The sequence below is a fragment of the Bufo bufo genome, chromosome 11 (genome assembly GCF_905171765.1).
Source record: "Bufo bufo chromosome 11, aBufBuf1.1, whole genome shotgun sequence".
NCBI classification, from domain to species: domain Eukaryota; kingdom Metazoa; phylum Chordata; class Amphibia; order Anura; family Bufonidae; genus Bufo; species Bufo bufo.
In genome coordinates this window covers 30740424-31028781 of record NC_053399.1, presented here as the reverse complement: position 1 = coordinate 31028781, position 288358 = coordinate 30740424, and the positions used below count along the sequence as shown (strand labels likewise).

General features: G+C 44.5%; 5 protein-coding genes across 5 annotated transcripts in view; 1 reads left to right on the top strand and 4 right to left on the bottom strand.

Annotated features, from left to right (window-relative positions):
- The window catches only part of GPR135 (G protein-coupled receptor 135), a 17664-nt gene extending 869 nt beyond the window's left edge, over window positions 1–16795 (bottom strand). The window contains exons 1-2 of the mRNA XM_040410981.1: window positions 16748–16795; window positions 1–1207 (exon numbers count right to left, since the gene is read on the bottom strand). The exon at window positions 1–1207 is cut by the window's left edge and continues 869 nt beyond it. Of these exons, the coding sequence (XP_040266915.1) occupies window positions 1–1207; window positions 16748–16795 (1255 nt within the window). The remainder of the gene's footprint in view (window positions 1208–16747) is intronic.
- Window positions 16796–19601: 2806 nt separating this feature from the next.
- On the bottom strand, window positions 19602–38090 carry L3HYPDH (trans-L-3-hydroxyproline dehydratase). Its single transcript, XM_040411382.1, has 5 exons — window positions 37436–38090; window positions 26926–27095; window positions 26640–26762; window positions 23652–23789; window positions 19602–20404 (listed from the first exon to the last, which is right to left on the bottom strand). The coding sequence occupies exons 1-5, from the start codon at window positions 37917–37919 to the stop codon at window positions 20279–20281; spliced, it is 1041 nt and encodes a 346-aa protein (XP_040267316.1). The 5' UTR covers window positions 37920–38090; the 3' UTR covers window positions 19602–20278.
- Window positions 38091–38131: 41 nt separating this feature from the next.
- On the top strand, window positions 38132–50940 carry LOC120981725 (JNK1/MAPK8 associated membrane protein). The gene is made up of 7 exons (XM_040411383.1): window positions 38132–38270; window positions 40169–40260; window positions 43954–44108; window positions 44192–44398; window positions 44544–44725; window positions 46652–46728; window positions 49938–50940. The coding sequence occupies exons 1-7, from the start codon at window positions 38267–38269 to the stop codon at window positions 50154–50156; spliced, it is 936 nt and encodes a 311-aa protein (XP_040267317.1). The 5' UTR covers window positions 38132–38266; the 3' UTR covers window positions 50157–50940.
- On the bottom strand, window positions 50871–91649 carry LOC120981723 (coiled-coil domain-containing protein 175-like). The gene is made up of 20 exons (XM_040411381.1): window positions 91560–91649; window positions 89956–90041; window positions 87597–87708; window positions 76035–76170; window positions 73863–74091; window positions 73343–73465; window positions 71853–71962; window positions 70806–70887; window positions 66272–66408; window positions 65377–65487; window positions 65215–65286; window positions 64975–65110; window positions 63478–63609; window positions 62039–62177; window positions 61856–61935; window positions 57299–57451; window positions 53715–53817; window positions 53086–53129; window positions 51977–52124; window positions 50871–50986 (listed from the first exon to the last, which is right to left on the bottom strand). The coding sequence occupies exons 1-20, from the start codon at window positions 91627–91629 to the stop codon at window positions 50958–50960; spliced, it is 2232 nt and encodes a 743-aa protein (XP_040267315.1). The 5' UTR covers window positions 91630–91649; the 3' UTR covers window positions 50871–50957.
- Window positions 91650–106059: 14410 nt separating this feature from the next.
- RTN1 (reticulon 1) lies at window positions 106060–274226 on the bottom strand. The gene is made up of 10 exons (XM_040410980.1): window positions 274043–274226; window positions 219811–220662; window positions 203507–204241; window positions 197290–198063; window positions 113382–113589; window positions 112537–112675; window positions 112112–112181; window positions 110998–111044; window positions 110864–110922; window positions 106060–107043 (listed from the first exon to the last, which is right to left on the bottom strand). Exons 1-10 carry the CDS (start codon window positions 274224–274226, stop codon window positions 107004–107006), a joined length of 3108 nt encoding a protein of 1035 aa, XP_040266914.1. The 3' UTR covers window positions 106060–107003.
- Between the last annotated feature and the right edge of the window lie 14132 nt (window positions 274227–288358).

The following is a 288358-nucleotide window of genomic DNA, read 5'->3' as shown; positions in this document are numbered from 1 at the left end:
TGTTCTGACCCTGCGTGCACAGATAGGCCGCAATGTTCCTAGTCCTATAGCCCTCTTCCCGATTCCGACCCAGCAGCATGGAGATGTTAGGGTTGCGAATGGCATATATCAGCGGGTTGATGGCCCCGTTGGCCCAGGCCATCCATATGGCCACCGTATCCATGAGCGGCATGAACGGGTAGTCCCCGGCGGCTGCCACCAAGCCCATGACGCAATAGGGCCCCCGGCAGCAGATGATGAAGACGATCATGATGAGCACCGTGGTGGCCGTTCTCATCTCGCTGTAGAAGCGAAGTAGGTGGGCGTAGGTGGTCACCGGGCGGACGCGAATCTCCGACAGCCTCACCGCCTTACAGATGTTGTAGTGGCAGAAACACATGAGGCCGAAGGGCAGGAGGTAACACAGGACGATGAGGGAGATGCTGTAGGCCGCCCCCAGCCTGGAGCCAGCAGAGTGGAACACGTACATGCAGTGGTAGTAGCCCTTCTTGTGGACCACCCATTGCTCCTTGGCCAGCAGGTACCAAGGGAAGGAGAAGCCCAGGGCGGTGAGCCAGGCGGCGGCCAGCAGCTGCACCGCGCGGGTGCGGCCGATCTCTCTCTGCGGCTGCCGCACGATGGCGTAGTAGCGGTCCAGGGAGATGAGGGTCATGGTCAGGGTGGACACGATCCCGAAGCAGGAGTTGAAGAAGCCGTTGGCGAAGCAGAAGCGATCCCCGAAGGGCCAGGCGCCTCCGCGGGAGAAGAGCAGCACGAAGGAGAAGGGCTGGCAGAGCAGCGCGCTCAGGAAGTCGGCCAGGGACAGCGACAGGATGAAGGCGTTGGTGACGGTGCGGAGCTGCCGGTGCTTGCTGATCACCACGATGACGGCGCAGTTGCCCAGGCAGGAGAGCAGGAAGATGGCGAGCAGCAGCAGCGCCTGGCAGGCCACCGCCACCCCGTGCAGCAGCGGGCTCCCCCCGGCCTCCTGCTCGCCCGAGCTGCGGTTAGTGCTCAGCTCGGCCCCGGCAGGTGTTGTCCCGGCCCCCGGAGCCGTCGTCAGGTTGCTCAGCAGAGCCAGCTCCATGGGTCGCGGCGGGGCTGGGTGGAGGCATCCCTCAGGCCGCTGTTCCCCGGGATGCTGCCGGAGTTCTCGCCCGGGTCCAGGGTTCTTTAGCGCCCGTGACGTCACACAGGTTGCCAGGGAAACAGAATCTCTGCTTTGGTTCTTTTACGCACAGAGATGGAAAGGGGGAGTTAACCCTCCAGCTGCCGGCTGGGATTGAAGAGGGAGCAGGAGCTGGTGGTACCTATGGGCAGAGGAAAGCAACCAGGGGCACATTTACTAATACTGCGGACCAGTGTCGGACTGGGGTACTTAGGGCCCACCAGTGTAACCGATTCTGGGGTAGGGCTCCTGCACACTAAAGGTATTTTTTTTCCCCATGTCTGGTACATTCACTTCACTGCAAAATGATAGAACATCTCCTATTATTGTCCACATTACAGACAAGGATAGGGCTGTTCTATTAGAGGCCGGCTGTTCTGATCCGCATAATGTGGAATGCACACACCCGGTATCCATGTTTTGCGGATCCGCAATTTGCAGACTGCAAAACATCCAACGGTCGTGTTCATGAGCACTTACAGTGATAACAGAAATAGTAAAGATGAAGTATGATGGCCGACATTCAGAGCAAAATGCACAAACATACATGTGGCAGAATTTACACATATATGGATATCCTGCACTTAAAAGGGGTTCTGCAGTTTGTTTAAACTGATTATCTATCCTCTGGATAGATCATTAGAATCTGACCAGCAGGGGTCCGGCACCCCCGCCGATCTGCTGTTTGAGAAGGCAGCGGCGCTCCAGCAGCGCCACGGCCTTCTCACCGTTTACCGCAGGCCCAGTGACGTCACGACTTGTATCAACTGGCCTGGGCGGGGCCAAGCTGTTCACTTGAATGGAGCTTAGCCCAGGCCTCTGATACTAGTCGTGACGTCACTGGGCCTGCGGTAAACAGCGAGAAGGCCGCGGCACTACTGCCAGCGCCGCTGCCTTCTCAAACAGCTGATCGGCAGGGGTCTCAGGCGTCGGACCCCCGCCGATCAGATGCTGATCTATCCAGAGGATAGATCATCAGTTTAAACAAACTGCAGAACCCCTTTAAGCGCAGAAACAAGACACATGCAGCGCACACCAATCACTCACTGGACAGATGTGGGACACAAGACACTTATACATGGGTCACATACTGCACATACACCACTGATACATAGATCATATATAGCACACACCAATCACACATAGGAAACAAGCAATGCCCACACCAAGACATTTATGCCTAACCCTATTAAGTGTAGGACACTTAAAGGGGTTTGTCTCACTTCAGCAATTGGCATTTATCATGTAGAGAAACTAATACAAGGCACTTACTAATGTATTGCGATTGTCCATATTGTCTCTTTTCCATCACTTTATACACAGCACGTATCTGTGGTTATTACCACCGTGTAATCCAGCAATGGTGGCCGTGCTTGCACACTATAGGTAAAGGTGTTGGCCTATGAGCATTTCCAGCCTTTCCCTATAGTGTGCAAGCACGGCCACCGCTGCTGGATTACATGGTGGTAATAACCAGGAATATATTAGTTAGTAGTTTCTCTACATGATAAACAACATTTACTGAAGCGAGACAACCCCTTTAAGCATAAATGTCTGGCATGAAATTTACCAAATCTGAACCTCCTCATTGTACATAATCTCCATTATAATTAAAAAGGGTTGTCCTACCATACTGACCTATTGCCCATCTACAGGATAGGTGATACATATCAGATTGCTGGGGGTCTGACTGCTGGAACACCCACTGATCATGAAAAAAGTGGTCCTGAGACAGACATTCAATTAGATTACCACCAATCTATGTACACAAGGGTCTTAAAGGGAACCTGTCATCAACTTTCTGTGCCCATACTAACAGCAGTATAAAGTAGAGACAGGTGGGTTGATTTCAGCGGTCTGTCATTTAAAAGTAAGTGGTTGCTGAGAACCAACATCACAATCATTGCAGACTGGGCCTGGAAAAGAGTCCCGGCCACCTGAGAAGAGTCCTGGTTATTCATGAAGTCCTGCTCTCCTGCCCACCTGCTGATGGCTGACAGTCTTCTACCTAGTTTTCTCCCTTTCTCTCTAGGAGAGATCTGCCAATCATCAGCAGATGGGGAGAGAGCAGGAGATTAGGAATAACCAGGACTCTTCTCAGGTAGGATTTGACTCTTTTCCAGGGCTGGGCTGCAGTGATTATGATGCTGGTTCTCGGCAACCACTTACTATTAGCTCATGACTGACACATCGCTGACATCAGCATTTCTGTCACTATTTTATGCTGCCCTCAGTACGGTCAGCATAAAGTTGATGACAGGTTCCCTTTAAGACCACGTTCCCTTGATCATGGGGGTCCCAGCAGTCAGACCCCTATCGGACACTTATCACCTGTCGTGTCATAGCTGTTTCACCTTTTCACATTCCCTATTCTTAAAAGGTTTTCTTTGGGTGTTCAATTTTTATTTATTATTTTTTTAAAATCTGGCCCAAAATATGTGTCAAACTAAAATAGAAATTCTCACCTGTTAAAAGGGCCTGTGTCCACTTTTCTAGTTATCCTCTATCCACAGGATCAGGGATAACTAAGTGATCCATAGGGGTCTGAATGCTGGAGCCCCCTTTGATCCCTCTTCTTGAGGGAGTGGTAGGTCGAGCATATGCCCTGCCTCTCCATCCATTCTCTTTGGGGTCACTGGAGATGGCGGAGTACAGCACTGGCTATTTCCAGTGGTCCCAAAGAAAATGAATGGAGCAGCAGGGCGTATGTGTTGCCTTCCACACCATCAAAAAGGGGGAACAAGACCCGTTCCTGGGATCAGTGGGGATCGCAGAATCGGACCCCACGAATCATAGTTATGCCCTATGGTGTGTTGAGGATAACTTGAAAACCTGGACAACCCCTTTAAATCCTCCACCAGTCACTCTTTACATGGCAGCAGTGAGGCCTGTAAATACGGAATATCATCACTGCCGCCATGTAAACCATACGTGTCAATACTGGAGAATGTGACGGACTGTGCAGAATTTTTCTGTCATAAGTCCAACCCCCTTGCAGGTCATAACCTTTAACAAAGCCCAAGCAAAGATGCTAGAGGAGCAATGTGAGCAAAGGGCACAAATGGAGGGTCATAACTGAAACATTAGGGTCACCTAAGGCAGGGTAGTCGTGGGGATCCTGGAGCAGGGGTAACTGGAGAAGAGGCAATATTAGCAGTGCATTTAGAGTGGGGGCATCTGGAGCTGGGGCACTAATGAGGGTACACCTAAAGCAGGGTAATAGTGGGGATCATGTAGCATAGGTATTAGGGGGGGAAACTGGAGAAGAGGAAATATTAGGGGTGCATTTAGAGTGGGGCCATCTGGAGCTGTGGCACTAATGGGGGAGCAGCTAAAGCAGAGGCATTGGGGGAACCTAGGGCAGTCCCCCCCAATGCCACTCAGATCTGTGTATGTGTGCTGCTCTGCAGAGTTCAGAGTCTACTATAAACAAATCCCCTATTTCCCCCTTACAGTCTCCTACAGCTCACTACTGTCACACACCTGAGAAATCAGCCCAGCACCGCAGAGGAGTCCTTCTCTCCAGCAGCCAGTTTTCTGACAGCAGGGAGGGCAGGATGATGGCCAGACATGTTCTCTCCTTCACTGCCAGCAGCCCGAGAAGCTTAGAAGATACTGTGGGGCCTCCTGTACAATTGACGCTGTGCGATACTGCCACCTAGTGGCTAGAATAATTATCTCACCTGAGAAATACTTACCCCTCCGTCTTATCTCTGGGCGCAGGAGACTGGGGGCCCACCGAGAAATCCCCCGCCTCCCCGGTGGGCCAGTCCGAGCCTGCTGTGGACATAGTAGTGGGTATTCCCATTTTGGACATTGGAGGCATATTGCTAGGGTGCCCCCAGTGTCCGATAGGCCTGGAACCCCAACCTTTTATTAGAAAAGAGCCCACAAAGTGCTGGAGGGTGCGCTGTGCATGCGCAGTCGCCCTCCATTCATTCCTATAGGACTGCCGAGCGTGTCTATTTTCGGAAGTCCCATTGAAATGGAAGGGAAGCGCACCGCACAAGCTTCCCCTCTGCTCCATTCACTTCTGTGGGGCTTAGGGAAATAGTCTTGCCAGTGCCGGCTATTTTTGGCATTTTGCGGGTTCCATTTAAAGTATATATCACTGAATAATTAAGCTACTTAAAACTTAACTTTTATATTGATTATTTTCTAAAATAAGTCCCACAAGATTATTGTAGATGACTGCAATTAATTTATCTGGCATATGAGCAGATATTTTGAAAGGTACAAGGCACCACTTTCAACATATAATAATGCTGTTTGAAAAAAAGGAACCTGAATTATTATCAGCACTCACGGTTTGATGTATACTTCGTTCAGGCTATTGTAGAGGTTTTTTGGGTCCCAAGCAGGTGGGCGTGTTCACTGAAGAGTAATCCTCTTTGGATCCATTGATCTTGTTAGCAATCTTTGTCCGCTGTAAATATGGTCCAAAAGAGGTTTATTTGCATTCCTGCCCTTCTTTATAAATGTAGGACAGGGTGTTGGGAGATATATCCCTGATAGTCTATTTAGACCCTGCCTGAAAGCGGAGAGGTCTCCCGCCTATATGCGGAAGAATCACCCCCAAAGGAGCGACCCCACTTATCGATGGCTAACCCTGATAATCTCACCCTACATTGGTGTCTCCCAATGCCTACATAGCCAGATATTCCATATTATTCCCGACGCGTTTCCTCTGTCAAGATATGCTGTCAGATTCATCAGGGGATGAAAGAAGATGTAGATACGGCTCAATAGCCGTTGGCTGAATCGCTATGTACTGATGCTCCAACTGTTTAGATGCAGTCCAGAGTAATGTCTGAAGCTGTCTCCCAAATATACCCAATAAGATTAAGCCAATTTGATGCACATGGATCATTTACATTTCCACGGCGTGCGTTCCACTTGTCAGGAGCGCATCCGGAAGCTCATCAGTCGGCGCATGCGCCGGAACATGCCAGTATCCACTGTGGAACGCAATGATATAAGAATCACGCGTCCGAATAAGCGCCAACAGGAAGTGCGGCGGGTGCGCCGGATATGACGATATCCATTGTGGAACGCATTGACGTCACAATCGTGCGTCAGAGAGCGCCACAGGAGCTTATTCAGGATGGAACGCATATTAGTGCGCATGCGTTTGGCGATCATTTCCATAGTATAGATAAGAACATATTCGCCGATTGTGTGTATAATATAAATGAATATATATTTTGTTTCCTTGCGCTTACACCCAGGGTAAAATTTACTCTGCCATTACTTATGATGATGATGCAAGTGAGACAAGAATGTAAAATATTATATGTCTCCTTGCATCTAAAAATCACTGGTATATAGTCTATAAGTAATGCCAGGGTCAATTACATAAAATTTGGGTATATTGTATTTGGGCTTCAGTAGTTGGATTAGTAGGGACCAGGTGAAAAAAGAACAGGGCTATTGTATTATATAAAAAATTCATGATATGCCCTTTCATAAATGGTGATTTCCACCTACTTACTGATACATATTTTGTGACCTTTCACGCTCCGATACATTTATTTTCTGACTAGTCCATATATTTCCTATATATTATCAATTGGTCAGGAGTAATTAGATACAACAGGCTTTATATGAAACATCCGAAAGACAATACCTCATTAAGGCCTAATGGGCTCACCGTTTTTAGTCTGTGAGTCCACTCTGCCTCTTCCTCTTGGTGACGGGCGTACAACTTCAATTACACAGAACCTTAATGATTTTGCATTTCCTTCATGGAAGTTCTGTATATGTCTAGAAATAGTAGTGTCTCTTGTGTCTGATATCTCCTAAATGATCCCCAATCCTTCTCCTAAATTCCCTTTTAGTCTTGCCCACATACTGAAGATTACATGTACACAGATACAGGACAATTTGCAAAGTCTCTGATGGTATATGTTTTATTAGGCTACTTTCACACCTGCGTTCAGGTGTCCGCTCGTGAGCTCCGTTTAAAGGGGCTCACAAGCGGCCCTGAACGCAGCCGTCCGGCCCTAATGCATTCTCAGTGGAGGCGGATCCGCTCAGAATGCATCAGTCTGGCAGCGTTCAGCCTCCGCTCCGCTCAGTGAGCGGACAGCTGAACGCTGCTTGCAGCGCTCGGGTGTCCGCCTGGCCGTGCGGAGGCGAGCGGATCCGTCCAGACTTATAATGGAAGTCAATGGGGACGGATCCGCTTGAAGATGACACCATATGGCTCAATCTTCAAGCGGATCCGTCCCCCATTGACTTTCAATGTAAAGTCTGGACGGATCCGCTCAGGCTACTTTCACACTTAGAAAATTTTCTAAGTAATAATGCAGACGCATCCGTTCTGAACGGATGCAAACGTCTGCATTATAGGAGCGGATCCGTCTGATGAAACATCAGACAGACCCGCTCCGAACGCTAGTGTGAAAGTAGCCTTAGTCGTGTTGCTGGTAAAGGTTTTGGTTTGACATATATGTGGACAGGCTATACAGGATCCGCATCTGAAGGTGCCAAGAGGTTTTCTGTCTAGCCAAGTTCCAGGTTTCTTTATAGGTGTATAGTGGCTATGGACAAATCTGTCCCCCAGAGACCTACCTCTTCTATATGTTATAGCCGGATATGAGGGAAGAATATCCTGAACATCAGGATCCATGCGCAACATTTCCCAATATTTTTGTAAGATATCTCTGACCTCTCTGCTACAATTATCAAAGGTTCCCACTATTTGAAAGATTGGATCCATTTCTGGTTTCCTCTTTTCTTTGGGGGACAGTAAATCTGTCCTTTCCGCATTTAAGGCTACTTTCACACTTGCATTCGGAGCGGATCCGTCTGGTGTCTGTACAGACGGATCCGCTCCTATAATGCAAACGCTTGCATCCGTTCAGAACGGATCCGTCTGCTTAACTGTTTTTTTCAGATCTGATTTTTCACTTCGTGAAAACTCAGATCCGACAGTATATTCTAACGCTTCAAGTTAGAATATACTAAAAGAACTGTGTACATGACTGCCCCCTGCTGCCTGGCAGGTGCTGCCAGGCAGCAGACCCTCCCCCCCTGTTTTTAACTCATTGGTGGCCAGTGCGGCCGGCCCCCCCTCCCCCCCCCTAATTAAAATGACCGACCCCCCATCATTGGTGGCAGCGGAGAGTTCCGATCGGAGTCCCAGTTTCACTGCCACCAATGATGGGGGGGGGGGGGGGTCATTTTAATTACGGGGGGGGGGGAGGGGGGGCCGGCCAATGAGTTAAAAACAGGAGGGGGGGGGGACGGCCGCACTGGTCACCAATGAATTAAAAACGGGGGGGGGGGGGGGGGCCAGCCGCACTGGCCACCAATGAGTTAAAAACAGGGGGGAGGGGGGGGTACACAGTACTTTTAGTATATTCTAACTTGAAGCGTCCCCATCACCATGGGAACGCCTCTGTGTTAGAATATACTGTCGGATCTGAGTTTCACGATCTTACTCAAATCCGATGGTATATTATATCATAGAGGCGTTCCCATGGTGATGGGGACGCTTCAAGTTAAAATATACCATCGGATTGGAGAAAACTCCGATCTGATGGTATATTAATAGGGACTCCTGACTTTACATTGAAAGTCAATGGGGGACGGATCAGTTTGAAATTGCACCATATTGTGTCAACGTCAAACGGATCCGTCCCTATTGACTTGCATTGTAAGTCTGGACGGATCCGTTTGGCTCCGCACGGCCAGGCGGACACCAAAACGCTGCAAGCTGCGTTCGGGTGTCCGCCTGCTGAGCGGAACGGAGGCCAAACGGTGCCAAACTGATGCGTTCTGAGCGGATCCGCATCCACTCAGAATGCATTGGGGCTGGACGGAACCGTTCGGGGCCGCTTGTGAGAGCCTTCAAACGGAACTCACAACCGGAACCCCGAACGCAAGTGTGAAAGTAGCCTAAGATGAAGACAGAAGAGATGCCGGCTGCGCGAGCAAGTAGATTAAGGAGAGTTAAATTATTTATTTTTAACCCCTCCAGCGCTATTTTACTATGCATTCTGTATTCAGAATGCTATTATTTTCCCTTATAACCATGTTATAAGGGAAAATAATAATGACCGGGTCCCCATCCCGATAGTCTCCTAGCAACCATGCGTGAAAATCGCACCGCATCCGCACTTGCTTGCGATTTTCACGCAACCCCATTCATTTCTATGGGGCCTGCGTTACGTGAAAAACGCACAAAGAGGAGCATGCTGCGATTTTCACGCAACGCACAAGTGATGCGTGAAAATCACCGCTCGTGTGCACAGCCCCATAGAAATGAATGGGTCAGGAATCAGTGCGGGTGTAATGTGTTCACCTCCCGCATCGCATCCGCGCGGAATACTTGCCCGTGTGAAAGGGGCCTAAGATTATATTCACACTCTGGTTTTGTTTAATTTTTTTAAATTTTTTTTTTAAGCCACATCATTAAAGAATAATGGGACACATTTACTAAGAGACTTATGACTATTTTAAGCATAAACTAGTCGCAAGTTTCCTTTTTTAACTGGCAGGGAGACAATATTTAGTCACACAGCCGGTTTTACACGGTGTCTGGCAGTTGGGCTTAGACGGAGGCGAAGTGTGGGCACGTCAGGGCCCGGGACTCCAGCCCCGGCAAATTTACGTCTATAAACAGGTGCAAATGTTAGCAAAAAAAAAAAACTATGCCAGACACCGCAAAGACTGCCACAGATGCGCCTAATTTAGGATGAGGTGCATGCCTCATCCTAAATTAGACGAATCGTATGGCAGTGCAAAGGGGAAAACTAAGACTAGCGTAAAAAGCCAGTCTTGGTAAATGTGCTCCAAAGGATTGATACAACTTCTGGCTTTTTGAATCCACTCCTGGTTTTCACTTCAAGAAGAGCGTCAAAAACCTGACCACCACCTGCATGTGTGAACATAGCCTTAGAGACTTGTGTCTTTGGTTCCACACGACACATGTGGAATGCAGTAAAAAGCCATAATGACATACAGGTACAGCCATGTCAATGGAAGCACTTACCCCAAAAAGCCTGTTGCCTGTGATAAGGTCACTCGGTCCTTGGAGACGTTCTGCAGATTCTAAGCCCTTTGTGATCAAGGAGGTTTCAGTAAAAATAAAGCACACCAGCTCCTAGCAGCCCTCCTCCGCGGGTCTGTCTGACTCCAGTCTGCCCTGATTAGTTGCACATGATGGAAAGGAGCTAATCACATTCACTTAAAGGAAAACTCCACCATTCACACCAGGCAGATTGAGGCTGGATTTACAAGATGCACTTTTTGAAGCCAAAACCAGGAGTGGATTGTAAAGTGAGAGTCCCAAGTATGAAGGACAGATACCACCTCGCCTCTGGTGTGAATCCACTACTGGTTTTGGCTTCAAAAACCGCATGGAAACCCAGCCTGAGGCATTGTTTAGGGTGGGTTTTTAATGGCGTTTGGTGAGGTTTTTGCAGTCTTGGGGTCCTGACACACATGAATTTTGTCTGGTGTTTTTTGTGGCCTTTTCTGAGGTAGACTTAAGAAACTGTTCCAAAAAAAATTGTTGGTTGCCCTTCGCAACCAATCACAGCACAGCTTTAATTTTGCTTTCTGCTGTGGAAAAATGAAACCTGTGACATGATTGGTTGCTATGGGCAACAAAGGGAATTTTTCTTTTGGACAGTTTCTTAAATCTACCTCAGTGTGTCTGATCACTGGCGTTTTCTTTATGGTGCTTTTCCTCTATAGAGATGGTGATGTGAAGGAGCCCAATAAAACGCCAAGGGGGAGATTTATCAAACCCCAGGAAGACAAAAAAACACACCACATAATGAATAAAAACGAGAAGAAAAAAACACTTGTTTGTCCTGCTTTTTATATTTCCCATAGACCTTTAGTTAACATAGGACGTTGCTGTTTTTACATTATAAAATGCACACACACAAAAAAAAAACCTGTGGGAACTTGCCCCCTGTGGTGTTTTTTTTGTTGTTGGTGCGTTACTGCGGGTTTTTTTAATGTTAAAACGGCTCCAGATGTTCGCTTAAGGTCTATGGGAAATATGAAATGCAGGACATACATCTGGTACCTTACCACTAAAAAACCCACTACAGTTCACACATAGGTTTTTGCTGGCGTTTTTGTTAATTAGTGGGCGTTTCTTGGGTCTCTGGCGAAAAATGCAGCATGTCAAAGCTTTTGGTGTCAAAACTATACACGGAGTGGAAAAATGTGAGTGGATTTAATGGTGTTTTAGGCCTCTTTCACACTTGCGTTGTCCGGATCCGGCGTGTACTCCACTTGCCGGAATTACACGCCGGATCCGGAAAAACGCAAGTGTACTGAAAGCATTTGAAGACGGAACCGTCTTCCAAATGCTTTCAGTGTTACTATGACACCCAGGACGCTATTAAAGTCCTGGTTGCCATAGTAGGAGCGGGGAGCGGTATACTTACAGTCCGTGCGGCTCCCGGGGCGCTCCAGAATGACGTCAGAGCGCCCCATGCGCATGGATGACGTGATCCATGTGATCACATGATCCATGCGCTTGGGGCGCCCTGACGTCACTCTGGAGCGCCCGGGGAGCCGCACGGACGGTAAGTATACTGCTCCCCCGCTCCCCACTACACTTTACCATGGCTGCCAGGACTTTAGCGTCCCGGCAGCCATGGTAACCACTCTGAAAAAGCTAAATGTCGGCTCCGGCAATGCGCCGAAACGACGTTTAGCTTAAGGCCGGATCCGGATCAATGCCTTTCAATGGGCATTAATTCCGGATCCGGCCTTGCGGCAAGTGTTCCGGATTTTTGGCCGGAGCAAAAAGCGCAGCATGCTGCGGTATTTTCTCCGGCCAAAAAACGTTCCGTTCCGGAACTGAAGACATCCTGATGCATCCTGAACGGATTTCTCTCCATTCAGAATGCATTAGGATAATCCTGATCAGGATTCTTCCGGCATAGAGCCCCGACGACGGAACTCTATGCCGGAAGACAAGAACGCAGGTGTGAAAGAGCCCTTATAAGTGAACAAAAAACAGCAAAGCTCATTTCAATGGGTCTGCAAAAACCAAGTGCTGTCCGCATCAGTATGTCCGTTCCGTTGCCCCGCAAAAAAAATAGTGCATGTCCTATTTTTTTCTAGTTTGCGGACAAGGATAGGCATTAATACAATGGATCCGCAAAAAAACGGATACAGTACGGAATGTCATCCGTTTTTTTTTTTGCGGACCGCAAAACACATACGGTCGTGTGCATGTAGCCAAACTCTGTCGATTTTTTTCAGTGTTTCACCACAGGATAGGTGTATAATCGTATAGCTGCAGACATAATTTGGGACATTTAAAGGGGTTATCCGACACTAACAAATGCTACCCCATATGCCAGGCCCCTCATACTGATTCTACTAAGGGCTCATGCACACAACCGTGCCGTTTTTTTTAAGTGAATGGGTCTGCACCCGAGCCGCAAAAAATTGCGGCTTGGATGCGGACCCGAACAGTGGTCGTGCGCATGAGGCCTTACTCGGCTCCCCGCTCCTGGTTCCCGCACCACCACTACTGCTTCTCCCATGCGCGGATGAAAACCTCCGATGTCAGGGGGTCAGCCCATGGCAGGCGGTGACGGGACAAGCCTCCCTAGCATCGCGGGTGACACTAAGGAGGCTCGTCCCCATCTGCCATTGGCTGCCCCACCAACACCAGATATTTTCATCCGTGCACAGGGAGAAGCAGCGGTGGCGGTGCGGTGATTAGGAATAACACAGGTAGTGGGGAGCCAGGTAAGTAGAATCAGTGTGAGGGGCCCGACTTATGGGGGAGCATTTGTTAGTGTCGGATAACCCCTTAAAGCTTTTGCCCAGGGTCAACCCCAGGAACATTGGGAGAGATTTATCATAACTGGTGTAAAGTAGAACTGGCCTAGTTGCCTCTAGCAGCCAATCAGATTCTACCTTTCATTTTCCAAAGGAGCGTTACATGAGGGTGTCTGTCCGCACCGCAAAATAATATGACATGTCATATTTATTTGCGGTGCGGAACAACTCCGTAGTGCTTCCAGTGTTCCGTTCCGCATCTCCGGAATTGCGGACCCATTTAAGTGAATGCGTGGTGCACACGGCTGGCGGCCGTGAATTGCCGACCTGCCGTTTGCGGGCCGCCCAACGGCCGTTTGCATGAGGCCTGAACTGACAAGCTGCACATTTAAAATGCACCCAGCAGGTCAATTCCCCACGGATTATCTACGCAGGGCGTGGATGAGATTTGGTATTTTGCTGCAACTATAAACTGCAACCTGCAACTCCGAGATGTAAACTCTGCAGCATACTCGCCCCATGTAGCCATACCCTAAGGTCACCAGTACACGATGGGGACTATGCGCATCTTTTTCCTCACGGATTCTCATGCGGAAAAACCGCCGTGCAATACAGTACCAGCGAAGTGTATGAGATTAGACTAACCTCATGTACACTTAGCTTTTTCATTTCGTGCGGTATGGATTTTAAAATTCCCAGCGTGTCAATTCACTTTGTGTGATTCTTTTGTGCAGATTTCACCCTTTTCAGTGCAAGGGCGAGACTGCACCAGAAACCGCAAGTAAAATGCAGCTTTTTCTGCAAGACCTACAAATGCTGCAAAATACGTGCGTTTTTTTCAGCGCAGATTACCTGCAGATTTTACCCCTTTCACAGGAAGAGCGAGATCTGCAGCCGAACCGCATCAAAACTGCACCGAAATCTATTTGAAATTATGTTTTTTTCTTCAGAAACGCACGGAAATTCATGTGAACCTTCTGCATGTTCACCTGCACACGATGCGGGTGAACGCACATAAGATCTGCACGAATTTATGTGCATTTATTATCCGCAGTTTTTGGTGCCGATTTGCAGCAGATCTCACCCTTCATTTGAAAAGGATGAAATCAGCAGCTAAGACTGCAAACATAATAGGTATGCTGCAGATTTGGAAAATCCGTATGGCAGGTCAATTTTTGGGACGGAAAAAATGCTTAACGTGTGCATGAGATTTGTGTAACCTGATACACTATGCTGTTACTGTACTATGCTGCTGTTTTTCCGCTTGGAAATCTGCGCAGAAAAACTGCACGTATTCTGCAATGTGTGCAGGTGGCTAAGGCTAACTGCACACATTGGATTTACTTGCGTTTCTTTCAAAGAAAAACTGCAGAGTAGGGCCTCATGCACACGACCGCTTTTTTTTGCGGTTCGCAAAAACGGGTTCCGTGATCCGTTTTTTCTTCCGTGGGTCTTCCTTGATTTTTGGAGGATCCACGGACATGAAGGAAAAAGTCATTTTGGTATCCGCCTGGCCGTGCGGAGCCAAACGGATCCGTCCTGACTTACAATGCAAGTCAGAGGGGACGGATCCGTTTGACGTTGACACAATATGGTGCAATTGCAAACGGATCCGTCCCCCATTGACTTTCAATGTAAAGTCAGGAGTCCCTATTATACCATCGGATCGGAGTTTTCTCCAATCCGATGGTATATTTTAACTTGAAGCGTCCCCATCACCATGGGAACGCCTCTATGTTAAAATATACCATCGGATTTGAGTTATAGCTGAAAACTCAGATCCGACAGTATATTCTAACACAAAGGCGTTCCCATAGTGATGGGGACGCTTCAAGTTAGAATATACTAAGAACTGTGTACATGACTGCCCCCTCCTGCCTGGCAGCACCTGATCTCTTACAGGGGGCTGTGATCCGCACAATTAACCCCTGAGGGGTTAATTGTGCGTATCATAGCCCCCTGTAAGAGATCAGGTGCTGCCAGGCAGGAGGGGGCAGACCCCCCCCCCCCTCCCCAGTTTTAAGCAGCCCCCCTCCCTCCCCTGTATTACATTCATTGGTGGCTAGAGCGGCCTCCCCTCTCCCCCCCCTCCTAATTAAAATCCCCCCCCCCCCATATACTATGGCCCCAGTTGTGCCCCCATCTTTATATTATGGCCCCAGATGTGCCCTCATACATATACTATGACCCCAGATGTGTCCCTATACATATATTACGGTCCCAGTTGTGCCCCCATACATATACGATGGCCCCAGTTGGTGGCAGCAGAGAGTTCCGATCGGAGTCCCAGTTTAATCGCTGGGGCTCCTATCGGTAACCATGGCAAGCAGGACGCTACTGCAGTACTGGCTGCCATGGTTACTTAGCAATTTTAGAAGCATTATACTTAGCACAGACCTGTCACTTACCAGTAGGAGGAGCGCCCGGCCGGCCACAGACAGCGCAGGTAAGTATAATGCTTCTAAAATTGCTAAGTAACCATGTTCGTAGTATATTCTAACTTGAAGCGTCCCCATCACTATGGGAACGCCTCTGTGTTAGAATATACTGTCGGATCTGAGTTTTCACGAAGTGAAAACTCAGCACTGAAAAAGCTTTTATGCAGACGGATCTGCGATCCGTCTGTGTGAAAGTAGCCTACGGATCACGGACGCGGATGACAATCTTGTGTGCATCCGTGTTTTTTCATGGACCCATTGACTTGAATGGGTCCGCGAACCGTTGTCAGTCAAAAAAATAGGACAGGTCATATTTTTTTGACGGACAGGAAACACGGATCACGGACGCGGTTGAACAACTGTGCATTTTCCGAGTTTTCAACGGACCCATTGAAAGTCAATGGGTCCGCAGAAAATCACGGAAAACGGAACAACGGACACGGATGCACACAACGGTCGTGTGCATGAGGCCTAATACAGTGCCAACAAAGTGAATGAGATTTTTCAAATCTCATCTACACATAGTTTCCGCGCGGAAACTGTGTGGATTGTAAAATTGGGCGTTCCAGCGCGGCTGCTTTCCACGTATATTCACACCACATTTCCCTCCTCCGTGGTAGCCACTCGTGGCTTGCAGAAGAGACATCACTATGGCCTATGCGGCCACAATGGCCTGGCCACTCGCCGTCCATATGGAGAATGTGTAAGGGTATATTCACATGTGGCAGATACAATGTAAATCACTTCCGTACACGGGAATGAGGTTGCCGCCTGTAAATACGCCACATGTGGGGTCTGTGGCTAGTCTGGTGGTACCGTGGTCTAAAAAACATTTATTTAGAGCCCATTCACACAGCCGTATCTGTTTTTGCGGATCCGGATAGTGCTGTGCACATCCAGCATATTTCGCCCTATGTCATCCTTGGCCACAAAATGGACAAGAATAGGACAGATATCTTTTTTGCGTTTGCCACGGAGCGGACATACGGATGAGGACAGCACACGGTGTGCTGTCCGCATCTTTTGCTGTCCCACTGAAATGAACGGGTCCGCATCTGATCTGCCGAAAATGCGGATTAGAGTCGGATCGAAACTACGGCCTTATGAATGGGCTCTTAGATGGGGAACCTTCTATAGGACGAGATAATAGGTAAGGCTTCTTGTGTATGCTCAGAAGTAAAGCAAGACTCACATTATACAAGAAATACATTTTATTAAAGATAAGAAATACAGTCATTCATATAAAATACACAAGAGACTACAGCGTTTTGCGCCTGTGGTTCTTAGGCCTCCTCCACGTGGCCCCAGGCTACTTCTCCTCCTGCCATGTCAGACAGTCCTGGATACCTGGCACAATGCTGCAAATCTCTTAACTTAATTGCCCGGCCTAACTGACCAAACACAATGCCACATGGCTGCTGACCGACTGGTTCTCCTGGACCATGGATGAGATTACAATACTGTATGATAGGGATGATGCAGTTGGCATACTAATAGGCAGCACCTTGCTCTAGCTGGCACATTTATATGGGCACCGTGTTAGCAGTAACTGCTCCGTGGTTATGGGTATGCGAGTAGAAACCCTGCTATGTGGTTGGCACTACTATCTGGTCTCCACTTCTTCAGAGATAACAGATGCAGGTTGCCTACAATGTGACAGAGCTCAGATGCAACTGCTCCCACCTCCCTGGCCAAGAAGCACCTTTATCATGTATTTAAAGCACCCTCAACGTATACTAAACCATGGCTTCCTTAATGTAGTGTGAATTGTGGGAGTCATGTTTGCTTTCCCAGCAGAATACACAGATTAGCACTTACAGATTCTAGGAGTTTAACAATATCTAAGGGTCAATGCAAGGACGAGAAATCTCAAGTTCCAATGGAAACGTGGTCCCTCTAGACGATTTTATGGGCACAGCGGGGGAGATTTACCAAAAAGGGTGCAAATGTAAAGTGGAGCAGAAGTGATTTAAAGGGTCCATCCTGCATGAAAAAAAATAAAATAATAACTCTACCCATGTCATAGCTCCCCCACAGAGACGATTCCAATAAAGATAACATATGGAGCTATGCAAAGATAAAAAGTCTACTACTACAGATAAAAAAAATCCAATAGTTCAAATGTATAATATAATAATAATATGATATATATATATCATTGTAAAATTCACTTGGTCCCATATAGGTAAAATGAATGGAGGTGCTCATAGCAATCGATGAAATGACTTACATTTGCATAGGCCAGACGAGTGTGTCAGACAAGACCGCAGTCTACCTCACTGTACTTACCGCATCATACGAGTACAGTACGATAAACCCGCGGTCAGGCTGGAGCTCACAGCATCATAGATCACCGTGGTGCAGTGAGTTCAGGTCAGCCGAGCCCTGCTCGGTCTGGGAAATGTGGCCGTCACATGGACTGCGTTTTATGGACTGCACTGCACGCGCTCATCTAAAACCGGCCTAACTTTTACTGGAAAAGTGAGGGTCTAATCAGTGGCTACAACCACGTGCACACACAGTAGATTAGCTGTAGAAGCCTCTCTGAAAACCTGCAACTAAGGGCTCATTCACACGACGGTATGAATGGTTTCGCATACGTGCTGCAATTTTGTGGAACGGGTGCGGACTTATTCATTTTAATGGGACCTCAAAAGATGCGGACAGCACACAGAGAGCTGTCTGCATCCATATGTCCGTTCCGCTGCCCCGCAAAAAAAAAAGATTGCAATTGCGGACAAGAATAGGCATTTCTATCACTGTGCCGGCCATGTGCAGTCCGCAAATTGCAGAATACACACGGGCCGGTATCCGTATTTTGCAAATCCGCAATTTGCAGACTGAAAAACGGTACGGTCATGTGAAAGCGCCCTAAAGAACAGTACAACGCATGTTAGCAAAGCCATTTTCCAGCCTGCAGCACACCACATGTCCTTAGGCTAGGCTCACATCTGCGTTGAGGGCTCTCGTGGGCCAGATGTACACGGGGAAAAATGCATATTTTCTGTGCAGATTTGCATGCAGGTTTTGCAACCAATCTGTGGCAAAATCCCCAATATCATGGAGATTTGCCCTAGATTTCACCCAATGCAATAAAAATTTGCAGAAAAGATGGACATGCTGCGGATTTATGCACTGAAACAATTTCCGCAGCATGCAGATGAGATTTTTGATACCTCCCGTACTATTACACTGCCGATTTTCAATGGAGAACGGAAAAACTGAAACAAAAATGGCACACATGGTAATGTAAGGCCTCTTTCACACGACAGTATGTCTTTTTCAGTGTTTTGCGGTCCGTTTTAAACGGATCCGTTGTTCCGTTTTTTGTTTCCGTTGTGTTTCCGTTTCCGTTCCGTTTTTCCGTATGGTAAATACAGTATACAGTTATTTCATAGAAAAAATTGGGCTGGGCATAACATTTTCAATAGATGGATCCGCAAAAAACGGAACGGATACGGAAGACATACGGATGCACTTCCGTATGCATTCCGTTTTTTTGCGGACCCATAGACTTTAATGGAGCCACGGAACGTGATTTGCGGCCAAATATAGGACATGTTCTATGTTAAAACGGAACGGAAAAATGGAAACGGAATGCATACGGAGTACATTCCGTTTTTTTTGCGGACCCATTGAAATCAATGGTTCCGTATACGGACCGTATACGGACCGCAAAAAACGGCCAGTAAACGGGAAAAAAAAACGGCCGTGTGAAAGAGGCCTAAGGGTACTTTCACACTAGCGTTTTTCTTTTCCGGCGCTGAGTTCCGTCCTAGGGGCTCAAATCCGGAAAAGAACTGATCAGTTTTATCCTAATGCATTCTGAATGGAGAGTAATTCGTTCAGGATGCATCAGGATGTCTTCCGTTCAGTCTTTTTGACTGATCAGGTTTTTCAGAAAACCGTAGCATGTTGTATTTTTACCTCCGGCCAAAAGTCCTGAACACTTTGACTGAACGACGGATCCGGTCTTTTTCCCATTGACTTGCATTAACGCCGGATCCGGCGCTGTGTGTTCAGTCAAACCGGATCCGGCTTTTGCATGTTAAACCCGAAAAATGTGAAAAAAAAGTTAAAGTCCATAAATGGCGGATCCGTTTTTTCCAATGCATTTTTTTATTGTGATCAAAATCCTGATCAGGATTCAAATGTAATCCGTTTTCACACGTTTTTCCGGATCCGGCGGGCAGTTCCGGTGTCGGAATTGAACGCCGGATTAAAACAACGCTAGTGTGAAAGTAGCCTAACTAACATAAAAAAAAAATAAAAAAAAATAAGGATCAGATCTGGGCAAATAAAAACAGGAACCAGAGATAAAAAGTCTAGGTAGACTGGATGCCTATAATGCTACCCGACCCCACTTGTGTCAGTAAATATACAGTTCCCATATGTATTGCACCCATTTGAATAAACATTAAAGCAATATTCCAGTGAAACATTTATGGCATATCTACGTCTAGGACCCCTCACCCATCATCCTATGGCCCCTATTCTGAGCATACACTCTCCCCAATAGAAGTCAGTGGATGGATGTGATTGAAATCTATGGTATTTGTGAGCTCTCCTGACATGTCTGTTTTTAGTAAATATTTGTATTCACATGCTGGAGCGTCTTTTCTTGGAAATGGTGTGCCGTCCCTCTGTTACTCCTACCAGAAATGTTTGACTGAATTGACAGCTGGAAGTCACCATTCCCTGTTACCACTGTGAAGGGTGGGACGTCAGTGCACACTGTCCAATCAGTGCTGACCGTGTGGGACACACCACAACAACGCCCAGCTGTCAATTTATTCCTACATTTCCAGATAGAATAACAGAGGAATGGAAGTATTTTGCGAAAACAGACAAGTCAGGAGGTTGTACCCTGAAAGGACATCTCTAGGACTCTAGTCTAGTCTAGTGACAGGAGATGCCTTGCAGATGATTATTTCAGTAGAAATCCGTCCTTCAGAGGGTCATCGCTCTCCAGAGTAAAGCTTGCTGTGCCGGTGTAGTGAGCCTGACCGGACACCTCCACAATCACCGCTCTGTGGTCACCACAAACCGTCTCCTGGAGAGGACAGAAATGAATCAGCGACGGGCAATGTGCTGTAATCACGTCCTATTATAACGGGTTATGACGCTGATCAGAAACCATCACAGTTATCAGTCTAAACCTACGGAAGGGAGCTGCACCACTGCCATGTCTGTAAAAATGTACAGGAATGACCTCCATAATGGGGGGGTGACTGCTTCCCTCTTCATCACTGGTAACAATAGGTCCATTAGCACAATATTATCATCACAGACGGCATCATGGATCTCTAGTCTTAGGCCTCTTTCACACGGGCGTTGCGGTAAAAGGTGCGGGTGCGTTGCGGGAACACGCGCAATTTTCCCACGCGAGTGCAAAACATTGTAATGCGTTTTGCACTCGCATGAGAAAAATCGCGCATGTTTGGTACCCAAACCCGAACTTCTTCACAGAAGTTCGGAAAAATAATAATAATTTAACTCACCTTAATCCACTTGCTCGCGCAGCCCGGCATCTCCTTCTGTCTTCATCTTAGCTGTGTGGAGGAACAGGACCTGTGGTGACGTCACTCCGGTCATCACATGATCCATCACATGTTCTTTTACCATGGTGATGGACCATGTGATGACTGGAGTGACGTCACCACAGGTCCAGTTCCTCCACACAGCTAAGATGAAGACAGAAGAGACGCCGGGCTGCACGAGCAAGTGGATTAAGGTGAGTTAAATTATTATTTATTTATTTTTTAACCCCTCCAGCGCTATTTTACTATGCATTCTGTATTCAGAATGCTATTATTTTCCCTTATAACCATGGTCTATAGGGAAATAATAATGATCGGGTCTCCATCCCGATCGTCTCCTAGCAACCGTGCGTGAAAAATCGCACCGCATCCGCACTTGCTTGCGAATGCTTGCGATTTTCACGCAACCCCATTCACTTCTATGGGGCCTGCGTTGTGTGAAAAAAGCAGAATATAGAGCATGCTGCGATTTTCACGCATCGCACAAGTGATGCGTGAAAATCACCGCTCATGTGAACATCCCCATAGAAATGAATGGGTCGGTATTCAGTGCGGGTGCAATGCGTTCAACTCACGCATCGCATCCGCGAGGAATACTCGCCCGTGTGAAAGGGGCCTTAGAGTAAGTTCACACTTGCGTTAAACAGATCCTGCAGAGAACAGCCTGCCGGAGTTCACCAGATACAGCAAAGCAGGATACAGACGTTCACTGCCGGATCTGGCCACTTTCCAACTAAATGCTGGCTTTCGGCTTGTCCGTCCGAAAACCAGAACTTATGCTGGAAGGCGACCGGATCCCATTATATTCAATGGGGTCCAGCGGTGAATGGCAGTATCCGGCTCGTCCAGATCCGGTGAACTCCGGCAGATTGTTCTCTGCCGGAACAGCCTGTTGGATCTGTTTAACGCAAGTGTGAACCTACCCTCACAGAGAACCACAGGGCTTGCCTTCCATGTTGCCCTGAGGTGACCTCTTTCAAGCCCTTGAGGCGTTCGGTCAGCAGCCGTACCTTCTGGAGAAGGTCAGCAGTGTTAATGGAGAAGGATGGGACATGCTGAAATCCAACAAGTCCGATAATTATTCACCCTGCTGTATATACAGTTGCAAGAAAAAGTATGTGAACCCTTTGGAATGATATGGATTTCTGCACAAATTGGTCATAAAATGTGATCTGATCTTCATCTAAGTCACAACAATAGACAATCACAGTCTGCTTAAACTAATAACACACAAAGAATTAAATGTTACCATGTTTTTATTGAACACACCATGTAAACATTCACAGTGCAGGTGGAAAAAATATGTGAACCCCTAGACTAATGACATCTCCAAGAGCTAATTGGAGTGAGGTGTCAGCCAACTGGAGTCCAATCAATGAGATGAGATTGGAGGTGTTCATTACAGCTGCCCTGCCCTATAAAAAACACACACCAGTTCTGGGTTTGCCTTTCACAAGAAGCATTGCCTGATGTAAATGATGCCTCGCACAAAAGAGCTCTCAGAAGACCTACGATTAAGAATTGTTGACTTGCATAAAGCTGGAAAGGGTTATAAAAGTATCTCCAAAAGCCTTGCTGTTCATCAGTCCACGGTAAGACAAATTGTCTATAAATGGAGAAAGTTCAGCACTGCTGCTACTCTCCCTAGGAGTGGCCGTCCTGTAAAGATGACTGCAATAGCACAGCGCAGACTGCTCAATGAGGTGAAGAAGAATCCTAGAGTGTCAGCTAAAGACTTACAAAAGTCTCTGGCATATGCGAACATCCCTGTTAGCGAATCTACGATACGTAAAACACTAAACAAGAATGGATTTCATGGGAGGATACCACAGAGGAAGCCACTGCTGTCCAAAAAAAACATTGCTGCACGTTTACAGTTTGCACAAGAGCACCTGGATGTTCCACAGCAGTACTGGCACAATATTCTGTGGATAGATGAAACCAAAGTTGAGTTGTTTGGAAGAAACACACAACACTATGTGTGGAGAAAAAGAGGCACAGCACACCAACATCAAAACCTCATCCCAACTGTGAAGTATGGTGGGGGGGGGGGGGGCATCATGGTTTGGGGCTGCTTTGCTGCGTCAGGGCCTGGACGGATTGCTATCATCGAAGGAAAAATGAATTCCCAAGTTTATCCAGACATTTTGCAGGAGAACTTAAGGCCATCTGTCCACCAGCTGAAGCTCAACAGAAGATGGGTGTTGCAACAGGACAACGACCCAAAGCATAGAAGTAAATCAACAACAGAATGGCTTAAACAGAAGAAAATATGCCTTCTGGAGTGGCCCAGTCAGAGTCCTGACCTCAACCCGATTGAGATGCTGTGGCATGACCTCAAGAAAGCGATTCACACCAGACATCCCAAGAATATTGCTGAACTGAAACAGTTCTGTAAAGAGGAATGGTCAAGAATTACTCCTGACCGTTGTGCACGTCTGATCTGCAACTACAGGAAACGTTTGGTTGAAGTTATTGCTGCCAAAGGAGGTTCAACCAGTTATTAAATCCAAGGGTTCACATACTTTTTCCACCTGCACTGTGAATGTTTACATGGTGTGTTCAATAAAAACATGGTAACATTTAATTCTTTGTGTGTTATTAGTTTAAGCAGACTGTGATTGTCTATTGTTGTGACTTAGATGAAGATCAGATCACATTTTATGACCAATTTGTGCAGAAATCCATATAATTCCAAAGGGTTCACATACTTTTTCTTGCAACTGTAGTATGGGATGGTATACTGATTTATAAAGCTACCTTAATTGCTTTGCCAGTGAAGAAGGACCCTGTGGCGCCGCTCTTGAAGGTCCGGGTTTGCTCCAGTTGTATAAAGCCTTTGTGGTACTGCAGAGCAATACGAGCTGTGACTCCAGAACCGGTCGGACTGCGATCAACCTGATCATCGAGGAAACTAATGATTAATGGGTTAACACTGCTAAAAAGCAACCATTTATATACAGTAATTCACTGATGTATATTCTGTATCAGCCGCTGTTCTCATCTATGCTTTTTTTCTGGCTTTTTTAAGGCCAAAAATGAGAGCCCCAGATGTTATATGAAAGTCTACACTTGAGTTGCATGTTTTGTTTCAATGTTTTTTTTTCTTTAAATAGCAGTATGCTTTAGGTCTAAGGTTTTTTTGCCCAATTCCCTGGTGTTTTTTCCCCCCATGGGGAAGTGTCAAGTTTTTTTTTTTTTAAACCATGGCTTTTTCCATATTGCTCCACAGTTCAATTTTCCTGTAGCAAAATGCATGGCTTGCAAAAACACACCATAAAAACCATGTGCTAAGGCCTCTTTCACACTTGCGTTGTCCGGATCCGGCGTGTACTCCATTTGCCGGAATTACATGCCGGATCCGGAAAAACGCAAGTGAACTGAAAGCATTTGAAGACGGATCCGTCTTCAAAATGCGTTCAGTGTTACTATGGCAGCCAGGACGCTATTAAAGTCCTGGTTGCCATAGTAGTAGTGGGGAGCGGGGGAGCAGTATACTTACCGTCCGTGCGGCTCCCGGGGCGCTCCAGAATGACGTCAGAGCGCCCCATGCGCATGGATGACGTGATCCATGTGATCACGTCATCCATGAGCGTGGGGCGCCCTGACGTCACTCTGGAGCGCCCGGGGAGCCGCACGGACGGTAAGTACACTGCTCCCCCGCTCCCCACTACACTTTACCATGGCTGCCAGGACTTTAGCGTCCCGGCAGCCATGGTAACCATTCAGAAAAAGCTAAACGTCGGATCCGGCAATGCGCCGAAACAACGTTTAGCTTAAGGCCGGATCCGGATTAATGCCTTTCAATGGGCATTAATTCCGGATCCGGCCTTGCGGCAAGTGTTCAGGATTTTTGGCCGGAGCAAAAAGCGCAGCATGCTGCGGTATTTTCTCCGGCCAAAAAACGTTCCGGTCCGGAACTGAAGACATCCTGATGCATCCTGAACGGATTTCTCTCCATTCAGAAAGCATTAGGATAAAACTGATCAGGATTCTTCCGGCATAGAGCCCCGACGACGGAACTCTATGCCGGAAGACAAGAACGCAGGTGTGAAAGAGCCCTAAAACAGATTATTTATTTGAAAACAAAAACTAAAAACAGCAAAACAACTGCAGCACAAGCCTGGTGTTTTGTTCCGTTGTCCAGGATTAAGAAAACAGAGATGCTTTCTTCCAAAAAACAGTACTCAAGGGTTGCTTCTAAGGTTTTTCTAGTACTAAAGCTCACCCTTAGGCCTCTTTCACACGACCGTAGTGGCCCAGTGCTCCCGTGGCCGTACTGCGGGCCGCATATGGCGGTTCCGCAATACACGGGGCACCGGCCGTGTGCATTCTGCATCACGGATGCCGACCCATTCACTTGAATGGGTCTGCAAATCCGGAGAAGCGGTGCGGAACAGAACCCTATGGAAGCACTACAGAGTGCTTCCGTGGGGTTCCAATCCGTGCTCCCGTTCCTCAAAAAATAGAACTTGTTCTATTTTTTGGCAGAACGGACGGATCACGGACCCATTCAAGTGGAATGGGTCTGGATCCGTCCCGGCCGCCACACAGACGCTGCCCGTGCATTGGGGACCGCAAATTGCGGTCCCCAATGCACCGAACGGAACCAATACGTTCGTGTGAAAGAGGCCTTAGGGCTCATGCACACGAACGCGTGCCGGCCGTTCCACAAATTGCAATCCCCAATGCACGAGCACCATTCGTGCGGCAGCCGCAGACCCACTCAACCTGAATGAGTCAGTGATCCGTCCGCACTGCAAAAAAACAGAACATATTAAAAAATTTTGTGGTGCGGAGACACGAAGCGTTCTGTGGTTCTGCTTACGTGGGGTTCCGTGCCTCCGTTTCACACCACTTCTTCCGGATTGCGGACCCATTCAAGTGTCGGGCAACCGCCGTGTGCATGAGCCCTTATTGAAGTAAATAGAGCGGAGGTGTGATACCACACATAGCCCATTTACAGGGTTGGTGCAGATTTCGGATGCCTGCAGCCATGTCTACCCAATCCTGAACAATCCCTTTAAATAATCCACAGAATTTGCTATTCATGGCAAAACTACTGCAGATAATGTTGGGCTAAGGGGGAAGGGGGGGGGAATTATGCGACTTATGCCAGTTGTGACTGATTTCAATTTCAATCACGTGGTTTAGCTGCGGGCGACTCTCTTCACCCAACACATTTACAATCATTTACGCTGGAAGCTGGAGTACGTCCAGCTGCAAATCTACACAAGCTCATAGCTGGCATAGATTCACTTTTCTGGCCCATGGACTGCCAGAAGATGAGCCATATATACTAACGTCCATCAGTCACATCCATCAGCCTGAGTGCAGCTCAGTCCCATTCAAATTTCAATCACAGCCACTATACAACGTATGGCGCTCTGCTTGGTAAGCTGTGGTGTTGAGCGAATCGGGTTTGGATGTAAACTTTGTTAACAATATAGCCTCCGTCCTACTGTAAAACGTATGGGCTCCGCAGAGGTCTTTGTGAACTTGTGGCAAATATGGTGAGACTTGCTTCATTTTGAGTCTATGACACGACACTTATGCGTTTATTCGCATAAATTACAATGTGAAAATCCGAAGATGAACTCGGCTTTAATAAATTTGGAGCATCTTACATTGCGCTGCTGATTAGGACTGGTGTATAAATCCCACCAACGTTTCACGCATTGGATTTGCGCTGGGGGTGTGGTGTGTGGCGACTTCTGGAACACGTTAAGTAATTGACAGTAGTTGTACCTGGGAATCGGCAAACACGCAAATATTGGCGGTGGGTTCCTCACTGTATACATCCTTCCCGTCTGTTAGTATAGTGCCGTATAAGAACGCCAGGTCCTCACTGTCAGGATGGCTGATTTTAACCTGGAAGACAGTTCATGGTCCCAGTTAGGGTGGAAAGTAACGTACAGTAGGGTTACTGAAATTAATAGGAAAGTGAAGCATTAGTCTTATTAGTTCATAAGAGGGCACATAAATGGGCAGCAGCGGACAGGACGCGGCAGTTCTGGTGGGAGGTGTACGCTACCTGCGCCTTCACAGCATCTGATACGGCAGCGGCGGCATCTACAAGATCTCTCGTCTTTGAAGAGCAAACGTCCAGTCCAAAGCGCTCTGCGCTAACAAAGGCGTAGAAGGCGCCGCCATATGCAATGTCCACTACTACTGTGCCATAGCCGGGCACATCAACTGTGACATCTGGATACATAAAACACCAGGAGAGCACATACACAGATTACAATGATGCACGTGACGGCACACATACACATTCAGCGCTGGTCAGCGGGGAGATCTATTATGTACGGCGGGGAATAGGAAGGGTAACAGTAATGAGAGTACTTATTTAAAAAAAAAAAAAAAAAAAAAAGGGGGCTGTAAAAGAACTGTTTTATTATCTTTCTTGCTAGGTCTCGACATGGCATCCCCAGAGTCGCAGCAAAATCATTGAATTGCAGAGGCCCATCTTGACTGTTTTAATAACAATTCTGGAGCATCTATCCTTATAACTCTATGTTGTGTCATCCTTCTATTATTCCTGATAGAATTTATGAATGAATTGCCAGCAGTCTGCAATGAAGGTACCAGTTGGGGGGGGGGGGGGGTATCCCTGCGAAGTCTGACATCATGTAATCAGTCTGTTCGGACGGAGTAGCAAGCAAGGACTCATATGGACTTTGCCGCAAGCGGCTGCCTGTTTGGGGTACAATATAGCCCTGTATTATACCTAGGAGTATAGACTAACTACTCATCACACCATCTACCTGGATAGGCGGAACCAACTAACGCTACCTTTGCAGTATACGACCGCCTGATCACGTGCACAGGCTGAGTCACGTGGAATCACCGCCACGAGAATACCGCGAGACTACACGGGACGCCGGTAGTTAGCCTCGGCGGTGAAACAGAGGAGAACACAAACCACTAATCTACCTCTCGGCGGTAAGATCTGAATAGACAGCGCCAACCAGGACCGGCCCACTATCCGGTGGTAACGTATACGGTTCTTCTGTAACACTGTTCCAATTGAGATATGGACATATTCCCATGAGCGTTCATCTCACATGTGATGTACTAACAAGAGATACATTGCCTCCACGTGCAGTTTTCTATCTTTATATGGAACGTTAGTACACAGTACCTTCAGTACCGGGCAGTACACTACACAAGTCCTATAGTGCTGTCTAACCTAGGCTCTATCAGGCCATCACAAGAGCCAGAGACTTGATGCATCAGTTCTGTCCATTTACTGACGCACTTTTATATCCACGATCTACATACCACCCCCCATGCGATTTTTATGTTTTATGTTTATTATGTATTTTATGCTATTTTATTGTTTGTTAGGCTACTTTCACACCTGCGTTTGGAATTCCATTTGTGAGATCCGTTCAGGGCTCTCACAAACGGTTCCAAACGGATCAGTTTAGCCCCAATGCATTCTGAATGGATAAGGATCCGCTCAGAATGCATCAGTTTGGCTGCGCTTGGTCTCCGTTCCGCTTTTGAGGCGGACACCAAAACGCAGCACTGGGGTGTGGAGGCGGCTGGCACTGGTGGGTGCTGCTGGCACTGCGGGGGTGTGTGTGGCTGGAATTGGGGGGTCTGCTGGCACTGCGGGGGTGTTTGTGGCTGGAACTGTGCGGTGCTTCTGGCACTGTGGGGGTGTGTGTACTTGGAACTGTGGGGGCTGCTGGCATTGGGGGGGCTGAGGACACTGTGGGAAGGTTGTTTGGAACTGGGGGGGCTGATGTCACTATGGGGGGCTGCAGGCACTATGCGGGGCTGCTGTCTCTGGGGGTGATTATGGCACTTGGGGGTGATTATGGCTCCTGTCGTATTAATTTTTTTCAGCATTTTATTATTAGGGTCGTCCCATAAAAAAATAAAAAAATTCGAATTTCTAGAAAGTTCTGCGGTGGGCAAGCACCAATCTATATTTTAAAAAGTAAGTATTAAAAATAAAAAAAATTGTTGTTGATATATGAGGAAATAGTGCTGTTGCGTACAGATGTCATCAAAGAAGACAACCATAGATTGGAAAACCCCACCCAGAAGGCGCCAGTAAGTATAAAATCAACACTTGGAGTTTGTACTGTTTGATTTGTTGCATTAATCAGTATGTGCTCTTATTATAGATTTCGTCGTCATCATCATCAGCTGAGGGCTCGCCAGCTATGGCCAGCTCACCTGCCGGGGCTCGCTCACCAGTGCTGGAATCGTCAGCGTCCAGGGGATGTGGACCAAGCCCGGACCGGGGCTGTCAAGAAGTAAATAAATATATATATATATATATATATATATATATATATATAGTTTTTTTTTATTTAAATACATTCTGCTTAAAACATTTTTTTGTTTTTGTTTCAGCAATCTGCACCTAGAGCCGCCAGCGAGGATCCCCCAGTCGCCTCCAGAGTCCGCGGGAATGAGCGTGGCGGTCGTAGACGTGTAAGTCTTGAATTAAGTAGTTTTATTTTGCATTTTGTATTAGGATTTACATTTAATTTTGTATTTCCTTTTTTTCAGGGTTCCAGAGGCTCCTCCAGGGAAGATGAGGAGTTCGGGGTCCCTACCATAGATAACCTGCTCCTCATCCAACTGGCGGAGGCGCGTCCATCATTATTATGGGACCACTCCGACCGCCACCACGCTATCATCATCTGACATCTGTGCGGAAATTTTTGAGACCTGGGGGGATCTAAATGCGGCGGCTCAGGAGAAATATGGTAAGTAAAACAATATGTATTTTAATACATTAATATTGTTCTTTTCCTTACATCATGCTAATTTTTTTTTTTTTCTATAGTCAAACTGGTTACAACGCGTTGGCGATCTATACGGGACCGCTTCAGGAGGGATTTTAACAAGGAGGTTCAGGCCCCGAAGGAACCTCAGGGACCCCATACATCCATACGGCGGCCCTGGGGTTCCTACGAAAGGCAATGGCACCAAGAAGGTAAATATTTTTAACAACTGTAAGCGTTTGGCTGCCCTGTTTTGGCCAGCCCCCTATGGTATACGGTAGACATAGCATAGAACATGGATGTTTTATTTAAAGAACAATTCTTTACTTTCATTTTTTTTTTTCACCTACAGAAGTGCCTGCAGCACTCGGGAGCCTGAACAACCCCCTGAGGCGGAACAGGAACAGATCGCTAAGCGCCAGCCCTCCTGTCCCTCATGCATCGGCTCAGGATAATCCGGGTCCCCTACCGGATCCCTCCGCTCAACAGAGGCTCTTCGGTTTTCGCCAAAATTTGAGAGCCCTGGTGAGCGGGCAGAGATCCGCTAGGCCAAATCGAACTGATTATGCGAACCTTGTAGAGGTCATTTCCCGATGCTCTAGAACAGTGATGGCGAACCTATGGCATGGGTGCCAGGGGCGGCACTCAGAGCCCTCTATGTGGGCACCCGCACCCAGGAAAAACTCTATGGCATACCAATATGCTTAAATAAATAAAAAATGGGACTTATACCCATTTTTTATTATATAAATGTCCGTTGTTTTTGGATGAATTTATATGTATACTAACATTTGTTTTATGTCTTTCTAGTTTGCCGACTCACTGTGAATACTGATGTTTTCCATGATCCATTATTTCTTGGAACCGTATATAATTGATGATCCATGCCTTGGAGTTTTTAAGCTGTGGTTTTGTTAAATATGTATTTATTAAATCAGTAATAGATCACCATTATAATCATGTATGCACAGGTTTTAGTATTATTATCTGGTATAATTTAGATATTATGCACTGTATAATTATGCACTTATAATTGTGATTCATATATTTAGCACTTTAAATTAATTCTTATATTTATTTGTATTTTTGTCATAATCAAATTAATATATAATAATTGGCAATTGTGATATTTATGAATTGTCAACAATGATATATGCACTGTAAGGCAGCAATGTTGTCATTTTAATATTGTTGCTATACTTTATATTGCACTTGCACTTTTGTATTATATTATGGCAATTATTGCCTTGTGATTGAAAATGGATACTATCTGAGTTCTTTGTAATATAATAGGATCTAAGTTTTAAACTTCCCCAAATGCACTGAATAAATACATATGAACATTTCCAGTAATTGCAATTGCTGTGATTCATCTGCGTCACGTGTGCGCATGTCCGGCCGGTCTGTGCGTCTGCTTCGGCTGTTCCTCTCTTGTGTAGGTCTGGTGGTGGCGATGGCGATCAGCGTCATTGATGTGTGACCGCCCTCTCCTCCATCGGCCTCAGGGGAAGGGCGGAAGTTCCAGGACGTGGCGGACGCTGACTGGTCATGCGCCGTTGTAGTGACGTAGAGTCATGGAATATGTCTCGTGATTGAAATCAGAGGATTTGATAGGTGAGCGGCCGCTTTTTAAATCTTCCCTTTTTTCCCCCCGATTATCAACTCCTCCTGAGGAAGCAAATTGTACGCGAAACGCGCGTTGAGGAGCGCCTTCACCCTGCCAGCAGCCCCCGCTTTATTGGTATGTCTCACCTTCATTTCATGCACCTTTCGGTTTTTTGACCCATGTGGTTTGAGCCCTGGTAGTGCGGCCATTAGCTGTAAGGGAGGCACACCTGCAACTGAGATAGGTTCCCATATTGCATACCCCCATTTCTGACTATATACTAGGAAATTTTGTTCCATGATTACAGACTAAAGGGGGTATACTATTGAGCATTATTAAGATGGGTGTGGTGACAGGGTGATGTATGACTGTGTTTGTCCCTGCTAATTTATACCCATATTGTGTATAATATGTTATTTTTTTTTAATTGTGATATGAATAAAATTGATCTTTTTATTGGAAAATAGTGTGGTTGCACTCCATTTGTTGTGTATACCAATATGCTTTAGACTTTTCCTGCCATTCATCAGCACAGGACGCACTATGAACAGCACGGGCAGCGCACTAAATGTAGGCTATTAAGCTATTATATCTATATGATAAAGTACATGAAAGATATACTATATTGGTATTCAGGTTAAATTGCTGTGTTGGCACTTTGCGATAAATAAGTGGGTATTTGGTTGCAGTTTGGGCACTCGGTCTCTAAAAGGTTCTCCATCACTGCTCTAGAAGGTTTTGCCGAACATCAGAAGGAGTTTGGTGCTGACTTGATTCGCCGCTGAAAGGGGGCGGAGTCGGCGATTCAACGCAGCCCAAACTACCATTATGGGCTAAGCATGATCAGTTTGATGGACTCAATGACGCCCGAGCAGTTGCATGAGTTTAAGATCATGCTAGAGAACGGGTCATGGGAAATTATGCATGTTTATATTTATTTTATTTTTTTTCTGTTTAAAAAATAAAAAATGTATTATAGTTCACTGCACTGTGTCTGTGTTTTTATTGTCCTGTACAGTAACCTTGGCACTACAGCTGTGTTGAAATTAAAATTACCCTAGTCTCACTACTGTGCGTTTATTATAACACCCTTGGTAGTTTTTATTTCAAAACAGCATTAGTGCCAATGTTGTAAGAACCATTAACATGACCATCAATAATCAGCTATCTTTTGGCTCTTTATTGATCGTAGACCCTATGATTGGCAAATGCTTGTTCATTGTTCAATCTTCTGCCCTTTCATATGAGCCCTTGTGGGAGTCACGGGTCCATCAGCATCATCAGGAATTCATTAATAAATTGTCATTTTACAGTTTAATGATTTCCCGATGACGCTCTAATATAACTAGTGTGATTACCACAAGGGACATGTAAGGGACATACAGTTTTTAAAGGGGTATTCACATAGAAAATGGGGGGATTCCGCTTGAATATGCCCCTATTGTCGGATAGGTGTGGGTAACATTGGTAGGACCCGCACCTATATCGAGAACGGAGACAACAAATTTCCCGTGGTACGTCCACCACCAAGCGCTAATCCCCGCCTCTCCCATAAAAATGAATGGAGGGCAGCGGCGCAGTGCGCCCTCATCCACGTTCTTGGCTCCGTTCTCAATATATGTGAGGGTACCAGCGGTGGGACCCGCACCTATAAGATAACGTGGGCATATCCTAGCGGTATGCCCCCATTGTCTGAGATGAGAAAACCCCTTTAAGGCCTCTTGCACACGACTGTATGCCCCAGGAGACATACGGTCCGTGAGCGGGCCATATGTCCCGTAGTGGCATTGATCGTGCGCACGAGAGTACACAGCATCATAGTGTACAATGATTCTGTGCAAGTCGAGCTGCCCGCGGGGATATTGTCTTGCACTAATAGATCATATGAATGCGGGACAATAGCCCAGTGTGTGACACAACAACATGGTCAGCACGATCAATGACGATCAGGGACATATGGCCCGCTAACGAACACTATACATCTTTAAGTGCATGTAGTCGTGTACAAGAGTCCGAAAGGTGTGGTCCATGATCAAAGCCGGACCAACTTAGAATTTCAACAAGATAGCCCTGGAGAAATATAGGAGCATGACAACCCTGGGGATCTGAATACATGAAGATGGGGGAACCTAGAGATGCTACTCATTCCAAAACTGATCCGCTAAACGGATGCAAAAACGGAAACGAACGTGACAAACGGATCCGCTATACAGACGGATCCGTTTGAACGGATCCGTCTGAATGGCTTCAGTTTGTCTCCGTTTAGTCATTTTATTGACGGATCCGTTTCAAATGCGTTTCAAACTGATCCGTGAAACGCCAGTGTGAAAGTAGCCTTATAAGGGTCAATTGAGTCCTATTGGTGTTTATTAAATATTGCACTTTATATGCACTTGCTGTCCTGGGCTCCGTGATATTTGAGTGCCCCTCTATTATTTTATCTATATGCTATTTTCTTCTGGAACTGGGTGATCCTTGAGGAGTGCACCTACCCATAGGGATCTCCCAGGTGAGCCGCCATTTTTTCGTCTTTCTATGTAATCAGTGTTGCCTGTGTTAGACTGTGCAAGAACACCCCCCTCCCAACTGGTAACACCCATCTGGAACTGCACTGCAGACTGCTAGCAATTAATTCATTGCTTTTATACGGAATAATAAAGGGATAGCACAACGTAGAACCCCAACTTATCACATGGGGAATGCAAGTTACCAAAAAGACATGTCAGGAGAGGAGATAGCTCTTCTTTAAAAGGGTTTTCTAAGATTTCACAACTGATGACCTATCCTCAGGATTGGTCATCGGTATCTGATCAGTGGAGGTCCGAAACCAGGGACCTCCACTGATCAGCTTTTTGAGAAGGCCCTTGCGCTCCTGTGAGCGCCGCGGCCTTCCTTGTGCTCACCAAGCACAGCGCTGTACACTGTATAGCGGCTGTACTTGGTATCGCGCCCAGCCCCATTAACTTCTATATGCACTTACACCATGTGACCAATAAACGTGTCGTAACTGCCTAGGAAAAGCGTTGCTGCCTTCTCAAGAAGCTGATCTTCGGGGGTCCCGGGTGTCGGACCCCCACCTATCAGACACTTATGACTTAGGCCTCATGCACACGGCCGTTGTTTTGGTCCGCATCCGAGCCCCAGTTTTGGCGGCTCAGATGTGGACCCATTCACTTCAACGGGGCCGCAAAAGATGCAGACAGCACTCCGTGTGCTGTCCGCATCTGTTGCTCTGTTCCGTGGTCCGCAAAAAAAAAAATATAACCTGTCCTATTCTTGTCCACGCTTTGTGGACAAGAATAGGCAGTTATATTAAAGGCTGTCTGTGCTGTTCCGCAAATTGCGGAACGCACAGACGCCATCCGTGTTTTGCGGATCGCAAAACACACAAAGGTCGTGTGCATGTAGCCTTATCCAGAGGATAGGTCATCAGTATTTAAGTCACGGAAAACCCCTTTAAGTGCCCCAGAAGGACAAGAACATAAGGTGCTAAGGGCTCTGGAGTTAGTAAACCGAAGCTCTGACTCTGACAGCTCCTTCATAAATGGCCAATAATTTAGTAATGATACATTTCCTGTAATAAAATGGTAACATTAGGCTTTTTCTTACTATCATGTAAGTAAGCAGCTACTTAGATATTTATTGGAATACAATTTCTGAAGTTCCTACATTTTTCTAAATTCCAGTAAGTAAATATGTAATGCGCTAAGCATTTAATACCTGGAGACCTCTGTTATACACATAATTCTAAGAAATCTACATGTATGTGCTGGAAATGCAGAGAATCATGTGCAAGTCTAAATAGGAATAAAAGAAACATGTTAAAAGTGCAGCTGCTATATTCAGTGCTTGTCCGGGAATAAATAACTCTTCACAGGAGCCCGTAGCCTGCTCCGCTATGGAAAGATTGATACTTACCTGCTTCTCGCAGCTCCAGTTCTGCGCACTGGCTCCCATGTGTCCATCTTCTGGACCGCAGTGTGTTTACTTCCTCTCCGGCATGGGCATGATGATCTGCTCCGCTGCAGCCAATGACTGGATTCAGCAGTGACATGTCCAAAAGAGACATCATCACTGAATCCAGTCATTGGCTGCAGCGGAGCAGGTGATCATGCCCATGCCGGAGAGGAAGTAAACACACTGCGGTCCAGAAGATGGACACATGGGAGCCAGTGCGCAGAACTGGAGCTGCGAGAAGCAGGTAAGTATCAATCTTTCCATAGCGGAGCAGGCTACGGGCTCCTGTGAAGAGTTATTTATTCCCGGACAAGCACTGAATATAGCAGCTGCACTTTTAACATGTTTCTTTTATTCCTATTTAGACTTGCACATGATTCTCTGCATTTCCAGCACATACATGTAGATTTCTTACAATTATGTGTATAACAGAGGTCTCCAGGTATTAAATGCATAGCGCATTACATATTTACTTACTGGAATTTAGAAAAATGTAGGAACTTCAGAAATTGTATTCCAATGCCGGAGAGGAAGTAAACAAGACAAAGAGTGGGAAATGGACATACGGGAGCCGGCACACAGGACCAGAGCCGCGAGGAGTTGGAAAGTATGATTCTTTCCATAGAGGCAGGCCCCTGGGAAAAGCTACTGATTCCCGGACAACCCCTTTAATGCTGTCTTCCTGTTGATGACTGCAGGCATGACCAGTAGTGAACTTCGTGGTCATCACTACTGAGCAAGTGCAGCACAGTTTTAGGCATTGTAACTAAGGGCCTTGGAGCAGCATGAAGATACTTCGTATAAGAAACAGGTTAGAACACAGGAGAGATGAGAGCTGATTATCTATCACCACTAGAACGCCCTGCTTATCACCGATTATAGTATAACAGGGGAGAACTGATTATCACCACTAAAACAGCCTGCTTATCAATGACTATAGTATAAGAACAGGAGAGAGGATAACTGATTATCTATCACCTCTAGAACACCCTGCTTATCACTAGTATAAGGGACAGGAGAGAACATATGAGAGGTGAGAACTCATTATCAATCATCACTAGAATGCCCTGCGCATCACTGTTTATATTATAAGGACAGGAGAGGTGAGAACTGATTATCTATCACCATTACAACACCCTGCTTATCACTGGTTATAGTATAGGGACAAGAGAGGCGAGAACCGATGATCTCTCACCACTACAACACCCTGCTTATCACTGGTTATAGTATAAGGACAGGAGAGAACACAGGAGAGGGGATAACTGATTATCTATCACCACTAGAACACCCTGCTTATCACTAGTATAAGGTACAGGAGAGAACATAGGAGAGGTGAGAACTGATTATCTCTCACCACTACAACACCCTGCTTATCACTGTGCTAGATAAATAAGGGCCTTGGAGCAGAATAAAGATACATACTATAAAGGGACAAGGGAAAACACAGGAGAGGTGAGAACTGATTATCTATCACCACTGGAACACCCTGCTTATCACTGACTATAGTATAAGGGCTTTGCGGTCCACAAATTGCGGATCCGCAAAACATGGATATCGGCCATGTGCATTCCGTGGAACAGAACGTCCGGTCCATAATAGAACAGTCCTATCCTTGTCTGTAATGTGGACAAGAATAGGACATTTTCTACATTTTTGCGGATGCAACGAAACGGACAAATGGATGTGGACAGCACAAGGTGTGCAGTTCCGATCTTTTGCGCCCCATTGAAGTGAATGGGTCCACATCTGACCTGCAAAGAATGAGGATCGGATGTAGACAAAAAAATCAGTTGCTATCTGGAGCGCTACGGGATGCAGCCGGGCGCTATCTGGAGCGCTACGGGATGCAGCCGGGCGCTATCTGGAGCGCTACGGGATGCAGCCGGGCGCTATCTGGAGCGCTACGGGATGCAGCCGGGCGCTATCTGGAGCGCTACGGGATGCAGCCAGGCGCTATCTGGAGCGCTACGGGATGCAGCCGGGCGCTATCTGGAGCGCTACGGGATGCAGCCGGGCGCTATGTGGAGCACTACGGGATGCAGCCGGGCGCTATCTGGAGCGCTACGGGATGCAGCCGGGCGCTATCTGGAGCGCTACGGGATGCAGCCGGGCGCTATGTGGAGCACTACGGGATGCAGCCGGGCGCTATGTGGAGCACTACGGGATGCAGTCGGGTGCTATACGGTCCATGCTCAGGTACTATACAAAATGAATGCGGCACACATCATTACCTGTGCACAGGGTGAAGGCAGGAACACTGTGAAACCGCACTCTGCCGCTGCGGCCCCCGCTGTAGGACACATAGGCCCGCACCAGGCCGCAGGGGCAGTGCATGTTGACCTGGGTCTCCGGCCCCTGCAGATCCACCAGCCCGTAGTCCAGGGCGAAGCGTCCCAGGGCGATGACCGCATGGCCGCACATGGTGCTGTAGCCGGCATTGTGCATGAAGAGGACTCCCAGCTGCGCCTCCGCCTCCTCACTGGGCACCAGCAGCGCCCCGTACATGTCCTGGTGGCCGCGGGGCTCCAGCATCAGCACCCTGCGCACCCAGTCCATGTTCTCCCGCACCCAGCGCCGCTTCTCCAGCAGTGTGCTCCCGCTCGGCACCGGGGCCCCGCTCAGCACTATCCGCAGGGGCTCCCCGCCCGTGTGCATGTCCACCACGGACAGCACCGGGCCGTCATTAGGGGGTAAGCGGAGCTTCAGAGCCGACATGACAGGAGTGGAGTGGAGCCTCAACTGTGGGCAACGTTCCTACGCCTACTCAGGCGGCGGCCATGTTTGCTGTGGGCAAATTGGTATATAAACAGTGCCATAGACATTCGTGACTTTATTACATCATACAATATAATCTACCTATAATTTAACTGAATAAGTGCGCATTTACCATAGCAACAGGTAGGGTGTAGGGAAACATTGCCCACAGCAAAGATGGCGGCCGCGCCTTTACATTTCTCAGGATCCCTGCAAACGACGCAAGAGTGACGTCACGACATCCGCAGAGCCAGACCCGGAAGTGTTGGTTATGTTTGCAGGCTGGAGCTCCCCGACCCTGGATCCTGATGGGTAAGTCATTACTATTCTGCTTCTTGTAAGGAAGGGGACTGTAAGTGACCCCCAGGTCCTTCTGTCAGTATACACGTCATGTCATTGTAGAAGGGCTCAGCATCCACATCCCATCAGCCTCCTTCTCTACACACCAGGGAGCAGTCCTCCCTATAATCTGGTTACAATCCCCCACCCCCTTCTCTGCCCTATAGGAAAATAGGGTGGTTGCCCATAGCAACCAATCAGATTCCACCCTTCATTCTCTGACCCACTCTGAAAACTGGAATCTGACTTCTGTACTGGTCTCTCTGGTTGACCAGGATTAGAAAAACATGTCGCCTTCTTTTGGAAACAGCGCCACCCATGTCCACAGGATATGGTTGGTATTGCAGCTCAGCCTCATTGACATGAATAGGGATGAGCCGCAATACCGCATACGACCTCTGGACAGGTATGGTGCTGTTTCTGGTTTTCCTATTCTGGACAAGCCATTTAAGTGGGTGTTGTATAGTATAGAAACCCCCTCTAAATCGGAAAAAAATAATGTATTTACCCTCAAAATTCTGCTCTGGTCCTCTGCTGATGCCCTGCACTTATACCTGCTTTAGACACTGGCGTGATGACGTGTTGGTCAGGATGAAATCGTGTCAATGAGGATGTCTCGTGTAGATAGCGGCCATATTCACATCATAGAGGAGCTCTTCTATCACTGGCTGCAGCTTCTCCCAGCAAAAGCAGATGTTTGCTGCGCATGTGCGGCCACCTCTTCATTCATTGCTATGGAAAGTGCCAGCACCCGGCTCTTTTCCGAAGTCCCATAGCGGGGATTGGGAAAGGCTGTGCGGCGTCCTATCAGCAGTGGGTCCCTGTTTTTCAGATAGAAGCGGGTCCCAGAGGTGGGACCTACACCTATTGATGTGCCATAACTGTCCAAATGGGACTAAGGCCGCTTGCACATAGTCAGTGTTCGGTCAGTGATTTTGAGCCAAAACCAGGTGCGGATCTTTCCCTTATTCTTTAAGGAGGGTTTGCACTGGCCGATGATTTGGAGGTGTAAATGTACCGCCGATTACCTGATGAACGAGCGAAAAGCTCCGATAGTTTGTGCGAACACAAAAATCCTTGTTTCCCGAGAGCAGATCATGCCGTGTAAACACAATCTGCTGCTGGAAAACAAGGAGTCCGTATGGGGAAGAGCGACGGCGTTAGCGTCACCGGAGGAGATCGCTGCATGTGAATACTCCGGTCTCCTACACTAGGAAGCAGCAGATTGTCAGGAAGGAACACTTCCTTCCCGTGTAGAGGAACTTTAAGGGCTCATGCACACAACCCTATGCCCTCCGAGACACACGTTCGTGTTCATGAGCCCTTAGTGTAAATGCTCCTCAGTCGGGACAAATAGTCCAATCAATCTTCATTCAATGGACTCCAAAGTAAAAGTTACCCTTTCTTTCTCTCGGGGCCTCATATTTGTTGGTTAAAATGTAAGTCTAATTTCAAAAAAACGTCTGCGTATTCATAGTGTAACCCCCCCCGACCCCAAAATAACTAGGTGGTAAGGGGCCGCCATGCCTCTTCAGCTGCAACTTTGTCCTTGATTTTTCCTAATCCTGTTTACAGCTGCTGTGCACATCTGTGTCTCCATGGTAACAGACTCTGTTCCCCACATCTTGCTATCATATATTCAGTAGGTAACAAGAAGTGGGGGGGAAGTAGATCATGGTATGTATGCAGGGTCACACGACGCAGGGTTTGCTGTCGGTTACCATAGATACACCTTGGTCCACATAGAAGCTGGAAGCACAAAACGATAGTTATGTCTATGGAGGATGGAGCCCGTACAATGTAACATACCTTTTGCAGCCGACTGACACTGGTATATAGGGATTCCTGACAATGTTGTGTCTACTTTTCAGCTGTGGATACAGAAAAAGCATGCTTTGGCCTTTACTGTGGAAAAACTGTTCTTTACTCAAATGGGTCGAATGAAACCTTTGGAGAATGTGGGGTGAGTGATATCTACGTCATATACATTTCTATCCGTCCAGTGTTCTGGGCGCGGATTGCACCCATAGATCCATCCCGACATAAAAGGGGAAAGAGATTTCATTCAGCTCTTAAAGGGAGTCTGTCAGTCCGTCAGTTCACAAATTAAACTGTTCTGGTGCCCTGTAGTAGACATACACAGTCTCCCAAATATCCCGTTATGTCCGTTTGTTATAATCGGAGCCCCGAAAAAGTCTTTTGATTCATATGCAGATAAGTCGAAAAGAGGCCTAGGGGCGGCCCTTATCGCTCGGCCCATTTTCTCTGCCTCCCTGTGGTGTCCCCCCTCCCCTCTGTACATTTTGCCTGCCTCCCTGTGGTCACCCCCCCCCCCCCTCCCCTCGGTACATTTTGGCTGCCTCGCTGTGGTCCCCTCGGCCCATTTTCTCTGCCTCCCTATGGTCCCCCCCTCCCCTCGGTACATTTTCTCTGCCTCCCTGTGGTCGCCCCCCCCCCCGGTACATTTTCTCTGCCTCCCTGGGGTCCCCCCCCCCCCCCGCTCCCCTCGGTACATTTTCTCTGCCTCCCTGTGGTCCCCTCCTCCCCGCTCCCCTCGGTACATTTTCTCTGCCTCCCTGTGGTCCCCTCCTCCCCGCTCCCCTCGGTACATTTTCTCTGCCTCCCTGTGGTCCCCCCCCCCACTCCCCTCGGTACATTTTCTCTGCCTCCCTGTGGTCCCCGTCCCCCCCCCGCTCCCCTCGGTACATTTTCTCTGCCTCCCTGTGGTCCCCTCCTCCCCTCGGTACATTTTCTCTGCCTCCCTGTGGTCCCCTCCTCCCCGCTCCCCTCGGTACATTTTCTCCCCCCCCCTGTGGCCCCCCCCCCCCCCCCCCCCCCGGTACATTTTCTCTGCCTCCCTGTGGTCCCCTCCTCCCCGCTCCCCTCGGTACATTCTCTCTGCCTCCCTGTGGTCCCCTCCTCCCCGCTCCCCTCGGTACATTTTCTCTGCCTCCCTGTGGTCCCCCCCCCCCCCCACTCCCCTCGGTACATTCTCTCTGCCTCCCTGTGGTCCCCCCCCCGCCCACTCCCCTCGGTACATTCTCTCTGCCTCCCTGTGGTCCCCCCCCCCCACTCCCCTCGGTACATTTTCTCTGCCTCCCTGTGGTCCCCCCCCCCCCCCCCCCCCTCCCCTCGGTACATTTTCTCTGCCTCTCTGTGGTCCCCTCCTCCCCTCGGTACATTTTCTCTGCCTCCCTGTGGTCCCCTCCTCCCCGCTCCCCTCGGTACATTCTCTCTGCCTCCCTGTGGTCCCCCCCCCCCCCCCCCCACTCCCCTCGGTACATTTTCTCTGCCTCCCTGTGGTCCCCTCCCCCCCTCGGTACATTTTCTCTGCCTCCCTGTGGTCGCCCCCCCTCCCCTCTGCCTCCCTGTGCTTCCGATGTCATTGAGCCATCGGTTGGATTCTTGCTCTGGCAGTGTACTGAACCTGTTGATGCCTCTACAAACAGATGGGTATCAGACCTACAAGGTAGACTGCATGGTGCTCGACAGGAAAACTCTCCCCTACAACCGTTTAGGGCATGCGATAAAGAGCTCGATGGGCAAGGAACGCATGAAGATATATTGAAGGGTTGGCTAAACCTGAGAAAGGTGACACCCAGTGAAGTTTGGAGGGAAACTCAGTTTAAAATAGCACACTGGGCCATATATGGGTTCTATAAAACACAGTCGACCATTCAGGCAAAAAAAATAACACAATGCCCAAAATGTGACCTGGAGAATTCCAACTTATTCCACGGATTGTGGACTTGTCCTAAGATAGTGGTGGAGTTTTGGACGGCCTTCATAGAGTGGCTATAGAATATTTTACACATTACGATTACATTAACCCCAGGATTAATTTTGCTTCACTATTACCCCGAAGGCACGAGGTTAGCTCAGATTGCGCATGTATGTATCCTGGCGGCAAAACGGTGCATACTCAAGAACTGGTTACTACAGACTACCCCCTCAATTGGAGAGGTTATTATACAGGTAAAATGGTGCTTACACAGAGAGTTCTATTCGGCAGAGCAAAATACAGATAAAGCACTGCAAAGATTGATGGCCAGGTGGAAGGGCTTTATTATTAATGTTTTAGAACCCACTGAGATTAAAGCGCTAATGAACCCTTTAAAACAAACATCCTGGTACTTACTGGAGCAATTAAAAGGTGCTTTAGGTACATTGGAACAGTAGGACCTCTATGAGCCTCAATAAGGTGTCGATTGTCACAGAATTTTGGGAAGCTATAGGTATGTTAGTGAGAAAAGGTGCCCGATCTTCTTGAAGCTAGGGTGGGGGGGAGGGGGGGAGTTTGAACTGTGTTGTCGCGGGCTCTGTTTGTTAATCCTTTGTAATGGACCTATGCAATATGATTTTGTAAACATTGGATTATGTATAATGTAACTGCAACTGATGATTGATAAATCAAAATAAATAAAATTTGGTTTAAAAAAAAGAAAAAAAACAGACGGGCACTGACTGTGCAGGCGCCTGAACAGAATTGAGCTGTGCACCTGCGTGAGATTTCAACCAGTGGTTCGATGACATCAGGACCAGAAGGAGGCGAAGATAAGGAACCAAATCCCTGAGCGCTGTTAGGAGAGGGCACCGCCCCTAATTTGAAAATAATTCAAAAGATGTTTTTTGTAGGGCTCAGAATTTCAACAAACGGACATACAGGTATGTTTGGGAGACTGTGTATGTCAGCCACAGGGCCCCCGGAATTGGTCATCAGATATCTTGGAGATGTGCACTGCTCGCCACATTCTAATGCTCTTGGCCCAATCTCTATACGTGGCCCCCAATGTGAGAGATGAGCCTTTTTATAATGCAAATCAGCCCCTGGATGCAATGAGGGCAGTGCCGTTGCACCCAGAGGTTCCACCCATTCTCTTCTAGGCCACACCTTCACCACTTTCACTGACAGGGCCAAGCAATCTAGACGTACTCGCTCCTGGCCCTGAAGTCGCATGGCAGTGTATGCGCAGCAAAGGGCTGGAGATCACCTATCCTATAAATACTGATATACCACAGATTTAATGGCCAGATGGCCATTAAAGAGGTTGTCGCTCTGGTAAATTTTTTTATAGGGCTAGAATGGATTTTTTTTATGTCTTCCTAAGCTCACGCTGCCTACGTTCAGACGCTCCCCAGGTTCCCCTCCCGCCTCTTCTTTGTGGTTCCTCTAGACCAGGGCTCAGTAACTGCCGGCATTCCAGCTGTTGTGAAACTACAGAACTCCCATGGAAGTGCAAGGAGCATGCTGGGAGTTGTGGTTTCACAACAGCTGGAGGTTGCTGACCCCTACTGTAGGCACAGGAAATGTGACTGCTCAGCAAGCACTGGCTGCAGCAGTTACCTGTTTGTATGAGTAGTCACACTTCTGTGTCAAAAGTGACCAGATAGTAGAAACTAGCAGGGGAAGGTGAGGTTAGTATGAGTAATTTTATTTTATCCTGCCCTTTTTTTTTTTTTTATAATAAAGAAAATTACTAAATAAATTAAACTTACAAGACAGATAACCCTATAACAAAAAAATATATAGAAATATCGATCTACTTGTGCCACCTTGTGGCCAAAGAGTGCACTACTTACAGGAAACTGTAAAAGTTTTTGCTATTTTAAGGAAAGTAGACAGAACGTAGTTGAGTTATGTGTCTTTGTCTTTCAGGCATGTCCTCGAGGTCAGCGGAGCGACTCGAACAGCATCTGCCGCCAGTGTATCGGGTCTCCCGAGCTGTATGACTGGCTGTATTTAGGATTTATGGCCATGCTTCCCCTTATATTACACTGGTTCTTCATTGAATGGTATTCTGGTAAAAAGAGGTAAGAGCCGTGTTATTTTCTGGGAATAACTATAGGACCTGTCCATACTTTCTAATGCATTCATTGACGTGCCTGCTCTTCAGTTCCAGCGCACTCTTCCAGCACATCACGGCCTTGTTTGAATGCACTGTGGCCGCGCTGATAACATTACTCGTCAATGAACCTGTTGGATATCTACACATTCACTCCTGTGGAGTGGAAAAGCTTTCTGACTGGTATACGATGCTGTATAACCCCAGCCCGGACTACGTGAACACTGTGCACTGTACGCAAGAGGCCGTTTATCCCTTGTAAGTCTCTCTGGTGTCAGGGTCCTAATGTATAGCATAGCTGTGTATGTCAGCGCGGCGCACACTCTGCAGCACCAGGCAGTGTAAATCGCATTATTGCTACCCCATACTGCTTTTCTGATTAATATACTGCTATCCTCTTCAGGTACACAGTCGTCTTCATTTACTATGCATTCAGCTTGATGCTGATGATGCTACTCCGACCTCTTTTAATAAAGAAGATCGCCTGCGGCTTGGGGAAGTCGGACCGCTTTAAGAGCATCTATGCAGCGCTTTATTTCTTCCCAATCCTAACCGTGATACAGGCCGTAGGAGGTGGTTTACTGTGTAAGTCAGTCAAATTTACATAGTCATTATGAGACCTACATTATAGGAGCAACTGAAAAAAAATATATATAGATGGGGCAGCAGAATGCATATAAAGTATATATCGTAACCTGTATACACCGGATAGCTGAGCCCCCACCAGGTACCAGAATGGGGGACCCTTATCCCTCCTCCCCAGGAAGACTGCGGTGAGGAGTTGCATGGAGTGGGGGCTTGGCATGGGCACTGGCGCTTCATACACTTCTATAGGAGATATGCTAAGAGTCAAGTGGGCATCCTCTGCCATCTTCATAACCCCCATAGGGTTGCACGGCTTTTCACATACTTGTCAGAATACTAAATTCAAGGGGCTGGCCACCTTTTGGAGGGTTTTTGGCAAACCCCACTCCTGCCCAGACCTTCAAAAAGAAAGCATACCTACATGCTCTCCGCTGTTGGGCCTTTGCTTCTTCACTCTCCGTCCTTGCATCAACACCCGCTTTGATGCTGCTGCAGCCAATCACTGTCCACAGTGGGTGATCTGCCACCCTTGTGTCATGTGACCAACTGACCTGATGCAAGGGGGAGCGGGTCACCGCTGCAGTGTCAAAGCAGGTGTTGACAGAGGGCGATATGAGTGAGGCAGCGGAGGACGGGGAGCAAAGGAGCCGGGAACAGGTAAGTAGGCTTCTTTTATTTGTATTTTTTACAGGTCTGGTTGGGGGGGGGGATAGGGCTTTGCAAAAAAAAAAAAAAAGGTGTCCAACCCCTTTAATTTTGTATTCTGACAAGCATGTATTATAATTGAGGTTGAAAGCCGTACAACTCTATGAGGGATATGGAGATGGCAGAGAATGCTCACTTGGCATATCTCCTATAGAAGCATGAAATGCCAGTGCCCATGCTCAGCCCCTACTCCATATAACTCCTCACAGGAGATCGGTCGCACGTGGGGATGGGTAGCGGGAGGGCACATTATTTCCTATTGCACTTTGATCTGATTACATCAGAAGCCACCATTATAACCTGTGTCACCTGTACTGTCCTTTTCTACAGTGGGCTATTAAAGGCAGTGCGTCACCAGCCAGGAGCAGTTGGATGGCAGAGTAGCTCTCCTATAGTCTTTTACAAATATATCTTTATGTGCTAATCAATTTTATCTAGCCCCCCCCCCCCCCCCCCCCCCCCCCCCCCAAAAAAAAGTTTTTATAAATTAATTAGGCGAAAAGAGCGCAAGGGGCAGTGCGGATCGATGCTGGAGCCCCGCTCCTCCCCTCTTCTTCTTGTCTCCACCTCCCAGCCTCGGCAATGTCATCTGGAGTCCGCTGGAAATCTTGCGCAAGTGCACATCTCCTTTATGTGTGCACCTGCGCCTTCGGGCAGCAGCTTCAGTAACTGAACTGTGCAGGCGCTAGCATTATAAGGTCCAGTTATTGAAGCCGCTACCCAAAGCATGTAACAGACGGCGCAGGTGAACACACAAAGGAGATGTGCGCCTGTGCAAGACTCATGATGACGTCACCAAGAAGAGGGGAGGAACGGGGCTCGGTTCTGATGGATGCACTGGGCTCCAGCCCTGATAAGTAGTGCCCCTTGGGCTCATTTCACCTAATTAGCATATTTATAAAAAAGATTGATTAGCACATAAAGGTATATTGGTAAAATACTGTAGGAGAGCAACACTGCCACCCAAACGGTCCTGCTTGGTGTCCTGTAGTATGGTGGCCTCTGCATTGTCGGTATGTGTCTGTATTCATACACTGCATTGCGTCTAGCAGCCGAGAACCGTACATTGCGTTCTTCATGCGTCCAGACGGATTAGGAGTCGCACAGTTTAGCATTGTTCGTGTAGACTTGTCTCGGTCACCTCTGCTCCCGTTTCGTACCTATAAAGGGGAATTCTGTATCATTTATCATCTAATGTGTTCTTTCTTTTCATTTTTGAAGATTATGCCTTCCCATACATCATTCTGGTGTTATCGCTGATAACGCTGGCAGTGTATATGTCTGCATCAGAGATCGAGGTAAGGACGGACGCTTACGTGTCACGTACTGGGCTATGATTACAGACCACTGCAGATAATAGCAGACACCGTGTTTTATTATCCTTACCTATCTTTTAGTTTAACCATTACCTTTTCTTAGGTCTATGGCCAATAAATAGTATTCAGTCGAGTACGCGGTTATCAGACCATAAATTGGTTTCTGATATATTTGCGCAGAGTCATTGTGACCATCACTGAGATTACAGCAATCTTCTTCTTTCACCTCTAGACCTACATTTATGTCTAGAAGATTAAGAAGCAAGCAAGGCTAAGTTGAGACATCACAGATCCCATAGAGAATGAATAGTGCGGCATTACACATGCTGGACCATCACTCCATTTATTCAGAGGACTCGGAGCCCCTGTTTTTGTGATTAGTGATGGTCCGAATGGTCAGATCCCCTATACAGTTTGGGACCCCAGAGTCGATGTAGGTAATGAACTCCATATTATGGAGGTCCTCCATTGGAGAATGTATGTAAGGAGATGATGAGCCGTGAAATGTACTGCCCTGTATATGGGTGTTGTAAGGAGGTGATGAGATATGTATTATACAGATACATATATTGTAAGGAGGTGATGAGCTAAGTATTGTAATGCCCTTTATATAGATCCATATAATACATAGGTCATTATCGGGGCCCAAATCGCTGTGTAGCCATTTTATGTTTGTTGGCTGGTGAGATTTGTGTGCCAGGGCTGCTTTTAAGTCCCAGTCCGGCCCATGTTAATGGTTGAGTTGTTTTTTTCTAAACTAAAACCTCTGTATTCAGGGTAAATAGCCATATTGGCACTTTGCAATAAATAAGTGGGTTTTGGGTTGCAGTTTGGGCACTCTGGGCCAGATTTTTGCGCAATTGCTAAATCTGCGCCAAAATTTGCGACTTTTTTCTGCTCTATGCTCGCCAGTTTTCTAAAAGTGGGCGTGTTTTCTTATGTAAATGAATCTCTAGAAAAATTTACTATTGCGACAATTTAAAAAGTCGCAAAAAAATGCGCAATTTCACTCCAGTGAGGACCATGCTTATCTTATGAGACTTTTTAATAAAACATGCAACTTTTTCGTAAAGACATGCGACTTTTGTAAAGCTGCTTACGGACGTATCAACTGCTACCGTCAAACCACATTTATTACAGTCTTAAATAGCCGATCATAAATCTGACTTGGCTAAAACTGACTTTAGCCATATGTGAAAGTGGAGTGAGCTGTCAAAAGGAATGATAAATCTGGCCCAATATGTCTAAAAGGTTCACCATCCCTGGCCTAGTACATCGCTTGTCTCCATCAGTCCCATATAAGTGAATGTAGTGGTGGTCACACATACCCATTACCATTCCATTCACTTGGGGAATCCGGGACCTCCGTTCACATGATGTCTGATAGCCGGGGTCTAAGGGCTGAGCTCCTCAGCTATTTACCCCCTATTGTGTGTTAGGCCTCTTTCACACGGGCGGTGCGGGAACATGCGCGATTTTTCCGCGCGAGTGCAAAACATTGTAATGCGTTTTGCACTCGCGTGAGAAAAATAGCGCATGTTTGGTACCCAAACCCGAACTTCTTCACAGAAGTTCGGGCTTGGGATCTGTGTTCTGTAGATTGTATTATTTTCCCTTATAACATGGTTATAAGGGAAAATAATAGCATTCTTCATACAGAATACATAGTACAATAGTGCTGGAGGGGTTAAAAAAATAATAATAATTTAACTCACCTTAATCCACTTGCTCGCGCAGCCGGCATCTCTTCTGTCTTCTTTTTTGCTGTGTGCAGGAAAAGGACCTGTGGTGACGTCACCACAGGTCCTTTTCCTGCACACAGCAAAAAAGAAGACGGAAGAGAAGCCGGGCTGCGCGAGCAAGTGGATTAAGGTGAGTTTAATTTTATTTTTTTTAACCCCTCCAGCGCTATTGTACTATGCATTCTGTATGAAGAATGCTATTATTTTCCCTTATAACCATGTTATAAGAAAAAATAATAATGATCGGGTCCCCATCCCGATCGTCTCCTAGCAACCGTGTGTGAAAATCGCACCGCATCCGCACTTGCGGATGCTTGGGATTTTCACGCAACCCCATTCATTTCTATGGGGCCTGTGTTACGTGAAAAACGCACAAAGAGGAGCATGCTGCGATTTTCACGCAACGCACAAGTGATGCGTGAAAATCACCGCTCGTGTGCACAGCCCTATAGAAATGAATGGGTCAGGATTCAGTGCGGGTGCAATGCGTTCAATCCGCGCGGAATACTCGCCCGTGTGAAAGGGGCCTTATGGGATGTGCTCTTTGTGGAAAAAAACTTTAATTGCTTCATGGCTATAGCTGGGTGTACTCTAACTGTAGCTTCGTTATGTCTTGGCTTAATATGTATGTTTTTATTAATGATTTATAATTATTTATTAGAGAACTGCATAAATATCAGTTCATTATAATTGTTATCAGGACTGTCTCTTTTAAAAGCATAGACATTCCAATACTAAAGAAGGCAGAGAGAGGCTGTTTTATGGCAGTCTGTATTCTGGGAAAGTACTTGTGGGACAACATGGAATTTAATTTCCTGCTCCTGGTATATTAGAGACTTGTAGTTACACAGCGCCGCCGGGCAGTGTAATGAAGAGAAAGTAGCGCTCGCATAGAGCACCGCCTCCTCATCAAACAGCTGATGGGTGGGTGTGCCGGGCGTCGGACCCCAACCGATCAGATATTAATGACCTGTACTGCCTGCACAAAGAAGTCTAGCTTTGCTTACATGTTCACAAGCATATCAAAGAGTTATTGCCATCACGCAGAGTAACAGCATGTCGCTATGATACGCCATTCATATATGATCGGTGGGGATCCGACCTCTGGGACCCCCACCAGTTCTGAGAATGGAGGGATCGTAGTTCTGATAACCTGCTGATTATGCTTCCAGCCACTTGGCTGTGCAAGGAATTGCAGCCAGCCTCATTCACTTGGAGCTGTGCTACAGTTCCCCGCACAGTGGGTGACCAGGGTGCTGGATCAGCTCTGCAGCCCCTTCTTTCTCATGATCAATCTGGGTCCCAGAGGTTCAACACCCACAGATCATAAACTGATGTATGCCATCACTTTGAGACAGGAATACCTCTTTAACTATAGGCACCAATTATATCTGTGGTTCTTACTATTGTCGTTTATTGTCTTCTTACATTTTATTATTTTCTTTGTAGACTTTTAAGGATCTTCTGGTGAGGAAGAAACGTCTGGTTGTTCTCGTTAGTCACTGGCTAGTTCATGCCTATGGGATTATCTCCATTTCTAGAATGGATAAACTAGAACGAGACTTGCCTCTCCTAGCATTGGTTCCGGGGCCTACACTCTTCTACTTGCTTACTGCCAAATTTACAGACCCATCACGGATACGTCTGGAAGAAGGTAGTGGACATTAACTTGGGGGGTCATCTTGGCAGAATGAACTGAACTGAGAAAGCCATGAGCTTCAGGTGGATGGCGGTATTTCCTGGACACGTGCAAAGGCAGTACGACGGAGACAGCCATTTTGTCAGCTACTATTTATCTAAACATAACTTATGATTACCAAGGAGCCAATGGCAATAAATTTTACCCGTTAGCTTCACAGGATGGAGAATTTATTTTGCGCACAGTTTTTTTTTTTGCATTGCTTACTATCAGTTCAAATCCAATGAAGGGCCACATTCTCATTGACAGGACTGGCTGCTTCCAATATGTGCAGACGTTATAAAGACCTTTTCCTTCACCTTGAAGCTTTAGTCCTATAAACCGCGAAACCTCCCATCCTCCAACAAAGCTGCACCCCAGTATCATAGTGAAGGCACCTAAAGTATTAATGAGGACAAGGTACTGCCTAGTAACGCATGCTGGGACTTCACTGTGGATTAGAGGACTCTGTTTAGTAAAATGTAGATGTCTAATAAACTCCTGCAGCGCTGTCAAGTAGAGGAGCGAAGGAAATAAAATAACCTCATAAACACGCAGCCTTCTCCGGGAGCGATGAACGGAGGCTGTCCCTTCATATCGTGTCTTCTGACCCTTTGTAAATGGATTCTATTTATTTTTCAATTGTTTTGTGGGGATATGTATGAAGGCAAGTAAATGGGATTTTATTTGTCTTTTTTTTTTTTTTATACATGAATTTCTGTAATATACAGTTTTATTTGATGTCCTTTAAAAAATAAAACCTGCTTCAAGGAATTGGTGTAGTTCTTGAGTCAGTTGGAAGTAATCGTTGCCTTTTTTCCTGCAATAAAAAAAAAATTGTTTTTATTAAAATTGTAAGCAAATAAACTGTATGATTGTTACCTTTATCTAAATATTATGTATCCATATCTTCAATAACAGTTTTTGTGGGGTTCACAAATAATTAAAGCCTCACCATTCATTTCAATGGGTCTGCAAAAAAAAACTAAAGTTACTCCGTGTGCATTCAGTATATATCCGTTACGCAAAGAAATAGAACATGTCCTATTATTGTCCGCATTACAGACAAGGATAGTACTGCTCTATGATGTCATCCGTATTTTTTTGCGGACCGCAAAATACATACGGTCGTGTGCAAGAGGCCTTATTGTGAAACTACAACTCCCAGCATGAGTCATTCATTTCTAAGGGATTTCCGAGAACATCTGAGCAAGTGTGCATATTGGGAGCTGTAGTTTCACAACAGTTGGAAGTTGGAGTGCCAGGAGTTGCTGTCCCCTTCTATAGTAGATCCTTAAAGGGTTTTTCTCAGATTCAAAACTTGTCACCTAGCCAAAGGCCCCATCAATCAAATGAACAGGGGTCGCGTGTCCCCCATATGAATGGCGAGATGGTCAAGCATTCATGTTGCCATTCCATGCTCAAGTGAAGTGCACATGCTCTACCACTGCTCCATTCAAACAGGGGACACAGAAGCCCAAGCAATCAGACACGTACCTATACTTTGGATAGGTTATGTTTTGATTGTTAGAAAAACCCTTAAAGGCAGACTGTCTAGGTGCAATGGCAATGCCCCCGTTGCTCCTAGAGGCTCATTGCATACGGTATATTAAAACATCATTTCTATCAGCAATGCGGACACATATGAACATGGGACCAACACAGATGTCTTCAGCTGCCAAGCGCACATGTAACGGGTCAGCCAGTGTCATAGGTACAAATCTGCTGACAGATGCCCTATAATACATAAATGTATGTTGAGTATCTTAATAAACACTTCCCGATTCAGAAACCATTATACATTTCTTACCTGTTTTGATTTCTAATAGAGAAGAAAGTCCGATGTATTTCTCGTGTAGTATACTATTCAGGTATCCGACTTTCTCCTCTCTGTTGCTGATTTTTCTTAAAAGCTCCACGATGGAATCCAGGATCTCTTGATCTCTCTCAGAAAAGTCCTGCATTGGAAGCATTATTGTCAAATCTATCTAATTGCTCATTGCAGATTTTCAGGTAGTTTTAACTCTTTAATGACTGGCGATATTTTAGACGGTCTACAGAACACTATCCTTTGTTTGCACAGCGTGACCGGCAGCAAAGGCGAGGATGGATGGGAAAGGTGGGGGTGAGCGTTCTGCTCACGAATACACTGGACTCGTAAACATAACTATGGGGGACATTTACTCATCTACTTATGCCACTTTTGTGGCATTAATAGGTCACACATTTTTTTTTGCACACCATTTGTATGGTAAAATGTGTGACATTTCCCCTTTCATGCCACTTTTTAGAAGTGGCGAGAAAAATGGACATGCCATGGGCTGGGAGCGGGTAGTGCGGCAGCACACCACATTTTCCTCTCCCCACGCCAGTTTTCTTGACGTAAATAAGTCTTAGGCTCCATTCACACGTCCGCAAAATGGGTCCGCATCCTTTCCGCAATTGCGGACAAGAACAGGCATATTCTATTATGTCGGCAATGTGCGGTCCGCAAAATGCGGAACACACATTGCCGCTTTCCGTGTTTTGCGGATCCGTGTCTCCGTAAAACACATTGCGGACGTGTGAATGGAGCCTTAAGCCCACAGCAGCAAGGAGGCTGCCATCGCATAGCATGGTCGGAAGACGCAGCAAATATATGACATGCGTGCACCTCTGTGTAAATTTGGCACATCCTCCGGCAGTACAAGAGGAATCAAGACCAACATACAATATGCCGGTCTTGATAAATATCCCCCCCAGTGTCCACTGTATCCTTTTGTTGCTCCTATTACCCACATGGCCCAATATTTTTGTGCCGTTTTGGCTAATAGGACATGGAGCAGCATAGTCTGATGACAGATCCACTTTAATAACATGTTATTGTTTCCATTTCATGTTTAGTCTATAGGAATAAAAATGACTGCAATAAATACTTACACCACAGACAAGTTTGTCTTGATCCCAACCTTCATGCAGATGCTCTGAAAAGATACATGCATTCAGAATTGCTTTCTTAGGCCTCATGCACACGACTGTCTTGGTCCGAGCCGTAGTTTTTGCGGCTTGGATGCGGACCCATTCACTTCAATGGGGCAGCAAAAGATGCGGACAGCACTCTATATGCTGTCCGCATCCGTTGCTCCGTTCCGTGGTCCGCAAAAAAAAAATATAACCTGTCCTATTCTTGTCCGTTTTGCGGACAAGAATAGGCACTTATATCAATGGCTGTCCATGCCGTTCCGCAAATTGCGGAACGGACGCGGACATCAAAGCACACAACGGTCGTGTGCATGAGGCCTTGGTATGATGCAATATGTCCTCTATTTCTGCAAATGTGTTCCTGGTCTCTAAAGAAAATGTAACCGCAGAAGTGATTTCTTGTGTGAAGGTTGTATGTGTTTATAGTGTCCGGCCTTTTCTCAAACCAATATTTTTTGAATGAGGGAGAACTTTTAAAATGTAGAAAATAAATTATGTTTAAATCGGAAATGATTGTGAGTTACGTGACTATATACTTCTTGTGATTGCAACATACCTGCCACCCAAACATATTCTCCAGCACTTACCAATGAGAGATGCCTGGTATTTCTCTAGGTGACTTGTAGCTGATAGGTGTTTTTGGGATTCACTAATGATGGCACTGATATCTTCTTTATATTGTGCATTTTGCTGTAAAGGGATCATCATAACAACAGTTACTGACATGTTATATGAAGCACCCAGAGGCTATAGGTGAAAAGATCCCTGAATACAAACACTTATATATATATATATATATAGTGCATCTGGAAATATATGATATCTATTTTATGTCATATCAGAGGCTCAGGCTGCTATTCTATTTTTCCTTAAAAGGGGGTGTCTGGGTTCAGAGCTGAACCCGGACATATCCCCATTTTCACCCAGGCAGCCTCCCTGATATGAGCATCGAAGCATTTCATGCTTCGATGCTCTCCTTTTTCCCTGCGCGATTCAGGGCTTTTTTTTTTTGAGATCTGGTGACGTTCCAGTCTCTCTATGGGTAAAGATAGGTGAGCCCGGTGAAGTCACCGACACTAATGGGCGAGCTTTAGCGCTGCCCTAGCCTATAAAACGGCTAGGGCAGTGCTAAAGCCCGTCCATCCGTGCCGGTGACATCACCGGGAACACTGATAGGCGGAAGCCTCCGTCTAGCAGTGTAAAAAAATATAAACAAACAGCCCTTGCCCTGCGCTGTAGGAGCATGGGAACATGAAATTCTCCGATACTCGTATCAGTCTCTTAAGGACCTAACCTGGGTAAAGGTGCATTGACAACATTATTTTTGAAACCTCAAGGGCTCATAACCTAACTTGACCCAGGTTTGAGGTGAATTTAAATCATCACTTTTATTAGTAATCATTAAAACGGCTGTGAGCAAAAAACACAAGTTTAAAAACCCTGTTCGCCACTCCAGTGTGGGATACAGGGTGGTGGAGATGTGCCCCCTCTCCTCCCGCTCTGCAGTAATCAATACAGTGTTGTCTTATGGGCCAGTTTATTCACTGACACCCACATACATCTGAGTCGTAGCTGATACTATCTGACACTATGTCAATGGCTGTCAGATTTAAGATTATGAGTCAGTTTGTTCACTGGCACCCGCATACATCAAAACGACGGGGGAAAAAGACCACAATTAATCACAAAAGTTAAAATGTGTGCGCGAGGTGAACTATACATCAAAAGGAAGCTATTTAGATCATAGTCCCGATTTAACCCCTTTGGTTCCAGGGTCTGCAGTCTATGGATCCAAAAAGCTTCTCTTTTCTTGAGGGATTTAACCCTATCACCCCCTCTCCGAGGACAAGGTATTTGTTCTATGATCTGAAAGCGCAGTTGCGAGATGTTATGCCGGCATTTGTCAAAATGATAAGGTATGGGAAGTAACAGATTTTTTTTTTCTTATGGTCGATTTGTGTTTACAAAATCGATCCTCCATTCTGGTAGAAGTCTCACCGACATACACTAGTCCGCAAGGGCATATCAAGATGTACTGTATATAACAAAATTACTGCTGCATGTGAAAAAAACATTAATAGAAAATCTTTCCCCTGTGTGTGGGTAAAATACTCACCCCTAATCACACTCGAAACAATGTATATATTGTTTGTGGTTTTGATTTTTGATTGTATTCTCTGATGCACCCTGCGGGCATCGCATGCATATGTCCCTTTGTCATTAATGGCACAAGTTTGTTCACTCTATTAGGAGAATACCTCCTTAGTCCATAATATAGCTCAATGTTATCTTCCCCCCCCCCCTTTTTGTTAAAGTCTGAGCGCATCTGCGCAGGGCGCAAGTCATGCCCAGCTAGCTGTTGGTATGTAACATTATACTTACATAGAAGTCTGTGCGCATCTGCCCTTTGCGCAGATCATGCGCACTCACTAATGGTTAGGTGTTTCGTTTCTAAGTCAGCGCGCAGAGCTGGTTTGCGCATCACGTGACGTGGGCACTCCCTCCGCCGCTCTGGGATTTGTCCAGCGGTGGTGAGAGGCGTGCCCAAATCTAGCAGCTGATAGGTTTCTTTCTCCAATCTGACCTTTCCTGGATTCTGTGAGTGGTTCTGTCACGCCTTGCCCTGTGAATGTGCGGAGGTCTGTCAGACTGGCTGCACTTGTCTGACTTCTTTGTTTGTTTTGATTTGGGTTTGAGCTGGATCCACCTTCCCTCAGGTGTACTGGGTTTCATTGTTAGTGAGGCTATTTACCCCTCCTTTCCCCCTCCCCAGTGGCCTGTGCGGGTTATAGTTCTTTCCTGGGAGATCTTGATTAGTGGTGGATTGTCTGCTCCAGCTCTGCTCAAGATAAGTCCTCTCCTTCATTTCCCTTTGTGTGTTTTATCTAGGCCTCTAGGGAGACGCTTGCTTCCTCCTGGTTTAGAAGAAGCAGGTTGCCTCTTCCCTTTTCCCTGCTGCTTAGGGTTTGCCCATGGTGTTTAGGTTTAGGCACGAGGGCATGTGCATATCCACCCTAAGGGTATGCACATGGGCACAGCAGTTTAGGGAAAGCTTTTAGGGATCGCTAGGAGGTGACCCCTTTCTCCCTAGCTTTTGGGCCTAGTCGTTTGTTCTGTTTGTTTTCCCGTGTTTGGTTATTTCCCCCGCTTACCTACCTATAGTGACAGGTTCATTGTTTTTTCAATCAAGAATTAGGGGTTATTTATATCCCATATGTGGCTAGTGTCCTCAACTCTGCCCGTACCCCTGAAGAAGCCAGGTCACTGGGGAAAGATGTCAGGGGGCAGATACAGTTTTTAATGTCTGTTTGTCAACCCCAGTGTTGTTAGTTAGTCAGAACGTGGTCAATTAGCAACAGACAGCGCACTTGATTAAATCGATACAGCATAAGTCAGGCAGCCTAACTGAAGTTCAGGATTAAGTCAGTCAGCATAGCGAGTGCTGTGCGTGTGAGAGTGTGATTGACTTCATAGTTATCTCCAATCTGACAGCTATTGACATAGTGTCAGATAGTATCGGCTACGACTCAGATGTATGTGGGTGTCAGTGAATAAACTGACCCATAAGACAACACTGTATTGATTACTGCAGAGCGGGAGGAGAGGGTGCACATCTCCACCACCGTCAAGCAGTCACCTGCATCACACACTGGAGTGGCGAACAGGGTTTTTAAACTTGTGTTTTACTCACAGCCATTTTAATGATTACTAATAAAAGTGATATTTTAAATTCACCTCAAACCTGGGTCAAGTTAGGTTATGAGCCCTTGAGGTTTCAAAAATAATACTTCAAAAATAATACTCATATCAGGGGGCTGCCTGGCTGAAAATGGGGATATGTCAGGGTTCAGAGCTGAACCCCTTTAAAGTTTTATTCTGCAGCTCAGCATGTTCTGCTTGACTAATGTGTATGTACACAGGCCCTCCACAGGTCAGTGCACCAAGGGCTAATATTCATCTCACCTGAGTGGGATGAAGATGCAATATGTAAGATGCAAGTGTATAGCATGCAGATAGACTGATATAAACAAAGCGCTCACACTAGGGCTGTGACACATTCAAAGAACTGATCAGAGGAGTGCCAAGATCCAGGTACTCCACTGATCTGATATTTATGATCTATCCTGAGGACAGGTACTCAATACTCTGGTCCTGGAAAGTTACTACTTACCAGTTTCAGCCTGCAGTTCTCCATGATGACAAGCTCAAGCCTTCGGTTTGCTTCATAAATTTCTTTGTCAATCAGTTTTAACGTTGACAGGTCACCTTGAAGTTTTTGAAAAGCTGATTTTCTAAGAGCCTTTAAGGAAGCCTTCTTCGTGTCCTGATGGAGCAGTTTTAAAGATAACCCATCAGTTCTCCTAAGATGTCTGTTTTACTAATTACTCATATACCTCATAAACCAGGGGTGCACAACCTTTTTTGGTCTGAGGGCGGCATTGTCACATCGCTCTATTTCAAGGGGCCGCAAATAAGAAAAAATGTCGATCGGCGCTCATTTGCATCAGTCTATTACACAAGCCAACGCAAAGTGATTGAGAAGGAATGATCACTACCACAGTCATTCCGCCTTCATTTAGTTATATTGATTATTGGTAGCCCATCCCTGATTACACAAGGAGATGTGCTGCTGATAACTGTAAGCCTTTCATCCTGATAAAATATGCAAATCAGCCGGCATACGAGCGATTCCTTGTTTATCGACTGATCAGCGGCACGATTTTACCGGCCAGATATAAGATATGGGCGCTCCTATAAACACTTTTTCCCAGTAATTGTCCCGAATATTGTGCTGCAGCATAGCCCCTGAACCTCAAGAGTTATACTTACCTGCCCCTCGCGGCTCTGGTCCTCCGCACTGCCTCCATCTTCCGGTCCCCACACTATTTACACCTGGCAGAGCATGGCCATGGTCACATGCACCTCTCCAGCCAATGACTGGCTTCAGCGGTGATGTGGCCACAAGCAGCATGTCATTGCTAAAGCCAGTCATTGGCTGGAGAGGTGCATGTGACCATGGCCATGCTCTGCCAGGTGTAAATAGTGTGGGGACCGGAAGATGGAGGCAGTGGAACCATCTTATTTGTTGAACTACCAAAATAATTTTTGCAAAAATTTTTTACGTGACACATAGGGCTTTATAATTTAGTTTTTATTTGGGGGAAACTGTACAAAACATGTTTAAAAAGTATTTTTTCTCAAACTATAGCTCCTTAGTCTTTAAATATGCAAATTGACACTAAAATAAATTATTATAATTAGTTCCCTATGTTACGTATGCCTTTTGGTTATATAATATGTATAGTTTCACGTGAATGGGGTGGTAATGGTGACTGTTTTGGTTGGTGTGGTTTTTTTTTCTTTTATGAATTTTATTTTATTTTTTTAACTTAATTTTTAATATATTTCTGCTACATGATATGTACCCCAAGAGGTCATAAAAAGACCTTTGGGGGACACTGACCCTTTTTTTTTTATTTATACTTTTTCTTTTTATATTTTATTGTATTATTATTATTATTATTATTATTATTATTATTTTTTTTTTTTATAATTGGTTTATTACTTATTTTTTTAAATATATTTTTGCTAGGGGTGCACCAAAATTCCGGCAGCCGAAAATATCGGCCGAAAATGCACCTAATCCACTTCGGCCGATATTGTTACATATCGGCCGAAAATATGGGGTGTGGGATTTGTCACCCACCATCTGCGGGCGGGCGCCGGGCGGGCGGTTTACTTTGTCACTGCATCTTTATTTTACCTTACAATCGTGACGCTCCAGTAACTAACAACTCTGCAGGCAGAGCGGAGGCCGGCGTAACGTCACTTACTCACGTGACGCGCCTGCTCCGCCTCCTTCATAAAGTGGGCGGAGCAGGTGCGTCACGTGAGTAAGTGACGTTACGCCGCCCTCCGCTCTGCCTGCAGAGTTGTTACTGGAGCGTCACGATTGTAAGGTAAAATAAAGATGCAGTGAGTGATGCTGTGAGCAGCAGGGCCGGGGCTGTTATGGGTAGGGGGATCGGTCTATGGCACTGCTATGGGGAGGGGGGATCTGTGCACTGTTATGGGGAAAGGGATCTGTGCACTGTTATGCCCATAACAGTGCACATATCCCCTTTCCATAACAGTGCACAGATCCCCCTCTCCATAACAGAGCCACCCACAGATCCCCCTCTCCATAACAGAGCCACCCACAGATCCCCCTCTCCATAACAGCGCCACCCACAGATCCCCCTCTCCATAACAGCGCCACCCACAGATCCCCCTCTCCATAACAGCGCCACCCACAGATCCCCCTCTCCATAACAGCGCCACCCACAGATCCCCCTCTCCATAACAGCGCCACCCACAGATCCCCCTCTCCATAACAGCGCCACCCACAGATCCCCCTCTCCATAACAGCGCCACCCACAGATCCCCCTCTCCATAACAGCGCCACCCACAGATCCCCCTCTCCATAGCGCCACCCACAGATCCCCCTCTCCATAACAGCGCCACCCACAGATCCCCCTCTCCATAACAGCGCCACCCACAGATCCCCCTCTCCATAACAGCGCCACCCACAGATCCCCCTCTCCATAACAGCGCCACCCACAGATGAATTTCATTCATGAAAAAGAATTATTAATAAAATCATTAAAAAAAAAGTATTTTAAAAGTATTTGGGCAAAAAGGCAGTTTCGGTTTCGGTTTTCGGTCAAGGGCATCCTGAATTTTCGGTTTCGGACCAGAATTTTCATTTCGGTGCACCCCTAATTTTTGCCACATAATATGTTCCCCAAATGCTCACAAAAAGACTGTTGGGGGACAGTGAACACTCCTATTTTGCACTTTTTCCTTTTTTTATTTTTATGGGTTTTTTTGCCACATATTTTATTTGTATTTTATTATATTTTTTATTTAATTTTAAATGTATTTATTTTTTATAATTTTTTTAACTTTTTTTTAAATAGATTTTCTTCACATAATTTGTCCCCAAGAGGTCACTGAAAGACCTTTGGGAGACAAAGGAACCCCAGTTACAAGGAAAACCAGCCTCCTTTGGGAGTTTGCAGAAGGCAGAGCTGATCAGGGTTTCCTGACCCTGCAGCTCTGCGCTCCTCTGCCCCAAGCCGCTCATCGTGCCGCTCATCTATCTTAGGAGAAGGCAGAAGCGCTGATAAAGCGCTTCTGCCCTCTCCTCGGCTCTCCGCTGTCACCTACAGCCAGGAGCCCGACCTGCTCCTGCTACAGTGGAGGAGCAGGAGTTGGCATCCATTGTCGTGCTGCGCTTCAGGCAGAAATACAGCTGATCGCACAATCAGCTGTGTTTCTGCCCAGCAAGACAGGGGCTGCAAAACTTGGTTCTGGGGGCCACATGTGGCCCGCGGATGGTGCACCCCTGTCATAAATCATTTCTGTGGCACCTTTTATCATAACTCCTATTGTTCCTCTGTTATTCCTTCAGTCAGATGCTGTCAGCACTGATTGTACTATGTCAGTGCTCCACTGACAAGGAACCGTAACAACCCTGTTGTCAACTTAGACCAATCCTCTGATTTAATTACTATTAAGAGGGTTGGCTCACGAACAGCATTTATCAACTTTCATAGGGGTCCGACCTCTAGAACCCCAGTGATTGTAAGAAATGGTGCCTCAGAGCCATATATGTGAATGGAGTGGTAGTGTGCATACTTAACCAGCCCTCCATTCCCCATCTATAGGACTGCTGAGTACAACGCACGGCTATCTGCGTCAGTCCCATAATTATAAATGGAGTGGTGGCCAAACATGTACCTTATAGCTGCATTTACCCAGGCAACTCATGGCACCCCTGTTCTTGTGTTGGCTATGTCTCCCAGCAGTCAAACCATGACATTGAAGTAAATGGGAACTGTAAAGAAAACCTAAAACTTCCTGGCATTTTAGAAAGATTAGCACTAAAGGCGAACAAATGTGCATCTGGTAAACCTTCCATCCTCCATAGAAGAAAATGCAGAATTGATTGACCTGCCTGCCATCTACAAAACTTCAGTATTCTCAGACTTGTTAGGCTACTTTCACACTTGCGTTGTTAATTCCGGTATCAAGATCCAGCAGAGAATCTCAATACCGGAATTAAATGGATCCGTTTTGATTTTGCACATCAGGATGCTTCTGTTCAATTAGGATGCGGTTGTGTGAAATCAAAAAACAGAAAAAACGGATCCGTCACTAAATACATTGAAAGTCAATGGGTTACAGATCCAGTTTTTCAGGCTCCTAAATAAAAAGGGATCCGTCACCATTGACTTAAATTGTTTTGAGTGTCGGATCCTTTTTTTTCGTTTTTATGACCGGACATAAAACTGCAGCTTTCAGCGGTTTTGTATCTGGTTACAAAACGGAATGCTGCTGGACAGGAAGACATCCTGATGCATCCTGGATGGATCTTTTTCAATTCAGAATGCATGAGGACCAAACGGCAAACAACAACGCAAGTGTGAAAGTAGCGTTATCTGCCTTGTAAAACAGAAAAGAAAACTTCTGACAAATCTGATAGATGGTGCACAATTAGGGGGCATTCACAAGACTGTATCCGTTTTGCGGTCTGAAAATTACGGATCAACAAAACACGGATACCGGTCGTGTGCTTCCCCATTTACCAGATCAGCACATCCCACCCTTTGTTAGAAATGCCTATTTTCGGATTGGATGTGGACCGAAAGTACAGTCGTTTCGTGTGAATGCCCCCTTACTTTACCTTTAGTTTAGAGTTCGCCTCAATATCCTTTGTAATTGTAGTAATGGATCCCGCCAAGGATTTCTGTTTGCTTTTCATGGCTGTATTTAAATAGAAAATGTTTTCTGTTACTCACTGAATAATAGTTGTAGGCGGCAGAACAGTTATCTGTACATCTGTATATCTCCTGCTAAGCTTCCTTACCACTAGCTTTCTTTTTAATGTCTTCATAGTTGTCATGCTCCTTGTTGTAAGTGTCCTCTGCCGCCTCCATGATGGGAATGTTCTTGGCCAGATCCTGCTGCTCATTTTCTAGACTTGAAATGGAAATCTTCAATTTCTCCTACAACCACATAAAGGCATAACATTACATGTGGTTTTAGAAGATTATCCCAAAAAAAAAAAAGAAAAGCTGCCTCTGAACGGAATATTTTGAGCTTTTGTGTGTATTGATGAGTTTGGAGTCAACCTCTAACTCTCCAGCTGCTGCAAAACTACAACTTCGGGCTACAGCATGACTGCGGATGTCAGAACCAGAAGGAAGTTGTAGTTTTGCCACAGTAACAGTCAGATCACTCATTTAATTTCTTAACTTGCACTGCTAGAATTAGACTTATTGCTGGCAGCTCAGTGGTTAACACTGTTGCCCTGTGAGTGCTGGGATCCTGGGTTTGAATCTGACCAAGGACAACAACTGCATGGAGTTTGTATGTTCTCCTCATTTGTGTGGGTTTCCTTTGGGTACTCCGGTTTCCTCCCACAATCCAAAGACATATTGGTAGGGAAATTAAAGTGTAGGCTCAATTGGGGGAAGCAATGTCTGAAGAGCTCTGTGCAATATGTCAGCACTCTATAAGTGAGTAAAATAAATAATATTGTGTGGGTTGTCCCACAAAAAAATATTCTACAGTTTTCAAACCAGCACCTGGAGCTGAATACTTTTGTAATTGCATGTAATTAAATATTTAGCATAGCCACTGAGTTATTTGATAAAATGTATCTGTATAGCGCCACCTGCTGTTTTTTTTTTTTTTCTTATTTCCTTGACCTGCTCCCTGAGATGGCCGCACATGCTCAGTTTCATCCTTCAACCGCCTCCTGAGCTGTGATAGGGAGAGCATGGACACGCCCCCTTAGCTGCAGCAGAAAAGACACTCCCCTTAAGTTTTCCGCTTGATACAAATTTAGCACAGCAATGAATGAGGAGATCTCTGGATCCACATGAGGTACGGGGCTGGTTCTAGCTTTGTTAGAAAGAGGTTGTCATGATTTTCATTTTTTTCATTAGTCATGGGAGAACCTGCCCATAAATATTAGATATATATCAGCCTAACCCACCGTTTTTGTTGGGTGTATCCGAGCATCTAATGTATATGGTGTCCTCCTGTCTCTCCCCAACAGCTGATATCCAGGTAAATAAGCATTGGGCATGTTGAATTTCAACTACTCGATCCTTTTGTTTTCAGGAGAAAGGAGTCTAGCAGATCTGGCCACTTTCTCTCCTCTCTCTATTTACGACATATGCATGATCATCCGAGCCAAAAATGCATATGTATGGGAGGATTGAGAGACACAGCTGTTGGCCGAATGCAAAACTATCTCATCTTGTATGGCCAGCTAAAGTTTTATACATTTTATCTCACCTCCAGATTTTTTATCTGATCCTTAAGACTTTGTACTTGATGAGAATATTCCTTGCTTGCTTTTGTCTGTTCTTCATTTATGCTGCAGATCTCCTTGTCCCATTTCTCTATTTCTCCCTGGAGACGGCTGCCCTAGAAACACACACACAAAAAAACACAACATCTTCAGTACGTACCTCTATCCTCCATATTTGTGGTACTTTGTGTTGCCATACACATATATTTAACTTTCTACATGAAATCAGAAATGGTTTTAAAGCTTTACACAATATGACGATGTTAAACCCATTATAATTAACAGCCTAAGGCATTAGTTGGTGATCATGGAAAGTCAGACAAGGATTTTAGAGTTGAAGTTGCGGTCATGGATATGTAATATTAATGCTTGTATGCATATTTATTACTTTAAGGGACCCTCCAGTTTAAGAAAAAAAAATATATAAAAAAAACATTTACTGGGGGACAAACAGAACGCTTACATGGTGACCTCCATTTCTTCTTATCAATTTCAGATCCGCTAATTCTCAGGCTCCTGTTCGGCCATCCAAGATGGCTGCACCGCTTCTCAGAGCCCAAGACACTTCCTACTTGTCCAACCATATTCTTGGATTGGCCAGCACTGTTCATGTAGGTGGCAGAACAGTTATCCATACATCTGTTTTCCTAATAGTCCACACATCTCCTGCTCTGCTCAGCATACTTGCCATAGGTTAACGCGCACCTTCAGTTATAAAACAACTTTTCATAAATGAATAGTGCATGTGAATATAAGAAACTTTGTAATATATTTTAAGAAAAAGACGTATATCTGCTTTTATCAGGCTGCTCTGCTCTTTCCTGCTTTAGACATTAACATCTATAGAGAGAGGAGGAGGGAGAAGGCTGCTGGATGAGAGACACAAAAACAGAAGTTTATTAGCCCTGCTACAATTGGCACTTTTAACTTTTATCTTTTAGGATATGGCTGTACCACTGTTCAGATGAGTTACTAAATCACTTAGTAGCTGACAGGAGCCTCCTCTTCCCTCCAAAGACTTTTCTACGTGAGCCTGGAGACAGAGATGGGTGCTACAAGAGATAAGAGGCTAAGTGAAGGGAAGGAGGAGAAAAAAAAGCCTGAGAAGCCCAGGAGGAAGCATAATCTTTAATAAGATATATTACAAAGTTTCTTTTATCACCTGTACTATTCATTTATGAAAACTTGTTTATAACTGGAGGTACATTTTAAGGTGCAGCCCAATAACTTGCGTCAATCCGCATGAAGATCCTGGTTGCACTGTGTACAGGCAAGTCAATGTACTACCTCAATGGTGTTAAAAAAAAAAGTTATGTGATGGATAAAACCACTATTATCAAGCAGTTTATTACTGTACAATGTGATAGAACATGACTCCCAGGAGCCCCTATGTGAGGTATTATGAACACAGACACAACGATAAAGGGGTACCTCCATGGAGCGAACTGGACTCCCATATGGTCTTTAGGCTTTTGCCTCACCTCATTTGTTAAAAAAACTTTTTTATTTTGTCCGTTTTGAATTCTTTTCTTCATTTCAGTGATGGACCCTTCCTCAAAGAGTTTCCAAAGCTCCATCTCCTTGGTCACTTCACCCTTTTTAATCTGGATACTCATTCTGCGATAAAAATGTAGAATGAGGCAAAAGATTAAAATACTAAAGAAAAGTGATGAAACACGCCATGAGCCATTATGAATGTACAGAGAATATTCCCATCCAACCTTTTTTGACGTTCAGTTGTAAGATTCTGCCTGAGTTCTTCCACGTGAGTGGCTAGCTGCCCCATAGAAATTCTGTAATACAGAGCGACCTCGTGATAGGTGTGATGCACTGCACATACAGTATGTTAAAATGCTACGAACGTACTGTTTTTAGTGACCTACCTCATACTTTCCAACAGATTTTCAGTGTCGCCTTCCATTTCTGTCAGCTCCATTTTTAGCTTTCCTAAAAGTTCCTGTTTTTCGTCAAGGGCCGATCTTGATTGTTCAAGTCTTTTAACGTGAGAAAAGTCCTCTTTAATCACTTGTGTGACACGACAGACATGGCCACAGTCTTTTCACGGTACTGTAACTATGTCTCTCTTTGAATTGTAAGTTTAAAACAATAAAAATCAAAGTCTCAGTATCCAAACCACCAAGATAAACCCGATAAATACAGTATTACCAATATCCCAGATTACTGGAGGTTACAGAAACGCGGCACTTTTCCCCCACAATGAAGCAGTGGATCGCTAAGTAAATGGTAGCATTACATTCAGCTGAGCCAGTCCTTCAAGCCATTGTGCCTAGTATAACAGGAAATTCCCTGGTCACACATTCCCTTTAATCGGTGGTAGGCTATAAGTGTTTGGTGTGTCTGTATAGCTATGATCTATCAACCTGCGGCCCTCCAGCAGTTGTAAAACTACAACTCCCACCATGCCCCGCTGTAGGCTGATAACTGTAGACTGTCCTGGCATGCTGGAAATTATAGAGAGAGCAGAGCCTTTAGGTGTAATGGTAACGCCCCCATTGCTCCTAGAGGCTCATTTGCATATATGAAAACATAATTTTTCTCAGCAATGCGGACACATATGAACATGGGACCAACACAGATGTCTTCAGCTGCCAAGCGCACATGTAACAGGTCAGCCAGTGTCATAGGGACAAACCTGCTGACAGATGCACATGGCACATTACAGGCCCATGTAATACGGTTTCCCTTGCCTGCCACCGGCTTATACTGCCTTTGGTTTTATACACACAGATGTTTGGTATGAAACGAATGCAATCTTACTGTTTAGCCGTGTCTCTCTTCATCGCATGCTGCCTGTCTTCCTCCGCAGAGGCCGTCTGGTATTTCAGCTTCAAATCTTTATGCGTTTTTACAAGAGATTCATGTAATATTTCAGCAGTCTTCATTTGCTCATCTAACTAGGAGTGAAGCATACATATGAACCACAACCCTCTGAACTGAGTGTAAAGCCGTGTGACATTATAATGTCCAATAATAATAATAAATGATAATGCATCATGTAATGACGTGCAAGGGTGTGCATAAAACAAGGAAAAGGCACAAGTACTGTGGATTTATATTGCCTGAGATCTACACGGACACGTGTTGTACACCAGATTTCAGGAGCTCTGATGGCCACACACAAAGAGTTGTCTCATGGTCAGTAATTCATCTGCAAACCTGTCACAGCCAAAAGTCAGGGCAAGTGGCGGTCAATACTTTTCACAAGGCACATACAATGTCTCAATGTCATCCTATAACCATTTTCTACATCCAGGTAGATTTAAAGGCTATGTACACCTTTGGGGGCAATTTATATATTTTTTTTATTGCATTGTACCAATTTTGAGCTAATAATAATTTTTTCAATTGCTAATTTTTATTAAAAACTGTGAACTCCCGTCTCTGTGCAGCCTTGAGCAGGCTCTGAATTTTCATTCTGTTCCGTCAGTTCAGCCTTTAAGATTACCGCAGATGTATAGATTCTCCACTGTTACAAGATACGTCCACTTCTTTTCTTGCAATTAAGGGTACTTTCACACTAGCGTTTTTGTTTTGCGGTATAGAGTTCCATCCTAGGGTCTCTATACCGGAAATTTGATATTCTGAATGGAGAGCAATCCGTTCAGGATGTCTTCAGTTCAGTCTTTGTGACTGTTCAGGATGGAGATAATACCGCAGCATGCTGCGGTTTTACCTCCGGCCAAAAAAAAAAAACGGAACACTTTTCCATAGGAATGTATCAGTGCTGAATCCGCCATTCAAAATGCCACAATGCCGGATCCGTCCATGTGCAGAACGGTAAAAATGTAAAAAAATATATATATATAACTGATCCATTTCTCCGGATGACAGATCCGTTCTTGCAATGCATTTGTAAGCCGGATCCACATCCGGATCAGTCTACAAATGCTTTCCGTTTGCATGCAGATTGGCGACGGAACTGCTTGCCGGATCACTCTGCAGCAAGTATGAAAGTACCCTAAAACACCCGACAGGAAAGGGTGACTGATGACTTTTACTCACGATACGAACGGTTTCTCTCATGAAAAAAAATCATTTGAATTGTAGTAAAACTTTGTGCATTTGCATCACCTCACCTGTGCAACATAAATCAACATCTACTGTATGTGAGCGTATCGGACGTATCATTTCTTTAAAGGGGTTGTGCCAAGATTTAAATGTATCCTCTTTAAAAGGTAAAGTGTCTGATTTGTGATGGTCCAGCTGCTGAAACCACCACTGTTTTCCATCAAGAGGCACTTGAGTATGTGCTTTGCTGTACCATTCATAGTCCATGAGACTGCCGGAGGTAGCCAAGTACAGTGCTCAGCTATCTCCAGCAGTCCAATAGAGATTAGCATGCTTGACAGACACTCCATTCATGTGGCCGGACAGGACCCCCACTCATGTCATCAATAGGGGGGCCCAGACACTTATCCCCTTATCCTGTGGATAGAGAATACGTTTAAATCACTTTAAGACTTATTTGAAACCTGATATGAATGGAGAACGTGGTTCAGGTCTAGCAATGCTATTTAGTAGACATCAATAAGATAAACGTGTTCCATAATAACGCGCTATAATATTCGGGCACTGGTCTGACCTTGTGAAATATTAATCAGTGACATTTTGTAAAGCTACTTTATCTACTTGTATCTTAAATCTAGATGCAGCCTCGGCCACTGTCAGGCCTTTTGCTGCCTCCTTGTGATATTGACACGTAAGGGACAACCAAAAATAAGGATCTTGCGGGACAGTAGAACGTAAGAAATGAAATAGACGTCAAAAATCTTTTTCCTTGGAAGATTAAATGGGACAACCTCACGTGTATGGTACAGACAGATGAATGGCCGGTGGTGCGTCTAATGGCCACTTTCAAGGGGCTGTCTGAGATTTTGATATTGATCCTTGACATATCCTCTCAGGATGGGCAATCTACATCAGATTGGCGGGGGTCCGATTCCCTGCACTCCTGACCGTAGCTGAATTCTGAGTTCTTTGACCTCTTCCTAGGCCAGTGACGTTCATTGGTCACATAGCCTAGGCGCAGCTCAGTCCCATTCAAATGAATATGGCTGAGCTGCAATACCAAGCACAGCCATTATCCAATGGACGGCGCTGTGCTTGGTAAGCTGTAAGGAGGCCCCCCGACGCTCCTCCTCTCACAGCTGATTGGTGGCGGTGCCGGATATTCATTGCCTGCTTAATTAAAAAATACCTCAGAGATATAGTTTGTATTATTACTGTGTTGCTATGTATTTATATATGTTTATGGATGTTTGTTCCAGTAAGGATATGGATGGCAAGAGTTAACCAGGAACATGGCTGACCACCCTGTTCCTCCCCTCTTGATAGGAGTGGGCTGGAGTTCCTGCTGAGACACTGGAGGGAGAGAAGGCCCACGTCTGGGCTCTTGCTACAGATTCTCTATCAACTTTATCTTAAGCCTCAAGTGAATCCATGAGTAGACAGACAGCAGTGAACAGCTGAATCCAGCATACGAGGACACTGCTGTGAGGTGAGGGACTACAGCTAAGACAGCCATCACCCAGAACATTACTAGTCCATTGCCATCTTAGTGCTAAACTGCAGCCATCCAACCTGCTGCCATAATCCTTATTAGTGCCAGAGGATTGCATTCAAAATCTGCTGCTACTGAATGTACTTGAAGTTCTACGTTGCAGTTAGTAAAAAAGGCTTTGTATACGTTTAATTCTGGCCCTATTCTTCAATACTACATTTCCACTGCATCGATTCCCAGGGAGCAATGTCCTGAGGGAGTTCACCATAACACAACAATTCATCAGGGCCACTACCACTCCCATCCTCTGCACAGACTCCTCCGATGCTAGATGACCTGGGATATCAAAACCCTTGGAACTGTCTACAGATACTATCTGCAGGACCGTATATTAATTAATTAATAATGCAATTCCCTGTAGTCCTATTTTAGTTGACTCCAAACTTCCCTTTATACCAATATGGGCTGTTTTTTTTTTTTTTGTTTTTTTTACCTCTGAGTGCCGTAACATAAAATGTAAATTAATGTGATTATATCAAATTGTGTTAAAAGGGTTGTCCGGGTTCAGAGCTGAACCTGGACATAAGCTTGCCTTCACACATTTAGCCTGTATCAGTGGAGCATAGGAGTATTACTAGCTCCAATGCCCCCCTTGCCCTGACAAGGGCTTTTACTTCACTACTGGGCTTTTCATGGACATGCTAGGTGGAGGCTTCCGCCTAGCAGTGAGCCTGGTGACGTCACCGACACTAATGGGTGGTCTTTAGCGCTGCCCTAGGCTGTTTTACAGTCTAGAGCTGTCAGGAGGGTGTCATGACCTATTGCTGACCCTGTTGTTCCTGAGGTCAGAAGGTCGCAGCGGGTGGCTACTCGCTTGGTTTCAAGGGATCGCTCCATGACAGAGTTGTGGGAATGGATTCTGGCCCAGGTTTTCCTGCTTTGGTTTGCAATCCTTTTTGTCCCATTTAGGAATCGGTAGCTTTTCCTTTCAGCTGTTCTTTGTCTGCCACTCCCAGCTACTATATATTCTCCCTTTCTACTTCCCTTGTGGCCATATATAGACAGACCTTCCTTCCAGATTTTCTATTCTGATCTCTGGTGGAGTTGCTGTGGAGCTGTTGGAACAGTTGGAACTGGTGCTGTCGGATGTCCGGTTCTCTCCTGTTTGTTGTCTCCCTTCGGGGATTATATGTGGTGTTTGTATTGTTTGTCCACTCCCTGTTGTTACCCTAGGTGTCAGTGGTGAGGACTAGTGCTCCCATCTCCCTACTCACTACCTAGGGCTTCTTTCAGGGTAAGCCAGGGACGAGGCACATGAACGGCGTACGGGTGAGCAGCCCGTCTGGGGACGCCAGGTGCCAGTGCTAGGTAAGTTAGGGGTCACCACTCCTCCCTCTCCCTAGTGAAAGGGTACCCTCCTTCCCTCCTCTCTGCACTGCACGTCTGTTACCTGCCATATCAGACGTGATAAGAGCAGTGCTAAAGACCGCCCATTAGTGCCGGTAACATCACCGAGATCATTGCTAGGCGGAAGCCTCTGCCTAGCATACTGGAAAAAAAAACTGGTACGTCACCAGCAGTAAACAAACAGCCCTTGTTCTGCACTATGCAATGCAGGGCAAAGGGAACCATCAAAGCTAGAAATGCTCAGATGCTCCACTGATATAGGCTAAATGTGTGAAGGGGAGCTGAACCCGGACAACCCCTTTAAGGATGATCGTAAACCCAGACAACCCCTTTAATGATGACCGTAAAAATTATAACTGCAATAACACTTTTAACGCTTTTTACCTTTGATATTTCATCCTTCAAAGTGTTGCTCTGCTTATAAAAATCCTCCTTCTTATTTGCCATGCGCAGTTCTAGAATGTCTCTAAGAAGGATAGAAAGAGAATTTTTAAGTTATTACAAATACCCTTAAAGGCTATTTACACCTTCAGAAGCATTTTACTCATTTACTCATACTCAGAGCTAACAAGCCGTCAGCTGAGCCTGATGGGAAACAGTAAAAATACAGTCTGCTACTAAGGAATCTCAAGGCTGTACAGAGACAGGGGCTCACATTTTTTAATAAAATAACTATGGAAAAACTGATCGATTTTTAGCTCCAAATGAGTACAATGCAATAATAATTAAAAAATTGCAACAGACTGCAATAAATGCAAGCCCTAAAGTTTCCATCACAGATGCTTTACTTATGAGTTTACTTTATGCCCGAAGGGATTAGGATGTTACATATTTAAAGATGCTGTAACATGGCAATGCCATAGTAATGGAACATTGGTTAATCAGAAGAAATATGATACTCATTCTGTACTGACACTTCTATGGTGTCTGTAATGCTTACAATGGGAGAAGCTAAATTTGGGTAGGACAGTTGTAAAAATTGTGTGATTGACAGATTTGGGCTAAAGCCCTGCTGTACAGTCCTTCAGGAGAACACACAGCTCTCAGTATTACATAGAGGGTATATACAGTATATATCTACGATGACAGTAACACAGTATATATGCAGTGATCTCACAGCATAGCAGCGCCAGATGCAAAATCTAAAGGCGCCTTTACAAAGGCTGACCGAGCGGGCAATTATTGGGAACGAATCGTCCGTTCCCAAAAATTGCCTGCTCGTTAGAGGAGGTGAACATAGCCTAAACCTCCTGTCGCAGCCATAGGGAAACCACGAGAATATGAATGTAATATATATTAGAAAGATTTTCGCTGTCTGTACTAATGTCATCTCGCACTACAACCATAGCTCTAATATGCAAGAAATTGCGCACTGTAATCTCCCATCACGGTCACAGTGGTATATACTGTGCTCTCTGACATACAACTCACATTTTGTTTGAGGTATCCATTGACTGTTTCATCTCTAGGTCTAGTTTATTTGTCAGTCTTCCATGTGAAGCTTGCAAAAGTAAAACCTTGCCCTTTATAGAAGATATATTCTAAAAAAAAAAAATAATAATAACTTTCACAGTATTCTCTGTAATAAATCACACACAGTACTATATTTGCGATCTATGGCTTCCAAATTCACCTGATTCATTGACTATACAGGGCTAAGGACAGGAGCAGAACACCTGCAATAACTTCAAGAGGCTGCCAAAAAGCTACTGCCTCACATAATATCTTTTAATCTACTGTACTTTTCAGGCAGGAGGCCAAATCAGAGTCCATCAGTGCCACAATTAAAGGGGTTGTCCACTTTCTTTATATTGATGATCTATTCCTATTGATGACCTTCCTATTCACTTGAATGGAAAGGAACCGTCCCATTGAAGTGAATGGGATGGCTGAGATCTAATTACACCTGATCACTGCTGCGTTTGTAACGGCGATATCAAGCTTGCAAGATACTTTTAAAATATGACCGGTGGTATTGAAATCACATTGGGTACTGACGGGGGTGATGATCTTACCCTAGCGTCAGTTCCGGTAATATCATACCACATGTGAAGGCAATACACTACATAGAGCACCATATCATCATAATATGGGCACATTACAGTTCTACTTACTGTAGTACCACAATGTGGGTAGAGTATATAACGTGACACTACTTTGGGGGGCTGATTTACTAATCCTATAGAGGGCGTAAGCTTAGGAAAGCTATGTAGACCTGCACTAGACTTATCACAGATGGTATAGACACTTTCTATGACGCTATACCAACTATTGGCTGGATTAATGGGAGACCAAATTTTATGGCAGAATTGTGGAGCACTATTAGACCACGCCCATTTCAGATGAAACCACACCCCCATCGGGTAAGCCGCACCCTTGAGAACTTAGAACTTGCTGCGCCAAATTGACCCAAATTGTGCAAACTTCTGGCACGTTTCTGACAGTGTCCAGGTGCATTAAAGGCATATAATATTATAATAAATTATCCATAGAATAAGGGATAACAATTCGATCGGGAGGGCCCTACAGCAGCTCCATACTCTGTGGAGCTTCCCTGAAATAGATAGGACGGCTGGTCGGAAATGCACGCCACCGCTCAATTCATTTCTATGGGAGCTCCAGGATAGCCAGCCACTCCGTCCATTTTAGGAGGGCGTCACAGGGTACGAGGCCCCCATTTTCATGATCAGTGGGGTCCCAGCGGTAGGAACCCCACCGATCTCATAGTTATCCCCTATCCTGTTATAACTGGAATACCCCTTTAACATGACTAAATGTGGGCCCCTGTGTCTTGCTGCTGTTTTACACTGATACCAGTCCAATCGATTTAGTTTGCTGCAAAGTGCATGTTAGGAATTGTATTTGCATTAATATCTCATTTTACACTCGGACTCCGTTTACCGATATCTACAGTCACTTACCTCTTTCTCCGTGTTCATTTTCTCTTCCACATCGAAGAGCACTGACCTCCTCTGGCTGAGAGATACTTTCTTTTCTGCATTTCTGGCATCTTGTTCTTCAGTCTTTTTTTGTGTCTTCGCAATCTACATAAAGATGACCGCCCGTAGTGGGCATGCGTTTACGGCAAATACATTTTAGTTGTGAATGCAGTTTTGGGTACAAGTTTCTCAATATAAACTCTGCTCCATTCAACAGGGCTAACGCCTAAAACTGCTTTAACAGCTAAACTACGGTATTTTATAGATATTGCTGAAATTATAGGATGATCAGGAACCTAATCAACGTGCTGCTGATATTACTCGCATATTAATACTCAGTATATTACAAAGCCCCATATAAAGGTTTATATAGCAAAATGACAGTATAAAATTAAGTATACTTCTAGAAGCAAATACTTAAAAGTGATGTTGGGACTCATGAGGATGAAGCCAGTATCAATCCATAAGCAACAGAAAGTTCATATCTTATGACTATGTGCACCTCGGCAGTTAGTCTATCAGTCTCCTCAATGAACTGCTGCCTTTCTATCGCCATATCCTCTTCCAGGTCGTCGGTTTTGTTCTGATACTCAATTACGGCTTCTTCCGCTTCTTTCCGCCTGGTGTGGGTCTCATTGACAAGAATACTCTGATGGGCTTTGCCTGCCATCTGCTGGTTTAGTAGATCAACTGCTTCTCTGTGTTCGTCCCATAAGGTTTCCCCCTGTTGACTACCAGAAATGAAAAGTCATTGTATATTCTCAGCACACATCTGATAAAGCAATAGAATATTGACAGAAAAGGGGAAAATCCAGCACTAGGGTGGAGTCCAGTCAAAATCGAAACTTTATTTATTCCAAGACAAAAACAGCATATCCTCAGAACCCCGATGGCCGGTCAATAGTACGATCTACATGTTGTAAAGGAGATCGGACCCTTTCTGTAAAGATGTCTAGTCATTATGTAAAAGGCATTAAAGTGTTGTACCAAGACTGACACTTTGTCATCTGTCCACAGGATAAGTGTCTAATTGGTGGAAGTCCCGCCATTTGTAAGAACGGAGGTCCCGATCCCTATATGAATGCAGTGGTGATTAAGCGTGTGCACTGCCACTTCATTCAATATCTATGGGACTGCTTGATATAGCTGAGCACTGTATTTGGCTATCTTCAGCAGTCCCATAGACTTTGAATGGAACAGCAGTGTGTAGGGCCGACCACTGCTCTATTCAAACAGGGAGGCAAGACCTCCATTCTCCCGGTGGCCGGACCTCCACAGGCCAGAAACGTATCCTGTGGATAGGTGATCTGTGTCCATCTTGGCATGATCCCGTTAAAGGGCATCTGTCAGCAGTTTTTGTACCTATGACACTGGCTGACCTGTTAGGCCACTTTCACACTCGTGTTTTGGCTTTCCGTTTGTAAGATCCGTTCAGGGCTCTCACAAGCGGTCTAAAACGGATCAGTTTTGCCCTAATGCATTCTGAATGGAAAAGGATCCGTTCAGAATGCATCAGTTTGCATCCGATCAGTCTCCATTCCGCTCTGGAGGCGGACACCAAAATGCTGCCTGCAGCGTTTTGCTGTCCGCCTGACGAAGTGGAACCAAACGGATCCGTCCTGACACACAGTGTAAGTCAATGGGGACATATCCGTCATGGCTATAGAAGACATAATATAACCGGATCCGTTCATGACGGATGCATGCGGTTGTATTATTGTAACGGAATAACGGATCCGCAAAAAACGCTAGTGTGAAAGTAGCCTTACACATGCACTTGCCAGCTGAAGGCATCTGTGTTGGTCCCATGTTCACATCTGTCCACACTGCTGAGAAAAATGAAGTTTTCATATATGCAAATGAGCCTCTAGGAGCAATGGGGGCGTTGCCGTTACACCTATAGGCTCTGCTCTCTAAGTGCTGCACCCTCTTTGATTGGCAGGGCCAGGTTTAATGATGTGTGCATTGCCTGGCCCTGTCAATCAAAGTGCAGAGGGTGCGGCAGTTGCAGAGAGAGCAGAGCCTCTAGGTGTAATGGTAACGCCCCCATTGCTCTAGAAGCTCATTTGCATACATTAAAACTTCATTTTTCTCAGCAATGCGGACACATATGAACATGGAACCAACACAGACGCCTTCAGCTGCCGAGCGCACATGTAACAGGTCAGCCAGTGTCATAGGGACAGATCTGCTGACAGATGCCCTTTAAACACATATACCTCTCATGTTGGGTTTTCTAACAATAATTAGGTCCATAATTCTGTGCTTATATACACCCATGTGAATTGTGCAGAAGTGACTGTGCACACGGCAGTGTGCAGGGTGATAGGAGTCTAAGGGCCCTATTAGACTAAACGATTTTCCGGCCAACTGCCCCTTTATAATCAAGCAGATGCTCGTCTGTTAGCTGATGGGCATCTTTAATTAGGATGAAAGATGCCCGATTATCATCAGCACATCTCGCTGTGTAATCAGGGATGTTCTGCCGATAATCATCAGAACTGAATGACTGCAGTAGCGATCGTTCCTTGCAGATTCAGTTTGCATCTGCCTGTGTAGATAGGCGTCTTATCATCCAACGGCGCTCGCACTGCCCAAACATCAAGCCCTAAGTAAACGACTTCCTATAAACACGCATCTAACATACAAAACAGTTCAAAGTAGAAGAATTTACCTCAAAACTACATTCATCTCTTCAAGATCTTTCCTCTTCTTTCCAGTTCTTTCCAGTTCCAGGTTGATGTGTTTCAATTCGTTTTCTAACTGAAGCCTCTCTGAAGCAATGGACTCCCGAGCGCTAGTGACAGCATCTAGTGACAGTAAGGCCACATCCCTGTCACTCATCACAAACTGATGCAGTGGGTTCATTCACATCCATGCATGACATAAGGAACCAATATTTAAAGGGGTGATCCAAAGCTGTAAACCCCCCCCACAATGCCTGGACCCATCATACAGACAATACTTACCTGGTCCCTGACGCCTTCGGATCTCTCCACGCCCATCGCTACATCTCCCTGTCCTGCAGATCACAACATCCAGAGATAAGGGTGCAGCCAATAGCTGGCCGCGACGGTGACCCGCTCTCCTTGCACCTGATGTTGTTATCTGCATGACGGGGAGATGCAGCAATGGCCGAGGATAGCTCCAGGAGGACACAGGCATCGGGGACCAGGTAAGTATTGTCTGTATGAGGGTTCTGGCATTGTTGGGGATGGGGCTTTACAGCTTTAGATAACCCCTTTAATAATGCAGCATAAAAAAACTGTTACTTTTGTAACTGGCTTCCTTTTACAAAAGTGCTCCAGTCTTTAGATATTCCCTATACCTAATTAATGGAGCCCCCTGGTGTATAGTATGTATAATAATGTGCATGTCCACCTACTGAGCTGGACACACATGCTCAATTCCATCCTTCAAATGCCACCAGCCCTATTGTGACAGTTACATGGAGAGAACTGCGGCAGAAGGAGCACGCTTCTTAAAAAAGGACACACCCCCTGAACTGTGATACGGAGAGAGCAGTAGAAAAAAATAAAAATAAAGAACAGGCCTCCTAAGCTACCAGCCTGAAGAAGGTCCAGCAGAGCCATTGGAACAATGAATAGGGAGATCTCTAGATCCATGTGAGGCACAGGGCTGGTTCTAGATTTGTTAGATAGAGACTGTCATGTCCTATATTATGTCACATTTTAAATTTTTACATCAGTCATGGGAGAACCCCTTTAATTTCTTAGGTTATTATGGTTGTGTGGATACCTAGTAGGTGTAATTCTTTTCTTCATTCATTTAATGCATGTTGAAGAAAGATTGGATTACACTTACCGGTAATCGGTTTTCTTTGAGCCTATGACAGCAGCCCTAGAGAGACCGCCTCCACCTTCCCAGGACAGGAAACAGAAACGCATTTTAAAGGAGGGACCATCCCTCTATCTCCAGTCCTTTTCTCAAGAACTAAGAAACATAACAACCTAACCATATGTTAAAGGCAAATGACTATTTGCCGCATTTGTGTGAGGGGAGGCGGGGCTATGCTGCTTATAAGCTGCAGCCTCCTCCTCACCTTACCGGTGTCTCGTTTCTGCACCGGCGGTTCGTTTTGCGTCACTTCCGGTCACAGCGGTACGCACGTGAGTAGCAGGCTCTGGCTCCCGATCGGCACCGGGAGAGCATTTGCGTCAGGCAGCGGTAAGATCGGGGCCTTGCGGCCTCATCCCAGGGCAGTAGGGGGGAATCGGCACGTCGCATGTATTTACCCGCTTCATCTCGGCGGGCGGCAGAGCCGGCTTCCACATGTTCTCAGCCGTGCTCTGCTGCCTCAACTTGTATCAGCACGCCATCTGCTGGCCGACAGGGTCATTACAGCACATAGTTTACTATTGTCTCCACGTTACTCTGTTTGTGGTTGGGAGTGTTTGCCATCTTGTGCCAGAATAAAAAAATAAAAAATAAGTATGGCTCATGTGTATATCCAGTATTGTGCTACATCATAGGACGGGGCAGTATACACAGGTTTATACTTAGTCCCATAGGGGTTGTATCTGGCTGCAGGGGCGCCTTGGTTGCATTGTTTCATCCTGGTCACGGCAACTCACCTAATGGCGGTCTCATGAACTGGTGGGGGGCATCTTAAAACTATACGTTACTTACCAATTACTGGGTCAATTGTCTATAGGTCTGTTCTTTGTTATATATGCTTTCCATAGGTTCGTGGCTCCTTCTATCCACCCGCTGCACGAGTTCTTACCAGCAGACGCGGCTACATACTTAGTGGGCACGTTGGCATCAGGGTCAAGTAAGCTACTATACATCACAGAAGTGGATTTTGAGGCTAGGGGGTATTGTACAGTTGCTAATACTTTGTTTTAACATGTTCAGCTACGTTTCATTCACTGCATCAGCAAGCAAGCAGTTGCCAGGTACAGTAGCATTGTGGGTGCATACTCACATTCCACTTACGGGGTAGGGATATTAAAAAACACAAAAAAAAACGTAGCATCCTTACTCATAACAGCCCACGAGGCGCCAGACAACAAGACCATAGTCTGTGGGGAGGTCTCGGTTGTTCTCAAATCTAAGGATGTGAGGTTGAATAGAAAACTCAGCATACCGGAATTCGTCTTAGCCTTTAGTCTGTACAGGGATGTTGTCTGTTCTGTTAGATCTTTTTTTGTACAAGGTGGTGGATCTAGCCTATAAATATGGTGGGTCCGCCTTTTACGACTATCACCGTTCCTTCTCAGCGAAAGCTGCAGCGGCGTTGGCTCAATTCCAACACACGGTGGATTGGTCCAATATGGATACAGAACTGTTCTGTAGACACTTTGCGGGCCTCAAAGCTCCTTCCTGTTCTAAATGCAACTCTTACTCCCATATGACAGACTAGTGCTCATATGTCAACAATCCAGCACAGTCGCAGGCTAGTAGTGTTCCTGGGCCATCAGTCAGCAAAAGTGTCCCGGGGGTGGACAAGTATCTGGGGAAGTCTCAGACCTGCAACAATTTTAATTACTCGGCGTGCCATTACAGCCAGTGTAGACTCCTGCATTTATGTGCGATATGCTTCAGAGCCCACCCTCGTGTGTCTTGTCCACAAAAAAAATCAGGATCCAGCATGACTAAGCGTGGTGGACGTAGGTCTCCTTCGTATTCTGTTAGGGTCCCATCCACATGCCGACTGGGTACAGTTTGTTATCAATGGTTTGTCCGCAGGTTTCCATACAGGTCTATTGGCTCTTCCACAGGTCATTTACGAGTGCAAGAACCTGTTGTCAGCCTCGAGACCCCGTGGCCATTTCCCATCTCATCGGGCCATTCGAATACCCCCCCTTTGATTGTTGGAGGGTTAACCCTGTTGGTGTAGTGACTGGGAAATTCAGTAATAAAAAAAGATTGATATACGACCTGTCAGCCCCACATTCATTACCTACACCTAGCCTTAATTCTCTAATCCCTTCAGAGGAATTCTCAATGAAATACACTTCTATCTATGAAGCCATTCAGGTGATACTGAGGTTGGGTCGGGGGGCTTGGCTGTCTAAAGCAGACATCACAGACGCTTTCAAATTGTTCCCAATCCAGCCTGAGCTGTGGCAATGGCACGGGCTTAAGTGGTTAAACAAATATTACTTTGCTAATAAGTTGACCTTTGGCTCTAAATCGAGCCCATGGATTTTTGGATCCTTCAAGACTTATTTCGTGTCGTTCACGTCATTCACTACTTGGATGACTTCCTCTTGATAGAACCCCCAGAACATACACCCCAGGACCTACAGATATTACAGTCGGTGTTTGCAGACCTCAGGGTGCCTGTAGCCCCACACAAGGTGGAAGGGCCCAGTACTGCCATTACGTTTCTTGGTATTCGTCTGGACACTGGCAGCATGGAAGCTAGCCTTCCTCAAGACAAACTGCTCAGGGTCAAAGAAGCAGTTCATAAGCTAGCCCGAGTTAGGGTCACTACAAAATCTGATCTCCAGTCCTGCTTGGTATGCTCAACTTTGCTATACGCATCATACACCAAGGAAGGTCGTTCATTTCCAGACTGTTGAAGTTGCTGCCACATGCTCGCGATCAGGATAGTCCAATAGTCATAGGTCAGGAAGCTATGGCAGATTTGGTCATGTGGGATGAGTTCCTGTCACGATGGAATGGCATCTCGTTGTTTATCCCGACGGTTTCAAATAGCTCCCCAGTAGTCCCCAGTAGTCATCTTCAGTAGGCTTTGCAGCTATCTTTGGCTCTCACTGGTTTGTCGAGCGGTGGCCACCGGAGATTGTGAGCTTGAAGGGTTTCTCCAGGTGTTCCCCATTGTTCGAGATTTACCCCCTCGTGGGGGCCTCTTGGGTATGGGGACCACTATGGAGGAATCAGACAGTTATTTTCCTGACTGACAACGAGGCATTAGTCGAGATTCTCTCAAAGGGTAGGTCAGCCTCCACGCAGATCATGTCGTTCGTCAGGAGACTGGTTTGGTTCTCGCTTCAATATAATTTTTACATCAAGTGTGAACCCATTAGGGGGCAAGTTAATGTAGCTGCGGATGCATTATCCAGGGGTAACTTGTCACTCTTCTTTCAGGTCTCTCCACAAGCAGACCACGTACCGTCACCAGTGCCCAGGCTCGACCAGTTAGTGATGGACTAACGGTTCACCTCGCCACCGCCAGGTCTCTTATGACTAAAGCCCTGTCCTGTAACACCCTGAGGATGTATAAGATGTATAATGTTGGTATCAACCCCAGTTCCATCACGAGGCATTCATTTGGCATTGGTGCGGCTTCGCCGCCTCCAAGCACAACGTCCCGGTGCATGTTATCAAGAAGTTAGGCAGGTGGCAGTCGGCTTGTTATGCACGGTATATACCAAATCCACAGTGTGAAATGTTCAATGCTTTCAGGAATCTGGTCTTGTAATTCTTGTTAATAAACACTATTGCCCTGAGCTATGTTTGTGCTTTTTGGCCCCCTTAGCCTACCCTCAGTACAGCAGTCTCGGCATATCCCTACTGCTTAAGGAGAAGTAGGTAGCTATACTTATCATCAGTCTTTATGCCTTTTCAGGACTGAGATAATACCGCAGCATGCTACAGTTTTATCTCCGTCCAAAATTCCGAAACACTTGCCGGAATGCCAGAACCAGCATTTTTTTTCCATTGACATGCATTAGTGCCAGATCCGGGAAAACGAATCCGACATTGCAGTCTGCGCATGCTCAGAACGCAAAAAATGTGAAAAAAATAAATGCAGGATCTGTTCTTCCGGATGACACAGAGAGACGGATCCGGCATTTCAATGCATTTGTCATACAGATTAGGATCCTAATCCGTCTGACAAATGCCATCAGTTTGTATACGTTTTGACGGAACCGGCAGGCAGACTGCTTGCCGGAATCCTGCAAGTGTGAAAGTACACAATATATTATATATATATATATATATATATATCTATACACACACACACATACATATCTATACCTCTATACAATTTTTATATAGGGTTGGGAATTAACCAGGTGTTGTCATAGGCTCAAAGAAAACAGATTACCGGTAAGTGTAATCCAATCTTTCTTTTTCGCCTATGACAGCACCCCTGGAGAATAGGCAATAATTTGTATAGGGTGGGACCACAGCCTGAAGTACTTTACGACCAAAGGTAAGACCTTCATTAGAAGATAACGGTAGTCTATAGTGTCTAAAAAAGGTATGTGGAGAGCTCCAGTAGCTGCCTTACAAATCTACTCTATAGAGGCAGAAGCTCTCTCTGCCCATGACGTGGAGACTGATCTCGTAGAGTGAGCCCCAAACCCCGAGGGCGGAACAATCCCTTTAGAAGAGTAAGCTAAGGAAATGGCCTGTCTAATCCACCGAGCAATAGTGTGAGAAGAGGCTGCAGATCCCTTTTTTGCTCCCTGAAACAAAATCAGCAGACGTGAGGATGACCTCCAAGGCTGAGTGACCTGTAGATATTACAAAATACATCTCTTAACATCTAGACAGTGGTACTCCGATTCCTTTTTATTTTCAGTGGAAGAATTTAAATCCCAGGGGAAAATTCCATTTTTACAGACCGGGGATAACTTAGACACTGCTATTATAAACCTCCTAATCCAAGGATGTTCCGCCAACTTAAACTCAAATAAGGCGCTTAAGGCTGAAATCTGGACCTTCAAAGTGCTGGGCCTAAGCTTTTTGTTCCATCCCTCCTGTAGGAAATCTAATACGAGCGGGATGTCAGGAGCTTCTAGCACATCCACAGGTTTTTTGGCGAATCTGAAAAAGGTCCTCCGAACTCTAAGGTAGATCACAGAAGTGACCTTTTTCCGACTGGCCAACAGAGTGTTTACCACATCCTCAGAGAGACCTCTTTTTTTAACTCTCACTCTCAATAACCAGGCAGTCAGGTGCAGATTTTTCACCTCTGGGTGAAAAACTGGACTCTGGGACAAAAGCTCCTGAGATTCTGGAAGCACCCATGGTGTTGCTATCGACATTTTGCGGAGCCAGGGAAACCACACCCTTCTCGGCCAAAAGGGAGCTATAACTATTACCGTGGTCTCCTCCTCTCTGATTTTTTTGAGGACTCTTGGTAGCAATTTTAGCGGGGGAAAGGCATACAGAAGGCCCTGCCTCCAAGACTGGGCCAGTACACTGCTCTCGGATGCTCCCCCGGAGAAAGGGAAAAGAAAACCTCTACCTTCCTGCAGGGCCATCTTTAATATTGATTAGACCCTGGGCAAAAATGTACGCCTTCCCACACCTTAGCAGGCAATCACGCCCTCCACCACAACACACACACAAAAAATGCACACATCTGGTAGATACTTCCAGTTCTGAAGACTCCAGCGGCTCAGGATCAGTGCTCTGGGCAGCTGGGCTCAGGCTGGAAGTGGGCACCGCTTCCACAGTATGCAGTATAGCACCCTATAGTATACAGCACCACACAGTATGCAGTATAGCACCCCACACTATACAGTACACCACAGTATATAGTAGAGCAGTATAGCAGTCCACAGTATACAGCACCCCACAGTATACAACACCTCACAGTATACAGTAGAGCAGTATAGCACCTCCCCGTATACAGCACCCCAAACTATACACGATACAGCACCCCCCACTATACAGCCCCCCACACTATACAGTACAGCAGTATAGCACTCCACAATTTACAGCACCCACAGTATACAGTACAGCAGTATAGCACTCCACAATATACAGCACCCACAGTATACAGTATACAGCCCCCCACAGTATAGCACTCCACAATATACAGCACCCACAGTATACAGCCCCCACACTATACAGCCCCCCACAGTATACAGCCCCCCACAGTATACAGTACAGCAGTATAGCACTCCACAATATATAGCACCCACAGTATACAGCCCCCCACACTATATAGTACAGCAGTATAGCACTCCACAATATACAGCACCCACAGTATACAGCCCCCCACAGTATACAGGCCCCCACAGTATACAGCACCCCACTATACAGTAGTTTACAGTATATTAGCATAACAGCCCCTGTCACCTTTTTCTGATGTAATCTTCACACAAAAAAGCTCCACAGTTAAGGCAAACTTCTCCTGCAACACTCCTGGTAGAAAGGACCTTGATGACCTCATAGCCATGTGACCAGTAATATTGCTAGGTTACTGGTTACATGGTGATGATGTCATCTAAGGTCCTAGAGAATCACAGCTCTCACAGTACGCTGCCTGGAGTGCCGGCAGGCATGGCAGCACCCCCTGTGTAGCTGACAGCCTGACACCCGGGGCAGTTGCTAGCAGGGCTCAAGAGGCAGCTGCCTTGGGCCCCCCAGGAGCAACTGGGCCCGGGGCAGCTGCCCCTTTTGCCCCTTGTTATAGACGGCCCTGCCTTCCCGTTTTCCCTGGTGGTAAATAGATCCACCCCCGGAGTACCCCACAACACTGCCACTTGATTAAAAACCCACTGATCTAGGAACCACTCTCCCTGGTATAGTTGATGACGACTAAGGAAGTCCCCTTTCACATTGTCTGAACCTCTTAGATGTACTGCAGAAAGAGATAACAGAGAAACTTCTGCTAGGCCGAAAATCTGATGAGTGAGAGACATTAGGCCCTAAGCCCTTGTATCTCCTTGCCAGTTGATAAAGGCCACTGCTGTCGTGTTGTCCGAATAGACCCTTACGTTCCTGCCTCTGATGGCAGGGATACTCTGTACTAAGGCTATTCTGATTGCATCCAATTCCCTGAAATTGTGCGAATGGGACAGAGATTTGTTGTCCCGATTCCCCTGCAATAGCAGGGATCCCACATGGGCTCCCCAACCAGATGGGCTCACATCCGTGGTTAAGGGGATAACCGCCTCCCTGGTCCAAGAAACTCCTCTTTCTAGGTTTTTTAGATCCATCCACCACCCCAAGGAATCTAGGGTCTGGGAAGATAGAGATATCTCTGTGTCCAGAGAGGGGAGACTTCCGTCCTAATCCCGTAGGATCTGAAGCTGAAGAAGCCTTGAATGGTACTGAGCCCATTCCACCCCTGGAATAGTGGCTGTCATGAGACCTAGTACGACATGGCCCCTCTTATGGTGACTGACGGAGACAAGTGAAGAAGCTGAACTCTTGATCTGATTAGTAAAACTATTTGCAGGGGTAGCAGGCGCTTCTGGGAACAGGAGTCCAAAATAATTCCTAGGAAACTGCATCTCTGGCTTGGGCATAAACTGGATTTTTATAGTTTATGTCCCATCCCAGCTTCTTTAAAACTTCCCTCAACCAGGCAATCTGACCTGGCCGGGCTACCAGCCGAAAATAGTCTAGGTATGGTATAATGATGATCTCCTTCTCCCTGACGTGGGCCATCATCTCCGAAACAATCTTTGTGAAAACCCTTGAAGCTTGAGCGAGGCCGAAGGGTAACGCCCGGAATTGAAGATGTAGAATCTCTCTCTCTCTCTAACTGGACTGCTACCTTCAGAAACCTCTGGTGGCTGGGGACAATTGACATGGGGACCCCTCTGTCAATTCCTGCTCTGGGACTCTTACCAACATCCTTTTTTCTATCAGGGAAAAAAACCTCTGAGATGATGGCAGATTGTTTTGCGGGATCTGAACGGTAATCTGTAATTACAAACCTCTCTACTGGAAAACTCTGAAATTTTAGTTTTAGGCCCTCCCCTATCACAGAATGTATCCAAGGGCTGTTGGAGATCTTCTGCCACTGAGGTGCAAAAAGAGACAGATGACCCCGAACAGGTGCTCTGGCGTCATTGGGACTGCTTTTTTGTGGCATCTGACCCAGAAAAAAGAAATCCCTTACTCTTCTTACCCGGACCTGTAAATTGTTTTGCTCTTTCTTTCCCTTTAAAGACCCCCTTATTAAATCTGGGTGCCTGACTAACAGAGGGAAAGCCCTTCTTCTTGTCCGAAGCCTTTTCTAGTAAATCGTCAAGGACAGGCCCAAACAAAAACTCTCCATGACAAGGGATAGCACAAAGATTTGCCTTGGAACTATTATCCCTATTTCAGCCTTTCAACCAAATAGCCCGCTGGGCAGAGTTGGATAAGATGGAAGCCCTAGCGGAAAATCTTAAGGTATCCGCAGAAGTGTCAGCTAAGAAATCCAAGGCATTATTTATAGTAGGGAAGGAAGAAAGTAACTGCTCCCTGGGGGTACCCCCCCCCCCCCCGTCCCATAATGTGACCCTCTAACTCCCCCATCCACACCTTCAGGGACCTGGCAACAGACGTAGCGGTAATAGCAGGTTTAAAAGCCGCCGCAGAGGCTTCCCAATTTTTCTTTAAATAAACCTCTGCCCTCCTGTCCATTGGATCCTTGAGCGAACCCATATCATCAAAGGGGAGTGCGGCTTTCTTGGACATTCTTGCTACCGGGGCATCAAGTTTTGGGGCCCTATCCCAGGGAGCAGACAACAGATACTTCCTCTTCACCGAAGAAGGGACGAAAAACTTCCTATCGGGTCTTTTCCATTCTCTGGTAATCACCTTTTTCTTCTTGGGAGCTAAACCTTCAAACATAGAGTCCTGGACTGGGCTTGTGATCCTCCAACCCCATAGTAGCCCTAACCGCCTTTACTAGGGAGTTAGTATTCTCCACATGAAATAGTGGTCTCCATGCGGCCTCGTCCTCAGAAGACTCGTCTGATGACCCCCACTATCCTTCTTCCAGACCAGAAAGTATATCACTGTCACTGAAGGGGGAGTCCTTAGCAGCAGAAGAAGTACTGGGGAAGTGCTTTATCAAACCGCTAACAGACTCTCTGACCTCTTCACGTATCATCTGTTTAATGCTGCCCATAAAAGATGGAGCTTCCTCCTCCATTAACTTGCTGATACACCCCTGACATAGGGGTTTTGCCCAGGCAGAAGGAAGTTTCTTCTTGCACACACCACATCCCCTTTCCTTTACTCTGGAGGTCTTCCTAGAAGACTCCTTTGAAACCTAAGCAACAAGAAATGACCCCATAAGCATTAAGATAAGAATTTCATGCTGGGGTATAACGCCTCTTACCCCACCGTGGTACTGATGTATCATTGGTGGTCTCAGTAGGTTCAACGCGCTGAGCCTGCTCCATGTTTCATACAGCCAACACCAGCCTCAATGGAGGAACTGCCACGTTTTTCCACCCAGCATGGCAGTGAGCCGGCTGGGCTTTTCTCCTCGGCGCGTACTCCTCTTCCAGTCCGCAGCGTCAGCTTCCTCCCACCGCCGCAACCTGGAAGTAAAGGCTGAACAAACCAGCAGATCATCATGCGAACACGGCTGCAGAGGTTCGCAGGAGCCCAGGAAGGTCAAGACCCTCTAAGGACCGGGACGGAGGACGGAAGGGGAAAGGATAGAGAAGGGAGCCCAGAATTCCGCAGCGGCTCCTAGAGGAGACTTACACCGCACGGGTAACCCTCCACACACTATTACAATAGCTGGGGCCCCCGCAGCTCTTTTCCATTGATCTTTTTCCAGTGGATCCGATTCCCTCCTGCCCCTTAGGACAGGAAACAGAACTAGAGAGAGGGGATGATCCCTCCTTTAAAAGGCGGTTCTGGTTCCTGTTTCCTGTCCTGAGGAAGTGAAGGCGGTCTCTCCAGGGGTGCTGTCATAGGCGAAAAAGAAAATTTATTTTATACTAAATAATCACATTTTTGCTAACTTTTTATTATTTTTAAATTTAAATTTTTTACACTTTTTTATTACTGTTAGTGTAATAGCATACTCAGGTATGCTATTACATTATGATCTGCATCACAAGCTGCTGTTAGGGCCACACTTCATGTAGGCTTATGGTATAGACAGCCCTGGAGTCCTTTGGAGGTTCCCACAGCTGACTGCAGAGGGGTTACTCAGTCCCTGATCGTGTCAAAGGGGCTGCCACTCTTGTCTGCGATCTAAGGGTTAAACAACTGGAATAACAGGTTCTTTAGAACAGTAAGGGTTTGGCTACACAACATATGTCGCACGACAGCAAGAAAGGCAACAAAAAGGCTACAGCTACGCACCATTTGTCGCACAACTTCTTTTCACAGTTGCGCAACTTTTTTTGTAATGGTAGTCAATGGTGTCACAATGCGACAGTCGCAGCACGTCGCATTGTGACACCATTGACTACCATGATAAGAAAATGTTGCGCAACTTTTCTGCAACAAGAGGTCGTGCGACAAATGTTGCCGTGTAGCTGAACCCTTACCGGTCCATCATGAGAGGGTTAAGATAAGTACGACTACTGAAAATTACCTTCAATCTCTCTTGTGATGATCCTTGGCAGATGCAAAATTTTATATCGTAACTTGCTGTTTTCTATGGTCTCCACCTCCAGAAGCTCCCGTGTTTTCCTTCTGATGTCTTCCTAAATGATGGAGAAAATAAAATTGGTCCCACATGACACATTAGAAGAAAGCTTTGTGGCTCTAGGGACTGGAATGTGAGATATTGAAATCATTATTCTACTAACCAAAAAGCCAAGGTGACTTGTAATATCCCTTCCTAATTATGTAGACTTACCGGAAGAGAATCAAAATCAGGTAGTGGTGAGCTAGTTATTTAGGAAATTCCACCTTAAAAAGGACCTGTCACCATGAAATGCACTGCAATCTGCAGACAGCGTGCTACAGGAGGAGCTGAGCACGGATATATGGTTTTGTGGGAAAAGATTGAGAGAGGCAATTAAACCTGTAGTTTATACATTTCAATCTCTGCTATTTCTGATTTCATTGTTCACAGGGGAAGGAGGGGTTTTTAGTGACTGACAGCTATCCCTGTATACCCACTTACACAGAGAATGCCATCAATCACGGATAACACCTCCCCTGTGTACAGCTATCTCTGTATACACACTTTCACAGAGAATGCTATCAATCACTGATAACACCCCTGTGAACAAAAAAGTCAGAAATAGCCAAGATATAAATGTATAAATTACAAGTTTTACAGAATCTTCTCCTATAACAATATATATATACCGTATATATATATATATATATCTGTTCAGCTCCCCCTGCACTATTTTCCACGTGTATTCCGAATTGTTTGAGTGCCGGTTCTATCCAATTTTTACTATCCCCCTGCACTATACTCTGATGCCTGCAGATTTCATAGCATTTTTTTTATGACAGGCCCTCTTTAAATATTAAATAGTCTCAAACTGAAATGACAGACTGGTTGTATGGAGAGATTCCCACATCCAGTTTTATAGATACATATGCAGTGCAATCCTAATCGTCCAGAATTTCTAATTCTCTGACCCTTACTTCTGGCACACATCCCTTTAACATGAAATCTATACAACTGAAGTGATCTACAAATATCAGACTGTTCATACAGTATATTTCCTTACATACACTGATGAGCCAAAACTTCAAAACCACCTGCTTAAAGTTTGTTTTTTTACACCTATCTATACTGAAAGCCTATCCACAGGATAGGCCATCAATATCTGTTTAGTGGTGGTCCGACACCCCGCACCTCAGAAGACAAGCTGTATCAAAGTAGCTCCGGCTCCGGAAGTGGGCACCAGAACTAAACTGCACCATCCATTGTGCAGCAGATGGAGCTTGTGACTACAGCACTTCAATGGGAGCGTCTACTACACAATGGATCTGTGGAGTAGCAACTCTGAAACAGCTGATCGGCAGGATCAGTCATGGATGGCCTATCCTGAGGATAGGCCATCAATATAAAAGGAATGGACAACCCCTTTAATATTGTGTAAGTGCCCTCATGGTGCTAAAATATCTCTGACCCATTGAGGCAAGACTTCTGAAGGTGCCCAGTGGTATCCAGCACCAAGACGTTAGCAGCAGGTTCTTTACATCTTGTGAAATATGAGGCACGGCCTCCATGGATCTGACTTTTTCCAGCACGTTTCACAGATGCTCCATAGAAGTAACATCTAAAAGAAATTTGGAGGCCTTGAACTCTGGGAGATGTTCCTCAAACCATTCCTGAACACTTTTTGGAGCGTATTTTTGCAGTGTGGCAGGGGGGGTTAACCTGGTGAAAGGGGTCACTGCCATTAGGGGGTACCTTCGCCATGAAGGAGGGTACCTGTGCTGTACAACAGGTTAGGTAGGTTGTTCACGGCAAAGTAACATCCACACAAATGCCAAGACCCAAGGTTTCCCAGCAGATGATACAACAGAAAAAACGATTCAGACCAGGCCACGTTCTTCCATTGCTCCATGATCCAGTTCTGATGTTCACATGCCCACTGTAGGCACTTTTGGCTGCAGCATGGGCACTCTGATCAGTCTCTGGCTACACAGCCCCAGTGCCCTGTGTGGATTGGACCAGATGGACTGGACTCTGCTCCCCATGGGCATTCTTGAGTCTTGGTCGGTCCTTCTTTGGATCACTTGTGGTACCAACCACTGCATACTAGGAACGCCCCCTAGGAAATGCTGCGGCCCTCAGATCTTGAGGCTTGCCCATTTTACCTGCACCGAACACATTAGCTTCACTAAGTGACTGTTCGCTTGCTGCCTGATATATCCAACCCCTTGACCGACGCAATAGTCACGAGATCTGTCGGTGGTTTTAAAGTTATGGCTGATCGGTGTATATACCGTATACTGTGCGCTGCTCAGTCCATTCTTACCAATTCCTTCACAGCATCTGTCACCGTTCTCAAGTGCAGTGAGACGTCTTCATTGAAAGTTGGATCTTTGTCCTTCACCTGTTTATCTAAACGTAAAAAGGAGACCCTGTAAGTCAGTGTTCAAACATGGAGGATGTGCTGCAGGTACTCCATGCAGAGTCCGCTACAAAGGGCAGTACAAAACCCAGTTCACACGTGCAGTTTTTGAAGTAGATTCACTGTGGAGACTGACTGCTACACTGAAGAGGGGCACTCTGGTTGACAATTTATTGGGGCACTTTTAGGTTAGCACACTTATGGGCATTCTGGCTGGTATGGTTATGGGGCGCTCTCTGCTCGGCACTGGTGTGGGGCGCTCTCTGCTCGGCACTGGTGTGGGGCGCTCTCTGCTCGGCACTGGTGTGGGGCGCTCTCTGCTCGGCACTGGTGTGGGGCGCTCTCTGCTCGGCACTGGTGTGGGGCGCTCTCTGCTCGGCACTGGTGTGGGGCGCTCTCTGCTCGGCACTGGTGTGGGGCGCTCTCTGCTCGGCACTGGTGTGGGGCGCTCTCTGCTCGGCACCGGTGTGGGGCGCTCTCTGCTCGGCACCGGTGTGGGGCGCTCTCTGCTCGGCACCGGTGTGGGGCGCTCTCTGCTCGGCACCGGTGTGGGGCGCTCTCTGCTCGGCACCGGTGTGGGGCGCTCTCTGCTCGGCACAGGTATGGGGCGCTCTCTGCTCGGCACAGGTGTGGGGCGCTCTCTGCTCGGCACAGGTATGAGGCTCTCTCTGCTCGGCACAGGTATGGGGCACTCTCTGCTCGGCACAGGTATGGGGCACTCTCTGCTCGGCGCTGTTATGGGGCTCTCTCTGCTCGGCACAGGTATGAGGCTCTCTCTGCTCGGCACAGGTATGGGGCACTCTCTGCTCGGCGCTGTTATGGGGCACTCTCTGCTCGGCACTGTTATGGGGCGCTCTCTGCTCGGCACTGTTATGGGGCTCTCTCTGCTCGGCACTGTTATGGGGCGCTCTCTGCTCGGCACAGGTATGAGGCTCTCTCTGCTCGGCACAGGTATGGGGCTCTCTCTGCTCGGCACTGTTATGGGGCACTCTCTGCTCGGCACTGTTATGGGGCGCTCTCTGCTCGGCACTGTTATGGGGCGCTCTCTGCTCGGCACTGTTATGGGGCGCTCTCTGCTCGGCACTGTTATGGGGCACTCTCTGCTCGGCACTGTTATGGGGCGCTCTCTGCTCGGCACTGTTATGGGGCTCTCTCTGCTCGGCACTGTTATGGGGCGCTCTCTGCTCGGCACAGTTATGGGGCGCTCTCTGCTCGGCACAGGTATGAGGCTCTCTCTGCTCGGCACTGTTATGGGGCTCTCTCTGCTCGGCACTGTTATGGGGCGCTCTCTGCTCGGCACTGTTATGGGGCGCTCTCTGCTCGGCACTCTTCAGGGGGTATGAGGCAGTGAATCCCTGGCACATCATGTCCTCCTGTGTAGTCAGTTGACCTGCAGCCCCTCACATAAACCAGTGACTGCAGTCTACTACGTGCATGGAGGACGCACCTCACACTGCAGATCACTGCGCTTCCCTCAGCTGACAGGCGGCTGCCTCACCGACTCTTACCTACTTCCATGAAATGCTCCAAGACCACGGCCACCGCCCTGCAGTCCGGCACCGGCAGAACCGAACTCATTATCCAATCTCCCGCGGGTGTTTTCCTCTCCAAAAAAAAAATCACGGCCTACTTAACTCCCGAGCCGACAGGGTTACTATGGAAACCAGACGCGTCCTTCAACATACACCCTTTAAGACAATGGAACAATCCGGCAGCACGTAACTTGTATGGACATAGACCGTACCAATAATGTTTGAGGGGAGAATATGTCTTCCTTCTTACATTTACTATCGAGCAAATGGGCTGCAGAAAATGCCTATTAACCCTTTAACCCCCTTAACAGTGCAGGAAAAATAAGATACAGTAAGGACTGGGTTAAGTAGTCTTGTTCGACTCCTAACATTTTAAAAGCCATGGGGAAGATTTATCAAACTGGTGTAAAGTAAAACTGGTTTAGTTGCCCATAGCAACCAATCAGATTCCACCTTTCATTTTCCAAAGGAGTGCTGAAAAATGAAAGGTGGAATCTGGTTGCTATGGGCAACTAAACCAGTTCTACTTTACACCAGTTTGATAAGTGACCCCATAATTTAGATATATGTGCTTTATTGTATGTTTTTATTCTTTTTTTTTTTTTGTATTTTGGAGTGGATGTAAGTCATTTCAATTTATATACATTTCACTACGGGGAATTGCAGAAAAACAGAACTATTTCACCATTTTTTGTATATGCCATAAATAATGTATCGATACATAATCTGACTTTACTGTTTTGTGCGGATTATTTAATAAAGCTTTATGTTAAATATTTTTGAAAATAATTTTTCATCTTTTCATGAGGCAGAACGCAGAGCTGCTGTGGCGCAGTCGCCATCCATGCATTACATAACTGATAATTCATTTGCTGTAGGTGAAATATATGGCCAGACGCAGCTTTTCAAGCTTCAGCTGAAACCTCTAAGTCCCTGTTCACATCTCCGAGATTTCTGTTCTTCTGCTCCGTCCTAGGGGCTGAACAAAGGAAGAGACACGAGAGCCAGTATAGGACAGACACCAATGGCACCTACTTTAAGGCTACATTCACACGACCGTAGTGTTTTTTGGATCTGCAAGTTGCGGATCCGCAAAACACAGATACCAGCCCGTGTGCGTTCCACAATTTGCGGACCGCACATGGCCGCCGCTACCATAGAAAATTCCTATTCTTGTCCGCAATTGTGGACAAGAATAGGACATGCTCTATCTTTATTGCGGGACCACGGAACGGAACAGCACACGGTGTGCTGTCCGCATCTTTTGCGGCCCCATTGAAATGAATGGGTCCGAACCCATTCTGCAAAATTGCGGAACGGATGCAAGCTCATTCATACAGTCGTGTTACTGTACCCTAAAGAGGACCCCTCCCCTCTCCTGACATATCTGTTTCAGTAACTACTTGCATTCCCCGTGTAATAATTATTCTGGAGCATTTATTCTTCTGACTCTATGTGGTGTCATTCCTTTATTATTCCTGCTAGGAGTGAATACATTAATAGCAGTTTGCAATGGAGGTCCAGATGGGTATTACCAGTTGGCAGGGTGTCCTTACACAGTCTGACACAGGCTGTACTGATTGGTTAGTGTCCGATTGTGCAAGGACACCCGCCAACTGGTAACACCCATCTGGACCTTTATTAAAAACTGCTATTAATTCATTCATAACTTCTAGCAGGAATAGTAAGGGAACGGCACAACACAGAAACCTAAGAATAGATGCTCCAGAATTGGCATTGCAAGGGGAATGCATGTAGTTACTAAAACAGACATGTCAGGAGAGGGGACAGGTCCTCTTTAATGGGGACATGGAGGAGTTTTATAATTTCCCTGTGCCAATTTTCTAATGTAAAACAGTTGCAAACACTATGCAATTACATTTCCTTTGGCTGAGCCACAGCATTAATAATGCAAAACAAGATGAGGCTATATGGAGGCCAATTGTGAACGATAAAACACTTCTGCTGCCCCTTTATTAGGGTTTAGTTCATAGTTGCAGAGTTCAGAGGTGGTCAGATTTAATAGTTAGCTCACATGTGTGTAAACGTGCGGTGGTATATCTGAAGGGAGGGGGTGACAATGGTGCAATCAATTGCAAGGAAGGCACAGAAACTTTCTAGAGATTACAGCCCTAGACATCGGATAGATAGATAGATAGATAGATAGATAGATAGATAGATAGACATAGCGATTAGATAGATAGATAGATAGATAGACATAGCGATTAGATAGATAGATAGATAGATATAGATGGACATAGAGATTAGATAGTGTGACACAGTGAGAGGTTTAGTCTGGGAAAACAGGTATTTTTCTCCAAGCATGTGCTGCTGGGCTGATTTACAGCCAGGTGAGGTCAAATACCGGACCAGATTTTAAATGCTGATCTGGGTTTTGGTAGCACCTGGCTGTCCTTAAATAGGCAGCTGGGCTCAGAAGCCATGTCTCTTTGTTGGGATCTGGGAGCCTTGTGTCTGGATGAAGGCTTGCTTCCTGCTTGCCGTGAAAACAGGTTGGTGCTGCTATCAGCAAGGACTCTTTGAGGCAGAATTGCCGCATGGTGTGAATTACCACCAACACCGCAAGGTGACTTTTTGTTTGAATATGACTGTTTGTTTTGTCACTTGTCTAAAGTGTGAATAAAACACTGAACTGTTTGATCCAAATAACTTGTTGTTGCCTCTATACTGCGTCAGCTAATCCTGTCTATCAGAGCAAGTCCCCACAATTGGTGGAGGATGCGGGCAAGAGCAGTGAGGCTGGCGTGAACGCCAATATTTTTGGTTTCTGCATTTTTCAGGCACGGTTGTATGTCGTACATTAAACCAGCTGTATTAAAACCAGTGCCCCACGACAAAATGTAAGCTGTTGTGAAGGCCCTCATGGAGCCTAATCTGCAGCAGCGAGAGACAAGCCTGCAGCAACGCGAGGCTAATAAGCAGCGGAAGACTAACCAGCTGCTGCTACAACACGTTATGGCTTGGCAGACAGCAGGAGCAACCCCTAGTGTCCACGATGCCTGGAAAGCAGTCCGTGCCGCGATTCCTAAGCTGACCCCCGCAGACGACATCGAAACCTACCTGGCGATGTACGAGAAAGTGGCCATCAGGGAAAAGCTACCCCGTGACCAGTGGACTGAGGCGGTCGCTCCATTCCTGGCATCTGATTCCTGGCATCCGATGTATTTTGACTTGCCGGACGATCAAGCAGCCGACTACCAAAAAGTAAAGGGTGAGATTTTGGCAAGACTGGGGGTGAATGTGTTGGTCCTGGTCCAGCGGGTACATCAGTGGGGGTTTAAGCCGGCTGAGCCTGCGAGGACCCAGTATTATGACTTACCCCACCTCTTGCAAAAGTGGCTACAGCCTGATGTGCTGAGTCCCCTGGCTATGCTGGATAAACTAGTAGCCGATATGTTCTGGAGGGCTTTGCCATACCCTCTCCAGCACTGGATCGGTCAGGTGTCTCCTGGGAATGCCCTTGAGATAGTGGACCTGGTGGAACGCTATGAAGCTACCAGGAATCTAAAGGAGGGTTCTGTCAGGAGGAAATCTCCACCCCAGGCCCGGAGATTTGAGCTGATAAAACCCGCCCGGGATGTACCCACGGCGGACTTGGCTCCGATAGTCTGCTGGCGGTGTCAGGAGCCTGGCCATGTAAGGGCTGACTGTCCCTATCGGGTTGAGCCCATGGACACTAGCTATGGCTACCGTCAGTCGCTATATGCCAGGAGGCTGTGTGCAACAGGTACCCCAGAGTCTCTAGATCACTTGTGCCAGGAAGAAGTGGGAGACACTCCGGTGGAGGCTCTGCTGGAATCAGGGAGTCTGGTGACCCTAGTAAGGGCTACCCTGGTGTGGTCCACTGAGTATACTGGCTGGAAATTCGGGGTGATGTGCATCCACGGAGACTTAAAAGACTACCCCACCGTGCTGGTGTCTCTAACCACGGTGGCCGGTAGATAGACCCACGAGGTGGCTGTTGCCACAAATCTACATTATGAACTCATAATAGGGAGAGACTTCCCGACACTGTGGCCTGCTCTGAGAGTGACTGATACCCATGAGATAGGGGTAACCCTAGCAGAGTGGCCCGGCTCAGGGGGGAGACCAGAACCCTGGGAACCTGAGACCGAAGGGCCAGCGGTAGGGGTGACCGCCACTTCAGTGGAAGAGGGGGAGACAACCCCGCTAAGTGTGATGGTGGGAGACATGGAGGACTTGCCGCTGGGTCCTCAATTGGCAGACCTCAATGTCTCCGGGGATAATTTTGGTACCGTCCAACGTCGGGACCCAACCCTAACCCGCGCCTGGGAAGATGTGTTAATAGTAGATGGTGAACCACAACAACCTGGGGCAGAGTCAGTGTTTCTCCGTTTTGTGGTTCATCAAAATATGTTGTATCAGGTAAACCAACTACGGTGGTCCCCAAGGCTTATCGCAAGCTTGTGTTAGATCTAGCCCACCAACACGTTTTCAGAGGTCACCTGGGCCTGCAGAAAACTCAGGATCGTATTCTACAGCGGTTTTACTGGCCCAGCATATTCAAAGTATTGGAAGAGTTTTGTAAGTCTTGCCCGACCTGCCAGATAACTAGCCCCCAGCCACATTTCCGTAGTCCCCTAGTACCTCTCCCGATTATCGAAGTACCGTTTGACCGAATAGCTAAGGACCTCATAGGCCCAGTACCAAAGTCCACCAGAGGGCATAAACACATCTTAGTCATTCTAAACTACGCCACTCTGTACCTGGAGGCGGTGCCACTGCGACATACCTCAGCCAAACTCATAGCTAAGGAGTTAATGGAGATGTTTTCCCGAGTAGGACTACCTAAAGAGGTTCTGACCGACCAAGGGACCCCTTTTATGTCCAAGGTGATGAGGGAACTCTGTAAGTTGCTGCACATAAAACAACTACGGACGTCCGTTTACTATCCGCAAACGGACGGTCTGGTAGAACGGTTTATCCAAACATGAAAAAATATGTTGAAAAAGGTAGTGTCTAAAGATGGGAAGGACTGGGACCTCCTTCTGCCCTATCTCATGTATGCAGTGCGAGAGGTACCCCAGGCCTCTACTGGGTTCTCGCCCTTCAAACTGCTATATGGCAGACACCCTCGCGGTCTCTTGGACGTGGCCAAAGAGGCGTGGGAACAACAAGCCACTCCACATAAAAGTGTCATTGAGTACGTTACCCAGATGCAAGATCAGATAGAGACAGTGTTGCCTCTTGTTAGGGAGCATATGGAGGCAGCTCAGCGAGCCCAGAGTCGGGTCTATAATCGGCAGGGTCGGGTCCGGATCTTTAACCCGGGTGATTGGGTTTTGGTTCTGGTGCCTACCGTGGACAGTAAGTTCCTGGCTAGGTGACAGGACCCCTACGAGGTACTTGAGAAAACTGGAGCTGTAAACTACAAGGTACACCAGCCAGGCCGGCGAAAGCCGGAGCAGGTTTACCATGTGAATTTACTCAAACCGTGGAAAGATAGGGAAACCTGTACAGAAGACAGCCCGCAGCCGGGTTTTCTAGGAGAAGAAGTACCGGCCCCTCTGTCTGATGCAAGAGAGGTGGCTGCCACAGTAAAAATTGCTGATAGCCTCTGCTCTAAACAGACTCAGGAGGCCAGGGAGTTCGTTAGTTGGAACACGGATGTGTTCTCGGACCTCCCTGGACACACTTCCATAATCCAGCATGACATTGTCACTGAGACTTAGGCAAAAGTCTGATTAAAACCATACCGGGTGCCCGAGGCTTCAGCGACAAGTCATATCGGAGAAGGTGTAGCTAATGTTGCAGCTAGACGTCATTGAGGAGTCAAAAAGTGAGTGGGCCAGCCCAATATTGATACCCAAGCCGGATGGGACGTCTCGGTTTTGTAACGACTTTCAAAAACTTAACAAGGTTTCCAAATTTGATGCGTATCCCATGCCCCGGGTGGATGAGCTCATCGAGAGGTTAGGACAAGCTCAGTATTTTTCTGTTTTGGACCTCACTAAAGGGTACTGGCAGGTGCCCTTAACAGAGGCTGCCAAAGAGAAAACTGCCTTTGTCACGCCTGAGGGGCTGTATCAATATAAGGTCTTACCCTTTGGTCTGCATGGCGCCCCCATCACTTTTCAGCGACTAATGGACATTGTGCTTCGTCCACACCGTCGGTTCGCTTCGGCTTACCTGGACGATATTGTCATCCACAGTACCGACTGGGAAAGTCACCTACCCAAAGTGCAGGCTGTAGTGGAATCCCTTCGGAAAGCTGGCCTAACGGCTAACCCCAAAAAATGTGCAATAGGGTTAGAAGAGACTAAAACTAAAGTACCTGGAGTATGTCATTGAGCGCAGAGTCATCAAAACCCAAGTGAACAAAATAGAGGTGATACGGAATTGGCCCCAACCTGTCACCACTAGGCAAAAAGTCATTCCTGGGAATGGTGGGCTATTACATGAGGTTTGTTCCCCACTTTGCTACTCTAGCCGCGCCCTTGACAGGTCTCTTGAAGGGACACAAGTCAATGATGTTCACTGAGATTATCGGCCGGAAGAGGCTTTCTCCGCTTTGAAGTCGGCCCTGTGCGGGTCCCCGGTTTTGGTGACGCCCGACTTCAAAAGGGAGTTTATAATACAGACCGATGCTTCCGAAGTAGGCCTCGGTGCTGTACTGTCTCAGGAAGTCAACGGGGAGGAGCATTCCGTGGTCTTCCTCAGCCGTAAGCTCACCCCAGCCGAGACCCGGTATAGTATAGTGGAGAGAGAGTGCCTGCCTATCAATATAGGAAACGTTTGCCCAGCTCACCTATTCGGCATAGAGTATCCCGTATGCCCGGAGTCAAGCCAGCAAGTTGCTGGATGTATAGGCAAAGTAAAATGAAAAGGACGATTCCGGCACTTATTGTTCTTCCAATAAAATCTTCCTCTTTATCGAATCACTTCATGATCACAAGAAGCAATTGTTTACGCGTTTCGGAGACCTTCTCCTTAGTCGTAACAATGTGGTCTGAGAGTTTTGAAAAATTTAAAGACCCATGTACCCTCCCCCAACTAGTGGGTGGTGGTAACATGATGTCAGGAATTGATCAACCCAAAGACTCACACCTGGAGTATCACTCTCAGTGGACATTAGTTAAAATAGCCCCACACGATGCTCTCCGCACTACCCTGCGCTTGGACTATGCATATCATAGCCGAAGGCTTTCACATATCAAGAGAGCAAGTACAAGCGCAAGGTGTGAGGAAACGCATCGTGTGAATAGGGCATATACAAAATATCAATGACAGATAAAATATACAAACATATAACCTGTAGAGAACTCTACATGCGAAAAATGGGTAAAAAGATGGATTATATATGGCCGCAATCTTCAAGTTGTTATGATATAAATGGACGTGTTGGAATTAACTTGCAAAACAAACCATGATAGACAGACATATGATATAGTATAACATATGACAAATGACATCCAATGGCAACTGGAAAATTAAATGCTAACTTCCAGTATGAGAGGTTATTGGTAAATATACATCAATTCTTTCTTTTGGTTGAGACCTGTTGGCACCCTTGTATTTAAAAGGAAAATCCAAAAGGCCTCTCTCAAAAGTATTTTTTTTTGATGGTCCCCTCCCCTGGCTGGCACCATTACCTTCTCAATTGCAAATGCACGGAGGGATCCCATGTTGCGGCTGTGTGTGTGGATGAAATGCTTGGCAGCACCAGAAATATTAAGGATAGATGGATTTGAGATGTAGTTCAGATGTTCTAGTATTCTGTTTTTGAACTTACATATGGTGCTGCCAACATACATCAAATCACACTCCACACATTGTATAACATACACTCACCTAAAGAATTATTAGGAACACCCTTCCTATTTCTCATTAATGCAATTATCTAGTCAACCAATCACATGGCAGTTGCTTCAATGCATTTAGGGGGGTGGTCCTGGTCAAGACAATCTCCTGAACTCCAAACTGAATGTCAGAATGGGAAAGAAAGGTAATTTAAGCAATTTTGAGCGTGGCATGGTTGTTGGTGCCAGACGGGCCGGTCTGAGTATTTCACAATCTGCTCAGTTACTGGGATTCTCACGCACAACCATTTCTAGAGTTTACAAAAAATGGTGTGAAAAGGGAAAAACATCCAGTATGCGGCAGTCCTGTGGGTGAAAATGCCTTGTGGATGCTAGAGGTCAGAGGAGAATGGGCCGACTGATTCAAGCTGATAGAAGAGCAACGTTGACTGAAATAACCACTCGTTACAACCGAGGTATGCAGCAAAGCATTTGTGAAGCCACAACACGCACAACCTTGAGGCGGATGGGCTGCAACAGCAGAAGACCCCACCGGGTACCACTCATCTCCACTACAAATAGGAAAAAGAGGCTACAATTTGCACGAGCTCACCAAAATTGGACTGTTGAAGACTGGAAAAATGTTGCCTGGTCTGATGAGTCTCGATTTCTGTTGAGACATTCAAATGGTAGAGTCCGAATTTGGCGTAAACAGAATGAGAACATGTATCCATCCTCTGATGGCTACTTCCAGCAGGATAATGCACCATGTCACAAAGCTCGAATCATTTCAAATTGGTTTCTTGAACATGACAATGAGTTCACTGTACTAAAATGGCCCCCACAGTCACCAGATCTCAACCCAATAGAGCATCTTTAGGATGTGGTGGAACGGGAGCTTCGTGCCCTGGATGTGCATCCCTCAAATCTCCATCAACTGCAAGATGCTATCCTATCAATATGGGCCAACATTTCTAAAGAATGCCATCAGCACCTTGTTGAATCAATGCCACGTAGAATTAAGGCAGTTCTGAAGGTCCAACACCGTATTAGTATGGTGTTCCTAATAATTCTTTAGGTGAGTGTAGATCACCCCCGTGCTATTGCAATTGATATATGTTTTTATAGGGAAAGTTGTTGAATGATCAGCATTATGAAAGCTTTTTTGAACTGATACATACTTGCATGTTTTACAAGGATGGCTACCACACTTTGTGAAGCCTTTGTAATTAATCCACAATTTCTGTAATTTTTTGTTTTTGTTGGCCACGTACAGGGAAGGGGAAAGGGAACTTGCCATGGTTGATACTTTTCTGGGCACTATTTTGCAGCCATTTTTCAAAGCATTGTACAGAATATTGTTATCAAATAAAATAGGCGGACACTTCAGCACAATGCTTCGTATTTTATTAAACTGCCGGCTGTATGTCCAAAACCAATGTAGGTGGATCTTTCTCTACTGTCTCCCGTTTACTTTTGTCTTTAATTTGTATATGATCATTATTCATAACTTCCTTATTGGTTTGATTTGCTGCACTGACTTTTTGATCTACAATTGTTTTACGGGTATTTTTGGATCCAAATAATAAATCTTATCTGGATTTATTTGACACTATATTAAACCCTCTTTCTAGCATCCATGTTGGATATCCTCTTATTTTTAATCTCATCTTGATACCTTCACATTCTTTTTGAAAAGCCACTTCTGTATTACAGTTTCTGCGTGCGCGCATGAATTCCCCCACAGGTACGGCTCTTATGACATGCGCCGGATGATGGCTTTTCGCATGCAGTATAGAGTTACCTGCTGTTGTTTTCCTATAGGTCTCCGTATAGATTGCTTCATCTGGGACACCAGTTAGTTTCAAATCTAGGAAACTAATGGACTCCACCTCCACAGTACACGTAAAACGCAAATTATACGTGTTGTTATTCAGATAGTGCTTGAAATCCGATACGGCAGATACATCGCCGTCCTATATGATGAGCAGGTCGTCTATGTATCTGCCGTACCACGCCCAACAACGACTAAAAGGGCAGTCAGCATTGTATATACATCTCTCCTCCCAGTATGCCATTGTGAGGTTTGCCAAAGAGGGCGAGAATGTCGCCCCCATTGACACCCCTCGTATCTGTAAATAATACATGTTATTAAACATACAATAGTTGTGTGTGAGTAGAAAAGATGTGACCTCACATACATAGTCGATGAAATCATCCGAATGACCAGTGTATCTATGGAGGTGGAATTCTAAAGCCATAAGAGCCACTCCGTGGGGGATCGATGGATACAAAGCTTCAACATCGGCAGTGACCCACTTGTATTGTGGGTGCCAGACAAAATCATACATGGCATGCAACACATCTCCTGTATCTTTAAGATACCCCGGTATTCGTCTTACCAAAGGCTGTGGTATATTGTCCAGCCAATTACCCATGCGTTCCATTAGGGACCCAATGCCAGAGATAATGGGGCGCAATGGAGGGGGAACCAGCCCTTTGTGTACCTTAGGCAAGGCGTGCCTGATGGGGGTTATGGGTGCGTTCACATAGAGAAAGCGGTATTGTGAGTCATTGAAAAACCCAGAGTTAATCCTTTCTGAATAAGTAAATTGTACTCACATTTGTATTCCACAAGTGGGTTTTTATCAAGCTTTCTATATGTGGACCCATCACACAAGATTTCCCCTACCTGTTTTTCATAACTGTTTTTATCAAGAACCACGATGGATCCACCTTTATCGGCCATCTTGATGACCACTTCTGTCATGGATTCTAATTCCACCAGGGCCTGTTTTAAGGAGCTAGAAAGATTATTAGATCGTACCTCTAACATGGTATTATTATATAGCCCTGTTAATTATTTTTCAAGTAAGTCCTGAAAGGTGTCCATACTGTTGGTTCTAGAGATTAAGGGGTAGAAATGTGAATTATGTGTTTTAAATCCCTTTGATGGCTCTATTGGTTCCACCCCACCTGATTCTGCATGGAGATCTGAGAGACAGAGGAGAGACAGCTGTTCATTAAATGAAAGACCTGTATATATATTATCATTTACTTTACTTTCTGTATTAAGTGTATGAACTGTTACATCAGGTATATCATAGAAGTGTCTCGATACTGTGAGGTTTCTGATAAATTTATTAACGTCCAAAACGGTGCTGAATAAATCAAAATCAGCTGACTCTCCACCTTTTACTTCTTGTGTGTACGGGTTGACATTGCATACATTTTTCCTGTGCTTGCGTCCTGCACGTTTTCTTCGTTTTTTGATGACTTGCCGTCAGTTGATTTCTCATTATTTTTATTTTTATTTCTCTTATAATAAGACGGCTTAACTATGATGTTTTCACGTTCACTAGCAGGTAAGCTGATGTCATCCTGTGAAGCATCCGTATATTCTGTAGAGTCCAATTCAGACGAGAAGCTGACTCTGGCGGTTCTCTGCGTCTTTCGTTGGCGTTTGTTATGGTGCTTTAATATGGACTTGGCGGTGGAGCAGAGGTTCTCTCTCCTGCCCCATTCATACATTCTGGTTTTGTGCATAGTCGTGGAGATCTCGCTGAAATTTTGAGTGTTTGGTGCTCATGATTTTATCTTCCAGTTGTTTAACTGATGTGATGATTTTTTGCTCCATCTCAATATAATCAGCTTCTCCCTCATATTTAGTTAGACCATCTTTACACTCCTGGATTTCAGATTGTAATGATTGTAGTTTCTCATTTTCACAATCAGTAATAAGCGCCATTAATTCTAATGAGCAATGTGACAGAATGCTGATCATTCAACAACTTTCCCCATAAAAACATATATCAATTGCAATAGCACGGGGGTGATCTATGTTATACAGTGTGTGGAGTGTGATTTGATGTATGTTGGCAGCACCGTACGTAAGTTCAAAAGCAGAATACTAGAACATCTGAACTACATCTCAAATCCATCTATCCTTAATATTTCTGGTGCTGCCAAACACTTCATCCACACACACAGCCGCAACATGGGATCCCTCCGTGCATTTGCATTTGAGAAGGTAATGGTGCCAGCCAGGGGAGGGGACCATCAAAAGAAAATACTTTTGAGAGAGGCCTTTTGGATTTTCCTTTTAAATACAAGGGTGCCAACAGGTCTCAACCAAAAGAAAGAATTGATGTATATTTACCAATAACCTCTCATACTGGAAGTTAGCATTTCATTTTCCAGTTGCCATTGGATGTCATTTGTCATATGTTATACTATATCATATGTCTGTCTATCATGGTTTGTTTTGCAGGTTAATTCCAACACGTCCATTTATATCATAACAACTTGAAGATTGCGGCCATATATAATCCATCTTTTTACCCATTTTTCGCATGTAGAGTTCTCTACAGGTTATATGTTTGTATATTTTATCTGTCATTGATATTTTGTATATGCCCTATTCACACAATGCGTTTCCTCACACCTTGCGCTTGCACTTGCTCTCTTGATATGTGAAAGCCTTCGGCTATGATATGCATAGTCCAAGCGCAGGGTAGTGCGGAGAGCATCGTGTGGGGCTATTTTACCTAATGTCCACTGAGAATGATACTCCAGGTGTGAGTCTTTGGGTTGATCAGTTCATGACATCATGTTACCACCACCCACTAGTTGGGGGAGGGTACATGGGTCTTTAAATTTTTCCAGACTCTCAGACCACATTGTTACGACTAAGGAGAAGGTCTCCGAAACGCGTAAACAATTGCTTGTTTGTGATACTGTTCCGCACATGATGTGATTCAATAAAGAGGAAGATTTTATGGGAAAAACAATAAGTACCGGAATCGTCCTTTTCATTTTACTTTGCCAGGCTATCAAGTGGGCACTAGAATCTCTCCGCTATTATTTATTGGGGAGAAAATTCCACCTGGTGACTGACCGCTCCTCTCTCAAGTGGATGAGCCAGGCCAAGGATAGAAATGCCCGGGTCACCCGATGGTTTCTCTCCCTACAAAACTTTACTTTTTCGGTGGAACACAGGGCAGGCCGGTTACAGGGAAACGCGGATGCCCTGTTTCGGGTACACTGTCTGGCGTGTGTTCACCCCCTCAGGGTTGAACAAAGGGGCGGGTATGTGACAGTGAGAGGTTTCGTCTGGGAAAACAGGTATTTTCCTCCCAGCATGTGCTGCTGGGCTGATTTATAGCCAGGTGAGGTCAAATACCGGACTGGATTTAAAATGCCGTTCCGGGTTTTGGCAGCACCTGGCTGTCCTTAAATAGGCAGCTGGGCTCAGAAGCCATGTCTCTGTGTTGGGATCTGGGAGCCTTGTGTCTGGATGAAGGCTTGCTACCTGTTTGGCGTGAAAACAGGTTGGTGCTGCTATCAGCAAGGACTCTGAGCCAGAATTGCTGCATGGTGTGAATTCCCACCAACACCGCAAGGTGACTTTTTGTTTGAATATGACTGCTTGTATTGACACTTGCCTAAAGTGTGAATAAAACACTGAACTGTTTGATCCAAATAACTTGATGTTGCCTCTATACTGCATCCGCTAATCCTGTCTACCAGAGCGAGTCACCACAATAGATAGATAGATAGATAGATATCTGTTAGATTAGGGATGCCTAACCTCCAGCTGTTGCAAAACTACAACTCCCAACATGCCTAGAAAGCCTACAGATATCAGGGCATGTTGGGAGTTGTAGTTTTGCAACAGCTGGAGGGCCGCAGGTTGGGCATCCCTTGGTTAGATGGATAGATATGAGATAGATAGATATGAAATAGATATTAGAGATGGATAGATAGACAGACAGATTAGAAAGATATATAGATAGACAGACAGTGTAGGAAGGAACATTGATGGTCGGTACGTGTCACCAAGGTTCCTGACCTCGGTAAGGTAAGAGCCGGTTTTTCTCAAAGTGTCAGTTTGCAGATTGCAGTCTGACACTTCAGCTGTGTTAGTATTGGCTGCAAAGCTAACCCGGGATGGCTCTTATTGGGAGTAGTCAAAGTGATGGGTGGGTGGCTACTCTCTACGTTCCAGGCGGGGTTTTGGTTTGGGATAGGCAGCACTGTCAGGTGGTGTGGATGACTCCTCTCTGACAGTGGAGCGCTGCCAGTCTCTGTGTTGGAGCTGTGGAGATCTCTGCGCTGAGGTCTGAAGACCGTGTGTCAGGCGAGCAGGCCGCCTTACAGCCTTGCAAGTGGACTTTGAGGCTGAGCATTCAGCCGGGTGTGAACTGACACCCAGGATACCAGATGAACGTTATTTTGTTTTTTCTGTGTCTGAACAAGCACCAAGCCTGAAAAGGGACTGTTGTGTTATGTTATGAGTGTGAATAAATACTGAAGATTGATTTAAAATTTGGTCCGTTGCCTCTATACTGCGTCCGCTAACCTGCCTACCAGAGTGAATCCCCACAACAGATAGAAGAGATAGATAGATAGATAAAAGAAAGATACATAGATATGAGAGATATTAGATAAAGAAATACTGTATATTTTAAAAATAGGTATGAGATAGATAAATATAGATGAGAGATAGATAGATAGATATTAGAAAGATACATAGATATGACAGATATTAGATAAAGAAATACATCTTAGAAAAATAGGCATGAGATAGATAAATATAGATAATAGATGCACAAAGATCAGAACAAGTTACACATATAGTGAGATATTAAATGGAAAACACAAAACCTTGGCAAGAATCAAATTTTATTCCCATTTGTACTGAAATATTTTGGTTAGGACACCAACACATAGATACAGTGACTATGTTATCCGCGCCATTAATAACTCTTGTCGCCATTGAGAACGTCACGTTTCATCTGTCAGGACTGGTACGATGTGTTTTGGCAACATTTTACAAGCTGAACAAGAAGAGAACCTTCTACATTTAGTGACATTTTATTTATGCATTCAGTGTCAGGTACATAATAAGTGCAAATATTCAGAGTCCATAAGTCCGCTAGAAACTACAGAGAATGGATTACAAATCGTAATAAACCGAACGAGCTGGACCTGTCTACCGTACATGTAAATCGGATATCCCAATCCCTCACAACAGGAGTACTGCAAGTTGAATTCATACAAAAAAATAAAACGGAGAGAAGTACCGCACACTGATTTCACTTGTGCTGGAAAAACACGAAACATTAGTCTACAGTTCTACGTATATATATATATTTATATCATTGAAATAACTCCAACCAGCGGGCCCAGAGACAATGAAGCAAGTCTGTTCTATTGCATCAATGCCCTAAGCATGAAGCCTTAGCCGCACGTCACACTAAGTTATAGAAGCGCTGCCGAGAATAGCAGAAAAATAAAAAAACACGAAAAAAAGGATAATAAATAAGAAATTAAAAAAAGAAGATATTTTACTTCCAACATCATGCACTTGTAAGCAACACAAAAATGAAACATCTAGTACACTTTTTGTATCTCTTCACTAGACTTTAGTGCTTGACACGGCTGATTGCAAGTATTCTAGTAGCGTCGAAGCAGGTTCACGGCTGCTCCTAGATTTATTTATTTTTTTGATGTTTCCATAAACACAGAGTGTTGAAAAGAGGATGGTGCAATAATCTGTAAGTAAAGTGTAGAACACAGCTGTCTCCACATTACACTCCACAATTTACCAAGAATTGACTGGACTAGATAGAACTATTTATTCCTTCTGTTTTGCACCAGGAATTTTAGCTTGAATTCTGCAAAACAAAAAAAGAAAATCATTGCTAGGTCATTACGTCAGATTTGCACTTTTTAAAGTTCAGTTTTAAAGCGTGCCTGAGTTTTCAACAAAAAAAAAGTTTGCATAATGGCTGTGCTTCTTGGTACAATCAAAACTGCGAATGAACTGGTGTTTTTTTTTGGGGGGCTTCCCTTAAGTCTCTTTCAGCTATATTATTCCTTGTTTCAGCTGCATAGATAGATGCATTTCTCTCGGAAGCGGTGGGTGTCTCCCTTCTGTTGAATATACCTGTATGCAATGACCTCACTTCCCACTAGGTTTGTTTTCTTCTAGGGAACTCAGAAAGCTGATAAGGGAGGGAGATCAGAATTACAGACACACAGGAGGCTCTTATATTCTTCAGAAGATGTGTAAAGGCAGTGCTTCGCTTTTATCAGGCTCAGGAGCTCAGATCGGCTCTGACACGGCCCCATTTACTGTAAGACGTCTTCTGAGTCTCTGTTACCAGAGATGGATCTTGCCTGACAACAAGTGGTGGACTGCAAATACCCCTAGTGGCCATGACTTTACAGCTTTTTTTCATGTGGATGCGGACATATCTTTTAAATGAAATGATTTAGAAATTTGCTAGTTACACCATTCTCTAATAAATGAAATTAAATTGTGTTAAGGTGTCATACTAATGCTACTCCTGGGATACTAAAACCATAACCTCTTGGCCCGATAGCAGGGTGAAGAGCGATGGTCTCCAACATATGGGCCAACAGGTTGGAGACCACTGATCTGGTGGAATCATATGGTGCAAGTAGCAAATTGCTATTGAGTCCTTCAGCACATGGTCCAGCTTAGTGCTGCAGACAGAAGGGTTTGCTTTGGGGAGAGGTGCCTCTATGTATATTCAGGTAGCGTAAATGGCACACTTAAAGGGGTCCCCTGGAAATAATAACTTTTTATCTAAAACAGAAGATTCATACTCTCCGCCACTCTAGTCCTCCGTGCTGCCTCTGCTGCTTCTTTTTTCTGGTACCCTATGACTGGCTTCGGTGGTGACGCGTGCTGCTTGTGGCCTCATCACAGCTGAAGCCAGACATTGGCTGCAGCAGAGCACGCGACCGTGATCATGCTAAACACTCCAGGGACTGGAACATAGAAGCAGCGGAGACTGCACGGCGGACCGGAACGGCGGGGGGGGGGTAAGTTCAGGCGAGTATGAATCTTCTGTTTCAGGAGACAGGCTGCAGTCAATAGATAAAAATTATTACCAGAAAATCCCTTTAAAGAGGTTGTCCCAAGATAAAAAAGATAAAAACCCCCACTATTTACAGAATAGGGGATAAGCAACAGACCAGTGAAGGTCCAACTGGTGGGTCCCCAACGATCACTAGAACAGGGCTTCCAAGTCTCCCAAATTAATAGAGAAGCAGTCGAGCATCCTTGCTGCCGCTTCATTAATAGCAGTGGCCGAATGTGTATGTGTTCTCAGCAGGAGCGTTGCTAGGTTAAAATATTTGGGGCCTGGGCCCCTGATGTTTTGTCCCAGGTCCCAAATATCCTGCCTGCTAGATACAACTGTTTTGCCGTCCTCAGGAGGGCAATACAATTGAATCTAATGCCCTGCAAGAACTGAAGGACCTGTGACATGTAATCAGTTCTAAAAGCTGTAGCTGGAAAGGACCTGCGATGATGTCACCATCATGTGACCAGTGCAGGAGAGGACGGCTCAGCAGTGAAAAGTCCTGGGAAGAAGCTGTGGTGAGGTCTGCTACATGAGGAGAGGTAAGTGAAGATTACTCAGTGTGAGAGGCAGAGCAATGCTGGGAGTTGTAGTTATTTAACTCGAACTGTATGTTAGGGCTGGAGGGAGAGAGGTTATTCACATGGGCCAGTGAGGTGGACTGATGTTATTTACATGGGAATGCATGTTGGAGGTGGCTGGGGCAGGGTAATGTTATTTACATGGGACTATATGTTGAAGGCGGCTGTGGGAGGGAGTGATATTATTTACATGATACTGAATGTTGAGGGGTAATGTTAATTACATGGGACTGCATGTTGGAGGTGGTTGGGGAGGGGGTGATTTTATTTATATGGGACTGTATGTTGAAGGTGTCTGGGGGAGAGTGTGATGTTATTTACATGGGACTGAATATTGAGGGGGTGATTTTATTTACATGGGACTGTATGTTGAAGGCGGCTGGGTAGTGGGTGATGTTCTTTACATGGGACTGTATGTTAAAGTCAGCTGGGGAGGGATTCATGTTATTTACGTGGGACTGTATATTGGGGAAGGCAGGAGAGATGGTGTGATGTTATTTACATGGGACTGTATTTTGGAGGGGGCTGTAGATAGAGGGGGATGTTATTTACATGGGACTGTATATTTGAGGGGGCTAGAGAGATGGTGTGATGGTATTTACATGGGACTCTATGGCGGAGGGAGGGAAATAATGTTTTTTACATTGGACTGTATGGTGGAGGGGCTGAGGAATTATAATTTCTGAGGACACTAAACGGAGGAATATAACTACAGGTATAAATAATGGAGGGGGCTTCAGGATGAGCATTATAACAGTAGGGGGCATTATAAATACTGGGGGACTATAGGGGCATTTTAAATCCAGGGGACATTAGGCGTTCTTATTACTACTGGGGGCTCTATAGGAGGGACTTATAGATCCATATTATTTCTACTAAGAGCACTATGGGGGCCTTATTACTATTGAGGGGTCTGTAGAGAGCTTTACCACCACTCTGGGGACAATAGGGGGCCTTATTTCTACTGGGGGGCTCTGTGAGGGCATTATTAATACTGGAGAGCTCTTCTACTAATAGAGGCACTCTTGGGGAGCACTGTCACTTTTGGGGGCACTGTAGGGGGCAGTATTACTAATGAGGGCAGTCGAAGAGAATTACTATTGGTGGGACTATGAGGAGCATTATTACTATGGGGGGCACTCATTTTTCTTCAGGATAGTATTTGGGGGTACAGAAAAGTGAGGAAGCTAAGATCTGTGTGTCACACTCTCCCGAGACGAGGCGGCTGAAAGAAGTTGTCCGGACCGAATGGAGAAGATGATGACAGAGAAGATCTACATCAGAGGAGATGTCACCTGGGAGGAACTGGAGGTGAGAGGTACGTGCTGCTGTATAGCAAGTACAGTAAAATGTCTTCAGTGCTCGTGTTTGCAGGGAAGGGGGGAGGGGCGGTTGGTTAACTTAGAGAGTTGGGCCATATTCATTGGGGCTTGGTCCCCAGATCTTTTGAGACCCTAGCAACGTCCCTGGTTCTCAATAGGGTAAGGGGAGTTAGCCACTGCCAGACATCTCACAAAAGGACTGGGCATGTTGAAATCCAAGTGCCTGATCTTTCTCTCCTTCAACATTTACCGTCGGAGGAGAGTTGGGAGGCTCCCCATACACATCAGATGGACAGTCTCAGCTGACATTTGTCTAAGGGCTCACGCCCGTTCCATGCACTGGGGACCACAAATTGTGGTCACCAATACACGGGCACTGTCTGTGTGGCTGGCGCAGACGGATGCAGACCTGTTAAACTTGAATGGGTCAGTGATGTGTCCACACTGCAAATAAATAGAACATGGGTTTGTTTGCGGGCCGCTATACGGGCACCGGACAACGACGTTCGTGTACATGAGACCTAGGGCTTATGGTCACCGATAGTCATTTCACATTGTGGTGCACTGTCTGTCAGTATATGTGCAGGGAAAATTCCCCAGCACATATATGTCAACATGCCCGTAGATCTTCATGTGTAAACTTATGCCAGAGTAGACTTTAGCATAAAGGACGGAAGGAATAATATCACATTCACTTACTTTGCCACAATTGTGTTCATATTAGTCCTCACCAGCCCCAAATACTGGTCAATTTGTGCCTAGAAGAGGAGGATTTCCAGTAATTAATTAGTTATACAGGTTATTAGAAGTTTTGAGCTCAGAACGATTCTTACCTGATACTTGTCATATACGGCTGGGAGAGAGAACATGGACACGACCGCTAAACAACAGAAAGATAATATCCGCTCAGTGAAAAAGCATGGGACAACATAAAAAGTTACAGTCATTATTATTTTAAAGCTCCATTCAATTCCAGGCTGCTCTGTTTTATAGGGTTCTTTAAAATATGGATTTCTAATAACTATTATTTCTGTTAAATAATAGATTATATGATCATTGAACATTTTCTGACTTTGTAATAGTCACAACGTAACCTGCAACTTCTTTCTTTCTTTTTCTTTCTTCTAATTATCTATCTATCTCTCATATTTATCTATCTATCTAATCTGTCCATCTGTCTATCTCATCTCATATCTATTTCCTATCTATCAATTTACATATTTATCTATCTATCTATCTAGTATCCACAGTTGCCAACTGTCCAAATTTTGCAGAGACTGTCCCGGGCCGAAAATGGTCAGCGGTATCGTAAACCCCACCCATAAGTGGGTGTTTCCAGGCGGGGTCTGGGCGTTCCCAATGCAGGGTTTATACGCTTCTGTTTAACCAAATGAAATATTAGTAAGTATGAATATCTTATTTATCACCCTTCCTATGCTCTCCACTCTTTCTACATCTAAGACTAACCTCCGTCATAATCCGAGCATCCTAATCCTGTCTCCAAGACTGCTCCCGTTCTCCGGAATGCTCTACCCCAGACAATCAGATTAATTCCTAATGTCCACAGTGTGCCATAAAGGCACATCTTCTTGGGCTTGTTTCACATTTACGTGAAACAGATCCGGAAGGCTGTTCTGACCGGGAACAGCCTGCCGGATCCGTCCCTGCTGGGCGTAGCCCTGCGCTGCTGGCATTCTGTCCGGCCCCATTCACTATAATGGCAGAGATCCAGCCGCAACCCGGCAAATATGCCGAGGAGTGGGCAGAAAAATACTACTGCACGCATCTGTATTAGCACTCGGCGGTATCAGCTACGCCTTTCATATTCCCTTAGGTAACTCTTCACTACAGAATAACATAGAAGAAACGCCAATGTGAACAGAGCTTATTCAATGTTCTCTTTGGACACAAGATTATCTACCTCTATAGAAGCATTGCTTTCCTTACCCATGATGAGGAGCGTTAGCCCATTGAACAGAGCTCCGACATATGTCAGCAACCACATGAGTACAGCAAACTGGGGAGGAAATAAAGCAAATAAGTTACCTGCTGGATCCATGCACTAATGGAGTATGGCACAGAGATTCAAAGAACCACAAGGAGAGAACCTGTGTGTCATACAGCGCCCCCTACAGGTCCCGCACTAGACATAGTGCAGTTCCATCATACACTTGCAAACTGGCCATTATCGTAAGAGGACTACCCATATAGACCAATTTGTAATGCATGTTGGGTTGGTCATCTCAAAGAGGCCACATAGTAATTATACAGTAAGTTAAGACTATCTGTATTGGATGGACCTGGCAATTTATCATGACTTGATCAGTGTGCGATATTATAGTAATGGAGGTAACGAGATATATCACACATACCTTCAATGAATCCACAAGGTCCTGTACTAGGAAAAGTCTCCTGAGCTCTCGGACGATGCTGTTTGTGTACGCTTGGAGGCAATCTGTGTACTTCTGGATCTGTTCTTGAGAGAGGGAGATCTCAATGTCCAAGTAGTTTCTGAAAAATATTAAGTACAGCTATCATTAAAGGAAAAATATTATACCTTTATGAAACCAGCAAGTGGAGCTGAATACTTTTGTAATTGCATATAATTAAAAATTTAGTATAGCCACTGAGTTATTCAATAAAATGTGTCTGTACAGCGCCACCTGTTGTTGTTTTTTTTTCTTATTTCTTTGACCTGCTCACTGAGATGGCTGCACATGCTCAGTTCTTCAACTGCCTCCTGAGCTGTGATAGGGAGAGCACGGACACGCCTCCTGAGCTGTGATAGGGAGAGCACGGACACGCCTCCTGAGCTGCAGCAGAACAGACACTCCCCTTGAGCTGTCAGCTTGATATAAATCTAGCATAGCAATGAATGAGGAGATCTCTGGATCCATGTGAGGTACAGGGCTGGTTCTAGCTTTGTTAGGAAGAGACTGTCATGTACTGTGTGATGTCTGAGTTTAATTTTTTACATTAATAATGGGAGAACCCCTTTAATTTTACTTGGCAGATAAATACTTGCATCCCCATGTAATAATAATTCTGGAACACCTATTCTTATGGCTCTATGTTGTGCCAGTCCTGTATTATTTCTGCTAGAAGAATAAGTTGCTAGCAGTTTGCAATGCAGGCGTGCAGCAGGGTGTCACCAGTTTTTTTGCATTTGCTTGATCCAAGGTATTCTATTTTATACTTTTGGTAAGAAACCACTTACTTGAATGGATGTCCTTCATCGGTTTTCTGTACAGCTTGTAAGACTGACTTGTAGATTCTGAAGCTGATTGTGGCTGAGAGGGCAGCAAGGGCTAAGTAGGCGATGACACTGACCACGCTGAATTGAGTCAAGGAGAAAAGCATCAAAAGGACACTTCCAAAGACAATGCTGGTCTGCTTCACATCTCGCCAGTATAATAAGTCTATAGCTGTAGAGAGAGATCAGATTGGGGATACAAATTTAGGAAAGAAGTAGAAATAGATACTTTACTCTGCATCATGCTATAAAAATAGATAGACAACTCATTTATAGACATGTTCCATGTGTCATCAAGTAAGCAGCTCCGAACACACACATCTGTACACATAATTGGAAAAACGTACAAGGCTACTTTCACACTGGCGTTTTGGCTTTCCGTTTGTGAGATCCGTTCAGGGCTCTCACAAGCGGTCCAAAACGGATCAGTTTTGCCCTAATGCATTCTGAATGGAAAAGGATCCGCTCAGAATGCATCAGTTTGCCTCCGTTCCGTCTCCATTCCGCTTTGAAGGCGGACACCAAAACGCTGCTTGCAGCGTTTTGTTGTCCGTCTGACGAAACTGAGCCAAACGGATCTGTCCTGGCACACAATGTAAGTCAATGGGGACGGATCCGTTTTCTATGACACAATCTGGCACAATAGAAAATGTATCCGTCCTCCATTGACTTTCAATGGTGTTCAAGACGGATCCGTCTTGGCTATGTTACAGATAATACAAACGGATCCGTTCTGAATGGATGCAGACGGTTGTATTATCTGAACGGATCCCTCTGTGCAGATGCATGATGGATCCACAACAAACGCCAATGTGAAAGTTAACCACAAGACAAGCAAGTTTAAAGGGGTTCTCCAGGATTTTCATAGTGAAGGCCTATCCTCTGGAGATCGGAGGGGGACGGACTCTCGGAGGGGGACGGACTCCCGGCACCCCTGCCAAATCAACTGTTTGAAGAAGCCGATGGAGCCTCCTCACAGCTTACCAAGCACAGCGCCGTACATTTGATTGCAGCTGTGCTTGGTATTGCAGCTCAGCCCCATTTTCTTGAATGGGAATGAGCTGCGTCTAGGCCTTGTGACTGATGTGCGGTGACGTCACTGGCCTAGGAATAGAGTGGGACTCCAACCAATCTCATATTGATGAGCTATTTTGAGGATAGACCATCAATATGAAAATCCTGGATGACCCTTTTAAATGGGTTCTCCAGAGGAAAATATGTGTGGAAATGTGGCAGCACTGGTGTGTCTACAGGATTTTTTTAAAATCTAGATCCAACATACCAACATAAAGGGAATAATTTCAAAGTAAGGATACCACCGTGTAGGTTAGTTACCCTGAAACATAACCATATCATTCTTGTGGAAATCTGGTCCTGAAATGGAATCCTGAAAATGGTTCTCTTTATTTTTATACAAATAAGGTTTTCGATGCACCTTGGGTGTTGCCACTCCGTTTGGTGCACCTGTCTTCTTTTGCGTCATCGCTAACGGCCCTGAAATCTCAGACACTTTCAATCAAACAAGAGGGGTAGGCCCTGGGCAGTGTTACTGGAGGAGAGATGGGGCACCAAACAGAAAGGCACCACCTATGGTGCACCAAAAACTTTATTTGCATAAACATAAAAAGAAGCAATTCTCGGGACTAAGAGGATGAGATTTCCACAAGAAAGGTATGGTTATTATTTCGGGCACCTACCTTATAGGGCGGTATGCTTACTCTGAAAACAATTTTGGAGGTGACAGTTCTCTTCTTTTTGGGTTATTACGTTTGGCTTCCACCACCACCTTACAAGATCCTTTCTGTTTTTAGGCCACTTAAGCCCTCTCTACTTACACATGGCAAACAAAGAGTATGAGGCCGTTGTATTAATCTTTACATCGGTCATTCCATATACTTAAAGGTTATGTAAATCTTTGGGGTCAATTTTTTATTGCATTCTACTGATTTTCAGCTTAAAATCCTTTTTTTTAATTGGTCTTTATTAAAAATTTTGAACCACTGTCTTTGTGCAGCCTTGAGATTCTCTAGCAGCAGGATCTGAATTTTCACTCTGTTCCGTCAGGCAGCTCAGCTGACGGCTCCTTATCTCTGATCTTATAAACGCTCATTACAGCTCACGTCTTATCTTACTGATAAGAATGCGCTTAAATAAGTGTTTATGACCTTTTAGTAATTTAAAGATAATATTTATTAGATGACCCGGCACAAAGGGAAAGTAACATTCACACAGCTAGACAAACGGTTAACCCTTGGTGACAGAACACCTCAATATTTTTAATAAAGACCAATTGAAAAATGATTTTTAGCCCAAAATGAGTAAAATGCAATCACAAAAAAATTGTACCCAAAGGTGTACATGCCCCTTACTCAAGAAATTCTAAAGTTCAGGACCCTACATGCTATATGATGCTTTGATTAAGGCCACATGTACATGACTGTATTCTCGGTCCGTATCCAATCCACATTTTATGCAGATTTGATGTAGCCTGTATCTGTGTGTTCATTCCGCGGCCCCGCAAAAAAGATAGGACATATCCTGAATAGGATATTTCTACGGGAGGTGAAAAAAATAAAATGTTTGCATCTGTCTCTTGCGGATTCGCTGTTTGCGACCGCAAAACACATACGGTTGTTTTCATGGGGCCTAAAGAGGTTTTCTAACCACAGACAACCCCTTTCATTCAGGAGCCCATCCAGCTCCTAAAAACTCTGGAAAACAACAGATGACAGAGGAACTTTCTGGGTTATAGCTGTCCATGCAGATGTGGATGACAAGTGCGCCAGAATGGCTCTCCGCTGGTGGGTCCATGTGTCCTAACTGGGATTATGGAAAAGGGCTTTTATTCAAGCTTTTTACGCTCAACTTTCTTTGTATATACCGGTAAAATCAATTGGCTCTCCTTATCCTCATAGCAAGGACCGCGTGGGCTAAGGAAGCAATTACAAGCCAGACAAATTATAGCACCCTTCCATTAGGAAATCAATGGCGGAGGAGAGGAGCATGGTATGCATGTTACTATCTAGACATTTTTTGATTTTCATTCCATCTGTTTTTTTCATTTGCTTTATGCGTTACTAGCAATTAAAGAAGGAATGATGTCCAGGTGGCTGCAGTGGTCGACTGCAAATGTGCTCATTGCTAGGAAAATGGCTTTTGGATGAAAAATTATGCCTGCACATACAGTACATGGTCTCTTGTTCCATACACGCAACATTTATTTTTTTCTTCAGTGTTTAAGAGGCAATTCTGTTTTTCAAAGGTAAATCAGTATTCCTGCAGGGAGAAAATGCATTTCTTCCATGTAGGCGTTTTGTTCCACAGACAATTATCCTACTTACAGTAATATTCATGGAGACGTCATACACCTTGTATTGAAAGACTTCTTATAGTGATCTGAAATTCATGTTAAGGCCTCTTGCACACAAACTTTTTTTTGTTTACGTTCCGTTTTTTTTGCATTCTGTATACGGACCGTATACGGAACCATTCATTTCCATGGATCCGCAAAAAAAACGGAAGGTACTCCGTATGACTTCCGTTTTTTCCGTACTATTCAAAGATAGAACATGTCCTATCATTGTCCGCATAACGGACAAGGATAGGACTGTTATATCAGGGGCCAGCTGTTCCGTTACGCGAAATACTGAAAAAGCTATACAGTCGTGTGCAAGGGGCCTAACTCATAAAAAAAAAAATGTAAATCTAATAAATGGAGAACCTTCAAACCAAATGTACGATTGGGAGCACGTCCCTTTGGCTACTTTCACACTAGTGTTCAGGGCTCCGCTTGTGAGTTGCGTTTGAAGGCTCTCACAAGCGGCCCCGAACGCATCCGTCCAGCTACCAATGCATTCTGAGTGGACGCGGATCCGCTCAGAATGCATCAGTCTGGCAGCGTTCAGCCTCCGCTCCGCAGGCGGACACCCGAACGCTGCTTGCAGCATTCGGGTGTCCGCCTGGCCGTGCGGAGGCGAACGGATCCGTCCAGACTTACAGTGTAAGTCAATGGGGACGGATCCGTTTGAAGTTGACACTATATGGCTCAATTTTCAAACGGATCCGCCCCCCATTGACTTTCAATGTAAAGTCTGGACGGATCCGTCTGAACAACTTTCACACTTAGAATTTTTTCTAAACTATAATGCAGACGGATCCGTTCTGAACGCATCCAAACGTCTGCATTATAGGAGCGGATCCGTCTGTGCAGACACCAGACGGATCCTCTCTGAACGCTAGTGTGAAAGTAGTTAGACGTCCACTCTAAAAGGCATAAGAATGATTGCAAGTGTAATAATGAAAAAATAATATATCACTTAAAAAAATATTTTAAAAAACTACGCATCATATAACAATACTTTCCTCTCCACAGGAATGGTAGCCAGGGGCACCTGCTATAAACTTTAACATCTACCACAATGGCTGCCTGTGCAAGGGGCGTATCAGGCTCACATCAGTCCTTATGAGGGTTGGGTAGGATGTATGACTAGGCTCTGCAATCTCTGGCCCTCTAGCTGTTGTAAAAGTACAGACCCCCAGTATGTACACTTGCTTGGGTGTTCCCAGAACTACCATAGAGATGAATGGATCATGCTGGGAGTTGTAGTTTCACAATAGCTGAAGTGCCGTAGGTTGTTGACTCCTGATTTATCTACTGACTGCCAGCATTGTGCTTGAAAGGGATTTTCCTAGTGTTTTATATTGATGACCTATCCTTATGATAGGTCATCAGTATGTGATCGGTGGGGTCCCTCCAAACCCCCACCAATCAGCTGCTTGAAGAGGCTGCGGCTCTCCAGTGAGCGATGCGGCCTCCTCGCAGATTACCGTAGGCCAGATCTCCCAAGTGTCCCTCTTTTAGAGGGACAGTCCCTATTTTGGGCCCAAGTCCCTCTGTCTCCCTTTTCTTCTTAAATGTCCCTCTTTTTGATCTAAGGTATAGATTTGCACTGTTACATTTACAATATTAATCAAGAAAGTGTCTGGTTCCTATCTGTATATTAGACCCTGCCTTGTATATTATTTCATTATTTAGTGCAATTTGGATTTTAGAGATTTCTATATTCCAATAATTTTTGTGCTATTGTGCGCAAAGAAAACTAGTAAAGTGTATGAATATACAGGAAAAATGGACTTTCACACAATGAACCATAATTGTCTCTCTTTGACAGTCCACAAAGTTGGGAGGTATGCCCTAGTTCAGTCCCATTCAAGTAAAATGAGTCTGAGTTGCAGTACCAAGCACAACCACTATACAATGGACGGCGCCATGCTTGGTAAGCTGCGAGAAGGCGCAGCACTCATAGAAGCCTGGTGTCAGACTCCCACCGATCACATACTGATGACGAACCTGAGGGCATCAGTACAAAACACTTGGAAAACCCTTTTAAAAATGTATTGTAAGGGTATTTTTAAGTACTGATTGGTTCTGTCCCCATTAAGTCTCTTTGTATTACTTTTAATCTGTATAATAAAGTTTCCCTTGTAATGTAGTGGGTTAGAGAAGTACTCATTCCCCATTGTGCTGATAAGACCACATTCCTGAGTGATTTCAGAGACATATGTGATGCACACTGGAGGAGGGGCCGATGTAATAACTCTGGTCTGCATACATATGCTGGGGGGGCTCCAACTGGAACCTCATCCTAGGTAGGATGTAAGTATTGATTTGCCCTATCTCTTGTACACCCTGGGGGTCGATCATATGTTATAATGTGGTAGACAGCCATGTGTTATAGCATGATCGACGGAGTCTCACCCCATTTAGGCTAGTGATGTATTTACTTTTTGTTATTCTGTACATACTGTATGTGCTTTGTCTGTGTTATCACTTATATTTAATCACACTTAGTAAATATATTTATTCACTTAGCCTGTGTAAGCTTATTCATTCTCAAATCTTTTGAATTCACGTTTTGAAACAAAAAATAATAATAGAAACTACCTAGTCCTCCAGGAAAAAGGGAGCTATAGGCCAATATCTGCCTTTACTCCTGTCCCTCCAACCATCTACCATTTGGAAACTTATTGTCATTTCTGTGCAAGAAATACTCTGTCATGAAGATTAATTCCTATTCATGGAATCTGGAAATTGTTGATTTTATATCGGTTTACATTCTGTAAAATTTGAAACGATCCCTTTGACTCGGTTTACATAATGTTTTTGTCTTTTGTTAAACGTATAAAAAAAACGTATATGTGAAATCGATGCTTCAGACAGATGCCATACAGTGGTGTCCATCACCATAGAGTTCCATTGTAAAAAGAAATGTATACGTTAACATATATCGGGGAGGCTGTTGTGAAACTACAATTCCCAGCATGCTCTATATATTTCTATGAGAGTTCTAAAAAAAAGCAGATCAAGTATGCATGGTGGGAGTTCTAGTTTCTGGACAGCTGGAGTCTCCCAGGTTCCCCACCCCTGAATATGTCTTTTTTTTTTTACCAGACTCTGCAGGATGGAAAAAGCATAGTGTGCTACACTTTTGTATCCTTTTTTTTTTTTTTTAAACGTATATGTTAGGCAAAAAGTGATGTGAACCCAGCTTTTAACGGGCAACTCAGGATTACATGTCTTTTAATGACTCAATTAGAGACATTGAGCAATACCTCAAATAAAGGGATCCTGACACTGTGAAAATGGACGGGCACTTTTGACTCTGAATAGCATACGACTTTGAATGGCCGACCATGACAACTTGCTGGATTTAATAAAGTCATGGCTGCATATATACAGCTGAAACCTATGGAAATGCACCAAGTCATATCCCAATCTTGGCTGAAGGTATCTGCAGGGATCAGCAACCTCTGGCGCTCCAGCTGTCCAGAAACTACAACTCTCAGAATGCTTCATTTACTTCTACAGGAGTTAAAAGAACAGCCAAACGTTTGCAGGCTGGGAGTTGTAGGTTCACAGCAGCAGTGCCGAAGGTTGCTGATCCCTGACTTAGAGCATTGGTAAGCTCCACCGCTTCTTTTCTCCGTGATATAATTTTTTGACAAATAAGTGATTCTCCGTTTTCTTTCAGTTTTTTTTTTCAGTTTTTTACTCCTTGCCTCATTTGTTTGATCTTTAGTTAACAATGATACCATTACGGAGTGTTCCTGCAGGCCTCCATAGGAAAGTAATGAATGTCCCATAGGCTGCAATGGTAATGTAAGTGTAAAAAAAAAAGCAAGAAGTAGAAAAAAAGTAATTAAAAAGTTTTTGAAAAATACAAATCACCCCTCCTTTTCTCATAATACAAATAAATAAACAATCAAAAATAAAGATCATTTGCTTTTAAATATAAACATAATTATCACATACGGTGAATGCAATAACAGAAAAAAAAACAATTAAAATGGCTGATCTACTGGTTTTTTTTTTTTGTTGCTTCACCTGCCCTAAAAAACGGAATAAAAAGTTGCCAAAAAGGTATACACAAACACACTTCAAAATGGTATCATTGAAAACTAAAGATCACCCCAAAAACAAATGAGCAATGCAAAAATCTGTTTTTTTCAAAGGTTTTATTATTTTTGTAATAATAATTGCTGTAAAAACGACATCCATAAAACCATGGCAGAATATTTTTTTTTTCTTTTACCAATTTCATCTTATTTGGAAGTTTTTTGCAGATTCCCACTACATCATATGCAATGTGAATGGCTATGTGAATGTGAAAAGTAAAAAAGTTATGGCTCTGAAAAGGCAGGAAGTATAAAACCAAAGTGCAAAAACGAAAAGCCTTGAAAGGGTTAACAAAGCTAAAAAGTGATAAGAAAGCAAAACAGAAGATTAGGATAAAAATTGGTGTAGCTATAGGGGGTTCAGAAGTAGCAGTCACGCCCAGGTCCTGGTGTCTAAGGGCTGTATTACATTTAACGATTTTGCAGGCGTTTGTCGTGCTATTACATGCAGCGATCTCCTCCACAGTATGGGGAGACACGATCGTTATACCATCGCTCGTCCCCATACTGACTCATTATCTGCTGGCAGCGGATCGTGATTAGATCTCATGATCTGCCGCCGGCAAACAATGATTTTTAAGCATGCTTAAAAATCTGGACTGCCTTATGTGGGTATTCTGCCACAGTATTACACTGCCAGATCACCACTAACGAGCGTTCCTAGGATCTACGAACAATCGGCCAGTATAAAGGATGTTAGACACCCCAATCATGCAGACGATTGTCGGGAGGGAAGTGTTCTTTCCCGGCAATCGCCTGCTCGCTTGCTGCGGAGATCGCTGCTATTACATGCAGCGATCTCCTCAGCAACATGAGGAGTGATTGCTATGCCATCGTACAGTGGTTTGCCAGTGGCAGATTGCTATTAGACAGCACGATTTTCCGCTGGCAAATCCTGATCTTTCAGCATGTTGAAAGATCTGGATTGCCAAATGAATCAGCAGCAGTATTACATTGCAAAATGATCGCTAACAAGCGTTCATACGAACACATACGAAAATCTTCCCCTCTAATACAACCTTAAAGGGGTTATCCAATACTTTAAAAATGCCCCCCATATGCCGGGCATATGGGGGACATATTTATAGTGTTGGATAACTCTTTTAATACTGGCTTAAAGACCCCTCTACCACATGAGCGGCAGACACTGGTATTATAAATGGCACATTATAAGTAGAGGTAGATTTTTCATTAGAACCAGCAGCTTCACATTATGCCCCTGCTCAAGAGAGAGCATTTACCACAGTTCAGTTTGCTGTCTAAAATGTGGGGGCCCCTTTCTGACTATACTGTGGGGTCCTATGAATTTAAAGGGAGTCTTTCACGCCGATTGACCGTATTAACCTAATAACAGACTTATGTCCACGGCATCCCCCCTATTAAATCTGTGCTTACCGTATGTTGCTTGCTATCATCGTTCTGCCGAAAAACACTTTTAATCCATATGCAAATTAGGCTGTGAAGGTGCCCAGGGGCGGCGTTACAACGGCCGGTGCCTAGGCCCCTGGGTCATTTTCATACGAATCCACTCCCCCTCCGCCGCGTCTGCCCGCCCTTGGTCTCTGCTCTAACCTCCCTCCTCCCGTCCGTAATCCTGAGCATGCGCCGATGACCGTGATATCGGCGCGTGCGCATTGAATGACCACAGTCTGGCCGGGGCATGACAGTTTACCGTGCGCCGGCCCCACTTGCGCTGTGATCAGGCAAGAACGTAAGTGGGGCCGGCGCATGCGCACGGTAAACTGTGATGCCCCGGCCAGACTGTGGTCATTCAATGCATGCTCGGGATTACGGACGGGAGGAGGGAGGTTAGAGCAGAGACCAAGGGCGGGCAGACGCGGCGGAGGGGGAGTGGATTCGTATGAAAATGACCCAGGGGCCTAGGCACCGGCCGTTGTAACGCCGCCCCTGGGCACCTTCACAGCCTCATTTGCATATGGATTAAAAGTGTTTTTCGGCAGAACGATGATAGCAAGCAACATACGGTAAGCACAGATTTAATAGGGGGGATGCCGTGGACATAAGTCTGTTATTAGGTTAATACGGTCAATCGGTGTGAAAGACTCCCTTTAAGTTACTCCCCTGCATATCACAGTCAAAATGGAAAGAATGTTCTTCTGTATATTCTTACTGAAACAGCGGCTGCTGTTTCCCTGCTTACCGCTGCAGTCCTGGGCGCCGTGTTCAGCATTGATCTGCTGCCCGTGCTTCCCATCCACCGCTGCAGTCCTGGGCTCTGTCTGTGTAGGTACTGTTGTTCTGGGATCCGCTCCACAGTTTCCTCTCAGCCCTGGCCACAGCATGCTTGCTTCTTGTTTCCTGCAGCACTTCCTTAAGGGCCGGCACGCATCACTCCCTGTGCTTTATGGGTAAGGTCATGTGACCTTGCTGACCAATCCTAGCCCTCGTGCACATATATAAGTGGCTCAGCCCCCTTCCCAGATGCCTCACTGTCCTGCTCAGGTTCCTGTTAGCTGCTTGTGTTTCTGGACTCTGCTACCTGTTAGATCCCTGCTTGCCTTGACTCTCCTGTTGCCAATCTGGATTTCCTGACCTATTGCCTGTTTGACTTTGCCTCTGCCTCATCCTTTGGTCCTGCACTGTTGCTCCTGGTACCTCCTGGACCAGCTGCCTCGTTTGCCTATTCTCCTCAAGAGGTAATAACCTGGTATTCCCCTCTGGAAAGTCTATCCCCACCATCAGGGGTACTGTGAAGATCGAGGGGTTCACTTAGAGGAGGTAGGACACATGGCACAGTGGGTTCACACCCGCTGGTTCGTGACACTCACTTACATCTTTTTGCACTGTATAATGAATTATTTGAAATAACTTTCAAATACCCAATATTCAAATTTTCAGCATCCTAATTCTAAAATTTCAAAACACTTATTTTCCTCATTCTAAGGCCTCATGCACATGGCTGTTTAGGTCTGCATCTGAGCCGCAGTTTTGGCGGCTTGGATGCGGACCCATTCACTTCAATGGGGCCGCAAAAGATGCGGACAGCACTCCGTGTGCTGTCCGCATCCGTGGCTCCGTTCCGCGCCCCCGCTAAAAAAATATAACATGTCCTATTCTTGTCCATGCTTTGCGGACAAGAATAGGCATTTATATTGCCGGCGCCCGTTCCGTTCCGCAAATTGCAGAAGGCAACATGGGTGGCTTCTGTTTTTGCAGATCTGCGGTTTTTGGACTGCAAAAAAACGGCACGGTCGTGTGCATGAGGCCTAAAAGCTGGCCATAGGCAAGTGATATGAACTAAAAATAGCCACTAGCCATAAAAACATCAGTAGATAATTATTTTTTTTCAGTAGATTATCTGTGGACAGTCAATCTCTTGAATTAGGCCTCCTGCACACGACCACATGGCTTTTTCAGTGTTTTGCAGTCTGTTTTTCAGGGATCCATTGTTCTGGTTTTTGTTTCCGTTTTTCTGTATGGCATATACAGTAATTACATAGAAAAAATTGGGCTGGGCATAAAATTTTCAATAGATGGTTCCGCAAAAATGGAACGGATACAGAAGACATACGGATGCATTTCCGTATGTGTTCCTTTTTTTGCGGACCCATTGACTTGAATGGAGCCACGGAACGTGATTTGCAGACAATAATAGGACATGTTCAACGGAACAGAAAAATGGAAATACGGAGTACATTTTTTTTTTTGCGGAACCATTGAAATGAATGCTTCTGTATACGGAACGCAAAAAAAACACCCAGTAAACGAAAAAAAGTGTTGTGTCCAAATGATTAGAGGCATAGCTTGAAGTTCCTGGGCCTCGCCTACCAAGTGCCATTTATAGTAGCAATACCAGATGGTCCTATAGGCCCCTTCAGGCACTAGAGCTGGGATGAAGGGCTACCTCTACAATCCGCACCCCTTATAGCCAGACCCCTGTACGAACCAATAAATGGTTAACCGTGAAGAGATATATACCTTCCAGAATACAAATCACCAATGAAGGATCAGTGTAGCCACCGAACAGGCAAGGAATGCTGTGGGAAACAGGCTCTGAAGCCTGAAGAAAAGTGAATGCAACCCTTTACTATAATACAGGCTCTGAATGTACCGTATTTACTCAATAATGGTATGAATTACTCAACTTTTTATGCGAACAAATAAAAATCAATATAGGTAAATTCTAAAATGTATTAAAAGTATCAGTGCTATGCGTTTCACGGATAGTCCTGCCCTTTTTTTCAGATACATAACTTCTGCTTTAACACTAAGAGACAAGAGTACATCCAAATTTATAGGCTGCTGTTTTTGTGTAGTTTATGAAAACCAATGATAGGCTTATTAAAGGCCAATTACTGCCAGAAGCCATACCTCCCTTTTGGAGAACAGGTCTCAACTTTTGACCCAAATCCCTCTTTCCTACTTTGCTACCTAATTGTCTGGTTCCATTACAATGACGCCCATTAGAGTCCCGCAGTAATATGAATGCCTCTATTAGTGCCCCCCAGAATTAATAATGCCCCCCAGTAAGAATAATGATTTTTGGGGAGGGGTAAAGGCTATACTAATGAGCGCTCCACAGTGGAAGTGCTCATTAGTAACAGGCCTTGTAGTAAAAAATTACTGGCATCGGCAGGACCACTAAAATACCGTCCGGGTGGCAACCCTTGGCCCAACCGGGAGGAGGACTGAAAGATTTTATCGTCATAACCCCCCTCAACACATTTTATACAGTGATGCGTGTAGAAGCATTTAACACCTATCCGCTGCTGGGACCCCCAACAGAACTCCGGACTCTGATCCCTCCAGCCACTGCTAGGAGGAGTTTGAATTTAACTTGAATTGCGCTTTAATAATAATAATAATAATAATAATAATAATGTAAAAAACCTAAGAGGTCCCTTGATACTTTGATACACTTTGCTATCCAATTATTAGGTCTTTACTTAACACCTCTAGGAGTTATATAGGGGACTGTGATCATTGCTTTACCGCATGATATTACTTATGGATCTATAAAGATACGTCAAGTAGTTAATATATGCAATGTATATGACCTGTCATATTAACTCTGTATACTACTATATATGGCCAAATGGTCATTGTTTGTTTATATCTAAATTGAAATATTCTGAAAATAAAGAATTTACAAAAAAAAAAAAAACCTAAGAGGGTGAGATGGGATGGGACCCTATGTAGTCACTTTACCCAGCCATGGCTGGCATCCTTTGCATTGAGCGGTTTGCCTTTGGCCAATGAAGTTAGTTCCTTTTTGCATTTTACACACTCAGAAAAGTAATATGACTTCTGTTAATGTCCCATTAGCGTCCGCTACACATGTACTTATTGCTCACAAATGTCTGTGCATGGACTGGACAGACTATGTTTCTACAGTCACTCAGTGTTTCCGGTTGTGTGAGGCACCGTATCAACTCAGGATCTTCATCGGTGCAGTATGGGCCCAAAACAGTCACCGTGAATCTGTAATCCAGAAGTCTGCACAAGCCCTAAAGCGGCTGTATGACGGCGAACAGAAAACCTCAAGTTTAAAGGATGGTTGAAAAGAACCTTTGTCTGATGCTCTCAACCTTTCTGAGAAAGCGGTGGATCGCCATGGCACAGCACAAAAGGGAACGTTACTACCATGGTAATCTCTTGCCCAATCTACACTGGACAGCTTTCTTCCTAAAGACTCCACCGTTTCCTAGCATTTCCAAACGTACACATGCCCTTCTATCAGGTCACTTCTTCACATGGTCTAGATGGTGTTTAGGGGGAAAACACTCATTAATGCTAAAACTTCTTCTCTTCCCCTCTATTTCTGCAAGAGTTCATCAATCCAGGCTGGAGATTGTGATATTGGATATTCTAAACGTCTGAAACTGGTGAGAAAATACCATACGGAACCGGTGTCTTGCCTCCTAAAGTGGTATCTTTAGAGGGAACACAATAATTGGGGACAGGACATGTGGAACGCTCTGATGTCCTATAGTTGTCCATAAGCACGACTGACTCGTGAAGTCCACACCTCAAGTTACATGGGCTTCAGTTGGGAGATGGGTTGTGTTACTGAAAATATTTAGGGTTTCCCACCTTATAAAGATATGTAGTATTGCTAGGATATACCAGGGTATAGTCCAGATTCTGGGAACCCCACCCAGCGATCCTGGACACCCAGCTGCCCCATTTACTTGACTTAGGCCATGCTGCTGTTTGCTACACAGTGGGGCGCGACTGTGCAGGGGTTAAATGGTGAAAGGGACCCAGCGCTACCCCCAACACTGCCTCCCCTTCATTCTCAGGATGGGTGGGAGTCCAAGAGGTTGGACACCTGCCATTACGTTATTCTGGAGAGCAGCTACTCTCTAGCGGACCCAGCACATCTATATGTTACATGTACAGTCCATTGACTTTAATGGACAACACGTCATGAGTTTTTTTTTTTTTTTGTTTTTTTTTACTGTGTTGGTCCTGCAGGAGAACTGAAAGTGCACTTCTAGTTTTCCATGCAGATTACAGCACATTGCTTTCTTTAACCCCTTCTTGCACTGTTCTGTACATGTACAGTTCTGAAAGTTGGTAGTCACTGCGCAGTACATACTGTACATGGAGGGAACTGCGCCTGTGCTATCATTTGTGTGTGCCAGATGTATCATATTATGGCACCCCGCTGTCACTTCCTGGGTCTGAGTTCATTCTGATTCTGCTGTTAATATTGCATCTAAGTGGTTACAGAGAGCGAGGGGGGCCGAGTGGTTGCTATGGCAGCCAGCGGCTGATGACCTCTAATGCTGCCATATATGAATTGCTATAAGCCCCGGCCTTATGCATTATTTATGTCAGTTATTACAGTAACTGATGTAATACAGTGGAATACAGAAGCATTACAGTACATTATATGGAATCCCCTAGTGGAACATAGAATTTTTTTTTTTAAATAAAGTGCGTAAAAATTCAAGTAGAAAAAAAGATGGTCTTTTTCACCTGCACACATGTTTACTTAAGATAATAAAAAAAAAAAATATATATATATATATATATATATATATATATATATATATTTAAAAAAAAACTATACCTACTCAGTATCACCACATCAGTAACAATCCATACAAACCATAAAAAAATACAACTAAATAACTCAAAAATTGCTGTTTTTTGTTCATTCCACTACCACCCCCCCTCAAAAAAAAAAACAACACATACCCAATAAATAACAATCAAAGTGGTATAAACACCAAAATGGCCCCAATTAAACCTATCACTGGACCCCACCCCCCAAAAAAGAAATATAAAAACACAAGCTCACACAGCTTCATCCACATAAAAACAATAATGTTCCGGGTGTTTGAATGCAGCTCTACACTCGGACCATAAGTGCAAACCCTGGACCTTTAGGCCCCAGATATACAAGTGGCTACTACGGTCTGTCCTCCTTGTCCTAAAGAAGCCACGCAAAACGCGTGTTGGGGAGTACGTGTGTGCCAATCTGGGTCTGTGTGTTATACTTGTATAGCAGATCCCGGCTGCACAATCAAGTGAGTAATGTTTATATTTTTGAACCCTCAATTGACATAAAGAATTCTATTCTTTTCCATTATAACCATGTTATAATGGAAAATAATCAAGTCAATGGGGTCCCAGGTCGCTCATCCCTCGTCTCCTTAGCAACCATACGTTAAAAAAAAATCGCACCGCATCTGCACTTGCTTGCGGATGCGATGCGATTTTTACGCAGCCCTATTCATTTTTATGGGTCCTGCGTTGCGTGAAAAACGCAGAATATAAAACATACTGCGATTTTTCACGCAACGCACAAGTGATGCGTGAAAAACATCGCTCATGTACACAGCCCCATTGAAATGAATGGGTCAAAATTCTGTGCTGGTGCAATGCGTTCACGTCGCGGAATACTCGCCCGTGTGAAAGGGGCCTTAATAAATTACGTATAAAATGGTTTTTCTCCCATGAAAGCTCTATATTCTTATTATTCTGATATACTAATATATACTATTAAAATATATATATATATATATATATATATATAATTTTACAAAGGCTACTTTATATAATCTCTGAATATATATATATATATATATATATATATATATATATATATATTAAGAGAGAGATTATATAAAGTAGCCTTTGTAAAATATCATACCTTATCAGAGGCGTAACTATAATTCATAGGGCCCTGTAGCAAAATGAGGTGGGGCCCCCACCTCCTAGTGTAAGAAAACAGGTAGGCATAGGTAGCAGAAATAAAGGTATGTAAAATTGAACCTTATATCAAAAACCCACATTATAGCAGTGTTATTCCCCACAAAAAGGTATAATGTTCTTGCACGTTATAGCCCTCCCCCGCCCCAACCTCTCCGCCCCATAGCAAGTGCTATGGCTTCTATAATTACGCCCATGTATCTTATAATGGCTCAAAAACCAAGGATCCCTCTAAATTATTTTATACTGTTAGATTATTATCCTCAATGGACTCTGCAGAACTAGCAGGGATGGAGAAATGATGCCCCACGGCTCCCTTCCTAGCTACACCCCGGGACTGGAAATGATCTAATATAAAAAGGCCACAGACGCAGCAGTAAATCCGCATATGTATACAGATTTACATTAAATGATATGGTAAAATATGTCAAACTATATTGCATAATTACAAAAAAAAGCTTTATAGGAAGCTGCATGAAGGCCCTGGCGGTGACACTGAGTAGGTGCGAAGCTCTAGTACATTCTAGAAAGGCAGAGGCTGAAGAGTAATAAAATCGTAGATATGTAAAAGAACGTAAAATAAAAAAACTAAAATTATATATATATCTCTCCTTAAATTGCACTGACCCTTGTGTCTGTATACAGCCGGGAGGGCCTTCCAGGCAGCATTTTGCCTTGGGTTAGGCCTCTGCAGCAGGTAAAGGGTAAATCTGCTTTATCACTACAGGACTGAGATGAAAATTGAGTGTCGTAACCATGGTTACCTGGACCTAATGCAAGCATAATGGGCATAAAACATGATGCAATGCAATATACATTTCAATATTTTTCCAGCATATACGTCTATGATGCACAGGGTTTTCATGACCTATTCGACCTGGAAAATACAATGATTGCATTCATATACACACCCACAGGTCAATGCACAGTCATTCCCGGTAATGAATTCACGGCTAGGCTGCCGGCAGAGCTAGGCACTGATTCTCCAGCACAACAAAGGATGCAAACAAGACATGACACTAAAAAAAATAAAAAAATATGGCTGATCGGCAGACAGACAGAGGGGAAGCTTCCAAAGCCACACCCAGACCTGATATTAAGAATCAATTCATTCAATTAAATCCATGTAAAATGAGTACTATTAGGGGGGAGTCCTCGCCCAGCGGAGAACAGAACCTTCTATACTATATCATTGTAAATATGATCTTATTCCCTAGTCCTAATGTTATCCTATCTCCAGATTTACCGACACAACGTCTGTAATCTGGGCTAAAAAAAAAAAAACTAGTTTCCTTTGTGCATATTACAATGGGCGTGCCCCTCACCTCCTGAAGGGAGTCCCTTTTAATATAAGCTCAGGCTATTGTTTCTACAAATAAATGCTAGCATTTTCCAGACCGCTGTGACACGAGATGCCATGCATCCGTAATTGATCCAGACAGAGGACGCATGCAACACATGGATTAAAAGCTATTCTGCCTACATACAATAATAAAATGCAATAATAAAAATAAAAGACTGATGGCGTGGAAAATCTAAAAATGGAGAAGGAAAAAAAAATAAAAAAAAAAGACAAGGGGAAACGAGCAAAATGGATGTCTATCTGGCTGGGGCGTGAAGCTGTCATTGTTTGTGCCATGCACGACTGATGATTACCCTGGCATTTCCAGTTGCTCCAAAAACATTCCATCCTGGTGGAGTCGGCGCTGGCCTGCATCGCTGTGGGGCTCGGAGGATCACTAGGGCTTTCTTCAGAGGCACGCTATTGTCGCTACAGCATTCCAAAGCATGAAGAGGTGAGCCGGGTATCAGAGTTGCTTACATGCACTGGCTACAGACTGATGCTCTAAGCAGAACGGAGAGGAAGGGGGAGGGCGGACTGTAGACTCTGCAGTCCTCACTGCAGCAAATCAGCATGGCGATGTGATTGCCTAGGGGATGTGTCATTTGAAAAAAGGGATGCACGGTCGCCTTTGAGCTGAAGAGCATTTGCTCGGAAGCTTTACAGCATCAAAAACCCATCCCAGGCAGAGGTTTTCCATCACGGATGGGACAGTGTATCCTATAGAGGACACGCACATGTCGTGCAGCAGGTCCTGATGGAAGGTCCCTTTGTTTTCCATCTCACCCAGTTATTTTGAATCTTCTCTGTTACCCCCCCATATGTAAAAATATGATATTTCAGGTGGTCTGATGTAATCCGTCTAGCACAGGCTCTCCTTATTACGTTGCATTAGAACACAATCCCGTAATAAAAATTATATTGTATGTCCATTTAACCCCGTAAGGACAGACATTTTTGGCCTTATTTTTTGCCCCCTCTCATTCTGTCAGACATTAGTTTAAAGCAGGGATGTCCAACCTGTGGCCCTCCAGCTGTTGCAAAACTACAACTCCCAGCATGCCTGGACAGCCTACAGTAGGACATGATGGGAGTTGTAGTTTTACAACAGCTGGAGGGTCACAGGTTGAGCATCCCTGGTTTAAAGGAAGGATCTCAACAAAAATGTTATCTTCCAGATTTTAACACATCTCCTTTTTTCTAATGTGTCTTTATTTTCTGATATCAGATTTATTTATTCTATTTCCTGAACATGATAATGGGGGCGGCCATCTTGCCTGAGCTGTTCTTAACAGCATTTAGAAAGCATTAAGAAAATTGCTTTACGGCAGCCCCATGGGCCATAGACACAATGGTCTGGAGGGGACCTCATTGTCTTCTATGACAGAGTTTTCTGGGCATGCTCTGTGACCTGTGCAGAGGTCAGGAGGGAGTAGATAAGCGTTGATAATCACCTATTGTGAATGGTGGATCAGGTGATATCATTACAGGCAGGATTAAAAATGGCAGATAAGCAGATAACTGCAGTAAAGTGATCTGTACAGACCAAGAAGTGGCGCCTATTATGTGGCCTGTGCGAAAACGGCAGGATTTTAAGGTTTTGTTTAAATATTGACATAGAAAATTTAAAACTAACATCAACAAAAATTCTTTAAACATACGGTATGTGTAACATGAAACCGTGATTTAAACAATAGGTAATTTTCTGATGACATTCCCTATAATGTAATGCCTGGTTTTTTTGTTTGTCAGCACTTCTGGGCACTACAGAGGCAATATCTATACAGGGGCATTATATATACGTTGGGGGAACTACAGGAGGACTATATATACACTCACCTAAAGAATTATTAGGAACACCTGTTCTATTTCTCAATAATGCAATTATCTAGTCACCCAATCACATGGCAGTTGCTTCAATGCATGTAGGGGGGTGGTCCTGGTCAAGACAATCTCCTGAACTCCAAACTGAATGTCAGAATGGGAAAGAAAGGTGATTTAAGCAATTTTGAGCGTGGCATGGTTGTTGGTACCAGACGGGTCGGTCTGAGTATTTCACAATCTGCTCAGTTACTGGGATTTTCACGCACAACCATTTCTAGGGTTTACAAAGAATGGTGTGAAAAGGGAAAAACATCCAGTATGCGGCAGTCCTGTGGGCAAAAATGCCTTGTGGATGCTAGAGGTCAGAGGAGAATGGGCCGACTGATTCAAGCTGATAGAAGAGCAACGTTGACTGAAATAACCACTCGTTACAACCGAGGTATGCAGCAAAGCATTTGTGAAGCCACAACACGCACAACCTTCAGGCGGATGGGCTACAACAGCAGAAGACCCCACCGGGTACCACTCATCTCCACTACAAATAGGAAAAAGAGGCTACAATTTGCACGAGCTCACCAAAATTGGACTGTTGAAGACTGGAAAAATGTTGCCTGGTCTGATGAGTCTCGATTTCTGTTGAGACATTCAAAGGGTAGAGTCTGAATTTGGCGTAAACAGAATGAGAACATGTATCCATCATGCCTTGTTACCACTGTGCAGGCTGCTGGTGGTGGTGTAACGGTGTGGGGGATGTTTTCTGGGCACACTTTAGGCCCCTTAGTGCCAATTGGGCATCGTTTAAATGCCACGGGCTACCTGAGCATTGTTTCTGACAATGTCCATCCCTTCATGACCACCATGTACCCATCCTCTGATGGCTACTTCCAGCAGGATAATGCACCATGTCACAAAGCTCAAATCATTTCAAATTGGTTTCTTGAACATGACAATGAGTTCACTGTACTACAATGGCCCCCACAGTCACCAGATCTCAACCCAATAGAACATCTTTGGGATGTGGTGGAACGGGAGCTTCGTGCCCTGGATGTGCATCCCTCAAATCTCCAACTGCAAGATGCTATCCTATCAATATGGGCCAACATTTCTAAAGAATGCTATCAGCACCTTGTTGAATCAATGCCTCGTAGAATTAAGGCAGTTCTGAAGGCAAATGAGAAATAGAACAGGTGTTCCTAATAATTCTTTAGGTGTATGTATGTGTGTGTGTGTATGTGTATATATATATATATATATATATATATATATATATATATATAGCACTACAAGGGGCATCATATCTACTGGGAGCACTGCAGGGGAATTATAACTAGTGGTGGGCACTACAGGGGGGCATTATAACTACTGGTGGCACTAAAGGTGCATTATAAGTACTGGGAGCACATAAGGGTAGGCCGGCCTCTTTTGGCTCCTGACTAAGCCCTAATGCACACGGTCATTGGGCGGCCATGGCCATATTGCAGCCCGCAAACAGCGGGTCAGCAATCCACAGCCGCCGGCCGTGTGCAAAAATCACGGATGCGGACCCATTTACTTGAATGGGTCCGCAATTCCAGAGATGCGGAACGAAGTCACGGAACACCTGAATCACTACGGAGTGCTTCCGTGGTGTTTCGTTCCGCACCGCAAAAAAATATGACATGTCATTTTTTTTTGGGGTGCGGACATACCACGGATTCATTCAAGTTGAGTGGGTCCGGACCGCTGCACGGATGTTGCCCATGCATTGGGGACCGCAATTGCGGCCTCCCAACGGCCGTGTGCATGAGGCCTAACTATGTCTACCTTATACATGTGTTTAGAATTAGATCTTGGCATCTTCCCAGAGTCACCAGGACTAATCACTTACTGTAGAAACAGTTCAAAAATCACAGAAAAAACTATAAAAAACATCCTGCCTGATATGATAAATAAATATGCGGATGTCCATGGCTACATTTATGGGGGAAAAAATAAATCACAGAAAATAAATAATAATGCACTAACACAATAGATGCAAGCATTATATATAGACTAAGCCCTCATTCTGATATAATAAAATCTGAGACTCTTAGCCAATATATTTTGATCAAAACACATCTGTGCCCACCTACCCCCGCCAAGGTGGTCTCAGTCAGGCAGGTCCTATGCTAAACCTACCTATGCCGTTGGGCATCTATGTTCAGGAGCATAGACTCTGCACGTATAGTGTGCTGCTCCTAGTCACCTCTATGTGCATCCAGCAACCAATGAGAGGAGGAGCAAGCACACCTATATGGACCACCTAATCAAGGCGGTCTGTTTGATCGGAAGGTGGGCACAGATGTGTTTTCATCAAAATTTATTGGCTGAGTCTCGTCTCAGATTTTATTAAATCAGAATGAGGGCTTAGTCTATATACTGTATAATGCTTGCATCTATTGTGTTAGTGCATTATTATTATTTATTTATTTATTTTTTTCTTCATAAATGTAGCCATGGACATCCGCATATTTATTTATCATATCGTGCAGGATGTTTTTTTTCTTTGTTTTTTTTTTATCTTTTTTTTTCTGTGATTTTTTTTTAGTTTGTAGTATATGCTTGAGGGAGTGGCACCTTCAAGTGTGAATGCGCTCCTATTTTATCCTAGGAGTAGCATTCCTGTGCACTTTTGTCCGTCCTATCAAACAGGTGGTCCATATAGGTGTGCTTGCTCCCCCTCTCACTGGTTGCTGGATGCACATAGAGGTGACTAGGAGCAGCACACCATACGTGCAGAGTCTATGCTCCTGAACATAGATGCCCAATGGCATAGGTAGGTTTAGCGTAGGACTTGCCTGACTGAGACCACCTTGGCGGGGGTAGGTGGGCACAGATGTGTCTCAGATTTTATTATATCAGAATGAGGGCTTAGTCTATATATAATGCTTGTATCTATTGTGCATTATTTTTTTTTTCTGTGATTTAATTTTTTTTTGTAGAAACAGTTCAAGAAGAGAGAATTAGGGTACATTCACACGACCGTATAATTTTACCCGCATCCGTTCTGCATTTTGTGGAATATATTCGGATCCATTCATTCCTATGGGTGAATAAAATGTGTGGACAACATTCAGTATGTTGTCCACATCCATGTTTCAGCATTTCTAGTCCGCAAAAATTTAAAGCTTGTACTTCTATTGTCCGCACAGATTGGTCCGCAGCCTCATTCAAGTCAATGGTTCCGCAAATTGCGGATGACATAGGGAATGGTTTCCGTATGTCATCCATTTTTTAGCGGATCCGTTTCTGTATTCCTTGACAACTATGAATCAATAATTCTTTTTTTCTCTTTCTTTTTTCCTTCCGTTTTTTACGTACCGTAATAAACGGAAGACATACGGAACGCAAATGAAAGTCATTCGTCTGCAAAATGCGGACACTGTTCCGTTATTTGCGGACCACAAAACGGAAAGGATTACACGCGGTCGTGTGAATGTACCCATAGGCCTCTTGCGCACGAACCTTTTTTTGCGTTCCGTATATGGACCGTATACGGAACCATTCATTTCAATGCATCCGCAAAAAAAAATGGAAGGTACTCCGTATGCCTTCCGTTTCCATATTTTTGTTGTTCCGTTCAAAGATAGAACATGTCCAATTATTGTCCGCATAACTGACAAGGATAGTACTGTTCTATCTGGGGCCAGCTGTTCTGTTCCGCAAAAAAACTAAATGCGCACAGATGTCATCTGTATTTTTTGAGGATCCGTTTTTGCGGACCGCAAAATACTGAAAGCCATACGGTCGTGTGCAAGAGGCCTTACATAGAGTTGTTGCTGGGAAAGAGAGAGCAGTGCAGCACCATGGAGAAGGCTAAGCCGTGGATAATATGAGACCTTACTAAGCATCACTAGGCCTGGGCATTCAAGGAGCACAGTACAGTCTTGAGATTATATAAGCGAACTTGTGTTTTAAATTTGACGTCCAAAGTTCGGGTTATCGAATAATCCCGCTATGGATTCTGAATTCCGTTATGGTCCATGGTAGCGGAATCCATAACCGGATTCTTCGATAACTGGAACTTTGGACGCCGAACTTAAAACACAAGTTCGCTCAACAATAATTATAACCATTTTACTTTTCATATTGAAGCATGGTTACTGGGCCAGGTCATGTTCCTATGTTTACCAACCAAAAATGTACCTCCATACCAATCAATTACAAGGACTATATACCCATTTAATATTCTTTACCACCTATAAATTATATACCAGTCCAAAAAAAATAAACAACTGGTAGTAAGTACCATCAAGAAAACTTTATTAAGACGTATAATAGCCATCCCACTAGCAAAAAAAATTATAATTAAAAACAATGATTACACCCAGGTGAATGGTCATAAAGCTGTAAAGGTACCTTGACATAATATTAGGCCCATATATCCCCACATACTTCGAATGTCCCAGGGAATGCACAGTTAAATATCCCCACATACAGTAGCATATACGATGGGGAAAATCAAATAGATGAACAGAAGATATATCCACAGATACAATAAAATATTACAGTAAATAAATAGACACAATCAGTGAAAGCCAATAAGGGACACAAAAATGTGTCCTAAAATGTACAGTATATTAATACACATGCAAAGATATACTGTACATGCCAGGTGCAACTGCATCAAAGATGAACTGTGTAAATCAGAGATGAACTGTGTACAAACCTATAAGGGACCCAAAGTACCACAGTAGCAGACCACCGCCTTAATACCCCAACACGTGTTTTGTGTCAGGGCTTAAATGGCAATTACTATTGAGTGGGACTGGGCCCAATTAGGGTTGATTACTGACTGGGTGCATAAAAGGAGTTATAACATACAAGTCGCAATGGGTGACTTTTTTAATTCTTATCTTTTAATATAAAGTGCAGATAAAATAGTAGCACATAAACAATTACAAAAGTACACAAATTGACGCACTGGTTATGTGAGGTTATTTATGTGCATAAAAGGAGGCATGATTATTAAATGAGTTCTGTGTGTCAAATTATGCAGGAATAAGTTGTGGTCAGCAGAAGTCATCATAGTGATCTGGGCAGGATTGAGGAAAAAAAAGGAAAGAACGACTCCAGTCATAGGAGACATCACCTGTAAGGGCTGTATTACACCAACAGATTATCTGACTGATTATCTGACCAATCATTGGTCAGATGGCCGTTTACACACCAACTATTGGTCTGATTGGGCAGAAATTGGTCAAATAATCTGTCGGTGTAATACAGCCCTAAGTCACTGAGTGGGGACCTAAATGGGTATGGTCATAGTGGATCGGTATTATTTGGCAGTTATATAGTGTTATCATTGGTAATTTTGATCTTGGTATACAGTGGGGTGTGGTTCTATAAAAAGGGGCATATCCGTAGGTTAGGGAGAGGAATACTTGGCTTTCCCCGGGTGCTGGCAACCCATGCCACACCACTAACCTGGCCTTTCCCTTACCTTATTTTGTGGATGAACCCCTTCTATACTGCGTGGTCTTTGTCCTTTGGCTATTTCTGGGCCTGACCCTCTGGCTAGTATCTGACTACGTTCCTGTCCGACTCCCAGATCAACTGCTGACCAACTGACCATGCCATCCTTCTTCCTGACTTCTTTTCCGTCCAGTAAGTGACTACTCTGCCAACGGTGACCTGGGGAAACTTCTTTCCTCATGGGATGGGGGGGGGGGGGGGGGGGTTGATGCAAGCGTGTGGACCTTAGATTGGATTTCCCTTAGGTTCTACTCCTCACATTAGCCTTTAGCCATGTGTGGGTAAGCAATGGTTACCCTAGGGTCCAGATACAAATGCTTCCCTGCACCCCCTAATGTTATGCCCCTGGTGCTCCCCAGTTCCTGGTATGTGAGCTCAGGACTCAAATATCAGCAGAGAGTATATGATACTAGTTGATGAATGGTATATGAAGTCTCAAGTATGTGTGAAAGCAACATAATAGCATGAAGCTACTGAAGTGGAAATACTCTTAGCTGTATGCACAGTGTACTATAAGTTGGTTTGCCGTCTTTTGCTAGGAGTATGAATATAAATTGTGGCCTGTTTCTGAATGATGTACTGCCCTATGAACAGTTGTTTCATGCCGACTAAATTTCTGCCAAATCCATTTCCGGCTTAACCAATAGACCGGAAAAGCATCTGAGTCAGCTCGTGATAGGAAGCACTGACGGCGTAATGCCAGTCAAACATTACCTGATGATACTATGTGTGAGGACAGATACAAGCCTGGGCCATGACTAATCACAATGACATCACCTCTTACATGTCTGCTGCAGGGAGATGGCGTAGAGGACAACTTTAGAATAAAATAAAGCATGAAATCTCCGCTGTGGATTAGCAATTTCTCTCACAAACTCCAGAACCATATCAGCCTTAGGGCTCATGCACACTAACGTATTTTCTTTCCGCTTCCATTCCGTTTTTTTTTTTGCGGACCGTATGCGGAACCATTAACTTCAAAGGGGGGGGGGTAGAAAATACAGAAGTTACTCCGTGTGCATTCTGTTTCCGTTTGTCCGCATGGCCGTTCCGCAAAAAAAGTAGTGCATGTCCTATTGTCCGCAAATCAGTCCGAGGCCCCATTCAAGTCAATGGGTCCACAAAAATACGGAACGCACACTGAACACATCTGTATGTCATCTGAATTTCATCCGTGTTTTGCGGATCCATACTGTAGAAATGCTATGCCCAGCCCATATTGCTCATGTGTTTGGTGATTAATAAGTTACTGTTTCTGTATAGGATCCGCAAAAAACTGATCAAATACGGAAACCATACGGATATGTTTTGTGCAATAACGGAACGGAAGAGAACTTAAATCACAGAGAAAAAAACCTCAGATACGGATCAGTGAAAAACGGACCGCAAAACAACAATGGTCGTATGCATGAGCTCTTAGGCCTCTTTCACACGACCGTATGGCTTTTTCAGTGTTTTGCGGTCCGTTTTTCATGGATCCGTTTTTTTGTTTCCGTTGTGTTTCCATTTCTGTTCCGTTTTTCCGTATGGCATATACAGTAATTACATAGAAAAAATTGGGCTGGGCATAAAATTTTCAATAGATGGTTCCGCAAAAATGGAACGGATACGGGAGACATACGGATGCATTGCCGTATGTGTTCAGTTTTTTTTTTTTTGGCGGACCCATTGACTTGATTGGAGCCACGGAACGTGATTTGCGGGCAACAATAGGACATGTTCTATCTTTCAACAGAACGGAAATATGGAAACGGAATGCATACGGAGTACATTACGTTTTTTTCACGGAACCATTGAAATGAAAGGTTCCGTATACGGATCGTATGCAAAACGAAAAAAAATAAAAATGGCTGTGTGAAAGAGGCCTTACCCTGTTCCTGCAATGCAGAGATATAGAGAATTCTCCTTGTTGGCTTCTTTTTTTGTTTGGATACGTGCAGTTTACAATTGTCTACCCATCTTATATCTCATTCTTGATCATTGCCTTGTAATATTATCCATCTAAATGTAACCTTAAAGGGTTTGTACAAGTTCAGAGCTGAACGCGGACATAACTCCTTCTTCGTCCATTCAGCTCCCCCAGGACCTGGGGCTTTATGGTTAGGGATGGCCTTTATGACTTTTTGAATCTTTGTCAGTGAGAGGAGCACTCAATATTTTTAATTGTTCTGCAGATCTAGTCGGAAGGCAAAGGGTTTTTAGATCTAGTTATAAAGGGAGGAATTGTATTCCTTGAAGCTATCCGCTATACCTTGGGGATCTATGATCTTGGAGTTGTCCTTAGGCGACAGTATGTAGAGAGACTTTGTCCTTTGGGTTTTCACCCGTTGTGCTAGTGTGAGATTGTGGAACAGCTCTTCCTGTATAATGTTTGTGCATAATTGTATTGGAACTGTCATTTGGCATTTTGGGCACTAGAGGCCGCTGTTTCCCCACACAGCTAAAGTGACTGCTGGATTTGAATATGTAAAGGAGCTTATGACTCATACAGGCTATTTTCTGAGAAGAACAGGAAGGAGAGAGTCAGACATCTTGGGAGGATGGTGTGTGAGAAACAAGCCGGTCTCATCATGGCGTTGGAATGTCCTGCAGTGATCAGGGTGATAGTAGAGGGACTGTCACCCGTTTCGTACCCAGATCCTATCCTCAGGAGAAGGGATTGTCTCCAGCAGAGCTGATTGGAGCTTTGAAAGAAAAGGACATCTACTCAGCAAGGCCGCAGGTGTGCTTACAGGCCTGGAACTATCCTGATGGGAGACATCCTCTGTTACCAGATGGTATCAGGTCAGTGAACCCGGGTTTTGTTGTGTTCATCGCACTGTTTTAGTGGTACCTGAAGAATCTGAGACTGAGCTGGTACCTGCCATTAGTTAGATAGGTAGGATCTGTATTCGGCAGGCTGACCGGGATTGTTTGCGGCACAGTATCGACTTTTCAGACTCTGCTGTGTGCGCCATCGGTCAGGGTTGTTCTATTCCGTGGCACAGTATCGACTTTTCAGGCTCTGCTATGCACGCCACTGAGTTAGGGTCGGCTAACCGTTCTATGACTGGACTCAAGGGTGGGGAAATATTACCTTGTGTATTCCTACATCGTTATGTTGGTTGTCAATGTTTAGTAAAGTTTTATTGGTTACTAAAAGCTGGAGTTTGTGTCGCTTTTCTCGTCTGTGACTTCGCTGTATCCTGGGTAGCCCACCCCGGTGCATGGCTTACAACTTGGCGTAGTCGGCAGGATACATCAACCGTTATGGACAGGAACGTGGCAGGAGAGCTTCCCCCGGCGCCAGTGGCAGCGGATCAGGACCCAGCTCAGGGTGCACCAGCACAAGGCCAGCTCTCCCACAACGCCATGCCTTCCCCAGTAGGATAAATCCCCGTAGGGGCGCTGCTGCTGCGTCACCTGCCAAAGTATGACGGTAAAAACATGACGTTGCAGGACTGGACTGAAAGGGTGCGAAGAGCAGTTAGAATGTGTAACCTGGCCCCCGAGCTGCAGACAGAGGTTGCGTTGGGAGCTCTAGAGGATGACTTTAGACGGACAGTGATGGTAAGGCCCGAATCCGAGAGGGACACCCAGGAGAAAATATTATCCCTGCTGGATGGAGCACTGGGAAGGGGGGGGGGGGGGGGCATGCTAAAGTAGTGCAGCTGCGGAGCAACTTCTTCAACCGACCACAGCGAGAGGGTGAGACCCTAATGCAGTACTCCAATACCCTACAGGAGACGCTCAATGGAATATAGCGGCAGGACCCAGGAGCCTTCCGGGAGGTGGACCGGCTACTAAGAGATCAGTTCATAGTGGGGCTCGCCAACAAGTTCTTACAGGACAAGCTGCAAGAGATGACCCAGACGGCGGCCGACATGACATTCTACATCGGCTACCTAGCCGCCGTGGAGAGAGAGGAAGAGCACATGCCTGTGATGGCGAGAGTAGTGAGTAGCACCCATGCTACGGGACGTCAGTCTGCATCTGAAGACTCTGATTCCTTAAAAGATGTGGTTCAAGCCCTGCGGACAGAATTAAAAGAACTCCAGCTGGAAGTGTCCCAGATGAAGGCAGGATCGCCCCGGCCTCTGGAAATGACTCCAGCGCCCCACGCCACTCCAAGCAGGATAACTCTGGTGCGGGGGCACATCAAAAGAGGACCCCTCTGTTGGGCTTGTCGACAGTACGTCCATATAGCCAGAGAGTGCCCGGAACAGATGAAGTCCAAGCCGACGTTAAAACTTCCGACCGCCGGAGTAGCTGGGCGTACTGTGGCGATACATCAGAAGCTAGGCCCTATGCGTGAGGAACATGACCTGTATGCCAGCAGCCCCGTTATGGAAGGCCAGAAGGTACGGTGCCTAGTTGATACAGGGTCAGAGTGCACCCTTATGCCCCTGGAGTTCTTCGAAAGGCACTTCTGGCATATGATGGAGCCCGAAGACGGGAGAGTCATCAGGCTGACGGCTGATGATAAAAGAGAGATGGATGTCCGAGGTATAGTCTGGATGCGGGTCCGACTGTTTGGGCAAGACGTCGGCAAGAAGGGGGTCGTGCTGGTGGACCATTTGTCCCGGAAAGGAATGGATGTGACCCTGGGCATGAATGTACTGAGAGACACATGGAAGGGCCGAAGTATTGGCAAAGGGCCACCACACACCGGCCTACCCAGAAGGTCTTACAACAGATGGTGAGGAGCTGTAGCTGGCAAAAGAGTAACCTGTCCGGTCGGGCCGTTGAAGACATGAGGGTGCTACGGAGGACTCTGTTGAAGATCCCACCTCAACAAGAACGAATATTGATGCTGCCGATGGGGGGATGGACGACGATTGAATGGACTGGAGGTCCTGATCGAGCCTGCTTATAAAGAAGAAACTCAGACTTGCCCCCTAATAGCTCGGGCCCTCGGCATTGTGAAGGGCGGATGTGTGCCTGTACGCTGCTGTAATGTTGAGGACTGCGAGGTAACCATCCCCAGAAACACCCTGCTGGCCAAAGTTTGTGTCTGAAGGGGGTATTGCTCGACAAAGGGGCTTCACGCTGGACCTATGCTGTGGAGATCCATTCAAGGGAAACCCCGACAGCGGAGTGGAACGGTCGAGTGATCATGGTCCGGATGGGGGTGGACTGCAGAACCCTGACCCCGGGGGAACAAAAGCTGCTGGAAGACACCCTTTGGGAATTTCAGGAGGCCTTCTCTAGACATGACAAGGACTTTGGGTGTGCTACTGCCATCGAACACAAAATCCCAACCGGAGATGCTACACCAATCAGGGAACGTTACTGGCAAATCCCACCTAAGATGTACCAGGAGGTGAAAGATATGGTGGCCAGCATGTTGGAGAACCGGGTGATCCAGGAGAGTCAAAGTCCGTGGGCTGCTCCTGTAGTTTTGGTACGGAAGAAAGATGGGAGTCTCCGGTTCTGCGTGGATTATCGGAAGCTGAATGCTCAGACAGTCTGGGATGCCTACCCCTTCCGCGGATTGAGGAGTCATTGTCAGCCCTAGGCCAAGCAAAGTTCTTCTCGACTCTTGACCTGGCTAGTGGGTACTGGCAGGTGCCAGTGGCCAAGAAGGACAAAGCCAAGACGGCCTTCATTCTACCTATGGGACTCTAAGAGTTCAACCGGATGCCCTTCGGCCTCTCCAATGCTCCGGGGACATTCCAGCGATTGATGGAACACTGTCTGGGGGACCTCAACTTTGAATCAGCATTGATATACCTGGATGACATAGTAGTGTTTGGGGCCTCCTTTGAAGATCACCTTCAGAAGCTGCGACAAGTCTTGGGACGGCTACGAGACCATGGGCTCAAGATCAAGCCCAAAAAGTGCCAGCTGTTACGAAAGCAGAGTACTTAGGACATGTGGTCACCCAGGAGGGGGTAAAACCGGCCCCCAGCAAGGTGGAGGCAGTTCAGAAGTGGCCCCGGCCAAGTACACTACGAGAGGTACGAGCGTTCGTGGGACTGGCCGGCTACTACAGGAGGTTTATACCCAAATTCGCTCATCTGGTGGGCCCGTTAAACGAATTGCTAAGAGGCACGGCTGGGGGCCCCGGCAACAAGAGGCCTTTGAAGCGGTTAAAGAGGCGCTGACCAATGCCCCGATCCTGGCTTGCGCGCGGTTTGATACCCCATTCCTGCTGTATACTGACGGAAGCCTACATGGTCTGGGGGCCGTACTATCCCAAGTCCAGGATGGACGGGAGAGAGTCATCGACCTATGGGAGCCAGTCCCTAAGAGAGTCAGAACTCAACCCTGATAACTATAGCTCCTTTAAACTGGAACTACTGGCACTGGTGTGGGCCATGACCGAAAGGTTTGCGGAATACCTGACTGGTGCAGAAGTGACCGTGATGACGGACAACAACCCGTTGGCACACCTGGAGAATGCCAAGCTCGGTGCACTCAAGCAAAGATGGTTGGCCCGCCTTTCTAAGTACCAATACTGCATCAAGTTCAGGTCCGGTAGGGAGAACGGCAACGCCGATGCACTCTCGAGTTCCAGTAGGACAGTCGACTCAGAGAGCCGATGAGGAGTTAGAGGACACTGAAACTCCTGACCTTGGTCGCCTACCTCTGTTCCCATGTGTGGCACATTCAAGTGGGGTGGCGTCTGGAATGACCCTGGTGCTGGGGAAAACGTTGGCTGATTGGGAGAGTCCAGAATAGCTGCCGGGATTTGTGGAAAGTGAAAGAATGGGTTCGGCGCAAGATCTGGCCTCGGCCAGAAGAACGAGCCCGTCTGACCCCAGAGGGTCAGAAGTTGTTGAGGCAGTGAGACAAGCTGACCATTACCCAGGGCCTCCTGTGCCGGACCATATACTTAGTCAGAGCTGCAGTACAAGCAACAGATTGTCATTCCCATGTTGTTGGGACCGGAGGCCTCCAGGGAAGCTCATGAAAAAAGAGCTCATTTCGGGAGCGACTAGAGGCCAGTCTAATACAACTAATAGCTCTGTCTGCATATAAACCCATTGCATGCAGTACTGTGTGTGTGTATGTATATACAGTGGCGATCAAAATTAGAGAACAACACACTATTTCCGAGATTTTTAAGGTCATAGTGTAGTCCTATGTAAATATATCCTAACATGAGTAAAATAGCAGTATTTAGCTTATTTCATAAATTGTATTTATTCTAAAGCACAGAATAAAAATGTAAATGAGATAATGGCAAAAGAACTCATACAGGCTGTTTTCTGAGAAGAACAGGAAGGAGAGAGTCGGACATCTTGGGAGGATGGTGTGTGAGAAACAAGCCAGTCTCATCACGGCGTTGGAGTGTCCTGCAGTGATCAGGGTGATAGTATAGAGGGACTGTCACCCGTTTCGTACCCAGATCCTATCCTCAGGAGAAGGGATTGTCTCCAGCAGAGCTGATTGGAGCTTTGAAAGAAAAGGACATCTACTCAGCAAGGCCGCAGGTGTGCTTACAGGCCTGGGACTATCCTGATGGAAGACATCCTCTGTTACCAGATGGTATCAGGTCAGTAACCCGGGTTTTGTTTTAGTGGTACCTAAAGAATCTGAGACTGAGCTGGTACCTGCCAGTTAGATAGGATCTGTATTCGGCAGGCTGACCGGGATTGTTTGCGGCACAGTATCGACTTTTCAGACTCTGCTGTGTGCGCCATCGGTCAGGGTTCTATTCCGTGGCACAGTATCGACTTTTCAGGCTCTGCTATGCACGCCACAGAGTTAGGGTCGGCTAGCCGGACTAGGACTGGACTCAAGGGTAGGGAAATATTACCTTGTGTATTCCTACATCGTTATGTTGGTTGTCAATGTTTAGTAAAGTTTTATTGGTTACTAAAAGCTGGAGTTTGTCGCTTTTCTCATCTGTGACTTTGCTGTATCCAGGGGAGCCCACCCCGGTACACGGCTTACACTAGTGATTTACCTACTTTATTATTCTGGGAGTAATATTTGGCTTTTACTTTTTGTAGGTTTCGTTCGTATCTGTAGAGAAGTCAATCTTTAAGTTGGAGCCTAAATTTTTTTTGATCTAAATAATCTTGTTTATACTCTCCAGATCTTTTATTGAGGTCAACAACTCAGAGATTTTCTTATCTCTATTTTTCCTTGCCACATGTCCAAATTCTGAAAAGATCCCTCTGATAAATGCTTTATGGGCAGACCATAGTATGAGTGGACAGGAAACCGATCCCTCATTGTGATGGAAATATTCTCGAAGTTCTGATTCTAGCTCAACTTTGTCGGGTGTGACATCAGGAAAGTATTATTGCGCCATAGGGAGGGATGTGTGGGCGCATGGGATTCTTGAAATAATATTGTAATTACTGTGTGATCAGACCATTTTATCAAACCAATGGTAGTCTCGGTAACCAAGGGTAGAAGGGACCTAGAGAGCAAAAACAGATCTATGCGGGAGTAGGAACGGTGTGCGGCGGAGAAAAAGGTATAGTCTCTTTCCTGGGGATGTTGGATCCGTCACACATCAAACAACTCCTCCGCATGTGCCCATTTCTGAAAGGTGGGAATCGCATATCTAGGGGGGGCTGAGGAGTCTAGTTCTGGAACGGGGGTCAGGTTAAAGTCCCTGCAGAAGACTAGCTGGCCTTGTTTATTTTGCTAACCTTGTTTGAGATTTTCTTCAAAAAACTTATCTGATGTGAGTTAGGAACATAATGCCACAATGGTATAGCGAACATTATTGGTAGAGCAGATCTGGATAATATATCTGCCTGTCTCATCCACGATGCTCGATATAGGAGTGAATGCAATTGTAACTCGGAATGCTAAAAGCACCCCTCTCTGTTTTTAGTGAAATGTGATTGGATAATAACAGGGAATTTGGGGTGGTGGAGTCTATGACCATCGTTTGCTATTAGATGAGTTTCCTGGGCACATAAGATATCGCAATTGAGATCTAGTGCTTCTTTCCATAAAAAATATCTTTTCTGGGGACTGTTAAGTCCTCTTACATTCAGAAATACAATTTTGAGTACCATTTAAAGACATGAAAAAATGCTTAATGTTACTGTAACGGACACACACACACACACACACGGGGAGGGATAGTGACCACTGCGCTCCACCCTCACCCCTGGCCCTGCCTACTTGCCTCACGAGTCCTGATGACAGAGGACAACTGGACAATAGTCCCTAACTTAGGATACGTGCAGGGAAGACAGACAAGACAAAATACGGAACATGAACGAACCGGGTCAGAACCAAGAGAGCTACGCAGTACAAAGGGTTAATCAAAGAATGGTCAGGAGAAGCCGGGGTCAAATACCAGGAGAGCAGAGAAGTACAAGAGGAGTCCTAAGAGAGTAGTCAGGTGGGAGCCGAGGTCACAATACCAGGACGGATGCACAGTACAGGAGGAGCAGGCAAAGGATAGTCAGGGAACGGAATGAGGTGAGTATTCAGTAGTCCAACAAATAGACAGGAACGTAGAAATTAACAGGCAACCTGTGACTAGCAGGCTGCCTGTATTTATAGTGGAGAGTGAGGGTCATGTGATGTGGCCAGCGTCACATGACCGACAGACCAACCAGTTGAGCACCGAGTGATCAGCTCGGCGCTCAAGGCAGACTTAGGAGCAGGGAGCCACCCAGCAGTAAAGCCGCCCTGGGAATGAGGTCAAACACAGATCCTCATTCCCAAAGCTAAGCAACAGGTCTGCGGGTAATGGGGGACCGAGTGCACCTTCGGAACCCCGTTACATAATCCATCTTTTCATAGTGAGTATTCTGTGGAGATGTATTAGGTCGTTTGGTGGCCTCGGGTGTCATCATGCAGTTGAGTGGATCGGTATAAACCGAAAAGCAAAAAACATAACAGAAAAAGAGCAGGTAAACCAACAAACTGTACAACCTAGGCAGCCCTATTGGCTGCCACAAACTATTGCGTAAAGTCAACACTAAATTGCCAAGGAGCATAGCAGAACTTTCCATGTTCTGGGTTCATCAGCTACTAGCACCCCTGTTGAGGGGACACATAATCTTCAATGCTTGGTGCCTCTCCCAGATTCCGCCCGACGCCATTCTTGGGAGATGTGTTGAAGGTCCGCTGGTGTATCTCTCTGGTAATCAATCATGTCAATGTTCCAGGAGGATAGGAGTGCTTTGCCCGATTCTACAGAGCTAATGACGTTCAGATTTCCATCTTTGTTGATTAGTATCTTGACCGGAAATCCCCAGTGGTAGGCGATTTTGTGGTCTCGAAGAGCTAGGGTAACTGGTGCTAGCTGACACCGCTGTTTCAAAGTTACAGCAGAGAGATCGGCAAATAGCTTAGTGGGTTGGTATGGAGATGGAAGAGTTCCCCTTTTCCTGGACGCCTCCAGTATTAGCTCCTTTAATATGGAAAAATTTTATTTGTGCCAAAACATCTCTAGGAGCAGTGGCGGGAAGGTGGTTTGGTCTTGGGACTCTGTGGGCTCTATCAGCTGTCATATCTTGCACTGTAAGAGATGGTAGAAGGGTTTGAAATAGTGAACAAATGTATTGTTTGAGTTCTGTTAGGAACATTTTCAGGAATACCCCTAAATTTAATATTGTTCCTGTGAGATCTGTCTTCAAGGTCATTTAGCTTTGCCCTTACTTTCTCTAGCTCTTCAGAGAGATCATTATGCACGTCGACCAGATTATTGTGGGAGGATGCAAATTCAAGGATTGCATTTCTGCATGGATGGATTTGCTAACTTCCAGTAGCATTTCCTTAAGCAAAGTTCCAGAGGCGGGTTGATTAGAGGTCTGAAACATCTCCAGGTTTGGAGCTGGGTGAGATGAGTTTGGGGAGACAGAGTATTCACTCACCGCAGGAGTAGTAATAGATGATTCTTGAAGTCGCGGTCTCTGTTTCTCCGGGCTATTAGCGGAGGATGAAGATGGCGCCGGCCAAGTGGGAGAACACGCTGCAGAGGTATTACTCTGTCCTCCCGGACAAGTTAAGCTGTGCTTGGGGAGCCTTCGTTGTCCCTCTTAAGTCCGCTGGGGAAAGATTAGATCCGTTTCAGGTTCCATATTCTGTTTGCCATCCCCGGCCAGAGACATGTTGTTTGGTGGGAGGCTGGGCCCTGGAATCCCAATGCAGATGCCAGGGATGGAGGGTCTGAGTCTCCCTTCTGCTTCTCCCGCTCAAAGTAAAAATCAAATTTACCCTGCTGCTGCCGGGTTCTCTTCCCCCTAGTCATCTTGTGGGGAGGTGATGATCTGTGTCTTTATAAACTTCTCCGATGAAGATTTATTATAGTTTTAATGTCGCTGGGTGTAGGATCTTGTGCTTCAAGCAGCCATACGCCAAGCCCCCCCCACCCCTTTTTTTTTTTTATGGTGTTCAGCTGAGTGGTTAGGTCATGTGATATTTTTATAGAGCAGATTGTTACGGACGCGGCAATACCTAATATGTATACTTTTTTATTTATATTTTATTGTCTCCATTGTCTGATAGCCATAGCTTTTTTATTTTATGACCAATTGTCTTAGGTAGGATCTAATTTTTTGCAGGATGAGGTGACTGTTTGTTTGATTTGTACTATTTTGGGGGGCATACACCTTTTCGATCGCTTGGTGTTGCAATTTTTGTGTTTGTTTTTTTTTTGTTTTTTTTTTTACAGTGTTCACCTGAGGGGTTAGGTCATGTGATATTTTTATAGAGAAGGTCGTTACGGACGTGGCGATACCTGATGTGTATACTTTTTTTATTTTTTTTATTTACATTTTACACTGATTTTTTTTTGAACAAAAAAAATTAATCCCGTTTTAGCGTCTCCATAGTCTGAGAGCCATAGTTTTTTTATTTTTTTGGGCTATTCTCTTAGGGTATCATTTTTGCGGGATGAGATGAAGGTTTGATTGGCACTATTTTGAGGTGCATATGACTTTTAGATTACTTGGTATTACACTTTTTGTGATGTAAGGTGACAATGACTTTTTGACACTTTTTTTTTTTTTTTTTTTTTTACGGTGTGATTTTTTTTTACGGTGTGATATTTTTATAGTGCAGGTCGTTACGGACATGGCAATACCTAATATGTATACTTTTGTTTAATTTAAGTTTTATACACTAATATTTTTGAAACAAAAAAAAATTCATGTTTTTAGTGGCTCCATAGTCTGAGAGCCATGGTTTTTTTTTTTTTGGGCGATTGTCTTAGGTAGGGTATAATTTTGAGAGATGAGATGACTGTTTTGATTGGCACTATTTTGGGGTGCATATGACTTTTTGATCGCTTGCTATTACACTTTTTGTGATGTAAGGTGACAAAAAAATTGGCTTTTTAACAGTTTTTATTAAATTTTACGGCGTTCATCCGAGGGGTTAGGTCATGTAATATCCTTATAGAGCAGGTTGTTGCATTTAACACAATAAAAGCATTTTTGAAACAAAAAAAAATCATGTTTTAGTGTATCCATAGTCTGAGAGCCTTATTTATTTATTTATTTATTTATTTATTTATTTTTTTTGGGGCGATTCTCTTAGGTAGGGGCTCATTTTTTGCGAGATGACCTACACCTTTTTGATCGCTTGGTGTTGCACTTAAGTGATGTAAGGTGACAAAAGTTTTTTTAGCAGTTTTATTTTATTTTTTTGACGGTGTTCACCTGAGGGGTTAGGTCATGTTATATTTTTATAGAGCTGGTCAGTACGGATGCGGTAATACCTAATATGTCTACTTTTTCTTTTTTAAAAAATTTTTTTTTTTACTTTTATTTTTGGAAAAGGACCTTTTTTTTTTTTTTTTTTTTTTGTCCCACTCTGGGACTTCAACTTTTGGGGGTCTGATCCCCTTTACAATGTATTACAATACTTCTGTATTGTAATGCATTGGCTGTAAGTGTATTACCACTGTAATATGCTTACAGCCTGCTTGCCTGTGAGATCCAGGGGGCTGGATCTCACAGGCTCTCCCGGAAGGCACCCACGATGCCTAAGGAAGGCATCTGGCTGCCTTCCCTGCCATGGGGTCCCTATCACAGCAGCTCGAGGACCCCATGGACACCGGCACCCGTGAGGACACCGCACGTGCCGCGGTCAGCACTGACCGCCGCCGTGCAAGGTTTAATGCACCCTGCACCCGCCCGATCAGCGCGCCGTACCTGTAATGCGCTGGGATTTCTGTCCCGCATTTCTGTGCCGTACATGTACGGCGCTGGTATCCTAAGGGTTAACCTTCTCTATTTATTGTTTCTCCCACTATGCTATGCAGTTTATAGCTTCTGTTTGAGTTGTGAATTGCTGGTGTGTGGATCTCGGCTGAGTTTCTGGTGCTGCCATAGCCACTTGAAGTTAAGTGTTTTCTTTCCCTTTTGTATTTTGTTTTGGTTTATTTTGTGTTGCATTTCCCTGTCATTTGTATTAAGGCCTGAGGGAGACTCATGTTAGTCCTTCCTTTTGGAGGAACAGGTTGTCTCAGTCCTGACATTAGTATTAGGGTCCTATAGGGTGAGTTAGGACACTAGGTATTCCTGTGTATGAACTCGCCTACCTCTGGGGTCTGTTCATACTGGTAGTCAGTACTTTGATTAGGGTTTTACTAAGAGGTGTCCATCTCCTTTCCATAGTTTCCAGGTCTTATTCCCTCACCCCTTTCCCTCCGATGTTCGGTGTGGTGTTTCCCCTCTCACACCCAAACGTGACATTATAAACCGCCAAAACCATCCTTTTTTTTTTTTTTTTTTTTTTTGCTTGTTTCAGTACATCCATAGATTCAATTGCTGCACTGGCCAGACAGCTGCAGGGGCTGTCTTTGGAGGTAGCTGACCTCTGCACTACCGTCTCGCAGATCCAGAAACCACAGGCTGCTGGTCCTAGTAGTAGTAGTGGTGGTGGTGGTGGTTACCAGACCTGTCTCAAGCCTAAAGTTGCCCTCCCGGACAGATTCTCTGGGGGAAGTGATAATTTGGGGATAAGATTCAGAGAGTTTGTGTGGTTATCTTATTGCTTAAGGGGGACACTCAGTCATGGGCTTTTTCTCTGCCGACCGGATCGCAGTCTCTCTGGTCGGTGGATTAATTTTTCAAACCTCTGGGTCTCATCTATGCTGACCCGGATCAGACCTCCCTGGATGAGACCAAGCTACGTGGCCTTCGTCATGGAGAGCGTTCTGCTGAGATCTATTGCTCTGAGTTTAGGAGGTGGGCTATGGATACTGAGTGGAACGATCCGGCTCTCCGTAGTCAGTTTTGTCAGGGATTATCAGAGTATGAAGGACGCTTTGGCCTTTCATGAGAATCCTGAGTCTCGAAGCCGCTATGTCTCTTGCAGTGCGCATTGATAGACGCCTGAGAGAGAGATCTAGGGGCCCCCACTCTCAGGACGTACTATCACATAACGTATCGTCTTCCTCTGACAATTTGGGTGAAGATACTCCTGGGTTTATGTCTGGGGACGAACCCATGCAATCAGGGGGAGCTACTCCTGGATCTGCTTTTAAGCGTATTAGTCGTAGGAAGGGAGTGTGTTTTTTCTGCGGACAAAAGGGACATTTTATCGATGCATGTCCATGCTTTCAGCGTAAAAAATAAATAAATGTCTAATTCCTATCTGAATCTTGGAGGGGTGAGAAGAGAGTCAGAGAACATGCATTTTGACTGGTAGTACCCGATTGCCGAGGTGGCGCTGAAGTCCAAGACTGTGGGGATTGAGGTGTTTATCGACAGTGGGACAGGGGTGAACCTGATTGATGATCAGTTCGCCCGTGTGCACGGGTTGTCTTCAAGTGCATTAGAGAAAAACATTTCCATTTTTGCTATTGATTCTGCACCTCTAACTCAGAAGTGTTTATCTCAGATGGTGCATGACATCTAAATAAGAGATTAAGGTGACTTTCATCAGCAATTCATCTTGTCTTTTGTGTTGGGGGGGGGGGGGGGGGGGGGTCTCCCTGCTCTGTTGGTTCTGGGTTTACTGTGATTAAGCAAGCATAATCTAACCATCGATTGGCAAACTAGACAGATTCTGTATTGGGGTGATTATTGCATTGACAATTGTCTGAATACATCTTATGACTTGAATGGGTCCATGATCCACAAAATATGGCAAAAGATAGGACATGAAAACCCACGGTAGGGCTTCTGAGTGTTACTGTGGGCTTCTGACCCATGCCTATTCTTCGCAAAAGATAGGACCTGTTGGTCCACATCCAAGTCAATGAGTCTGCATCCGCAGCACGACCAGTGCCAGTATATTGTGGACCCGCTGTTTGCGGTCCGCAATACGGTCACAGACTCCTTACCTTCTTGTGAATGGGGCCTTACTGTGATTTGAGCCTCAATGTAATTTGGAAGAATCTGCCAAAATACATTAAAATCTTATCCTATTTATTTAAGGGGTGCATGCATTATTGAGCAGGCAAAGCTTCAAAAGACTCAGTCACATTAAATCTACTTGAGATAGCAATGTTCTTTCAAAAAGGTTTTTAGACATAAAAGAAAGCCTGCACTTACACTCATACAGTATAGTCAGACTGTTTCTCCAGACGAGCAATGTAGAAAGCTTGTGCTAGAAATACCCCTGATTTTGGCTATCTAATGTTAACATATTAAAGGGATTTTCTCAGCATAGCAAGTGATGGCATATCATTAGACTATTAAAATATTCCATCGCTTACTGATCAATGGGGTCCAACCTCCAGAACCCCCACCGATCCTTATAGAATAAAGGGACCAAATGCTAGCTAAGTGCACAACTTTTCATAGTGGTTCTGTACCCAGTGATAGTCTCACCTCCTGCTGTACAGTGAACTTGAATTTGTCAGTTTTTGCTATTCCCAGCACCGTGGGCAGCCAGGGGCACCACTAAGCAGAAGAAAAACCAAAGGGTCCCTGGTCCTTTCAGTATCTCGCTTCCCAAAGGTATGCACCCCACCAAATATAATGTTATGGCATATCCTAGACATATGCTATCATGGAGGTACAATATACCGGTAGATCACAGTGGGGTTCAGTCGGTTCTCCCAAACCAGCTGTGACAATCGGACAAAGAAATAAGAAAAAAAAAAAAACAGCAGGTGGCTGTGGCCTTTCTCAGGGGATGTGTCCCTTTCTCAATCCTTTCTTCTGCAGCCCTTTCCCTGTAAATGCTACAGCTTCTAACAGAAGATATGGCTGGTAGTAAACTGAGCTCATGCAAAAACCTCAGTGCAAAAGAACAACCACCAGGTGGCGCTATACAGATACATTTTATTGATTAACTCAGTGGCTATGCTAAATTTTTAATGACATGCAATTACAAAAGTTTTCAGATCCAGGTGCTGGTTTGAAAACTGTAGAATATTTTTCATGGGACAACCCCATTAAATCAACATTTGGTTCAGGGAATCAGGAAGAAAGGGGACCAAATTCCATCCTACATGAAATCCGTATCCTTAGGACGTGGATACAATTGGCTCAGCAGCCTGCCCCATCAATCCATCAATCAGTGCCTTTTGTGTGACACAGACAGCGTGGTAACAGCATCACATCACCTGGAGCCTGGCCAGAAGAGACTCCCTGCATCCTTTATTGATAGAACAACATTTTTGAAGTTTTTTGAGGCCCCACAAAAATGAATGGTTCTGTCTGTTATCTTCAAAAAATGTGGATCGGACATGTATGCAGAATACGATCGTGTGCATGATGCCTTACATGCACGTTAAGCCATCAAAGTCTACTGCCTTGAAGCCATAGCTGCTGGATTCTCAGTTTTTGCCCCATCATTATAACAGCTTTTGTATGACAAATGGAGAATTCGCTCCTTGTATATAACTGTCTGACTTCTCTTATTGATCGTAACATAAGGTAGCAACTAGGCGTTGCTCTGCAGAAATTGATTTCACGCATCCATGTATCTTTTGATATGCGTGGGGAAATTCTGGAGAGTAATAATTGAAATGTCTCTCCTGACATACGGAAATAGTTCATGGAGTCCTGCTGCGATGAAACGCGTAAATCATTCAGAAGACCATCATGAGACAAAATATCTATCTTCAGAAGTCAATTCTTGACCCACATTCTTCTGCTTAAAGGATAACAGTCACATTTTTTTTTTTTTTTTACTGCTGGATTTTGGTGATTAATATCACCTTGTTGGCCCTGTTTTAATTTGATTGTTTAATAAATAACCCCTAAAAGCCACATTTTTGTCCCCAGTATTGGCTATTATTACCTGAGATTAAAATCAGGTTGCTAGGCATCCACGTCTACCAGTTTGCTCAGAGGAAGACTGGGGACGCACAAGCAGGCTGTCCTCCTGCCTGCGTGCGCGCTCACGTTACTAGCCACAACTGACAGCCAGAGTAAAAGTTGTAAGGGAATGGATAAAAAGCCAGGTCCTCCCTGGCAGCTGATAACCGTGCCTGGGCTGTGTACACTTTTCCACATCCCTGCACTTGGCAGACGCTCCCTCAGCAGTGCTGGAGAATGGGGGCTGGAGCAGGAGCCGTTCAGCAACATGTGGTAAGAGTAGAGCTTGGAGGACTACAGGCAGGCTCGGACTGGCCCACAGGGGGTACTGTCACGGATGGTGTTGCAGAAAACTGGAAGTCACAAATAAACAACAGACTGACTTGATCCCAAACTAAGGAACAAATGGGAAAGCCCTAGAGCTCTCCCTTACTGCTCAGCCCATGCAAAGATCTCTATGATAGATAATTGCATGCCCTCGTGCCTCGACTGTATGACACCTGAAAACCCTACAATAGTGAGGGGACACGACCACCGGCTCCCTGCACTTAATACGGAGGGAGCCAGGGTCACCTAGAATCAAGCCAGCAGAAAAACAAAGGAAGAGACTTATCTGAGGAACCAGCAGTTGCAGCTTCTAGCAGAGAGCACAATCCAGGAAGTAGTATAAACCACAAAGTGAGGCAGTATGGGAGGGGATATAAAGGGAGGCAATCCGTGTGAATAGATGACAGCTGGGGGAAGGAAAAGAGATGACAGACAGAAGAACGTCTGTCAGAGCTTTTTAGAGCTCTGGTGGTGACAGGTACAGGTGAATCCCCCGGTGGGCCCTGAGCAAGGTGGGCCCCTAGCTTCCCACCCCCTACACAAGTGGCACATAACACAGTAGACTTACTGCACTAAATACATATATTCAATGTATAGCTCCTCAACCAGCCTATGTATGTATGTGTATGTGTATATATATATATATATATATATATATAATTTTTTTTTTTTTTATAGATTATTTACGCTGGGTTCACACCTGAGCGTACCGAAGGAGCGCTCTGTATGCACGATTTTATCGGGTGTACAGACGCGGCTTCGGCAACAAGCGAACGCCCATTGTCGCGCGTTCCGGGAAGTCTATGTACGGGAACGTGCGACACTACGCCCCAAAGAAGCTCCTGTACTTCTTGGGGCGTAGGGCGTTTTACAGCGCATTCGTACGCGCTGTAAAATGCTCAGGTGAGAACCATGCCCATAGGGGATCATTGGTTCTTGCCTGTTGAGCGTTTTACAGCGCGTAGGAACGCGCTGTAAAACGCTCAGGTGTGAACCCAGCCTAAAGAAACTCCCCGGTTTATTATTATAGACACGATCAGAGCTGAGATGACTTCTAGGTATAGAGGAAAGCTAGCCGGTGTCCTCTTTTCCCCAATGACCTAACTTCTCAAAGTTACTGCAGGGACTCCCATATTCAATCATCCAGTAGCATATTGCTGCTGTGTGAGCAGGTAATATTTTAATGTATCCGTACAGTGGGCGCCCAAAATACATTTTACTGGTGGGCCCTAGGCACCCCAGTCCGACACTGACTACAGGCTTCATCCAGACCCGGGAACTTCACTGCAAGACCCCCCTATACAGTGCTGGTCTTCACTAACTTCACTGCATGCGTCCTATGGATTAACCCCTGCATGACTTCACCAACTTCTCTGCATCCTACAAGTAAATCATCAATTTATCTGATAGGACCCTAACAGAGACTGAGATGGGGTTGCTGAGTAGGGGATTATCATTTGTCCCCACTTGCTCATTTAGCTCCTTTGAGTGGGTAAAGGATTTGACCCTATTCGTAAGGAGATTAAAATGGAAAAAAATTTGCAACCCATAATCAACAGCAATGTAGTGAATTGGGCATTGAAATTGAAGATCTGCCTGATATTCAACTACTAATTGAACTTTTGGTGGAAGGGGAAAGGGATCCTGGGGAGGGCCCATTTACGGATCTAAAGCTGCCCTCCACAAAGAACCCGCCCCTAGGCGAGGGCACACCCCCTGACATTTTCTTAAATGTGGTCACCGATCAGTTGAGAATGCTTGATACAGGCAGTAGGACTAAGTCCAATCTGAATAAGAGTGAAATAGATGCATTGCTCTCCCTGGAACGTGATACCTCCCTTGTCATTAAACCATCTGACAAGGGTGGAAACATTGTTATGAATCGCGATCAGTATAAGACCATGTGCCTCGGCATCCTCAGTGACGAACTGCGCTATCGTGTGTTGGAATCCAATCCAACTGAGTTATTTCGGAAAAAAATGAAAAACCTCTTGGATACAGCACAGGAGCACGGTCTGATCAGTCGAACAGAACATGATTTTTTGTTCCCCAAACACCCACAGACCCCTTGTTTTTATGGATTGCCCAAAGTACATAAGGGCTTATCACCATTAAAGGGGCATTCCATTGTTTCCAGGACAGGAAGTTTGACACATCCTATCAGTACGTACGTGGAACGGATTTTGCGCCCGTTCGCGGTGGCCCTATCCTCGTACGTACGTACGTACGTGATTCGATGGATGTGATCAAAAAATTGGAGGGGATCCATATTGGTGAAAATGTTAGGCTTGCCAGTTTGGACGTGGAGGCACTCTACAGCTCCATACCTCATGACAAGGGGTGTGGAGTTGTAGCCTCGTTTTAAATCAGCGTGGCATCCATCTTTGGCAGCATAATGAGTTGGTCCTTGAACTTTTGAGTTTTATTCTTGAACACAACATATTTATTTTTGACCATCGCCTGTACCATCAGCTCAGGGGGGTGGCGATGGGGAGCCCCTGTGCCCCCACTTTCGCCAACCTGTACCTGGGCTGGTGGGAAATGGAAGTTGTGTTCGCTGAGAATAACCATAAATGGGCTGACCATATTAATTTATGGTTACGTTACATCGATGATGTGCTAATCTTGTTGTCAGGAAGTGTAGTTGACTTCAACAGCTTTGTCACAGACTTGAATAATAACACACTGGGATTGTTTTCATTGGCACGCGTCTATTCCAGTTCAGGTCTGAAGTCACTTTGCGAGGCTTACATAATAGAAACCACCCAAAAATGACCCCATTCTAGAAACTACACCCCTCAAGGTATTAAAAACTGATTTTACAAACTTTGTTAACCCTTTAGGTGTTGCACAAGAATTAATAGAAAATAGAGATACAGTTTCAAAATTTCACTTTTTTGGCCGATTTTCCATTTTAATAATTTTTTTCCATTACAAAGCAAGGGTTAACAGACAAATAAAACTCAATATTTATGGCTCTGATTCTTTAGTTTACAAAAACACCCCATATGTGGTCGTAAACCGCTGTACAGGCACATGGCAGGGCGCAGAAGGAAAGGAATGCCATACGGTTTTTGGAAGGCATGTTTTGCTGGACTGTTTTTTTTGACACCATGTCCCATTTGAAGCCCCCCTGATGGACCCCTAGAGTAGAAACTCCCAAAAATTTACCCCATTTTAGAAACTACGGGATAAGGTGGAAGTTTTGTTGGTACTAGTTTAGGGTACATATGATTTTTGGTTGCTCTATATTACACTTTTTGTGAGGCAAGGTAACAAGAAATAGATTTTTTGGCACCGTTTTCATTTTTTGTTATTTACAACATTCATCTGACAGGTTAGATCATGTGGTATTTTTATAGACCAGGTTGTCACTGACGCGGCGATACCTAATATGTAAACTTTTTTTTTATTTATGTAAGTTTTACACAATGATTTCTTTTTTGAAACCAAAAAAAATCATGTTTTAGTGTTTCCATAGTCTGAGCCATAATCTTTTCAGTTTTTGGGCGATTACCTTGGGTAGGGTATGATTTTTGCGGGATGAGATGACAGCACTATGCACCCATCCCCGCACATTTAGCCAAGGTGCCTGCTCAACCGGGCGGCGGTGATCGGAAATACACATGACTTACCGGTACGTCATGTGTCCAGAAGAGGTTAAAGAAATACTAAATACAGGAAATGCACAAAAAAAATGTAAATATCCCAGCACTTTTTCCCTTCACCTCCTTCTTCCCCTTGGTCCTGTTTTGTTTCCCATTACCATTAAAACTGAGAAATATATAGAGAGATCTCTGTGTCACAGGAGCTCAGTCATGTCCTCCTTCCTTCTCCTCATAGTCTATGATAAGCTGGAAGACAAGTGGCTGGAGCAGGAGCCTCCCTGCTGTGTCCTGTCTGCAGCTGGACAAAAACTTAGGACAAAAAAACCATTGCTAAGCCCCAGCCCTCAGTTGGTCAAAACAGATCCAGCAGGTGATTAACTCCTTTGTTTTCTGCAGGAGAACACAGGAGGTAAGGTACTATTACACCAGCAGACGTCATACACATCATGTCAAACGATCGAAGATGTAGCGACTCGTTAGCTCTGAAAATTTTGCTTATTTTACACACAGATAATAATTTGAACTTGTTACTCATTTGCTTTTAAATCGTTGCTTGTTATTACGTGTAAAGATGGGGGGCAGATGCTTGGTCAAAAGGCACGTATGAGATTGCTAGTGCGTTGAAGATTCCATATTATATGTTACGGATCATAGAGTGTGATAATTTTTTAGCGCGCTGAAAGATCATGATGGACGAGAAACCAGCGATTTGTCGCTTGTCTTTGAATCATTCATACTTATTACATCACAAGATTCTCTTTCCTTTTCGCTCGCATGCACGAGAATCTGTACAATATTCGCTCTGTGTAATAGGGCCTTTAATCTCATGTTGATTCATTATTGGGTTAATTGTCCTTTACAGGGAATCTGTCATCAGGCTTGGGGTCCATTCACACGTCCGCACTTTGGGTCCGGCCTGGAAGACCCATTCATTATCAAACAGGACGTGGCCCCGAACTTCCGGTCCGCGGCTCCGCAAAAAAATAGAACATGTCCTGCGGACAAGAATAGGCATTTCTATTGGGGTGCCGACCCGGTGTTTTGCAGATCCGCAAAACACTCCGGACGTGTGAATGGACCCTTATCTTGATGGGAAACATAAAATCCTGTCTGGTTCCCTCCTGACAGGGAGTTATATCTTATATCTTGATGTTTAAAACAGCAGGAACATGGCGGAAATGGTCATCAGTATTAAACACTCGGGCAACCCCTTTAACCTCTTCCCAACTGCCTCACGTAAATTTACGTTGGGTTTTTAAAAATGGCACCTGCTCTCGGACACAATGGATTAGTGATCAGTATATAATCAGTAGGGGTCTGACTCCCAGTAACAACCCCCACCCCCGATCAGCTGTTTGGAGAGACTATGGCACTCAGTTAGTGCCAGGGCCTCCTCCTAGGCGAATGACATCACATTCATTGGTCACATGGCCTAAGCGCAGCTCAGTCCCATACAAGTGAACGGGGCTGAGCTGTAATACCAAGCACAGCCACTACACAAAGGACGGTGCTGTGTTGGCAAACTGCTGCCTCTTCAAACACTGATCGGGGGAGCGGGGTGTCGGACCCCATCGATTTGGTACTGATAACCTATACTGAGGATAGGTCAGCAGTATTAAGCACCTGGTTTTTCCTATGTAAGTAGCAGACATTGGGTGGACCTCTGAGTACTGGCTATACAGGTCTGGCTCAATTTTCTTCTTAAATGTAATTACAGTGAATTATGCATGAAGCAAAATTCTCAAAATGGTTTGCTGGATTGGTAAGACTTCTCTAGAACATAATGCAATACACTGACCGTACGTTTACCATGAGTTGTCTCGGAGAAGCTCTTATAGATGTATGCTGCTGCCTTGTGGCCAAGTGCTGAATCTGTTCCTGCCGGCTCGGAAACTGAAATGCACTTCACATACACACAGTAATTACTATACTGCACATACAATAAAAATAATATTTTCGTAGCGGTAGAGAGAAAGAGTTTAGTAAATGGCAAATTGCCTTTGTATAAAGCCTTGTCCAAACACTTCCGTTTTTCACTCACATTTTCCACGGAAAGCACACGTACTCATTGCTCTAAATATGTCTGTTCACATTTCAGTATATTTTTACTGTCCGTGGGTCATGCATTGCATTGATCCGTGATGCGGACCAAGCACGCCCACTCAAGTCTATAGGTCTGTGGAAATCATGGACACAACACCGATGACGTCCGTTTTTCACGGAACACATATAGGAAATGCTCTAGAAATTAATTTTTAAGCTACGCAATGTCTGTGGATTACGGATGACAGAGGGAGGGTAAAAACGGACACACAGATCCATCACAAATCCTTCACTTTTGATGCACAGATGATTTTTTATTTTTTTTTGACGGACGTGACAATGACACGGAAATGTGGATGAGGCCTAAGATTGCAATACAATGTGAAGAGTCAGTGACTGCGCAAAAGTGAAACTATTGCTGCCTTAGGGCTTGTTCACATCTGCGTTGGAGGCTCCAGTCCTGGCCTCTGTCACAGAATCCACCAAAAAGAGCATACAAAAAAACAAAAACAAAAATGGACGCCTGAATGGAAATCGAACAGACCCCATAACAGTCAATGAGATCTGTTCAGCTCCATTCAGATCAGTTACGTGCTTAATTCGGCATTTCCCTTATTTTCGTTGTTTTGCTCCAAACTGGGTTGGGATTCCGGGAGGTGGGTCGCCCAGAGGTACAAGTCCCAGATGTGGGACCTGCATCTATCAGACATTTTATGGCATATGTAGAGGTATTCTCATGTCTGAGATAAGAATACCCCTTTAAAGTGCTTGGTCAGGTTATACCCGAGGCTCTTCACCTTTCCTGATGCAACAAGTCCAGAGTATACCTATGTCTTCTAATGGGGGCGGCTGAAGCCTGGAGTACAAGCAACATTTGATAGAATTGAAAAGTCTTTCTGGCCAATGACATTTTACTTTTACAGGGGCAGAAGACGACAGTGACGGGGGCTATGGCTCTGATTTGGGGGTGCATTATGGCTGGCACTGGGGAAACATTTAAGTTAGCGCTGGTCACTGGTGCTGGGTAGTGAAAAGCACTGTGGCTGGGTTTGGGAATACTTTGTGTTTTGCATTGTGTGTGTGTGGGGGGGGGGGGATTATGCCTGTTGATATGACTGACATGGAACTATATGGATAGCACATATAGATTGCTACTGTACATGGCATACTGTGGCCAGCAACATATGAGGGTATGCTGAGGTTCCAACTATAATAGGCCGCTATGGCTGGCACTTTCTCAAATAAGTGACCACAGACCTGGCTTTAAAGAGCATCTGTCACGATCAGTGTGTGGGGGGGGGGGGACCTCCACACTGAACACAGGAGGGAAGGGAACCAGTAACTGGGCCTGGAAACTAGGGAAGGAACAGGCCACCTCTTAGACACCCTAATCCAGGCCCTGACTACCTATCAATATGAAAAGACCTTGAAGGTAGGAATATTCATATGCAGGAAACCTAGGCCTTGATTTCACTATAAGGCCCTGGAATAAGTATAGGACCAGAGACAACCCATTCCTCCCCAGATGGACGAATGGAAGTCTCTGTCTCAGGCCCAGATACAACAACAGGGAGTATAACAAACACAAAGAAACGCGACACTTAACTTCTGTAGAGATGGACGAATGAAACACCAGAGACGACCTCACACCAGCTCAGCCAAACCCAAATAAAGCTATCTGCCGCATAGTCAGAAGGGTGGGGTCAGACTATAAAGGGTAGAAGTGATGACCACTGAGCAACAGCTGAGAAAAGGGAAGTGGTCATTAACCCTATCAACACTGAATCGAGAGAAATCAAGGAGGCTGTTAGATTCCTCCACGCTCAGCCAGTCTCCCTGATCTCCTGACACCAGTCACCTGAGGGACCATGACAGCATCTGTCAGCAAATTTGTACCTATGACACTGGCTGACCTGTTCCATGTGCGCTTGACAGCTGAAGGCATCTGTGTTGGTCCCATGTTTCATATGTGTCCGCATTGCTGAGAAAAATGAAGTTTTAATATATGCAAATAAGCCTCTAGGAGCAACAGGGGCATTACACCTAGAGGCTCTGCTCTCTCTGCAATTGCCCCGCCCTCTCCACTTTGATTGAGAGGACAAGGCAGTGTAAACCTAAACCCGCTGTCCATCAAAGTACAGAGGGTGCGGCAGTTGCAGAGAGAGCAGAGCCTCTAGGTGTAATGGTAACGCCCCCGTTGCTCCTAGAGGCTAATTTACAAATTGTAACACATCGTTTTTCTCAGCAATGCGGGCACATGTTCGCATGGGACCAACATAGATGCCTTCAGCTGCCAAGTGCACATGTAACAGGTCAGTCAGTGTCATAGGTACAAATCTGCTGACAGATGCCCTTTAACTAGGGAATAGCTTATGATAAGCAATCAGTTACTGACTTTAATCAGTCCCTATTACATCTTCAAGAAGTTCTGCAGTAGCCAAGGTGGGCCATGTGAAGAATGTATTCTCTCCTATAGATTATCAGACGTAATCTCTGAGTTCTGTGTCTTGTATAAAGTAACTTGGCTTGTGCTCTTCTACTTTTATAAGGTCTCACAACTCCAAAATTACTGAATCTTCTTAATATAAAATAATTTCCGCTTCGTATATCCTGCCATCTAGATTGGTAAACCTGCCCACTTAGGTGGACACGACGTAGCCTTTCACATAATTTTGCAAATCTTTAAAAAAAAAAAATTCACAAAAGTAATTACTATTATATGACTGCCAACATTCCTTTTTTGTAGTATTTTTGGGACATTTTTATGCCCTTTTTTTTAACTCCAGTCCTGTCTGTTAGTTGTGACATACTCAACCTATAAAAATAATGAAAGTTCTCGCTGGCAATCTGTCAAAGTGACACTGATGTCTCAAACCCCCGTAGCTTGAAAGGGCATTGTGATAACACCATTAACCTTGATATTTCCACCAATCAAATGTTCATTTGTGATGCTAAAGTGCTGCATATGATAAAGATAAAGTAAGGAGAAAGGAAAGAAATTACACTCTAATTATTGTACTGGATTTTCCGCATTAAATATATTATATGTGCTAACAGGGGTGTAGCTAAAAGCTCATGGGCCCTGGTGCAAGACTTCAGCTTGGGCCCCCCTTCCCTTGGGCCCCCCTTCCCTCAATGCTTTCTGGCCAGGGACCGGGAAGCACATAGCCTTTGTGCTGCCTGAGGCAAAAATTTAAACAGCACCCCCTCCCCACCCAACCCATACCAAATTCTTGACCTTCCCTAACTTGACCAGCATGCACTTTCTAGAATACTGGTGTCTTCTTTTGTGGCACAAGGGTCTTTGGGCCCCCTCAGGCTCCTGGGCCCGGTAGCGACTGCTACCTCTGCACCCCCTATAGCTACGCCCCGTGTGCTAATATCTAGACAAAAAGAGCGGATAACAAAGTTTTTACATATAGAAACTTCTAAGCACTCCAACAAATGACTTGTCTTCTTTCCTTTTTTGGCCTCATACACACGACCGTTGTTTTGGTCCACATCCGAACCGCAGTTTTTGCGGCTCGGATGTGGACCCATTCACTTCGATGGGGCCGCAAAAGATGCAGATAGCACTCAGTGTGCTGTCCGCATCCGTTGCTCCGTTCCGTAGCCCCGCAAAAAAAATATAACATGTCCTATTCTTGTCCGTTTTGCGGACAAGAATAGTCATTTCTACAATGGGCCGTCCGTTCCGTTCCGCAAATTGCAGAAGGCACACGAGCGGCTTCCGTTTTTTGCGGACCGCAAAAAACGGAACGGTTGTGTGCATGAGGCCTTTCTCAGCAAGGATGAGGAGGCCCTGCATTCCCTGGGTACCTTTCCCCAATATACGGTAGATACCCACAGAATACAAGTATCTATGAGATGCATTACAGAGAAGACACAAAATGCTCTGACGGTCTTTGCTGTACTGTCCTTAACTGCTGATCACAAGCAGCTAAATCTCAAAACTTCATGTACCAAATCCTACTATAGAATCATACGGGAGCGGATCACTGGGGATCCGCCATACATTCATACAGAGCACATGGACCTACTTAGCCACTGATTGCTCAGAGTATCTACAATGGGCACTTAACCACCTCAGCCCCCAGTGCTTAAACACCCTGAAAGACCAGGCCACTTTTTACACTTCTGACCTACACTACTTTCACCGTTTATTGCTCGGTCATGCAACTTACCACCCAAATGAATTTTACCTCCTTTTCTTCTCACTAATAGAGCTTTCATTTGGTGGTATTTCATTGCTGCTGACATTTTTACTTTTTTTGTTATTAATCGAAATTGAACGATTTTTTTTGCAAAAAAATGACATTTTTCACTTTCAGTTGTAAAATTTTGCAAAAAAAAACGACATCCATATATAAATTTTGCTCTAAATTTATTGTTCTACATGTCTTTGATAAAAAAAAATGTTTGGGTAAAAAAAAAATGGTTTGGGTAAAAGTTATAGCGTTTACAAACTATGGTACAAAAATGTGAATTTCCGCTTTTTGAAGCAGCTCTGACTTTCTGAGCACCTGTCATGTTTCCTGAGGTTCTACAATGCCCAGACAGTACAAACACCCCACAAATGACCCCATTTCGGAAAGTAGACACCCTAAGGTATTCACTGATGGGCATAGTGAGTTCATAGAACTTTTTATTTTTTGTCACAAGTTAGCGGAAAATGATGATTTTTTTATTTTTTTTCTTACAAAGTCTCATATTCCACTAACTTGTGACAAAAAATAAAAACTTCCATGAACTCACTATGCCCATCAGCGAATACCTTGGGGTGTCTTCTTTCCAAAATGGGGTCACTTGTGGGGTAGTTATACTGCCCTGGCATTCTAGGGGCCCAAATGTGTGGTAAGGAGTTTGAAATCAAATTCTGTAAAAAATGACCAGTGAAATCCGAAAGGTGCTCTTTGGAATATGGGCCCCTTTGCCCACCTAGGCTGCAAAAAAGTGTCACACATCTGGGATCTCCGTATTCAGGAGAAGTTGGGGAATGTGTTTTGGGGTGTCATTTTACATATACCCATGCTGGGTGAGAAATATCTTGGTCAAATGCCAACTTTGTATAAAAAAAATGGGAAAAGTTGTCTTTTGCCAAGATATTTCTCTCACCCAGCATGGGTATATGTAAAATGACACCCCAAAAGACATTCCCCAACTTCTCCTGAATACGGAGATACCAGATGTGTGACACTTTTTTGCAGCCTAGGTGGGCAAAGGGGCCCATATTCCAAAGAGCACCTTTCGGATTTCACTGGTCATTTTTTACAGAATTTGATTTCAAACTCCTTACCACACATTTGGGCCCCTAGAATGCCAGGGCAGTATAACTACCCCACAAGTGACCCCATTTTGGAAAGAAGACACCCCAAGGTATTCGCTGATGGGCATAGTGAGTTCATGGAAGTTTTTATTTTTTGTCACAAGTTAGTGGAATATGAGACTTTGTAAGGAAAAAGAAAAAAAAAAAAAAATCATCATTTTCCACTAACTTGTGACAAAAAATAAAAAATTCTAGGAACTTGCCATGCCCCTCACGGAGTACCTTGGGGTGTCTTCTTTCCACAATGGGGTCACTTGTGGGGTAGTTATACTGCCCTGGCATTTTCCAGGGGCCCTAATGTGTTGTAAGTAGGTAAATGACCTGTGAAATCCGAAAGGTGCTCTTTGGAATGTGGGCCCCTTTGCCCACCTAGGCTGCAAAAAAGTGTCACACATCTGGTATCGCCGTATTCAGGAGAAGTTGGGCAATGTGTTTTGGGGTGTCATTTTACATATACCCATGCTGGGTGAGATAAATATCTTGGTCAAATGCCAACTTTGTATAAAAAAATGGGAAAAGTTGTCTTTTGCCAAGATATTTCTCTCACCCAGCATGGGTATATGTAAAATGACATCCCAAAACACATTCCCCAACTTCACCTGAGTACGGAGATACCACATGTGTGGCACTTTTTTGCAGCCTAGATGCGCAAAGGGGCCCACATTCCTTTTATGAGGGCATTTTTAGACATTTGGATCCCAGACTTCTTCTCACGCTTTAGGGCCCCTAGAATGCCAGGGCAGTATAAATACCCCACATGTGACCCCATTTTGGAAAGAAGACACCCCAAGGTATTCAATGAGGGGCATGGCGAGTTCATAGAAATTTTTTTTTTTTGGCACAAGTTAGCGGAAATTGATTTTATTTATTTTTTTCTCACAAAGTCTCCCTTTCCGGTAACTTGGGACAAAAATTTCAATCTTTCATGGACTCAATATGCCCCTCACGGAATACCTTGGGGTGTCTTCTTTCCGAAATGGGGTCACATGTGGGGTATTTATACTGCCCTGGCATTCTAGGGGCCCTAAAGCGTGAGAAGAAGTCTGGAATATAAATGTCTAAAAAATTTTACGCATTTGGATTCCGTGAGGGGTATGGTGAGTTCATGTGAGATTTTATTTTTTGACACAAGTTAGTGGAATATGAGACTTTGTAAGAAAAAAATAATAATTTCCGCTAACTTGGGCCAAAAAAATGTCTGAATGGAGCCTTACAGGGGGGTGATCAATGACAGGGGGGTGATCAATGACAGGGGGGTGATCAGGGAGTCTATATGGGGTGATCACCCCCCTGTCATTGATCACCCCCCTATAAGGCTCCATTCAGATGTCCGTATGTGTTTTGCGGATCCGATCCATGTATCCGTGGATCCGTAAAAATCATACGGACATCTGAATGCAGCCTGACAGGGGGGGTGATCAATGACAGGGGGGGTGATCAATGACAGGGGGGGTGATCAGGGAGTCTATATGGGGTGATCACCACAGTCATTGATCACGCCCCTGTAAGGCTTTATTCAGACGTCCGTATGCGTTTTGCGGATCCGATCCATCTATCAGTGGATCCGTAAAAATCATGCGGACATCTGAATGGATCTTACAGGGGGGTAATCAATGACAGGGGGGTGATCAGGGAGTCTATATGGGGTGATCAGGGGCTAATAAGGGGTTAATAAGTGACGGGGGGGGGTGTAGTGTAGTGGTGCTTGGTGCTACTTTACTGAGCTACCTGTGTCCTCTGGTGGTCGATCCAAACAAAGGGGACCACCAGAGGACCAGGTAGCAGGTATATTAGACGCTGTTATCAAAACAGCGTCTAATATACCTGTTAGGGGTTAAAAAAAACACATCTCCAGCCTGCCAGCGAACGATCGCCGCTGGCAGGCTGGAGATCAACTCTCTTACCTTCCGTTCGTTCCTGTGAGCGCGCGCGCCTGTGTGCGCGCGTTCACAGGAAATCTCGGCCATCGCGAGATGACGCATATATGCGTGACTCTGCGCAGGGCTGCCACCTCCGGAACGCGAATCTGCGTTATGCGGTCCGGAGGTGGTTAAAGGGGCTGTCCCATAAAAAAATATTCTACAGTTTTCAAACCAGCATCTGGATCTGAATACTTTTGTAATTGCATGTAATTACAAATTTAGCATAGCCACTGAGTTATTCAATAAAATGTATATGTATGGCGCCACCTGCTGTTTACTCTTTTTCTTACATCTCTGTCCCCCTCACTGAGATTGCACATGCTCAGTTTCATCCTTCAGCTACCTCCTGATCTGTGATAAGGAGAGAGCTTCATCAGAATGGACACGCCCCCTTAGCTGCAGCAGAAAGGACACTCCCCTTGAGCTGTCAGTTTGATATAAATCTAGCAGAGCAATGAATGGGGAGATCTCTGGATCCATGTGAGGTACAGGGCTGGTTCTAGCTTTGTTACAAAGAGATTGTCGTGTACTATATGATGGCTGATTTTTATTTTTTACATTGGTCATGGGAGAACCCCTTTAAGTAACAGAACTGGACTGTGGAGCAATGGAAGAAAGTGGTCTAGTCTGATGAATCGTATGTGGATGACCGAGTGGGTGTGGGTTGCTTACCTGGAGAGATGGTACCAGTATGAGATGAAGGAAAGTTAGCGGTGGCAGTGTGCTGTTACTGTGACCACCTACCTAAACATTGAAGAAGGCCAAGTAACCACATTTGTAGTTACAATGCTCCCAAATGGCCGTGGCCTCTCTCAGCAGGGCCCTGTCACAATGCACAAATGGTTCAGGAATGGTTTTATGAGCATGACAAAGAGTTTAAGATGGTGACCTGGCCTCCAAATTCTTCATATCTCAATTGGATTTTACATCTTAAAAGGGTTTTCCATGACTTTAATACTGATGATACTAATATCTGATAGGTGGGGGTCTGACACCCAGGCCTTCTTGGAGCTCACCAAGGACAGCTATAGGGCTGAGCTATGCCTAGACCACGTGACCACTGAATGTTTCTTGGCCTAGGGAAAGTTGCAAGAACGTGCCTTCCGGGTGTCGGACTCCCACCAATGAGATACTGATGACCTATCCTGAAGATAGGTCATCAATATTAAAGTATCGGAAAACACCTTTAAGGATATGTTGGGAAAAACAAGTCCGATCCATGGAGACTGCACCTCTCAACCTACAGATACCACAGGACACCATCTGAGGTCTGGTGAGGTCCATGCTGCTTTGGTGGCACAAGAGGGACCTATAATATTTGGCATATCATGTATAAGAAGAAAAAGATGAACTTCCATTCTGAATTTTCTTTTTCGGGAGGTATCGTCTGTCCTGCTGCTCCCCATCCTGTACAATGTTCTCTATCTAGACCTGATCGTATTCTTCATCCATGACGTGCTGGTGGCCCTATACCAGATCTGCAGTACATAGGGAGACCAGTCTGGTTTACTAGATCCCTTCTGCCTATTGCTAGGCGAACCCAAAGTGGATTAGGTGCTTAGTGGCGAGCTCTATGCCTGCAGAAAATAATCATTAGGGCGTTTGATAGACTTGCTAATGAATACTTCCAAAGGGAAAATCCATGTTTTTGCTGGAGTTTCCCCTTAAAGGGGCTGTCACATCTCAGACAATGGGGGCATATCGCTGGATATGACCCCATTTTCTTATAGGTGCAGGTACCAACGCTGGGACCCGCACCTATCTCCTAAACGGAGTCCCACAAAGTGGTGGCTGGAGGACTCCGGTCCGGCCACCACCAAGCGCTCTCCCCATAGAAGTGAATGGGAGTTCACCATGCGTGACCGGTTACCGCTTCCATTCACTTCTATGGGCCCGAAGGAAATAGCCGAATCAGCGCTTGGCTATTTTTGGTGGCCCCATAGAAATGAATGGAAGGTGCGCCCTACACCACTTTCGGGGCTCCGTTCTTGATATGGGTCCCACCGCTCCCCATCCTAGCAATATGCCCCCATTGTCTCAGACAAGACAACCCTTTTAAGGGTTCAGCTACACGGCACCTGAGGATTGCAACATAGCGATGCTAGCATAGAAATAAATGGGGTCGCGATGCAACTTGTACGTGTGTCACGACCCTGCAATCGGAAAAACCCAGCACTGCTGGATTTTTGGCGTTTCTGGGGTTGCAGGAAACATGCGAGTTGGGTTGACGCCCCATTTATTTTTATGTACGCATCTCTACCCTACCCGTATCCAGGATCGCCCTCACCCTCCTGCCACCAATGAGATCTCGCTGAAAAAGGTCTAATTACAGAACGAAACGTCCGGGGAAGATAACGTGGCTGTAATATATATTTTTTCTACTCCTGGATATGAATAATACTGTACGGAAATATAAGTGATGTCCACCTTTCTTTGACCATTAAAAAGATTTGCATTTACTTTAACTGGAGTGCCGTGGAAATTCCTACTCTCAGATGATTCCTCTCTCCCGAGCACCCAGACCACAGCCTTGGAGTGCAGATCGTAGATTTTTATAATAGCATCTCTACCCTGCGATCCTCGGGCGTGACAAACCCTTAAAGGCTCGCTCCACTACGATGAGAAGGTAGTAAAGCAGATCTTTTTTTTTTTTCAAATTTAAATTTTATTGAGATTTTTCCGGTACAACCAAAATAGAGACAAATGCACATTCAAAAAATGTTATCAATTTAAACATAATGTCCACAGAATTGTGTTGGGTATACACCCGTTATCACATAGCTTAGCTCATGGAAGAATATGAGTGAGACATATCTAAATGGACATGTAAGATTTCAGTAACATATAGACAGACAAGACATTAGACAAGGGATTAGGGGGGAGGAAAGGAGGGGAAAGGGTATAATTTCTGCTAAAGCGGTTAAACTTGCGCATCACGAAATGTGTCTGAGGAACGAAAGACTTCCCAGGGGCCCCAAGTCTGTACATAGCGTGTGGTGTCTGAGGGCGTAATACAAATGAGATCTTCCAACCTCTGATACAAGGCAATTTCGTCAAACCACTCCTCAGGCGAGGGGGGAGAAGAAGATTTCCAATGTCTGGGAATCACTGCCTTTGCTGCCTGAACCATATATTTTAGAAGGGATTTTTTATATGCCGGAACGTTCAGGACACTGTCGAATAACAGAAGGGCTTCTGGAGAGTTTTGGATAGGGACACCCGTGATCTCTTTAATCATTCTATGAACGAAGTTCCAAAAGGGCCTTAAGCCGCTACAGTTCCACCATATATGGATCATCGTGCCTTCCTCATTCAGACATCTCCAACAACGATCCGACACCGTCGGGAACCATTTATGGAGTAGTGCTGGTACTCGGTACCATCTGGATATAATTTTGTAGCTCGTTTCCTGAGCTTTGGCCGAAACCGTTGATTTGTGTGTTAGAAGGAAGCATCTGTTCCACTGGGCTGGAGTATAATGATTCCCCAGTTCTCGCTCCCAGGCTTGACAATATGGGGGAAGGCATGAGGATCGCTGGTGTATCAGAAGTTTGTATACTGAGGATATGGGGTGTGAAGTCACTGAGGAGGAGATACACATCCGCTCAAACTCAGTGAGTTTTCTGTTCAGAGTATGAGTTCTACTTAGAGAGGCGTAGAAGTGTTGAAGCTGCATGTGTTCAAAGGAGTTGCGGGTTAGTGGAGCCTCTAAAATTTGGGATAGGGGTTTTAGTGTGGGGCCAGAGAGAAGTAAAGCAGATCTTTAATGACAGAGGGGATATGATAGAAACTTTTAAATACATAAAGGGAATCAACTCGGTAAAGGAGGAGAGAATATTTAAAAGAAGAAAAACTACCACAAGAGGACACAGTTTTAAATTAGAGGGGCAAAGGTTTAAAAGTAATATCAGGAAGTATTACTTTACTGAGAGAGTAGTGGATGCATGGAATAGCCTTCCTGCAGAAGTGGTAGCTGCAAATACAGTGAAGGGGTTTAAGCATGCATGGGATAGGCATAAGGCCATCCTTCATATAAGATAGGGCCGGGGGCTATCCATAGTACTCAGTATATTGGGCAGACTAGATGGGCCAAATGGTTCTTATCTGCCGACACATTCTATGTTTCTATGTTTGTATATTTGTTACAAAATCTAGATTCTTTTCAGAACCATATTACACTCCAGACAAATTAAAAATTTATTTAATTAACCATTGCTCTGCCAGCTCTCCGCGTCCGCTCCTGCATATGCTTATTGAATTTGCATCCTCCATTTGCGCTTAATTGACGCGGCTCACAGAAAACATCGGATGCATTATGCCACGCTCCGAGGTCTGGCCGGCACTTACAATTTTTTTTGTGCAAAAACACAGAAGATGGAAAGGAGGACTATTTTTAGCAGCCGAGATGCAGGGCAAGGCGAAATTATTGATTTGGAGCAGGAGGAGACTGTCTCCATGGAAACAGAGGCATTTATCCGGCTGGAGGGAGAATTCCTACTAAGGCAACTTTCTGATTAACACTTGCAGGACTTCACTACAGCGATAGGGCTGTCATCTACTGCATGGATATAGATAGCAGTGCCATAGAGCACCATCAGATTGGGACAGTTTAATATATCTTTACAATGGGAGAGCCTTTAAAGGGGTTGTCTCATCAGTGGGACCGGCACCTATAAGACAATGGGGGCATATCCTAGCGATATGCCCCCCATTGTCCATGATGAGACAACCCCTTTAAGGTGGATTGGTTATTCTCCAAGACGTATGTCAGAGCTGTGGAATTAGACAATATGGCGACAATAACTAGATAAAGCTCCAGATCGGGCTGTAAATACAGGATCGGGAAGAAAATAATCTAAGAATCGTCTGGAAAGGAGTTATCCAATGAATAATGGGGGAAAAAAATGAAAATCTTACAACAATGTGCAGAGAAATGAACCCTTTGACAAGGGGAATGGTAACACCCAGTTATTAATTTATTCATAAATGTCTAGGAGGAGTAACAGAGGAACGGCACAGAATTTACTAATTACTATGTATTTATAGCCAGCCTCTATAACCTTCAAATAGATGATCCTGTTGAGGAACATGGACCCCCCTCATGTGAAAGGTTATAAATAGGTGTTGTGAACAGCAATAGGTATTGTAAATGTCGCAATGAGCAAGATGTTTAACCCTTTCATGACCAAAGGTCATTGATGCCCCAGTGTCCAGGTCAAAATTTACAAATCTGACATGCGTCACTTTATGTGGTAATAGCTTTGGAACGCTTTTACTTATCCAAGCCATTCTGAGATTGTTTTCTCGTGACACATTGTACTTTATGACAGTCATAAATTTGAGTCAATATATTTCACCTTTTATTTATGAAAAAATCCAAAATTTACCAAAAATTTAGAAAAATTCGCAATTTTCTAAATTTCTATTTCTCTGCTTCTAAAACAGAAAGTGATACCTCATAAAATATTTATTACTTAACATTCCCCATATGTCTACTTTATGTTGGCATCATTTTGGAAATGTCATTTTATTTTTTTAGGACATTAGAAGTTTAGAAGCAATTCTTAAAATTTTTAGGAAAATTTCCAAAACCCACTTTTTAAGGACCAGTTCAGGTATGAAGTCACTTTGTGGGGTCTACATAGTGGAAACCCCCCATAAATGACCCCATTGTAGAAACTACACCCCTCAAGTTACTCAAAACAGATTTTTACAAACTTTGTTAACCCTTTAGGTGTTCCACAAGAATTAAAGGAAAATGGAGATGAAATTTCTAAATTTAACTTTTTTGGCAGATTTTCCATTTTATTACATTTTTTTCTTTAACACATTGAGGGTTAACAGCCAAACAAAACTCAATATTTATTACCCTGATTCTGCGGTTTACAGAAACACCCCACATGTGATAGTAAACTGATGTAAGGGCACACGGCAGGGCGCAGAAGGAAAAGGACTCCACATGGTTTTTGGAAAGCAGATTCTGCTGGACTGGTTTTAGATGCCATGTCCCATTTAAAGCCCCCCTGATGCACCCCTTGAGTAGAAACTCCTAAAAAGTGACCCTATTTTGGAAACTAGGGGATAAGGTGACAGTTTTATTGGTACTATTTTGGGGTACATATGATTTTTAATTGCTCTATATTACGTTTTTTGTGAGGCAAGGTAGCAAAAAAATTGCTGTTTTGTCATCTTTAATTTTTCACAAGATTCATCCGACAGTGTAGATCATGTGCTATTTTTATAGAGCAGGTTGTTACGGACGCAGTGATAACAAATATGTCTACTTTTTTTGTTTGTTTCAGTTTTACATAATAAGGCATTTTTGAAAAAGAAATTATGTTTTTGTGTGTCTATTTTCTGAACGCCATATGTTTTTTATTTTTCTACCGATCGTCTTGTGCAGGGGCTCGTTTTTTGCAGAAAGAGTTGAGGTTTTTATTGGTACCATTTTTGGGTACATATGATTTTTTTTGATCATTCATTATTACACTTTATGGGGCAAGGTGACCAAAAAATTGGCTGTTTTGGAACATTTTTTTATTTTTTTACAGCATTCATCTGAGGGGTTAGATCATGTGACAGTTTTATAGAGCAGATCGTTACAGGCGTGGCAATACCCAATATGTATACTTTTTCTTACAAAGATGAAAGAAGGCCAGCAGCACACCACGGATTTCAGCAGAAAACATGTAGTTTATTCACCCAGTGTCAGACACTGGGTGAATAAACTACACGTTTTCTGCTGATATCCGTGGTGTGCTGCTGGCCTTCTTTCATCTTTGTATCGCATTGGACCCAGGTGCTGGTTCACATTGGCTTGATTTGCACCCCCATCTTTCAGTGTGCTGCATCCTCATTTTTCTAAAGTATACTTTTTCTTATTTATTTAAGTTTTACACAATAATTGCATTTATGAAACCCCAAAAAATGTTTTAGTGTCTCCATAGTTTGAGAGCCATAGCTTTTTTATTTTTTGGGCGATTGTCTTAAATAGGGGCTAATTTTTTTGCGGGATGAGGTAACAGTTTGATTGGTACTATTTTGGGGTCTATACGCCTTTTTGATCGCTTGGTGTTGCACTTTTTGTGATGTAAGGTGAAAATTGCTTTTTTTTTTACACAGTTTTTATTTTTTATGGTGTTTATTGGACAGGGTTGATCATGTGATATATTTATAGAGATGGTCGTTACGGACGCGGCGATACCTAATATGTTTTGTTTTTGTTTTTTTTATAGGAAAAGGCAATTTTTTTTTTTTTTATTTTACATTTTTTTTTATTTTCAAATATTTTTTTTATCAGTTCCCTCTTGGATCTTGAAGATCCAGTGGGGCTGATGGTTGTACTATACTTTGCAATGCTCTTGCATTGCAAAGTCTAATACTACCAGATTTCCTGTAGGTGGCAAAACCGGACGCCTTTGCAAAGGGGGGCGGGGACCGATGGCAGAGGCAGGGCTCACGGTGGTGGTGGGGGGTTGGAGGCGCACAGGAAGGGGGCACAGATCGGGGGGCTTCAGGACACATTACCTGATTTCAGGCTCTGATCTGCAGAGCGCAGATCAGAGCCTGAAACCGGCATTTTACACTGTCGCGATCTGATTGGTTAGTCTGCACAGATTAACCAATCGGATCGATTGCCGGCAAGGGACTACTCTGATTGGTCCCTTGCCGGCTTTACTAGACTGTATGCTGTCCGTGACAGCACCAGGGCAGGGGCAGAAGCTTTAATCCAAGCGCTTTGCAGCGCTTGGATTAAAGAACTGCCATGACGTCTATACACGTGGTAGCTGCACGGGGTATGTGCAGCTATCACGTATATAGACGGATTGCAGTCGTGAAGGGGTTAAGGATCATGTCAGCTATTATTTTATTGGCGGTATGATTCATAAAGCTCAAAGATAAGTACATGACAATCTCTTTATAACAAAGCTAGAACCAGCCCTGTACCTCACATCAGGGCCGGCGCCACCTGTAAGGTGACTTAGGCAGCCGCCTAGGACGCAATTTAGCAGGGGGCGCCGGAACCGTGCGGTTAAAAAAAAATATGTTGATTAAGTGCCCGGCGGTGCCCCTCATGCTGCGCCGCCACTCTAGTAAGCAGGGCCGGCGCTTCCATAGAGTCCTTAGGGGCGCCGGCCTGCAACTAACTATAGGCAGGACTGTGGACACGGAGATGAGCGCTCATCTCCAGTCATCTGTATCACTGTCCTGAGGACAGCGATACAGATGGCTGTGCAGCAGGGGAGGGAGAGGTGTGTCCCTTCCCCTTTCTCTGATAGGCTGCAGGCACTAGGCCGGCAGCCTATCAGAGGCCGGCGCAGGCGGCGCGATGATGTAATCGTGCCGCCTGAGCCCTGAGCCGTACAGCACGGGACACAGGCCTGCATCGCATCGCATCGCTGACATGGAGGTAAGTATACGTTTTTTGATTTTTTTTTTTTGTCAATACTGGTGGCTACTGGGCTGGCACATGATGGGGGGGCTCTGGCTACTGGCACATGATCGGGGGGGCCTATGGCTACTGGCACATGATCAGGGGGGCTCTGGCTACTGGCACATGATATAGGGGGGGCTCTGGCTACTGGCACATGATATAGGGGGGGCTCTGGCTACTGGCACATGATATAGGGGGGGCTCTGGCTTCTGGCACATGATATAGGGGGGGCTCTGGCTTCTGGCACATGATATAGGGGGGGCACTGGCTACTGGCACATGATATAGGGGGGGCACTGGCTACTGGCACATGATATAGGGGGGCTCTGGCTACTGGCACATGATATAGGGGGGGCTCTGGCTACTGGCACATGATGGTGGGGGGGCTCTGGCTACTGGCACATGATTGGGGGGCATCTATGAGGGCACATCTTACTGGCACATTGGGGGCACTTCTTACTGGCACATTATTGGTGGGCACTATAGGGGCATCTAATGAGGCCACAAAGAACGGCTATTTTATATGGGGGCTCTGTATAGGGGCATTTTATACTGGGACACATTATGGTGGGTACTATGGGGAAGGTGGGAGAGGAGTACTATGGGGTCATCTACGGGGGCACTGAGAAGGGGTATTTTATACTTACAAATTATGGGGGACACTGAGGGCATCTACTGGGGCACTATATATGGGGCATTTTATACTGGTACATTATGGGGGGCACTAGGAGGGATGGGGAGAGGAGCACTATGGGGGCATTTACTGGGGGTACTATATAGAGGTATTTTATACTGGCACATTATGGGGGCACTAGCTCAACTGGGGGCATTACAAGGGGGTATTTTTTGCACTGTCACATTATAAGGAGATTTTTTTTCTACTGGGGGGGGCATTATGGTGGGCTTTATTACTCCCCCATGGTATGACCCCCTAGTAGCAGCACCAGCCTCTCCCTGCTCTGCTATCCCTCTGCCCTTTCTCCAAATCCTTATTATGAAATCTTTCTCATTAGGATAAAACACAACATCAGCTCCGCCGAGCCCCCGGCCAAAGTGTGGAAGTGGTGTCCGAGATCCCCAAGGGCCAAGCCAAGTAACTAAGTTTTCATATGAAATATGTTTGTTATACACATATAGCATCCACTGTGCCACACAATATACAATATACCTCTATACTGTGCCACACAATATACAGTATACCGCTACACTGCGCCACACAATATACAGTATACCTCTACACTGCGCCACACAATATACAGTATACCTCTACACTGTGCCACACAATATACAGTATACCGCTATACTGTGCCACACAATATACAGTATACCGCTACACTGCGCCACACAATATACAGTATACCTCTACACTGCGCCACACAATATACAGTATACCTCTACACTGCGCCACACAATATACAGTATACCTCTACACTGCGCCACACAATATACAGTATACCTCTACACTGCGCCACACAATATACAGTATACCTCTACACTGCGCCACACAATATACAGTATACCTCTACACTGTGCCACACAATATACAGTTTCTTCTTATTGTTTTTCGCCCCAGGCTTGTTTCTTTAGCTATGGCTTAAGTTATGGTAGTTATTCTCCACTATTCTTAATAGGGGGCTTTATTGCAACATATAACTCTCTTTTAATTTAAATGCTGAGAAACGGGTGGAACATATGTGATGTCATGATATGGGCAGATCATCTGATAAGAGTGGGCGGCAATTTTTATCTTGCCTAGGGCGGCAAAAATCCTTGCACCGGCCCTGCCTCACATGGATCCAGAGATCTCCCCATTCATTGCTCTGCTGGATTTATATCAAGCTGTCAGCTTAGAGTGTGTCCTTTCTCTGGGGTGTGCCCTTTCTGCTGCAGCCAGTGGCAGTTGAAGGATGAGACTGAGCATGTGCTTCCGTCTCAGTCTAGAGGACAGAGAAATTCAGAAAAAGAGCAAACAGCAGGTGGCGCTATATAGATAGATTTAATTGAATAACTCAGTAGCTATAATAAATTTTAATGACACGCAATTACAAAAGTATTCAGATCCAGGCGCTGGTTTGAAAACTAAGCTTTTTTTTATTTTTTTTGTGAGACAACTCCTTTAAAGGGTTTCTACCACCAGAAATACTGTTATGTAGCTGACTGACATTAGCGATGCGCTAATGGGCGGGATAAAGGGAGAGTAGACGGAGCCTCTAGGTGCTGATTTTACGCCCACATAGCACCTAGAGGCTCATTAGCATATTGTAAAAGTGCTTATTTTACAAAAAACGGCTGCAGGGACAAATGTTAGAAACATACTGTTATGTAGTGCTGACATTAGCGCATCGCTAGATCAGTCAGCTACATAACAGTATTTCTGGTGGTAGAAGCCCTTTAAGAACAAGCTGGTGCAACTGAGAAAATATAGAATAGGATGCTCTCATACGCACACACGTGTCCTGACCACAAGCACAATCCTGTATGACAGGATCAGCTACCTCCAGTACTTCTGTTATTCCTCCTAGAAAATTATGAATAAATTGATACCATTCCTCTTGTCAGAGGGGCACATCTGCAATCGTAACGACCCATAGAATAAAGATCTTTATAGAACGGAACTATAAGGACAAAATAACTTTATTTTTATCATATGCCCCGCAAATAACCGTCAAACTGCTAGCTTTTTTTTTTTTTTTTTTTTTCGTCCACGCCCCAAAAACAAAAATTCTAAAAATGTATTATATGTACAGTGCCAAAAATAATACCACTAATATGTCCTGCAATAAAACAACTTATCATGTGGCTTAGTTGACAGGAAAATACAAAAAAAATATATAACCTATACTTATTTGTTATCGTCGTTTGTACTGACCCTTAGAATAAATCTAACTTGTTTTTTTTTTTACTGCATAGAAAACAGCTAAAATATTGTGAAAAATTTAGGAATTGCTGTCTTAAAAGTAAAAGCTAATCAGTAAATTATTTGTACCCTAAATGGCTCAATTGAAAAAGAAAACTCATAGCTGTATGAGTGTTTGTCTTTGGAAGATTTCAATGCAAAAGTAAAATAAAGTAAACAGGTATGGCTCCTGTAATTTTTGTTGATATTATGTTTCATTTTCCATGTCATGTAGAAAACAAATTCCAATTTTCACTCTGGCCAATAAGCCTCATGATATGGCGACACTTTCTACTCTGTAGAGCAGGGATGCCCAACCTGCGGCCCTCCAGCTGTTGCCAAACTACAATTCCCAGCATGCCTGGACAGCCTACAGCTATTAGAGCATGCTGGGAGTTGTAGTTTTGCAACAGCTGGAGGGCCGCAGGTTGAGCATCCCTGCTGTAGAGATTGCTTCTCAGCAGTCATGTCATTATCAGGAAGGATTACAATGACAGATAACACCTATATATGGATAACACAGGATCCACCATTCACACTAAGGTGATGTCACAGCTTATCTACTCCCCTTCCCTGCACAATGACCTCTGCACAGGAGGACACAGAAGTCAAAGAACATATTCTGTCTATTATGTCTAAGGTCCATAACACTGTTTTAAAGCATATCTTTGAATGCTGTTAGGCAAGACAGACACCTGTACTGGCAATTTACTCTACTTCTACGCATGAGACTTCCATGCTCAGAAGCGCTGTATAAAGCGTAGCCTGTCTAGTCTTTTCAGTCCCTGTTGCCTGCACCATTAATTCTAATGTTGGCAACAGGAACTGAACAGAGCTCATAGGTTGAGTAAAGACAGCCCCCCTACGGATGCTTAACACGCTAGATGTCGCAGTCAATAGAGACCGCTGCATCTAGGCAGTTAGTCTCTATTGACTGCGACATCTAGCATGTTAATCATCCAGCATCAGAGTTATCTCCAATGTCAGCTGTTACAGTGGGAGCCCCGGCTTCAGTCAGTGCTAGAAACCTGCAGAGATCCGTAGGGCTGTCTTCACACAGCCTAATAGACAGTCTGTCACTGGTACAGTGATAGGCTATAAAGCATTGGTATACAAAGTATTCCACTGTATTATAAAAAAAAGCCATGTCTGCTAGTTGGACCTAAAAAAGAGAATAAAGTTAATTAATAGTTAAACATGTTAAAGTTTATGTAAAAAAATTTGTTTCTATAAAAAGTGGTGTTATTTAGCAAAAGTGCTAAAACACACACATGCACGCACATATGCAGCCCCTATAATAAAGATAACATGTTATTTATATCTCCTCTTGAACAACATAAAAAATGCCAAAAATATGGATTTTTTTCCCTATTCACCCCCACCCCCAAAAATATATATTAATAAGTCCCATGTGCCCCCAAAAATTGTACCAATAAAAACTATATCTCATCCCGCAAAAATCAACCCCTATACGGCTACATCAGCTCAAAAATTTATGAGTTTTGGCGTCTGGACTGCAGCAACATAAAGACGTGCTATTATTGTGCAAAAGTAGTAAAAAAAACACATAAAATGATATTTGGTATTGTCATAATTGTACTGAACCGTAGAATAAAAGTAACACGCTGGTTACGCCACACAGTGAATATCATAAATTTAAAGTGCAAAAAAAAACTGTGGCAGAACAGCTTTTTTTTCCCCATTACCACCCCCAAAAAGGTAATAAAATGTTATATCTATCCCAAAATGGTGTCACTAAAAAATACAATTTGCCCCATAGACAACAAGCCCTCATGGCAACGTTGTCTGAAAAATAAAAATATTATGGCCAGAAAAAAAAAAACAGCTGCTGAGCTTCATATTTTGTACTTTTCCTTGGCTGAAAATATTCCTCAAAAATGCTAAGAGGAGTATTTTTACTCTTGCAGAAAAAAAATGTAGTGCGACCTAGCAGCCACCATAATCATACAGAAAAAAAATAAAAAAAAATCTACAATCAGAAAATAAAAACAGATTAGAGAAAAAGGAGATGTGTCAGTATCTGTTTTTTTTTTTATGAGGAAAAACAATATATAGGTGACACATTCCCTTTAAGGCATGAAAGGCAATAGTGTTATCACACGCGTGTCCTATGTGCATCATGTACCAAACAACACAACAAAGAGATGTGATCGCTGATGTGAAAAGCGGCTGGCAGACATATTTAGTCTCACATACTTTGCATGTGCCAGTTGTCACTATAACACACAGTGCAAACGAGAGCGCACTAATTATCCGGAACAGCATGAATGTCATTTTTGCGGTCACATCTAAAAATCTGTGTAAAGAACCTCATGTCTAGGATGTGGTAAATGAGCAAAAATTGTGGCGCATACACTTCATATATTGGGCGCAGGAGGCGCCACACATTCTGGTGCAAATCAAGACGCTTTCCAGGTGCAGTGACACTGAGCCTCATTCACACGTCCGTGCTCAAATCGTGAATGCCTCCGTGAAGATGTCCGTGAAGGATCCGTGTGTCTGTTTTTTGCTGTCCATGTGTCATCTGTCACCATGTTTCACGGACACTGTGCAGCTGGAAAATTATTTTCAAAGCATTTCTTCCTAATGATCCATGAAACACGGATGGCATCCATGTTGCATTCATGGTTTTGACAGACCCATAGACTATAATGGGCGAGATGGATCCATGAACATGGACAAAATAAAGCAACGGACCGTGGTAAAACATGGTTGTGTGAATACACACGTGTGCTTTCTGTGGAGAACATGTACAGCACACGTATGTGAATGAGGATTTATTTTAAACAAGATCTGTCATGTCAGTTTTAGTAAGTACTTGCATTCCCCGAGTAATAATTATTCTGGAGCATCAATTCTTATGACTCTATGTGGTGCCATTCCTTTATTATTCCTTCTAGAGTAAATTGCTAGTGGTCTGCAGTGAAGGTCCAGCTGAGTGTTACCAGTTGGGGGGTGTCTCTACACGGTCTGACCCAATCAAATCAGTACTGCCAGTGTCAGACTGTGCAGGTCACACCCCCAACTGGTAACACCCAGCTGAACCTTCACTGCAAACTGCTAGCAATTCATTTATACCAGGGATGCTCAACCTGCGTCCCTCCAGCTGTTGTAAAACTACAACTCCCATCATGCTCAGCTGTAGGCTGATAGCTGTAGGCTTTCCAGGCATGCTGAGAGTTGTAGTTTTGCAACAGCTGGAGGGCCGCAGGTTGGACATCCCTGATTTATAACTTCTAGCAGGAATAATAAAGGAATGGCACCGCATAGAGTCATAATAGCTGCTCCAGAATCATTACATGGGGAATGCAAGTAGTTACTAAGGGTACCTGCACAGGGGGGTATGTATTTCCTGCAGGTTTTGTTGCGGATTTTATGCGGTTGTGCCACAGATCTCAGAATTCTGTACAAAAGAACCGCACAAAGAATTGTCACCCTGTGAATTTCAAAATCTGCACGGCAGGTCAATTTCTGGGCGGAACGAAGAAGCAAAGTGTACACGAGATTTGTCTGATCTCATACACTTTGCAGGTACTGTATTACGCTGCGGTTTTCCTGCATGAGAATCTGCACTGAAAAACCACACGTAACCCACCACGTGTGCAGGTAGCCTAAACCAGTCAGGTCAGGAACGGAGACGGGTCCTCTTTCACACGAACGATACGGATTCAGGATGCGTTCAGTGAAACTCGCACCATTTTGCAAGCAAGTTCAGTCAGTTTTGTCTGCGATTGCGTTCAGTTGTTCAGTTTTTTCCGTGCGGGTGCAATCAGTTTTGATGCGTTTTTCACACGCGTGAAAAAAAAAAAAGCAAAGCGGATGCAAAGCGTTTTTCACTGAAGCCCTATTCCCTTCTATGCGGCCAGGGCTGCATGAAAAACGCAGAATATAGAACACAACGCAGAAATGATGTGTGAAAAAAATGGGTCAGGAATCCGTGCGGGTGCTATGCGTTCACTTCACACATTGCACCCGCGCGGGAAAACTCGCTCGTGTGAAAGGCGCCTAAAGGTGACGACCATTATGGCTGCACAAATGCCATTTCTAGTTTATTAATATATTGTAAATATTTATATTTTAATAGAAATCCTCTTCTTTTCTTTTTTTTTTACCATGTTTTATTTTTTATGCATTTTTTTTTTTTTAAACCATTTTATATATTCCTTTATGACTGAAATTTTTGATGCGTGATTTACTAAATATTGGCCACTGGTTTATTTTTCCATTTGATAGACTGTATGACATTGAGATAAAGGATCTGCAGCCAATGTCCAATGCCTAGTTCATTCTGAGCTATAGGAAGAAAAAAAAAAAGGATTTGACTAGTGACACATTGCAGGTTTCCATAAGTAGCAAGTAAGTTAACTAATATATTATGATTGTGTGAAATTGTAAAGCATTCTGCATTAAACGTCTACTCCATAAATTACCTTTTCCTAAATCGCCATCAGCAAGGATACAAACCAGGCAGATATAAAATGACAGTTGCATTCTTATTGTTTGCCACTAGAGGGTGATAGTAATTAAGATTTCTCATACCATCCCTATGAAAGCATTGCACAGACACACAATTGAAAAGAGAGAATAAGTAAAGTAATGATGAATAATAGGCATTACAAATTAGCTTCTCGGTGACAGAATAAGCCAATAGACTATATTACAAAGGATATTTCCCTAGTGATTCTCCATTTTGCCTGTTATTAAATATCGCCATATAGATGTTATGCTGGTTATAAAGACGCCCCATACACAAAGAGTGAATTAATTCTGAGTTAGACAAAAACTCTTACATCTATTTCCATTTGCTGTGTGCAGCAGGCCATGAATCAGAATCAGAATTTTTAATTGCATTTGACCTCTGAGAACACAGACTGTGCTGAAGGTCCGCGCTGTCTGCAAAATGTGACCAGTATATGTCATAATTAAAGACAAGTGCCCCAAGTGATCTGGATCCAGCGGGACAGTCTTGAATTTCATGGTCAGTCATGATGTCCCCAGTGTCTAATCCCCCATTCTGCTATATCCCAAGAAGTGTAGAGACAGTTGAAGTGCCTATCACTATTATGGTGGTGTCTTAAAGGGGTTGTCCAGGATTTTAATATTAATGGCCTATCCACAGTATAGGCCATCGATATTTGGGTGGTGTCTGACACTCCAAACCCCAGCGATCTGCTCGTTTATAGTTCAGGGCGCTGAATGTCAGCACCAAAACTACACAGATCCACCCATTGTGCTGTGGACAGAGCTGGTTACTGCAGCACCGCTCCCACAAGGGGGACAGTGCTGCAGTAACCAGCTCTGTCATGGGTGGAGCTGTGTAGTTCCAGAACACACGTACTGCAGAACAGGACCACCCCTTTAAGCTCCCCATACACACTGGTGAATTGTTGGTTGCACCCGTTTTCGCAGTGACTGGCCAACTATCTAATGTGTATAGGGAGCATTGGACTTTACTCCAACAGATGATGTTGGGGAGAAAAGGACTGAGACTGTTGAATCTCAAGGCCAAAAAGAGTGTGTCAATGGGGGAGTCTGGAGAGACAGCTGTCAGCCGAATGAGAGTTCCTCTGACAGCTATTGAAGGTGAATGGGGCTCCTTTAGTCTTGGAGGAGACAACACTAATGCAGCCAACAAATGGCAGTATAAAAGCATTCTCTCCCTGCAAGTTCTGCTGCCATCTGCTGAATGTTGGCTTTAGATATCATAGTTAGATAGTTAGGTACATTGCTGGGAGCGCGTGGTCACATTTCACCGCAGCATCTGAGTTGCTAAATGTATGCAATCAATGTTATTGTCAATTGCAGACATGGCACCCACTGCGCTTGTGAGCGGGCGCCATCTTTAAACCCCCCACTGCCAATTTAATTTAACGGTGCAGTGGTAAAGGGCCTAAAGAGATTATTCACTCTGGGCAATAACTTTTCCTTAGATAGGCCCCCTAAAATAAACTGGTTACAAGGTGTCCAGTTCCTGTGAGTCAAATGTAATATGTGGAGAGACATGACGGCAAGTGTTTGATTTTTCTGTTGTGCCACCACAGGGGAAAGGCAGCGTTACATATTTCCCACTGAAATCATGGTCGTGCAAGGTCCTTTAGGGTGGGAACTGTGTAAGCAGCAGAGGAGAACTAATGCTTGAGTTATTTATGTATTAAAGGGGTTTCCCCATCAGACATTTGGGGTGTATCGCTAAGATATGCCCCTATTGTCTGATAGGTGAGGGTCCCACCTCTGGGACCCGCACCTACACAGAGAATGAAGCAGGGAAGGTGGCAGAGGGCGCATGGCGAATCCACCCTCCATTCATTTCTATGGGGCCACTGAAAATAGCCGAGCCAGCTCCATCGGCCCTATAGAAATAAATAGGAGCGGTGGCCGTGCAAGTGTGGTGCGCTCCCATTCACTTGCACGGGGACAGCGCTTGGCGGTGGCTGGTCCCCAGGGTCCTTTAGCCACTGTTCTTCCCGCTCTGTTCTCAGCATATGTGCGGGTCCCAGAGGTGGGACCCGCACCTATCAGACAATGGGAGCATATCCTAGCGATATGCCACCATTGTCTGTGATGGGAAAACCCCTTTAAGTTTCACCTATCCACTGGGATTTTTTGTCTATCTATAGGGTAATGGCAAATGGAACAGCTCTTCACCCAATGGCCGCACCTTGTGCATTCGTTAAAGGCTATGGACACTTTTGGGGGGCAAATCTCTTTTTTAAAAAAGATCCTTGCATTCTACTCATTTTGGGATAAAATCATTTTTTCACTTGGTGTTTATTACAATTTTTCAACAGTTTTTTCTTCTACAGGTTTCAGTTTCCGTGCATCTGTAAACTAGCAGACTCTCTGCTTCACACCCCATCATAGAACTGCTATCTGTACTTTCCTAACAGCCCATAAAGACTCATTATAGCTAAATTTCTATCAGTTTGATAAGATTTTATCTAAAATGAGTCTTTATGAGCTGTCAGGAGTTCAGAGATAAGGGCTAATGATCAAGCCAGTGCTCTGTTAGACCAAGACCTCATGCACACAAACGTTGCATCACGGATACGGACACATTCACTTGAATGGGTCCGCAATCACGGAGATGCGGAACGGAAGCACGGATCGGAAACCCCACGGAAGCACTACGGAGTGCTTCGGTGGTGTTCCCGTCCATGCCTCAGCACCGCAAAAAAATAGAACTTGTTCTATTTTTTTTTTGCGGTGCGGACGGATCACGGACCTATTCAAGTTGATGCGGACCCCAATGCACAGAGAGGCCGTGTGCATGGGGTCTAAGTGTGAAGCAGAGGGCCTGCTAGTCTAAAGATGCACTAAAAATGAAATCTGCTGAAAAAAAAACAGTTAAAAACTGTTTTAAAAAAAACACCAATTTTAGCCCAAAAAAAGTGTAGAAAAAAAATTGATCCCCAAGGAGTCCACATAGCCTTTAACGGGGCTTAACCAACTCATTGCTGGGTGTCTGATCACTGGGAACCCCATCGACCCTGAGAACAGGGATCCTGTTTCCCCGATCTGATGAAGCGGCAGGTTGATAGAGGATAAGTTTGAAACTTGGCACAACCCTTGCATTTTACAACCATAGCAGCCAGAGAATGAATTCCGCATTCTGTTAAATCGTTGCCTGTGCTTTTTGTTCCCAGCTTGTGTTTACAATGAACCCACACACTGCACCCTAATTTACAGATCATAATGCCAAGGCAGTCCCCTGCAGCCTACTCAAGAACATGGTGAAATCTGTTCAGTGTCTCGCCTGCTTCCACATGACACCACAACAATTTACATTTATGCAAGTGTAATTAGATGCTTGCGATTTTGCGAGCGGCTCATGCTGAGCCTAGGACAAACACAGCGAATTGCTTTAAATTACACCAACGTAACGGAATATATCTTGTCTAACTGTATTGACACTGTAGACTTTGCCTGGGCTAATGAGTCTGAACTCGGTTCACTGTGAAATCACATGAATCTATGGAGTGACAAATGCTGTAAAAGCCCGCTAAGCTCCTATGAGGGTGAGTCAAATATTATCCGCATTCTGGCTGGACAATTTATTTGAGTCAACTTTCAGAAAAGACGAATGCATTATTTTTCGTCATGACCTCCCCAGTAGCTGCTGTCCAGGTTTGAACGTGTTAAGTCAGCTCATTTGTGACTGCGGTGTGAGAAACAATGGCTGCCCCACTTGTGATTTGCATGTTTTTTTTGTGGTCTGGATATTTATCAAAGACTTTGTGCATGGTATGGAGAAAGCGTTTTGTCGTGAAGATGTGTGTATGCACGGATACAGGAATTCAAGGAAGGTCGCACAATTGTCAGCCATGAGGAAGGAGCTGGACTGATGACAACATTGAGCGTGCACGTGAACAGATTCTGCAGGATGGACGAGTGGCAGTGGGTTATGTGGCCCTATGAGGATGAGGATTCACGTCTGATAAATGGGTGAAGACAGCGGTGTATTTGTGGCTCGCAGCTCAGCCTAAAATATTTTTTAATAAAGGCATACGAAAGCTTGTTGGAAGATGGACAAAGTCTATTGAAAAACTGGGAGATTAAGTTAAAAAATGATGCATTTGTCTTTTCTGAAACTTGATTAAAATAAATTCTATAGCCAGAATGCGGATAATTTATGACTCACTCTTATATAACAAAGGTTATGGTCGGATATCTTGTTTACCGATAAATCTTTCATTGCAGATAATTTGTCTGTCTATACAAGTAGGAAAAATCTTTCGGACTCAAAATGACTGGGTGAGTATTTATAAATACAGGGACATAGCAAAGGGGAGGCAAGTGAGAAATGATGTTGGGTGGTGCCATGAATCCATTCTGTCTTGGCCAATACAGAGAACTGAAGCTTTGCTCCAAGTGTAGAGAATAGATGGATATCTGGCTTGGATATATTCCCTTGTCAAAACCCAAGGCTTGTTGGAAAGTGGTATTTTGGGAGCCACTTCCAAGAGGTGACGCCGGCAAAATGGTTCTCTTTCTTTGGGAGATGCCTCTTTGCATATTTCCCATGGGGCAGTGCCAATTAGTCTCCATACAGTAGCATGGGGTACTTCCAGTAAGTCTCCATACAGTAGCATGGGGTACTTCCAGTAAGTCTCCATACAGTAGCATGGGGTACTTCCAGTAAGTCTCCATACGGTAGCATGGGGTACTTCCAGTAAGTCTCCATACGGTAGCATGGGGTACTTCCAGTAAGTCTCCATACGGTAGCATGGGGTACTTCCAGTAAGTCTCCATACGGTAGCATGGGGTACTTCCAGTAAGTCTCCATACGGTAGCATGGGGTACTTCCAGTAAGTCTCCATACGGTAGCATGGGGTACTTCCAGTAAGTCTCCATACGGTAGCATGGGGTACTTCCAGTAAGTCTCCATACGGTAGCACGGGGTACTTCCAGTAAGTCTCCATACGGTAGCACGGGGTACTTCCAGTAAGTCTCCATACGGTAGCACGGGGTACTTCCAGTAAGTCTCCATACGGTAGCACGGGGTACTTCCAGTAAGTCTCCATACGGTAGCACGGGGTACTTCCAGTAAGTCTCCATACAGGACTGGTCTCTTTAAGGAGATTCAGCACCCTGCCTAAGCCCCAAGTGAAGGAAAGCCTAGCATAATAACAGCTCCTGTGCCATTACAACCGAAAACTGGCCTAATTGCACTGATAAATCTGTCCCAGTGCACTGCTGTATTTCAACCTGCAGAGTCCTTACATCATGAGAATAAAAATACCCTTCCACAAATTCAATCAAACTAAATAGGACAACTTTAATATGCCAGCGATGAATAAAACATAATAAAATGCAGCATCGCTGGCACAACAAGTGCACTAACCAAGAAGAAGAACTTCACGTACTTCTATATTTTACATACTCAGTGACAGTTTTACTTGACGACTTTTGCCGAAGGTGTTTTCTCTTCCAATGCAAGTGAAATGTGGTCTGGGGTTGAGCTTGTGAATGTGAGCTCTGGAATAATAATAGGCAGCACATCCGATTCTTCCTTGCTTTATCTTCACGCCATATCCATACATCTTCCATCATGTAGAGCAGAGACAGGCACAGGGCCTGGGAACCAAACTGGTCAGACTTAGATCACTATAGCAGATATCATTCCTTGTCCCTGAAATTCATTAAATGCTAAACGTAAGGGATGGTTAGGCTTATACATGAGAGACTTTCACCCCGGCAATCTGATACATTCAATAAAAGATTGCTCTTCTAATAACATATTTTGTTGCAACCAATTTCCTATGGTAATTCTCACCAGAGATGTCAAGAATATCTTCTGGGTTGCCAAGTCATGGTAGAATTAGTAGCGATCTCCATATCTGTGTCCAATCTAGGACTCCTCTATATTCATATCCCTTTACCCTAAAACGGGTACATAGCTCCTCTATATCCTATATGTGGCACCGAGGTAGATGCCAGAGCATTTTCCATTGGGCCCAGGCACTGTCACAATCATAGGTCTAAAAGTCCAGTGAAATGCAACTCCATTTGGAGCTGAATAAATTGTAGTACCCCAGACCTGGAACCACCTGTTTCTCCCCTCCTGGTGGGCAGCACGGTGGCTCAGTGGTGAGGACTGGTGCCTTGAAGCGCAGGGGTCCTAGGTTTGAATCCAACCAAGGACAACATCTGCATGTGGTGCCGTATGTTTTTCCCCTGTTTGCGTGGGTTTCCTCCCGGTTCTCCGGTTTCCTTCCACACTCCAAAGACATACTGATAGGGACCTTAGATTGTGAGCCTCATTGGGGACAGCTTGATGCCAATGTCTGTAAAGCGCTGCGGAATATAGTAGCGCTATATAAGTGCACAAAATAAATGTATTAAATAGATCCTGGGGGGAATGGACGGGTCTGACTTCCTGCCAGGAGGTGAAGTTCCAGTCTAGGGAGTCAGTGCAAGGAGGAGAGGGGACAAAAGAGGTCATGCTCTTATAGTGTGTGTGTGGGGGGGGGGGGAGTTGGAAAGTAGAGCACCCACTCCGATGAACTGTATCTTTTTATCTGTGAGGGAAATTCAGGAACCAGATACCCTTCTCCTGCAAGAACAACAGCTACAGACGACCTCAAGCAAAGCCTGGAGATTCCAGAGAGCAGAGTGATACGGTTCTACAGATGCTGCTGTAAGATGAGGGACAACAGTTCAGACACCATCACTTACCCAACAACCAGTTTCATTTAAGTACAGAATTTTAGCCATCCAACCATCCACCATACCTACTCATCTGGTGCCAGATACTGCACTTGGTATGTAATGCTACTGGATGTGCCACAAGTTACGTTTCGCGCAATTGTTAGCCGTGAAGAAGGAGCTGGACTGGTGACAACATTGATCATGCACGTGAACCAATTCTATTGGACAGACAACTGACAGTAGATTATGTGGCCCTATGAGGATGAGGATTCACGTCTGATGAAGATTTCTGAGCATTCGTGGCTTACAGCTTAGCCTGAAACATTTTTTTACTGAGGGAACACGAAAGCTTGTTGAAAGATGGACAAAGTCGATTGAAAAACTGGGAGATTAAAGAGGACCTTTCACCAGAATAAAGTATCTAAACTGACTATACAGACGTGTAGAGCGGCGCCCAGGGATCCCCCTACACTTACTGTTATACCTGGGCGCCGCTCCGTTCTCGCCTCCGGTATGTTCGTAGTTAGGCTCCACCCAGGGGAACCTGCCGGCGTCTTTCTCCTATGCTGTAGCGCTGGCCAATTGCAGCGCTCAGCTCATAGCCAGGCTATGAGCTGAGCGCTGCGATTGGCCAGCGCTACAGCATAGGAGAAGGAGACCGCGGCAGGTTCCCCTGGGTGGAGCCTAACTACGAACATACCGGAGGCTATACCCGGAGAACGGAGCGGCGCCCGGGGATAACAGTAAGTGCAGGGGGATCCCTGGGCGCCGCTCTACACGTCTGTATGGTTAGTTTAGATACTTTCTTCTGGTGAAAGGTCCTCTAAGTCAAACTGTGCGCTCAGCTATTTTTGGAAGTCCCATAGTGGAGAATGGAGCTTGCACCGCGCATGCGTGACCACCTTTCCATTCACTGGTATGGGACTGCTGGAAATACCGGAACCAAAGCTCGGCGATTTTCAGAATTCCCATAATGGTAAATGGAGGGTGGCCACGCTTGCACAATGCACTCTTTTTCACTTCGGGGCCCATTCTAGAGGTAGGAACATGTCCAAGAGGTGGGACTTGCACCTATCTGACATTGATGGCAATATGTCATTAATGTCTGAGATGGAAATACCCCTTTAAGTAAATCCATTTTTAGGTTGCTATGTTTGTACATATCAACCAGGCAAAACATAAATTTGTGCCTCTAATTAAGTACTAAATCTATAGACGGTAAATGATATGTCAAGAAACGCGAAAAGCTCCACATTTTTAGGTAATGGATCCTGCACAGATTAAACTTCAGGATATAAATATCTCTGCAGCTATTTATAATACTGTGTTTTCCGAGCTAAATTAAATGTGCGAGAGAAGAAAGCACGCATTGCAGCAAACATATTAATGGCTGTGACATGGAACACAGCGAAACAATGATAATGTAGACTTTGGGTCAGCATAAAGCGATGGCAGAAAGATTTATTAGCCAATTAGCGATCCTCAAGCCTAATCCGCCTTACAGTGTGAGAAAATGATATCAGTTAAAATAACTGGGCAGTAACTGTGTAATGTGGTTCTTCTGCAACCATAGGCACCTAGGTGAAAGGAAGCTCAGCTAGCATAATCCATGATTGCTTGCAAATATTTTATCTCTTTGGTTTGGTGCCTGAGCAGTAGAATTGCATTGTCCATGTGCCGGACCCGGTGCCAAGCTTGCATTTCTTAGGACCACCAGAAGAAATCATCAATCTAAGGCCTCATGCACACGACCGTTTTTTTTTGCGGTCTGCAAAAACGGGGTCCGTAGGTCCGTGATCCGTGTCCGTTTTGTCTTCCGTGGGTCTTCCTTGGGTCTTCCTTGATTTTTGGAGGATCCACGGACATGAAGGAAAAAGTCGTTTTCGTGTCCGCCAGGCCGTGCGGAGCCAAACGGATCCGTCCTGACTTACAATGTAAGTCAATGGGGACGGATCCGTTTGACGTTGACACAATATGGTGCAATTGCAAACTGATCTGTCCCCCATTGACTTTCAATGTAAAGTCAGGAGTCCCTATTAATATACCATCGGATCTGAGTTTTCTCCAATCCGATGGTATATTTTAACTTGAAGCGTCCCCATCACCATGGGAACGCCTCTGTTAGAATATACCATCGGATTTGAGTTAGATCGTCAAAACTCAGATCCGACAGTATATTCTAACCTGTCACTGGTAAGTGACAGGTCTGTGCGGCGCATTGCTCATAGCACAGACCTTTCACTTACCAGTAGGAGGAGCGCCCGGCCGGTCACAGACATCGCAGGTAAGTATAATGCTTCTATTGCTAAGTAACCATGGCAGCCAGGACTGCAGTAGCGTCTTGGCTGCCATGGTAACCGATCGGAGCCCCAGCGATTAAACTGGGACTCCGATCGGAACTCTCCGCTACCACCAATGATGGGGGAAGGTGATTTTAATTAGGGGGGGGGGAGGGGAGGCCGCACTGGCCACCAATGATTGGGGGGTGATTTTAATTTGGGGGGGGGAGAGGGGAGGCCGCACTGGACACCAATGAATATAATACTGGGGAGGGGGGCCGAACTGGCCACCAATGAACTTAATACAGGGGAGGGAGGGGGGCTGCACTGGCCACCAATGAGTTAAATACAGGGGAGGGGGGTCTGCCCCCTCCTGCCTGGCAGCACCTGATCTCTTACAGGGGGCTATTATACGCACAATTTACCCCTCAGGTGCGGCACCTGAGGGGTTAATTGTGCGGATCACAGCCCCCTGTAAGAGATCGGGTTCTGCCAGGCAGCAGGGGGCATTCATGTACACAGTTTGTAGTATATTCTAACTTGAAGCGTCCCCATCACTATGGGAACGCCTCTGTTAGAATATACTGTCGGATCTGAGTTTTCACAAAGTGAAAACTCAGCTCTGAAAAAGCTTTTATGCAGACGGATCTGCAATCCGTCTGTGTGAAAGTAGCCTACGGACACGGATCACGGACGCGGATGACAATCTTGTGTGCATCCGTGTTTTTTCACGGACCCATTGACTTGAATGGGTCCGTGAACCGTTGTCCGTCAAAAAAATAGGACAGGTCCTATTTTTTTGACGGACAGGAAACACTGATCACGGACGCGGATGAACAACGGTGCATTTTCCGAGCTTTCAACGGACCCATTGAAAGTCAATGGATCCGCAGAAAATCACGGAAAACAGAACGGACACGGATGCACACAACGGTCGTGTGCATGAGGCCTAAATCTAATTGCATCATAAAGTTATCATTGCACATGCAGGACATATCCAGGAGGTCACACAGGTTCTCAACCCATAAGAAATAGACTGGGCCCACCAGAGGATGTGCTCTGATGAGTCATTGGCTCCTATTTCAGTGAAGCAGATGAGGTGGGGGGCAACTTGCATTTTGCCAAACCAACTGGGCATAATGCCATTGTTTCAGATTTGCCAAGGGAAAGAAAGTTAATCAACAAATTCAAACCGTAATATCCCCTGACCAACTGTAGCTATTTTGGCCCCAGGGGAAAAAATATTTTCTGACCCCAAACAGAAGTGTGAAAAATACTTATGCACTGTTAAAATCGGTAGGTGTGAAACCACTGTGTCAACCAACCCGTTTGACTTTGGGTTAAACCTAAAGGAGTTATCCTGGAAATCTCCTGGTATTTACCCTTTAACCCTTTTACAGGGATCTAGACTTTGCTGCAGGGAAGCCACCAGGCCGCTACCTCCTCGAGTAGTCCCAGTGTGGTTGACAGCTGAACCAGAGACACTGGAGCAGGGCACCCAGGGGTCAGGCAAACTCACAATGAATTGCAGACTGAGACAAGGGCTTTGTGCAAATCTGTGAAACATGTCCAAATGTCAGAGCAGGCAGCACAGGGTCAGTATGGTGAGCAGGTACAGATCATGTCAGGCTGGAGAAAGTCAGAATTTGGGAAGCAATCAGAAGTCAGTACACAAGTAGTTAATGGCACACCTTCACTTGATCTAGCAAGCTAGTAAACCTATTGCTCAGGCAGAAAACGACACAAACAGCACAACATATAAAGCAGAGGCTGGTTAACACAATATAAGCAGGTGCATACAGAACCAAAGGAGGGTTTAACCCTTGCAATACTGCAGAATGAGATAAATTTCAATTAAGAATATTCCCAACAGACACACAGGAACTCTGGAAATGTCACAGACACAGGGTGAGTGGAGTGGCCCATCCAAAGTAGCTGAGCAGCGGCAGGCACAGACTGCCAACATAACATATACCCCTTGGATTCATGGGACAAATTAGAATTGTGTCAAACCCTGGGCCCACCTGAGGATCATCTTGTACTCTGATGGGTCAGTCCAATGCTGGTAGGCTCCTATTTCAGTTCTGCAAGAAGATAGGGAGGAACGTGCATTTTGCCAGACTAAGTGGGCATCCTGCATCTCAGGTTTGCCAGGGCATCTCAAATAGATGAAGATGCAGCAGGCCCATGTGACAGTTGTAAATATACACCAATATATGTTTTGTATCCACAGCACTGGCAGCCAGCTTTCCCGAGTCCTGAACAGCAGACCTGACAACAGTAAAAGATAAGCTGGGTGACAACCCAAGTGGGAGCTGTAATTGCAACAATACTAGTTTTCACAGAAGTTTTATAGAAATTAGAATGCAGACATTTGCGATGCATGATGAAATTTATAAAAAATTTGTCCCAAAAAAATAAAAATAAAAATTCAAAGACCTATACAGTCGGGTCCATAAGTATTTGGACAGTGACACCATTTTCATATCTTTGTTATAAAGCCATTGTGATGGTGTACAGAGGCTAGCTTATGAGAATTCTCCCACTCTCCAAATACTTGTGGACCCACCTGTATTTACTGATATTGGGGGGAACGTTCTTGGTCATAAGTGATGATCAGTAAACACAGAAAAATGAGAGACAAGGGTTGGATTTTTTTGGACATTTATTTATGCAACTCTTAGGGAGAACAGGCGTTAAAGGGGGGTTGTCCCATGAAAAATATTCTACATTTTTCAAACCAGCACCTGGATCTGAATACTTGTGTAATTACATGTAATTAATGGGCCGGCTACAGGGCGACATGTGTCGTCTATCCTGCAAATTATAGAACGTGTCCATTTTGCGGACAGTAATAGGCATTTCTATTAATGGGACTAATAAAAAAGTGGATTGCACACAGAAGGTATTTGTATTTTGCAGATGTGCGGTTTGCGAGCTGCAAAATGGATACTGTCTTGTGCATGTAGCCTTAGGCTACTTTCACATTTGCGGCAGAATGATCCGGCAAGCAGTTCCGTTGCCTGCTGGATCTGTCAATCTGCATGCAAACGGACAGCATCCTCCGGTAGTGCAGCAGCACATTTGGCGAGACGTAGCCATCGCTTTCCAAGTTCCTCACAGAGCGGCACCAGTTTGAAAAAGGCTGTGTTGGTGAAAGGTCACAACTAAGCCGCATAATAATTAAAAATCACTATTCAAGAAGATTTACTTATGTCACTGGAGTTATTTTGAGCTATACTTAACGGGGTAGGAACCCTACTTCCAGGGACAAGGCACAGCATCTGCTGACTGCATCCAAGCTACTGTTTATATGGCTTTTAATAGATCTGCTCATATAGCTGCTTACCTCAAGTACATTACATGTGCCCCATGCTTTTTCTTTTTCAGTTTGGACACCCCTGACCTATTTTCACCATGTAAACCAGTCCCTCTGGTTTCATCCTGTATGTGGCACTTCCTGTTGCTGCTTCCAACCAAACCCATGATGCACTTCTCCTTCCTCTGCCACCGGTCCAGCACCGCCCTTAACAACACCCAGCTAGTTTATAGCTCCTCCCACCCAGCTTGTTACATAGCCACGCCCCTATCACTGCCCCGCCCATGGACATAACATCACAGAAAATAAGAAAGAGCTTCCATTTTGTGACCACAGCCCAAAACGGAAGATAGGAGCAATAAAGGTAAAAGTAATACATTACAAAATTACACCTACCTTCATAAATGATTATTTTAAAGGTTGTTGATGCAACACCTGTAAGCTGACCATTGGCATTACATGATGTTAGATACCTTAACTCTGCTTTAACTTGGGCAACTGAGATCTCATGCATTGATTCCACTTCTAAGAAAGTCTCTACCACAAGGAGGTAGAAGTGGCATTTCCTCCTAGTGCTATATTTTTGTCCAGGCTGAAATCAGTTTGCCACCCTAAATGTGGAAGTGACAACCCGTATTGCTGTTGGGCTCTGGGGAGCCCCTTTCCACGCTCCAGAGAACCCTGATCTAATATCTATAGGTTCCTGAAAGGGGCATTCTAGTTAGAACAAGTTATCCCATATTATTCCCTATCCACTGAAGAGCTGATAACTGTTAGATTAATGGGGATCTGACTGCTGAAGTCAAGAACAGGTGTCCCCTGTCTGGATGGTTGAACATGTCCACCATTCAAAGTCTATGGGACTGCCGGATATAGCCAAGCACTGTACTCAGCTATCTTCGGCAGTCCCTTAGACAGGAATGGAGTGGTGGTTCCCTATTGTCAACATTAGTGGTTGGACCTCCACTGAATACTGGTTTAAGTACCATGAAGACCTATGGCAGCACTACATGACACATACCTGTGAAACCCAGTCATTTTATCTAAATACTACTTTTCTATAGTTTTTTCTAAATTTTTAAACACTCTCAATCTGTTGTAGAGAAATAAATTACATACTTACCTTTCTTCTTACTGAGCAATGTCACTGGACTTGTGGTCCCCGTGCTCGGTTTTGGAGAGACTCTACTTTGGTACACCGTTGGCTCTGTCGACTTTCTCTGATGCAGTCCTTCATCTTTTTTGATCATTAATAAATCTGATCTTCCTTCAGCATAAGAGCTTTTCATATAGGCAGCCGACTCGGCCAGGTTCTCCATATTTAGTTTCCTTTCTGTAGAGCTATAAGAGTCAAAGTCCGAGGCATCGAAACTTTCTGTTCTTGAGCTGTTTTCTTCCTCGATAATGTCCATCATTGGTTTCATAATTGGGGAGTCTTGGTCTCTCTTTGGACTCTCCTCAGAGGCTGAGGAACCATCACATGACTCAATAATGAGCTCACTGTCCAGTTCGGCTTCGCGTTCCTCGCGGAGTATACTGTACTGTATGGATGGGGAGGCAGGTGATGGTGGTGGGCCGCCAATGTGACTGAACGTCATGTAAGCAGACTGCATGGCCTCTTCTCCTGCCAGCTGGTCTTCAGAAACGAGCTCTATTTCAGAGTCACCAGATTCAGTGCTCGAAGCTTCGTTATCTAGCGAAGACGGGACAGCTGGTAGCACAGGCGTGCTTTTATAATCTCGCTTTTCTGAGTAAACACTATGAGGTTTCTGCTCTTCAGCTGCTTCATAAGGAAAACCTTTTGTTGCCTCTTTTGCTTTTATGGCGCTGATCAGTTCATCTTCAGATATGCGGAATTTACTCTGTTTCTCTGAGCCAGATGGGTCTGTAAATCCATCTGGATGCCAACGAGAAGAGAAAAAAACACAGTGAAGAGAAAAAATTCCTTAGAGACGTCCATTACAAAGCTTGAAATAGTTATTTCATTAGAGGGCTATAAAACTACGCAAATTAAACTTTTACTCTCGGTTTTTCCAATAATGATAAATGCAGCAATTTTTGACATTCCAATGACATTTCTAAAATAACCACATGGATTCACGTTGAAGTCTTGAAAAAAGTTAACATCTAAAGGGCCAATTATTACGTACTTCATAAGTTCTCTTACACTTGCACAAGAATTTGAGGGTCCAGCTTAGCAGCAGACAGTTCCCTTCTAGAGGATCTGATAATATCCATGAGAGGAACATTGACTGCTAAGCAATTTTATGAAAGTGATAATCCAGATTTTTCTGATCTGTTAGGGACCAACCCCCCTAGCACCCCTTCCCCCCCACAAATCAGTTGTTCAAAGGGGCCTTGGCACTCGGACGAGAGTGTGCATTATATAATGGCTGTGCTTGGTACTGCAACTCATTGAGCTGCAGAATGGTCACGTGACCAATAGAGGTGACATCACAGGCCAAGGAAGAGGCCCTTTCAACTAGTGATCTGTGGGCATACTGTGAGTTAGACCCCCACCAGACATTGATGACTTATCCTGTTATGTTTTAAAGGCTATGAACACCTTCGGAGGCAATTTTATTTATGGTTGCATTTTTACTCATTTTGGGTTAAAAAAACTTTTTTTCAATGTATCTTTATTTAAACAATTTCAACAGTTTTTGTTCTACAGGGTAAAGTTTCATCTATCTGTAGACTGTTTTTCAGTGTTAGTTATGTTGCTGACTGTTCTGATGGTTGGATGTATAGCCCTTTATCTCTGAATTCCTGACAGCTCATAAACGCTCATTTATGCCATATTCCTATCAGTTTGATAAGAATTTAGCTAAAATGAATGTTTATGAGCTGTCAAGAATTCAGAGAAAAGGCTTTAGAACAGTAACATGACAGCACTCAGTTTAAGGGCTCAATCAGACGACCGTATGTTTGTGTCCGCATCCATTCCACAATTTTACGGAATGGATGTGGACCCATTCATTATAATAGGGCCACAAAAGATGCGGACAGCACATGGCCGTACTTCTGTTCCGCGGCTCCGCAAAAAAGATAGAAGATGTCCTATTCTTGTCCGTGGACAAGAATAGGCATTTCTACCATAGGACTGGCCATTCCGTTCAGCAAAATGCCGGTTTTGTGGGCTGAAAAAACGTAAATGGTCTCCTGAATAAGCCCTGAAACTAAGATACTCTGCAGCTAGGCTGAAACTTAACACGATAAGACAAAATGTGCTGAATTTTTTTTTATAAAGACCAAAAGAAATTAAAAAAAAATTGTGCAAAATGCAATTATAAAAAAAATTACCCTGAAGGTTTTTGAAATCTACCCCATATGTCTATGGAGGCCATTTCCACTAGAGATGAGTGAATTTCATATTTTGAAATTTTGTTCACGCTTCGTTTGGTGGTAAAAGCAGAATTACGTTATGGATTCTGTTACCACGGACCATAACGCAATTCTATGACGGAACGCATTATCGAATGCCTTTAGAGACATTCCGTTATTCATTTCGTCATAATAGAAGTCTATGGGCTGTAAAACACATCCGTCCCGTTTCCGTTATGCAGGGGAGTCCTCCTCGGACGGATCCGTTTGGCAGCCCATAGACTTCTATTTTGATGGAATGAATAACTGAATGCCTCTAAAGGCATTCCATTATGAATTCCGTCATAGAACTGCATTATGGTCCGTGGTAACAGAATCCATAACGCAATTCTGCTTTTACCACCAAACGAAGCGTGAACGAATTTCATAACATGAATTTCGCTCATCTCTAATTTCCATCATTCACATAGTGCAAAATGCACCATGTAATAATGCAAATAATTGTTCCCTTTAAGGAAGCCATGAAAACCATTATTAGTTGTATGGCCATATTTATTCACATTAGCTTTACTGGTCAGTTTTGTGTATGTTATCAATTCTATTTCCTTTGGCATGGCTGTGCTATGCTTTATTAGCTTCTGGGGATTATATCGATTTATGTGCTCTCCTGTATTAGTTTATTGTGATTGCATTACTGAATAATTGGATTGTCATTATTAGCATTTTGGACACGTATGCCGTTGTCAGCTGTGGTGACAGCATCATTGAAATAATATGCAGTGAGCTTTTCCATAAATGATTTAATTGAAGCCATTTGTAAATGGCAAAAACTGCAGATCAAAAAGTCTTCTTTATGCGCAGCAAGTCGCCTATTCTGGTCCATGGTTTTATGGAACGATCCACTTAGGCTGGGTTCAGACCTGAGCGTTTTACAGCGCGTTACTACGCGCTGTAAAACGCTCAACAGGCAAGAACCAATGTTTCCCTATGGGAAGGGTTCTCACCTGAGCGTTTTACAGCGCGTACGATCGCGCTGTAAAACGCCCGACTCCCCAAGAAGTACAGGAGCTTCTTTGGGGCGTCTTGTCGCGCGTTCCCGTACATAGACTTTAGCGGGAACGCGCGACAATGGGCGTTCGCTTGTTCCGGAGCCGCGTCTGTAAACGCGCATACAATCGCGCATACAGAGCGCTCCATCCTGAACGCTCAGGTCTGAACCCAGCCTAAAGAATAATCATTCTGCGCCCAAGTTTACATAATGTCTGATGCCCAGGAAAATGTTCACTTATCGTTAGGCCATCTATCAATTTTAACATTCCATATTTTTTCTAGAATGCTACATTTGTTGTTAATGAACTACTCTAAGGAGTCGCCCTGTCAGAATAAAGTCCTTGTTTGGGCTCTATTTCAGCGAATCGTCACAATCAATTTAAAACACATATCTATCATTCATATCTATAGGTCGGCAAAAACGGCATCCGTACATCCGTTCTGCAGTCCCACACAAAAGATAGAACATGTCCTATTCTTGTCCGTTTTGTGGACAAGAATATGCATTGTTACAATGGGTACAAATGGATGTATCCGCATTTTTTGCGGATCCGCGTTTTGTGGACAGTGAAATACATATGTAGTGTGAATGCACCCTTAGGCCTCCTGCACACGAACGGTGTGCTGCCCATTGCCGTATTGCGGACCGCATTTTGGGGATCCGCAATACACGAACGCCGTTCCGTGGGCATTCTGCATCATGGATGCAGAACCATTCACTTCAATGGGTCCGCAAATCCGGAAATGCGGAACGGAAGCACGGAACGATGCACTACAGAGTGCTTCCGTTCCGCAAAAAGATAGAACATGCCCTATCTTTTTGCGGAACGGGCAGATTGTGGACCCATTATTTGCGGGCCGCAGCACGGCCACGGGTTGCACACGTTTGTGTGCAGGAGGTCTAAAGGTGTGAAAATCAAGCCACTGCAACTCTGCAATTATGTGCGGCCTAAAAGTAGAGGGCCAGGTCATCAATATCAGATTGGTGGGGGTCTGACTCCCAGCACCCCTGACGATCTGCTGTTTGAATGGGTCATGGTGCTGCAGCCTCTTCTTCGGCCTTTCACGTCATGCCCATCATTCACATGACCTTTCTACAGCTCAGTTCCTGTTCAAGTTGTGGTACCTGGCAGTCGCTACACAAGTAGTGTCCGCAGCGCTGCATCCCCTTCAAATAGCTGCTCTGTGGGGGTGCCGGCAGTAAATTTGAATACTGATGACGCATACTAAGGATGGGTAGTCAACATTAACCACCCAAAACCTCATTTAAGATAACATGGCTCTTGTCAAAAACAGCACCACACTGGTCTCTGGGCTGTGTCTGTTACCGAAGTGCAGCTCCATTGAAGTGAATGGGAAAAAGCTGCAATACCATTCTGCCTGTGGACAGATGTGGTGCTGTTTGTGAAAGAAAGCAGCTTAGTTTTTCTAATCCCAGACAACACCTTTAACTCCTTCATGACCTTTTAAAGATCACTTTAAAGATGGCGCCCACTCGTGAGTGCAGCGGGTATCATATTTTTGCTGTTTCAAACAACAGAGGCCCGGGGCTAATATCTGCGATCAGCCATAAGGCCGATTGCAGACATTTCACCCCTCAGATGCCGTGGTCAATCAGGCTCCGATACTTATCACTAGTATATTCCAATACAGTCCTGCAGGTGGCAGCACTATACTGGAATACAGTGAATGGTGCATTCTGTGATGGATGAATACCTATCGAAGAACAATTGGCAATCTAATGATTGCTGGTTATAGTTACCTGGGATGACTAAAAAAAAAAAAATAAAGAAAAGTAAAAATAACTTTTTAAATTTTATAAAAAATATATATAAAAGTTCAAATCACTCTCCTTTCCCAAAAATAAAAATAAATAATAAAAAAAAATCATAGGCATCGCTGCGTACGAAAACGCCTGTACTATTAAAATATAACAATTTGCTATTTTTTGCCACTTTACCTCCCAAAAAAAACTGCATAAAAACGTCAGACACACTTCAAAATGTTATCACTGAAAAGTACAGATTGCCCAGCAAAAAAATGAGCCCTCCATAGACATAAATATTAAAAAAGTTATAGGGGTCAGAATATTGCAATAAAATTATTTAATAATAATATTTTTTTTACAAAGTTTTAAAAAAAAATTCCATATAAAAAAAAAAAAAGAGAAACCATACAAGAGTGGTATGGTTGTAATTGTAATGACCTCCATTAAGAATTTTAGTAACGGATCAATTTTACTGCATAGGGATCGCTGCAAAAAAAACCCCCCAAAAACTGTGGATGTGAAAATGGAATGGATTTTTTTTCCCCAATTCAACCAATTTTTTTCCAATTTTATTCGTGTTCCCTGCTACATCATATGCAGTATTAAACGGTGCCATTAGAAACTTGTCCCGTGTAAAACAAGCCCTAATACGGCTATGTGAATGGAAAATAAAAAAAGTTATGGCTCTGGAAAGGCGGGGAGTGAAAAATGAAAAACGCAAAAACAGAACCTCTTGGGGTTAAGACAGTAAGGGCAAATCCGTGTCTACTACATGTCAAGGTTACATTATTTTTGAATGATTCCCTAGTGCAAAAGAAAAGAAATGCCCATCTTATGAGCCCACCTTTTCCAATTCCACCACATACAATGTACTGCAGTGTTTCTCAAGGACATGACGGCAGCCGCTGCACAATATTCCCCCATGGCTTGCAGCTCCTTTAATAGCTCATTGAAAGGAACTTGGCTAGGTTTGATATCATCGATCTGTGTGTCTGACGCCCCTTTGGCTGCCCCGTGTTATATTTTTAAACCTTTGAGGATACAGCTGTGGTAAAAGCTGCACGATAGCCCACCACGTGTCCAACATTGCCATTACGTCATACATCAAATTATTATATGCGTCATAAAGCAATGATTGTGTAAGTAGAATCTAAAGATACAGTGAACATAGTGAAAGTATACAGGGTCATGGTCTTACCTGTTTCTATAGATGGTGGAGTAAGGGACTCAGGACTGTCGTCCTCCGGCTCGGACACCATAACAGTCGGAACTATGTCAGACCCTGGTTTTAAACCTGTATCAGACAGATCCTCACTGGTTTCCATAAAGTCATTATCAATAGAGGATTCAGTAAGAGTGATTTTCACTGGAGATCTTTTAGCATTTCCGGTTCCTGTGTAACTATACAGTCCCATACTGTTACCAGGTTCCTCCATATAAGGTGCAAATGACAGATCTTCTCCTACTTTGTCACTGTGCTGGCCTTTTTGCAAAGTTTTTGTGTCACCCTCGTGTATACTGTCTTCATCAGAAGAATCATATACCCTGGGGCTTGGCTTTCTCTCATCGGCCTCGGGAGAATGCTTTGGGTTGCTATCTGGGGACCTGCTGATGTCAATATACTTGTAAGCTTCTAATTTATCATCCTCCATGGGATCAGACAATGTTTTGATCACGTCTTTGCTCTCAGCTGGTGTCATTTCTATGCCTGAGTCTGAACTAAACAAACCTCGAGACTGAAACACGGGCATGTCTTGAGGAGACTGGGAACCAAAGCTGAACTCTTCATCGTCTAAGCTTGTGCCGCCATCTCCTTTTTGAAGAATCCCAGTGAAGTAGTTGGAGTCTGGAGACACGTAACGCTCGTCTGATGTCAGAGATGTGTAAAAGGCTCCTTCATCATCCATGGGTGATTTCTTACTGGTTCTATAATCTGAAAGCACAATATAAATAGTAAAAAAACACAGTTAAAATATACCGGTGCTTAACATACTTTAAAGGACATCTGTCAGCAGATTTGTCCCTATGACACTGGCTGACCTGTTACATGTGCGCTTGGCAGCTGAAGACATCTGTGTTGGTCCCATGGTCATATGTGCCCGCATTACTGAGAAAAAGAATGTTTAAAATATGCAATATGAGCCTCTAGGAGCAATGGGGGCGTTACCATTACACCTAGAGGCTCTGCTCTCTCTGCAACTGCCGCACGCTCTCTGCAGTTTGATTCACAGGACATTAAGATGTTTTCACTGCCTGGCCCCAGGGGCGGACTGGGAACTTAAAGTGGCCCTGGAAAAAATAAAGCAGGGCCAGAAAAACCATATTGTGGCACATTATACCACCCCAACAGAGCCAAATACCACAGTACATCACAAAATACTGCCAGTAGCACAACCTGCATCCCCAAAAACTTCCACTGGCCGCCCCCCTGGGCATCGGCCCACTGGGAAATTTCCCTGTAAAGGTATATGGCCAATCCACCCCTGCCTGGCCCAATCAATCAAAGTCCAGAGAGTGCAGCAGTTGCAGAGAGAGCGGAGCCTCTAGGTGTAATAACAACGCCCCCGTTGCTCCTAGAGGCTCATTTGCATATATTAAAACATTTTTCTAAGCAATGCGGACACATGTGAACATGGGACCAAAACAGATGCGTTCAGCTGCCAGGTCAGCCAGTTTCATAGGTCCAAATCTGCTGACAGATGCCCTTTAAGATTAACGTGAAGTTTCCACGTGTTATTTTTGGAGAGGTTATTAAACACCTGGACCTTTAAAAAATACAATAAAATCAAGGGTGCCATTGCAGATTTAATTGCAGAAACTTCTCCAGTTGAAAATCAGTCCCATTCATTTGAATGAGGCTTGCAGAAATCCATGTGCTTGCTGCCTAAACAACCCCGTACGGATGAATGGAACTGATTTTCAGCTGCAGATATTTCTGTAAAATATCTTCTGTGAGTGAAGGCACCCTAGAGGGGAGGGAATGGCTTCCACATTTTTAGGATGGCTCTTCAGAAAAATCCAAAATGAAGGCCCAGTGGGAATTCCCTTTCAGGTGCAGCAAACACTCCCCCTCTTGCTGTATGACCACTCTCATCACAGTAATCGTGGCTCATGCCACACACCTCCCACCTCCTCCTGAGGATAGGTCATCAATAGTAAAAGCCTGGACAACCCCTTTAAAGGTGTTTTCCAGGCTCTTGATATTGATGACCTATCCTCTGGAAGCACGGTGCCTTTCAAAGTGCAGTGGTCATACCTGGTTACTGCAGTTCAGCTCCTATTCAAATGAATGGTAACCCAGCACAGCCATTACAATTTAAATGGAGCTGTGTTTCCGGCTGGAGGCTGCAGTAATCAGCTGATTGGTGGGGAGGGTAAGGGGATGTTGTACCCCGATTTAAATACTGATGGCTTATCCTGAGGATAGGTGATCTGTATCAGGAGCATGGAAAATCCCTTTAAATTTAGTTTGCAGCATTTGCCTTGAGATAGGATGTGACACCTTAAGATCACACAATATCACATCCCATCACAGCCTATTCACTGCTTCGAGCTTTTAAGATAAACAGTGATAGAATGTGATCCAAATGTGGAAGCCATAGGGTGACGATATAGTGGTGTTAGTGGTGAGAAAGCCGAGAGAAAAAAATGGTGTGGCCTAAACTCAGGTAAAACAGCATTTTGTACACCTTTTGTAGGGATTTACAAGCTTAGCCTTCAAACCTCAAGAATACTCATAAAATGTTGTGAGACAAGGATCTTCATAGACTGAGCCCTTTGTGAGTGTATAGATATTGTATTGTGGTTTGTGAACGATTAAGAGACATGAAAATACGTTCCTTTTTTGAAGACAGGTCCCATTCCATATTTGCTATTAGGGTATATGGATATCATGATGTGGGGTCCTATGCACAGTGCATATAAGCCACTATACACTACTCACAAAAAGTTAGGGATAGTTGGCTTGTAGGTGAAATTTCTGAATGAACCTGAAATGCACTCTAAGGGTTTATTCAAACATCTGTATGTGTTTTCCGGATCCACGGATCTGCGGATCCGCAAAACACGGACACTGGCAATGTGCGTTCCGCATTTTGCGGACCGCACATCGCCGGCACTATAATAGAAAATGCCTAATCTTGTCTGCAATTGCGGACAAGAATTGGACATGTTCTATTTTTTTGGGGAATGGAATTGCGGACTCGGAAGAGCGGATCCGGGCAGCACATAGTGCGGCCCCATAGAAATGAATGGGTCCGCAATTCCGTTCCGCAAAATGCGGAACAGAATTGCGGACGTGTGAATGGACCCTAACCTTTACAGGTGAACTTAGTGTGACCTTCTTTAAACTTTTGAATGCACATATCCAACTGTTCAATATTTCAGTACTTTTTGCATAACTTGCTGTTGTCTAATAAGGAGCTTATCAGCAAAATTCACAACAGGTGTTTTGATCCTTGAATCGCCCAATAAATTCCCTGATTCAATTAGAATTGGTATTTAAACAGTCCTCCTCATCATGCAGTTCACATTTTGACATCATGAGACCAAGGCGACACCTAACAATTGATCAACAGTACCTCGCCATTGCAAGGCTTCAAGCAGGATGTTCTCAGACGGAAGTGACCACTGAGGGTATGTATCAGGATTGTGTTATTTCAAATCCTAACAAGTATTTCTTAAAATAGGACACAAATCTTTCCGGTAAAATGTAATTGCAGCAATATTTTCTGAAAATCACCACTGCAATTAAAGCGGATGTAATTTTCAATAAACCCCAATGCGGAAAAATATACATTAACATATATTACTATGTTTATAGCAACATATTCTGTAGATGAAAGGTAACAGACTTCCAGCTGCAAGGGGTCTAAGAACATAAAACATAGCTTGTGGATATTCTGGCCTTGGAGACTGCAGTAATAGAGTTGGACACATTGGTTTATTGCAAGATGTGATCTGCAAACAGCAAGATGGTGCTCTTGAAATCAAAGAGGACATTATTTGACATGTTGGTAAATAGGAGAAGAAGGTGACCACAGATGGAACTGATGGTGAAGAGTCACGGGACTGGACGGAGAATACAAGTTAAACCTGAAATCTGTGATATTGAATTCTCCATTAGCGGAGCCCGGCCGCTGGATGTGATGGACGCTTAAGTCTGCAGCTCCGTCGCAGTGCACCTCAGGGCCGCCAAATAAGCGACTTAAAAGCGCCATAACATGGTCAAAAACACCAAGAAACGAGCCGGGGATCCTCCGGGCACCCCCAAGCCGATCCCCAGCCAGATGGACTTACAGAAATGTTGGAAGAAACGAAGTGCTCTGGTGTTGGGAGACTCATCTAAGATGGCGGTGGCAGCGGTAAGCACGGGAGAACAGGCATTCAACTCCGATAGAGAAAGTGTAGCGGAGAGTGACTATGGTGAGTCTGCCTCTGCCCCTAGCACTAAGGCTTTCCTGAGGAAAACTATATTGCAGGCTATGAGACCGGTGATGGAAGAGCTGGCAGATATTAAAGCTGATTTAAAGCATATTGGCCACAGGGTAGAGGGACTGGAAGCTGCACAATCCAGCATAGTAACGTTCTCGGAAGCGGTAGCCACCCGCTCCTCTCGTCACGCTGAATACATTAATAAGGCTCTGTTACTTATAGAGGACCAAGAGAACCGAAGCAGAAGAAAAAATATTAGAATCAAAGGGTTACCGGAGCACTTTGCGCCAGAATCCCTTGAGAAGATGATGAAGGAGATCTTTAATAGTCTACTAGATCCAGAACGAGCTGCAGAAATAGTGGTGGAACGTATTCATAGAGCATTGCGCCCCAAACCAAAACAAGGGGAGCCACCACAAGACATAATCTGTGGTTTGCTGTCTTATGTGGACACGTCTCAGTTACTCACAGCAGCTAGAGAAAAACACCCCATTGTGTATGCTGAGATTACACTTCACGTCTACCAAGATCTTGCTCCAGCTACCCTAGCAAAGAGGAGAATTTTGAGACCACTGCTGGAGGTTCTGAGGTCCAAGAATATACAATATTCATGGCCTTTTCCCTTTGGGCTAGCTATCTGGCATAATGGCCAGAGATTAACTGTTCATTCTCCGCCCGACATGGAGAAATTATGGGCTGTACTGGACATACCGCCGATGTAACTACAGTCCTGGATGCCTTTGCTTTTTGATCAAGATCTTACTCCACTCCCGAGTGGACGCATGGAAAACTGCTTCCAGAAAACAAGAATAAAGGGAGAAAAGGAGATATCTCAAGACTGCAGCTCCGATTACCTGACTCTCGTAATTACTCTGGATTTATCACTGCGTTCGGAAAGAAGGACTCTCAGAATCTTCTGCTAATGTGAAGGTTTGGGGTCAATGACCCTTCTAGTTATATGCAATAGCTTTTCTTTCCGGTTTCACAAGCATGTTATTTGTGCTTGTTTTCATTTGTATTATTGTGTTACAGTATTCGCAGTTATCAAATTTAGAGTTTTTTTGTGGGCAGTTTTAGACATGACGGCCTTGGTCCGGTCACAGATAAGGAAAGTTTAAACCCTATGGCCCCCATCCAGTTGCTGGCAGGCCACACCGCTACCTTTCAGGCTCTCCATCTTAGAAGTCCGGCTTATTCTACACCTCCCCCCCCCCCCCCCCCCCAAACTTTCTTTTTTATCCCCACTCATCTACTTCTGACCGGTGGTAACTTTTCAGGCGGCGCTGGGGTGCACGACATGTCTGGGTGTACTCCCCCCACACTTGTGTCTCTGCTCAGCTGGAGGGGGCAGTGGGTGTAGACTCAACTGAGCTATTGTGTCTTAGCAGGCAGGACACATACAATGTTATTTTCACATCTACAAAGTACAAGGTTGTATAGTAGTTAACTTTTATCTGTTGTTCACTCTGTTAATTGTATCTGTCTCCCCGACCTTTGTCAAGTTTTCCTATCCTTTCCCCGTCTCTCCCTTTACGTCACTCTCGCGCAGTACTCATCATGACTGATCTCTTACGAGATCTCACTATTCTTTAAAGGGTTTCTGTCACCCCACAAAACTCTTTTTTTTTTTTTTTTTGGGATAGTTAGATTCCTTATAGGGCGATATAGGAGAATATAATAGTCTTACTTACTTTCATGCGGCCGATTCTTTATAAAACGAAGTTTTATAATATGTAAATGAGGGCTCTACCAGCAAGTAGGGCGTCTACTTGCTGGTAGCCGCTGCAGAAATCCGCCCCCTCGCCGTGTTGATTGACAGGGCCAGCCGGGATCTCCTCCTCCGGCCGGCCCTGTCAGTAATTCAAAAATCGCGCGCCTCTGGTCATTCGGCGCAGGCGCTCTGGGATGAGGAGGCTCGTCTCCTCAGCACTCCCTCAGTGCGCCTGCGCTGATGACGTCTTCTCTTTCGGTGATGTCATCGGCGCAGGCGCACTGAGACGAGCCTCCTCATCTCAGAGCGCCTGCGCCGAATGACCAGAGGCGTGCGATTTTTGAATTACTGACAGGGCCGGCCGGAGGAGGAGATCCTGGCTGGCCCTGTCAATCAACACGGCGAGGGGGCGGATTGCTGCTGCGGCTACCAGCAAGTAGACGCCCTACTTGCTGGTAGAGCCCCAATTTACATATTATAAAAGTTCGTTTTATAAAGAATCGGCCGCATGAAAGTAAGTAAGACTATTATATTCTCCTATATCGCCCTATAAGGAATCTAACTATCCCAAAAAAAAAAAGAGTTTTGTGGGGTGACAGAAACCCTTTAAGGCCACCAACAAGGGTGATTAAATTCGCCCAATAAAAGACATCACACCATCTTTTTTCTACGAAAGCTCAAAACTAGCATTGTGTTCCTACAAGAAACCCACTTCAAAAAAGATAGATTACCAAAACTACCCACATACTTCTTTAGCCAATGGTTCCATAGTTGCCAGGAGACTTCACGAAGGAAAGGAGTATCAATCGCTTTCCACAAATCTATTCCTTCCCAGGTTTACAGGTGCTGAGGGTAGAGTACTCTTTCTTAAGCAATCTGTTGCATCTGAGAAATACACCTTCGCTAATATTTATGTCCCTAATATGAAACAGATTCCATGGTTGCTACAGGTCCTAGAAGACCTAAAAATGTTCGCTGAGGGTCAAATTATTTTGGGAGGGGACTTGAATTTAGTATTAAATCCCCTGTTGGACTCATCGTCACAACGATCTAGCATTACACAAAGAGCAATTGGCAAGCTGCATGCAAAATTGCAGGAAGTAGGCTTAATTGATCTGTGAAGGCAACTCCATCCTCAAACAAAGGATTATACCTTTAAGTAAGTCATGCATAACTCTTTTCAGAGACTAGACCACATACTAGCCACCAAACCAGTGTTGCTGCAGACAAGATCAGCTTCCATAGGCAATATCACTAGCTCTGACCACGCCCCGTGTTCCATCACACACTTTCCATGAAGCGGTAACCTAAAAAGTAATGGTCATGGAGATTAAATGAATCCCTTCTTAGTGATGAAAAAGCCTATCAGGAAATCAATAAACATCTTAGAGAGTATTTCGATATAAACTCAGTAGAAGAGATGAAGGCACCGATAGTTTGGGAAGCGCATAAAGTCTACATCAGAGGTATGCTTATCGCTCTGGGCTCTAATTTTTAAATGTATATGTTCAAAATTCCTGGCAGAGGCGGCTCCAGAGAGGGCCCTTACAGCTTTTGAACAATTGATGTTGTCAGATCTTCCCAAATCCAGGAAAATGTCTTGTTTATACCAACATTTTATTTTGCAGAATGCCCTATCTAAACCGGTTTTTCTGAGTTCCTGGGAAAAGGAGCTGAAAATCAATCTCTCTGACTCACAGACAAGATTTGTTTTGCAGCACTCGCAAGACTTCTCATTATGTGTGCGTCTTCAGGAAAGCCAAATTATTGTGTAGGTGGTATAAAACACCAGAATTTCCCTTTCAACGCAATGTCTCTGAGTCGGGCAGATGTTGGAGGTGTCAGGGGTCAAGTTAATCTTACTTGCACATCTGGTTGCACTGTGAAGCCATAAATACATTTTGGAAACGAATTGAGTCAGCTATCCAGGTCATCTCCAAAACATCCTTCCGCATATTGCCAAAAATGATCTTTTTAGCTAAACCAAGCATTACCTACCGCCCATCCAAGACAAACCTAATCACACATTTGCTAGCTGCAGCGAAAGCAGTAATCCCACTGCACTGGCTAAATTCGAGCCCTCCAACATTTGATGATTGGTGTATTAACCTCCCTGGCGGTATGATTATGTCAGGAATTTTTTACCAAAAGTGGTAAAAAAATTTGCATGGAAATTTGGTGTTATGTATTGTAGGCCTGCAATTCTTAGTAATTACTTACTAAACTAATTACTTACTTACTAAGGTTTGAAACACAAAATCATGAATTATAATCTAATTAATATAATTTTATTTAATAATGTAATAAAGAATAATGAAATTTGTCAAACAAAGAAAATTCAATAAACATCCTGAGTGTGATAAATTTTGAAACATGGGACTGCACAAAGTGATCAACTGTCAGATCTGAGGTTATACAGTGCAATCCTCTCAGATTACAATGTATTACCTCTTTTATGTGTGTGTGTGTCACTTTATAATTTAGAATTTCCCGCCCAGTTCCGCTCCCATGCGGCGCAGGTGCTCGCAGGGAACGGAACCAGGAAGTCAGATGCCGGCCGGCGCTCTCGCCTGCGATCACAGTGGAGAAGGTAAGGGGACTCCGCTGACAACTTTTCAATGTTACCCCGAGCGTGTTTAGTATGGGTGGCCGAGATTTGGTGAAAAACACGCAATTTATAAGTGTGTGGTATGTATGAATCAGTCGATCCCAGGGAGACCTTGGTCAAGTAGCAACTTTTAGCAGTTGTCAATCCAATATTGTACAGGCGGTGTGTACTCACTCCTCATGTAACTCGTGATTCATTCTCATTTATGTACAACACTTATATTTTCTGTTACAGTCAGAAACCCTATATATATATTACATTACATGTTTCTGAAACCAATAAAGAGAATTTAAACGATATTTAATTCTCTATTAAAGAGTTAATTGACAAAGAAACTCAAAAAATTTGCTTGTCCAACACTACAAATCAGAAGCGTGGGCCCTCGTCCTCGTGACCGGTGGTGGCCCCAGTGGTCGGATCCCGGTCATTTGTCTCCTATCCTGTGCATAGGAGATAAGTTGTCTTAATGGGACAACCCCTTTAAGAATCTCTTTCCTATCTCCATTATTGAGCAAAATCAGTTTTATAAAAAATGCAGCCCTGGTCGAAAAGCAGAATATGCCCATGCACCACTCCATGCGCCATGATACAGATCAGTGGGGGGCCAGAGAGATTTTTGTGGTTTCAATTTAACAGCCATGCAGCTCTCTAAATTGTTGCACACAGCAATGGGTACTATGCCGGACTACTGGAAACAACAAGGGGTATGTATGATTTTCTGCTCTCAGGTCACTCTTGGGGTTCCTGTCCTTAGGGTGCCTCAAACTATGGGTATCCAAGGAACTGATGACTTTTCCATGCCCTTAACGCAGGAGAATGGCTGTGACCGCCACAATTTCATAAATAAAGGTGTCAACAAGGACAGAGCTTTTCTTCTGTTTTCCCAGATGTATCGACTGTAATGTGAAAGAATGGACTAGAATTGATGGAGTTGTGCTAAAATCATGACTGCGAGTAGGGATGATCATCACACATAAGATGGGAGGGGAATACCAGTTATTTGCACCCTGTGGTGGACATGCCATATTTATTTCCAATTGTGCAATGGCACAGGAGCCCAACAGGTAAAGGGGCCCACTGCCACCCAAAAAGCAGCCAACTGCTTACTACTGTCCATCAGTTTGCATGCAAGGGGCATAGCTTAAAATGTCTGGTAGATTTTTAGCAGTGTCTTTTCAAGATCGCTCTCTCAGACCAGGCCTGACAGCTGTTCTGTCCATTTCCTATACGAATATACTGTATGTCATGTCACTCTATATAGTATCATGGTATATATTGTCATTTTATAATATTCTTGAGGGGACCATGACAATAAAATCCTTTAGTCCTCCTCCGGGGTGGGCCCCTTCTGAGTTTGGGCCCCATAGCAGCTGCTTCCCCTATGGCGGCACCCACAACTATGCCCCTTATTGGTAGAGAGACATAAGGGGTGATCTGTCATGAGCAATTCGAGAGCCAGTGGCCCCAAGGCCCCTCTGCTGTCGGTGTCTGCCCCTGTGTGCACGAGTTTTTCTAAGGCTAATTAAAAAAGTAATGCTATAGTTTTGGAATATATCTATGTGCCATCCTTTTCAAGCTGGAAATTAATGAGCATTGATAAAATTACACTTCTACTGACAGTGCATACTCAGGCGTTGTGTCGATCCCCAAAAAAATGAGAATTTTTAAGAGACATCACCTAAAAATATTTAATAAATGCCCCAAGGCTGTGACAAAAGAAAGACATGTCTCATTTATTGACAGATAAGTTCTAAAATGCATTGAAAATATGTAAAGTGCGCCGTCATACAGGAAGCCAAAGTTCTCTCGGTCCCCTATCGTATCCCCTTGCCCCGGAGTCGGTGCTCGTCTGTTGCAGACATGAGTAGGAGGCTTCGTATAATGTATGTCTGATTAATTTGTCAGGCTCAGGACCAGATTTAGTAACTAAGCAGAGGCAAATCATTTTCTGCTGCCTGGTATTATTAGCATTTATATTTAATTAACACACACTGGAGTTTAATACAAACACACTTCTACAGCTTATGTCAAGCCAGTGCTAAAAAAAAACACCCAAAAACTATATCTAGAGAAACCATCATACACAAGAGAACACCCTTTTCTTAAAGGGGTTTTCTGGGTGTTTGCTATGGATGACCTATCATAGGGTCATCGATATCAGATTGGCAGGGGTCCGACAATCGGCACCCCTGCTGATCAGCTTTTTAAAGGTAGCTATGGCCTTCAATGAACACCATGGCCTCCTCTCAGTTTACCAAGCACAGTGCCATCCACTGGATAGCAGCTGTGCTTGGTATCGCAGCGCCACACCGATCACTTGAATGGGACGGAGCTGCGCCTAGGACATGTGACCGATGAGCGTGACGTCACTTGCTTAAGAAGAGAATGAATCAAATAAAACCGCAGCACTCCCAGGTCCTCAATCCATGCTGGTTTATTCACCAAAAAATTGCATGCTGCGATTTGCTCTCTGGTATGAGAACGCAACCAAGCGGAACGTAATGTATTTTGGAGCACTCCGTTCTGTTCAGTTACGTTTTGTCCTCATAGACAATAAATGGTGACAAAACAGAAGGGCTTTTTTCCAGTATTGAGACCCTATGACGGATGTCAATACTGGAAAATATTAATGCTAGTGTGAAAGTAGCCTTAATGAGGAGCAATACAATAATACTAGTACCAATATACCGATAAGGCACTGCTGTCCCCCGTTTACCTGGCTGCAGTGATGATACAACTCATGAACGGTGTGTCCAATCACTTGAAACTGGTCAACTCCTTAAGTTTCTTCATTCTACAAAGCTTAATTGTCACAAAGGGCCAGGCCAAGCTCTGTTAGTGCTGAGGGTGACAATTCAGAATGTACCCCCTGCTCACACTCTTGGGGAAAGAGTCTTTTGGAATTTCTTAACTTTCAGAAATGTGCCCCCTTTCCCAACTTAATAGTGCCCTAGATGGCTACCTATCATTTCCTGGTCCCGATGTTGTAACTTAAGGGCACAAAAGATTACAAAAGAAAATTGCATGTTCACCCACAAATATCTAAAGGCCATTAGTTGGTCTCCTATGGTCTCCTATGGTCTCCTAGAGATCTGGCCAATGATTGTAATGGACTAGCCAAGACTTGGTAAGGTTTCGAAGCTTCAGACAATTAAACTGGGTGGCACATATCTAAATAGGAACTTGCTAGGGTTAATATGGCATTGCTTCATGAAGCTTTGCCTAAAATTTGCCAGAGAGTTGGAAGCAAGTGGCTTTTACAGAATATCCAAGGTACACCCCTTGAGGAAGCTTACGCGAAACGCACGTCGGGGCTTTGGATCACTACTCTGGTATTTATGTAACTATCTATCTATTACACCGTTCATTTTATGGCCCATGTACATTGTATCTTGCACTTTAAACATATGTACTGTATTTGGCTCTAGTATCTTGTTTACGGTTTTGATTAGGTCACTGTATCATACTCCCAATTGTTTTAACATGTTGTCCAGATTGTGATCCCTATCCATCCTGTGTGTCTTTCATCCACCATTGTATTGTTCGTCATTGTATTTTATCTGATTTACTTTTTGGTACTATAATAAAGTTTATATACATTGCTAGCTGTGCTATGCCTCTTTCTCTTTTTGGTGTGGAGAATATCCAAGGGCTGCCCTTGTTGGGGACATTGACTTTCTTGCTACGTTCTGGATAAGCCAACAGATTGATGGGTTTTTATATGACACTAAATTACTTCTTCACTGAGGAGTCAGAAAGCTCAGAAAATGTCTATGCAAATCTGATGTAATGGCCAGACCCCTGGAGAATGTATTGTGGACACAGGACCAGCTCAAAAACTTGTTTTGTACTCATAGATTGCCACTAGCCAGACTCACCGAAATCTCATTGTTAGGACCACGGTTGTACTAGATCTACCATATACAATCCAGCTAGAGCTGGATCAAGCAAATCATTTCACTCCCCGTCCTGCAAATAATAGGAGATATGCCTGGATTTACAATAAATTCCGCTTGCAAGACAATCCAGTGATATTTCCACAATAAAAACAAAATTTATTGCTAAGTATGCCATTGCTTTTTATTGCAGTTGTACTTGAAGGATATATTTCGGATTTTAAATGTATAGCTTCACTTTTGTTTCCTGAAGTAATGAAATTCATCCTGAAATTTAAGAGATGGCATAAATATTTCAGCATCACTTCCAGCATCACAACTGATGCAGCGGATGTATGAGAACTATCCCATAGAAAACTATGGGTTCAGTTCTGGCTCAGTTTCCCTGCGGTGTTTTCTTCTTCATGTTGGAGGGAAACTGAGCCCGATAATCGGACATATGTATAGGGGGGCCTCAATCTGCTTAGCGGTGGTGTGAGAGGCGCCAACATTATTAAGGCGTATCCTCTCAATAAATTTGGCATCTCAGGAGGTCCATCTCGCAGAATCTGAAATCTACTCCATACAGCAACTGGTGTAGATTTCTGGTTTCACTTGCACCAGTATTCCTGTGCAGGCCCTGCCCCTTTTTTTTTTTTTTTTATATACAAAAGCACGGTTAGAACGGCATAAACTCACAAATTTTTGCACAAAATAAGGCTTGTGATTTTTTTTTTTGCTCTACTATTCTGTGCAGGGAGCTTGATAAATCTCCCCCAAACTACTTAAACATCCATGACTGCAGTTACTCAATAAAACTGTATTATATACATTAATTTATTTATTTTTTTAACATTACTAGGGCAGGATTCATCAATGAAGTCCATAACAGTCGACAATGACAGACACGTGTGTGGAGGAAACATCAGAACCAAGAGCTCGCCCAGAAGACGTTTACCATTGCAAATACACGTGCGAGGATTCTCTTCCTCTAGTAAGAAGGCTCCCATAGCTATTTGTTACAATCCTCTATCCTTACCAGATGGTGTGAATATAATGAGGCAACCTGAGGCGGTAAGATTTACTGTTGGCAAAATAATGGAAATTCATTAACACAATGCTAATTACCAGGATGCAAAACATCTTAGCAATGGACTGACTTAGAGAAAGTAGATAGGTTCAAAGTGTGTCTGTAGTTTAAAGGGGTTATCCTATGGCTAATATAAAAAAATTAACTGTATATATGTAGGTGGGTGGCTCTCACCTAATAGCTATGATGGGTGCTACTAACTCTGAATTGGGAGCCCGATCCCAAGAATAATAAAAGCTTAAATAAAAAGAGGAGAGCGAGCACTCACAACACCTGTGTCATATGGAAATGATTTTACTTGGACCTAATAGGTCAGAAAACGTTATAATACTATTACATTCACTACTAAAATACATCCACATTAAAATACAATAAACATAAAATGGTACCAATTAGATTACACGACTGTGGTCGGGGTAAAAAGTCCGTGGCCGCACTCCGTAACACTTATAAAATAGTGTCAGTGTCTATAAATTGAATAGATGAAAGTGTCCTAAAAGTTCCTCATGTGGGGCACTTTTCACGGCTTGTTTCCAATGTGAGCGGACACCATGTATATCAATTCCTGCAGAAAGGTTCGCTCCTGCCAGAAGAGTAAAGGCAAAGTCCCAAACTTAAGATTTTCAGTTCCTACCTGGTTCCTTAGTTATGTACCTCGCTATGTGGCGTCTCCTCGAGGCGAGCGGTGCTGGCCGTCCGAGCGTTCTCCGCCGCAAATCTCAGGCGGGTGACGACACAGTATCGCGGGATCCGACAGGTAGGATTCCAGACAGCAAAATGCGCTGAAGGCTATGTGCGTACTTGCTTTACTGGAGATTCATCCATGCATGGCCATGCAATCCATAAGAGGGTCCGGTATGTTAGGTGGGCGCTTTTCCTTCTCTTACACCAGACGCGTTTCGGGGCGTCTACACCCCTTCCTCAGTGGTCAAAGCGCCATCAATCTTTCTCCACCTTTTATAGTCTCTATGGTGATCCACAAAACAAGAACAGGAATCCGGATCATTCGGAAACAAAAACTACCGATGCGGTTTTGAGTGCGGTATTCGTGCGGTTTTTCAACATCTATTGCGTTTTTTATTGCAAATGCAACTAACCCACTACAATAAACTACCTGACACAATATTAAAAATAAAAAATAATAATTTAAGATACAATTAGTACTTTAATATATAAATTAAAATTAAAATGAATAAAACCATAAATAGATATACATACATTCTAATCCTTTCTCTGCACACATTAATAAGCTTCAGCTGATGTATCTGGGGACATTAATATATAAATATATAAAAATATAAAAATATATATAAGGATATAGAATATATAGAGGAAAATTTCTGCCAATGAAATAAATGTAGAGAATGAGGTTCAGAAGTCATGGATGCCGATCTCATCTCGGACGGGAGGCCCCAGAGCCAAAAGGCTAACCATGGGATCTCTCGTCAAAGAGGAGAACAGCATCCTATAGAAAACCAAAGATCTCAAGGTCCGAATTCAGGCCTGCTGGTAATAGGCAGCCAAATTCATAAATATGTTTTGATTCGGCTCTGGACATCCTTCTAATATAATCACCCCCTCTCCAATGTCTATCGATTTTTCTCCAGGGCCACAAAAAACAATTTCGATGGATCCCTGTTATGTACTTCATCATAGTGTTTGGAGAGGGAGTGTTTCAAATAGCCCTTTTTAATATTTGATACGTGTTCACTTATTCTAACTTTCAGTAATCTTTTTGTTCTGCCAATGTATTGGCGCTTACATGGACACTGTATCAAGTAAATAACTCCAGATGAGTTACAGGTGAGACAATTATTAATTTCCCAGACAAAAGAGTTGTGTGCTGAGTGTACTTTAGTAATTTTTCTTTCTTGTAAGCTCATCCTGCAACCCATACATCTCCCGCACTTGAAAAAGCCTTTTAGGTTCATATAGGATCCTAAATTGGTGATTGTGGGTCCTTTTTCTTTTTCTTTCACTGACGGGGCTATTTTGAGTTTTAAATTTGGGGCTTTTGTATATATTATTTTTGGTATATTCGGCAGTAATGGGCCTATCACTCTATCACTCGTCACATGATGCCAGTGTTTGGATATAATATTTTTTAACTTTTTATAATCACTGCTAAAAGGTAGAATTATTTTAATTTCACTCTTAGGGTCCTCAGTTGTCTCAATTATTGTTTTTTCTTTAAAAAAGGACTTTCTATCCAATTCTCTCACCTTATTTAGCGAATCGTCCAGAACCATTGCTGGATATTTCTTATCCATGAATTGTGATTTCATTACAACTGCCTCTTCCTCAAATTTTTCGGGTTCAGTGCAATTTCTTTTAATTCTCCGGAATTGGCCTAATGGGACATTTAGTAGCCACCTGGGTAGGTGGCAACTATTAAAAAGAATAAAACCATTCTTCGCAGTTGGCTTTTGATACGTACTGCAAGAATAATGATCACCTGCCTTTTTTATCAAGAGATCCAAAAATTCTGTTTCTTCTCTGATATTAGACGTAAATATTAAATTTCGGTCATTATTATTAATCTCTTCCAGAAACCTCATTAATTCTGTCTTTCCCTTCCTCCAGATAAATATCACATCATCGATGTAACGCCGCCATAGGACCAGATCCGCCCCAAGTTTGGGTAGGATGGTAGTAAATTCCCATTCCGCCAAAAATAAATTGGCGTAGCTTGGGGCAAATCTGGTCCCCATGGCGGTGCCACATCTCTGCAAATAATATTCCCCCTCAAAATAAAAATAGTTGTGTTGTAGAATATACTGGATACCTTCTAATATCAATTTTATTTGGGGGTCCTCAAATGTGCCATTTCTTATCAACTGTTGTTCGACTGCCTCCAATCCCTGCTGATGGTCTATAATTGTATACAGGGATTGGACATCTAGAGTTCCCATAATCCAGTCCTGTTCAATTGTTAGTTCCTCCACAATCTGTATAATCTGTGTGGTGTCTTTCAAATAACTTTTGTTATTTTTCACCACAGGTTGGAGCTGGAGATCTATGTATCTAGACAGGTTGGAAGTGACGGATCCTATTCCGGACACTATAGGGCGTCCCGGAGGATTCGTCAAACTCTTATGTACTTTGGGCAAGCAGTAGAAGGTCGGTAACCTTCTCTCCGTGTCCAAAATAAACTCCATTTCTTGTTTTAGGAGAATTCCCTGTTCCAATCCTCTCTTGCATAGATCCTCCAGACCCTGAACAAATTCTTGTATTGGGTCACTCTTAAGTTTTATATATGTGGCCTGATCAGCTAGCAGTCGTAGACACTCCTTATTATATTGATCCGTGTCTAAGATCACCGTAGCTCCGCCTTTATCAGCCGGGCGCACGGTAACCCTACTATCCTTCTGGAGTGACTTAATGGCTTGGATCTCCCGTTTCGTCAGATTATTTCTAACAGGTGGTCTGACCTTCATCTTCCTTATATCATCCTCAACACATTTTTGAAAGGTAGCTATCTCTTTACCTATCTCATTACGTGGGAACATTTTGGATCTCTTTTTCAAGGAGGTATGTTTAAAAGGATCAACTCCCTTACCACCGGTTGGATCTCTAGTTATAGGGTTTTTTATATGATATTTTTTAAGGCAAAGGTTCCTGATGAATTTTTGGATCCCTATAAAGGTTGAGAATTTATCTGTGGTATTGGACGGGGCAAACTTCAACCCCTTATTTAATAGATTAATTTGTGCAATAGTGAGTGTTTTTGAACTTAAATTAATTATGGATCCCATCTCTGGGCTTGTGGGTGTTTCTGGTGTCGTGACTCCCTTCCTTTTACTTCTCCTAGTCTTCCTTTTTCTGAGTGCCAGTGTTGTTGGTGATTCGTGTTGTTGTTGTAGTGATGGTGTTGACTCCGTGTTTGGTGATTTGAATAGTGATCCTTCCCTGCCGAGTGTTGATATCTGGTGTTCTTGTGCCTCAAATTGTATGGTGACCTGTGTCGTGGTGGTGTTTGGTCTCTGTATCTTGTGCGTGTTCTGTGGTGTGCCGGGGTAAGATCTAAAAAATGTTGCCCTGCCAATTCTTCATATCTATTACTGACAGGTACATTGTACCTGTCTATTCTCTCTTCTCTGCCTAAATCCATATCTAATAATTCCTGGTGTGAATTGTCCTCTTCTTCTACAATTTCTGTGTGTCTTTCATGTTCTCTATTTTTATAAGTTTCTATATGCTTTTTACTTTTTTTATTGATTATATCCCCCTCTAATTTATCCAAACTTCTACATAGTCTGTCCTGCCATGTATTAAACTCTGCATTTCTGGGGAATTTCTCTATATGTTCCCTTAGTTTATTAATTTTTATGTTTAAATCTCCCAGGATCTCTAATCTCCTTTTAATGATCAATTTCATCATGGCAACTGATTGATTGATCAATAAATCATTCCACTCTCTATTAAATTCATCACTGATGAGATCCTGGGCTGGATTCTTATTTATCAATAATCCTTTTGGTATTTTAGTCTCTTCTACATAATAATTCAGGGAACGTATCTCCCAATGCTGTCGTAGTTGTTTTTGTAGCAGACTTTCTAAACTCCTAAAACTCTCAGTCATTGAGTTATTTTCAGGAGTTTCAACATAATTTGGATCATTAAATTTATAATTCTCAGCTTTGAGCCTTTTACTATCCATATGATGCCAGATGTCCATAGTATATTTCGGGGAGCTCACCCACAAGTACGGGCTAGAAAATATGATTGTATATATGTAGGTGGGTGGTAATATAAAAAGATTAACATCAGAAATCATATAGGAAATGATAACCTCTTTCTAACAAAGCTAGAACCAGCCCTGTACCTCACATGGATCCAGAGATCTCCTCATTCATTGCTCTGCTAGATTTTGTATCAAGTTTACAGCTCAAGGGGAGTGTCCTTTCTGCTGCAGCTAAGGGGGCGTGTCCATGCTCTCCCTATCACAGCTCAGAAGGCGTGTCCATGCTCTCCCTATCACAGCTCAGAAGCGTGTCCATGCTCTCCCTATCACAGCTCAGGGGGCATGTCCGTGCTCTCCCTATCACAGCTCGGGGGGCGTGTCCGTGCTCTCCCTATCACAGCTCAGGAGGCAGTTGAAGGATGAAACTGAGCATGTGCGGCCATCTCAGTGAGCAGGTCAAGGAAATAAGAAAAAAACAAACTGCATGGTGCTATACAGATACATTTTTATTGAATTACTCAGTGGCTATGCTAAATTGTTAATTACATGCAATTACAAAAGTATTCCGATCCAGGTGCTGGTTTGAAAACTGTAGAATATTTTTAGTGGAACAACCCCTTTAAGAAAATATTTGATATTTTATATGCTATAGTCAGATATCAAAGGTTTTGATTGGTGGGATTTAGAGTGCTGAGACCCCCACCGATTTGCTAAAACGAGGAGAGAGAAGAACTCAGACATAGCGCTGGGAGACTGATTCTGCAGTGGAAAACTGCGGAAAAATGCACAACAAAATCCCTGCGGATTGCATGACAATAAGATATCTTAAAAATTATACGGAATTGATAGAGAACGTATATTGGAAAATTGTATAACCTAACACAATGAATAATCATTATTTGCTAATAATAGAATATCCCTTTAAGGGCAGGTAAATTAAATTTTTGATATGTCAAATAGCGTATACAACCCAATTCTGGGTAGTAAGAATAATTGCTAAGCCTACGCGATATCTTTGATTCATATCTCCAAAAGAGTAATAAAAAAAATATTGTTGTCTTGTGTGGTGCTGTCAATTACTCCGTAAATCCAAGCTAAATAGTGACAAGGGTTCCTTTACTATAAGTAAAATGCATTTTGAGGGATAATGATCCCTTTCATCAGAACTGTAGTTCTCTGGAGATTAAAATTTTGGCACAAATTACCCACTAAAAGCAATGAGATCACTGCGTTGATGACAACATGTGCCATGCTGTATATGATTGGCGTGTTAAGAATTGATACAGGAAGCTGATCAATTATATAACATTCAACTATAACCTTACCATTAGTCCCATTTGTTTCAGAAAACTACATGTATCTAACTTTTTCTTAAACCAGTGCCCGGTGGAATATGTTGGTGCTGGTGCCCGCCCTATATTGTGTACAAATCACCGATCACGAGAATGGGGCACCTATTTTCCCCTTTTTAAATGGAGCGCCAGTCGAGCATGCGCACCCCTGCTCCATTCAAAGTCTCCACAATCTCATAAAGATGATTGGAGAAGTGGTACGGAGGCCAAACCAATGCTCCATTAAAATAAGGGATGTGGTTCCCCTGTTCTCGTGATTGTGGAGGTCCCAGCAGTCATATCCCCACTAATCTAACAGTTAGTCCCTATTCAATGGATAGGGGATAAACTTTTCCAAACGTATCGTAATAGCCCTTCAATTGTAAGTGGCATATGGGATAGTACCTGCATAACACCACATAAAACTGTGCTGATACAACCATACAGTGCAAAAATAACATAATATACCATACCTATTTACTAGCGCCATGCAATGCCAAAGTAAATATCCCCCTACAGTGACCAAATAACAGTCCCATATATAAAGTCATCTAAAAATACTGCCATACAATTAAAGGGCATCTGTCAGCAGATTTGTCCCTATGACACTGGCTGACCTGTTGCACGTATCCTTGGCAGCTGAAGACATCTGTGTTGGTCCCATGTTCATATGTGCCCGCATTGCTGAGAAATTATTTAGTGTATGCAAACGAACCTCTAGGAGCAACAGAGGCATTGCCGTTACACCTAGAGGCTCTGCTCTCTCTGCAACTGCCGCGCCCTCTGCACTTGATGTTTTCAAAGCCTGGCCCTGTCAATCAAAGCACAGCAGATTCACAGAGCTAAGCCTCTATGAGTAATGGTAACGCCCCCGTTGCTCCTAGAGGCTCATTTGCATATAATAAAACATAATTTTTCTCAGCAATGCGGGCACATATGAACATGGGACCAACACAGATGTCTTCAGCTGCCGAGCGCACATGTAACAGGTCAGCCAGTGTCATAGGGACAAATCTGCTGACAGATGCCCTTTTATTGTATGGCAGTATTTTTAGATGACTTTATATAAGGGCCCTTTATTTGGTCAAAGTAGGGTGATATTAGCATATTTGTTCAATTAATAATTCACATAGCATACGGCAATATTAAACATAACCATGCACCTTACATCCTATATTTGTTTATTAAAAAAAATCATTCCAAATTAATTCTGTGACAAAAGAATAATAAGGCTGATATTTAGTGGTCATTACAATAAGTATTACTTACTGTTTAAGTGGATATTATAGCATTACATGTACAATTTTAAGAAGGAAAATGATTTAGACTGTTAACAAAAAGAGGCAAGACATAAGATAATGTCACTCTAAATGTCTAAAAGGGAATGTGTCACCAAAATTTCTCTTAAACCAGATAATGACACATATCCTTTTCTTCTAATCTATTTTTATTTTCTGACTGCAGAGTTTTTTTTATTCTATTTCCTGAACATGATTAGGGGGGCGGCCATCTTGCCTGAGCTGTTTTTAACAGCATTTGGAAAGCATTTAGAGAATTACTTTACGGCAGCCACATAGGCTATAGACACAATGATCAGGAGTGGACCTCACTGACTTCTATGGGAGAGTTTTCTAGGCACGTTCTGTGACCTGTGCACAAGGAAAGAATAGATCAGCTCTGACAATCACCTATTGTGAATGGTGGATCTTGTGTTATCTATACACAGAGCTGATATCTGTCTGTAATGATATGCAGATAACTGCAGTAAAGTGATTTTTACAGACAAGTGGTGGGGCCTATTATTAAGCTGAATGGCCAGTGTGAAAACTGCAGGATTTCATATTTTTGTTTAAATATAAATATTGACATGGAAAAGTTAAAGATAACATCATCAACAATTCTTTAGAAATATGTTTCACGTAAAAATGTGATTTAAACAATAGGTCATTTTCCGATGAGACATTTCCTTTAAAGGGGTTGTGGGCTTTGATCAATCCTATTTGGTTAGAGCAGGCATCCTCAAACTGCGGCCCTCCAGCTGTTGCAAAACGACAACTCCCACAAAGCCCTGCTGTAGGCTGCTACCTGTAGGCTGTTCGGGCATGCTGGGAGTTGTAGTTTTGCAACAGCTGGAGGGCCGCAGTTTGAGGATGCCTGGGTTAGAGTAATGTGCTGTCATTAAGTTGACTCCTGCTAGCAAAAACCCTCAATGATCAGCTGTAAACCATGAAGGAACATGGCAGCAAGATGGGAATTTCCCTACAGCACCGCCACAGAAAAAATGATGCAAAGAAAAAAAAAAAGGAGGAGTACACTGCACGGGTATTCAGGGAAAGGTAGAGGGAGATAGGAATTTTGGGGTGCCAAGGTATAACCACAGAATGGTGTGGGAAAAAACAGATATTTGAGAATAATAGGCAGCTCCCCAGACCAAAAAAGGTAGAAATCAGTACCCACTGGTGAACTGATGTATGAACGAATTCGTTGGTTGGCAGAGTATCTCAGGAGTCCTGATAATACCCAGGGGGCGCCACATAGACTCCAATATTACCTATTGAGTTATAGTAAAAAACTCTATTGAGTTGTAATTAGGGTTGAGCAAACTTTAGGATTTTTGGACCCCGGACCCGAACCCGAACATTTTCGTAAAAGTTTGGGTTCGGTGCTTTCTTGGTGCTTTTTGAAAGGCTGCACAGCAGCCAATCAACAAGCGTCATACTACTTGCCCCAAGAAGCCATCACAGCCATGCCTACTAATGGCATGGCTGTGATTGGCCAGTGCAGCATGTGACCCAGGCTCTATATAAGCTTGGGTCACGTAGCGCTGCACATCACTCTGCTGTTACAAGTGTAGGGAGAGGATGCTGCTGGACTTGTGATTTCAGGGAGAGCATAGGAGAGAATCTAACTCAGCGATCTACAGACAAATAGTTGTGTGGGTGCAGGGCACTATCGTTTTACCCTGCCCTGAGCTCATTGACCAAAAATACTAACTTTTAGAATTCTGTTAGTTAGGTGGGTGGCGGCGGCCATTTTATGCATGCTCAGTGCACCAGCACTGCATCTGAGTTTTTGGGACATTGCAAATCACCATTTTTTGGGGGCAAACTACAACATCTGGATTAGTCAGTGTGCAATTTAAGCTAGAAATACACCCATCATTTTCTGGGGTTTGAAAAACACACTTATTTGACAAAAAACACGTGTGAAATTACAGGCTTATATACTGCTGTCAAATTCAGTTGTTAAACAAACAGTCGTTTGGGCTCCAAAAATTTAGTTGGCAGCCTTTGATGCAGATGTCATTGTGAGATACACCCTTAATACATTTGGGTTACATTCAGAGATTTTAAATACCACCATTTGGTGCATCAATATTGAATTCAGGCCTACACAGGTTCAGACCGTGTGAGATACCCCCCCCTACATACAGGGGTTTGAATCAGGCATTTGAAATACAGCCTTTTTGTGCAAAGATATATTTACTTCAGGCCTACACTGATTCAGGGCGTTTGTGATCCCCACTATACATACAGGGGTTTGAATTAGGCATTTGAAATACAGTCATTTGAAATACAGCCTTTTTGTGCAAAGATATATTTACTTGAGGCCTACACAGGTTCAGACCGTGTGAGATACCCCCCTACATACAGGGGTTTGAATCAAGCATTTGAAATACAGCCATTTGAAATACATCCTTTTTGTGGAAAGATATATTTACTTCAGGCCTACACTGGTTCAGACCGTGTGAGATACCCCCCTACATACAAGGGTTTGAATCAGGCATTTGAAATACAGCCATTTTGTGCAAAGAAATCTTTAATTGAGGCCTAGTCTGGTTCAGGCCGTGTGAGATACACCCTTTACATACTGTCGTTCTTTTTTACTATTAATTAAACACCCATTTAGGGCAAGCTCCTAAATTCAAAAAAATATGAGGAGAGCGTCAAATAAGGGACGTGGCCCCAGTCGTGGTGCTGCTGGTGGAGCTCCTGTTGCAGGGAGAGGACGCGGTCGATCTTTGTCAGCTACACGCACAAGTGAAACCCCTTCCTCAGGTGCGAGTAGGTGACAAAACCTGAAGCGGTATTTGGTCGGGCCTAATGCTGCTCTACGAATGGTGAGGCCTGAACAAGTACAGGCGATAGTAGATTGGGTTGCTGACAGTGGATCCAGTTCCTTCACATTGTCTCCCACCCAGTCTCCTGCTAAAAGACCACAGTTGGCACCTGCAGCCGATGTCCATCAGTCTTTCACCCCCTTGCAAATCAGCCAAGCAGTCTGAGCTCCAAGTCATGCAGCAGTCTCTTCTGCTTTTTGATGACTCTGCTAGCATGGTTTCCCAGGGCATCCACCTAGCCCTGCCCCAGAAGTGGAAGAGATTGAGTGCACCGATGCCCAACCACTTATTTTTCAAGATGAGTACATGGGAGTACCATCGCAGCACGTCTCGGATGATTACTAAACACAGGTGCCAACTGCTGGGGCTTTCGAAAGCGTGCAGACCGACAAGGAAGTCAGGGGTGAAGACTGGGTGGAAGATGATGTGGAGGACGATGAGATCCTCGACCCCACATGGAATCAAGGTCATGCGAGTGACCGATGTAGTTCGGAGGAAGAGGCGGTGGTCGCACAAAGCCACCAGCACAGCAGAAGAGGGAGCAGGGTGCAAAAGCGGAGCGGCCGTCCTCTAGACAGTACGCCTCCTACTGCCCACCGCAGCAAGGGACCGAGCACACCAAAGCCAGCTCCAAGGAGTTCCCTGGCGTTGCAGTTCTTCAGACAATGTGCTGACGACAAGACACGAGTGGTTTGCACACTGTGCAATCAGAGATTGAAGCGAGGCATAAACGTTCTCAACCTGAGCACAACCTGCATGACCAGGCATTTAAGTGCTAAGCACGAGCTGCAGTGGAGTAGACACCTCAAAAAACAAGAAAGGTCTCTGGCTCCTCCTGCTTCCTCTTCTGCTGCAGTCGCGGCCTCTTCTTCCACCTCTGGAGTGACAGTGCCACCTGGCACCCCACAAACAGAGGATCTGCCAGCAACACCAACACCTGGGTCACTAAGCATCTCCACAATGTCCCACGGAAGCGTTCAGCTCTCCATATCCCAAACGCTGGAGAGGAAGAGGAAGTACCCCCCTACCCACCCACCCGCGATCCCTAGCCCTGAATGCCAGCATTTCTAAATTACTTGCCTTTGAAATGCTGTCATTCCGTCTGGTTTGCCTCCATTGAAGCTAAGCAACTGATGTGTATAACGCTTTAAGTGTGAAAGCAGATTAGGGCTAGGCACACAACATGACGTGATTCTGAATAAAACATTATCTTGAGGATATATCCACTGTGCAAATGCTGTGACGTTATGTAATGAAGTAGGACATCAGAAACACCTAAATCTAATGCAAACAAAATTATTGCAACTTGCAAGACCCAGGGGGCTTCCGAGTACATGAAGCCATGTAGAACATGTAACAATGCGGTATTCTTCTACAGTCATGACTTCTTTTCATCACAATAATCATTAATCTCTGTCATTCTGCTCATCTGCACTGCAATGAAGTCTTCACCCACGGACGAGGGATTAATTTCTATCCTAGCTGTTCCCTGACTCTTCCATACAAACTCATTAATCTGTAATATGTATCATAGGCTACAAGTAGAAGTAGGTCAGCCGGAGCTGTAGGAGGCTTCCTCTTTGTATAAATATTGTATCTGTGTTGCTCGAGGCTTTTAAGAAAGTCCGTCTTCAAGGGGGGCATCTGTAGCCTAAGCAAAACTTGGAGCATTCCCATGTAATGACTGTGACTGCTAATGACTGCCAGTTTGGCCTAATTATTACAGATTATTTTTGTCATAAAAGACTGCAGCAAAGCATTGTGATAAAGATTTCGGTGTAATATATTTTCACCTCCAGGGGTAATAAAATGAATTTCCGCCATATTGTGAAAGGTCAGTTTAATCATTGGCATATTGTCGCCTATAAGTGTCTTGTTAGTGCAGTGCTTTTAAAATGTCACTGAGCTGTCAAAAAATTTATTTGATATGTGATAGCGACATATCAAAGGTTTTGATCGGTGGTGGTCTGAGTGCTGAGAACCCCACTGATCGCCAGAACGAGGAGAGAGAAGTGGTCACATAGCGTGGTCACAAAGTCTATGGGCACAGGTCTCCTGCAGCGAGGAGAGAGAGTGCTATGTGAGTGCTTCTCTCTCCTCCTTCTAGCGATCGGTGAAGGTCTCAGCACTCCACAGATCAGAAACAGTGCTTACAAATTTGAGAATCCTATAGAAATGTCTTTATTTCTGCATACATTTGACCTAAAACTACATCAGATTTTAACACAAGTCCTAAAAGTGAACAAAAATAATTAAATCACACAAATGAGTAAAAATGATTAGATGCACTGATTTATTTTTTGAGGAAAGTGCATTATCTGCTAATTCTGACTGTACTATCACCTGTATTTGCAACTCTGACCATTGTATATATCCATTACGTATATAGCATTGTTGTCTAGTGTGCCCTTAAAGGGGTTCTGCACTTTCATTTAACTGATGATCTATCCTCTGGATAGATCATCAGCTTCTGATCGTCCGGGGTCCGACACCCAAGACCCCCGCCGATCAGCTGTTTGAGAAGGCAGCGGCGCTCCAGCAGGGCCACATCGATCTCACTGTTTACCGCCGGCCCACTGACGTCACGACTAGTATCAACTAGCGTGGGCGCGGCTAAGCTCCGTTCACTGTGGTAAACAGTGAAAAGGCCGCGGCGCTGCTGGAGCGCCGCTGCCTTCTCAAACAGCTGATCGGCGGGGGTCCTGGGTGTCGGACCCCTGCCGATCAGAAGCTGATGATCTATCCAGAGGATAGATCATCAGTTAAATGAAAGTGCAGAACCCCTTTAAAGCGAAAAGTAAAGTATACCATTTAATCTTATCTCGATTCCCGAACCCATGCGTCCATGTCTCTGTTTAACGTTACATGCTACCTAGGCCTACCTTGTACTAAAATAATACGTTTGAAATCCACCATATTGAATTCAGCAGTTTTTCCAATGGGAAAGGGGTCATGCGATATATCATTCTTGACTAGTTTATACTTGGGCACACACGAATTGTCAGTTTTGACCCATCTTTACAATATCTATCTATCTATTGCACATCCAAGGCGTAAAAAACAAGTAGATACTTTTATTCACCAGACGGCTGTCTGGTGAATAAAAGTATGTACTTGTTTTGAACGCCTTGGCTGTGCCGTGGAATTTCTTATCTATTTGATATCTTGGGGGTGGATTGTCCCTACAGCCGCTGGCACTCTGCATCTACAAGCTAAACTGCTGTGCTGCCCAGCTTTTGTATCTTCTATCTATCTATCTATTTATCTATCTATCTCTCTAAGTCACTGCCAAAACTGCATTAATAAGTCTTAAAATGGATTGCATTACTGGGTAAATCAATTGGTTGGGAATGGATGGAAAACACGTTCATAGTTATGTTACAGAATCATTTTAAGAGCCGTTCTGTAATCGCTTGTGAGGAGAAATATACAGAAAACTCTTCTAAGCACCAAAATGTGTTAGACTTAATGAGACTGTGCAAATATTAACTCCAGCCTAAAAAAAACAGAACTTAGTAATAAGTCTTGTGGGACATCTTTGCGCAGAAGGCAAACATAGGTTAACTGCCTCAGCTGAGAGAACAACCAGAATCAATGGCTTTGTGAAATGAAATATTTGCTCAGTAACGTACAATGTAACCAAGGCAACCTACAAAAACTTCACTTCCAATTTGCTAGATTGAGGGAATTCTCTGGGAACCGATATGCCACTATACCGACTAAGGGTCTATTCACAAGTCCGCAAGTGTTTTGTGGTCCGCAAATTGTGGATCCGCAAAACACGGACGCCAGCCATGTGCGTTCCGAAATTTTGCGGGCCGCACATGGCCGTCACTTTAAATAAAAAAGCCTTTTCTTGTCCATGTCTGCAGAAAAGAATAGGACATGTACTATTTTTTTGCATAACAGAAGTGTGGGTGTGGAACAGAAGTGCGGATGCGGACAGCACACTTTTCTTTACTACTGTGCCAATCACCAACCACAGCAGGGACCAGATGAGCGACCAACTTCTATGCCTCACAAGAGACAAGGAAGCAGAGACCTCAGGGAGCACTGGAACGAGAGCACTGGAGCACTTGTGTTGGCAAGCAAGGTCATTTAAAAAACAAAACAAAAACATGGTAAAAAAAAAAAAAAGAGCGTTCCAGATAACCCTATTAAATCCCTGGAATCTAAAATGAACACCGACGCATAACCAGAGCTATACTTGTAGTAAAGACACCCATAGGTGGGTGGCTAGAGAGGAAGGGTGGGAGAGGGGGTGAACTTTTTATTTATTTTTTAAATTTTACATCTTATCTTTCGTTCCACCCTTGGGAGAGATTTTTGCATCATATGGAAGCTGCATTTATGCGTGTGTGTGTGTGTGTGTGTGGGGGGGGGGGGGGGGGGTGTTCTAATATCGTATCTTATGACTACGCCTCTGTATGGCAGTATTATTTACGGGCTTTAAGACTGTATTACTTAGGGTTGATATATCAATATTACATAGACATAGTACTGGGATAGTTTAGCACCATTATTTGGGCAGCATATAGCTTTTATATGGGTACGTTATAACAGTATTGGGCTTTGCTTAGCAGTATTGCTCAAGCTCTGTATGTCAGGTATTACAGAGTGTATAGTGGCATTACTTATGCGCTGTATGATGGTACTATTTATTCCTGGCATGACAGTATTTGGTGGTAATATTTATTACTTTCCAAGTGTAAAGGAACATTTTATATAACAGCTTTTGAAATATGAAACATGTTAATCCGGTCAATTTTGCACACAAACAGATTTCAGGGACTGAAATTACGGTAACTTATGAAAGACTGCAATTCACATCTATTTGTTCCTCAGGTCCGTCCCGGTCTATCATCAATGCATGTTATTAAGAAGCAAGAGGAAGGTATTTAGATGATTAAAGAAACAAGCAGTGCTATTTTCCATAATTTCCATAATTATGAATCATCAAAATTCTTTCTGCTAGCTCTTTAGTCATCGTTAGTCTTGTACGTCTTAAGAACAGGCAGTCTTAAGAACAGTTCACTGTGTGCTTCTAATTGTCCAAGAAAGTTCAGAGACTTTTTTTTTACACAAAACTAGCTTGCATATTATTCATTACATTCATTTCTAGGGGGCAATGCACACATCCTTATTTTTCGCCGAATCCAAGTGGCTGTTCTGGAAATGATACATGTCCTATTCTGGTCTGCTTTGCGGACGACAATAGCCAAAATATGGACATGACCATGTGCAATTGCAGCAAGCCACTGAGGAGCCAGTGTTGAGGATAGGTGTGGTAGTGGCCCTGATGAGATGTTGTCACGGTGTACTCCCTTAACCTGTCACTCCCTGGGTTTGGTGCAGTGAAATGGCAGTGTGAAGAATCAGTTCAGAAGTAAACGTATAACAGCAGCATAAAGTACAAAGTGCAGATTCTGGAACCAGATGAAAAGGTGTGGTGGCAGGTTGGATGGCCAAAGGTTGGCACTAGCAAGCACTTGTGGATATAGGTGTCTACAGTAATACAGGCTTGATGTTAGTCTGGCCTAGCGATGGTTTAGGTAGGTGGTGGTGTCTGAGCTGTAGTCCCTCAGCTTGCAGCAGTGTCTGTAAAGCTGTATTTCGCTGATCACTCTGCTGTCTTGTCACACTGATACTTTCTGGAAGCTGTGCTCTGGATTTTGATGATCTCTCTGGAGTTTTGATCTCACAGGAGAATATCTGGTTCCAAGGAGTAGAAGCTCTAACATGTGCTTCCTCTCCCTGGTCTAGCTAAGCTGGAACTTCCCTTCCTGGCAGTAAGTAGGACCAGCCCACTCCTACCAAGAGGGGAGGAACGAGGTTGTTAGTCTTGTTCCTGCCAACTATTTCCAACCATTACCTCCCATGCTGGAGTAAACGGGCAATATGTTAAGATACATAACAATTGTGGGGATTTGCTCTGGTAGTTAGGACTAGCGGATGCAGTATAGAGGCAAAGTACACAGTTCTTGACTCGAACAGCGGTGTTTATTCACACTTTGGTGTATAGCAAAATTCAGATAAGGTGTATCACAAAATGCAGGTGGCTTGGTGTTTGTTCACACACAAGGAAAGTCCATAAACAATAAAAGTCACCTTTTCTCCTGGGTGTTAATTCACACCCTGTTAGCAGTTCAGCCTCATCAAGTCCATAGGCGGCCTGTTCGCCTTTAGAGGGGCCTGCAGCCCGGCTCAAACCTCAAATCCCAGCACAGCCCTCAGATCACAGCACACAGACTCCTGAACTCCACTGTCAGAGGGAGGTAAATCCACCACACCTGGCAGTGCTGACTAGTTTTTATGCCTGGCAAAACCCGGCCTGGAACATGGGGAGTAGTCACCCACCCAGCACATTGACTACTCCCAGTAAGAGCCGCCCCGAATCAGCGATGACAGCCATGCTAAATCTCACGGTGTCAGTTAGAAATAGCTGCTGCTGACATATAAAATACCAGATCTTACTTCACCGAGGCCAGGAACCTCGGTGACACATACCTTCCATCCACGATGATTCCAGGTTCCTTCTTACACAATACACATAAAACATAACAATTGCAAATACCTTCTCTGAGGTATTGCACAGTACGGCCTTAGTACAGCCCTGAGTTAAAAGGGTCTACTTAGGCTAGTTTCACACTAGCGGCAGGAGACTCCGGCAGGCTGTTCCGGCGGGTGAACAGCCTGTCGGATCCATCCTGCTGCTAGTTCACGTGTGCCCCTGGACTGCTGCTCCATCCCCATTGACTATAATGGGGGCGGGGCGGAGTTTCGGTGGCGGCACGGCAGCACATGGCGAGAGGCAGCCGGACTAAAAGTACTGCATGCAGGACTTTTAGTCCTGCTGCCTCTCGCCGTGCGCTGCCATGCCACCACCGGAACTCCTCTCCCATTATAGTCATTGGGGACAGAGCGGCAGTCCGGGGGCACACGTGAACTAGCGGCAGGACGGATCCGATAGGCTGTTCTCCCGCCGGAACAGCCTGCCGGAGTCCCCTGCCGCTAATGTGAAAGTATCCTTAGTAACATATCTTCTTTATAGGGAAACTGGGTGGCCCTGACTTATAGTCCGATAAGTGGTATATGATATATATATATATATATATATATATATATATATATATATATATATATATATACACTGCTCAAAAAAATAAAGGGAACACAAAAATAGCACATCCTAGATCTGAATTAATTAAATATTCTTCTGAAATACTTTGTTCTTTACATAGTTGAATGTGCTGACAACAAAATCGCACAAAAATAAAAAAATGGAAATCAAATTTTTCAACCCATGTAAGTCTGGATTTGGAGTCACACTCAAAATTTAAGTGGAAAAACACACTACAGGCTGATCCAACTTTGATGTAATGTCCTTAAAACAAGTCAAAATGAGGCTCAGTAGTGTGTGTGGCCTCCACGTGCCTGTGTGACCTCCCTACAACGCCTGTGCATGCTCCTGATGAGGTGGAGGACGGTCTCCTGAGGGATCTCCTCCCAGACCTGGACTAAAGCATCTGCCAACTCCTGGACAGTCTGTGGTGCAACGTGACGTTGGTGGATAGAGCGAGACATACTGTCCCAGATGTGCTTAATTTGATTCAGATCTGGGGAACAGGCGGGCCAGTCTATAGCATCAATGCCTTCGTCTTGCAGGAACTGCTGACACACTCCAGCCACATGAGGTCTAGCATTGTCTTGCATTAGGAGGAACCCAGGGCCAACCGCACCAGCATATGGTCTCACAAGGAGTCTGAGGGTCTCATCTCAGTACCTAATGGCAGTCAGGCTACCTCTGGCGAGCACATGGAGGGCTGTGCAGCCCTCCAAATAAATGCCACCCCACACCATTACTGACCCAATGCCAAACCGGTCATGCTGGAGGATGTTGCAGGCAGCAGAACGTTCTCCACGGCATCTCCAGACTCTGTCACGTCTGTCACATGTGCTCAGTGTGAACCTGCTTTCATCTGTGAAGAGCACAGGGTGCCAGTGGCAAATTTGCCAATCTTGGTGTTCTCTGGCAAATGCCAAACGTCTGTGGACGTCGGGCCCTCATATCACCCTCATGGAGTCTGTTTCTGACCGTTTGAGCAGACACATGCACATTTGTGGCCTGCTGGAGGTCATTTTGCAGGGCTCTGGCAGTGCTCCTCCTGTTCCTCCTTGCACAAAGGCAGAGGTAGCGGTCCTGCTGCTGGGTTGTTGCCCTCCTACGGCCTCCTCCACGTCTCCTGATGTACTGGCCTGTCTCCTGGTAGCGCCTCCATGCTCTGGACACTACGCTGACAGACACAGCAAACCTTCTTGCCACAGCTCGCATTGATGTGCCATCCTGGATAAGCTGCACTACCTGAGCCACTTGTGTGGGTTGTAGACTCCGTCTCATGCTACCACTAGAGTGAAAGCACCGCCAGCATTCAAAAGTGACCAAAACATCAGCCAGGAAGCATAGGAACTGAGACGTGGTCTGTGGTCACCACCTGCAGAACCACTCCTTTATTGGGGGTGTCTTGCTAATTGCCTATAATTTCCACCTGTTGTCTATCCCATTTGCACAACAACATGTGAAATTGATTGTCACTCAGTGTTGCTTCCTAAGTGGACAGTTTAATTTCACAGAAGTGTGATTGACTTGGAGTTACATTGTGTTGTTTAAGTGTTCCCTTTATTTTTTTGAGCAGTGTATAAACAGTACAGACCAAAAGTTTGGACACACCTTCTCAGGCATCAAAACTATGAATTAACACATGTGGAATTATATACTTAACAAACAAGTGTGAAACAACTGAAAATATGTCATATTCTAGGTTCTTCAAAGTAGCCACCTTTTGCTTTGATTACTGCTTTGCACACTCTTGGCATTCTCTTGATGAGCTTCAAGAGGTAGTCCCCTGAAATGGTTTTCACTTCACAGGTGTGCCCTGTCAGGTTTAATAAGTAGGATTTCTTGCCTTATAAATGGGGTTGGGACCATCAGTTGCGTTGAGGAGAAGTCAGGTGGATACACAGCTGACAGTCCTACTGAATAGACTGTTAGAATTGGTATTATGGCAAGAAAAAAGCAGCTAAGTAAAGAAAAATGAGTGGCCATCATTACTTTAAGAAATGAAAGTCAGTCAGTCAGCCGAAAAATTGCGAAAACTTTGAAAGTAAGGGCTATTTGACCATGAAGGAGAGTGATGGGGTGCTGCGCCAGATGACCTGGCCTCCACAGTCACCGGACCTGAACCCAATCGAGATGGTTTGGGGTGAGCTGGACCGCAGAGTGAAGGCAAAAGGGCCAACAAGTGCTAAGCATCTCTGGGAACTCCTTCAAGACTGTTGGAAGACCATTTCAGGGACTACCTCTTGAAGCTCATCAAGAGAATGCCAAGAGTGTGCAAAGCAGTAATCAAAGCAAAAGGTGACTACTTTGAAGAACCTAGAATATGACATATTTTCAGTTGTTTCACACTTGTTTGTTATGTATATAATTCCACATGTGTTAATTCATAGTTTTGATGCCTTCATAGTCATGAAAATAAAGAAAACTCTTTGAATGAGAAGGTGTGTCTAAACTTTTGGTCTGTACTGTATATATGAATTTATTTTTTTTGTATATATTTTTTTTTAAAAGAATTTCAACAAAAGGTTTTTTACAAAAGGTTTTGACCATGTGACATTTAAAGTCAGCCAGCCAGTCGCTTTATAAACTCTTGGCACAGAATCTGGTTCTCCTTGTAAAGTGACTTAATGTAGGTGTCAAACGATAAATTTAATCTGTTTTTCATGGGATCTACCTTGCCACAATACACATTGTATAATCACACAAATGTGTGGTACTTCAGCTTCATAGGAGAACAGGCTTTGAAGATTTAAAAAAAAAAATTGTGATTCACATCATAAGAAACGTAATAGCTTTTCCCTGTCTAAGTAATACAGCTAAAAGTATGTAATGGTAGAGTGTGGATATTGAACTCTACCAAATGTCACCTAAGACTGTAAACTGCAAATGACTTACATTCTTCATTTACTGTCCGGCGGAAACAACCTTGCCTCGGTGACATGATACCATCTGTAGACATGATGCAAGATACAAAAAAAAGCACTATTAGCCTGTGCACTGCACAATCTACACGACACTTACAACACACGTTACCTGCAAAAGTTAAGGGGAATGTGCCACTTTGCTTGTTTTACTAATTAAAGAAGGCAAACATATTATCAGTAGTAATGAGTCTACTGGACTTGTAGTTTTTTTCTTAAAGATATTTTGTTGGTCATCCAACTGGCTTTCTTAATTAGAATGGCTTGTACGAGAAATCTCCGGCATTAAATACTGGTGATTCATGCTTCAGTCATGGAGGCAAAATGTTGATGGCATTTGCATTAGTTGTGATTAAACTGCCTCGGGATAGGTGTTAGAACAGCATTGCAAGTGGCAGACTATAGATGTCGCACCCCACCACCCTATTCAAGCTCGGTTTCTCCAATTTAACATAAATTGCTTTTTTCCCACCTCTGTGTCCAAGATGCAAACCTTGTTGTCATCAAACAAGTGTCCATTGTCCAAAAGAGGTGTCAAAGAAGCTACTTATGTTAAACTGGAGAAACCGAGCTTGAATAGAGGTGGAGGGGTGCAACATCTCTTGTATTACACTTACAGTGCTGTTCTGACACCACTTACGAGGCAGTTCAATTACACCTAAAAGCTTCAGTTATGAAAATGCCATCAACATCTTGCTCCATGACTAAAGTACGAGTCACCAGTATATAATGCCAGAGATTTCTTGTACAAGCCATTGAGAAAGTCAGTCGGATGATAAGTGAAACGTTTTCATATAAAAATATAACAAGTCCAGTTGTTTTCAGTACAACATATGTTGTTCAAAAAAGAGACATGGACCACAACTCCACACTGATCTATTGCTGCTTAATTCATTAATGTAAAGGTCTTACGGGCACATTTATTAAGACCGGCGTTGTAGACTGGCTTCCTAGCTGTCTTACATTTAGATCATTTTCTATGCCTAAAACAGACGTATAACATGGCAAATGAGATGGGCCTGCCGGCACGCCCCCTTCTCTGCCCACCCCACGCCCACTTTTTTAGACCTCATTTACATTTTGTAAAATGCATAATTACAACAAAGCACGTTTGGAACCCCTTCAGAAGTCTACCACTGCGGACATACAAACCTTCTGCTTCCATAGGAACCATGGGCCTAACAGACTATGTATATTATTGTTGGAAACCATTAACTGACCTTCCAGCCAACAATTAATATGTCTTTGTTGAGTTTTGAATAATCAGTAACCAAGCAAAACCACTTGTAGTCCATAGTATGTAAGCTCAACCCACAGGTTTGCCAGAAGATACAAATTTTGCATACTACATTATCTATCACAGCCATACTCTAGAAGTCCATGGTCACCTACCTGAACAGCATATAGAAGTACTCACACACACAGCAATCTAGTATGGTTTACTGCCTATGTGTAGCTATGCCTAGAGGCATCAATGACTAATACAAATACTATCCCACCACAGAGAACGATGGGAAACAGTGTGTCGCAGGATGATGATGTGGCAATTTACGGATTGCTTTAATGCAGTATAGTACAACAACATCGCTGGGGTCACATTCTCCATCCTTTTTTCTTCTGATTTATAATGGCATCCTTCCATGAGCTTGCACTGGAAATAAAAGTTACTTATCCCCTAGATAATACATCTTGACAGTAATGGCTGCTTCAATGTGGAGCAAGCCAGCCATGCCATGTGACATAATGCATTAGAGGAAATTAAATTTCTCAGAGCTCTTTATACAGTAAGATCACAAGAAGATGAAGTGCAACAAGCCAGAGTTTAGCTGGACAGTAATTAAAAAGAAAAAAACTTTCAAACTTAGTCTAATAGTTGGGTAACTACACTATATAACCCCCAAAATGGGTCAAGAAGTTGAAATAAGGCAATTCCTTAAAGGAATTGTCCCACAAAAAATACTCTACAATTTTCAAACCAGCAGCTGGATCTGAATCCTTTTGTAATTGCATGTGATTAAAAATGTATTATAGCTACTGAGTAATTCAATGAAATCTATCAGTATAGCGCCACCTGCTGTTTGCTCTTTTTTTTATTTCTCTGTCCTGCTCACTGAGATGGAAGCACGTGCTCAGATCCATCCTTCTACTGCCACCAGCTGCAGCAGAAAGGACACGCCCACTGAGAAAAGACACGCCCCTAAGCTGACAGCTTGAAATAAATCTAGCAGAACAATCGGAGTAATGAATGGGGAGATCACTGGATCCATGTGAAGTACAGGGCTGGTTATAGCGGTTGTCATGTACTAGATTATGTATGATTTTCATTTGTAACATTATTCATGGGATAACCCTTTTAAGAGGATTTTATTTCAATAATACATCATGGAAGCCACAAAGGATTCCAACCCCCGTGTATTTCCTGCAGCTCTTTAACAGACAGAAGCCTGAGTAACCAAATATTGATTTTACTGGTCTACTAGATATCGTTACACCCAGAATAATCAGCATTCAGTTACCTAGAGATGAAGCTAGACACGTTCATTTGCATTGCTTTGTAGCAGGAGCTAACTATAGTCTGGTAGCAGCTTGCAAGAGGGTTGAAAATAGGGAAGGGAAAAGCCACTAGGCCTCAATGCTAGGGAAGGGAAAGGGTCACCACTTAAAGAACCCTACTACTGGCCCTGACTCCTAACCGTATAGGCACCCCTTGAAGGTAGAAATGCCCATACACAGGAACCTGGAAGCCCTGGAGACCCTGAGGAGCCCTAAAGATATTGTCAGGGCTGAGATAATCTGTTCCTTCCAAGATGAAGGAACAAGCGTCTCCCTGAGGCCTAGTAACCACAACCAAGGGGAAAAGACAAAATACAAACAAGCGAGACACTTAGCTTCTGTTGTAGAAGGATGAGCAGGAACTCGGGGAGAACCACACTCCAGCTCTTTCCAAAACCAAATGATGCAATCTACCGCATAGTCAGAAGGGTGGGGTCAGACTATAAAGGGTAGAAGTGATGACCACTGAGCAACAGCTGAGACAAGGGAAGTGGTCATTAACCCTATCAACACTGAATCGAGAGAAATCAAGGAGGCTGTTAGATTCCTCCACGCTCAGCCAGTCTCCTTGATCTCCTGACATCAGTCAGCTGATGGACCGTGACAAGTTAGTGTGCTAGCGGCGGTGAGTGGTGCTCGCAGATTGGTGCACCACCTCAGGGCCAAGACGGGGTCAGAGTAGCAGGAACAACCACAGTAGTAAGTATGTTGTGTCTGCCCGAATCCTTCCGCCATTGTTGAGGGGTGTGCCATATACACCACTCACTGGCCAGAAAAATCCTGGGTAAGGAGATTGACACTCCATACAAGCTTCTGTTTTTCAATAGAATTGTTCTTATTAGCCATGGAAGCTTTAAAAGGGCGTGCCTGTTTCGGTAAATATCAGTAATAACAATTTTGAAACATTATTTCTCATAATTCTGCATTGTGCCATTGCTTTGTTTTTCTGCCTAGAAACTAATAAACAAATTGACAACTGGGCCTTACCATTCCTCTTGTCAAACGGGTGTGTCACTGTACAGTTTGGCACTGTCAGCAAGAACAGGACAATATCAGAGTCTGGAGGGGCACACACTAGCTGGTAACACCCAGCTGTTATTTTATTCATAATTTTCTAGCAGGAATAACAGAGGAATGGCACAAGTTAAAAGGAAAGATGCTCCTGAATTGTTATTTCATGTGACATATAATTATATACAAAAACAGACATATCAGGAGAGGTGATACCGTAGGTCCTCTTATAGGATACAGCAGATGCTCTTGTCATTTATACATTTACACACGCACTGTTTTTAATATGACAACTTATTGGACTCAGGCATGTAGTCACTGCTAGATAGATAGATAGATATGTGATAGAAGATAGATAGATATTAGACAGATAGATATTAGACAGACAAATAGATAGATAGATAGTAATGGCCTTGCGGTTCGCCCGGCGGTCGTTTCGCGGCGAACTTTGCTCGTTCGCGATTCGCCCAACATGCGAACATATGGCGATATTCGCACCCACCATATTCTTTTACATTGTAAAGAACTTTGACCCATGACACATCCATCAGGTGGTACAGGACAGCCAATTGAGACGTTTCAGCACATGGACATACCCCCTACCTTATAAATAGACCTGATTTACCATTTTACATTCAGTGTTTTGCCAGTGTAGGGAGAGGTTGCTGTGTGGAGCAGGGACAGACTGTTAGGGACACCAAACGCTAGCTAATAGGCCCACAAAAGTCCTTTTAAGGTCTGGTATAGGTGTGCTATTGATAGGTGTGCAGTACAGAGGGGTGTAATACACTTATAATATACTTTCTAACATAGAAAGCATATTATAGTGGATTTGTATTGTGCAGCAGTTGTGAGCGGTTCTGCAGCTACACAGAGTGACAAGTGCAATTAGAAAAAATTATTATAACTGGTGTGATATACCAGTCGCCCCCCAAAAAAACTGATAGAAGCGGCGTGTTATATACCAATAATATACTTTCTATATAGTGCATTTGAGTAGTGCAGCATTTGTTTGCTGTTTTGCTGCGTTCCCTCTGCTACACACAGTGACAAACGGCATTGGAAAAAATTATTATAACTGGTGTGCGCATGCGCGTACACGAAACTTATATTGCCGATATTTCGCATTTAAAAAAATAATGAATGGAGATCGCAAATTCAAATAATACATCTGGTATATCAGTGTCCATATTGTGGGACTATTTGTGCACTTCTAGTAATTATTTCTTGGCTGCAAATATGAGCTGAAGGTTTTTCAGGTTCGCCGTGGTCTTCCGGGTCTTTTAGTCTTGCTGAGCTCACCGGTGCGTTCCTTCTTTTTAAGAATGTTCCAAACAGTTGTTTTGGCCAGGCCTAATGTTTTTGCTATCTCTCTGATGGGTTTGTTTTGTGTTTTCAGCCTAATGATGGCTTGCTTCACTGATAGTGACAGCTCTTTGGATCTCATCTTGAGAGTTGACAGCAACAGATTCCAAATGCAAATCGCACACGTGAAATGAACTCTGGACCTTTTATCTGCTCATTGTAATTGGGATAATGAGGGAATAACACACACCTGGCCATGGAACAGCTGAGAAGCCAATTGTCCCATTACTTTTGGTTCCTTAACAAGTAGGAGGCAGATATGCAAACTGTTGTAATTCCTACACTGTTCCCCTGATTTGGATGTAAATACCCTCAAATTAAAGCTGACAGTCTGCAGTTAAAGCACATCATGTTCGTTTCATTTCAAATCCATTGTGGTGGTGTATAGAGCCAAAAATGTTAGAATTGTGTCGATGTCCCAATATTTATGGACTTGACTGTATATATTAGACAGATAAATATTAGACAGAAATAGATAGATAGATAGATAGATAGATATAGAGAGGAAGACCCAGCATTCAGAAAAACACTCCTCAAGCTTTATTGGAAAATATAAAATTATGACGGCTCCTTACTTGCTATGACTAAGGTCAAAATGCGTAAGCATTTATGTCTATTGCAACTTTTTGTGGTGGTTTTGATAATTTGCCATAAACCTTGAAGAGTGTTTTCTGGATGCTGGACCACCCCAGTTTTATTTTGTCATTTCGTCCACTGGATCTAAGTGAGATCCATGTGGCAGAAGCTCCACAAGCTGTTTGTTACCTAGGTATAATTGTATGCACTGTTGGAATACCCCTGCATGGTTTTGCTCTGATCTTGCCCCTTAGCTGTAGTTTGGTAACTCGTATAAGTAAACATGAAGCCAGTTTAGGCTGCTGGCACACTGACGAGCCATTGGTATACAAGCCGATACAAATCCTGGTATATGAAATAAGTATCTTAGAAGAAATGTTTCTGGCGATGTATTATATAACACAGTATACACAACAATAATGTATAACTATAGAAATGTAATGTACGTATTCGTATTCAGTAGATTGTTGAGGCATTCAATTAACTTTCAGTTCTCGCAGTGCAGAAGGCATGGCCTAAGGTAAACCAGACCGAAAACTGTACATTTTCTATATAATTCTATTCACTGAAATCCATTTATTACTCATTGAAAACCTTTTCCAGTAGAAATTATGAAATAAGACATACTGCATTATAACAATTACATATTGAGTCATCGTGTATATCCCAGAACAGTTTCTATAGAGATTCTGCAATGACGTTGACTGGATCACATACTTGGACTGTGCAGCAGAATTTATAATGTACGTCAGCATGTCTCTCAATGTTTTATAAGGCTACATTCACACTAGCGTTAACATTTTCCGGTATTGAGATCCGTCATTGTCAATGGGGACAAAACGGAACTGAACGGAACGGAATGCATTTTGGAGTTCTCATACCAGAGAGCAGCAAGCTGCGGTTTGCTTTCCGTCCTGGGATGCGGAGCAAGACGGATCCATCATGACCCACAATGCAAGTCAATGGGGACGGATCTGTTTTCTCTGACACAATAGAAAACTGATCCGTCTACCATTGACTTTCAATGGAGTTCATGACAGATCCGTCTTGGGTATGTTAAAAATAATACAACCGGATCCGTTCATAACGGATGCAGATGGTTGTATTATCAGTAACAGAAGCATTTTTGCTGAACCCTGCCGGATCCAGTAAAAACGCCGGTGTGAAAGTAGCCTAAACCGGTTTAATATTTATGCAGTAAATCCATAAAACTGTTAGCAAATAGAAGCAAAAAAAAAGATCAAAACAAAAATATTAGGTTTGGCGACATGACGCTTCCTGTCTTGTGCCTGCGCTTGACAGTCAGGAACTACTACCACGCAGGGGGGTAGCTGAAGGCAGGCCAGGGGGCTTCAGCAAACTATTTTGCTTAAAACCAGGGAATTTAGAATCAGTGCAGCAAACTGAACCTTTGCCTTCGGTGAAAGAAAGCTGAAATAGCAGTGCAACTAGTGATCCAATGGCCCCAATATAAAACCCAGATTGGGGCCCTAATATTAATTGCGGAAATGTATTTCTGCCATGTGTCCTGAGTCAATAAGGATTCCATTAAAGTGGACATCGACCCAACGACCCACAATACATAGTTTTCACTTAACCCCTTAGGGACTTAGGACGTACCGGTACGCCATGTTTGCCGAGTCCTTAAGGACCCAGGACGTACCAATACGTCCTAACTTTAAAACGGCATTGCGGTGCGGCGGGGGTTAATCGCAACAGGATGTCCTCTGAAATCATTCAGCAGGCATCCTGTCACAACGCCGGGGAAGGGGGGGGATGATCATGTGACTCCCCCCACATCGGCGATTGCCACAAACCGCAGGTCAATTCAGACCTGCGGTTTTACCTTATCCGACGGGCGGTGGTGTGATCGGGTCCCCATGCGGCTGTAGGGGGGACCCGATGGCATGGAAGTCAGCGCGCTGCCTTCCTGTGACGAGCCTGTGAGATCCAGCCCCCTGGATCTCACAGGCCGGAAGCTGTATGAGTAATACACACAGTATTACTCAAAAAGCCAATGCATTCTAATTCAGAAGTAATGGAACGTATTGTAAAGGGGATTAGACCCCCAAAAGTTCAAGTCCCAAAGTGGGACAAAAAATAAAGTGAAAAAAAAAGTTTAAAAAATAAAGTTTTACCCCCAAAAAATTAAAAGTTTCAAGTAAAAATAAACAAAAACGTCTTTTTCCCCAAATAAAGTTAAAAAAAATTGGTAAAAAATATTAGGTATTGCCGTGTCCGTATCGACCGGCTATATAAACATATCACATGACCTAACCCCTCAGATGAACACCGTAAAAAATAAAAAAAAACTGTGCTAAATAAACCATTTTTTTGTCACCTTACATCACAAAAAGTACAACAGCAAGCGATCAAAAGGGCGTTTGCCCACCAAAATAGTACCAATCTAACCATCACCTCATCCCAAAAAAAAAAATTAGCCCCTACCTGAGACAATTGCCCAAAAAATAAAAAAAAATATGGCTCAGAATATGGAGACACTAAAACATCATTTTTTTTGTTTTAAAAAAGCTGTTATTGTGTAACTTACAGCTTGGAGCTGATTATTATTCGGCACCTGGCCTGGGGCGCGCCTCATGGCAAGAAAGGATTTTTAAACCAGAGTATGTGATAACACAATGTGGTCATGATTAAGGGTACTTTCACACTAGCGGTTTTCTTTTCCGTCCTAGGGGCTCTATACCGGAAAAGAACTGATCAGTTTTATCCCCATGCATTCTGAATGGAGAGTAATCCGTTCAGGATGCATCAGAATGTCTTCAGTTCAGTCTTTTCAGGACGGAGATAATACCGCAGCATGCTGCGGTTTTATTTCCGTCCAAAATTCCAGAACACTTGCCAGAATGCGCAGACCTTTAAAAATCTTTAAAAAAAAAAATAGAAACTGATCCGTTTGTCCGTATGACAAACGGCCAATGGTAACAATGAAAACTACAAGTCCTCCCTCAAAAATCAAGCCCTGACACAGATCCGCAGAAAAAAAAAGTACAAAAGTTATGGGTCTTGGGATGCGGCGATGTAAAAGATGTAAAAACGTACAAACTTAGCGGCAATATTGCTGTTTTTAAAGAAAGACTTAACAAAAGTTAATCAGTGAGTTATATGTACCATAAAATGGTGCCATTAAAAACTACAAATGCAAAAAACAAGCCCTTATACAGTTACATAGACAGAAAAATAAAAAAGTTATAGCTCTTGGAATCTGACGATGAAAAAGGAAAAAAATTGATTGGTCACTAAGGCCCAAAACAGGCCGGTCACTAAGGGGTTATAAGTACTTTTTCCCTAGAATGGACCAACAGATTGCTAACTTAATGGTATCACATTTAGCTGAAGGCATTGGGGCACATTTATCAAGCTTAGGGCTCTTTCACACTTGCGTTCTTGTCTTCCGGCATAGAGTTCCGTCGTCGGGGCTCTATGCCGGAAGAATCCTGATCAGTTTTATCCTAATGCATTCGGAATGGAGAGAAATCCGTTCAGGATGCATCAGGATGTCTTCAGTTCCGGAACGGAACGTTTTTTGGCCGGAGAAAATACCGCAGCATGCTGCGCTTTTTGCTCCGGCCAAAAATCCGGAACACTTGCCGCAAGGCCGGATCCGGAATTAATGCCCATTGAAAGGCATTGATCCGGATCCGGCCTTAAGCTAAACGTCGTTTCGGCGCATTGCCGGAGCCGACATTTAGCTTTTTCTGAATGGTTTCCATGGCCGCCAAGATGCTAAAGTCCTGGCAGCCATGGTAAAGTGTAGCGGGGAGCGGGGGAGCAGTATACTTACCTTCCGTGCGGCTCCCCGGGCGCTCCAGAATGACGTCAGGGCGCCCCAAGCGCATGGATCATGTGATCACATGGATCACGTCATCCATGCGCATGGGGCGCTCTGACGTCATTCTGGAGGGCCCCGGGAGCCGCACGGACTGTAAGTATACCGCTCCCCCGCTCCCCGCTCCTACTATGGCAACCAGGACTTTAATAGCGTCCTGGGTGCCATAGTAACACTGAAAGCATTTGGAAGACGGTTCCGTCTTCAAATGCTTTCAGTACACTTGCGTTTTTCCGGATCCGGCGTGTAATTCCGGCAAGTGGAGTACACGCCGGATCCGGACAACGCAAGTGTGAAAGAGGCCTTAGCTGTTTTTAGCCATAAAATTAGACTGGCGTATTTCATTCGCTGTCTTTCTATTGCCGAGTACTTATTAAAAGTTGCACAGCAGTTGATGAATTAGACTCGGCGTATTGTTATTAGTCTGACCTCTGGTGGTTGTTTTTCAGTATGACAGGTTCACATTCACTCAGACTGGTTTGATTCTTTTGCGCATGACAGATAGTTGCATCTGTGCAGAGAGTAGTCGCATGTCTCTTTAGTCTAAAACTTCAAAATAGTTGAACGAGGCGAAAAAGCCTCCAAAACAGGCGCACTTTCAGTAGTAAATAAAATGAGACTGTCTAAGGGCTCATGCACACGGCCGTTGCCCAGCCGTGCCCGTATTGCGGCCCGCAAACAGCGTGTCCGCAATATGGGGCACTGGCCGTGTGCTCACTGCATCACGGATGTGGACCCATCCACAATCCAGAAGGTCGGTGCGGAACGGATGCACAGAACCCCACAGAAGCACTACAGAGTGCATCAGTGGGATTTCTGTCCGTGCCTCTGCACTACAAAAAAAAATAGAACATGTTCTATTTTTTTGTGGTGCAGACAGATCACGGACCCATTTACGTTTCTGGATCTGTCTGCGAAATCCGCACGGATGTCGCCCGTGCAATGGGGCCCAGCAGAGATCCGGGCGCATTCCTGCAAAAATGCCGGGAAATCAGCCGGACACAAACTGCTGCATTCTGTGGTTTGTGTTCGGCAGATTGCCGGCATGCTCTGCCAGAACTGGCGGCCAGATTGCAATGTCACAGATGTGAAAGTAGCCTTAAACAGCATTTCTCAACTGAAAACACTATAGTAAACGTGCCCCATTGTGCCTGGTCTAACAGGGTCAGGGAACTTCTTGGTGACAGATTCCCTTTGAAAGGGTTCTTTTGATTTTGACTTATTCTTCCCGTTTCTTGTATGTCTGCTAGAATGCCTCATCGCATCACTTTATTTCACATGTCCTTGATTATAGCTACGGTACGTGTGGGCCACTCCATTATACATGATATAAATAAACCTCTATTCTGAGCACATATTCAGAAGCCACCAAATGAAAATTGCTAGTGGCAAATGTGCCAAAGTAGCTTCTGCCTAGCTGGATTTATTTCTGTTACGTCCCATGACAACAGAAAGCTGTATCAAGGACAGTTATCCAATTACTGGATTCTCATGAGTCATTAAAAAAATCAGCTGTTTAATGCAAAAGTACGAAGACATGGCGGCATGATGCATCAAATGTGCAAAAACCTTTCATTACAAGAGCTGTGCCTGAACAAAATATTGTAAGTACAGGAAACCGGATATTAAAGGGTTCTCCAATAACAGGTGCTTCCTTTATTCCTCATCCACCAGCATCTAATCTTAGGCTGGGTTCACACCTGAGCGTTTTACAGCGCGTTCCTACGCGCTGTAAAACGCTCAACGGGCGAAAACCAATGTTTCTCTATGGGCATGGTTCTCACCTGAGCGTTTTACAGAGCGTACGAACGCGCTGTAAAACACCCTACGCCCTAAGAAGTACAGAAGCTTCTTTGGGGCGTATTGTCACGCGTAACACCTCTGTTTTTCATTGTACGCCTCTGTGGTCAAAATACAAAAACGCCCAAAAATACGCCTCAAAAACGCCCGATAAAAACGCGAATACGCTCAGGTGTGAACCCAGTCTTATCACTCCATGTTGTGCCATTACCTTTGTTATTTCTTCTAGAATTTATGAATGAATTGCCAGCAGCTTGCAGTAAAGGTACAGATGGGTGGTATCAGTTGGGGGGGGGGGGGTCCCCTGAACAGTCTAACAACAACAGCAGAGATCGAACACACCCGTTACTGGTAGCACCCAGCAGTACCTTTACTGCAGACTGCTGGCAATTTATTTTCGAACTTCTAGCAGGATTAATAAAGGAATGGCACAACATAGAGTCATAAGAATAGAAGCTTCAGAATTGTTACTACATGGAGAATGCAAATAGTTACTAAAACAGACAAGTCAGGAGAGGTGACAGGTCCTACGTAAAGGGGATGTGCCACCGTAACAACTTATCGCCCGTCCACAGTGATCACTGGGGACCTTTTGATCATAACAACAGGTGGTCCAGAGTCCCTGCCTGAGCAACAGTTACGCATACACACTGCTGCTCCTTTAGGGTACATGCACACGTTCAGGATTCATGTGCGGAGAATCCGCACTGAAATCCGCAGGTGTTCGCAGGCAAATCTGTGCGGTCAATCCGCATTAATTGGTGCGGATTTGCATACGGATTTGCGTGCGGATTCGGTGCGGATTCTCCGCATGCGGATTTCACTAAGTGAATGAAGAAAATCCGGTCAGGAAAAAAAAAATTAATTGACATGTCGCGGATTTACAATGGACATGACATACGGTGCGGATTTTCCGCACGCAAATCCGCGCGGAAAATCCGCACGCAATCCTGATCGTGTGCAGGTGGCCTTATTCTGCTGGAGAATGCGGAGTACAGCACTCAGCTACCTGAGTGTGTGATGGCATTTACACTGCCAGGTCCTGTCAATCAAAGTGCAGAGGGCGCGGCAGTGGCAAAAAGAGCAGAGCCTCTAGGTGTAATGGTAACGCCCCCGTTGCTCCTAGAGACTCATTTGCATATACTAAAACATCATTTTCCTCAGCAATGCGGGCACATATGACCATGGGACCAACACAGATGCCTTCAGCTGCCAAGTGCACATGTAACGGGTCAGCCAGTGTCATAGGTACAAATCTGCTGACAGATGCATTTTAAAGTGAATGGATCCATCATGGTATACATCTGAATCCTGTTCTCAGGTACTGACCTGAAGTAAAGCCCAGCAGAGAGCTAACCTCACTGTCACGTACAGCAGGGTCATGAGACAACACCTTTAACAGTGCAAAGGCCTTAGGTGCAGTATCACTAGATACTGCAGGAGTCGACTCCTCACCAATCATATTCTAAGGACTTATTCAATTTTTATAGGAGCTCATGTACACAAAAGTATTTTTTTTACGTGTCTGTTCCATTTTTTTTGCGGACCGTATGCGGAGCCATTCATTTCAATGGGTCCGCCAAAAAACCTGAAGTTACTCCGTGTGCATTCCATTTCCGTATTTCTGTTCCACAAAAAAAATAAAACATGTCCTATTATTGTCCGCATTACGGACAAGTATAGGACCAGTCTATTAGCTGTTCCGTTCTGCAAAATACGGAATGCACACGGACGTCATCCGTATTTTTTGCGAATCCGTTTTTTTTGTGGACTGCAAAATACATACGGTCGTATGCATGAGCCCTAACAGCGGAAGATATAAATTTCCAGATTTCCGATGCAATCTTCAAAAACCTGAATCACATTTACTCTCCATTATGCTATGAAAATATGTGTTACCTGTTCTTTAAGAAATAAAATGTTCAAGAAGTTTTATGGATGGACTAAAAATATTCTCGTTATAACCGATGACTCATAAAGCTTGATGCTGATAGCAAGTGACACTTGGGGAATGCATCTGATACCATTAAGGAGTTAAGCCGCATGGTGATTGATGAGAGACGTATAGTACTGTGTTACACAGGTCAGGTAAGATTTCTTCTAATAGCAGTCAGGCAGCGCTGGGCTTAAAAAAAAACCTTCATTGGTATAGGCTTCTTCCCAGTCAAGAGGTCTACTGGGAATGCGGCAATGAATGGAAAAAAACACAAGTGAAGACAATACGAAGCACATGCTGGTTGCTGGGAGAAGCAGAAAATCGTTTATGCATGGAAACAATGCAGTGGTCTCCTCCAAAAGGAAGCTGAATGTGAATATTAAAGACACACATTTAGGGCTCATGCACACGACCGTTGGATGGTTTGCGGATCGGCAAAACACTGATACCGCCCATGTGTATTCCGCATTTTGCAGAACGGAACGGCGGCCCCTAATAGAACAGTCCTATCCTTGTCTGTAATGAGGACAATAACAGGACATGTTCCATTTTTTGGAATGCACACAGAGTCATTTCCGTTTTTTTTGAGTTTCGGTGCCCTAAGTTCGAAAAATTTGAATAAAACACAACGATGCAAAGGGTCACCACATCTTTAGGCAGCGCCATTCAGGAAAGGAGATGGCAGTGGAGTAATAGGAGTAGAGAGCTATTGTCCTGGGAATTCAGGCTGTCGGGAGAACAGATACGAGAGAAAAAAACATTCAACATGAACATCCTTAAATTGACTCTTAGGCCTCATGCACATGGCTGTTGCCGTATTGCGGCCCGCATACACCGGCCATGTGCACCCCGCATCACGGATGCGGTGCGGAACGGAAGCGCGGTTTGGAAGCCCACGGAAGCACTACGTGCCTCCGCACCGCAACGTACTATTTTTTACAGTGCGGATGGATCACAAACCCATTCAAGTTGAATGGGTCTCGATCCGTCCCGGCCGCCGCACGGATGTTGCCCGTGCATTGGGGACCGCAAATTGCTGTCCCCAATGCACGGAATAGCATTGTTATGTTCCGTGTACGTTCCGTTTTCCGTGATTTTCTGCGGACCCATTGACTTTCAATGGGTCCGTTGAAAACTCGGATAATGCACCGTTTGTCATCCGCGTCCGTGATCCGTGTTTCCAGTCCGTCAAAAAAATATGACCTGTCCTATTTTTTTCACGGACAACGGTTCGCGGACCCATTCAAGTCAATGGGTCCGTGAAAAAACACGGAGGCACACAAGATTGTCATCCGCGTCCGTGATCCGTGTCAGTTTTTTTCCTATCATTTACAAGGCAAACTCGACTTAGATTTTTTTTTCACTTTTCATGTCTGGTGATCCTCCAAAAATCATGGAAGACACATGGAAACAAAAACGGAAAGGGATCACGGAACAGCTTTTTGCGGACCGGAAAAAAATACTGTTGTGTGCATGAGGCCTTATAGTGACACATGCCATTCATGAACTGTGGTGAATGATAACTTTTGGAGAAGTGATCCAGTACTCAAGGTAACATATAGAACCCACTAGGAGCATTAGTTGGTTTGACACCTTTATCTACCATTTCCACATACATTGAAGTTAGCAAAGTAAGGGTTAACTGGCCCACAGGACATGACATCCTTTAGTTCTCCTAGGGTTATGAAGGAAAGGAAAGTGAATATGCATTAGGCACTCCTGTGCTGGGATGTAATGGCATGGCACTAACCAGCACTAAGAGGATTTGATTTTTCATATCTGGTCATCTGTCTCAGATATAACAGTCTATTAAGAAATTGTGTTCTAAAAAAATTCCTCTTAAAAGTGATTGGGACAAAAAGCTATGAAAATATACAGTATACTACTTAGTACAAGGCACTTACTAATGTATTGTGGTTGCCCATATTGCCTTCTTTGCTGGCTTGATTCATTTTTCTATCACATACACTGCTCATATCCATGGGTTACGACCACCCTTCAATCCAGCAACAGTGGTTGTGCTTGCACATTCTAGGAAAAGGTGTCGGGACTGCCGGAGTGCGCATGAGCAGGTGCATTTTCCTATAGTGTGCAAGCACGACCACCGTTGCTGGATTGCAGGGTGGTCGTAACCCCCTGGATATGTGCAGTGTACAGTCGTGGCCAAAAGTTTTGAGAATTACATAAATATTGGGAATTGGAAAAGTTGCTGCTTAAGTTTTTATAATAGCAATTTGCATATACTCCAGAATGTTATGAAGAGTGATCAGATGAATTGCATAGTCCTTCTTTGCCATGAAAATTAATGTAATCCCAAAAAAACCTTTCCACTGCATTTCATTGCTGTCATTAAAGGACCTGCTGAGATCATTTCAGTAATCGTCTTGTTAATTCAGGTGAGAATGTTGACGAGCACAAGGCTGGAGATCATTATGTCAGGCTGATTGGGTTAAAATGGCAGACTTGACATGTTAAAAGGAGGGTGATGCTTGAAAATCATTGTTCTTCCATTGTTAACCATGGTGACCTGCAAAGAAACTGTCACCACCAGACATCTGAGAAGCTCTAACAGACTTTCTTCAGAACCTCCCACTTGAGGTTTCTTTTGTTTTGCTTTAGTTTCCTCATCTCGTTAGCCTCTCTCAGCTGTCATGTAGTTGCACTGATTGCATCCCTTTAAATCCCTTCCCATACTGCATCACTTTGCGGTTTATACAACTTCCTGGAGTGTATGCATGCTGGATGCTACTACTGAGTCTTCTACAGATAAGTTTTGTTCATTCATTTGTATTTTCCTGTTTGCTGGATCCCAGGTGACCCTGACTCCCTCCGTATCAAGTGTAGGGAGCCGGTGGTCGTGTCCCCTCACTATTATAGGGTGTTCAGGGGTTATACAGTCGAGGTACAAGGATATGCGATCTTCTACCATTGAGAATTTTGCATAGGCTGAGCAGTTAGGGAGAGAGCCAGGTCTGTTGCAGGGCTATCCCTTTTGGTTCCTTAGTTTTGGATCCAGTCAGTCGGATCTTCCTTTTGTGTCTTCTAGTTTGCTGTACACCTTCCGTGACAGAAACGCGTGCAGCAATCATTGCGTTGCATAAAAATGGCTTCACAGGCAAGGATATTGTGGCTACTAAGAAGGCTTCAGGGTGTCCAAGAAAGTCCAGCAAGCGCCAGGATCGTCTCCTAAAGAGGATTCAGCTGCGGGATCGGAGTGCCACCAGTGCAGAGCTTGCTCAGGAATGGCAGCAGGCAGGTGTGAGCGCATCTGCACGCACAGTGAAGCGAAGACTTTTGGAAGATGGCCTAGTGTCAAGAAGGGCAGCAAAGAAGCCACTTCTCTCCAAAAAAAAACATCAGGGACAGATTGATCTTCTGCAGAAAGTTTGGTGAATGGACTGCTGAGGACTGGGGCAAAGTCATATTCTCCGATGAAGCCTCTTTCCGATTGTTTGGGGCATCTGGAAAAAGGCTTGTCCGGAGAAGAAAAGGTGAGCGCTACCATCAGTCCTGTGTCATGCCAACAGTAAAGCATCCTGAGACCATTCATGTGTGGGGTTGCTTCTCATCCAAGGGAGTGGGCTCACTCACAATTTTGCCCCAAAACACAGCCATGAATAAAGAATGGTACCAAAACACCCTCCAACAGCAACTTCTTCCAACAATCCAACAACAGTTTGGTGAAGAACAATGCATTTTCCAGCACGATGGAGCACCGTGCCATAAGGCAAAAGTGATAACTAAGTGGCTCGGGGACCAAAACGTTGACATTTTGGGTCCATGGCCTGGAAACTCCCCAGATCTTAATCCCATTGAGAACTTGTGGTCAATCCTCAAGAGGCGGGTGGACAAACAAAAACCCACTAATTCTGACAAACTCCAAGAAGTGATTATGAAAGAATGGGTTGCTATCAGTCAGGAATTGGCCCAGAAGTTGATTGAGAGCATGCCCAGTCGAATTGCAGAGGTCCTGAAAAAGAAGGGCCAACACTGCAAATACTGACTCTTTGCATAAATGTCATGTAATTGTCGATAAAAGCCATTGAAACGTATGAAGTGCGTGTAATTATATTTCACTACATCACAGAAATAACTGAAACAAAGATCTAAAAGCAGTTTAGCAGCAAACTTTGTGAAAACTAATATTTGTGTCATTCTCAAAACTTTTGGCCACGACTGTATGTGATAGAAAAATGAATCAAGCCATCAAAGGAGGCAATATGGACAATCACAATACATGTATGGCACAAGTGCCTTGTATTAACTTCCTCTACATAATAAATGCCATTTGCTAATATGAGACAACTTCTTTAAAAAAAAAAAAAAGTATACTCACTGATCCACAGGAAATGCCCAAACAGCAAAATGGACTCTATCGGAGTATCAATGGGGACCAGGAAGCAAAGACCAGCATGAACATAATAAAGATCAGGGGGGAATTGGTGAGGTGGGTATCTTTTTTTTATTTTCTTATACCATTTTTAAAGACAGCCCCTTTAAAGGGAATCAGTCACTACGATTCTGGACTACTATCTGCAGTAATATAATGGAGATTCTGGACTACTATCTTCTGTGATATAAAGGAGATTCTGGACTATTATCTGCAGTAATACAATGGAGATTCTGGACTACTATCTGCAGTAATACAATGGAGATTCTGGACTATTATCTGCAGTAATACAATGGAGATTCTGGACTATTATCTGCAGTAATATAATGGAGATTCTGGACTATTATCTGCAGTAATATAATGGAGATTCTGGACTACTATAATGGAGATTCTGTACTACTATCTGCAGTAATACAATGAAGATTCTGGACTACTATCTGCAGTAATACAATGGAGATTCTGGACCACTATCTGCAGTAATACAATGGAGATTCTGGACTACTATCTGCAGTAATATAATGGAGATTCTGGACTACTATCTGCAGATAAAATAATGGTGATTTTGGACTACTATCTGCAGATAAAATAATGGAGAGGATTCATGTGCGCATGCACAGGAGTCCTGATAATGTATTTCAGCACAACTTTAAAGGGGCTCTCTCAGAATAATGGGCTTTTACCAAGTGCCCACAGCCCGCCTTTTTAAAACATACTTGCCTGCTCTCGGCCGCTCCATTCCTCTGCTGTATCCATGTTCCAGTCCCTGGCTTGATTTCTTCATGGTCACATGCTCTTTTGCCGGCAATGAATAGCTTCAGCAGTGATGTGCATGTCACCGCTGAAGCCAGTCATTGACTGCAGTGAAGCATGTGACCATGTCCATGCAGTGCTGGAAGGAAACAAGCAAGGGACTGGAATGGACACAGAGGAGGCAGGAGTGTCGAGAGAAGGTATGAATCTTCTGTGTGGAGAGGCAGGCTGTGATCACTTGGTAAAAGCTCGGTATTACCAGAGAACCCCTTTAAACCCTAACAGCAAGGGAAGTAGTAAAATAAAAATAGCAATATGGACTCCTTGTATTACATATGACTGCAGGTAATAGTTGAAGATCGTGGTGACACATTCCCTTTCATGTATTTTTAGCCTGTTATTTCCTGAAGTATCCAGTGATGAAATCAAATGCGTCACAATGACAAAAAATAATCCTTTAAAAATCCAATTGTTACATAATGCATGTCAGCAATAGTATTGCAATGTTTTGTCTGCACAAATAATTCAGAAAAATGCAATCACGTAAGTGCAGTTCCCAATATGCCGTCCATGATTTAATGGAAAATATGCAGGTCATCATGTTTCACCTAAGCCTGGAAAATGGAATTCAGTTTATTGCTGATCAATCTTACAATATATTTCTATCTTACTCATGCTGTAAACCATCGTGCTCCCAGAAAGTCCTGAACTGTCAACGGTTAGAGGTGGTAAAATGTAGAATTTAACCTTCCTCTACTAGTGCTGTACATAGAAGAGAAGGAGCCCATAGCAAGGGTCAAAATGGACATCTGATTCTGGCGCTGGATTCTGCCAACCAGAACAGAAGAGTCTGGTGTTTCTGTCCCCTCCACTCCTTTTCATGACCCTTGGGCCACTAGGTTGCCAACAATGCAGGTCTTGTAATGAGAGAAGTTCTCCATATCTCACCACCCAATAGCCAAGGTGATGGGGCCAAAAATTGCTGGGCCTTCTCTCCCCAATGGACCCGTAGGAGGCACATGGTCTGCCTTGGTATGCTTCCCTTTGTTTACTGAAGTTTGAAATTTTCTGCTGCCTGTTTAAATGAGTTTTCCAGGTGTACAATATTGATGACGTATCCTCAGGATAGGCCATCAATATCACATTAGTGGGGTCTGACTCCCAGCACCCACACTTATCAGATATTTGAAGAGGTTGTGGTGCTTTGTTGAGTGGCTGTGGCCATTTCCTAGGTTGGTGGTTGCGTTCATCAGTCACGTGGCCTATAATCGGCTCTGTCCCATTCAAGTGAATGGGCCTGGGCTGAAATAGCAAACACAGCCACAATACAATGTATGGCACCGTGCTTGGTAAGCTGTGAGGAGGCCACAGCAATCACTAGATCGGCAGAAGTGCCAGGAGTCGGACCCTCACCAATCAGATACCGATGATCTATCTTGAGGATAGGCCATCAATACTGAACTCCTAGAAAACTCCTTTAATTCTTCTTGTGTTATTTATGACTTTTATGCATCAAAAGATGTTAAATAAAAGCTACTGAAATATAAAATATAAGGAATAAGAGAATGGTAGACTATTGACAACATCTAGAAGAGGGATGCTCAACCAGTGGCTCTCCAGCTGTTGTGAAACTACAACTCCCAGCATGCCTGGACAGCCTACAGCTATTAGGGCATGCTGGGAGTTTAAGTTTTGCAACAGCTGGAGAGACGCACGTTGAGCATCCCTAGTCTAGAATTTAGAGAAGGACCATCCCACAATTTTACAGCACAGGTCCTGCTATGTACTGCTTCCTATAGATCGTCATCATTTAGCATCACAACTCAACTTGTCCATTGTATAAATACTGTTTCCCAACCAGTGGCTCTCCAGCTGTTGTGAAACTACAACCACCAACGTGCCCTGAAAGTCAGAGGCTGCGAGTTAAAGTTTTGTAACAGCTGGACACAGGGCAGATACCATTGTACTAGATATTACAGGGTCTTGCCAATTAAGTATTTATTTACACAGTACTGGGCAGTTCATGACAACCTCTAGATGGTCATGATCCATAGCAACCTGGCCAAGGGAATGCCAGCAATTCTCAAGGGATCATTGTACTTAGAGAACATGACAATAAGGTTGCCTGCACATGTTGCAGATTACACTTGCTTTTTCTGCGCAGCTTTTTGTGCTGGAAAACTATAGCGTAATACAGTACCAGCAAAGTGAATGAGAATTGACAGATCTCATGTATACTTTGGGGGATGTAGACACTGGCCTTAATACTTTGGGGGATGTAGACACTGGCCTTAGTCCCTGTCCGCTGCAGGTTCATGCGCCTAAGTTATGTAGAGGCGCAGGACCTACATAAATGACCCCCTTTGTGTATATTTTCAGTGCAGAATTTGGCCTGCCGTGTTGATTTTGAAATCTGCAACATGTCAGTTGTTTCTGCAGATTTTTAGTGCGGATGTCACGGTTTGCAATGCACAAGGTTAGATTGGGGGGGGGGGGGGGAAATCCACAAATAACACCTTCCGATTTTGGTGTGGATTTGGTGTGGAAATGCAGAAAAATCCACTCGGGAATTCTGCAGGAAATCTGCACCCGTGTGCTTGACTTTTTTTTTTTCTTAGATGCAGCATAATACACTGCTCAAAAAAATAAAGGGAACACTTAAACAACACAATGTAACTCCAAGTCAATCACACTTCTGTGAAATCAAACTGTCCACTTAGGAAGCAACACTGAGTGACAATCAATTTCACATGCTGTTGTGCAAATGGGATAGACAACAGGTGGAAATTATAGGCAATTAGCAAGACACCCCCAATAAAGGAGTGGTTCTGCAGGTGGTGACCACAGCCACTTCTCGGTTCCTATGCTTCCTGGCTGATGTTTTGGTCACTTTTGAATGCTGGCGGTGCTTTCACTCTAGTGGTAGCATGAGACAGAGTCTACAACCCACACAAGTGGCTCAGGTAGTGCAGCTTATCCAGGATGGCACATCAATGCGAGCTGTGGCAGGAAGGTTTGCTGTGTCTGTCAGCGTAGTGTCCAGAGCATGGAGGCGCTACCAGGAGACAGGCCAGTACATCAGGAGACGTGGAGGAGGCCGTAGGAGGGCAACAACCCAGCAGCAGGACCGCTACCTCCGCCTTTGTGCAAGGAGGAACAGGAGGAGCACTGCCAGAGCCCTGCAAAATGACCTCCAGCAGGCCACAAATGTGCATGTGTCTGCTCAAACGGTCAGAAACAGACTCCATGAGGGTGATATGAGGGCCCGACGTCCACAGGTGGGGGTTGTGCTTACAGCCCAACACCGTGCAGGACGTTTGGCATTTGCCAGAAAACACCAAGATTGGAAATTCGCCACTGGCGCCCTGTGCTCTTCACAGATGAAAGCAGGTTCACACTGAGCACATGTGACAGACGTGACAGAGTCTGGAGACGCCGTGGAGAACGTTCTGGTGCCTGCAACATCCTCCAGCATGACCGGTTTGTCATTGGGTCAGTAATGGTGTGGGGTGGCATTTCTTTGGAGGGCCGCACAGCCCTCCATGTGCTCGCCAGAGGTAGCCTGACTGCCATTAGGTACCGAGATGAGATCCTCAGACCCCTTGTGAGACCATATGCTGGTGCGGTTGGCCCTGGGTTCCTCCTAATGCAAGACAATGCTAGACCACATGTGGCTGGAGTGTGTCAGCAGTTCCTGCAAGACGAAGGCATTGATGCTATGGACTGGCCCGCCCGTTCCCCAGACCTGAATCCAATTGAGCACATCTGGGACATCACGTCTCGCTCTATCCACCAATGTCACGTTGCACCACAGACTGTCCAGGAGTTGGCAGATGCTTTAGTCCAGGTCTGGGAGGAGATCCCTCAGGAGACCGTCTGCCACCTCATCAGGAGCATGCACAAGCGTTGTAGGGAGGTCATATAGGCATGTGGAGGCCACACACACTACTGAGCCTCATTTTGACTTGTTTTAAGGACATTACATCAAAGTTGGATCAGCCTGTAGTGTGTTTTTCCACTTTAATTTTGAGGGTGACTCCAAATCCAGACCTCCATGGGTTAAAAAATTTGATTTCCATATATTTTTTTTGTGTGATTTTGTTGTTAGCACATTCAACTATGTAAAGAACAAAGTATTTCAGAAGAATATTTAATTAATTCAGATCTAGGATGTGTTATTTTTGTGTTCCCTTTATTTTTTTGAGCAGTGTAGTATAAATGAGTTAATATTTTTTAGTTTATACACAGGATTATTCTACTTTTGATGATGATTCATTTGAAAGTACCAGGAGCGGCTCTTCAATTTCCAGTAGTCACTTGTAATAATACATGATAGTCAACATTAGATACAGAATGAAAAAATAGACACAATTAGAGGTATAAGAGCGAAGATTGTTTACAGCATCAAAAAAAAAAAAAGAAATTACACTGGAATACACTAAACCTTTTCAGGACACAGCCTATTTTTTGTTTTTTTCTCCCCGTTTTCCAAGAACCATAACTTTTTTACTTTTCAGTTCACATAGTCATGTGAAGGCATATTTTTTGTGGGATAAATTGTATTTTTAATGGAAGTATTTAATTTATCTTTTTTTTTTTAATGGAAAACAGGAAAAAAAATACGTGGGGTGAAATTGAAATAAAAAAACACTGAAACATAAAAACACACAAAAACACAAAACATAGTTTTTTTTCCAGAGTTTATGGTTTGCGAAAAAACGACATGATGACATTATTCTGTGGGTCCGTACGATTAGGGCAATACCAAACCTACATAGTTTTTTTTTTATTATGTTTTACTATTTAAAAAAAAACTAAAAACTTCTGACGCCCATAACTCTTATTTATATCTCTGCCTTCAAGGCAAGCTGTAGTTTTTTTTATTGGTGCCATTTTGGGGCACATATGACTTTTTGATCATTTATTATTCAATTTATTTTGTAGGGCAAGGTGACCAAAAAAAATGGCAAATCCCCCATTATATTTTATTATTACCCATTTTTCTGTTCCGGCATTAACCATGTATTATAAATATGTTCTAATAGTTCTGACATTTTCGGCTGTGTTGATATTGAGTATGTATATTTTTAGTGTTTTTATTTTTATAAAGGGTTGATTTTAATTTTTTATATATTTGTGTTTCTTTCTTACGGCTCATCCATATAAACGTATTTTTATGTCCATGTCAGTTCCGTTTTTTTGCAGCCTGTATACAGAGCCATTCACTTCAATGGGGCAGCAGAAAAAACGGAAATGATTCCTAGTGTATTCCGTGTCCGCATGCCCGTTCCGCAAAAAATAGAACAGGATCTTTTATTGTCTGCATTAGGCCTCATGCACACGACCGTTTTTTTTTGCGGTCCGCAAAACGGATTTCCGTTGTTCCGTGATCTGTGACCGTTTTTTCTTCCGTGGGTCTTCCTTGATTTTTGGAGGATCCACAGACATGAAAAGTGAAAAAAAAAACTAAGTCAACTTTGCATTGAAAATGATAGGAAAAACGGACACAGATCACGGACACGGACGCGGATGACTATCTTGTGTGCATCCGTGATTTTTCACGGACCCATTGACTTGAATGGGTCCGTGAACCGTTGTCCGTGAAAAAAATTGGACAAGTCATATTTTTTTCACGGACTGGAAAAACGGATCACGGACGCGGAAGCTAAACGGCGCATTTTCCGATTTTTCCACGGACCCATTGAAAGTCAATGGGTCCGTGAAAAAAAACGGAAAACGGAACAACGGCCGCGGATGCACACAACGGTCGTGTGCATGAGGCCTTACAGACAAGGATAGGACTGTTCTGTTATGGGCCAGCTGTTCTGTTCTGTATAATAAATGCACACAGCAATTTGCGGACCACAAAACACATTCGGTCGAGTGAATTTACACTTATTTTTAAAAACATTTCAGAATTTTTTTACTTTAATTTTTCGCCCCTTTAGGGTACTTGAGCATGCGATCCTTTGATTGCTTATAACACAGACTGTGATATTTGGTTCTGCTGGGGCGGTATTTTGTTATGCACTATGGTCGTGCTGGACATGCCTACTTCTGTTGCTCTACTTTCTGTCAATTTGGAATCGCCTACAACATGAGGCCACTTTTTTAGTTTTTTTCTAGGGCCATTTTAACTTTTCAATCTGCCCCTGATCACTACTGTGATGGAAGCAAATCCTTGGTAGATCTACATTAACATTTCTATAATCTCGGCACCGTTTGAATGCAGATGCTCTCACTATGCCGATGGAATGACACAAGGTCAACATTGCCCAGGCCACGGACCCCAGAGTTAACCTCTTCTTATACTTTCTTAGTGTGCTCAATGCGTTAAGGGACTGTCCCGATCTCTTCCTCAGGACATTAAACCATTACAATTAGTTCAGGACATGTAACTTAAAGGGGTTGTGTCATCTGGGACTTTGATGGCATATAACTAGGATATGCAAGCAAAGTCAGATAGGTGCAGTCCCTCCGCTGAGACCTTCACCTAACTCCAAAAAGGACCCCCAAAAGTGAAGGAGAGTGCACAGCACATGGTCGGCGTGCTCTCCAATTATTTCTATGCTACTTTCCAAAAATAGACAAGGGAGCGTTCTTGGCTATTTTCGGCAGCCCTATAGAAATGAATGGAAAGCCTACTGCCTAATCTAGGCCAGCGCTCCGTTCACTGCTATTGGAACTCTGAAGATAGCGAGTCAGTGCTCTGCTATTTCGCCAGTCCCATAGAAATGAATGGACAGCGTACCACACAAGTGCGGCCACCACTCCATTCACTTTTATGAGAACGTGGGAGATAGCCGAGCTAGTGCTCTGCTATTTTCGACAGTCCCATAGAAATGAATAGATGGTTGGCATGCATACAAGGCTGCTCTCCGCTCACTTTAGGGGTCCTGTTCTGGACATAGCTGTGGGTCCCAGAGGTGACAAGTCCTAGTAATATGACACCAATGTCTCAGATGAGACAACCCTTTCAAATGCGTCAAAACTGGAGAAGGGGCAACAAATCAAAAGGGGTAACTCTGTCTCTCCTGCTCTATAGGAACAAGGCATGAGAACATATAAAAAAAAAATGCAAAGCTGAGCTGACAAATACTAAAAGCTACATGAAAAGGATAAATAATTCAACTCATATGGATGAAATGGGATGCTAAAAACACTGCTGTTGCTTAGAGTTCATCATGAGTGTGCGTTTTTATGTTTCCATGCTTTGTACCAATAGTGCTGAGGTGGGGAACCTTTCTGCTGCCGAGGGCCATTTGGATTTTTGTAACATCGTTGGGGGGCCATACAAAATTCTCAACTTAAAAATGTGACTGCTATATTTGGTCAAACATATAATTGACTTAGGGATAAGTTACAGAAATTGTGCTTTAATTTTAAAAAATCTAGAGTGCTGTAATTTTGCAGCACAAGATGGCGCCTGCACTATATATATTACATATAGTACAGGCACCATTTTGACCAAACATAGCAGTCTAATTTTTAAGTTCAGAATGTTACTTATTTAGTTCTTTATTTGGCATTAATGGCAGTCAAGCTAATCCCAGGGGGGTCCAGAGAGGGGTTCACCCGCCTTTCACTCTGCCACTGTCCCTGCCTCTTTCTTCGCAAATGTCCCTGCCTTTGTCCCTTTTTCAGTCTCAGATCTGCCCCCCACCTCCATCAGCCTCCTTTCAGACCCCCCAGCCTTCATCAGCCTCAGATCAGATGCCCATCAGACCCTCCTTAGCCTCAGATCAACCCCTATTAGACCTCACAGCCTCAGATGAGACCCCCCCAGCCTTAGATCAGACCTCCATCAGGCCCCCCACCCTCAGAGCACCCCCCCATTAGACCACCCAGCCTCAGATCACACCCCCCTTCAGACCCCCCTAGCCTCAGATCAACAGCAGAGGTTCCCCACCCCTGCAATAGAGAGACAGAGTGATACTGACCACTCTCTTTTTGACCCAGCTCCAATTCTGGTACCTTTAAGAGTATTTAAAGGGGTTGTCAGAGCTGAACCCGAACATACCCTTATTTTCACCCAGGCATTACCCCTGATGTTGGCATCAGAGCAGCTCATGCTCCGATGCGCTCCCTTACACTGGGCTAGATCGCGCAGGGCAAGGGCTCTTTTGTTTACAATAACACACTGCTTCCACCCAGCAGTGTGTTCGGTGATGTCACAGGCTCAGATGGGCATGCTTTAGCGTACCCTAGCCGTTTTACTGGCTAGGGCAGCGATAAAGCCCGCCCATCAGTGCCGGTGACGTCACCAGGCTTCCTGGCAGCCCCATGGAGAGCCCGGTACATCACCAGAACTCTGGAAAATGCCTTTGCCCTGCGCGATTTAGTACAGGGCAAACTGCTCAGATGCTCAAGTCAGGGAGGCTGCCTGGGTGAAAATGGAGGGATGTCCGGGTTCAGCTCTGAACCCGGACAACCCCTTTAAAGAGGACCTGTCATCACTCCTCACATGCCTGTTTTGATAGCCACATGCATTCACCATATAATAACACTTCTAGAGTCTCATAATGTGCAGACCCTAAGCACATCAAAGAAATCTACTTGAAACCTAATTCGGATCCATTGGACTTTCTTTACTGAGCAGAACAGCTAAGAAAATTCCTTCTTTTTTGTAAAAGTGAGGAACACGTTTGTAAATCCGAAAGGTCTATCTACAATTATTATATAATTGTGACTTTATCATGATATGCCGTCATACCTTTAAACTGCCACTAATCTTATGTGGTAGATGGGTCTGTGGACTCCTTTAAAGGGGTTCTGCAGTTCTTTAAAAACTGATGATCTATCCTATGGATAGATCATCAGCATCTGATCGGCGGGGGTCTGACACCCGGGACTCCTGTCGATCAGCTGTTTGAGAAGGCAGCAGCGCTCCAGCAGAAAAAAAAACTCCCTGGAGAAGGAGACGCCGGCAGGCTCCTCCCAGTTGAGCCAAAAATCTGAAGATACCGGAGCCTATACCGGGAGAACGGAGCGGCGCCCAGGGATAATAGTAAGTGCAGGGAGATCCCTGGGCGCCGCTCTCCATGTCTATGCTTAGTTTAGATTTTTTTATTGTAGTGAAAGGTCCTCTTTAAGCAAGGGTATAGTTTGGGGATTGGGCTGTCAGGGCATGTGCTAGGTGCCAGGGGTTGCCAATAAGCCATTTTGCTTGGGCAGGGTATTTAGATACAAGGCTAAGGAAGCATAAATTAAAGGGGTTGCCCAAGACTTATCATATTGATGACCTCAGGGTAAAGGGTGTATTAGACTGGTGAAATCTTGGCCAGTTCATTGTTAACGCCAGTTCTAATACTGGCGTAGATTGCCCGATGAATGAGCAATTATTCATCAGGCAATTGAGATTTTTAAACACGGTGGCGGATCGTGCTGTCTAATCACGATCTGCTGCCAGCAAACAACTAGACAGCATGAGGACCAGCAGTGGATTGCCGGGAAGAAACGCTTCCTTCCTGACAATCGTCTGCAGAATCAGGCTGTGTAATACAGTCATCAACATCACATCAGTGGAGGTCCGAATCCCAGCACCCTTACCGAACAGTTGCTTGGAAGGGGATGAGCACCGCAGCCCATTCATAGTATACTAAGCACGGTGCCGTACATTGTATAATGATTGTGCTTGGTATTGCAGCTCAATCATATTCATTTGAATGGGACCGAGCTGCAGAAAGGCCATTAGACCAATGACAGTGATGTCACAGACCGAGGAGGAGATCACAGGGGTGTTGGAAGTCAGACCTTTACAGATCCTGGGGATCGGACAACCTCTTTATTCTATGCCCTGTAAGAAGGAAAACCTAGCTGAAAGTGACTTGGTGGGATTGCAACCTTTGCACCCCTTACAGCTTCGCCATAGCACCCAGATCGTTCTAAGAATTCCAACGTCTTTTATTTGTTTGCAGCACTCCTAAAGATTTATGCTTACATGTCACTTGTAAGACATACAGTCAGTGAGTGATGATACAACACCTCATCTGTAGGTTGATACCGGAGCTGCAATGAGGATATGAAGTAGTATACAATTAATGGCGCATGTAAATTCAGGTCATTTATCCAGCTTTAAATGACCAATTAGCACTAGGAGAATAAAACTCATCATCATTACCACAAACAGAAATAGTACCAGCTGAGAGCACCGAGTTGGCACCTCACCTTAATGCTAAGGAATTCTATTAACCTTCTATCATGAAGGCAATGTCTGTGAAATCACCTTGTACGTTCACTATAATCTTAGCACATAAAAATGGCAAGGGCGTAACTACCATAGTGGCAGACCATGCGACCGCTATGGGGCCCAGGGCAAGAGCGGCCCAGTTGGGATCATCCCCTCCTCTACTGGGGGGTGAAAATTTGGTCAGGACTCTACCGACTAAAGCAGAGATGGGGAACCCTTTAGCTGCCGAGGCCCATTTGGATATTTGTAACATAGTTCGGGGGCTATACAAAATTCTCAACGTAAAAATGTGACTGCTATATTTGGTCAAACATATAATTGACTTAGGGGTAAGTTACAGAAATTGCGCTTGAATAAAAAAAAAATCTAGAGCACTGTATTTTTGCAGCACAAGATGGCGCCTGCACTATATACACTCACCTAAAGAATTATTAGGAACACCTGTTCTATTTCTCATTAATGCAATTATCTAGTCAACCAATCACATGGCAGTTGCTTCAATGCATTTAGGGGGGTGGTCCTGGTCAAGACAATCTCCTGAACTCCAAACTGAATATCAGAATGGGAAAGAAAGGTGATTTCAGCAATTTTGAGCGTGGCATGGTTGTTGGTGCCAGACGGGCCGGTCTGAGTATTTCACAATCTGCTCAGTGACTGGGATTTTCACGCACAACCATTTCTAGGGTTTACAAAGAATGGTGTGAAAAGGGAAAAACATCCAGTATGCGGCAGTCCTGTGGGCAAAAATGCCTTGTGGATGCTAGAGGTCAGAGGAGAATGGGCCGACTGATTCCAGCTGATAGAAGAGCAACGTTGACTGAAATAACCACTCGTTACAACCGAGGTATGCAGCAAAGCATTTGTGAAGCCACAACACGCACAACCTTGAGGCGGATGGGCTACAACAGCAGAAGACCCCACCGGGTACCACTCATCTCCACTACAAATAGGAAAAAGAGGCTACAATTTGCAGGAGCTCACCAAAATTGGACTGTTGAAGACTGGAAAAATGTTGCCTGGTCTGATGAGTCTCGATTTCTGTTGAGACATTCAAATGGTAGAGTCCGAATTTGGCGTAAACAGAATGAGAACATGTATCCATCATGCCTTGTTACCACTGTGCAGGCTGGTGGTGGTGGTGTAATGGTGTGGGGGATGTTTTCTGGGCACACTTTAGGCCCCTTAGTGCCAATTGGGCATCGTTTAAATGCCACGGGCTACCTGAGCATTGTTTCTGACCATGTCCATCCCTTCATGACCACCATGTACCCATCCTCTGATGGCTACTTCCAGCAGGATAATGCACCATGTCACAAAGCTCGAATCATTTCAAATTGGTTTCTTGAACATGACAATGAGTTCACTGTACTAAAATGGCCCCACAGTCACCAGATCTCAACCCAATAGAGCATCTTTGGGATGTGATGGAACGGGAGCTTCGTGCCCTGGATGTGCATCCCTCAAATCTCCATCAACTGCAAGATGCTATCCTATCAATATGGGCCAACATTTCTAAAGAATGCTATCAGCACCTTGTGGAATCAATGCCACATAGAATTAAGGCAGTTCTGAAGGCAAAAGGGGGTCCAACACCGTATTAGTATGGTGTTCCTAATAATTCTTTAGGTGAGTGTATATTACATATAGTACAGGCACCATTTTGACCAAACATAACAGTCTAATTTTTAAGTTCAGAATATTATTTATTTAGTTCTTTTTTTGGCATTAATGGCAGCCAAGTTAATCCCAGGGGGGTCCAGAGAGGGGTTCACCCGCCTTTCACTCTGCCACTGTCCCTGCCTTTTCCTTCGCAACTGTCCCTGCCTTTGTCCCTTTCTCAGTCTCACATCTGCCCCCCACCTCCATCAGCCTCCTATCAGACCCCACAGCCTTCTTCAGCCTCAGATCAGACTCCCATCAGACCCTCCCTAGCCTCAGATCAGCCCCTATCAGACCTCCCAGTCTCAGATCAGACCACCCAGCCTCAGATCAGACGCCCATCCTCAGATCAGACCCTCCCCAGCTTCAGATCACACCCCCTCCAGACCTCCCAGCCTCAGATCAGACCTTCCCCACCCTCAATTAGCCTCAGATCAGCCCCTATCAGACCCCCCAGCATCCAATCAGACCTCAGATCAGATGATTAAAAAAAATATATAAACTTACCTCTCCAGCTCCGGACGGTGCTGCCGCTCGGCAGATTCACTCACCCTCACTGGTCTTCTTCCTGCCCCACTGTACTGTGACCTGACAGCACACAGCGTCAGGTCGTAGTGCACGTCTACGTGCACTACGTCCTGACACTGTGTGCTGCGAGGACACAGAGCGGGGCTGGAAGACCAGGGAAGGTGAGGACAGCCAGTGCAGTTCTCACCTCCCTTGCCTCCCCCATGCTCATTATTATGAGCAGGCTTCGTTCCGCTGTAGAACAAAAAAATGGCGCACCATAGGGTAATAACGTTTGCAATAGATATAAAGTGGTATCTCCAATAAATGGAGGCTCACCTGGTAGAGTTGTGCTAGTTTAGGCACAACTCTAATGTAGACATGTATCAAGTTGGCATAAGCCCCTCACAACGGATGGTATGTGGCCCGGGATGGATACTTCTGTTCAGGGATGCCTGGAATCCCTCAGAAAGCCAGTGGTTCAATAAAAGAAAGGAATATCCCACGGCGCAAAAACCACCCAGTGGTTGGAATGATGAGGGTTCTTTTTTATTTAAGCAAGTGCTACAACGCGTTTCGGGGATTTACCCCTTCCTCAGGTACAATTGACTTGCATACACAAAAGTAAAATTACATACATTTAAATACAATGTAAAAAACCGCCAAAATCAAAGGGGCGCGGGTCAGTGGGCGGTACTCTCAGAGCTCAGCAAACAGAAGGGGGAAATCGTTAGCTGACTGGCAAAATTGCTTTTAATCAGTCTTGTTAGAGTCCCTATTCATAGGATCCACCTTCACAGCGATGCGATTTCTAATTCTAGGTGAAACGTAAGTATAGTGATTCAAGGAACCTGTGTGGGCGCAGGACCTTGGGGAGTCACCCAGTACCGCCCACTGACCCGCCCCCCTCTGATTTTGGCGGTTTTTTACATTGTATTTAAATGTATGTAATTTTACTTTTGTGTATGCAAGTCAATTGTACCTGAGGAAGGGGTAAATCCCCGAAACGCGTTGTAGCACTTGCTTAAATAAAAAAGAACCCTCATCATTCCAACCACTGGGTGGTTTTTGCGCCGTGGGATATTCCTTTCTTTTATTGATCCCTCATGCTCATGACCGTTTCCATAATGGAAGCGGTCATTAGTCATGAATTGATCCCGGGGGCCGTATGTGGCCCGTGGGCCGGAGGTTCCCCACCCCTGCTCTAAAGGAACAACTTTTAGTAAATGAGGCAGTGGAAAAAATGGCCCAAGGGGTTTAGGTGGAAATCCTTCTGTCCTATATGGGGGGCCTGGTTTGATCCTTGCTATGGGGCCCTTACTTGTCTATTTACACCACTGAAAACTGGCATTGTAAAAATATTTTACACATGAATTCATTTGCAATAACTGCACTTACAGAACCTCATGTATGCGTAATATGGCAACCAAGAGGTAAAATGGGGGAAAGAGAATGGTATAAGCTGCAGCATAAAACTATATAACATTCATACAATGATAGAATGGTGCTGACCGACCTAGTGAAAGGAAAATGGAGAAGTTGACCAAAGCCTCAAATTTTAGCTTTCATTTTCTTAAATTAGATTATACAAAATAAAATGTACAACATGGGGGAGTGCTCCAGTTTTCCTTTGAACTGGTCTAATTGAGTAAGGACCGGGGCAGCAGAAAGGCACTGCTTGTTATACAGAAAAATGTGCGAAAACAACCCTATTCCATGAAGGTGTGTTAAAATACATATAGTATATTGCTAAATACCAAAAATTTCAGGTCCACTGTGCAATGTTACATGTAAGTCTAGCACAGAGGTGGTCATGGGTAAATAGTCAGTGAACGTCGCTGAGCGTTGGCCAGTGGATAGCAAAGTTGTCCAACCAACAACCCAAACTCCACCACAATTACAAGACTTAAGGGGGAATTTATTATGAAAGTAACATTTGAAGTCAGTTTTGCTTGAGTTTGCTTTGGCTTACCTTAGGCCACATTTATCAAATGTCACATGTTGTTTGATAAATTTATTTTCTCCTTAAACCTAACACTTTTATCTAGAAAAGCCACTCCAGTTTTCCTCTTTCACCCGTCAATTGGAGTGAGAATGCAACTTTGTTTGCGACTTTTAAAAAGTCATAATGATAAATCTGGAGTGAAACTTATTAACATAGCTAACCACGCCCATTTCCCCATCCACATTACAAAACTGGAGTGAGTGGTGTAAGAATGCAAAAAGTTGCAATATTTTTGCGCAAGCAGGTGCAAAAATTTGCAAAAGCCCTATTCTGCGACTTTTTGAAGCCAGAATTCTGGAGTGACAGCATAATAAACCAGGGCCTTAGTATCTACTAGCTTCAGCTCTGTAAAGAGCCTCTGTCAGCATGATCAACCCTATTGAACCAGGCATGCTGCCTGGTAGGGTTGATCATGCTAATGAAAACAATATCTTTGTTATGTAGGTGTTGTCTGTAGGTAGAACCGTTGCTGAGATATCTGGGTTTTAGTAATATGCAAATGAGCTGGTTCAAGCACCAAGGGGCCGACCGGAGCCCTTTGAGCACTGCTTTTGTAACACACCTCTGTTCTGGTCACTCCCCTCTCTTGATTCTGTAGCCCTGTCAATCAAGGGGGAGGGGGTTGTGCCCAGATGAGAAGGGTGTTACAAAAGCAGTGCTCAAACGATCATTTTTGATGGGTAATGAAAAGTGTATAATTTGGAATATGGGACTAGATAACGGAGCAGAACAACGTAAGTAAGAATGCCAATGTAAAGCCGGCCTACAAAGAACTTATTACAGATACAGGCAAAGACACTGGAGTAACTGTAGTGCCAGATCTCCAGGAAGTATTAGGCCACATGCACACAGCCGTATCCGTTTTGTCATCTGCAAATCGCAGATCTGCAAAATACGGATGTGGATTGTGTGCCGTCCATATTTTATTTGCGGACCCATTGATTTCAATGGGTCTGTGGTCCGATTTTGCGGAACGAACATACGGATGCAGAAAGCACAGGGATGATCCGTGTGCTTTCCACATCCGTACGTCCTTTCCACGAAGAGGTAGCACATCTCCTATACTTGTCCGCAAAATGCAGATCGTGGACCCATTGCAGTCAATGGGTCTGCAAAAATTGCAGATGCAACATGGATGCATTCATACTTTACTCATCCACAATGTGTGGACCGCAAAACTGATACTCCTGTGTGAATTGGGCCTTATTCTATTAGAACTATTGGAATTTGATTTCTTCCACTTCATCAGTATGCCACTGACCCTGATGTGCAGGTGCCCTTTCTCTCAAGTCTGCCCATAGCTATAGGCAGTGTTGGACTGGGGTACCTAGGACCCACCAGTAAAATTTATTTTGGGGGCCCACCGTACGGGCACATTCAAATACAATAAATAATCTAACAAGTTTTTTTTATATGAACATAGGCTGGTTGAGGTGCTGTACATAGAATATATATATGTAGTGCAGTAAGTCTACTGTGTTATGTGCCACTTGTGCAGGGGGTGGGAGACTAGGGGCCCACCGGGGGATTCCACTGTACCCCTGTGGGCCAGTCCGAGCCTGGCTATAGGCGTGGCACTGGTGTTTCAAAATCTCAAAGACTCAATCGAATAAGAAAGATACTAGTATTAAACATAGGTAGGAGGCCAGCTGCAGGTTTTAAGTTAAAGCATAGGAGCTTTAAGTTATACATCTGGGCCATAGTACAACTAAACTGATATATTTTTTATTTTATGCACTCATATAGCGCTACTATATTCCACAGCGCTTTACAGACATTAGCATACAATGGGGCTCACAATCTAAGGTCCCTATCAGTATGTCTTTGGAGTGTGGGAGGAAACCCACGCAAACATACAAACTCTATGCAGATGTTGTCCTTGGTCGGATTCGAACCCAGGACCCCAGCGCGGCAAGGAACCAGTGCTAACCACTGAGCCACCGTGCTGCCCATTAAGAGGCAAATTCTAACTTGGCTGCAGAATATGCAATATTCACTATATTGCCCCAACAGGCAACCAACGGCTTTGTATATGTGGCAGCCTTGGATTCACGTGCATCAGCTGTGTTGGATTCTGGCCGCTGTGATCTACAGAAGTTCATCTGACTTAATAGGGAATGCCATTTTAAAAGACTTTTCACAACATGCAGCATAGAGATTTGTGATTTCTAGGGCATGCCACAGTATTTCTAACCAGTCTTTTCCATCGTCCCACCCCAGAAATTTAGACAAATACTGTTGTCTAGTTGAATGAGAACAATTGCAACTAGACAACAGTATTTGCATTAGGAGATGGTCATGTTTTTACCACCTTTTAGATGCCTTAGCAACCTCATCGTCTGCTGCATCAGAAACTGAACATGTGAACCTCTACTTAAAGGGACTCTCCAGTGTGGACAACCTCCTAACATGTAACAGGGATTTGTTGATCCTGGTGGGCTCCATTTCTAGATCCTCTGGCAATCAGTTGTTGATTACTTGGTGATGCAGCAAAAAGTTGTTGTTTCCACTGCAGTAAATGAAGCATCACATGCCGTCCATTGAAGGAAATGCGTTGCCAATGTAATGCATCGGTAAGTTTGGTCCTGGCAGAGCTGCACTTTGTAGTCACTTCTCACTCTGGGTAATAGAGGAAGCTCTTGGGTGGGAAACTCTTCTATCTGCCCACCGCCACCCTTTCATCCCTGCAGTAACAAAGCATTGCACACTCCATACTCTTCTACTGTGACACCGCTCTTCTCATTTGTGTTTATTTCCAGCACACTAAATCTCTAAACGCTCCTTGCAACTAAATTACTAAAATTATCTGCGTTATGGGAGTGACAGCTCAAAGACGATGAGTGTGACATTTTGACAAGCAGTGTTTTGCAGTAACTCTCTCAGATTTTTGGCAGGGAGCGCTCCAAACGAAGCATCGGATTTAAAGGGAAACTAAAGCAAAATTCCATGGCCCTGTTCACATCTGCATTAGGAGCCTCTGTCTTGCTGTTTTTGGCAGCAAGAATAGTGCAATCTGCTTCACTATTGTTGCCGTCACCTCTCCCAGAACCCGTCTGACCCCAATAAAATCTTTCATGGGTTCATTCAATCTCAAGTTTGGATCCTTTGGAAAACAGATCAGTCATGGTGTCTGCCGGCAGTGTGGACAGGGCCTTGCATACCATTTGCTTAAAGTTTAAATACATTCTAGTGGTCCCCGTTATCAGCCAGACAGAAGAAACACCATATAGACTATAGTTTTACAACTGCTGCCAACAATCCCAGCTATATATTTATCCCCTGGTACACTATTTTATATCACATATTTCAAGTTTCGAGAACCTCCATGAATGAGATTGCAGTAAATGCATATACAACAGTATTACTATACACACCTATTTGCATCACCACATTGCCAACGCTCCGTCATTAAACGTAGGAATGGCAACCACTTTTCATGTACAGGAGAGCGGGAAATACATTATTATATATATATATATATATACACACACACACATTATTTCATATATTTTCATATCAAAATCTCATCAAATACTTCAAAACGCAAATAGTGGTGATGCCTCAAGATCGAACGTAGCAGCAATTGCAAGACTATGATATTACAGAAAAAAAAAAGTCTTTACATCATTTCATTCATGATGCAATGTTCCTACCTGTTATAGTGTAATATGTGGCTGACAACTACTTTCCAAGTGTGACTGCTGTGTGCAGAATGGGGGTAGTACACGCATCAGTTAGCACTTACATTATAACATTTGGAGAACTCTTTTTGCTTTAGTCCAAAAGCATCACACTTGTTAAAACTGCAGTTTCAGCATGTACCACAATATACTCGTATATAGTCCGGCATAACCTTAAATGCCACTTTTCAAGCTCAGCTTAGAGTATGACCGTCATGGGGAGGCAAAAACAGATAAAAATGATTTTATATTCCCAATTCCTGAGCGGCAGGATGCGAGCAAGTAGGATTTTATCTGCAAGTGTTTTACATTGCATATAATTGGAAATATGTGATGGATGGGCGAAAAAGAGGAAGGGGAGGGGTCACATGATGGAATAAAAGGTTGTATACAAGCAGGAAAAAAAGAATCATTTGCAAATATTTTGATACACGATTGTTTACTAACTAATATATATATATATATATAAATAATTGTTTACAAACATTTGTAGCAATAATCCCTGTAAACAATGAAGCACTTGCTATTTCCACCTGTATACAGTGCAGGAGGGGTCCGGTGTGGTACCCTGCTTACCTGTGGATGTGGTCCCCATGGCAACAGGGGGATGCTCTGCCTGCTGAGCTCTGCTGGTCCCCCCTTTCTGGTCCACAGAGCCCCAGGCGCTGTTTCCTGCAGAACCTCCCTCCTCCTGTGGAAACATCTGAGCAGCCACATCACCTTCCAGCCATCTGCTGACATTCCCAGGATTAGCAGCCATGGTGGGCTGTTGTATCTGTTGCAGTTGTCTCTTTATGGGAAGCTGCTGGGAACAGGAGGGGAGAAGGGAGAGAGGGGATGGGTCAGTGCTGCAGTGTCTCCTGGAAGATGCCACAAACACTGGAGCGTTACGCAGGTGCAAATGGCTTGTGTAGTTTCCACTAGTTCCACCTCGACATCACTGCCTGGGCTGACCAATCACAGGCTGGAGATTAGCATAGAACGTCTACCGCCCAGCAACCCTTTCAGTGCTGGAGCATGAGATGCATCTGCACGCACTTTGCTAACGGTCTCTCGACGGCTCTGGCACTGAAGGGGTTAACCGCTGGGTGTCTGCAGCATGTGGACATGTCCTATAATGTTTCATGATCTAGGAAATGGTGAGTGTCGGTTGCCTTCCTGGTCGTGATGACACAAGTATGCACCTGCAATGGTAACCCTGCAACGACTAGGTGCAATTGCTTCAAAATAATTGACGTATTCCCTAAACGGAGCGACAACGCGTAAAGAAACGAGTTTAACGCACACAGGATGATCCGCTAAAAATCGGCATCGCATTGCTCAATGGGCACCGCAAATTGTCATTTACGACTTGTGAAATTGCCAAGATTGCCCCGTCAGGCCTTTCTTCACACGAGCGAGTTTTCCGTCCAGATGCGATGTGTGTGTAGCATCCGGATTGGATCCTGACCCATTCATCTTTCACGCATCGTCTCTGCGTTCAGAAAAAAATCGCAGCATGTTCTATAGTGTGCGGTTTTTTTCACGCAGCTCTCGCTCCATAGAAATGAATGGGGCCAGCGTGAAAAACGGAAGGTATTTGGATGCAATGCGTTTTTTACTAATGGTTCCTAGGAGATGTAGATTGTTATTCTTCAGTTTTTCTTCACGCACATGAAAAATGCATCCAATCCGGATAGAAAAAACGGACACTCTGAAAGCCATCACAGGCAAAACTGAACTTTCGTGCAAGACCATCATTTTTTTTTTTCCTGAACAGATCCTGACACAATCCATACTGCTCGTGTGAAAGAGGCCTTACTGGTGAATAAAGTGTTAAAACGTGCAAAAGAAAAAGGCAGTGTAACAATGATTATTACAAGAGATTACTATTGATCCTATGTGACAAATGTTTCATCTGTCGGGCATGTTCACACGGCTTAAATTTCACATGGATTTCAAGACATACAGTACTCTGCTTTAAAATCCACTCAAAGAGTGTGGAAAATTCATGTTTCTGTTTCCATAGGGAATTTACATAGCCAAGGATTTTTCCGCATGGATCTGAAATCCGTATCAAGAAATGACATGCCCCGAGAATTGCGTGCAGAAACTGCAACTGGGTAGCTGCACATGGGTTAAGCCCACGGAATGGGGCTAACCGGGAGTCAGAGCCACAGCAGAAATCTAAATCGGATGCAAATTCCACAGCAAATAAACATACGTTTTCTACACATACAGTATTTTGGCTGCATGAACATGTACTAAATTGTATTCCCATCTTTAAAAAACAAGATGATGGTGTATTGCTGGGATATGGGGGTCTGACCTGTGGGATGCCCAACATTCCTGAGAATGAAGGGTCCGTAATGCTGGTATAGTCACCAACGGCGAAAAGTACTGTGGCATGAATCCATTAAAGAGAATGGGGGCTTGCTGCAGTTTCCTCACAGTAGGGGGGGCAAGAAAAGCTTAGAAGGCTGGACTGCATTGACCCCATCAACATGCCTTCACTTTATAAGGTGGAAATCTCATTTAAAGGGCATCTGTCAGCAGATTTGTCCCTATGACACTGGCCGACCTGTTACATGTGCGCTTGGCAGCTGAAGGCATCTGTGTTGGTCCCATGTTCATATGTGCCTGTATTACTGAAAAAAAAAGATCTTTTAATATATGCAAATAAGTCTCGAGGAGCAACGGCAACGCCCCCGTTGCTTCTCATTTGCATATACTAAAAGATAATTTTTCTCTGTAATGTGGGCACATATGAACATGGGACCAACACAGATGCCTTCAGCTGCCAAACGCACATGTAACAGGTCAGCCAGTGTCATAGGGACAAATCTGCTGACAGATGCCCTTTAAGAGTCTCCAATACATTGCATTAAATGATCGTTCTTTCTGCCACCTTTAGGGGGAGCTCACAGCATAATGATTTATCAATAAGTTCCATTGGAAATGTATAAAGCCCTATGCAGTGAGCTCCCTCTAGTGGCAGCTACTTCCTTAAAATAATTAACTGAAGGAATTTGTGATGGTCTTGTCTCATCTAAGACACTGGAGGCATATCACTAGGACTAGGTTATGCCACCAGTGTCAGAGGTGGGACCCGCACCTATTTCTAGGACAGGACAAGGAGTTCCCGATCATTGCCCTGGGTAAACATGCTTGTTTGTCATCTGACCGCATCCTTCCAGGCTGGCATCACCTTGTGGAAAAAGACCTTTAAAGGATAACTGTCATGTTTTCATAAAAAAAAACTATTTTTGCATATGTTACTGCTGCAGCAGCATTATGCATAAAGCAATCTTTAGTTTCTTCACATACCACAGTTTTCCTTGAGTTTTCCCCTTAGTTACGGCTGTCTTGAATTCTACAATATGAGGATCTTCTCAAGATGGCTCCTTTGCCAGTTCTCTGAGGCCAAAACTGCCTTCCCTTACTTCCCATACACACTTGCTGTAGCCAGCAGCTTCCTTCCAGACAATCAGATTGGATTACTGAAAGACACGCCTCCTTACTCTGAAGCCTAATGCAGGCATGCAGTGTGAAGGACCACCTCTCTGTCTTCTGTTTACATTAAGTTGGGAGACAGATGAGCCCTAGCAACGGTCTTTTAAGGGAGCAGTGGAAAGGGACAGAGGACATTAATGAAAGCTGTTATTATAAGGTAGTTACAGATCTTTTGGCAATCACTGACAGACTAACTCAGGTATACATGCCTAGCTCTAATAAACTAGCAAATAAAATAAAAAAATGACAGTTATCCTTTAAGTATTAGCCCACATCCACCTTAGAATACTTATTTAAAATGAGTTATGGAGTGCAGACGAAAAATTGATAAAGTGAATATAATCTTTGATCATCTCCATCATGGGCACATGCATTTGGAAACTCTCCTATAAAAAAAAAATTCTCCATTTGCCCTTGAATCCCATCATGGATTCATTAATATCTAATGGACCCAGATACAGTTTAGATTGGATTTAAACTCAGGCTGTGCTACATTTTTGTGGCATTTACTTGCTGTTTTTCCAGCTTATGTCAACTATCGCTGTTCTTGTAGCATTTTTGGGGTTAGTGCTGTTTTATTCATGGTGCACCACGCTCTAGATATGGCGTTTGTTCTGGAGTTTTTCCTACAGGCCTCTCTAGGAAAAAAAACACCACATGCACAAAATGTTGGAAAATTAAAAAAAATGCCACCATAAACACATGTCCAAAAAATGCTGGAAATTCATGGCATCTTTAGGCCTCTTTCACGCTCAGGGTGCGTTCAGTGAAACTCGCATCATTTTGCAAGCAAGTTCAGTCAGTTTTGTCTGCGATTGCATTCAGTTGATTTGTTTTTTTCCGTGCAGGTACAATCCGTTTTATGCGTTTTTCACGCGAGTGAAAAAAAACTGAAGGTTTACAAACAGCATCTTTAGGCCCCTTTCACACGGGCGAGTATTCCGCGCGGATGCGATGCGTGAGTTGAACGCATTGCACCCGCACTGAATACCGACCCATTAATTTCTATGGGGCTGTTCACATAAGCAGTGATTTTCACGCATCACTTGTAAAATCGCAGCATGCTCTATATTCTGCGTTTTTCACGCAACGCAGGCCCCATAGAAGTGAATGGGGTTGCGTGAAAATCGCAAGCATCCGCAAGCAAGTGCGGATGCGGTGCGATTTTCACGCATGGTTGCTAGGTGACAGTCTATTCACTGTATTATTTTCCCTTATAACATGGTTATAAGGGAAAATAATAGCATTCTGAATACAGAATGCTTAGTAGGTGATCAATTGAGGGTTAAAAAAAAATAAAAAAATTAACTCACCTTCTCCTCTTGTTCGCGTAGTTCCCGGTCTCTTCTTTATTTCTTAAAAGATGAACTACCGGCTAGGACCTGTGGTGACGTCAGATCACATGCTCCAATCACATGGTCCATCACCACGGTGATGGACCATGTGATTGGAGCATGTGATTTGACGTCACCAAAGGTCCTTTAGCCCACAGCTCATCATTAAAGAAGTAAAGAAGAGACCGGGAACTACGCGAACAAGAGGAGAAGGTGAGTTAATGTTTTTTATTTATTTTTTAACCCTCAATTGATCACCTACTAAGCATTCTGTATTCAGAATGCTATTATTTTCCCTTATAACCATGTTATAAGGGAAAATAATAACATCTACACAACACCTAACCCAAACCCGAACTTCTGTGAAGAAGTTTGGGTTTGGGTACCAAACATTCGTGATTTTTCTCACGCGAGTGCAAAACGCATTACAATGTTTTGCACTCGCGCGGAAAAATCGCGGGTGTTCCCGCAACGCACCCGCACATTTTCCCGCAACGCCCGTGTGAAAGAGGCCTTAAGCAACCATCAATGAAAAACGCATTACACCCGGACTACATCCAGGTTACATCCGGATGCAATGCGTTTTTCACTGAAGCCCCATTCACTTCTATGGGGCCAGGGCTGCGAGAAAAATGCAGAATATAGAACATGCTGCGATTCTCACGTAACGCAGAACAAAAATGCTAATGTACACAGACCCATTGAATTGAATGAGTCAGGATTCAGTGCGGGTAATATGCGTTCACTTCACCCATTGCACTGTGTGAAAAACTTGCTTGTGTAAAAGGGGCCTAAGTGTGCTTTCACATGTAGTTTTTAATTGGTGTTTTTCAACATTTTTGTGTTGCAACTTAAGTGGCATTTTTTGCACCTGCTTTTTTTTGGTCCGTTTTTTTTAGCTACAAAAATGCCAGCTTCAGGTGTTAGGCTGCTTTCACAAAGAGGGGTCTCTGTGTGACTGCTGTATTTCCTGGATCCACCACAGCTCATGTGAGCCAAACTCACTAAGGGCTCATGCACACGACTGTATGTATTTTGCGGTCCGCAAAAAATACGGATGACATCCGTGTGCATTCCGTATTTTGCGGAACGAAACAGCTGGCCTCTAATAGAGCAGTCCTAGCCTTGTCCGTAATGCGGACAATAATAGGACATGTTCTATTTTTTGGCGGAAATACGGACATACAGAAACGGAATGCACATGGAGTACCTTCCGTTTTTTTGCTGACCCATTGAAATTAATGGTTCTGTATACGGTCCGCAAAAAAAACCCCGGAATGGACACAAAATGAAAATATGTTTGTGTGCATGAGGCCTAAATCACAGCGATTTATGATGTCATGAGGTTAGGGTGAGATGAGCTGCCATCAGACCGGGAAATGCAACCATCAGAAGAACCGCATTTTGTGGACCACACATCGCTGTGTGATGTGTGAAAGCAACCTTACCTGAAGGTTTATGGGAAATATGAAAATTTTTATTTATTTTAAAAAACACAGCATGCTGGAGCTTTTGCCATTTTTTCAGTGTTTTGCTCACTACTCTACAGGGGTTAAATGCCATGAAAAATGCTAATGGTAAGACACACTGAGGGTCATTTACAAAGACCGGGCTTTTAGACTGGTCTTTGATTCCTCCCTGCGCATGTGCCTCATGATAAATTAGTCGCCCTTCTCGCAGTCTGAGTGCCTGGAGAAGTTTATATTCCTCTTTTACCCTTAAATTTGAAGACAGGTACGGCGCAGGCGCCAGATTTTGAATGCAGAGAGGGCCAGCCAGAGAACGAGCGCATTCGCTGGCCCTGTCAATCAACATGAGGAGGGGGCGTCATTATGAAAGGAGGATGCGGCTGCTACCAGCAAGTAGCCGCCCTACTTGCTGGTAAACAGGTAATTTGCATATGATAAAAGTCTGTTTTTTGAATTAACTACTGAACCAAAATGATTAATAACATTATGTATTGATATATCGCAGTATAGGGATTATAAGTAGCCAAAAAATAAATAAAGACATTAGTGGAGTGACAGAAGCCCTTTAATCATGGTGTGAATGACCTTGTCAGGGAAACTGCGCTGCTTCAGAATGGCGGTTTCAACAGCCACGCCGTCAAACGTAGCGACTCTAAATGCTGGTGGAAGACAGGTTGCTGAGAGAGAAGATCGACTCTGAGCAGAAGAGGCCGCGGCGTGTCTCCTAGAAGGAGGATGATATCTGTGTACCACTCATGACGGGGCCAATCCAGAGCGATGATAATCGTCCGGATGCCCTCCATCCTGATTCTGCACAGGACTCGGAGCAGGAGGGGAAGAGGAGGGAATACGTACAGTAGAGAGAACCTGTCCCATGATGCCACCAGTGCGTCTACGGCGCACGCCCGGGGATCTCTTGTTTGAGAGAAGTTTGTGGTTGAGTTTGGATGCCATAAAGTCCGGTTGGCCCCAACGGAGACAGATATAGTCGAACACCTCTAGGTGCAGAGACCACTCTCCCGCGGTCACAGTCGTCCGACTGAGGAAATCTGCCGTCCAATTCTCCACTCCCGAAATGTAGACCACCGATAGAGCTTGTACATGTGTCTCCGCCCACTGCAGGATTTTGGTCGACTCCTCCATCACCGCTTGACTGCGGGTTCCCCCTTCGCGATTGATGTAAGCCACCGCCGTGGCGTTGTCTGACTGGATCCGAATCGGCCGCCCCCTCAGGAGAGGGGTCCAAATGAGAAGGGATAGATGAATGGCCCATAGATGAATGGCCCGGAGTTCTATGATGTTGATGGGCAGTTTGGACTCCGACTGAGACCATACGCCTTGAACTGTCCGGGGCGGGAAGACTCCGCCCCAACCCTGAAGACCGGCATTGGTGGTAATGACCGTCCATGAGACCGGGAGAAAAAATTTCCCCGACTCCAAAGTTGGGGCCGAGAACCACCACCTGAATGCCGAACACACCCTTGGGGACAAGATGATATGACGGTCCAAGGACTCAGTCGACTTGTCCCAAGATGACAAAATTGACAGTTGAAAGGGACAGGTGTGAAATTGTGCAAACGGAACTGCCTCGAAGGAAGCGACCATTGCACCCAAGACCTGCATGCAAAATCGGATTGACGGGTACCTGCGCCGGAGGAGAAGACGAACCGACCGCAGAAGGGCTAGCCGCTTGTCCAGAGGGAGGCCAACTAACGCCACGGCCGTGTCGAGGATCATGCCCAGGAAAATGATCCGCCTGGAGGGATGTAGGGAAGACTTCTGGAAGTTCACCAGCCAGCCAACGGGTGCCAGGGTATCCAGAGTGATACGCAGACTGTCCTCGTTCTGACCGAAGGTCACTGCTTTCACCAGGATGTCGTCCAGATTTGGAACCAGGGTGGTGCCCCTGGTACGAAGAAGAGCAAGGAGAGGAGCGAGCACTTTCGTGAAGACTCGCGGTGCTGTTGCCAATCCAAAGGGAAGAGCGACAAACTGGTAGTGATGGGGCCCTACTGCAAAGTGGAGGAAGTGCTGATGCGCCGGAATAATGGGGACGTGTAAGTACGCGTCCTCAATATCTATTGAAGAGAGGAATTCGCCCCGCTTCAGTAAAGCAACAACGGAGCTAAGGGACTCTATTCTGAAGTGTTGAATGCGGAGGAACTGGTTCAGCAACTTGACGTCCAGAACCGGGCGAACGGATCCTTCTTTCTTGGGGACGACAAATAGATTTGAATAAAACCCTGTGAACTGTTCCTCCAGGGGAACCAGGGAGATCACACCTCGAGCGAGTAGATATCGAATTGCCTGTAAAAAGGCCACGGCCCGACCTGAATCTCTGAGTGGCTGGGACAGAAAGAATTGTTCCGGAGGAGGAGAAGCAAACTCAATCTTGTAACCCGAGGTTACGATTTCGAGCGTCCACGCGTCTGAGATGTGGGCCTGCCAAATTTCCTGAAAAAGGAGGAGACAACCCCCCACCCATGAAGGGGGGGGGGGGGCGCTTCTTCATGCGGAGGACTGTTTGTTGGCCGAGGAACGAGCGGGCTGTGCTCGTGGGCGCCAGGCTGGTTGAGGCCTGAAGACTGGCTTCTTCCGGTGGTCTTGCGTGGAGGACCTGGGAGGGGCTCCTGCTGACGGTCATGTACCAGAGAAGCGGCGAAAGGAATGGGCCCGAACATTTGAAGGTTTAACACGAAACGTGCACTTGGATCTGCCCTGTGGGAGGTGAGTACTTTTACCGCCCGTAGCCTCTGAGATAATTTCATCTAATCGGGAGCCGGAAAAAGGCAGGCCTGTAAGGGAACGCTTTGAAGATGAATCCGCTGCCCAAACCTTAAGCCACAGTTCGCGCCGTAAGGTTACAGCGAGAACCGATGAGCGGGCAACAAGTGCACACATGTCCAAGGAAGCCTCACAGAGATACTTCCCCGCCTATGAGATTTGCAGGGCCAACGATTGGAGCTCAGCTAGAGGGAGGTCCGCCGCCAAGTCCTGACTTAACCGGAGCGCCCAGGCGGAAGCAAAAATAAGACGAAGTGCTGATCCACTTGCTGCGAAAACGGACTTAGGAAAATACTCCATAAGGCGATCTACGGGGTCCTGGAGGGATGAGCCATCGGCCACAGGAATGGCGGTATGTTTGGCGAGACGTGCAACTGGAGGATCCACCTTAGGAGGAGAGGACCATTTAGCTACCCAATCCGCCGGAAAGGGATAAAGTAGATCAAGACGCTTGGATGTGGTAAAGCGACGATCTGGACCATCCCACGCCTTGGCAATGAGAAACGAAAAGTCGTCATGTAAGGGAAAGGCTTTAGGCGTTTGCCTGGAGCGGAGAAAAGACACTCCCTGGTGGCTCGTGGAGGGGGAGTCATTCTGCACCTGTAAGGTGTCACGGACAGCAGTAACTAAGCTGTCCACCATAGAAGCAATCTTGGAAGATTGTTCCGGATCCATATCAGAGTCTGAGTCACCAATCCCCCCGCCGAACAGAACTTCTCCTGGGAGGGAGGATGCATCCGAGAGTGACCCAGGGAGGAGGGGGGTGGGGGGTGGAGATGCTGAGGCGTCAGAGGAGGAATGATGTCCTGCTCTGGGCCGCTTGTGCAAAGGTCTGCCCCTAAGCTGCTCGCCTGAAGGAGCGGACTGCATAGGTGGGGATTTATCAACCAAACGACCCATGAGGGAAAGGGTGGATTGGGATATTCTCGTTAGGTCCTCCACTGGCCGGGATAGGGCACAGGTCCAGTCTGGTTCCACACGGTCAGGGTGGTCATGCGACTGCGTAGGCTGGGGGGCAGAACCTGTCTGGGCACACAATATGCGGAGCATACAGAGTCCGGCTGGCAGTGAGGGAATTTAATTTAGCATTTAGTGCATGCATAATAAGTGGTGGCTGGTGGTGTGCGTGAAATGCATGCTCAATCGGATTCAGGTCAGGTGATTGACTTGGCCGTTGCATAGCATTCCACTTCTTTCCCTTAAAAAACTCTTTGGTTGCTTTTGCAGTATGCTTTGGGTCATTGTCCATCTGCACTGTGAAGCGCCGTCCAATGAGTTCTGAAGCATTTGGCTGAATATGAGCAGATAATATTGCCCGAAACACTTCAGAATTCATCCTGCTGTTTTTGTTAGCAGTCACATCATCAATAAATACAATATATAAGTTCCATTGGCAGCCATACATGCCCACGCCATGACACCACCATGCTTCACTGATGAGGTGGCATGCTTAGGATCATGAGCAATTCCTTTCCTTCTCCATACTCTTCTCTTCCCATCACTCTGGTACAAGTTGATCTTGGTCTCATCTGTCCATAGGATGTTGTTCCAGAACTGCAAAGGCTTTTTTAGATGTCGTTTGGCAAACTCTAATCTGGCCTTCCTGTTTTTGAGGCTCACCAATGGTTTACATCTTGTGGTATTCACTCTGGTGAAGTCTTCTCTTGATTGTTGACTTTGATACACATACACCTACCTCCTGGAGAGTGTTCTTGATATGGCCAACTGTTGTGAAGGGTGTTTTCCGTGGTCTTCCGGGTCTTTTGGTGTTGCTGAGCTCACCGGTGCGTTCCTTCTTTTTAAGAATGTTCCAAACAGTTGTTTTGGCCAGGCCTAATGTTTTTGCTATCTCTCTGATGGGTTTGTTTTGTTTTTTTCAGCCTAATGATGGCTTGCTTCACTGATAGTGACAGCTCTTTGGATCTCATCTTGAGAGTTGACAGCAACAGATTCCAAATGCAAATTGCACACTGAAATGAACTCTGGACCTTTTATCTGCTCACTGTAATTGGGATAATGAGGGAATAACACACACCTGGCAATAGAACAGCTGAGAAGCCAATTGTCCCATTACTTTTGGTCCCTTAACAAGTGGGAGGCACATATGCAAACTGTTGTAATTCCTGCACCGTTCACATGATTTGGATGTAAATACCCTCAAATTAAAGCTGAACATCTTGTTCGTTTCATTACAAATCTATTGTGGTGGTGTATAGAGCCAAAAATGTTACAATTGCGTTGATGTCCCAATATTTATGGACCTGACTGTAGATTAGAGGGGTGTTGTTTCCCTGTTTCTGAGAGCTGCACACCTCTGTTATAGGGTGCATTCACACAACCGTATGTATTTTGCAGTCTACAAAACAGAGATCTGTAAAAAATAAGGATGACGTCCATGTTGCATCCATTTTTTTTTGCGGACCCATCATGAAAATGCCTATTCTTGTCCGCAAAACTGACATATACAGGACATGTTCTATCTTTTATGCAGGGCTGCGGAATGTGGACAGCATACGGTGTGCTGTCAGCAGTTTTTGAGTACCCATTGAAATGAATGGGTCCGCATCCATTCTGCAAAAAAGGCAGATTGGATGTGGAGCAAAAACACATTTGTGAGATCAAATTTGGCACTTTTGTAACATCTTTTTTTTCTCTAGACATTTTACAGTGTCTAAAACATAATAAATTTTGCGTCCAGCATGTACCCCATTATTTTGGTATAATCAGCATGTACCCCATTGTTTTGGGGAAATCACCATTTACCCCAATGTTTTGGTGTAATCAGGATGTACCCCAATGTTTTGGGGAAATCACCATGTACCCCAATATTTTGGTGTAATCAGGATATACCCCAATTTTTGGTGAAATCACAATGTACCCCATTGTTTTGGGGAAATCACCATGTACCCCAATGTTTTGGTGTAATAAGTTAGTAATTTCTGCCCCGGTGTTTTCTCTGTGGATATTACAGCACAGGTCTCCCCAGATTTCATCCTTAGAATCGTTACCCAGTTGGCTATTTCGGACATGTTCATATCATGGGGGTATATGATGAGATTGTCAGGTAGTGTGACTCACTGGATGACTCATTCTGCAAGCCTGCCTTTGATATTTTCTACTACTTGTATTTTATTAGGACAGTGGAAACCTCCAAACCTCAGGTCTGTATTTTGTAGACTACTACTACTACTATTACAAACAACTGAACGAAAAAAAAGGAATTTCCCTTTATTTGTGTACAATGCAGAAGATTACTCCGTTGATACGAATGCATAGTAATAGGCTTAGGTGTCATAATCTCATTTGTGACAAACGAATGATCCTCCTGTTCAGTGATAGCAAAAATACTCAAGGCAGCAGGTAAAAAAAAGAATATTATGTGATAATTTATCTGTTTGTATGCTTCATTTTTGCTTCTGTAGACCATAACACTCCTGAGGTTGTCGATTCTAGAAGGGGGTTTCCATGCTGTGGATATATTGATGACTTAGGCCTCATGCACACGACCATTCCGTTTTTTGCGGTCCGCAATTTGCAGAATGGAAGCCGGTAATATAAATGCCTATTCTTGTCTGCAAAGCGCGGACAAGAATAGGACATGTTATATTTTTTAAGCGGGGCCGCAGAACGGAGCAACGGATGTGGACAGCACACGGAGTGCTGTCCGCATCTTTTGCGGCCCCATTGAAGTGAATAGGTCCGCATCCGAGCAGCCAAAACGGCGGCTCGGATGCGGACCCAAACAACGGTCGTGTGCATGAGGCCTTATCCTCAGGATAGGTCATTAATGTCAGATTGGTGGGACACCGACACCCTCCCCAATAACCTGCTTTGGGCTGCAATTGTGGACAAGAATAGGACATGTTCTATTTTTTTTGTGGAACGGAAAAGCGGATCCGCAAATGCGGACAGCACATTCCCGCCCCATTGAAAATGAATGGGTCTGCACCAGTTCCGCAAAATTGCGGAACGGATGCGGACCCATTTTGCGGATGTGTGAATGGACCGTTAAATGGGTCCGCAAAAAAAACAGAAGTTACTCTGTGTGCATTCCGTTTCCGTATGTCTGTTCAGCAAAAAAATAGAACATGTCCTATTGGTGTCCACATTACGGACAAGGATAGTACTGTTCTATTAGGGGCCGGCTGTTCTGTTCCGCAAAATACGGAATGCACACGGACGTCATCCGTATTTTTTGTGGAACCGTTTTTTGCGGACTGCAAAACACATACGGTCGTGTGCATGAGGTCTTATACAGTACCAGCAAAGTGTATGAGATTAGACAAATCTCTTTTTCACTTTGCTTTTTTCTTAGGTGCAGAAATGGCACTGCAGTGCGGATTTAAAAATCCACAGCATGTCAATTTTTCTTGTACGGATTTCACTCTTTTCAATGTAAGGCCTCATGCACACGACCGTTTTTTTTGCGGTCCGCAAAAACGGGTTCCGTTTTTCCGTGATCCGGGACATGAAAAAAAAGTTGTTTTGGTGTCCGCCTGGCCGTGCGGAGCCAAACGGATCCGTCCTGACTTACAATGCAAGTCAATGTGGAGTCAGGAGTTAATATACCATAGGATCGGAGTTTTCTCCAATCCGATGGTATATTTTAACTTGAAGCGTCCCCATCACCATGGGAACGCCTCTATGTTAGAATATACCATCGGATTTGAGTTACATCGTGAAACTCAGATCCGACAGTATATTCTAACACAGAGGCGTTCCCGTGGTGATGGGGACGCTTCAAGTTAGAATATACTACGAACTGTGTACATGACTGCCCCCTGCTGCCTGGCAGCACCCGATCTCTTACAGGGGGCTGTGATCAGCACAATTAACCCCTCAGGTGCCGCACCTGAAGGGGTTAATTGTGCGTATCATAGCCCCCCTGTAAGAGATCAGGGGCTGCCAGGCAGCAGGGGGCATCTCCCTCCCCAGTTTGAATATCATTGGTGTCCAGTGTGCACCCCCCCCCCCGCTCCCTCTATTGTATTATCATTGGTGGCCAGTGTGCGCCCCCCCCGGCCCCCCTCCCCCTCTCTATTGTATTATCATTGGTGGCCAGTGTGCGCCCCCCCCTCTATTGTATTAATATCATTGGTGGCCAGTGTGCGGCCTCCCCTCTCTCCCCCCCTCCCCCCCGATCATTGGTGGCAGCGGAGAGTTCCGATCGGAGTCCCTGTTTAATCGCTGGGGCTCCGATCGGTAACCATGGCAACCAGGACGCTACTGCAGTCCTGGTTGCCATGGTTACTTAGAAATATTAGGAGCATCATACTTACCTGCTGCGCTGTCTGTGACCGGCCGGGAGCTCCTCCTACTGGTAAGTGACAGGTCTGTGCGGCGCATTGCTTAATGATCTGTCACTTACCAGTAGGAGGAGCTCCCGGCCGGTCACAGACAGCGCAGCAGGTAAGCCACCTCCTCAGACGAGCTCCACTCCGCCCTTCGTTCTCCACCTCTGCTCACAGGACGCGGGTTAACCCTTTCAACACTCTAATTAGTAAGAGCAGTTCCTTTATTCAATAGAGGGAGGGGGGGCCGCACACTGGCCACCAATGATATTAATACAATAGAGGGGGGGTCGCACTGGCCACCAATGATATTAATACAATAGAGGGAGGGGGGGCCGGGGGGGCCGCACTGGCCACCAATGAAATTAAAACTGGGGAGGGAGGGGGGTGTGCCCCCTGCTGCCTGGCAGCCCCTGATCTCTTACAGGGGGCTATGATACGCACAATTAACCCCTTCAGGTGCAGCACCTGAGGGGTTAATTGTGCGGATCACAGCCCCCTGTAAGAGATCGGGTGCTGCCA

Coding starts and splice junctions, on each gene's coding strand:
- LOC120981725 (XM_040411383.1), top strand. Junction 44,109..44,191: donor TGGTATTCTGGTAAAAAGAG/GTAAGAGCCGTG, acceptor CCTGCTCTTCAG/TTCCAGCGCACTCTTCCAGC. Junction 44,399..44,543: donor CAAGAGGCCGTTTATCCCTT/GTAAGTCTCTCT, acceptor TATCCTCTTCAG/GTACACAGTCGTCTTCATTT.
- L3HYPDH (XM_040411382.1), bottom strand. CDS start 37,919: ATGTCGGCTCTGAAGCTCCGCTTACCCCCTAATGACGGCCCGGTGCTG. Junction 27,096..37,435: donor TGCCTTCACCCTGTGCACAG/GTAATGATGTGT, acceptor TTATGTATCCAG/ATGTCACAGTTGATGTGCCC. Junction 20,405..23,651: donor TCACTGGCAAAGCAATTAAG/GTAGCTTTATAA, acceptor TGTCCTCTCCAG/GAGACGGTTTGTGGTGACCA.
- RTN1 (XM_040410980.1), bottom strand. CDS start 274,226: ATGGCTGCTAATCCTGGGAATGTCAGCAGATGGCTGGAAGGTGATGTG. Junction 220,663..274,042: donor CATGGGGACCACATCCACAG/GTAAGCAGGGTA, acceptor CAACCTTTATAG/GGATCCAAAAATTCATCAGG. Junction 112,182..112,536: donor ACCTTGTGGATTCATTGAAG/GTATGTGTGATA, acceptor TTTCCTCCCCAG/TTTGCTGTACTCATGTGGTT.
- LOC120981723 (XM_040411381.1), bottom strand. CDS start 91,629: ATGAGTTCGGTTCTGCCGGTGCCGGACTGCAGGGCGGTGGCCGTGGTC. Junction 66,409..70,805: donor TGAAGGATGAAATATCAAAG/GTAAAAAGCGTT, acceptor CTTCACTCCTAG/TTAGATGAGCAAATGAAGAC. Junction 65,111..65,214: donor ACAACTGAACGTCAAAAAAG/GTTGGATGGGAA, acceptor TTTTTATCGCAG/AATGAGTATCCAGATTAAAA.